The 239,267-nt window shown below is 38.5% G+C and overlaps 7 protein-coding genes across 12 annotated transcripts in view; 2 read left to right on the top strand and 5 right to left on the bottom strand.

Annotated features, from left to right (window-relative positions):
• trim44 (tripartite motif containing 44) overlaps positions 1 to 2,287 on the bottom strand; it is a 39,022-nt gene extending 36,735 nt beyond the window's left edge. For all 3 annotated transcript variants that reach the window (XM_077596745.1, XM_077596743.1, XM_077596742.1), the window contains exons 1-2: positions 2,106 to 2,287; positions 1 to 592 (exon numbers count right to left, since the gene is read on the bottom strand). The exon at positions 1 to 592 is cut by the window's left edge and continues 43 nt beyond it. In XM_077596745.1, coding sequence (XP_077452871.1) covers positions 1 to 575 — 575 coding nt within the window. In that variant the 5' untranslated portion in view covers positions 576 to 592; positions 2,106 to 2,287. The remainder of the gene's footprint in view (positions 593 to 2,105) is intronic.
• A 21,276-nt stretch (positions 2,288 to 23,563) lies between these two features.
• fjx1 (four-jointed box kinase 1) lies at positions 23,564 to 25,717 on the bottom strand. Its single transcript, XM_077597473.1, has one exon. It carries the CDS (start codon positions 25,475 to 25,477, stop codon positions 24,131 to 24,133), a length of 1,347 nt encoding a protein of 448 aa, XP_077453599.1. The 5' UTR covers positions 25,478 to 25,717; the 3' UTR covers positions 23,564 to 24,130.
• A 4,368-nt stretch (positions 25,718 to 30,085) lies between these two features.
• Positions 30,086 to 72,485, top strand: pamr1b (peptidase domain containing associated with muscle regeneration 1b). Its single transcript, XM_077597472.1, has 17 exons — positions 30,086 to 30,112; positions 30,217 to 30,219; positions 31,292 to 31,360; positions 31,407 to 31,566; positions 48,250 to 48,426; positions 49,692 to 49,817; positions 50,027 to 50,141; positions 52,609 to 52,826; positions 54,606 to 54,713; positions 56,032 to 56,202; positions 56,296 to 56,487; positions 58,147 to 58,962; positions 59,038 to 59,214; positions 62,684 to 62,750; positions 63,101 to 63,330; positions 70,126 to 70,484; positions 71,499 to 72,485. The coding sequence occupies exons 1-17, from the start codon at positions 30,086 to 30,088 to the stop codon at positions 72,057 to 72,059; spliced, it is 3,576 nt and encodes a 1,191-aa protein (XP_077453598.1). The 3' UTR covers positions 72,060 to 72,485.
• A 3,104-nt stretch (positions 72,486 to 75,589) lies between these two features.
• Positions 75,590 to 104,388, top strand: LOC144071156 (excitatory amino acid transporter 2-like). 3 transcript variants are annotated; one of them, XM_077596015.1, is made up of 11 exons: positions 75,590 to 75,797; positions 92,158 to 92,297; positions 94,858 to 95,010; positions 95,518 to 95,768; positions 96,470 to 96,617; positions 96,765 to 96,891; positions 97,057 to 97,290; positions 97,638 to 97,832; positions 98,436 to 98,570; positions 98,698 to 98,941; positions 101,014 to 104,388. In XM_077596015.1, the coding sequence occupies exons 2-11, from the start codon at positions 92,168 to 92,170 to the stop codon at positions 101,083 to 101,085; spliced, it is 1,689 nt and encodes a 562-aa protein (XP_077452141.1). In that variant the 5' UTR covers positions 75,590 to 75,797; positions 92,158 to 92,167; the 3' UTR covers positions 101,086 to 104,388. The 3 variants fall into 3 exon arrangements, with proteins under 3 accessions (XP_077452141.1, XP_077452140.1, XP_077452142.1); XM_077596014.1 differs by lacking the exon at positions 75,590 to 75,797 and adding an exon at positions 88,341 to 88,604; XM_077596016.1 differs by lacking the exon at positions 75,590 to 75,797 and adding an exon at positions 88,342 to 88,604 and having other exon boundaries at positions 98,698 to 98,883.
• Positions 104,389 to 104,931: 543 nt separating this feature from the next.
• cd44b (CD44 molecule (IN blood group) b) lies at positions 104,932 to 116,717 on the bottom strand. Of its 2 annotated transcripts, none has more exons than XM_077596253.1 (8): positions 116,310 to 116,717; positions 111,304 to 111,469; positions 110,075 to 110,217; positions 109,932 to 109,982; positions 108,058 to 108,402; positions 107,401 to 107,484; positions 107,240 to 107,318; positions 104,932 to 107,167 (listed from the first exon to the last, which is right to left on the bottom strand). In XM_077596253.1, the coding sequence occupies exons 1-8, from the start codon at positions 116,374 to 116,376 to the stop codon at positions 106,969 to 106,971; spliced, it is 1,134 nt and encodes a 377-aa protein (XP_077452379.1). In that variant the 5' UTR covers positions 116,377 to 116,717; the 3' UTR covers positions 104,932 to 106,968. The 2 variants fall into 2 exon arrangements, with proteins under 2 accessions (XP_077452379.1, XP_077452380.1); XM_077596254.1 differs by having other exon boundaries at positions 109,932 to 109,979.
• A 5,574-nt stretch (positions 116,718 to 122,291) lies between these two features.
• Positions 122,292 to 139,430, bottom strand: pdhx (pyruvate dehydrogenase complex component X). Its single transcript, XM_077596252.1, has 11 exons — positions 139,260 to 139,430; positions 136,382 to 136,468; positions 135,234 to 135,334; positions 130,951 to 131,144; positions 130,402 to 130,500; positions 128,702 to 128,855; positions 127,700 to 127,847; positions 127,119 to 127,177; positions 125,657 to 125,815; positions 124,153 to 124,217; positions 122,292 to 123,066 (listed from the first exon to the last, which is right to left on the bottom strand). Exons 1-11 carry the CDS (start codon positions 139,393 to 139,395, stop codon positions 122,811 to 122,813), a joined length of 1,458 nt encoding a protein of 485 aa, XP_077452378.1. The 5' UTR covers positions 139,396 to 139,430; the 3' UTR covers positions 122,292 to 122,810.
• Positions 139,431 to 143,301: 3,871 nt separating this feature from the next.
• ehf (ets homologous factor) lies at positions 143,302 to 150,927 on the bottom strand. The gene is made up of 9 exons (XM_077597223.1): positions 150,734 to 150,927; positions 149,456 to 149,567; positions 149,062 to 149,322; positions 148,733 to 148,774; positions 148,593 to 148,637; positions 147,344 to 147,406; positions 147,160 to 147,204; positions 144,349 to 144,544; positions 143,302 to 143,868 (listed from the first exon to the last, which is right to left on the bottom strand). The coding sequence occupies exons 2-9, from the start codon at positions 149,535 to 149,537 to the stop codon at positions 143,769 to 143,771; spliced, it is 834 nt and encodes a 277-aa protein (XP_077453349.1). The 5' UTR covers positions 149,538 to 149,567; positions 150,734 to 150,927; the 3' UTR covers positions 143,302 to 143,768.
• Between the last annotated feature and the right edge of the window lie 88,340 nt (positions 150,928 to 239,267).

Below are 239,267 nucleotides of genomic sequence, written 5' to 3'. Positions count from 1 at the left end.
CCCTGGTGCTCACCCTGCACAGCACAGACAACACAGATAATCTTTTCATCCTGTTTACAGTAGAGGGTGCCTTCCTGTCCATGCTCTTTGCATCGTAGTCTTTCTACTGTCACTGTGTCCCTCTTCACATCCTCTTTAGCAGCCATGTGATTCTGCCCATTTTGTGAACCCTCAGTTCCCAACACAGCACTCTGCATCAGCATGTGATTCTTGGATTCATGGCCATTCATGTGCTCACCACTCCTATCTTCATTCGCTGCTTGCCTCGGATTTACATTCTGTTCATTTGGCAAGACCTTTAAACATTCTTCCTCGACCCCAATTCCGAATCCAGATAATAGGTTTGAGTCATTTCCTTTGGCGTGGTTGCCCTCATGTTTGAAAGGTGTTAGCAGGTGATGTGTACTGGAGGCATGTCTGTCACCATGCAAACAACAGAAGGCAGAGCTACAGGTGTGGCACACCTGTGTGGCCAGTAGAGGCTCATCGGGTTCACATGCATCACATGTTCCATCCATCTGTGGCAGTGCATCCATTTTCATGACTCCCTCCAAAGGCTCTCCATTGCGCTCCATGAATATTGATCATATACCTGTGTGGCAGATGACAATGCCTTTTAATATTATATATATTATATAAATAAATATATAATATATTATATATAAATAAATAAATAAAATGTGTTTAATCTAACTAAAATTGGGCAGATTTCGCCGACGGGAGACAGACGTTTGGGGGTGTGGGGGGGTGGGGTTCGTTTTTTTTTCCACGACAACGCACTCGTAAACGGAACAAACAAATTTAAATTAACTTGGATTAATATATACAGACACTCAAACATACGTTTAATGTAACTTTACACAAAACTGAATTCTAATTTTGTTGTAATCTTTTGTTACCTTCGTTTTCCGGGTTGGCGTTTTGCCACGCCTCCACCCTCACGTTCGCTATCGATGGGCTGTTTGCTGTTGTACTACAAAATATTCCGAAAATGATTCAAACAAATGTCCTCACAATAGGATAACCCATGACCACTTGCCAACGAGAAATAGTCTTGTAGTACATTTTAGCGATCGCTCCGCTGCTCAAAAAGACCGGCTCGCAACTCCCTCATTGAAATGGCTCTGGTTGCAACCGCTTTGAACGGCGCCTATGAGAGAGAGTTGCGACCAGAAATATTACAAAGAGGGAATTGCGAGCCAGTGCCGCTGATGTTCTTAAGAGCAGCGAACGAGAAGTAATATAATACTCCTCGTATTAGATAATAAAAATAACAGGAAATGCAACAGCTCAGCTTACCCACGTATTGATTGTGGGTAATGAAGTTTCATTCTGAGAAAGAGTGCCATTGCCTATCAGCGTTGTGTGCACGAGTATACTTCATTACACAGAAAGCCCTCTTTTTGCCCGCGCATGCGCGTTGTGCGTTTCCTGGTCGATGCGTATGAGAAACTCGTCTGAATTAATCGTTCAGTGCTCGTAGATATTGTTATACACGAAAGATATGCAAAAAAGGCTTGGTCGCATCACGAAATTTTGATCGCATGACGGGCGAATTATTCGATCGAAATTTCCGTCGTGAGACGAGAATATTGTATGACGAGCGGTCGTGTGACGAGGTACCACTGTATAATCACTCTATTATGTACATTGCAAACTATATATATATATATATATATATATATATATATATATATATATATATATATATATATATATATATATATATATATATATATATATATATATATATGTCCTTGACAATTATTATTATTATTATTATGACTTCATTATTGTTTTTATTATTATTTGCGATCACTGTATTCTTAATTGTTCAATATTTTTGACATAAATATAATCAGTCCACTCCACTCCACAGTGTGATTTTCATCTGCGTCTGTGCGCGGCAATGTGGGGTCTCGCAAAAAGTGACATTGCTCAGACCTCCATTGCCGTTCCTTATGACAACAGACAACTTCTGATAAAATCCAATCTATTTTACCACCGTTCATAGAATTATTACAATGGCATCAGTCACATTTGCAGGGCGCTTCCTCAAGCGAACACACGCACGCACGATCCTGAGACAAAGTTTGCATACTTACCGGTTGGAATCTTCTTGCTTCAACCTCTGTAGAACTTTTCACCAGAAGTCAGGAGAGGTATTATCTTGATATCTTTCTTCGTATTTCGTAAGTGTAGGCGAAATTTTATTACCGAGCTGATATTTTAATCAAGCGAACGTCACCTAGCGAAATTCACTTCCTAGGTTTCCAGCTTCCGGTATGACGTCATGTGTAAACGCGTATTGTAAAAATGTCATTTTTAATGGAATTATTAATCTCATTCTAAACTCTTGATCGTTTTTACGATGTAAAATCTTTGTAAAAAATCCCTTCGATGGAAAAATGGCTTGTTTTGTTTGTGGTAGAATATCTCCATGGTTTTTGAAAATGTTATTACTAGTTTTCAATTTACGTTGAAAATGTACTTTTAGCTGTGTAAGATGTGCCAAATATTTTAAATAGCCTTATTACCCATGTATTATTTATTGCAAGATTGCATTTACACAAATGTAATATTTCTTAAGGGAAGCATGTGTTGACATAATTTACACAAACAGTATGTCATGTCAATATCAGCTGCAAAGAAAAAATAAAGATGTCACAACTTCCTGTATGCTTATTAGAATTTATGGTTAGGGTTAGAGTTAGAATTTAGGGTTAAGGTTAGTGTTAGACTTTCGGGTTAGGTTTAGAAGGTAGGGTTAGAATTTAGTTATAGAGTTAGAAATTAGGGTGTGTTAGACTTTTGGGTTAGGTTTAGAAGGTAGGGTTAGAATTTAGTGAGAGTTAGAATTTAATGTTAGTGTTAGAGTTAGTATTTAGGGTTAAGGTTAGAGTTAGAATTTAGGGTTAGGGTTATAACATAGGGTTAGAGTTAGAATTTAGGGTTAGAGTTAGAATTTAGGGTTAGGGTTAGAATTTAAGGTTAGGGTTAGAGTTAGAATTTAGGGTTAGGGTTAGAATGTAGGAAGGCCGAGAGAAATGCATTGGGCTAGTGAGGCCTTTTTTGTTATTTAAAAAAAAAATGGACGGACAGGTACGTCAATGGCATCGTCATCCGGAGAGACATCCAACAGGCGCCATGGAGAAGATCGGACACCCTCAAGGTAAGTGCTAAATGTTTGGATGAAATTAAGGGCCAAGTTTAAAAAAGTCCCAACTACAATCAAAGATTGAAAAAAATATATGTAAAAGATTAGAAAGTAGGGTTATAGTTAGAATTTAGGGTTAGAGTTTCATTGAGGGTTAGGGTTATAGTTAGGATTTAGGGTTAGAATGTAGGGTTAGAGTTACATTGAGGGTTAGGGTTATAGTTAGGATTTAGGGTTAGAGTTACATTTAGGGTTAGGGATGGAGTTGGAACTTAGGGTTAGGGTTATAGTTAGGATTTAGAGTTACAGTTACATTTAGGGTTAGGGATGGAGTTGGATTTTAGGGTTAGGGTTATAGTTAGGATTTAGGGTTAGAGTTACCATTTGGGGTTAGGGTTTGAGTTGGAATTTAGGGTTAGACTCTCACCCTATATTCCGACCCTAAAATCTAACTCTAACCCTAAATTCTAACTCCAACCCTAACCCTGATGTAACTAACCCTATATTCTGACCCTAAAATCTAACTCTCACCCTAAATTCTAACTCCAACCCTAACCCTAAATGTAACCTCTAACCCTAAATCCTAACTTTAACCCTAAATTCCAACTCAAACCCTAACACTAAATGGTAACTCTAACCGTTAGAGTTACCATTTACTGTTAGGGTTTGAGTTGGAATTTAGGGTTAGAGTTACCATTTAGGGTTAGGGTTTGAGTTGGAATTTAGGGTTAAAGTTAGGATTTAGGGTTAGAGGTTACATTTAGGGTTAGGGTTGGAGTTGGAATTTAGGGTTAGAGTTACCATTTAGGGTTAGGGTTTGAGTTGGAATTTAGGGTTAAAGTTAGGATTTAGGGTTAGAGGTTACATTTAGGGTTAGGGTTGGAGTTGGAATTTAGGGTTAGTTAGATTTTAGGGTCAGCATATAGGGTTAGAGTTACATCTAGGGTTAGGGTTGTAGTTAGAATTTAGGGTTATAGTTAGATTTTAGGGTCAGAATATAGGGTTAGAGTTAGATTTTAGGGTCAGAATATAGGGTTAGAGTTAGATTTTAGGGTCAGAATATAGGGTTAGAGTTAGATTTTAGGGTCAGAATAAAGGGTTAGAGTTAGATTTTAGGGTCAGATATAGGGTTAGAGTTAGATTTTAGGGTCAGAATATAGGGTTCGAGTTAGAATTTAGGATTAGGGTTAGATTTTAGGGTTTGAGTTAGAATTTAGGGTTAGGGTTAGAATTTAGGGTTAGAATTTTCGGTTCGTATTCGGGTTAGTCTGGAGGGCCGCTGCGCATGCAGCTTTTTGTTCCACAGACACATTAACCAACGTGTGGGATCAGTGACGGTGTGACTGCGTATTGTTGTCCATGTTTTTATATGCCCTACATTTGACCGATTTCCAGTTCACCTCGCAGGGGCTTTCCAAAACATTAACTTCAGAAAGACTCATCGCTCAGGCATCAGTGTTAGGAACTGCATATGCTGTTTAATTTTTCCTCACAGCCTCAAACTGACAAGAACCACAGGCTTTTGAGGCGTTCACAAAGGAGCATGTGTATGATAATTGACACCACATTGTCCCATACTGTAATGGGAGCACATATGGATCTTGTCATATTCTGTTTTCAAACATTACTTTCTTCATTACCAATCTTCCAAGGAATCTGTGGTTTTCATTTTGAGATTCTTTGATCAACCATTTTTCACATAAAAGTCATCCATACTAGATTCATTTTTTAAAATTCTGAATTTAAAAAAAATACAAGACTGGTAGGGGAGTGGCTAACATGTCAGCCTCCCAGTTCTGAGATCGATGCTAGCTTGCGTTTTCCCTGGGCAATGGTTGTCCGTCTCTTCATTCCCTGCAATTGCCTGGAAACCGATTCAGGGTGTCCCCTGCCTTGTTTCCAAAGTGAGCTGGGATAGGCTCCAGCACCCCCTGTGAGTATAAGCAGCTCAGAAAATGAATGAATCCTCCAAAGACTGTTCACAAAAGGTATATTTCTCTCGTTCAAAAATCTATTGCAGGTGAGATATTCTTTTCTAAAATGTTTTACATCAGCCTAATAGATCTGTCAAATCATACCAAAGATTAAGCAGCACTGCATGACCATGAATGATGCCTCACACCTTGGACAGCGATAGATGTCTAATTCTGGGTACTGGGTATGATCATGTCTATGCAATGCCAGCCAATGAATTAAAATTGATTGTTAAACATTTGAATGGAATAGCCCTCTAATTTGTGCAGTCTTGGGTCGTTTGAGTTTGCTCATGAAAAATAGAGTCTGACCAAAACTATCTATAATTATGATCATAATATCAAGCTTACCCGATTATTTTTATGAACATGTGCGGTTTTTCTTGTCCACCAACAAAAATAAATTATTCCAAGTAGAAATGTACATTCTTGAATTTCATTTCTTTCTTTATCTCTTTTTTATAAACCAAGGGTGTCAGACTCGGGTTGGTTTGCGGGCCGCTTTGACATCAACTTGATTTCACGTGGGCTGGACCATTTTAGATATATATTTTTTTAAATAAATGTATTAAAAGAACTGGATTAAAAGCCCTGAGTATTCAGTTTTTTATAGATCTAAAACATGATTTACTTTCCCAGGCCACACAAAATGATGCGGCGGGCCAGATTTGGCCCCCGGGCCGCCACTTTGACACTTGTGATATAAACACTCAAAACAGTGAGATGGCAACAATAAGGTGCGGCAAAATCATAGGCGTTGACCATGACTTACTTGCACTAAATCAGGATTTATTGTTATGATCAAAATTCAAGAGCAAGATTTTTTTTTTAAATTATTTTTAGACAAATGGACCACTTCAAGATGGCTTATCTGATTTTTCCCATTATACCTCCTTTCGCTTTCTCTTGCCTCGCTTTATCATCCAGCCCTGAGTGACATTTGAAAACATTAGATGTATGGCCTGGAAGAGGGAACAGTCTAATTATTGTCTGCATAGTGTCCTAAAGAGTCTTCGCATAAACAGTATCTGGCCGATAATTGTTGCTCCTTCTCTGATTTAAATGTCATGCAATAAACAACCATAAATAATTGTCCAGTAAAGATTCCAGTCTTCACTGCAAGTGGAGAATGGTGCCGTTATTGTCGAAGTAAAATGGATTGCTTCCAAAGATAGATTGCTGCAAGTCATATTTTTATTGTGTTGGTGGTAGGACAAAAATATATTAACTAATACGAATGTATTTAACTAAAACTTTCCAGTGTCTGTTTTATCATTGGCAGTAAGAATTGTGATCAGAATGGCAGAACTAAGGGTCTCATTTAGAAAATAAATTAACCACACATTTTGTGATTAAATTATGGGTTTGATAAGATCATGTTGTAAGATACATCTAAAATATGTTTTGGGGAGAATAAACAAAATCTAAATGTAAGTTGTAATAATACTTCACCCACCAATATAATCAGTATTGACACTTCTTGATCGATTGATCTGAATCTAGCTTATTGGGAATGGGGAAAACATGCACTCTTTCATTTGCATATAAATAACAGAATGAACTATAAAACAGTCCAATATGCCAAACAGGAGTGGAGGCAGTCTGATGTTTGTGGTGTTTTTGACAAGGAGAGCGGATGCAAAACACATGCCCTATGAATCAATTTTATTTCATTTTATTGCCATTGGGTATGTTGTTTGTCTTGAGATAAGACGTCCTTCAGAGCATCATGAATTGATTTAATACTCTTTTTTTCTTTAGCTGCACCTATCACAATTATCTTTGTCACTTTCCTTGCGCCTCATTTTACTTCGTAATCGCTTTGTGGATGCTGTTGATTTTGTCTTTCCGATTATCTTTCGTAGTTGTCAGCTGTAATGCTACAATTGTTTTATTTACTGGACTTCATATTTCTGTACATCACAAAGAAACAAAGTAGTTTACATTTTCTTTATCAAATCTGCTGCCTGGTTAAGTACCATAAATTGTTTTGTAGTTCATATCGGAATGTATTAACAATCCCATTTTTTTGCATATGAAATGCATCCATCCATTTCTACCACTTAACTGAAGCTGAGTTGCAGGGGCAGCAGCTTTAGCAGGGAAGACCAGATTTCCCTTTTCCTAGCCACTTCATCGAGGTCTTCCGGCTGGATCCCAAGGTGTAGACCTGGGCCAGCTGGTAGACATAGTCTCCCCAGTGTGTCCTGGATTAGCCCTCTGGCCTCCTTCCAGTGGGACTTGCCCAGAACACTTCTCCAGTAGGAGGTCCAGGAGGATGTGGATGAAATAGTTGACATGCTTATCATGCTTCAAATAGAATGCATTTGTAAACCCAGACGACTAATTATCTTCCGGACATCACAGTTATACATGTGTGTAATGTGATTGGAAGTAAGCACCTAATCAGAATTTGCACTGTATGACATGAATTGCAAGCGTATGTGATGTGCATATTATTAGCATACACTCCAAACACGTTTTACACTAGCGCTATTTCTGTTATGATCGCGCCGAGACGTCGTGGTGCGGTCGGAGGGAGTTGGACCCAGTAGCGGGGAAGCAGGAGGGGACGAGGTGAATTGTGCTCATGATAATAACTTTAAAAACTCAGGAAGCCTTACAAAATAACAAGGACTTGTACATTCAAAACGAAACAAACCCGGAACATGGAGAACAGTACCTTTGCAGCGATGTATGCAGTATCACGCAGTACGATCCGACAATGAATACCAATTCAGTCGTGTTTAATTACACACATCCGGAAGTAATCATGAATCACTCGCAGCTGCTCGAACCCAACGGCAAGGCAGGAGGGACAAACGAGCTGCTCCTGACAATTTCAAATTTTGCTTATGGAATTCTGGTATGAATCTAATGCCATAGCTAAAAGGTTAAAAACTACTCCTGTTAATATTACAATAAAGCGATTCATGATTCTTAAATAAATGTATCAATTGTTTTTGTCTTGTTACATGAAACTTCAATTCCTCCATTTAAAAAAACTCCAAATAGTCAACTATGTATATTATCAATGAGAACTTTAAGGGATTGGCAGAGAAATAAACAGGCTTTCCAACAATAGCACATTTACAGTATTTTTAGAGTAGTTGACAAACACTTGCATTTGGCCTGATTTTTTTTGAATCATTACAATACAGTTGAAAAGTTCAACTTGTTAAGAAATCTAGACTTCTGTTTCAAAACTGTCCCATTCAAATGTATTCTATTTCATTCTACCACACTCCTTATTTCCCAATTTGTACCATCAATGCATTGTTGCTGTTTTCATGTGTCTCATGCAAGTCATCTCATTACGGTCTGCTAGTGGCAAAGATTTGTGGACTACACTCTTTTTTGCCTTACCACTGATAAATAAAAAAAACATCTGAAAGTTACTTTATCAGAGTAAGATTCCTAATTTAGGAAGAGACTATTGAGGTTACCAAGAGTTTCAGACGCTTAAATTATAGATGCAATAGATCTATCTAAAATAGATATTCATTCTTTATAGTTAAACTTGTGAATCAGACCCATTGCAGGTTCTGTACTACTTTTGCGGCCGGGTGCTTATTGCACCAGCGTTGCCTATCTTGTTTGATCCTAACTTGCTATCAGCCTTTTTTACATATTATGTGATCTGGGAAATTTGCTTTTTCGCTTACACCACTAATTGTAGGGCAGTGAGATAGAACGAGTGGTTTTCAGTTGCGTTCATGGTTACCTCCTTTCTCAAAAAGGCAAAAATTGGTTGTCTGGGGATAACAGTATATTATTGATTATTAAAAGTAATTGACCATGAGTGTGAGAGGCTCATCTGTGATCCTCTGTCAGCCAATTGGTGTCAAAATAGTTTGAGGAATGGACTCCACATGGGTTATTCTGGTATTAGACCGTATTTTAAGTGATAGACCTTCTATTGAAGAAACTTTTGCTGTCCTGACTAACGTGAAGAGATTTTTCCGTCCAACTGGAGTACCTTTTCAAATACTAGAGCTCACCTGTTACTCTAATGTGGATTGTTGTTACATAAATTGTTTAGCTAAAAGTGGGACTCGCTATATAGCAAAAATTGAAATAAAACACACGCATACACAAAAAAACTATAGACATGCATGTGTCAAGTCAAGTATCAACATTGAAAGACAAAGCTTCAAAATTTTCAACTGTCTTCCAGACTTTGACACCCATCTGTCATTTTTGACGGGTCAGGACATGAAGCAAGATATCTGTGTTTTTGCAGTTATGACATTCAGTATTTGGCCCAAGGTTGGTCTTAGCAGCCTCTTAAATGTGGCCAAAACTCCTGTGCCTCAAATGTATGGCCTCTAGGCACTGATGTGGATTTGAAACATTCACAAGATGCTTGCAACTTTGAAATCCCTGTAATCTTTGTAGGGTTAAGGTTTCATTGTCTGAACACGCATCATTAGGGGAGTAGAGTCAAATTCTTAGCCTTATAAAGTGGCAATGTCAGTGGGCCCCTAACTATCCCATTGCATGAGACGTGTGAGCATGGGGAAAAATGATGATGAAAATGAGGGGGTGGAGTTATGTTTAATTTTTAAAGCCATTTTCAGTCAGAGTGCTGCTGCTGCTGCTTCAGCCCCACTATCTGTTTCTGAAACTGGCTAATGCTCAACCATTGTTAGCCAAGGCTGTACCTCATAGTGGCTACATATGTTTGCTGTGTTAGTAATAAAGCTTGTGAAAACCACAGCGGAGGTTTGCCATTGTTATTCCAGACAAGGAAATATTATCTGTGGCTGATATGAAGTCAAAATAGTAGCTGAGAATAAGCGGATCTAAATTAATGAATGAAAATTTCTTTATCAGGATTTCCATGGGTCCCCGCCCCCCTCCTTGGGCCCCAGTTAGTCAGGTCCAGGTTTGGGCCCCACACTTATGCTCATCATGCTCAAGGTTACAAAAAAATCACAAGGCTAAAATACTGTAAACAATTCCTTTTTGATTCATGCAAAATTATTAGTGTGTATTTAGCAGCCTTTTCTTTATCATAAACAAACCCCAACCTCTTTTCTAATGAAATACCAGGCTCATTTTGGCTCTTAAATGTTTTAAATGCAGTAAAATCCAAATGGCAGTCATGGTTTATGCAACGAAACATTTATTTTTAGCAAGTTTTACAAAATAGTTTTATTTTGCAAGGGGTAGAAAATGCAACATAATAGTCAGTCTGAAAGGAAGGTTGGCTCTACTCTGTTTTATTTATTTATTTTGAACTCTTCAAATATTCCCACTCAAGTTTACAAAATCACATGCTGATTTCATATCATTTGTTTTAAATCTAGTCATTCTTACAAAGACATCACATCAATTATTTTGAAATCATAAACCTCTTTCTTTAAACATTGAAGATCATCTATCATTACCCATATCCTAAAGTCTACCAGTGAACTGAAGGCAGCACTGCACCTTCCAATAAAAAAGGGGCAATTCTTCTTGCTCAGAGAGAAATAGGAACATAAAAAAGATAAGTAACTGCCAAAGCATTTGCCTTAATCACCAAGGTAATTAGACATTTAAAGGTGGGTATTCAGTGTTCAGTTGAATAACCTTTCCTGACCGCTTATTTCAATGCCTCTGATGCTGATGTTACAGCAAGGAGGCGACAACACAAAGAAGATTGAAAATGAGAAGAAAAAATGAGGAACCGGTTTAAGGAGGAACAAAGCGATGACAGATCGAGCAAAACTGTTATGAGGATCCAGGAGGAAACAATATAAAACGATGGGTATAGAATTTCGTCTTAGCAGATGGAAAACTGGTCTGTGAGCAAACAAGAGGACAAAAAGATGACCATCATCTTTCCTCCCATTGACAGTTGAAGAGGCTCCCATTTTGCCGCAGCCTCGTCCCTCTTTCTATTCTTGCTATCCGACTGTGAATCTCCACCATCGACTCCTAAAGCAATGATTGGCCTGCTAGAGGGCGGACACACTGCTGTGTCAGCAAACATTAATAGAAAAGTACCTGTCAAAGCAGGTGGTGGGGGAGGAGGGGATGCTATGAAACCCATAGGGTGGAAATGAAAGGGTGGGTGGAGAACAACATAAGGATTATTCATTTGAAGAATGTAATCTAATGACTGTTAAAATGCTTATTAAGGTGCCGACTTTGTTTATCCGTAGGTTTGTGTTTGTGTGCACGGGTGGGTTTATGTTTATGCCTTACGGTCTATAAATCTTTGTCCCTTCTCACTGGAAAAAAATCAACATGAGTCATACAAAAAAAGAAGATTATGAGATTAAGCAGTGTATTTCTGGGGGAACAAAAGATCGTACATTTTTTGAATGTATGTGAAAAATGGAAGAATGCCATTACTGAGCCATTCGGTCTCATTCTTATGTATAGTGCACTATATACATGCAATAGGTCGTGCAACCATATGAAGTATTACAAGAGAAAATAGGAAGAGAAAGGTTAAACTGACTTTGCACAGGTTGAGGGAAAGCTGAGTATTGCGTCACAAAACCATTAGCATTGGCTTTGGTTGAGGAATAACCTGCAGAGAATCACAATGAGTGCTTTTATCTCTCACAGAGTTGCAAACCTTTTCAAAATTGCCTTGCAAATACACTGCTTAATCCCAAGGGATTAACTTGTATTTGCATGCATGTGTAGCTCCCTAAGGAAGAATTTGTTCACAAATGTAAATATAACATCAGGATTTCAATTACTGTAGGGGGGACACATCCTTTCAACAACCCTCACCCTTTTCTCTTCATTCCTATTCCACTTGCTACCCTCTCGAGTTTCCACTCGATGTTTTGAAATAAGATCTTGTTTCCTCAAAAAGGAATGGGGTCCTTTTCACAACACTCAACACATGGCAACAGATGTGTATCAGAACGTGTGAAGGGGGTGGGCAAAGGGGCACTAAGATAGAAACTGGAGAATTGAAAGTGATGAAGAGAGGGAGAGAGAAAATTCCAGGAAGACCCAAAGAGACAAATGGAAAGGAGGCGGGGCTGAGGGTTGAATCAATTGAAAGAATGAAAGGTGAGGGGGGAGGGGTGTGAAATGGAGAGGTTTTCAAACACTGCACAGCAGATGCCACATTCTGTCTGGCACAATAATATGTGGGTCGCCTCTATTTTTACCCTCCCCGTGTCACTTCGGGGTAAGCACACTTGTCCAGAATTTGTGCTCTTCATGTTGATTTGCAGACATGACACATTGGGCCATTTGGATCACCCTAGTTCATGGAAATACTAACATTCAGATTTGGAAAAACAATCATCCCCTTAAAGATGACAACCAAAAGGAAAGTAAAACAAAACATAAGTCTTGTTTCTTTTGGTATTAGTCACACAGCTTTCTTGAAGAAATTCTTGGCAGGTTAAGAAGAGAAAATCAAGCAAGGCATTCGTGTCTATATTTTGGGATTTTATGTACTTTGCAGAGGCAGCCCGGCTGCTGAGTGGTTAGGTTCAAATCTAGGTCGGTCCACCTGTGTGGCGTTTGCATGTTCTCCTGTGTGGGTTTTCTCAGGGTACTGTGGTTTCCTCCCACAGTCCAGAAACATGCATGATAGGTTGGTTGGACACTCTAAATTTCCCCTAGGTCTGAGTGTGAGCATGAATGTTTTTTTGTCTCCTTGTGCCCTGCAATTGGCTGGCCACCAATTCACACATGCCCAGTCAGCTAGGATAGGCTCCAGCACCCCCCACGACCATTGTGAGCATAAAGCAGTTTCAGAAAATGAATGATGAATGTACTTCGGATTTTATCTGGGTTTGTTTAGATCGAGGGTTCAATCTCTGGTGTGATCGGCCTTTCTGTGTGGCGTTTTCTTGCTCTTCCCGTTTTCTCAGGGTGCTCTGGTTTCTTCCCACACGCCAAAAAAAAATTGCCCGTAGGCGTGAGTGTGTACGTGTGTGGTTGTTTTTCTTGTTGTGCCCTGTATTGGCTCACAATCAATTCAAGGTCTGCCCTGGCTACTGCCCGTTATCAGATGGACCCGGGCACCCCCATGACCCCTGTGAGCATCAGTGGACAATGAATGAAGAAAGGTTTTTACACAATTGAAAAGTAACATTAAAAATAACTAAATTTTACAGAGGCAGACATTAGGGGAAAAAAACCCAGCACAGACCAAAAGCTGCTGCGTTATAAAATGAGCAAGTTGAGCACAGATGGTTATGCCCTGCATACATGCAAATGCAAATCTCCTCAGACATGCTCAAATAGGGTAGGATACACATTTCTATACGACCTTGGATTCTATAATCAAAGTCACGAGCTAGCTCAAGAAGGAAGGAACATTTTAAAGCGGGGAAATGTTGTATCCAGTGCCAATAAAAGAGGCAATCCATAAAGGGTCACCTTTAAAATCATTGAAAATGAAAAGCTAAACCTTGGCTCAAATAATTATATACGTTAGATGAAGCTACAAAATCATCAAATGATGTGAGATGTGCGCCACTTTTTAAGAGTGTGCAAAAAAATGATTTAACACTGCAGCTGTACAAAGTGCAGCATATGTGAGAAATCTTTCTCACTAAGTAAAATTTAGAGGACATTACAACAAACATTGCTTATTCTTGCTACGTCTCATACCAACTGCACTCTCACTTTCACTGTCCATCAGCGGGTTATAAATCTTCACTTTCATCTGGTAGTGTGCCTCTGAAGTTCAGAAATGTCGTCATGGTATGCGAGGCCTTGTGAATTATGGGAACACCTGGACTGGATAAAGGCGTGAAGTACTATTGAAACGGGATGTCTAATAAGCATTTGTAAACCCATGAAAAACAATATGATAGCTAGTTGGATGGGTTTAACAAACAGTGGTTACTATTTTAGTACAAAATATAATTCAAATTAATAAAAACAGAAAGTTAATGGGTTTGGCCAAATTGCATCATGGAATGGATAACGTTCAGAAAATTCAAAGGTGTTGTTAATGTATTTGTTTTTGTGGTTTATAACACTCAACGTGGCTGAGTTCAGTCACTAACCTTGCTTATTCAGTGTCTTTTTCAATGTCTGTCACATTTATGGCCTTTGTTTTCCTTTCATAGTATATTATTCATGTGCCATGATTTACAGTGAAAATTGATTGTATGCTAATATATCGAATGAGTCTCTTGAGTGACAAAATACTGATTTTTTTTCTCCCAAACACAACTCTTTTATTGATAGTTCTAAAAAACTACAGAAACTAAATCAAAGCTCTTTATTGAAACAATGTTGGAACATTTTATACATTTATGTTTTGTTGAACGAAAATATTTGCAAACTTCAAATGAGAAGTCCGCCACTTAAAGTTAACCAATAGGAAATAATTCACCTACTTTTCACATTTGTGTACCTTGAATTACTTCTTTTTTTGTATAAAAATGAGAACGAGGCAAATAGCTGAAGGTTTCCATGTGTTTGAGGACTGTAAATAACTTCTTGATTCCCTCATGCCAATGTACACATGTATATATATGCATATCATCTTTATTCTCGCAAGGGACTAGGTCCTCCTAAAGAAAAAAGAAGACATTGTTTTGCTGTATGTATATTGTTTTGCTCAAGGGCAACTCATCAGTGTTCAGGAACGAGATTTACAATTTCCCATCATTCAAATTTGGATTTGGATCATACACAGTTATTTATTGTACTTGCGTTCCAAAAATGTATTTGTTTTAAATCAACTTTACAGGACCTGTAAAGAAGTACACTAGATCGCTTTAAAACTGATGGCCACATCTCTGCAGTGCAGTTTACTAAATGACACATCATGCTGGGAAATGGGCCATTGTCCTTCCTGTTTCTAGAAATTTGGAACCATGTCCTAATTGAACAATTCAAATTCAAATAGCAAAGACTCTTTGCCAGCAAATGATTGTTTAATTAACTGATTTACGTAATTGTGTTGTGTCCCAACCATTTACATGCTAAAAGGGATTCAATACTATCAGCATTTCTTTACAATGTCAAGAGTGCAGTCCTGCAGATGGCGAACTTTATTATTAAATGAAATCTAAAGTGTTTTTCAGACTTATTTCTCAACACTGTATTTTTGGGGATTGGAAGATAAATGATATTATGGGATGAGGTTTCAAATAAAAACAAAAAACAAAACAGCACACAAAGTGACTGTCAATGTGGATGAAATGTCTGAGTTACAAAGGCACATATGGCAATGATAAAGTGAATACTCATCTTCCATCAAAACTGACTTGTCTTTGTAGCTTGCCGATAGCCAATGTTTGCAAAATGGAAATATTTACACAGGACTGGAAGCTGCAACCAGATAAAATAAACGAGTAAAAATTAAACCGGAAAAGGACACAGCGTTACTATATTGAATGTATACTTCCTGAAAATGTTTTTAAATTGTTCTCTGTGTACTAAGGGACCATAAAAATTTCCACTGTTGTGGGTTAGGAAGTCAGTAAGATTACCCACCCTATTTTCCTTTGTTTAAGGTAATGCTAGATTGCACTAAAGCAGCAGACAGCCGGTTTGAAAGGCGGAGACTGGATGACTTCCTTTTTGAGACAAGTCAGTAAAGCATGCGACATAATATAAACGCATATCCCCACAAGTGGGGGAAACTCAGGCTAACAGTATTATGCATGGAAAAAAATTCACAAAGGAGCAAGTGTGCCTCAGACCTCATGACCACAGCCATGAATTCTGCAACAGAATATTCCAGTGTTCTGTGGATGAGTCAATGCGGTTGGACGGGAAGACTTGGTGAGGCTCAGTGAGCTTCTTACCTGATCCAATTACATTTTAAGAAACTCATGCGTGATTAACTATCTGAATAATGTTTTTGATTTCAAAATATCGCTAGTGTCAACAATGGTCAACATGATTCACAAAAATACATAATAGGATAAATATGTTCATTCATTTTCTGAACCGCTTAGCCTCATAAGGGTCACGGCTGACTTTGGGCACGAGGCGGGGGAGAACCGTTCATGCTTACACTCAAACCTAACGGCAATTAAGAGTGTTCAAGCAGCCTACTGGCCCGGCAGCTTGAGTGGTTAGAACGCTGGCCTCACAGCTCCAGGGTCCTGGGTTCAAATCCAGGTCGGTCCACTTGTGTTGAGTTTGCATGTTCCCCCAGGGCCTGCTTGGGTTTTCTCCGGGTACTCCGGTTTCCTCCCACATTCCGAAAATGTGCATGATAGGCTGAATTGCCCCTATGTACGAGTGTGAGAGTGGTTTCCGTCCCCTCGTGCCTTGGAAACGGCTGGCCACTGACCGATTCAGAGTGTGTCCCCCCGCCTCTGGACCAAAGTCAGCTGGGATAGGCTCCAGCACCCCCTGCGACCCTAGTGAGGATGAAGCGGTTCAGAAAATGAAAAAAAGCAGCCTACCATGCATGTTCTTTTGGAATGTGGGAGGAAACCAGAGTACCCGGAAGACATGCCAACTCCCCACAGGAGGACCGACCTGGGTTCAAACCCAGGACCCCAGAACTGTGAGGCCAACGTGCTAACCACTCGTTCTCCGGACCGCTCTGGATGATAATATTGAATGGTAAACAAATGCAGCCTTTTCTGAAGAATGTAGAAAATAGTATTTGTATCTTAAATGTTTTGTGTGTGAATCAAAGCAGAAAAAGGAACATGATCACAAGACAGGATTGTTCATTTAGAAGTCCTGTTGAATAGTCAATTGGGGCTTGTTTTTAATGTTGGTGGTTCAGAGAAAAAATTATGAAAGTTATATCTCTCACATCGTCATGGACCAGATGAAAGATTTTTTTCAGTACTGGGATTTTAGTCGTTGGTCTATGGCCTTTGAAGGCAATGCTATGCTTTGAAGTCATGACTTTGGTATTTTGGTTGTCACTGCTTTGTTTAATGTTTTGCCAAAGTGGTGAGTGAGGAGGAGTGAGAGTAGAATTTTGAATAGATGCCAAGTAGACTACAATTTTTTAAAATTAATATAAAAACATAGTCTTTAAAATTTTAGGACACTGACAGAGACAATGCACAGTGTTTTATTTTCTTCGACTGCAATTGGGACCATTTTCAAAAGGACATTTTAACCTTGTTATATACTGAGGTAATGAATCATTTCAAGAACGAGCCAGATTTTCTAGCCAACTTGTTGACCTTTAGTAACAAAGTGTCTCTGTTGTTTTCCCCTCTAGACAAGTAGGCTACATCCATTCTTGTTTATGGTCTGTTTTTGTATGCATGCCAAAAGCAGATTATCCATCAACTCACATCAGCTTCATTAAGCTATATTTGTATTATCATGTCACACTTATGACAGATTGCCTCCAGTCTTCTGTATTCTGCACTAGGTGGTCTCATCTCACCATCATTATGGCACATCAAATTTTATTCAAATACCAATAAAACTACATAGTCAGCTATAAGGCCCCTATTGGTTTCTTTGGGTGAGTTGTTGCATTAGCTCACTGATACTGGGGGAGAGTAATCAGGACCTGGATCCAACCCAAAAAATGACCTGTCCTCACCCCTGCATGCTCGAGTGCCCCCTGCTTCATTCTCTACAATCTTTGTCACATACTTACTTAACTGATTGACTCTTTTGACACCTTCCAGCAGCTTCAATCATTTCGAGGAGAAAACAGCATAGGAAGATGTAGTGCTTTTGTGGTACAACAGACTGCGATGGTCTCGCAAACACACAATTTACATACAAATTACCAAATTACAGAGTTCCCGCACTGTCAGTGAATGGTATAATTCAAGAACGCCACCTTGGATAGGTTACATTCTGAAACTAGCAGAACAAGTGAGGCAGGAAGGGATCAAGTCAGCCTGGAGGAATATGCTTTTTCAGCAGGGTCGAAGAATTTTGTCATCACACGTCCTCTTGCCCTTCTATGTATTGATTTTCTCTACACTTCAGGCATGTCTGGCATAAAGCCTGTATGACTTTGTCACTGAAAACTGAGCTAATCGCAAAAGCTGAAAGTCTTCTGTCAAGCAAGCACTAAAAGGCCAATACCATTTCTTGACTTTACATTTACAGCAATAATGCTGGCAATTGTTAGTTTGGTACAAGTACCACAGTGAGGGCTATGCCAGTTTCTCCAGTTGAGTGGTGCATGAACACTTAATTACAGGAATAGAAATGACATACATTTGAAGCATTAAAATTACAATGTAACTGTGGTTTGGTAAAAAAAAAATCAAAACATTTATTAAGGTACAATTTCTAATGATAGTCGTTTCCTATTAGTGAGCCAAATCACAGCAATGTTCAAATTGTGCAGAAAATATGAGAAATTACACTTTTAAGTGTTATTTCTTACTTTTGTTGAACACTTGGTCCTCCATTTCAATAATTCCCTGTCGTTATGAAACGGACTAAGGATGGAAATTAGCCTTTGTTAAATAAATCAAATTCAAACTAGAAAGTATGAAAATAATTGTCTTTACTTGTGAATAAAATAATTCCATCGTGTCATTGTCGGATTTGTGGTAGTTTCACATCAAGCATTAATTGTGAACTCAAGAAAACAATGCTTTAAGCTTAATACTTCAGGAACTTGTTTTGCTTCTGAAATTGGATAGAATGTTTTGAATTGGAATGGAAAACTACTCAAAAAAGATGCCTGCTTATTAGTGTGGATGAGTGATTATGGCTTTTAACAACGCTTCCCGCTGACATTACAAAGTGCAAGCTTTTGCCAGTCTACAAAATGTACCTTTGAAGGAAAGAATTTTATCATATTTGTGCTATCTCAGAAATGGGCAGGTGCTGGTCTTTATGTACCTTCTATGTACAGTGAAATGTGTTTGAAAAGCTAGAGTGAAAAAGAAAACTCAAAGTCATTTCCATAAGCACACTAATACTCATTTACATAAAGATGAACGTCATGCAAATGAGTATGCTCTACAAAGTTTTACCTTTGCTGCAACTAAGCACCATAACTGAAAGCTCATGAATGCCTAAGCACGTCAATCAAATCCCATTCAATATTTTCGTTGTAATCTGGAGATGAAGAGCAAAACCGGCAACCACACTAAGTATCCCTATTAAAAACTATAAATCAACCCAGAACAAAACAGTAGAAATCCTTCATATGGGCGAACATAAACGGAACGTCGTGAATTTTGCTTATGTTATGATTTTTATGAACTACCTGAGCAGCTTTTGGACAGCAATTCAGTTTCACTGAACTTTCCAGGGTTTCTCTAGCATACATTGGAACTAAGTACTATTTCTGCAGCTCTTATGTCACGCTAATAATATTACAATTGTAGAGGAGGCAGAGCTTTGGGTTGCTGAAGATGCGGCTATATCTGGATCCGGTCCTCTAGGGGGCCTCGTTTGCGGGCATAAAGTGGACATGGTTGGGCGAGGGTGGAGTAAAAACCACATAGAAGATGATGCTCAGACCTCTAATGTAGTGTTTAAATGTTAAAACATCCCTGCCTGAAGGGCCCTGCGAGTCAATAACCCCTATTACCCTCCCACACTCATCCACTTCAGTCAAATGGCCTGTTGATAGTCATCACACCCTGGCTCTGTACACATTTGTTCCGCCACTGACCTTTAAATATTGTAAGTAAATATTTTAACTGTAAACACAGTATATATGATTTTCCACTTTCCATAAGCCATGAAATGACACATTTCTCAACCAATTTAACTTTTCTACATGTAAACAAATATTTCTTTACTCCACTTTTCCTGCTTCCGCAAAAGAGAAAATAGCCTAGTTTTGACAATTTAAGTAGTAGTTATTTCTTGGGAATAATTGGTGACTCATCAAGAAATTTAATTACTACACCAAAATCTTTTGTTAGCTACCTTTCTTCAAAAAATGTTTCTTTCAGTGAGCTGTTCTGAATGTTAATGTGTTGTGACGTAACACTGCACTGAATTGCAGAATATTGTCTTACTACTAAATATCTATCCGCTTGGTTGAGAAAAAGACTAACTTTTTTTGTGTACTAAATGAAAGCACAGTCAATGTATGCAGAGTTACTCCGCAACCATTGTGAGGATGTTTCAGAAAATGAATGAATGAATGAAGCGTTCTTAATGTGATTGCACATGGATTTTTCTTGACGTGTATTCACAACATACAATATATTGTAAAGAAATATACATCTAATTGCTTTAGTCTTTACATCAAAACAATAAAAATGGACTCAACTACCTAGACAATCGATGCATGACATGAAAGGAACAAAACTTATGAGAGGAAGAATGATAAAGCAGTGAGCAATCTTTTCTTTAATTTACAAGCATGTCATCACTGAGGGATTGGAAAAACAGCAGTTTTTATATTTTCTCTGACATACAGCAGTCTTTAATCATTTTCATTTTGCCCTGTGAGCTCTAGAAAATGCAAAACCACTACGTATTGAGGATGAGTTAAATACATCCAAGCCCAATGTTAAACTTGAATGAAATGTCGACCAAAAATATTTGTAGTAGTAGTTAACTGATAGGAAATATTTGCATTTCACACATTTTTTTCTGAGAAATTCATTGTTCTCTTGCCTGAATACAACTTCCATGATTTTAAAGGAACAAACCCCAGATCCATGACCTCATGTTTGTACCCCTGGTTTGAACACAGACAGGCTTTGTGTCAGCTCTCCTTGTACACCAGTGCCTGGATGTCCAGCTGACAGTGTGAAAGCCCCTCTAGGCGTTGCCCCAGCACCCATCCCAACCCCCCGCTTGACCCCTTATGGACGGTATCCACTCAGCTGTGACTAAGTGACTCTCTTCCTATGTGTTTTATAATGAAATCATTCAACCATGTGCAGGAAGTCCCCTGCACTATGTAACCTCGAAAGAATGCCAGTTACGTCTAACCACTCACACACAGCAGGGCCACTGAGGAGAGACCCTAATTAGTGACTTGTTGCATGGGAAACAAGCTAAACCTTCCTTTAGCCACGTTTAAAAAAAAAAAAAATCTATATAGGTTGTCTGCACCCCCCACAAAAAAAAACACCCTTTAGTAAGTGATCACAAAAATGTCTATTATTATGGTTTATTTCACAACAGTTGATTCCAAACAAGGTAAGTACAGAAGTGAAAATTTCACAACATAAAAAAATCACAAGACAATTCGTAGTCTTTTTAAAAAGTGTTTAATCATTTATGCCGAAAATGGCAACCCTTTCCATATTTTATAATATTTTCTATTCAGCCTACTCGCTTTGGATTTTTGTTAACCCAAAATAGTGCCGTTCTTTGCGTTAATTAAAACAATAGTTTACGTAGGCAATTTTTCAACCTATCGATGCTCGTAAATCGACAGAGGTAAAAAAAAAATCAATAAAATAAGCATTTGTTCTTTATATTTGTTTTAATGTAACAATTAATTTTAAAATGGATTAAAATTGATGATAGCAAAATTAAAATGTCGCATGAATCACGCCATTTTGTAGGGAGAATTACTTTTTTAATGGATGTTTTTTATTATTTTTCATCTGTGTGAATATGGAAATATTGTGATATCTCTCAAATTATAATATTGATAAGAACATCACAAACATTAATGACAATAACACGATTTACAAAATTATATATATATATATATATATATATATATACATATATATATATATACATATATATATATATATATATATATATATATATATATATATATATATATATATATATATATTGGTTTTAATATAAATACTGAAAACATTGGCATATACATACATATATATATATATATATATATATATATATATATATATATATATATGTATGTATATGCCAATGTTTTCAGTATTTATATTAAAACCAATCATTGCATTCTGGTGGGAGTCATATAAAGTCAGGGGAAAGAGATCAGGGTTAAAACCTTGAACATTAAAGACAGTCTGTATGCACAGCTGGTTCCTGTTTCATTTTCCTGGTGGGGAAATCATTGCGTGTGTGTGCGTGTCCATGGAGATGATCCTCCCTCTGCTCCACTGGAATGTTTGCAATGTGGACATAAAAAGGAAGATCAGTTGAAGTACCTGCAGATCAGTGCTGGGACCAGCTGCGTCTCAGCCGGCATGATGGTCACAGTCGGCAACTCATTGTACCCACACAGAAAAGTACCACATGTAAAGAGAAACAGCACACTAGCAGTTATAAGGGTGTAATTAAGCACCACGCACAGCTTTCAAGCTGTGAGCTATAGGAAAAGTTTAATTCATTGGGCTGCGTCACACAGGAATTTGTTGCTTATGGATGAGAATAAATTGGGTGTGGACTTCAACCAAATCAAACAGAATGTGTGAGTAATGTAGAAACGGTTAATTCTAAACTTTCTTTATGAAGCGAATACATTTCTTAACGTCATTATACATATCAGATGTTTACATGGCTAATAAATGAAATGGAAGAGTGATGTGAACAGTGGATACAGACACGTCGCTCCAAGTGCAAAGTGTGAGAGGCAGTGAAGCAGGAAGGTTGTGAGTCTGGTTTACACATGTAGACCACAGTTAAACATTGTGTTTAATCCCTGGTGTCTGCAATTCGTCGTAAATCTCTTTGCAGGATCCAACATGAACAGGCATGCCTAGAAGGTGCCCAGCTGCACGTGGTCCAAATAACCACCCCAACCCCCTCCTCACCTCAGTGAAACTCAAGTCGGCATATTAAATGTAGAACTAGAGGGCAACCCATTACCATGACCTCCTTTTCCTACAGTTAGTCCACATATTGAGCTATCAAGCCTCTGAAGCAGGTGTTGCACCGGATGAAAATGCTTATAGTGCCTACTTCACCCTGCACATGATGCTACTGCCATTGCGGCTCACCAAGAAAAACAACATATTGCAACTACCCAAGAGAAAAAACGATGGAAAATTCACTCATTGAACATCACCAGCTAACCCTCTCATCCCAGAGGTCCCCAAATTAAGATGTGCCTGGGAGTTGGCTGAACATACCAAAGTAGTAAAAGAAACCAGCTGCAGAGTAGCGAGAGGCTGAAAATATGACTTTCCAACTTTACTGCACTGTATATCATTGGCTTTTTTTTCTCAGAAGATTAGAGAAGTCCAATATGGAACCAATAAACGAGCGGCCTCAACTCTCGTTGTTGGCAGAAGGTTGAAGAAATTAACCTTTGAAAAACAGTAAACAAAACCCTCCGCTGGTAGTAAAAAAAAGCATTAATCAAGGGGAGATGCTTTAAATCAACAGATGAAACAAATTAATTAAGCCCTTGATTCAGGTGAAAGATGGGAACTCATTTCAATTTAGTTGGAAAACAGCAAATCCTTTACAAAATGTATTAAATGATGTCACTTGTCTCCTCCTTCATAAGTCCTAGTAAGATTATAAAGGATTAGCATGTTGTAGCGTGCCTTTGGCTGACAGGGCAGCTCAGAGGGAACATTCATGCCATTTAAACAACAATGAAAGCAGTGTTATGATCGACATAGCAGCTTGTTCATGCTGCTAAATGTTTGACACACCGAAATAAAAGTGAAACAGCACACAGTGTTTTAACATAAATTATTGTGTATTAAGAGAAAAAGGATGGGTGGGGGCAAGAAATTTTGGAATGTTACAAAGCTCATTAAATTAGTAGACCACTGACTTGCCAAAACAAGTTGGTGAAGAATATTTACAACATGTACAATGCAAATAATACATTTTAAGGCATAATACAACAATAACAATACAAGTGCCATGCTGCCTATAGGACAACTGACTGTGCAAAAAGATTTTCTAAAGAAAACGACCAGATGTATAACAGAGTATTAAATACTGTACACTGTAAGGCTTGGGAGTTTATCTTATCTAGATTACAGGCCATATGGCAATAATCCAAATATATAGAGAGCGTGAGGTCCTACATTATGTTAACCCATGCAGTCACTATTAGAGTTTTAACATCTGATCCTAATCAAATACAGTATGTACAAAGTGGGCTTCATAGTGTGAAATAAATCAGCAGGGATTAAAGATGGCACAGATAGTTATATAGTAGGCGTCACATTCTATCCATAAGAGGTAGTTCCGTTGGATATTCGAGACAAAAGTGACACGCTCATCTTCAGACTTCGACGTATTTCTCTTTGCAGCGTAAAATATGTTTGTATACTCTGTCTATTCTGTCCTGGAGGATAGTTGCGTGCTCTTCCGAGAGAAAGCCCAACTTGCCCGCCAAAGGTTCGCTTTCTCTGTAAAGCTCCAGAAGCCTTCTGCTGACGTCTCTGCGTCGGTGGAGCTCGGCCACGCGTTGCACCGTCTTCTCCCTGAACACGCACACGGAGCTCAGCACTGTCTGATGATATTGCTCCCACATGCCCAACACCCGGAATCCGTGCACCAGCCCGGCCTCGTTGTCGATAAAGACGAGGTCCCCGCGGGGGGTTTTCAGGAGATTGTTGGTGTCCCTCTCCATGATGCGCGCATCCCATTGCAGACTGAACAGATTGCTCACCAGCCGGTCAAAATTGGCTGACAAGTAGTCGAATAGGATCAAGTCACTCCACTGCACGAGACCCACCAGCTCTGCCGTCGTCTTATTCCGGAGCTCGGGGTGCAGGCCGCTTCGGTCCGGTCGTAGCGGGGCAGGTGTGACGACCCCGCTCAGATTGGAGACCCACTGGGCGAGAGAAACGACAGTGTGCTCGCTCCATTGTAACGCCTCAATGCGTGCCCTCACCTCCCCCCATTGCTCGCCGTAGCTGTTCATCTGGGAGAGGACCAAAGGGGGCAGGTTGGGGATCCCCAATAAACAAGCAAGATAATAGGTCAAAGTTTCTCCTTGCACCTGGTCAGCATTGATCCCGTAGCGCACACACGCTTTGGAACCATCGGAGAAAGTGGCGAGCTGATTGGACACCCTCCCGCATCCAGGCTCCAGCTTCACAACCCGGGATGCTCTAGCCCTGTCCCGCCAAGCCCGGGCGTATTCCTCCGTGAAGCCCACTGGAACTAGATCTTCCAGCCAGGTGCTCCAAAATATGCCACCCTTCAACGGGGAGTCCAACTCGAGCGACCCCCCTCGTGCGCTCCTTTTATCCCCATTCACGTGGTCATGGCTACTTCCATTGTGAGCCTTGATTTGGGTTCGGTGTGCCGCCGGGACAGCGAGCAGAGTACGAAAAGTTTTTGCGGAAAGATCCACGGGGAGTTTGGGGTAGAACGACCCCCCGACCGGCACCGTGAAGCCCCGTTTGTGTCGTTCCAAGCGCTCCTCTAGTGAGCTCCAAACGTAGAAAACGCCGGCGAATGCGCCCAGGAAGAGCAGTGCGAACAAGTTGGATGTCAGGATCCTCATGGCGAAGCTTACAATAAAAGATCCACTTCTATTCAAGCCACGGCTGAGCTGAGAACCCCTGCGCCCCTCGTTCCCAGTGGCTGCCAGGTTGGATGAGAACGGGACTCCAAACATGCGCGTCGTACATCTCCCCGGTCCGTTTTCAAAAGTCTTCTTTTTGCGGAAACATTTTTGGATCTGTCCTTTAATGAACCCTCTTCGTCGTTGCTCTCTGGTGATGGAGTGGCTCTCCGTCCGTGAACACCTCACTGCTTCTCCTCATCCTCTTAGTCGCTCTCTCCTCAGCTAAACTAGTGAGTGCTGTGTTAGTTTGATTTGTGGCGGTGTTGGCTCGTTGAGAAGCGAGGCGGTGAGGCACGTGATTCCGGTCCCGGGTTGGTGGGCGGAGGGTCGTGCGGAGGAGGGCTCAGGGAGGAGCGAAGCAAGTGCACTGTGTGCTCAGTGTGTGTGCGCGTGTGTGCTGGAGGGGCTTAATTTTAATCTTTTCATTTGAAAGCAGAGGAAAGAGTTTAGAATTTTTCAGAAACAGATTAATTACTAATCTAACTTGTATTTCCGGCCAACTATTCCACATCAGTTCACATATTTTAGTTCAACAATGCATTCACATTTGCACAAATTTATTGACTCAAATGCAGAGGGGATGACTCAAAGACAACATTGATTCATTCATTTTCTGAACCACTCACAAGGGTTGTGGGGGGTGCTGGAGCCTATCCCAGCCAACTATGGGCTCCAGGCGGGGGACACCCTAAATCGGTGGCCAGCCAATCGCAGGACACAAGGAGAGGGACAACCATTCATGCTCATAGGTAGGAGCAATTTAGAGTGTTCATAAGTCTACTCTGCATTTTTATGGACTGTGGGAGGAAACCGGAGTACCCGGAGAAAACCAAGGCAAGCCCAGGGAGAACATAAAAACTCCACACAGTGAGGACAGACCTGGGATTTAAACCACAACTCCTCAACAGTGAGACAACGTTCTAACCACTCGGCCGCTTGGCCACCCTGCAAGACACCAACTGAGTACAAATAATCTTCATACAAAAGACTAACTGTAGGCTGCCTGATGGTGTAGTGGTTCTCTCGCCTGACTTTGGTGCAGGCTTGATTCACGCTGGTGGCAGTGTGCTAGTGATTGTGAATGGTCGTTTGTCTCTTTCTGTGCCTTATGGGTGTCTGATGCCCAGTCTAGGGTGTAGTCTGCTTTTTGCCCAAAGTCAGCTGGGATATGCTCTGGCAACCTCCGCAGCCCTTTCGAGGATGCGCGGTACGATAGATGATTGAATGAATAAAACACTGTTGCTCTTTGGATCGAGGAACAGTGTGTTCGGCTCAGCTGTCTGGTGCTGTGTTGTGAATTTTGGTGGCAGAAATTGAAGTATTCACCATAAAGCTTGTGATTAAACTGAAAAGGATGAATGGACTCAAAATATCCAAATCTATGCACATTTGTTAGTTTGTTAGTAGTTGTTTTGTTAAACAAAACACATTTCTACAACATGGCTAGTTCAGCAAATTCCAATAAAATCAAATCATCCCCGCTATAGGAACATTAACTCTAAATCCATAGTTCCCTAGCTAATGACCATCCAATGCAGCTGGATTGCAAGAAGGCTCTTCAACCTGTGATGAAACTCATGGATGGTACGACACTCGAGCAATTAGGTTGTCCTAGTCCTCAGATTGTTCTCCACATACAAGCCAGTCCTTGAAATCCACCCTCGGAAAAATTGCATTAGGAGTGGTACATTATTACAAATTATCCTACGTCTCAATTTGGAGTCTGTATTACTGACGTTGGGTGCAGTGTACCAATTAAAGATATCTGCCCAGATGGTTGCGGTTTTATGTTCCACTGCTACTTTACGGAGCACTCCCAGTAAGAGGACCCTATAGAGACACTTTGCAGTACACACTAATGGATTCAAGCAAGGATGCATGCACTAAAGGGTAATAATACATAAAGAGGATGGGCACATAACTAAGGATACTCCTATTTGATTGGTTAAAATAGTAGTAGCATTGATAAAATGCCCTTATATCGAACAACTACTTCCTGGAAATACTGGCTTTTATTTTTGTTTTTGTTCTCTATTACACTCCAGAAAAAATGTATTCTGTTTTTTTTTCCAATTTACTAAACTTCTGCTGGGGTAAACATGAAAAAGGTGTGGTTTTTGGTTTTACTTATAAGTATTTACTGTCTTACTTTGCTCAGAAAAATAACAACAACAACGACGGGCTCACTGCACCTATTTTGTAGTTCATTCAGGTATCAGTTGGTCAGCTGTGAGGCCATCAATATTTGATGGGTTGGCAGTTTATGCCTTTTATTTGCTTTCCCATGGCTCACCAATGGCCACTGAAGCAGCTGTAAAATTGCTGCCAAGCACCAATTATTAGGGTTGTACCAGCTTCAGCTTGTTGAACATTGTAATCTTTTTCCTGAAGCCTTTGAATATCCTGAAGTGGGCATAAGTAAAGTTTTATCACTTTGTGATGCCTCCATGGAACTGAGCATTTGCGGATGCAGAGCTCTAGTGGAGCCAGAAAGATTTACCCAGACTTTTTGTGAAAAATTCGAATACTTTAATATTTTGATTCAAGTACGTGAGATCAGAGGACACGAGCAGAACCTTAAACACACATAACATGAAAAAAACCCACACAATTATAGGATTTTCTTTTATTCAGTAGCCTTTGTTTCTAATTTATTTTCTTGTATTGTCCAATGATATTAACATTTTCATTGTTAAAATTGTTCATTTCCATTTTTCCTGTTCAAAGAAAGGCAGAACGGAGGCCTAGTGTTTGCACATCTGCCTCACAGTTCCCTGACTATTGTGCATAGTTGGCTGGGATAGCCGCATCGGCAACCCTTGCGAGCTTAAGCGTAACTGCAAGGGTGGCAGACTCGGGTTGGTTCGAGGGCCGCTTTAACGTCAACTTGATTTCACGTGGCTCGCTTTAGATATAATATTTAGATTTTTTTAAATAAATGGATTAAAAGAACTGGATTAAAAGCCCTGAATATTCATTTTTTTTATAGATCTAAAACAATGTTTATTTTAGCTTTTTTTTATTAGATTTTTAGATTTTACTAAATGATGTTTGAACTAAAACCACAGAAAAAAATTGATTAAAAATTACTATTATTGATTTAAAAGGGGGCAAATCAGGAAATTTAATATACATCTATACTCTTCATTTTAATTTGATCCTAAAACAGAAAGTCAGCACTCGTGATTTACTTTCCCGGGCCACACAAAATGATGCACCGGGCCAGATTTGGCCCGCGGGCCGCCACTTTGACATATGTGGCGTAACAGAAAAGAATGCGCCAGCAAACAGCCAACTTCACCTCAAAGCCTTAACAAATGCCAAAATAGTGCAATGCAACAGCACCTTCTATTGGTAAAAGTATTCTTCTACAAAATTAGGCCATCTCTTTACATCTTGACACCAGGTGTGTAGGAGGGTTTTATTAATAGGAAGGCTCAGCAGTCAGGAGATGCACAGATTATGGCCAAACGCATTCATAGGCACAAAATTCCACAAATGGCTAATAGACCAAGAAGTTTTTAAGACTAATTCATTAATTCCTAGCCTGGTAGTGAGTGGTTAATATGCATGGTAGGCTGACTGAACACTCTAAATTCTATTGTGAATGGTGGTTTTTGTACATGTACCACGGTTTTCTTCATGCCATACCCTCATGAGGATAAGCAAAAAAGAAAATGAATGAATGAATAATTTAACAAGCAAAGACAACTAAGTTTGACATTGCATACATACAAAAATCTATTGTTAAGTTAGCTCAATGGAGGCTTATGCAAATTACAAGTAAAACATCTACATTATTTCAAAAGCTATTGAAGATGGGGAGAGCTTCTTTGTAAAGAAAATTTTTACATTGAATAATAAAAATATCACCAGTGCATTTGCCTTGGGAGCGGGTAATCTTACATATTTTGTGTTACAGAGATCCTGTTTCAAGTAACTTGCATTGGATAGCATTGACAGTGTGGGAGGACAATGAAGCTTCTGAAACTGGCGTGAACAGTAGTTTTGAATACATAGACTTTTTGCCAAGGAGCAATTTTTAAACTCCCTTTGAATTGGCAAGCAATGGACAGTGTGCTTACAAACAATACAAAGCCTTAACATGAATCGGAAAAAGGGAATTCAAGGCCCACTTTCACGGATTTTTACACACCAATTAATTGATAGAATCCATCACGACTCACACACATCCATCACTCGAGAAACTGTGGAAAACAACTTGTGTAAATTCTTCTCGGTTTTATCATCCATTTATTTTCCCTACTGCTTATCCTCACAAGAGTCACGGTGGGTGCGACTATGGGCACCCACCGTGACTCTTGGGATGTGGGAGGAAAATACCCGGAGAAAACGTACACAGTGGGAAAACATGCAAACTCAACAAAGGAGGGTCGGAACCCAGCTGGGATTCAATCCTTGATCTCAGAACTGTGTCGATGTTCTAAGGCACTCGCCCGCCGGGGATGCTGGTTTTATCATCTTGGGCTTATTATTATTGTAGTGGATTTAATTAGTCAGGCTGTATCCTGCACCCTAGGCCATGTCACTAATATGAAATGTATATACTTGTTTTGTGTTGAGTGGAATATAGTTTAGTGCTATGTGTTCTTGTTATGTCTGACACCGAGTTTTGAGATTTTTTTTGCTTATTCGTTCATGTGTGCAGAAGCGTTGGAGCTTAAGGTGAAAGTCTGGGAAAAGATTATAGGCAACAGGGAACATTTTCAAAGGTGAAACACTCCGTGTGTGAAATGGCATGATTGTTCTGTTTGTTTTTGTTTCTCAAGCTGGTGAGAACCTCCAAGGAGAGACAGAGACACATCTCCACAAATCGGCCATCTGTTACTCAAAATATTAGACTGCATCATTTCTAATTTACATACATCAAAAACTTACCAAATGTTACTGTTTTTGTTTTGAATTCTTTGTTTACCCTTTGTAGATTTGGCACGGTGATTTTGTGGTTAGCACGTCCGCCTCACATTTCTAAGATTACTTATAGGTTTCAATCATGGCTTCGGCTTCACTGTGTCGGGTTTCATGTCTCTCTGTGCCTGTGTAGGTTTTCTTCTGGTACTCCAGTTTTCTCCCACATACCCAAAACATGCGCCGTAGGCTGATTGAACACTCCCAATTATCTTTATAGATGTGAAGGTAGGCACAAATGCTTGGTTTTCTCATTGTGCCCTGCAATGAGCTGGCAAACAATTCAGGGTGTGTCCCTGCCTGTAGTTAACTAAGATAAAGCCCAGGACCTGCATGAGGATAGTGAGGATACGCAGCATGGAAAATGATTGAATGTTTTTCCTTGTAAGGTTGTGATCCTCATTTTACACCAAACCCGTCCACCACCACAAAAAATGTCCTTCAGTAGATCCCACACCACCATTCTCCCAATTTAATGTTTAAAGCTGTTTTAGCTAAATTACTTTCTGCAATGTGTCTGCATTCAAAATAAGTAGATAGCAAAGCACCTAAAAAAGGTCTAAATAAGTTAAAACAAGGTCACTAAAGTACCTAAATTCTCATATAGGAGAGTGGTTTATTTTTTTTCCGCCCTCCAAAATCTAGTTTTTCATTTGTTGAGTTAGACCTACTTAGCTTTCACTTGAAGCTAAATAACTGGCTAAATAACAGGAACAGTCTCCTGGGGTCTAGACACGAAAAATGAACAAGGCTTAAGTGCATTGCTGGAATTCCATCTGGGGTATGTTGACTTTTCAGAGTAAGGAGTATACATGTAAAAACTGGATCAGTGAGCACCAGTGGCAGCCCAGCTTTTGGTGTCTCTTTTCCTCAGCACAAGTGTTGGCATGTTCACAAATCAAACCTGTCTGTTTCTTGCCATGTGTTATCTTGCAGGTCAGCAAACCTTGGAGCCACCACCCGTCCTGCCACATTCCTCCCCTTCACATCCTCATAAAACCCCCAGTGCTCCCCAGAGGACCGTAATGCTTGTCTGGCTTCTCTCAACCAGTCATGGCCGCCTGTGGTCAAGCGATGCAGTGACACAAGAGAGCCCTCGCCGTCTGTCATTCTGTCTGCAAAGACGCAGTGCGCTTATCAGCCGCCGCCTGAACGCGCCACAGCTGCGCTGCAGTCTCAAGTTCTCTGCATGGTGCCACAGATGGCCAGAGGTGGGGACACATGAGATATTGGGGATCAGGACAGAGGAAGAAAGAGTGCACAAGGTCTGTGCTGCTGCTTCCTTTTTAGTCTGAGCTTAGTTCACACTTAGCAATAACTCATGGGTCCCCTGACATTGTGGAGCACTTTGTCTTCTGGACTGAATAATGAATGTGCACGTTTCCCATTAGTGTTGAAAGCAACAATTATTTCTCAAGCTCTGACAATTATTCATTCTCTAGGATTTAGAACAGGGTGGTTAGATATCTATCGGGATGAATCCATCGTCTTGAAGTTTTTATGCAAGTTTAAAAATTTGGTTCTCATAGTTCAAAGTGGTTTTGCATCTCTTTTGCAGGGTTTAATGGAGGTTTGAAAATGAAATAAAAGGTGCTGTTTAGTGTTTGTTTTTTCTGACATGTTTGAGTAGCAAGTACATATACAGCCAAAAAATATTATAATAACAAAACATTTTCTGTTGATTTGGTCTGTTTGATTCGCTCCGATAAACCTTTGACCCAAGTGAGGATATATGGTGATGAGAATGCATTGATGTTTGATTGGCTTTGCATAGGCATTCAATTGCTTTGATATTCTCAAATATTATAGGAGTTTCAGTGAAGATTTGTGTTTGATTAATGTAAACTGTAGCCTCTGTGTGATCTGATGATCTGAAGAGTCTGTTTTCGATTGCCATGTACAAAAATTAACGATTTAACAAGGTAGATAAATCAGTAAATTCCTAGACCATGAGACCTGACTGGTATGAGATAAGTACAACGTAGAAGGAAGAGCCTTTCTATGGGATGTTAACCACCTTTAGCGATGAACCAACGCCAATATTTAAGAATACTGGCCCCACGACTCTTATTTGTCGGATGGCTGCTGAATGCACGACACTCTCTAGCTTTTAATCATTAGCCAATTAGGAGGCCTCTCTGCTCCTGTTGACTAATTTTACAGAGCAGTATATAAATATATAAATTTACATTCCGGGTTTGGTGCAACTATTTGCTAATGTTTATTTCTCGATACAAAAATGGCATTTTAAAACAGTTCACTTGCCTGGTTGTACCTAGATAGAGTCGTTGATACTCAGTGGAGAATGAGGCAGGCAACCCCACATGAAGAATGAAAGAAACTACTATGTTGTTCTTCTGGAACTTGGCAAAGTGCCATGAAAAAAAAATGTTCTTCTATTCAGTGCCCTGTCATTGCCAATGTGCTCAAACTCAAGATTAATGACAAATCAATCAATGGCCACGAATGAAAATAGAGATGTCACTGAATGCTGCATTACACTCTTAGCCATGGAGGAAAAAGCAAGATGCATTTGGTTTGCATGTGGTTGCAGTAAAAATGGTTGGCCGATGATAGTGGGGTTAACCATAATGCCGAGTGGGCAACCGACATTTTTGATGCCCGTGGGTGTTCTCTGTAACATGAGAAATCAGAAGTATTGATTACAGAAACAGTGCCCAATATACCGGATTAATCTGTGTCATGCGTCATGTCCTATGTTCATTGTTTTCTCACTATGTCTTTTTTTTGTTGATTTCTAGCCAAAGAGCCACAACCATAGATTACACCGAGCGCAAAGGGAGCTCAGGCGTGGCTATGTGTGATTTGATCTATAAACTTGCACTCTATAAGCATACATCTTTTGTTGACCTATGCCACAAGGACCACACACTGTATAGTTTGAATGTAAACGAAGAATACAGATCGCAACTGTGAACATCAGAGAGAGAAGTGTGTATGTGTATACTATATCAGTAGACTTCATGGTTCATTGAGGGTCAGGAATGTGACCATGATTCTAGGGGGATGTGAACATTTCCACTGATGTCAGGCTTCAGCTTCGCCAACAGTTTCAGGTCAGGAATTCCAATAGAAATGAGATTTTTCACTGGGAGCTACGATTTCAGTGATACTAATTCAATTTCCATTATGTCAAAAATGCTAAATGTGTCACTGTTTCTTGACATGAGTTTGAGTGTCTTTAATAACATTTTATTTTTTGTTTTCCATCATGTGACCCCAAAAAGTTATTGCCAGTGCGAGTGAAGAGATGAAATGGTCTCTGTTATTAAAGTGTTCACGATTCATGGACTTTTTGACAACATATGCCTTACACATTTTAGAAAAATTATGAATAGTTTTCAAAGGCATTTTTTATTGGATTCTTTCTAAAATATTTCATACAAATTGGTATACTTTTATAATTTTTTAACAGGTTTAGTGGTTAATATTGTGGACACTGGACAAGATGGGGTATTGGCAGATAAAATGCGACTGTACTTGTAAATTAACGTTGGGAAACCACATCTGGAACAAATTAAATTCGTAAATAGATGTAAAACTGTAGTTACAAGTATTACATTTACTAAATAAATGATCCTTCTGGATCGTACAAGACTATCCTATTATTCACTGTCATGTTTCCTTGCACGCTTGTATAAATTCTTTAAGATCATGGCCATTATGATGACAGCCACTTTTACAAAATTCTCGTCGTTCTTGATGTCCTTAATTTTCATAAAGACTCCAATAACACAGAGCCTGGTTGGGTGAGAAAATGAGATTGCGCCAGTACAATGTAAAACTCTTAGCCAGGAACTGGCATTTGCTCAAATAATTGTGAGCAGAAGAATAAAACTGATCATTTGACAGTTACCCTTTGATAAACATTTGCAATGTCCAAATGAACGTGACCTGAAATCTACACTCATCTTAAAAAAAGAAAAAACTTGGTAGAGCTGAAACCTGAATAAATCAACCCCCCCCTGCAAGTGTATTGGGACAGTTTGAATAAATTAACTAGACAATACATTCCACCACAACTGCATTTACAACACAATTTGGAAATCTACAAACTGATTATTCTAATTGAAGGCAGCACATAAAAGACATGCGAACAACAAAAGCTCTCTGGCATGATGAAGGATTGTAAAACAACATATTGAAGAAACACAAACATGACCTCTTTGACAGTTGTCACCCAATAGGTGGACTGTGTTGACAGCACCCTGGTGGGATGACAGGTAGGCAAACAAAATTGGCCATATGGAAAAGTCTTTAGGATGGCCTGGTAGGGAGTGGTTAGCACATCCAGTTCTGAGATCGAGGGTTCAATCCCTGGTGTGTTCCATCCTTCCAGTGTGGATTTTGTATTTTCTCACCGGGCCAATGTGATTTTCCTCCCGCATCCAAAAATATGCAGGGTAGGCTCAATAATTACTTTAAATTGGCCATACGTATGAGTATGAGCGTGAATTGTTGTTCATCTCCTTGTGCTCTGCGATAGGCTGGCAAGCAATTCACTGTGTCCCTGCCTGCTGCCCATGGTTGGTTGTGCTCCAGCACCCCTCCTACCCTGAGGATAAGCAGATGAAAGTAATGAAAGGAAAAGTCTTTACAAAAAAATAAAGGTGTTTAATTTAAATGTGGTAAAGCCTGATTACATACTATTCTAAAATATATATGGCTGTGAAATGAAATCTACTTTATACTACTGCTGATAATTTAATCTTCATCCCACTGGAATATGATGCATGATTGATATTTTACATTTTGTCATATGCGGTTGCTGAACACTTGGAATCTGCTTTATTTCATTCGTGTGGGTGGTGGGTGGTAGAATTACTGTATGTCATGTATTGTGTTGGCCTTGTGGAACAAACCTTGTTCACAACTGTAGGTGTTGATGTATTGTACCTTGATGTGCATTACTGGTGCCTGCAATATCACTTGTGATGGATTTCTCCCCCTGGGGACAAGCCTGTGTCACTGTTGTCTGTCAGAACATAGATTATGCTGTTTAAAGAAGATTGATCACTTCTATTAAGACCAAAGCAGTTCCAATTAAATTAGGGAATATTGTAGGCATAGGCAGTGGCTCTTTAGTGGCAAAAGGAGGTCGAAAAGAATTGATCGAACAGTCAGCGCTCAGAGCCATAAGAGGGGATTAAAGTCAAAGTAATTAAATTAAATATATTAGATACGGTACCTTGTTGTCCATTGAGGAATGTATTTATTTTTCACTCTATGGGATGCTAAAAATAATAGTAATGAATTAAATTCGATTGGCAGGTAATGTTTTGTTAGAGATGGGGCAAAGAGAAAAAAAGTGATTTGTCATTGCACAGTATGGACAGATTGTTGTTTTTAAATTTGATATTTATTTATGTATTTAGAACTCTGATCAGTGGGTATTTTGTGCGTGGATAAATGTCATGGCATTGATTCCATCTTCTTTACTATCAAAGGCTATTTAAAATTCAGCTCATGCGCCCTTGTAGCCCATTTAATAGATTTATAGTCTCTGACTCCCTCTAGAGGGAGAGAGTGAGAGTAAAACAACATAAGTCTTCCACTGTGCTCATGAGAACGTTTTCATCACTGCATGTTGCTGATTAAATGTGACCTTCAATTAACATGAACTAAAAAGTCACTATTCACCTGTGGCTTGTTGAAAAAGACGTATTTGTGAAAATTTTACTAGAAATGGTCATTCATTTCAAAGGGTCAATTGGTAAATTGGCCTACTTTTCTGTGAGCAAGCATACTTGTTCATTCATGTCAGCGAGTTCTTTGTATAGTGCTTTGGCCAGCTTTCATGACAAATGGCCTTTTATTGCTGAGGAGAGCATGATAGTATGCATCTATATGTGCATTAAAAAGATGCACACAAGGCACCAAATTTACACTGCTGCATTTTATATGTCCCACTGCTGATGGTGTATGCCTGAAGCAAGGATGACGTAACTGTTTTGTAAATGTAAATTGGGGAGAGAAAAGCACTGGCACTTGTCTGGGGAATTTTGTTTTGTTCGTAGAGACAAAATAATGTTATTTCTGGTAGAAATCGGCAGCACTTTGAAATATCGCAGTTTGATCCAACAGCAGATTATTTTTCAAACACAAGTTTTTGCACTAGTGAAGGATTTTAAGTGGTGATTAGGCCTTTTAATGTCTAGCCTTTTATTTGAGAAATCTTTGAGTACACTGTTTGCATTCATTTATGAATTGAGCAATAATAAGAAATATTATACTATAAAAAAAATTAAATTACTGAGGTCTACATACTGTGTGCATGCATTTTCTGCACTTTGTTCTCCAAATACTATATATCTCAACCAATAAAATAATATTACTAAAATTGACCTATTTTAGGAAGGAGTACTTGCTTTGTCTGTTTATGTGTGTTATAATGAGAAGACTACGTCCCACTTTTCACATGTTCCGTAGGTTTCTATGTTTTGCCACAAGAGTCTGCTCTACTTCAGATGGTTTCAAGTGTGGTTGGAGTGTTGGATACTCATTGATAAAACATTTGAAAAGAAAAAAAAATGTGTGTAGGACTATACTCCCTGGAATTTTGAGATGTTTTAATTAATTAATCAATACTTTCAAGCACGTGATTATTCTGTAGCTTGCAATAGTGTTGACCTGCATCCCCAAAAGGGATAACATAGCAAGTAATGCCAACCATTTCTTTTAATGACACATTGATGTTGGAGCACACTATGTCAACAATAACAAATGTACAATGAAGACTTTCTGGTGGCAATTGATAATTGAGAATTAGTTTTGATTCTGATTAGCACTCTGAAATTCTAAAACAAGGCTCTAAGGATTATTATTATTTATTATTATTATTATTATTTTTTACATCTTTTTTTGTACTGTGCATTAATGGAGGCACAGATAGTAGCAAACTATTTTCCTAGAAATTAAAATAGGTACTATTTGAAACTTAACACACATTAAGCCTGCACTATTGAAATGACTTATACTATTATACTGTTTATTTGATCTTTTAAGCAGATTTAGCATATTTCAGCTAATAATAATAATAATAATAATAATAATAATAATAATAATAATAATAATAATAAATCCCAATCCATCACCATCATGACATGTATGACTACATTAGACAGCATCCAATTTACATATTCTTCATTGTTTCCCCTGTACATACCTTATCCCTGTTTTCCCTTCATCGAGACAGAATCCAATTTTGTTGTTTTGGTTAGAGACAATAAAACCCTCCCATTAAACACATTATAAATATACAAAAGCTCTTAGGGCACACCCTGTGGTTTGATCTCACTCCTGTTTGTTTTTCCATGCAAGGTCTCGTTGAGGGGCTACAATTAAAAATGTGCTTTCCCCTCGACATCCATAGTTCACACAAACACTTAAATCATAGAGCAATTCTAAAGATCACCGGCTCCTGTCTGGACACCCCTCACGAATTACTCTACAATGTAATACTCTGATGTGAATGACAAAGGGAGTCATGCAAATTACCTTCCTTGAACAAGAGTAAGAAAACTAGACCGGGGAGGTGCTGTAAAAAAAATGAGCTTTTGTTAATGGCCATTGAGAGGGTATTTTTCAACCTTACAGTTGCTTAATGGGTACAATTTTGGTCCTCATTGACATCAACTGGCCCATTTCCCTCTTTGTAAGTCACTCTCACTCATTTGTCTCTTTCTTTGTGTAACAATCTTTCCAATGTAATGATACAGGGTTGATGCCCAGGTGCTGAAAGCAAAGGAAGGATTAAAAAAATGAATACATAGATGCCCACTATAAACAGCTGGTTGTCATGGTTCACAAACAACACATTGTCAAATGGGATGCATCATATGTCTGGTACCATGCCCATGAGCTATTATTTCCCTCACTCACCTAGCAACTGTCACTTTATGATAGTCCAAGACAAAGAGGATGGTAGTGTGCAATAAACTCCATGTAGCAACCTGTGGGCGGACCTGTTGGAAAGGTTTCCCGGTGAAAATTATTCCTGCTTTAGTCTGAAATACCCATTAAAAGGAATGACATCTTTTTTATTCTTCCAGTGTGTTGACATCATTGAGGCAGGAAGCTTAGTCAGCAGCTCAAGGATTTGTAGTTATACTCATAAAATGGAGAAGCACATAGCACAGCAGAAACTGAAATCATCTTATAAGCATGACCTCGTCGAGATTTACAATAAAAAAAGAGATGACGATATCATTTTGGGGCAACATTTTTCAAAGGATCCTGTATAAAATGACTTAACTTTACCAACATTATGAAGTATTCCCTGGGTTGATATTGTTAAATACTTCCTTGTCCCTTGTTTTTTGATGCAGGTGTCTTAGAGACGTGGCAAAGTGGCGGCCCGGGGGCCAAATCTGGCCCGCCACATAATTTTGTGTGGCCCGGGAAAGTAAATCATGAGTGCCGACTTTCTGTTTTAGGATCAAATTAAAATGAAGAGTATAGATGTATATTAAATTTCCTGATTTTCCCCCTTTTAAATCAATAATTGTAATTTTTTAATCAATTTTTCTGTGTTTTTAGTTCAGAAATCATTTTGTCAAATCTAAAAATATATAAAAAAAGCTAAAATAATCATTGTTTTAGATCTATAAAAAACTGAATATTCAGGGCTTTTAATCCAGTTCTTTTAATCCATTTATTAAAAAAAATCTAAATATTATATCTAAAATGGTCCGGCCCACGTAAAATCAAGTTGATGTTAAAGCGGCCCGCAAACCAACCCGAGTCTGACACCGTTGCTCTAACTCAGGGGTCGGGAACCTTTTTGACGAAGAGAGCCATAAACAATTCATATTTTCAAACATTATTCCTTGAGAGCCATACTCAGAATTTAAAAGTAAAAATACTTGAAAATGTGTGGATTTATTAATCATTTCACCACTTTGAAAGTAAAAAAATGTCTGATTTTTTTTAAGAATATTTTTTCACTGTTGCTAATCAATGAGTATCAATGAGAGCATGCATGCAGAAGAGCATAATGAAGAAAAATTATGATTCAAAAACCTCAAGAGATAGTGTCGGCGCCACAGTGTGACGCTCCCATTGGTGCGTTCGGGACTTAGGTGGTCTCTCACCAGCGGTTCCCATATTTTACCACACAGGTTAGCAGAGAGCCATATGCACCCATCAAAAGAGCCACATATGGCTCCCGAGCCATAGGTTCCCTACCCCTGCTCTAACTGATTGCGATTGGCAATTTGCTAATAAGCCCATTTTTTGATCCAGTACTATAGCCAATGTGTTGCCTGTTGACTTGTTTCAAACGTCAATAGAGCCTACCGAGATCAAGTCAGGACGCCCAGGATGAAACTGATCCGGGGTCATGGGATATTATTTCCGTTCCTCTCCTGCAGTAATATGATGGATGATAGTATCAGCAGGCAAGTATTTGTCTGCTGAGGTGACCAAGCTAACAGTGTGGTAAAGTTGGAACAAGAGGCATTCATGAGATGATGAAAGAAAGATTTGACAGCCTTTGGAAAAGAAACTTCTTTCCACCGCATTGAATTTGCACGGTTAGGACAATTACTCTGTATCAATAAACTGTTCAAATTTTTACTTTAAACTCACTCAGAAAATTCAATTGATTAATTCTTACAAAGAATGCATATTTTGGCTGTTTCATATGGATCTGGACAACTTGTAGAGAGGTGTTAACATTTTTCATTTGTTTTTTAGCTCTTCTGAATGGTGAGTTAAAAAGTAAGAGTAAAAAAAGATCATGTATTGTATCTAATAGTGCGTGATTGGAATAAGAACTTTTTTTTAAATAATAACTGCACAACTGTGAGCGCAATATAGCCCAAAGAGCGACTGACTACATACCTGAAAGAGACACACATTAAGTGTGCATGGCATAATTACCATGATTTCAATTTTTTATACTTGTTATTGTATAATGATTGTATAATGGAACGTTTAAAATTGAATGCCCGAGAAACCTTGCACTTTTAAGTAACCAAATTTCCTTGCCTTTTTTGATCCCACAGAAAGACTGTACTCATGAACAGTAAACTCATTATTTAAAGATTTCAATTTCAGGTAGCCTGTGGGTTGTTTTTTGTTCTCAATAGGAATTCAATTAAAAGCAAAAATTATTTGTAATTACACCCCAAAAGTGGTTCATAACGACTATGGAAATGAGGATTTTAAAAAATAGGGCAAAGCATTCTGGATATTAAAGGCAGTGACGACATTGAGGAAACATTATTAAACCTTGGTATTTACAATACAGAGTTAAAGAGGATTTTTTTCCCTCATTAATACCATTGTTACCTGCCTGCTTCAAAATATGCAGTTCACATTTAAGATTCAATGTTGGCTGTGAAAAAACAGATTTGCTTTCCAGTTAAATCTGCCTTCTATAAGTCATGTGTGGTGAAATAAAGTGCTATGTCACTTTTCATATCTGTTGAAAAACAAACAGAATACAACAAACAAGGTATTGCAGCAGTGTTGCAAAAGTACCTAAGCTTATAGATGGATTTCAGTGGCAAACTTTTCTTTCCATCAATTTTTATTTGGGTGAGTTACTTCAGACACATATAACACATACAAATACAGATCTTAGCTATTGTTTTTCAGTTTTTTTCCACAAAGAGTTCACAATCCTTTAACTGGCTTTTCCCACAACTCACATACAATCAGTTTTGACATAGGTTATGAAGGAAAATCCTTCAGAGAAATCCAAGCCTTTCTCAACTTTGATTAGTGGAGAGAGAAGAGATTAAAACATTGAACACAAACCTTCACCGAGACAAACTTGCTCCCTATATAAAGACATTACCACAAACACAAAAGAGTGGCAAAAAGACCATGCAATAAAATGAACAACATTTCTATAATTTATAAATTAGACAGACATACACGTGCCATAAAAAAAACAATTGTCTATTGGCCAAAACACACATTTTCAATAACTGAATACAATCCTTTTCCAGGCCGTCTCAACTTGAACAATTTGGCCTGCCACCAAAAGGACTGATTAAATGCACCAGGGCCTTGTCAGTAGAAATCATGGCCGTGCTTCCATGACATCGCTGACTAAAATCATGACCTCAGAGGGAGACAATGATCAACAAACAAACCATAATCTTCATAAGGCAATGATTTTAAAGGACATAATAGGTTGGTCTTTACCAAAAGAATGTAACCGATCCAGTTAGGAATGTCCTAAATTCATTATTGGATGGCTCGAAAAATGAATGCAAGCGTGTAAAGAATATTTTATTTTATTTTATCTTGAAGTCCTCAAAAGACATACATTGTGACTATTTACAAACAAAGATGTTATGTGATTAAATGGACAAGATAGGAGGAATTTGCTAAGCCCGGTGGGTCATTCCTCACTGTGTGGAGTTTGCATGTTCATCCCGGATTTGCGTGGGTTTTCTCCAGGTACACCCAAAAACGTTTAAATTGCCCATAGGTATAAGTGTGACCACGAATAGCCAGCCAAATACTGGCACCAGGCGGGGAACATTCTGAATTGGTAGCCAACCAATTGCATGGCACAACGAGACAGACAACCATTGACGCTCACACTCATAACTAGGGGCAATTTAGAGTGTCCAACTAGCCTAACATGCATGTTTTTGGGATGTGGGGGTAAACTGGATTACCCGGACATAACACACACAAGCCCGGGGAGATAATGCAAACTTCACAACCGACCTGGAGTCAAGCCCTCGACCCAGAACTGTGAGGCCGGTGTGCTAACCATTTGACTCCCGGGCCACCGACAATACAATGTAAAAAAAAAAAAAAAATACAACTACATGCTATTTTCATAAAACATGCTGTTGTCTTACACCTGTTTTCAGGATTATAACATTGGGGAATTTAATTCCACTGACATTCAGTTTTTGGAGAGAACTTGAGCAGTCCACCAGACGTGAATACCATCACATCCTTTGTTTCACATTGGACACCAGTTATGTGCCTTGAATCTTTGTGTGTGTGTGTGTGTGTGTGTGTGTGTGTGTGTGTGTGTGTGTGTGTGTGTGTGTGTGTGTGTGTGTGTGTGAGAGAGAGAGCGAGAGAGAGTGAGCGAGAGAATGACAAACACAATGAGTTTAGTATTAAGGGCCAGCGGCTGCATTCATTTAATGCTTGTGGTCTTCCGGGTTGGGGGGTTAGTTTTAGGTAGACCACTGTGGGATTGGACTGTAACTTGAAACCAAAGATAGTTAGAGAAGTGAGAAAGAGAGACTGAGGGAGAAGTGAGCAAGAGAAAATTGGAAGGAGGGGGCAGGAAACATTGAAAGAGTTTGAGATGGTGATGTCAGCTGACTTCAGAAAGTAAACAGAGTTCCAGACTGCAGCATGCTGTCTGCGGAACCTGGAATACAGTTTGGGCAAACGAATGGGGTCTCCCCCGCAATTCTTGGGACCGGCGCAATTATCAGTGGGAGGACAAGCTGGTTCATTCTTATTTACATCCTCATCTTTGTACCTCAAGGGAGCTCCTGGCCAAACAGTAAGAGATAAAGTTTTCTTGTCTAGTGATCCCCTTACCTCTTTGTCTTGATCCACCCTTTCTTTTAAATCCCTATAAAAGTAGGGCTCCAAAATAGAAACATTCAGAAAGCTTTACAAACAAAATTATAGATGATTTATCGACCTTGTGTTGTTAGAGGTGAAGTGTTTTATCTCTGCCTAATGCCTCTTGTAGAGATTTGATTAAAGATGAGGAATGAGGCTAGGTAATTCATGCTTGTGCGATAGTATTTATCTGGTCTTACATAATAAACAAAATACACTGTTACGACACATTGCTCTTGCACCCTAATAGTACTGTTCAGTTTTGGCACTCTTCACTGTTTGTGCAACAATTTCTCTGTAAATGTCAAAGTGGTGTCTAGAGGGGGGAAAACTTGAAATATTGATTTTGTCTTTGCTTTTGATGACTTCTACAGTGAGCAAAGTTTGAATCGATCATGCTGACTCCATTGATGCGTCAGCCATTACCTCCTCTGCCCTCTGACTCCTATTTGAAAAATTTCAAGTAGTCAAAACACAATAAAGTCATGTTGGCGGGTGAACTCATTTGTGTTTACTGGCAGAGATGAGAGGTTTTGCCTCTGTCAAACAGTGTCGTCAGCTGAGTCACTCTGAATATTGTTTGTTTTCTGATCTGGTGTAATTAACTGCTGATGGATGGATCATTTTAGTGGTGCAGCTGTAACTAAAACTGCTATTTATTGTTTTTACTGCATGCGGATCTTTAAAATGCGATTTTTAATATATAAATCCACAGAATAAACCCTCTGCATTTTGTAGTGTCTGTACCTGACGGGACTGTGTGTTAGGATGAAAAGAGTTAAAGCATTTCAAGTTTAGAGTAGAATTGTCGATCCCAAGAATTCATGTTGCTCCGTTGCACAAATTGTTCCACTTTTGTGCATCAAAGTGGGTAAAATGTGACATTTGCCAACACTTCATGGGTGATTTTCCATCATCGGAAATTAATTAAAGTAATGTACAGGAAGAGCAGTGGGATAAGGCAGCATTCAGATCTGCACTGCCCACAATGGTCCCCTGGGGTTTTCCTTGTTCCATGATACCTAAATCACATTGACCTCAAAATACCAAGCAGCTGCCGTGGAGACTACATGGAGGAAACTGTACACTTGCGCCTACACACACTCAACACTTTCCACAATACGTCATAGTTATAATTACCAACTATCTGCCTTGAGGAAATAGTTTAATTTGGGGATGGGGCATATCCGATCCCATATTGGCTAGCCGGTTCCGATACCAGTTTATGATTTCAGGGATCGGATCATACAAACCTGTGAAAATGTCCGAACCAAAACTTCACCCTTAATGTACGTGTATATGTTGAAATATAAGAGATTTGTTGCAAAGTCTTCACAACTGATTACCTGCTAACTGCTTAACTGTCTCACTGCAAAATGTGGAATGGATTTTCCTGAAAAGAGTGAGATGAGGCAGAATAATAAGAAACCAACTCCATTTGGAAAAAGCATTTCACAGTTTGCCGCCAGACAATGGGATTTTTCCTGTGAATAAGATTTCCCATTTTTCTGACCCTGCATACATTCTCATAAAAACGACTCAACTGCGTAAACCGGCTTTTGGACATGGATCATTGCGATGACAACAATACATACGAGGTAAAAAAAAAGCATTTGTAGAAACTTTATTTAAAGGCTATATTTTGTGCTTTTTGTATCACTTTACCATACACACATACTTGAGGTAAGTACTATAACTATTATGAAGGTGGGCTCTGTTGTCAAGTCAACAGAGCCCCATTGAGATATCTACATCATCCTATTACCCTGAATTATGGATCTTAAACCAAGTTTCCTTTTGCAATCACTGCATTTCATTTTCTTATTGTGCAAAACACAGCAGAATTAGAATGTTACTTACTTATTAGAATGTTACTTGAGCTTTGATTGGAGTCAAACAAAAGCTCAAGTAACATTCTAATTTTGCATTTAAACACTCTAAACATTGTAATTTTACAAATGCAACTGTTTCTACAAAAAGTTTTGTTACTTGTAGCTATCAACCTTAATGTCTGATAAACTACTTAACACTGGAGCGAATGAAACCATTTTCTCAAGTTTGAAAAAATTGATAATTTTGGGACATGCCAAAAACATGATGAGGTCATGCAGTGTGCACCGTCACTGTACGTGTAAAATTTGTTCTTTTATACTACAAAAATTAAGGAGTACGTTGTCAACTCAATTTATCTAAAGAGTATATAGATTATTCTGTGTAGCCCCATTGTGAACAGGACGGACAAAAATAAAATTACAAGCTATACATTAATTTTCAAATTTTTGTTTGTTTATCCTTTCCATTTTTTTAACTTTTTGGTTCGTGGAGAATGATGTGGGGTATACATGGAACAGAAAAAACATTTATGATCTTTGCGACATCAGTGCAATGTTTCATATGGAAACTGAAAGTAACAAAGAAAGAAAAAATAAATTTAACATGTTTTTTTCAGTTCTGAATTAAGAGGCTACATTTGGATTTATGCTCAATGACATTCTGTCACATCCACCTATCAACAAACTGGAATGAAAACGGTTTTATATATTAAATACAACAGCAAACGTGTATTACTACATTTTCTGAAGCAACAAAATTGTCAAAGATAAGACATACTTTGTAAAACACTGGCAATCGAGAACTATCAAATAAAAAGGACAACGTGATAATTATTATTAACTTCACCGTTCGCCTTGTCCATTTTGCATGAGAAAAATAAATAAAATCATTCCTGAGGCATCGTAAGGAGCACAGTACCCAAATGTCACTGTAACTCTAAGATAGGTTCTTTACCTCGCCGGGTTGAAAGTCCCCTGGAGTCTTATATTCTGCAAAGAGACAGCACCATGGTTTCTAATGACATTAGCAGGCTACCACTTTTCATGTTTATGGCCCATAATTCAAGTGTTCCACTCTTATTGACCAATATCCTCAACAGGAAGGAAACAAATAGTTCTGCATCTGTCCCCCTTTAAATCGCCATGTTCAGATTGAGGGGGTTGGGGATTGAGCTGTTGCTACTAGTTAAAGGTCGCAGTAAATGCAATAATGGCAACATAGGCCAGCAACTCTATACTTTTTTTCTCCACAGTGCAAAATGTAACTTATGTGAGTCAGATTTCTAACTAAACATAATTCAGCTGAGGTGTAGTATTTTTCTATTGTGATTGAAAGCAGATGAATGTTAATGGTGTCAGACATGCTGTCAAATAATTACCTTTGCCTCGATAAATTTCTTTTAGGGTCACATGCCAGGTCGAAATCTGGCTTTTGGTTTCTCTAAAAAAAGAGTGTGACTGTGCTATTTTAAAATGTCAAAAAAATAACAAACAAACATTGTGTATTGAAAGTTTAGTTTTTCTCTGGTCAAGTTTTCTCTAAAGACGCCTTCCCCACCCTTACAGTGCACAACTTGGAAAGTCCCAAAGATTGACCATCTAAAGATGAAATATAAGATTTTCCTTTTTTTGTCAAAGGGAGACAGGCGGTCACCACCGGGACACTAGTAAACAAACAAAAAATGATGGAATTGTGATTTTACACTTGTTGCCACAACAAGAGACTGCAACTTGTGGTTGGTGTCACATACCGTTAAGTGCGTGTATGAGGAGCCTGGTGTGCACGGTTGAAGCCATTAATCATATATTTCAAAGACACACACAGATGTAATCAAAGACTGGTTAACTTTTGAGGTTAAAGCACAAATTCATCCAAAGCCACATTGTCAAATATATTCCAATGACTTCAGCAAGAGGCGTGAAATAAAACTGTATAACGTCCAAAGGGATTTTATGAAGCATACAATCTACCATTTAAAAACCGGCAAAGCAATTAACGTAGTGGAAACACACTGCTCCGACTCTTGTCAATTGACATTGAATTCATTGCAAGATTGCTTATAAAGATTTTGTACTCTGTGGTCCATTCATGCATATTCTTTACTGCTTTTCCTCATGAATGTCGCAGGGATGCTGGAGCAGCAGGGGGTCAAAACTCTACTGGTTGCTAGCCAATCACTGGCACACATTGTTGCACTCTTAAATTACCGTATTTCATGGCGTAACAGTCACACTTATTTCCTTGTTTGCCTGGGCCTGAGACATACTCAGCCGCAGGTTATACAGGCAGTTGTCGACTTATGAGCTATGCGAGTTACGTCTGTTCGACTTTATGATCGCAAAAGTCGTGAAGCATGATTCACGACATTGCAGTGTTGCTTACGGTAGTTGTTTGCACTGCTGGAATCATACAGCTTCACTTTCTAACATGCTATACTCAGTTCAACACCGACGTTAAGATGCCAACCAAAAGAAATGCCTATTTTTTTGTTCTGAGGCCATATACCTATAAAGAATAAAAAATACAGACCCGGTTGTAAGTCGATAACTGACTTTACTTGTTTTCCTTTTTTATCCCCCACTGACAGTAATAAACTGCGTAATTTAAGTGTGCCCTCTACTTTTTAGAGTTGTTCTCCAGTTATACTATATATGAAAACTTTGATGGATTTGGTCGAGATTTGGGGAGAAATCAAGAGTTCGGTAAACATGTTGGTATGTTGTATTCTTTAGGCTTTAACTCTGAGTGAACAGACAAATTCTCTCCAAAATGCCACAGTCTAGTTTTCAGTATGCATTTTTGGAGCTGGTACCACTGATGCTCAGTTGTGACATATAGTACAAAAAATGCAGTAATTACGATAATGTAAATTCCAAATGAAGGCCTTTCTAAATGCCGAATTGATGTCATTTAATGAATTCAGTCCGTTCTTTCCTGAAATAGTTCTATCATATGAAGAAAGATTAATAACATATGACGTTATTTTGTCTGTTTTTGATGCACAAATGATGTCTATTATAAAAAGTAAAATGATGAGCTAACTTTTGGAAGAGCACCCTGCCAAGCCTAAAGTGCTGCATCTGGTAATTCTCCTTCTGCCACAAGGACATTTCCTTGTCTGCTTCCAAAATTAAACAGACAACCTTTACATAGCCCCACAAAAATGTTCACGTTGCTTAAAGGCCATCCGAATAGTCTGATTACTGGATTCAATTGTCACTCGTGGTGACATTTGCGTAGTACGCAACATACAAAAACAAAGGGATGTTAACTCGACAGAGGCTTTTTAGGGCACATACGGTGGTTGTAGAAATAACCAGTGTCATCAGGCAGCAGGCAAGAATATTAAACACATCTTCTTCCTTTTAACCATATTCATTTTCCTCTCTTTTTTCACTTGTGATCGTCCCTTTTCCATTCATATTTTACTTGTGGTTTAAAATTATACCTAACAGGCTAAAGTACAAAATTCTCTTAAGATTACAGGTATTTACACAGCCACTGTCCAGGCCCAGAGTGGAACGTGATGTGCAGGGCTTGTTGCGAGTATGATGTGATTCGCTGCAAATGCCCCCTCCAGGGGACGTCAGTGGGCTACGCCGTACCCTGCTGTCGTAATGCCATCAATGAGTGTGATCCTTGCATCATCCATCCAGGTAAAACTTGATCAATTGCACTCAATTATCAATGTCGGGCAGTTAATATAAATATTTATTCTATTCATACCAAGTACTTTGCGGACAATTTCTTGAATAACCATGATACATTTGTTCCTCCCGCAAGCAGCGATTTTAAGATGCGAGAATCAGATTAAGTCAAAGAGAGATTCTTGTTATTTGTGTATTCTTTGTATTCTGTACGTAGATCCGGTGATTGTGCATCTTTTCTGTGGGTCCTCTATAGGGTTGTGATTTGTCAATTTTGTTACGATGCCATACAATATCACGTATTTGCCGAACACTGATATGCACTATTCCTTAATAACATTGCAAACAAAAGCCAGAGTATGTCAATTCATCATTCATCTATTTGCTATTTGACATGTGATTGGCATGTATTTAGACATGAAAATAGGAGACTGCTAAGGTATGTTGATATTTTGTCAGCTTCTTCATCTTGGATGCTTTTAATGCTCCCTGCCATGTACTTGGCACAACAACTAGAGCTATCTGACTCCTTTGGCCTTTACTCTACAGGGAGACGAATAACCGTGATGGAAAACCTATAAAACAACTTCATTATGTCTGATTTAGGCTGTTTCCAGGGCATTCTCACATCACAACACCACCTCAGATTAACTCTCTAGACTTTTAAATGAAATTCAATGTGTTTATGCTTGTTCGTGAACAAGGAGTAGGTAATGGCTTAACAGTACTGTACTCACAAGAACAGCCTTGTAAGCACAATTGCTCAGTCTGATGCTAAATCATAAAGTTTTGTTGCTTAGTCAATTTGTGAAATACCTTTTTTTCTTCAGTTGAATGTCATTTTTTTTCTACATGAAAAGGATGTGCTCACATTTATATAGGAAATACATATGGCCAGAACGAAGACAGACACACGTACCTGGTGTGTAAACCCCCAAAATGTACTGTGTCCAGTCAATATTTACGATGTACAAGCCAGCATTTGCTGCCTTAATTCATACCTTTTACATCATGCCTCACTCAGAGGGTCACCAATTCCAGTCCTGGAAGCCACCTATCCAGTCTGTTTCCATGTCTCACACTTCCAATAAGCCTGACTCAAACAATCAGTATCGTTATCAGGCTTCTGGAGAGCTTTCTGATAAGTTGAAGCAGGTATGTTAGAAGAGAGAGAGACGTGGAAAATAGACTGGATAGATGTACTCGAGGAACAGAGAGTTGGTGATCCATGGTCTAACTAACTGGTTCTTCATTCCTCTTTTGGTTTTTCTCAGGTTGCAGTATTTTTGAAAACTGCAAGCGGTGCAACAATGGGACATGGGCTCCGAGAGATGACTTTTTCATCCACGGCCAATACTGTGCTGAGTGTCGTCCTGGATGGTCTGGTGGAGATTGCATGAGTGAGTGACATCATTTTCTTAAGGAAACCATTACCATTCACTAATTAAGTTTGTATACATTTCTGTTGGTAGTGTTTTTTCCTTCCTTGTAGACATATCTACAGTACATCTGTGTTGATTATGCCCTCTTGGAAGGATGCCCATAACCAGGGGCTTCTTGACAGTTCAAAGTCAGGATTTCAAACTCTTTGCTTTATGTTCCATGAAAGAGTGTGGTGGGGTGATCCGTAAACGTCAAGGCCATTTACTTCTGGAAAGCTACCCTAACAACGCTAGATGTGACTGGATCATCCAAGTGGACAATCCATTTACAATCGAACTCAGGTATGGTTGCACTGTTATCCATTTAAGTAACCTTTTTCGGGAGTGCCAATGAACATGAAATATGGAAAAGTATAACAGAGGTAGCACAATCCAGTCTGCGAGCAAACTAAGAAAAGAGGCACTTATGGCCGGAAAAAATAATGTATCACACAATCTATGCAGAAATACCAGGGTACAAATAAAAACAGCACGGCGGAGCCAGCAAGTAAATTAAAGAATGCAAAGTATCAAAATAATTACAACAAGCGGGCACGGTAATGAGCAAGGCAATTGTCCGACAGTCAGCTGAAAATGACTGTTGTCTTTAAATTCTGGGCTCTCCTGATAGGCCCCAGGTGCGTTGCACAGCCCCGCCCGTATGGCCCAATCAGTTGCTGACCTTCAAGTCATCATTAATAGATGACTAATAGAATAAAAAAGGCACGTTGTAACTTTGGAAATTGTAACATTCCTATTTTTCTTCCCCTCTGCTCTAAATAATTTCCATCTGAATAATAACCACCCCATTGTGTCAGTTTCCCCATTACACATCATTTTCAATTGTTACGTGCAGGTTTTGGCATTTGAAAATGGTTGCATCGAAGGAGACGTTATTTTCTGTTTCCGTTTCGTTAATAAATCATTCAAAGTATTTCCACTCATTGCAAATCCACTAAATAGTAGATATATCTTCTCTTTTGACAAATACAGCTAGTATAAAAATGGATGGATTAATAATATATATTAGTTTTGATGGCTTCTACTATCACACCAGACCATACTAAGCTCATAACACTGTCGTTTACTGTAAATCCAGGGTGTATAAAAGCATCAATACAGGCTCCAAAATAGTAATAGTCCTTGTTTGGTAAATGGCCAGTCAATTTATCGTTGGAGTTTTATAGACATTTAACAGCCACTGATTACATATAATTAAGAATTGTATCCAGGCCAGAGCCATCATGTTGTTTATCAGCAGTAATTATCATCAATCCCACAAATGGACACGCGTTTAAATGTGCATTCTGTCCATTTAATAGCCACAAAAGAAGTATGAATGACAAATATCCTTACAATGTCAAGGGTAATAAACTTCATTAGGGTTTCTAAAGTTAAGTCTAATTCAAGTCTTGTAAAGTATTTCCAAAGTAAGAAATGTGTTGAAGAGTATAACACAACAGAGCAAAAATAAGATCTGTTGTTTTTTGACTATGAAAAGAATCATCAGCTGCTTATGGAATCTCATAGGTCAAAATGGCATGATAGGGATTTTCCATCTTAATGGCATCCCTTACAGCTGGTGTCCACCAATGGGTACAAGGATTGGAGATGAAAAACAAGGCCCACTCAGACTCAATGTCCCCCACTGCTTCTGATTGAGAGGGCCGTTTCCCATCAATCCTGCCCCTCCAGGCCTCATTGTAATTTAGTATTAATAACCCATATACCAAATGGATACCTGCGGTTTATAGTCCAGTGCATCTAATACTAACTAGATGATTGGGTTTTTTGTGTCAAATTTGGTGGGTGTGGCTATTAGTCGGGAGTGATTTACATTCCAAAAACTAGAGTAAAACCTTGCACATTAATGTTGCATATATTATATGCATTCATTCATTTATATACCACTTTTCCCAACAATGGTTGTGGGGGGTGCTGTAGCATATTCCAGGCAACCATAAGCAGTAAGCAGGGGACAGCCTGAATTGGTTGCCAGCCAATCGCACAACACAAAAAAACAGACAACCATTCACCCACACACTCATATACAAGGACAATTTAGAGCAGGGGTCTCCAACTCCGATCCTTGAGGGCCCCTATCCAGTCTTTATTCCATATCTCCCTCCTCTACCACACCGGAATCAAACGATCAACTAATCAGCAAGCTGTTCAGGAGCTTGATCTCGATCCTGATTATTCTATTCAGGTGTATTGGTGGAGGGAGACATGGAAAAAAGACTGGATAGGGCCCCTCAAGGACCTGAGTTGGAGACCTCTGATTTAGAGTGTTCAACCAGTTTACCCTGCATATTTTTTGGGATGTGGGATGAAACCGGAGTACCTGGATAAAACCTGCACAGGTCTAGGCAGAACAGGCAAACTAACGCCCTAACCCACGGGGATTGAACCCTTGATCTCAGAACTGGATGTGCTAACCACTCTTCCACCGGGCCGCAATATAATACTAATACTAAATTTCTCAGTACAAAATACAACAGAGCACACATCTGACACACCTTTTACATAAGCTAAGCATGCATCAGCAATTCCAGCCACTCTCTGCTCCTGTTCCAGTAATCAATGTCATTCTTGACTTCGCATCGCCTGTTTTCCTTCAAAGCATCACAAGTGTGGTGGCAGTTGCTGGAAGACTGCCAGATAAAACAGGTGCTCTCAGGAGGCAGCATAGTGTGGTCAGAACAGTTGCTAAGGTGCTGTGTTCTGTTTTCCTATTTTTTAAAATTCATATCGGTCTTCATGCCAACAGGTTTATGATGCTGAGTTTGGAGGTACACCATTCGTGTCGCTATGACTTCGTGGAGGTCAGAGATGGTGACAGCGTCAACTCTCGTGTTATAGGTCGGGTTTGTGGAAACAACAGACCTGCTCCCATTATGAGCTCTAGCAACAGTCTCCACATTCATTTTGAGTCTGATGGTTACAAGAATTTTGATGGGTTCTTTGCTACATTCCAGGAAATTTCAGGTATGTTTAATTGTGCACAACTTATTGAAGACTAAAAAGCAACAAGTATGCGTTCACATGAGTTGAGTCATTAAAAAGAAACTGCTGTGGTGGTTTTATGTCAAGCAAGACATTTTAAATGTCATGTTCACTAACGTAAATGACAAAACTAATTAATTCAGAACATGATAAAAAAAAGTTGTAAAAATATCCATTAAGAACCCTAATGAAGAAATGAACTTTTCATTGCATTTTTTTTTCAAAAGAGTACATTAGATGTACTAATCTCACTGTATTTTCAAATTATAGACACTGTGAAAATGCTGTGTGGAAGGCCAAATGGGTGATTCCAACATGGACTGGTCACAGATCGATTCTGTGGTGCATAAATACGTATTCCTATTCCTATTCACATTCACCAAGTAGGAACTGAACCCACACAGCCTGCACAGATGTCAGGAAAATGACCCATTACCCCATTATGGACTATTTTACTGCTATTTATAGCGCTAGACATCCAATCCATTAACATTGGGGGCAGTGGCTACAAACCATGTCTCAATGCAAATGACCTTTTTCAAACTCCACCTCCTACAGGATTATCGACCAATCATGCGTCATAGAGACCGTTGTTAAATGAGCATGATCCGACAAACTTTTCCATTGTCAGATAATTGATTGATTTGTTGGTTTTGAGATCCCCAACTGGCATTAACCTTTGCGGAGGAAGTATCAACACAATTTTGATGCGCCTGTGGAATTAAATCAGACACGAGTTACCCCAGAATAAGAGTACGTATATGTATGTTGTTCTTTCCCTTCCCAAAGCCGAAAAATCAATTTCCAAAGGTAAAATTAAAATTGTAAAGAGTTTGTCACGTAACTCAAGCTTCTATGAGTAGCAACACAGCCTACTGTTGCCTTTCCAAATTTCTTTTGATAAGGTCAGCCAGTATAATGGCATAAAGAGGTACAAAAACCAACACCCAACAACTATTCAACTCTTCCAAAAGATTTTTTTATGACATTCATCTTCTACTCCACCTCATTTGAACAGCTTTGTAGTGGCTGTGATCATATTTCTATGGTAACTAACTCTTACAGCAACAAAAGTGCAGTGTTTATCAAGCTCAACCAGCTGTAGTTTACTGGCTCAGGTCTGCTGCCCCTTGATGACTTATCACCGATATCAATTTTATATGCTTGCATATCCAGGACTAGGAAAGCATGATAATTTTCTCATTCACATCTATGCTAAAATGGAAAAAAAATTAAAAAATAATGAATAATAAAAAATCACGAGACCCAATTTTACAATGGACCTTTGCAGTGCAACTTGTCTGTAGAAGCTGTGTTTGACTCTTACTTTCGCAAAGGTCTGTAAGGCCCTCATCTATATACATAATTGATAACACTGGTTTCATAGATGTATTCATATTGAGACAGTTGAACATGTTACCTAATTCAGAGTGAAATATTTTATAGTGGCACAGTCACCTTGTGTTAGATGTTATTTAGGAAAAACAAAATTAAAAAAACAGCGACCAACTGCAGGTAATTGTACTATCTTTGAAATCAGACCTAAATAAACTATAAGAGAGGCAAAGCAATCTGTTTTTTTCTCCTCAATATGGCCATACATTTAGAAATGGAAAGTAAAATTGACATTGAAATGGTGCCAATTTGGAGTACCCTCCCTCTACTCCTCACCACTTCAGGCTTTCCAATGTGAACATTGTTACTGAATGAGCAATTATTTCCTTGTGTTTTTACCCCAATGTTATATTTAATGTGTGACAGCTTGCAGCTCCTCTCCTTGCCTACATGATGGGACTTGTATTCTCGACAGCTCTTACTCATACCACTGTGCCTGCCTGGCTGGCTATACGGGCAAGAGGTGTGAAAATGGTAAGTCTCTTAACACTTGACAAAGACACCTTACCTTCAACATCTGTTTTTAGTTCTTGGTAGGAGTATGCAGTTCATTCCTAGGTCAAATGAGTCATCATTAACCAATTAATGTCACAGGAACTATCCGTCTAGCCAAGTATGATGTTATGATATGGTGCATGTTACCTACACAATTATATATATATATATATATATATATATATATGTATATATATATATATATATATTAGCACACATTTACTTTGTTTTCGCTCTTCTTCCGCAATGCCGTTGCTTACAAAGCACTCACCCATACCTATTATTAAAAAATGTTGATGTTTTTCTTTCTAAAAAAGACAAACCTCTCTAGTGCTCGTATGCGGCTGGGATAGGTTCCACCACGGGCAGTGTTGTTCCAGCACCCCCTGCAACCCGTGTGAGGATAAGCGGTTCAGAAAATGAATTAATGAATAATTTATCAGAAGCAACCACGTTTGCATTGCATAGTTGTTAATCTATGAATGTAGTGTCTGTAGGACTCTATGACACAAATGGCCCTACAGTATCGAGCCACATACTTAAAAAGGACAACCTAGGAGACAATTAAATTCCAGAAGATAAACTTCCCTGAAAATAATTGGCCATGAAAAGTGCACTAGGGAAGAGTAAAATGATATTAAATGTGTTGTGTTCTATTAACACCACTAAATTGTTCCACAACACAGTGGAAGAAATGAGGTTTTGTTCTTTCAGACAGACTGGAATCATTTGGGGATTTCATGGTTTCACATTAAAGTGTGTCTAGAATTGAACTTGTGCTTTTATACCTTTTACACCTCTCAGAAGAACATGTATTTGTTGTCGTGTCACTTTTATTGTTACAGTCAAGGCGAGGAAATAGGTGGTAATACAAGTCTGTGTCTCTCGCTAGAAGCAACCTCCCCATAAAATGTGAAGCAGTTCATGCATTTTAACATCAACTGGAAATCCCAGCCAGTTTTTTTTCATAAACACAAGTAATGTTCGTAAATCGGATGTTCTTACCTAGTGTATAAGCCAGATGCTATAATGCATATTGTGAGCTGTTCACACAATTCAATACCAAGTCTGGGAGGTATCTGCTTTCCAAGTTTGGACATTCTTGCAGCAAGATGAACAAATCTGAGAGTTTCAGTATTTACAATATTGTGCATTGTATAGTTTTTGTGGATAGCTCAGTAAATTGATGTTTCCTAGTTGGTTGGTTGTGCCCTCAATGTCTATTCACACGTTAGAACTCTTCTTTCAAAGAGAACATACTTAGAGATCAATGAATAAGGATTGTATTTCTGCCCAGTGGTGGGATGCCATAGGCCACCTGTGCCCACCCATGGATCAACGCGGGGAGTGTTTCATCACACAGGAGCAAGAATCGATTTTCACTGTGATGCGGGGTTTCAATTGGAGGGATTTCAGACTGCCATATGCCTTACTGATGGGACCTGGAGTGCCCCAGCCCCACAGTGTGGTAATACAAAAACTCATTTAATTTAGTTATTCATTTTGTGGAAGCTTATGACAGAAAATCAATGAGATAATGGGTACATTTTCTGTCTTCCAGTTCCAGTGGAAAGACAATGTACACTTCCACCAAAGCCAACACATGGCGATCACTTCTTGTTTTATGGTCCCAATGATGTTTTAATTGCTCTTCAGTACCTCTGCCGTTATCCCTATGAACTCAGCGGAGTTTCTCAGCGAACCTGCCTTCCTAACAACACCTGGAGTGGTAATCAACCTGTCTGTACCAAAGGTCAGTGTGTTTATCTGACGATAAGATTTGGAGTAAGACATATGCGTAAAGAGCCATTATGCTAAAAAAAGGTATTTGTTTTTATTTAAGGATAGCATAAAACGCTACATCCATTAGTAAACTATAAAGCAATACAATGTGTGTTTTACTTCTTTTGATGCATAAATGTTACAATCGCGCCGAGACGTCGTGGCGCGACTGGAGGGATTTGGACCCAGTAGCGGGGAAGCAGGAGGGGACGAGGCGAATTGTGCTCATGATAATAACTTTTAATGACTCAAAAAGCCTTACAAAATAACACGGACTTGTACGTCCAAAACGAAACAAAACCGGAGCATGGAGAACAGTACCTTTGCAGCGATGTATGCAGTATCACGCAGTACGATCCGACAATGAATACCAATTCAGTCATGTTTAAATACACACATCCGGAAGTAATCATGAATCACTCGCAGCTGCTCGAACCTAACGGCAAGCCAGGAGGGACAAACAAGCTGCTCCTGACAATAAATGGCCTTTGGTCAAACCATTTATTTTAAGAAATTATACTATAGTGTACAGTGGTACCACGAAATACGAGCTTAATCCGTTCCGGGACTGAGCTCGTATGACAAGATTCTCGTAACTCGAGGGGAAGTTTCCCATTGAAATGAATGGGAAACAAATTAATTCGTTCCAACTCTCTGAAAAAAACACAAAAAACAGGATATTGGATTGAAAAAAATGTTTTATTTCTTATAATTCGCCATATATTGACAAAGTAATAAATAACGAGTGGTTTAATAGAAATAAAGTGTTTAATCTAACTAAAATTGGGCGGATTTCGCCGAGGGGAGAGGGGCACAAAAGGGGCGGGGGGCTTCGTTTTTTTTTTTCTTCCACACAACGCACTCGTAAACAGAACAAACACTCCACCCTCACGTTCGCTATCGATGGGCTGTTTGCTGTCGTACTATTCCCTTCAAAATATTCCGAAAATGATGCACACAAATGTCCTCACAATCGGAGAACGCACGACCACTTGCCAACGAGCAGCAGTCTTATCAGCGACCGCACCTCTGCTCATGGGAGCTTCGGGGGCGCTGGCTAGCGGCTCCTTTTAGCTTGTAGCATCTGTGTTCGCATCCCCTCGAACGGCGCCTATGATAGAGTTGCTACCGGGGATGCTGTTGCGAGCCAGTGCCCCGGATGTTCTTATGAGCAGCCAACGAGAAGTAATATAATACTCCTCGTATTAGATAAAAATAACAGGAAATGCAGCAGCTGAGCTGTGCACGAGTATACTTCATTACCCAGAAAGCCCTCTTTTCCCCGCGCATGCCCGTTGCGCGTTTCCTGGTCTGAATAACTCATCCGGTGCTTGTAAATATTGTTATACACGAAAGATATGCAAAAAAAAATGCCATGGCCACCTGGCTTGGTCGCATCACGAAATTTTGACCGCATCACGGGCGAATTATTCGATCGAAATTTCCCCCGTAAGACGAGCATTTTGTATGATGAGCGGTCGTATGACGAGGTACCACTGTACTTGTTATTTTTTTATTCTATTGCAAGAAAATGATTTTTTTTTGCCAAACAACACAACATCCAAAAGCAACTGTGCTCGGTAAATTTACAATGAAACAATGAATCTTTCAACATTTTCTTTGTCTGCAGTGAATAACACACTCACGGAGGCAGACAAGGACACCAAAACTGCAAACGAGGGGGGAAAAGGTACAGGTATGAATGAAGGTGGGAGAGACAATGAGGATCATATTACTACACCTGAAGAAAAAAGCCAAGAGAACACTAGTATAAAAAGAGAAAATGATCATAGTAATAGAGCAGAAGACAAAAACTCTGGTATTATTCCGGGGAAAACTGCGGCTGAGGAGAGGAATGAAGGGGAAAAAAATAATGGCTCAGAGAAAACCACAAGTGGCAGTGAAGATATAGTGGGTAATGTTGCCCCAGACAATGGCCTGGACACACACAATAATAAAGAGCCTGAAATTGTCAAACCTGGGAAAAACAAAGACAGCAGTTCTCCAAAGTCAGAGACCGATATCACTGAAATATTGGTGATAAAAGACAAAGGACAAGCCGAGAAAGAAAGAAAACAGGAGCAAGTCAATGGAAAGAAAGACTCTGGCAAAGTTGGACCCAATGACACAAAGCTGCGTCCGACCGCCTCAGAGGAAATAAACACAGTAGAAATCTATGAGCAGGAAATGGCAAAAAACAACACAGTCACGGATGATATGACTGACGTAAGGGAAAACAATAATACTATAGCCTTTCCAGAGAGGAAAATATTTCCCCCAAGAGTCAATATTACACTGTATAAGGCAGGAGGTGAAGAACATGGGAAACCAAAAGAAACCCCAACCATTAAAGAGGATAAAGTGGAAAAAAATCCTACATGGAAACCAAAAGAACTTGATGACGATGAAAAGGAGAAAGAAAGCGAGAAAATACAGAGCTTCATTGGTAAGACAGAATTTCAATGAGACAATTTTCCTTTTGCTCTCCTCCTCCCCTTGAACATTGAATGCTTTTCTCTAGAGAGTATCTGCCCACCTCCCCCACGTCTTTATCATGGTTATCACGTGATGACGACAGGTGGTAAGCCTAAAACAGCAGAGTTCTTCTGTAACCACTCCTATGCTTTAAGTGGGGATGCTTTGCGAAGTTGTCGACCAGATGGTACCTGGAGTGGCAAACAGCCCCTATGTGTCAGAGGTAATAACCACACATTATTACAGGGGTGTCAGACTCGGGTTGGTCGCGGGCGTTAACGTCAACTCGATTTCATGTGGGCCGGACCATTTTAGATATAATATTTAGATTTTTTTAAAATAAATGGATTAAAATAACTCGATTAAAAGTGCTGAATAATCCGTTTTTTATAGATCTAAAACAATGTTTATTTTAGCTTTTCTTATATATTTTTAGATTTTACAAAATGATTTTTGAACTAAAAACACAGAAAAACTTGATTAAAAATTAAAATTATTGATTTAAAAGGGGAAAAATCAGGAAATTTAATATACATCTATACTCTGCATTTTAATTTGATTCTAAAACAGAAAGTCGGCATTCAAGATTTACTTTCCCGGGCCACACAAAATGATGCGGCGGGCCAGATTTGGCCCCCGGGCCGCCACTTTGACACACGTGCATTATTATATTCATTGTAACTATGAATATTGAGGTTGCTAATGCTTAGGGTCTTTTTTCAACCACCAACATTGACTCTACTGACTCTGTCATTGTGAATGCATTTGGGTCGGTTGTAGAATGTGGGGATAGTAAAATTAACCCACCTAAGTTACCACATCCACATTTAAAGGAAACACTCTAGACTTCTGTTCTTGGCATTATGAAGAGTAGTCTGTCTGTTGGTGTTCACTTAAACACTCAAATATGAGCCCCTGCACAAGACATTTTCTAGTGCATCGGGCTCATTTTTTAGTGTTTGGTTGGCTCTGGGCTCTCAATTTATAGAGCCATTGCCAAGCAGCTTTTTATTTAAAAAAAAGGAAGAAAGAAAATCCTGGAATTAATGGTGCAAAGTTAATTGAAATACTTTCTTGATAATGACAATATCATGGACGTCTTTCAGTCAGGTTTTTAGGGTTAGGATTGCAGAGATATTTAATTTTGAAAGGCACTCTCATGGTCTTAAGAATAACTCTGAGTATGGGTACCTTGATTCTGGTGCACCTGAAATAAGCGCACGATGCCGTGTACGTTTAGTAGCACCTAGTGGACAATATTGGTGGTGCTATAGACCATAGTGATGCAGATTCTAAAAGCAGAACTTTGTTCTAGCCTTTGCTACTCTTAAGTCTCTATCAGTGTCACTGTCTTATTGTATACCAATAATTTAAATTTTAGAGGCACTAGGCCTTTATTTTTCTATTTTACAATTCCCTTTCTCTTACGCCCCTTTGGTTCCACTCCAAAGAAGCATGGGAATTTGCATGCATTTTCATTATGTTAATGACAGTAGCATCTTCTTTCATGTCCAACTCATCAAAAAGGATGCTTTCCCCTTAAGACTATCGTATTGTCTCTTGAAAACATAAAAGTCTGGATGACTCAGAATTTGTTCAGTCCCAAACTCCCAATTGTAAAGCAATCCTCCTACGTTGCATTTGGTCCCTTGGCGTCATATATAAATGGCCAACTGTCTCAAACTCGGCGCCCCGGCGGTCGTGTGGTTAGCGCTTCAGCCTCACAGTGCTGAGATCGAGGGTTCAATTCCAGGTTTGGAACTTCGTGTGTGGAGTTTCCATGTTCTCCCAGGGGTTGTGTGGGTTTTCGCTGGATACTCTGGTTTCCTCACAAATATGCATGGTAGGCTGGTTGGACAATCTAAATTGCCTCTAGGTATGAATGTGAGTGTGAATGGTTATCCATCTCCTTGTACCCCAACGCAGGGTGTCTCTCGCCTGGTGCCCATAGTTAGCTGCAGCATCCCCCACAAACCTTTTGGGGATAAGCGGCAGGGAAAATGAATTAATGTTTCAAACTGATGAGACAACTGTTGAAGCAATGGTTCTAAATAGATCAGCAATTGGGTGATGTTTTCAAATCCAGGTATATATATATGTTTATTAGTCAACTGTGCTAAAGTAAAATATCTTCTTTCACAGCAGCACTTGTGTTATGCATACGATACTGTAGCAGTGTAGCCTATATGTGAGCTAGCAACCAGCTCATTTAAACAGACCTGAATGCATTAGATTTAAAGCAAAGAAGAGATGCTGTAATTGGTGGCAAATGCCATAGGTGATCCACACCTACAGCACTTTCCTACTTTCAAATTCACTAGCCTGGGTATATGCACACAAAATTTCCAAAGCCTTGTCTAGAACATATTCTCATGCTGCATGGCAACACAATAGTCTAGATATGCACGAAAATAAAGACTGGTGGGACAATTCAATTGCTACGCTTGATGAGTTATGGTACATTAAAAACTCTTATTGTGTGTGAATGTGACTTTGAAGTGTTTAAATATTGCCAGACTCTCACACAAACCTGGGATGGGCTTTCCTCTACACCCACCAACTTAATGAGGACAAGCTGTACAAGAATAAAATGATGGATGGGTGGATGATTACTAATGTAGCCACAGCTTGGAGTAGAACTGCAATATATCATACTGGAAGGTGTTGCTAATATTAGGACCCATCTATGCAATATATTAAAGTTACATTAGTGGGATTTGTTCTAGGATTTAGGTCTAGTTTGCCTCTTTGAAAATTGACATTTTATTTAAGTGAAAGACAATTTCACCATTTTAACAATTCCAGCAGCCATCCAAAAATAGAAATGAGGTAAATTACTGTTAAGAGAACTTTTAAAACCAACAATACTGGCTCAAATTGTACATACATGCATATGCTTTAACTTCTACTTATGCTGCCAGCAATGGGAAGCCTTTTTGTGACCTTCATTCATTCATTCATTTTCTGAACCGCTTATCCTCACAAGGGTCATGGGGGGCTGCTGGAGCCTATCCCAGCTGACTTTGGGCACCAGGCGGGGGACACCCTGAATCGTTGGGCAATTGCAGTGTCATAGATGCATCTAGCCAAACTACCTTTATTTTTTTTAACATTCTTGTCACACTAAGGCAGGGATGACTGCATGTGTAAACCATTATCAATGTTCACACATGTTATGGTAACAACCAACTTAGTTACAGAAGGTTTGATACAGCTCTTGTTTGAATGATATCGGATTTAGACTGTCTAAGTGTAGCAGTTGCTGTAGTATGTATGTAATGTAGATGGTTGTGTGTTCGATCCTGGCTTGTATGGGTTTTCTCTGGGTACTCCGGTTTCCTCCCACATCCCCAAAAAATGTATAGAAGGCTGGTTGAAAATTCTAAATTCCCCCTAGCTATGAGTGTGAGCATGAATGGTTGTCAGTCCCCTCATGACCTGTGATTGGCTGGCCACCGATTCAGGGTGTCCCCCGCCTGTAGTTAGGTGGGATAGGCTCCAGCACCCCCTGCGACCCTTGTGAGGATAAGCGGTTCAGAAAAATGAATGAATGATTGAATGAAGGACAACTCTACATAGTGAAAGGTATTTTTGTTTGCTCCAAAATATAGCACAAATTACCAATTCAAGCAAACCTTTGAGCAATATTCAAATTTAATGACATGCACCTGTGTGTGCATTTTTTTTTGCAGCATGTCGAGAGCCCAAAGTTTCAGAATTGGTCAGGCAGCGAATTCTGCCCCCTCAAGCACCATTCAGGTTCGTTCAAAATAATTATTTATTCATGTATTTTTTTATTTTTTTGTTTCTTAGTTTATTTTTTCTTCATTATTTATTTATTTGTTCATTTATGTATTTATGTGTGTATGTATGTGTTTATTTATTTGTTTGTTTATGTATGTATTTATTATTATTATTATTGATATTATTATTACCATTATTACTTAAATATTGTTAACGCTAATGGAGACTCCTTTCTGAAACGTGTGGATAGGAAAATTGATAAGAAACATGTTAAAATCTTTATGAATTGTTATTTTTTCACAATCAAATGAAAAGAGGGAAAACAGTTTTTGCACTGGTTTAGTTCCTCTATTTTTTCTTCTCAGAAAGACACCAGTACATAAGTTTTACTCCACTGCAATCGGCCGACAATTCCAGTCTGACGGCCCAACCAAAAGACCACCAGTACCTTCGCAGTTGGCTGCGGGTTTTCATCACCTTTACTCACACATCGAGTATGACTGCGTGTCCCCGTACTACCACCACAACGGCAGCCCTCGGCGTACTTGCCTCAAAACGGGAAAATGGAGTGGGCGCCATGTATCTTGTTCACCAGGTGAGGGAAGCAGCGTTCCATTTTGTCAACGGAAAACATTTAGTAAAGCAATTTGCAACGCTTGCTAAATTGCTCATTATTCTTGTTAATATTATTATTGTTATTTTTCTTATTACTAAAATTATTATTATTACTAAAATTATTATTATTATTATAATAATTTTAGTAATAATAATAACAATAGTAATAACAATAATAATAATATTATTATTGTTATTACTATTGTTATTATTATTATTAATATTATTGTCATTATTATCATTATGATCATCATTATCATTATCATTATTATTATCATGATTATTATCATGATTATCATTATTATCGATATTATCATTATAATTATTATGATCATTATTATTTTAAAGGGCATTAAACATATCATAATTTGATCATTATTATTATTATTATCATTATTATTATTATTATTATTATTATCATTATTATTTTAAAGGCCATTAAACATATCATAATTTGTTAACCTAACAGGGTTCAAGTAGTAAGTGTGAGAGGATTTCTACACAAAATACCAAAATGCAAGGACAAAAAAAAGGTGAAGTAGGGCCCCTTAAATTTTTTCAAAGCTGTAGGCGTTTTTCAGATGGCTACACTTAAAATCTTTGGATAGCACATCAAAACTGAATGAATTAAAACATTAAACAGGTCTAGTAAACTGGGCAGTAGAAAATCCATCCTTTCATTGTCTGAAACACGTATCCTCACAGGCTTCGTGGGGGGTGCTGGAGCCTATCCAAGCCAACAAGGACATGAACAACCATTCATGCTCACACCCATACCTAGTGTTATGAACGGGGGGTGAAGACCCCAAAGCAGGCGAGGGCTGCGAGTCTGGTTCCCGAATCTTTATTAGAATGATCCAAGTGAAAGGCCAGGCACCAGAGGGGACGGCGTCGGCGTGTCGTTAGGCGTATCCGTGGTCGTGGAGGCCGAGCGTAGTCGGAATCCTGGGAGCAAAACAAGAGATCGTATATCAATGAAGGAAGGTGAGAAAATACCAGCGGGTACCTCACTGTGAGCAGATCAGACGATCCCGCAGCGTGGTCCTGTTCAAGGTGGCCTTAAATACTCCTCACTGGCTAATGACTCACACCTGGCAGCCCTCGAGTCATTAGAGGCAGGGCCTGTGGTTGGGTGGCGGGCGCAACCAGCCACCAATCTCGTCTGGGGCCTGACAGTACCTCCCCCCCTACGCGGGCCACCTGGCCCGCGACGAAGGGCCCCCGGGTGTTCCCGGTGGAAGTCCCTGATGAGGTCCCTGGCGAGGATGTGGCGGGCAGGAACCCAGATGCGCTCCTCAGGACCGTATCCCTTCCAGTCCACCAGGTAGTGCAGGCCGCGACCCCGGCGGCGGACGTCCAAAAGCCGTTCTACCAGAAACGCCGGGCCCCCCTCAATCATCAGCGGAGGGGGTGGGGGAGGGTTAGGGGGGGACAGAGGACTTGTTTTGACCGGCTTGATCTGGGAAACGTGGAAGGTGGGGTGGATGCGAAGGGGGGGTGGGAGCTTGAGGCGCACGGCACATGGGTTTATTATCCGTTCGATCTTGTAGGGGCCGATGAAGCGGGGAGACAGCTTCCGGGACTTGGTCTTTAAGGGAAGATCACGGGTGGACAGCCAAACCTCTTGACCCACGACGTAGGCTGGTGCGGGGGCACGGTGGCGGTTGGCCTGCCCTTGGGCACGGTCGGAAGCAAGCTGAAGCGCGGCCCGGGCCCTCTCCCAGATACGGCCACATCTGGTTATGTGGGCCTGGACGGAGGGCACGGCAATCTCCGCCTCCAGGGAAGGGAATGCGGGGGGTTGGTAGCCTAGGGAGCATTCAAAAGGGGATAGGTTGGAGGAGGCGTTAGGGTGGGAATTGTGGGCATATTCTATCCAGGGCAGATGTTCACTCCAAGTGGTCGGGTCGGCATGGGTGGCGCAGCGAATTGCTGCCTCCAACTGCTGATTTGTGCGCTCACACTGACCGTTAGACTGTGGATGATATCCCGAGGAGAGGCTTGGGGTGATCTTCAGGGCTGAACAGAAGGCAGACCAGACATGTGAAGTGAACTGTGGACCCCGGTCGGAAACGATGTCGGCCGGAATTCCATGCAGGCGGAAAACATGCTGCGTGAGGAGGTCGGCTGTCTCCTGGGCTGAGGGTAGTTTTCGGAGGGCGATGAAGTGGGCGGCCTTGGAAAAACGGTCGACAATGGTGAGTATGGTGGTGTTACCCTGGGACTTGGGAAGGCCCGTAACGAAGTCGACCGCAATATGAGACCAGGGACGACTAGGAATCTGGAGTGGGAGGAGTAGACCGGAGCTTGGCTTGGTGGAGGACTTGTTGCGTGCACACACCTGGCAGGCGGATACGAAAGACTGCGTATCTGCCCTTAATGTCGGCCACCAAAAGCGTCGGCGCAATACCGCCTGTGTGCGGGCAACCCCTGGGTGGCAGGTCAGGCGGGAGGTGTGGGCCCATTCAAGTACCTTGGAACGCATTGAAGTCGGAACATACAGGTCCTTCTGTGTACCTCTTCTTGGGTCTGGCTCCAGTTCTTGGGTCCTCACCACCTCGGCTTCCAGCCCCGTCCTCATGCTAGCCACCCTGCAGGAGGGAGGTAGGATCGTTGGGGGCTCCTCCTCCGTGTCCGGGGACTGAAAAACACGGGATAGCGCATCCGACTTCCCATTCCTGGAACCCGGGATATAGTTAAGCGTGAAATTAAATCTACTGAAAAACATGGTCCACCTGGCCTGGCGAGGGTTTAGCCTCCGGGCCGACCAGAGATATTCCAGGTTCTTGTGGTCAGTCAGAACCGTGAACGGCTGGCTAGCCCCCTCGAGGTGGTGTCGCCATTCCTCCAGGGCCATCTTCACCGCGAGCAGTTCCCTGTCCCCAATGCCGTAGTTGCGTTCAGCTGGAGACAGCCTACGGGAAAAGAAGGCGCAGGGGTGCATCTTCCCATCCGCCTGTTTGCGCTGGGAGAGGACAGCGCCGACCCCCACCTCCGAGGCGTCGACCTCCACCTGGAACTGCAACTTAGGGTCGGGGTGGGAGAGGACAGGAGCAACGGTGAAACGGGACTTCAGGTAACTGAACGCCGCCTCCGCTGCGTCTGACCAACAAAACGGGAGTTTCGTGGATGTAAGTGCTGTGAGGGGTGCGGCGATGCGGCTATAGTTCCTGATGAAACGTCTGTAGAAGTTAGCGAACCCCAAAAAACGTTGCAACTCCCTTCTCCCCGTGGGCCTGGGCCACTGAGTAACAGCCTCCACCTTCTTGGCATCCATCCGCATCTCCCCGGCGGCCACCACGTACCCCAGAAAGGTGGTCTCCGAGACGTGAAATTCGCACTTCTCAGCCTTGGCGAATAGGCGGTTCTCGAGGAGACGTTGCAACACCTGGCGCACATGCTGCACATGCTCCTCGAGGCTTCGTGAAAAAATCAAGATGTCATCCAGGTAAACGAATACAAATCGGTTTAGCATGTCCCGGAGGACATCATTGATCAGGGACTGGAACACTCCCGGGGCATTGCGGAGCCCAAAGGGCATTACCAGATATTCGAAATGTCCCTGGGGGGTGGAAAAGGCCGTCTTCCATTCGTCCCCCTCCCGAATTCGGACCAGATGGTACGCATTACGGAGGTCTAATTTCGTAAAAATGCAAGCACCATGTAGCGGGGTAAAAGCCGAGTCGATGAGTGGCAACGGGTACGCGTTCCTGACCGTGATCTCATTCAGGCCTCGGTAGTCGACACAGGGGCGCAGCGAGCTGTCCTTCTTGTCGACAAAAAAAAACCCCGCCCCGACGGGGGAGGAGGAAGGGCGAATCTGTCCAGATGCCAGCGCTTGGGAGATGTAGTTATCCAGTGCCTCCCGCTCCGGCCTGGAGATGTTATAGATCCGGCGCCTAGGAAGGGAAGCACCAGGCAATAAGTCAATGGCACAGTCGTAAGGGCGATGTGGGGGGAGTGCTGAGGCCTGGTCCTCGCTAAACACCCGTGAAAGGTCCCGATACTACTCGGGCACTGTTGCTAGGTCAGGGGCATCCCTCCTCGGCGGTGACACTGGGGGTACGTGGGCTGCCTGGAGGCACTTGGTATGGCATGCCGGGCTCCAGGCTACCACGTTGGGTCCCCCCCAGTCGATCACCGGATTGTGCTCTCTTAACCATGGTAGGCCCAGAACAATAGACGCCTCCGGGCAGTCCAAGAGGTAGAAGCACGCCATCTCCTGGTGATTGCCGGATAGGCGGAGTAGAACAGGGTCCGTCCGTCGCTCCACTCTGCCTAGGGTACGCCCATCCAGTGCCGTAATACTTAGGGGTCTCTCTATAACCCGAGTCCCGATGCCCAGCTTAGCGGCCACGGAGCGGTCGATAAAACTCTCGTCCGCACCGCAGTCGATCAAGGCCGTGGTGTTGGTATCTCTTCCCCCCCAGGAAAGAGATGCTGGTAAAACAAATCGACGGGAGGCTTCCCCCACGGCCAGGCTCACCATGACCTCCCTTCCTACTGGTGAGCCCTTGCTTTTACTGGGCGGGCAGGGCATGATGGTGAGAGATGGCCCCCCTTGCCGCAATAGAAGCATAGGACCTGCCGGCGGCCGCGCGAGCATTCCTCCCCGGACGCTCCAGCGTGACCAATCTTAAGTCCATCTTGCGGCGATATCGGTGTTACCAGGGGAGCGGCGGGGGTTAGCTGTGCACTTGGTGAGTGAGGCAAGGAAGTGAGTTGTGCTCGTATGTCATCTAGGGTCTCAGCCATGCTCGATACCTTAGAACAGAGGTACGCAATAGCTTGGGTATGCTGTTCCACGACCTGCGAAATTTGGTCGGAGGGGGCCTGGCCTGCGCCCGCGGGGTCCATGTTGGCGGGATTGTGCTGTTATGAACGGGGGGTGAAGACCCCAAAGCAGGCGAGGGCTGCGAGTCTGGTTCCCGAATCTTTATTAGAATGATCCAAGTGAAAGGCCAGGCACCAGAGGGGACGGCGTCGGCGTGTCGTTAGGCGTATCCGTGGTCGTGGAGGCCGAGCGTAGTCGGAATCCTGGGAGCAAAACAAGAGATCGTATATCAATGAAGGAAGGTGAGAAAATACCAGCGGGTACCTCACTGTGAGCAGATCAGACGATCCCGCAGCGTGGTCCTGTTCAAGGTGGCCTTAAATACTCCTCACTGGCTAATGACTCACACCTGGCAGCCCTCGAGTCATTAGAGGCAGGGCCTGTGGTTGGGTGGCGGGCGCAACCAGCCACCAATCTCGTCTGGGGCCTGACACCTAGGGGCAATTTAGAGTTTTCAACCAGCCTAGCATGCGTTTTTTTTGGGATGTAGTAGTAGGAAATCGGAGTACCCAAAGAAAATCTAGTTTATATACCCCATGAATGAAGTTTCCTCACGCAAAATTTTATACATATTTAATGTTCCCAGAATATTGACAATGAAGTTGACAATTTGATTTCAGCAACAATTATTGTTACAGTTTGGGGAGGCAGAAGTATGTTTGAACCCCAAAGCAGATGACTCGGACTAAGGAGGCGTGTAACAAGGTTTATTCAAATTAAAACGGACATAAAATGCCTACACGAATCAATCATTGGATAAAAAAAACAAGACAAACGTGCATTTAGTGAAGAATACAAGAACATAGGCACGAGATGACAAGCCGGCAATGATTAGTAGAAAGGCACTACCTAAATGCTGTGCTGATGAGATGGAACGCAGGTGCGATGCAGCGATCTCCGCCCACTGCCACACACCTGGGCTCTGTAATGGAAAAATGCAAGCAGGCCAAAAGCAGAACATGACAATAATGTTTTATTTTTCATCAATATATATAGACATGCATTTATTGTAAACCAAGCAACTACAAGGGATACAAGTACTGGCACATGTATAAATGGAAGTACAGAAATAATCATCTCATCTCATCTAATTTTCTGATCCGCTTTATTCTCATTAGGGTCGCGGGGGTGCTGGAGCCTATCCCAGGTGACTTTGGGCCAGAGGTGGGGGACACCCTGAATTGGTGGTTAGCCAATCGCAGGGCACAAGGAGACAAACAACAATTCACGCTCACACGTACCCAGGGGCAATTTAGAGTGTCTAATCAGCCTACCATGCATGTCTTTGGAATGTGGGAGGAAACCAGAGTATTCGGAGAAAACCCACACAGGCCCGGGGAGAACATGCAAACTCTCCTCTGGTGGATTGACCTGGATTTGAACCCAGGTCTCCCCTTGCTAACCACTCAGTCGCAGAAATAATCATATATTTGCTTTATCTACAAGAATGTCTCAATAAGGACCAAAAACGCTGATGCAGTGTTACATTTTAACCAACCTTACCTACGTTTGACTAAGATGATTACATGATGACCTTACCTACGTTTGACTAAGACGATTACAGGGTCATCTAGCATTGAAAATGCTAATTCCTTTCATGGACTGGTTTCAGTACATTTTAAGAAAATCCATTATTGTACATGGTAACTATATAGCCATAGATGGCTTTTGTGTCAGCAGTATAATACGAAGCTCTTTAAATGAATCGTGGTCACTTTTTTTAGTCATACAATTTCCAGATTGAAAATACCTTGCATTTTGGTAAAAGTGTAAATTGCAAGCCTCTTTTTAGTTTAGTAAGGAGCATGCACGAGATAAGTGACTGAAGTTTCAACAACACTTTCTGTTGAAACAACTAGAACGTGAGCCACATTTACCCTGTTCTACTTCTCCATCACTGTCTTTCCTTTCTGTCTTCTCATCATGTCATGTCTTTGGCAGTGTGTGGGAAGCATCCAACCTTTGACCCTGAAAAGCCGGGTGAGGCTCATTGGCCTTGGCTAGTAGCCATCTACCGCCATCCCATCAATGGTGAAGGCACCAAGGTGACCAAGGCAGATAGTTACACTGGATCTGTGAAGAATGATGGCAGCACCAGAGTGGGCAACCATTTGCAGGCTTCTGACTGGCAACTAGTGTGCAGTGGTGCTCTGGTGAACCAAAGGAGTGTCGTGGTTGCAGCACACTGTGTGACACAATTGGGCAAGGTTTATCCTCTGGATGCAACGGAAATTAAGGTGGTGGTAGGGAAAAGCTTTCGTGATGACCGCAGAGAAAATAAAGGTCTTCAACATTTGAGGGTAAGGCTTCAAAAGGCTTGCCTATGTTTAACTATTATGGCTTTGTTACTAAATCCACCCCCATTGCAACGTTTACCCGATTTTGACTATGCACACGCAAAACCCACATCCATACTAAATTGTGACGTCGCTGTAAATTACATTATTCTAAATTGATAGGACATGTGAGGCAATTATGAGCCATACAATGCATGGGCATATATCCAACCTGCCATAAAACTTAATTTAAATCTTTTAAACTTTAACCCAATTGATACAGAACAACAACGGAAATGCAAAATGTATCACTACCGATTGACCCACAAAGGCGCTATAGTTATTTGTGTTTAAAAAAACAAAAAAACATTATTCTTCAACTCACATGCTCTACCGGTTAAAAAGAAATTACCATATTTTCCGTGCACCTTCAATGAATGGCCTATCTTAAAATTTGTTTCATACACTATAAGGTGCATGGACTTATAAGACAGTGGTACTAATAGTGGTGGTAGGTAGTGGTAGTAGTAGAATAAGTAGTAGAAGTAGGAGATTGTGTTATACTACATCCACTAGATGGAACAGTAGTATTAGTAATAGTGGTTAATAGTCGTGTTATGCATCAACTAGATGGAGCTGTGCTAAAGGGAATTTCATACAATGAAGAACCAATAGCGATCCACATATAAGGCGCACCGGGTTGTAAGATGCACTGCCGGATTTTGATAACATTCAGTCTTTTAGTTGCGCCTTATAGTCTGAAAAATATAGTAATTGCTGTCTCTATACCATCATGTCTCAGGCGGCAGTGACTTATTTCACGCATACGCAGAAATATCGAAGAGCTGGCTCGTTGATAGATTTTACATACAAAACACATGCAATGGATATTTATATTATTAAGATGTTTCTTCGACGCTGACACAGTGATGTCATGGATTGAGAGGAACTGATGCCCACAGCAGGGTAACTTTTTGCAAAACAATCGGATAGTGACAAGCCCGTGCTTAACATTAACTTTCTCTCTTCCTCCCAAAGGTGGCCACAATCATTATTCACTCAAATTACGACCCTCATATTCTTGACTCCGACATAGCTGTCATCAAATTACTGGACAAAGCAAAGATTGGAGAGAAAGTGCAACCCATCTGCTTGTCTGAAATTCAGGAGGAAGTTGAAACCTCTGGACAAGGACTTGTGACAGGCTGGTCTCCGCTTCCTGACTCAGGTTTGGGGGTTGATGAAAAAGTGAGAGTTGGCCTTGTTCAGCTGGCCGACATTGTCCCGTGCGAGCGGCAATACGCACGTAATGGGGTACCAGTCAGTGTTACTGACAACATGTTATGTGCAAGCCAGAAGCCAAACTACGGGCCGTCTAATATATGTCCCTCTGACACTGGGGGAATCCTCATCCTCCCTGCACTCACTCACAAGGACGATCCCTCTGGTGCCCTCTCCCAAAGAGGAAACAAAAGATTTTGGAGGCTGCTGGGACTAGTAAGCTTTGGCTATGACCAAGGGGAGTGTGATCCTGAACTCTACACAGTTTACACACATGTAGCAAACTTCAAACTCTGGATTGAGAATAGTATGAAATAAATATACTTGTGGGAATCATATTTATATGCAATGTATCTTTCTGTCCTGTTTTCTTTGGCATTGTAATGACTCTCATCCCTTTTTAAACTGTCTTGCACAAGGGTAATACTAGACAACCTTAAGTTTGGGATGCTTATTCAGTTTTTTGTGTTTGATTTTTTATCAGAAGACATATCATTGGTCAATCTGACGTTACTGACTTGAAAATGACCGCAAGTTCATCCTTAAAATGAGCGTGTAATGTATTGTATGTGCACATTTGTATGTATATACAGCACATTGTAATGTATTGCTGACTAATATGACTTTTGATTACATTGAAAGAGAAAAAATAACTTTTTTTAATTAAAAAAAGGGAATTCTGGTCAGTATGTTTCTTTGTCTGCCTGCGTGCTATAGTTATGCAATTATGATTACTTTGTAAAGAGTGAACTACATTGATGCCTGCTGTTTGAAGCCCACTGTCTGTGTTATGAAGCAAATGAATCCAGGTCAGAGCAGCAACATTTGCACAACCATAAACGGAGCATATTATTCACATATCATTTCACTCCTGTGTGCTCAAATTAAATCAATTACTTCCAATCTGACCTGCTTTCACTCATCAGTTTTCAATTTGTTCAAGGAGGCAATAGTTGTATATTTCCATTCTCTGTTAATCTCATAAAAGTATTCAAATTCAGTGTTCTTGTTCATACTTTTATCTACAACCGTAAAAATTCGTATGTCTACATCAAGCTTTTAGCTAGAAAAAAAATCACCATCCAGTAATTATTCTTAATTTTTTCAAATTGATTATCAGTGTTTTATAAATACTATACCACTGCAATACTTGAATGCTACTCAAACTCCATAGGCACCTTGTCAGAAAGCATCACTACAATATAAGTAGTGCAAGTCTGGTAAACAAGCTACAACCACATAAAAAGTTACGTTGCTGTTTTACCAGCTCCTTCCAAATGTGTTAGTTGTAATAAATCTAGTGCCACATCTTTACTACAAGAAGATTTTAAATAGGATTATGTATATATCTATCTTGTATGGAATGGGCCAAGATTATTATTTTTTGTTCAATCCACATATAATTTTAAAAAATATATATTTTACAAATTTGTGGGAGATGTGGCTTATTCAAATAAGTATTGGATCCCAATAGAGGTTCTAGTCCCAAACAAACCAGCAACTCTTTGGTTTAAAGATAGTATTTGAAATTTTAGTCACCAGTAACCGATCGAGTTTTTTTCACACGTCTGCCTCCTTTAGCACATCGGAATCAACTGATCAACTGATCAGCAAGCCCACAGAAGCTTAACAATGATTCTAATTATTCTAAACTGAGGGGGGCCCGGTGGTTTTATTGGACAGCGGGTCGGACTCACAGCTCTGAGGTCCTAGGTTCAACAAAGCATTTAATAGAGGAGTAAGGGGTAGCATCTGACTGAGGTTGGAGGGATGTGATTCGCCTATAGAATGGTGGTCTGTGATTCCCCATCGAGACATCTGTCCAGACGGAGTGTTAAAATATTACATGTTTCATTGCCCTTTAATTTTTCTTATCTTTTTGTATGGCAAATTGTCTTTATAAAATGCAGTTACAAAACTTTTAAACAAAGTTATCCCTCTGATACACATGATCTACTAAAATCAATCTTGCATTCATTATGAAGCACTTACTCCAGGAGACAATATATTTGCCTGGAGAAGCCATTCACTGTGTACTCATTTAGTAAATTAAAGGTGCACTTCTGCAGAATTTTGCCCTTCCCCCTACACTTCATGTATGACATGGGTAAAAATGAGCATCTGACATGGATTATGTTCGTCACCCCAGTACTATATGGTTTGGTGCGGATGGTTGCCTGTCTCTCTATGAACCCTATGGCTGACTAGCGGCCAGTCTTGGGTGTAGTCTCCCTTTTGCCCGAAGTCAGCAACGATTATGAGGATGTGGATGATGAATGAACGCATGTATGTGGTTTGTGATTTGATTGCCTAGGTGCGAGTCTTTGTAATGTTTATTTATTTATTTATTTTTGTCTGTGTTTAATAAACTTTTCTATTGAGATTGTGTCACTGTTCAGTCTGAATGAAGAATACGTACATCCCTTAGAAGTGCATCGGCTCACTGTGCATATCTAAATGCAGTCAGCTGGAAATGATCAGGCACATGCTCTAATGTATGTCTGTCAAGACACATTCTGTGTAATTTGCAGGTCAAATCACATGTGAGTCTTGCTGTATTTATGTAAAATCTGTTATTTCCTTATTGTTTTATGTTTCATTTTGCCATTGCGTTGCAGATTTGTAGTGATGCAGCCGTAAACCACTGAAACCACATGCCCCCCCCCCCCCCCCCCCCAAGTCATAAATTGCTGTAAGATCAAGCAGTTTTAAGATTTCACAGTAGGTGATCTTGATCCAAATACTACGCCGAAGCACACCTGTGTTAACTAGGCCTTATGTGTGCATTGAAATTAACAATAAATGTACATGCAGGAGATTAGAGAATGCCATTAATCCATCCAGATATCTTAAAGTATCCTAAGCCCAACGCTGTAAAAATCATCAATTAATATATGTATATTTTCTTCTGTATTTTATTTCAAAGAAACCCTGCTATTGAGACAATTGATGGAAGTATTTTAATCATTGTATCCTTTATAGTGGCTTACATGTAGTGTTGGGGGTTGTTACTCCAAAAGGTAATATATTACACATTCCATAATGGTCTCAGAAATACACTGTGTAACAGGTACAAACAGAGGCACTGGATGCCTTGCATTCTTTGGAACCCCCACCTGATGCCTTAAAGAAAGGATGCTAGCAGCTGGGCTACTACTCTGGGCTTTCAGTTACCATGCTCACCAGTGTTACACACTTCAGTGTCACTTTTCACAAAATACGCTGTGTCCAATGACAGAGTCAAGTGCCCCCAACTTTGCCACAGCTATGTCAATTCAAGTGGACAATTATTACAGTTTCTCTGTACGTACTACAGTTTGGCAGCTCTCAGGGGCCCCCTTATTGACCAGGGCCCCAAGCAACTGCCTGATTTTCTTGTCCATAGACCTTGTCACCTCAGAGGCTACTTTCCCAGTTTTTTATTTTTTTTATCTGGCCCTATACATAGTTTTTTTTTAATTTATTGTGTGTGCTAAAAACCCCCAACTCATTTGTGCAGTGTGCATAGCTCCAGGGATTTCTTACTTGGACCCCCAAGAGATCCTATCAACGCCACTGGTGACAGTGGACATTTAAAATGGACTTAAAATAAATTTTCCTAAAATGGACGTCTCCAATTTTGACCAGATGAAAGTTGGCCAAACTAGGTTTGGATTTTATTATGTATCAGCTTCCAATGGGATGCAAATAAACGTACCTAAATAGGAGAGTTAGATAGGCATGAATCAGATAGTATAGGCTGCATCTTTGGCCGAATGGAGATGGCATTCCAAATTGAGAGGACGCAAAGAGGTGGGGGCGGGCGCACGCACGCACGCAAGTGGGGGAGCCAAGCGACGAGGGGTGAGGTGAGGCATAGCTCATTCCGTGGGCTCGTTAAACTGTGCAGCTCCTCGGATTCTACTGAGACAAAACCCCTCAACGCGACCCTTCCGTCAAGCGCTCCTGTGGTGGACCGCAGTGGCTCGCTGTGCGCCTTCATCTTCCGTGACGCGGATGCAACAAGACCCTGCAAAGGGGCCACACCAAAAACTTTCTTCGGTGAGATTTGGAAAGGTAAGATGCTGCTTTTGATCTCCTGAAAAAAACAAACAAACAAAAAACATCCGCGATCCGACTGACACGTGCATTCACTGCAAGTAATTGTATTGCTTATTTATTTATGTGGAGCACACTACTAAAATGTGCGCGACACATTCCATCAGAGAGCTGCGATGACGCCTCACGTTCATCTGGGTTTATTCATTTAAAATGATCAGACATGCATGTAGAATTGCAAGCAATTTGTTTCAGATGATTGATGCGCGTTAACCTTTATGTCCAGTTTAAACAGGACATGTGTGCTTCTGTTGCTTTAGCACGTCGTGTTTATGTATTGGGAATCATTCAACTCAGATTTTGCTTCATTTTGCACATTATTTTCCACTGTGAATTTGCAGAATTGCCATTTTCTACAATCAACAAGTTGGCTCATTGTGGATTTATGAATTACAACTTTTCCCACAAGGAAAGTCAATCCATTTATATGAAAATATTTTGACTGGAATCTTGCTGTATTGTCTAATATTGCTGAGTGTGTGCATTTGAAGAATCATTTTATGTTTGCACAAATTAGGTAACCACTTCTCGAAAGAACTCCGAATAAAGATAATTCTACTGTATACAATAATCACACACCTTAGGAACCAATGTTTGCTGCCCATTCGCCTTTCATTTTAAATCACACGCACACAGTTTCCCAACAGCAGTACCATGGTCACCATGGAAACCAACACTCTTGGCACCATCAGTTGATCGCCTCTAGCTCATCAATTTAGAAAACGTGAACAGGGTGTTTGAGCAGACACTTCTGTTCAACAGCCCTGACGGATGTGGCCATAGAGGAGATCATTGAGGATCTTGTTAATAACAAGACCTTCTGCCCGGTGAGACATACTGGCTGGACCATGTCCATTTTGAAACGGGCGGGATCTGAAGGGAGCTGGCGTTCAGTGTAATTGCCGGGAGAATCTCTATTGAAAAGTGTCCATGCAGCTAATGCGTTTTGTCCTTTTCCCAGAGGCTGTTCTCTAAACTACTGTACTGTGGCATTTTCTGTCTTACATGGATGAGCACAGACATACAAAGCACATGCAGAAAGGCAGGATGAGTCATTTTGATGCATACATGTCCTATATTTTTGCATGTGTGTGTGTCATCTTAGTTGATAAGAAAAGTCAAAATAAAAAATCACATCATTAGGAGTTGGGGCTCATTATACCCGATTGTGTTTTCTTTTCCCTTCAAGGCACTGCTGTCGGCAGCCTATTCAGGGGTGCAATTTAAATTTGTTTTTCTTTATAATGTAACACTTTGCTCATGTCACTGAAATGTAAACATTCAACATATTTGTAAAAGACAAATAGAACTAAAAGTAAATACCACACGTAGGAATCAAAGCAACTATTGTATGCAGACTTATCATTTACAATTACATGAAGCATATGTTGTGTGTGTGCGTGCATTCTATGAGTAGAAATGCTGATAAAAGCAATATTCGGCAGCATAGATATTAAAATTGGAACGTATGGACGTGTCAAACTATATTGAGCATCAATGCCATGAAAAACAATGCTTTAATTAGGGTAGACATTGTCCAGGTTACCTTGTGTGTGTGTGTATTTGGTAAGTGGGCGTTATCTTTATGTCAAGGCTTTAGTTGGACATACTGTACATAAGGTTTCCATGACTGAAACCATTGGCAACAAAAGAAAAAAAAAGTCCAAGGCTAAATAAACACAGAAAAGACAACAACAACTTAGTGAGGAAAGACAGCGTCAGATTGAAATACATTTTTCAAATAAAGCTTCATAATTTATACATTAAAATATAGCATGTTAAATACTACACTACGAAACATGCAGGGAGATTATAAATGAACTTCATTATAAATTAACAAGAAGGAATTCAATGAAGTGGAAAGAAGTCCCAAACTCCAATACCTGTTTCTTCTATCTTTGCTAAGTCAGATTTAAAGTTTGTGTTCATTAAATAAAAATAAAAAAATAAAAAAAGGCAAATAAAGTGTGCAAGATATTGTTTTTGCCAGAATAAACTGAGATGTAACACAATGGCGTGTGACAAACTGGGTGACAAAATGTGAGCAAGACATTGAAATAAGAAATCTTCATGTAAGTGTACATTTTAGATTTTGATTTTACTGTACAGATCACAGATAAGACCCGGTGATTAGCACGTCGGGCTCACAGTTCTGGGGTCGTGGGTTTGATTCCAGGTCAGTCCTCGTCTGTGGAGTTTGCATGTTCTCCCTGATATTGGGTGGGATTTTTCCGCCTACTCTGGTTTCCACCCACGTCCCAAAAACTCGCAGGATAGGCTGGTTGAACAATCTAAATTGCCCCTGGGTATGACTATGAGCGTGAATGGTTGCCCTGTGATTGGTCAGGGTACCCCCGCCTGGTGCCCGTAGTTAGCTGGGATGGGCTCCAGCACCCCCCGCGATCCTTGTGAGGATAAGTGCGTCAGAAAATGAATGAATGAATGAATGAAGATCACAGAAAGGCTTCCTATTGCTATAAATGCAGCATAAGTAGCATGAAGTGACGGCATATGCATGTTAAGTTTGAGCATGAACATGCCTTGTGGCAACCAAAATGTCATATTTTCCTCTTTTTAGTTTTCAAATCAACTAAAGAATACAGTTTAACAAAGGGATACAGCACGGGGCTACTGTCTTTGTGTAGTGTCCACTGCTTCTGTAATCCTCCTGGGAACGCACAGAGGATGCCAAAACGTCACCCAACTCCTTGGTTCATCCTCTAAGCCTCTCATGTTTGTCTAGATTGCGTCTCCTATCTTCATCATGTATGTACTTCTAAGTGTCGCCAGTGCATAGTTGCAGTCATGTAAGTCATTTTCTAATAGTATTCTTTTGCTTCAGTTTCCAATCTTTAGTTTTAGCTCATTGGATTCCTGGTTTAGATTTTCCAATCGTTGGGTCGCTAATGTAGTCCTGCCCATAGAAGCAGTGTTTTAGTTCTCATAGATCCGCACAGAGTAGGTTCTTTCCCATGGGTTGACCAAACAAAGAACCTGGCTCCCTTCACTTCTGTTTGACTGCACAGGAACAGGACAACCCAGCATTCAACACAGCGGCTGCAGCCTGGTGGAAAAATGATAGACCTTGTTGATGACCTTAGTTAGAGCATTTCTTTAGTCAAAGTATGAGACAACTGCTATGTAATTAAGACCATGTAATACGTAATTGTGTAATATTCATGTTAACGTCTAAGAATATATTAAACACAAATAAAGGATGTGCATGCTAGGGGGGAACTCCAACTAAAATATACACAAAAAAATAATGACCAGTTATTCTATTGTGCTACATAATGGATGAATGAATAATTCTTTATGGTTAATGCTGTCACAAGGAGGGGGTTGGAACATAGCCTGCATGGGTTTCCTCCGGGTACTCTGGTTTCCTCCCACATTCAAAAACATGCATGGTAGGCTCATTGGACACTCTAAATTGCCCCTAGGTATGGGTGTGAGTGTGCAGGGTTGTCCGTCTCCTTGTGCCCTGTGATCGGCTGGCCACCGATTTAGGTCCACCACCTCTGGCCCGGAGACAGCTGGGATTGGCTCCAGCACCCCCATGAGCTTAATGAGGATAAAGTGGTTCAGAAAATGAAATGAAAAATGAAATGACTGGGAGAAGTCTTTGAACTGGTGCACATCAATCACAGTACATGAGTGAACAGGATAGAAAGTGAATATTGATCCAGTGACAACTGCACGTAAGATGTGTGAACTGTTACAATTGCTGAGATGGAGTCATATACGGTATTTAAAACAGTTTTTATTAAATGGAAAGTAATCAGGTTTGCACAAGTTGTATTTATTTTTGTTTCTTTAACAAAATGTCCGATCAAAAATTACACATGCACAACCAAATTCAGTTTAACCACAAATATTACATTACGTTGCTACAGCAGGCACATCCTTTTACCACCGTCCACCACCCACATCCCGTTGGCACCTGCTCCATCAGAATTCAGGTCAGCAGTGGAAGTCACGGAAATGCTCTGAGAATGAATGCCAAAGGGGCTGGGGGCAAATAGAGAGGGTCTCGTTTAGTTTTTTTCTCTTGCCACCAAAGACCAAACTGTTGTGAACAATCTATCCTTTGTGTTCACACTAAATTGGTGGACACTAATTGTTTTTTTCAAACAAGTGTAAAACTTAAACAATAGTACTACTTTTGTGAGTTTCTCCATATGTTTGTCTCGAGCATAGACGTTCAACCCATATTAAAAAAAGATGATTAGTTGAAAGATAGACAGTTTTTCCCCATATAATGCTGATATCTTTTTGATGATCACAAAAATGCAATTTTTTAGGGTCTTGATATTGCTTTTGCTTCACCCACGTTCCCTTCACCCCTTTACTCCTTCACAAATCCTCGATTAAGTGTCCAATGGGCCTCTGAGCAAGGTTTGTGCTTTTCTTTGTTCAATCCCGGTGGATCAACAGGCATCAATGTTCCCCTTGAGCATGTAAATGGCTTCGGGCTGTGGGAGCAAAGCGCCAAGCTGCCACTTCTCCGCTCAGATGCGGGTGTGCTTCATCACTCCATTTTCAGATGTCTAAGGGGTCTCATGCATGAGAACCACGGCACTGAATACAATGACCACACTCGGAGACGAGACCCCTGCGTCCGTGATCCCCCCCGATGCCCGAAAGCCCGAACACACACACACTTCTGAAATAACCACATTTTTACACTGTTCCTCAAGAGTCTTTACCATCACCATTTATACTCCACCGCCCCATCACCCTGTATCTCCCTTACCCCATGAGGCTCAACCAATCATCCTTCGTCTTGCGTCCTGTTCCCCACCGCTCAGCCTATCACCATCCCCACTACCCTAGCCAGTAGAGAATACTGTCTAGTTTGTTTACCTCACCCGGAACACAAAACAATCCCCTTCATTGCCTGTTTGTCAGAATCCCCTTTCAGAACCGAGCGGGGTGAAAGGCGATGGAGGGGGGGTCCGCAAAAACAAAAACGAAGGAAACAATTAACTCACCCCTCCTCCCTGCCAGCCCCACGCTCGCGGTTTCCCAGCTCGATATTCTCTGAACTAACTTGGAGGCCTTGTAAAGTGGCCCATTATTCTAGTAGGGGTGGCGTGTTCCAAGAGGGCTCCGCCTCAATGGCTGATTAACACAGAGGGGTTTTTGTTTGTAGCTTTTGGCTCACTGCATTATACACTGTTTAATTAGGACAAGCATCTATCTATCTATCTATATCTATCTATCTACCTATCCGTCCACCGGAAATCCCCCGCCCCCACCTGCCTAATCGCCCACCCACCCGTCCGCCCGTCCGCCCGCCTGCCCGTCTGCCTGCCTGCCCGCCCGCCCGTCCGACCGACCGTCCGTCCGTCCGTCCGTCCGTCCCTCACTGTCATTATTGCATTAAAAGTATACAGTGGTACCTCTACATAAGAGCAGCTCTACCTACGAGATGATCAAATAATTAACTCTAGATACGAGAAAAAATTTGAGATGCGAGAAAGCCAGGTGGCCATGACATGAGAGGCTGTTTATCATTGTAGCGCACTGTCTTTTTTGCCGCTCTCTTTCGTGTATAACAAATATCTACGAGCACTGAACGGTTTCTCCTACACATGGACCATAAAATGTGCATGCGCGGGCAAAAAGAGGGCTTTCTGGGTAATGACGTATACTGGTGCACACAACACCGATAGCCAATGGCACGCTTTCTCAGAATAAAACTTCATTACCCACAATCAATTTGTGGGTAGGCTGAGCTATTGCATTTTTTCAGTGTTTTTCCTTCCTTAGCCTGTTAGCTCCCGTTAGCGGAGCGATCGCTCATTCAAGACTACTTCTCGTTGGCAAGTGGTCGTGCGTTATCCTATTGTGAGGACATTTTTGTACATCATTTTCGGAATATTTTGAAGGGAATACAACAGCAAACAGCCCATCGATAGCGAACGTGAGGGTGGAGGCATGGCAAACAGCTAATCCGGCCAGGGGAAGGTATAAAAATGTAAAACAAAATTAGAATTCAGTTTTGTGTAAAGTTACATTAAACGTATGTTTGAGTGTGTCTGTAAATATTAATCCAAGTTAATTTAAATTTGTTAGTTCGCTTACGAGTGTGTTGTCGTGGAAAGTCGGGTGCAAAGACAGTTGGGCAGCAGCCAAAGGAAGAATCCCTGGCGGCCCCATCCCCGGCTGCGGAAACTAGTTGTTAGCTAATATTTCACTACCTCCTTGTGAATGAATGCTACATTTCACCTTACAAAAACCATTTAATGTAAAAACATATTTCCACCATTGCATATTTGTTTTTACATAGGTACAGGTAATATAGGCATAACATTTCCCAGATATAATTTTATTTTGAATTTGTTTAGAGGAAAAATATTGCTGTTAAGTAATGAGCTAATAGTTATTAGAATTTTGTTCTGATCCGTAAAAAGGAATGTTGAATATAAGAAAAAAAAATCATTCCGATAAAATTTGACGGCTACCAAAAATAAATCAATACTTTTGATGAATTCCCACTTGGTTCAAAATAGCTTTTGCTCTGTAAAGAATGCATTCACTGTGACATGACAGAAACTCCAAATTTGTCACTTAGAGTAGGATAACAGCCATCCAGGATTGTGTGGAATTTATCTTGTAAGCTTACTCCTCAACTGAAGGGGATTTACCATCCTCTGAGTAGGTTAAAGCATCTGAGCTCTGGGGATTACACCAAATAGTAAAAAGAGAAATATATTTTGCATCGATGTTGCTAATTATTTACAGTGACTTCAGTGTGACATAAAATATGAGTGAAGCTGTAGTTCTATGTAAAATGATATCACCTTTTTATAATGAAGAATGACAATGAACTAAAAGCAACCAGGGAATTAATCATGAAATGTTAAAAACCATTGGTAATCTTAGGATATGCATAAAAAAAAAATAGTTATTGCTTTTATTTTTTGGCATGTGTAGCTGAATGTTTGTATTATTATTATTATTTAGAGATATCTTGAGGGACTAGGAAAGATTAGAGGAAAAATATGGAGAAAGCTTTTGGTAAATAGACATTTTTCTATATCTTGACAAAATTATTAATTAAAACTCAGATGACTATCCTCAGTAAATGATTATCCCTTACCGTGACCTTTTATGAATTTATATATAAAGTCCTGGATTCAAATCCAGGTCATGTCCATTTGTGTGGAGTTTGCATGTTCTCCCCGGGCCTCCGTGGGTTTCCTCCAGGTACTCCGCTTTCCTCCCACATTGCAAAAACATGGATGGTAGGCTGATTGGACACTCTAAATTGCCCCTAGGCATGGTTGTGAGTGTGCATGATTGTCCGTCTCCTTGTGCCCTGCGATCGGCTGGCCACTGATTCAGGGTGTCCCCTGGTTCAGAAGATAAGATGAAATTAGTAGAATCTCAGAGTACAACCATTCACGCTCATACTTATACAAAGGGGAAATTTAAAGTTTTCAACCAGGCTCCCATGCATGTTTTTGGGATGCGGGAAGAAACCGGAGTACCTGGAGAAAACCCATGCAAGTCTGCGGACAACACGCAAACTCCACACAGTGAGAATCGACCTGGGATCAAACCCTCGACCACAGAACTGTGAGGCCAACGCACTTACCACTCGGGCGCCGGGCTGCGTTGTCACAGTAAATATATTCCTATTGTTTTAAGTGAGTTTGTTATATTCAAAAAGTTGGGTTTGTGCCTTCCTTTGGGGTTCACCCTTTGTGTGTGTGCACATACCTGCTTCTGTCAATGTGTAGATGTATGCCTTAATGGCTGATATGATGATTAGGGCTTGTCTGTGTAGAAATGGCCTTTGTGTCAACACTGTGTGTGTAAGGAGAACCTGGCATTGCTACTACTGCAGGCAGTCCTCAGTCCCAACAGACTCCTGTGTTTAATTAGTGAGAGAACATCCATCCAACTCAGTCCTCTTATTTGCAAATCCCGAATGAAGCCAAGACCTTGAACTGGAACCAGCAAAGATTTATGGCAATAGACAACTCAAGATATTGTTGTTATGTATGACTGCTTGCAATTACATGTTCATTGTTTGAAACAGTCTTTGTACATGCTGCCTGTGTGTCTATTTTTGGTAATGGCAGGTGAGTGTATTGATGTATGAAATGTGATTTGTGCAAAAATGCCATTTCACGGGCAGAGCTACCCAACACAGCTGTCAGTTCTTTATATAGTCCACGGATTGCTCTTTTAATTGCTCTGATCTGATCTTTAGAGATTTTTTAGTACTTCATTATTTGTGTCCTTTGGCTCCTACCTTTATGAGTAGCCCCACATTGTGCCCTTCCCCTCATTAGTCCCCTTCCTCAATGCGTGGCTGCAAACAAGTCTTAGATGGCATTCCATTCCTTCTGCCTTATACTGTTCCCTCTACCTACTATAAAACTCTCCCGCATCCTCTGTCATTCCCCTCTCAGCTACGAGGTGGATTATATTGGTGATATAGTTGGGGGTGGGGTGGTCCTGCCTTACTAGCTGATTTAATGAGCTCCTGTGGGGAATCGGCCAAAGCCATCAGAAGCAGCATACTGCCGTAGATCCAGAAATGTTAAACAGATGTGCCTTTTGGTAATGATAGCAGCATTGCATTGTATTTGCATGAACAGCCACATACTGTAGCTATAGGAAAAAATGTGAGAGACTAGGACACCACCATTCAGTGTGGAAACTCCACAAGGCAGAAAGAAGGTAACCATGAATATGGATGATTCTTCTTTTATCGTCTGGCCTTTCATCTGTACTGCTGAAAGAGATTGATAGCAGTTTGCATCGGAGTGAAACATTTTTCCAAAGATTTCCTGGAAGATATGGCATCATGTCAAATCCATGAAAGAAATTCTGGTTCAATGACAAAAATAATAAAAGAAATCAAAACAAAACCACGTTCCAGTAAAGGCATTTGCGGTCAACTGGAATTTGCTCAGTTGGGAAAGAGCAGTGAAGATGGTCGTGGTTGGATTACATTTAAATCTTTGGTGTCTCTGGGACTTCATTGAGATGAATAGGAATTATCCAATTCAGTCCAAACTCTCTCCAGCACAATAGGCTGTTAGCACGTAATTAGAGCTGAACCGGTCATATCTGAGAGACCAATACAGACGATAACATGGGCTTGAGGATTCCCAGAGGCTGTGTCGCTAATGATTGCCTCATTATGAACACAAAAGGAAACAAAGAGAAACCTTAGTGAATGCTGACATGTGGAGAAACATTGTGACGTCATATGTCACCAGGACAAGATGCAGCCTGATTGGGTGATTAGACTAGTAAAAATGGGAGCAATGAAAAAATAAAAAACATTGTTGGGTGTTAAGGTTTTGCACAGAGATTTAATCAGAAATGTACCGACTTGCAGGGAAGAAGGGCAGAAACAAGGGCGACATGCACTAAAATTTTAATAAACATTCTTTACCAAAGAAAACATTAAAGAGAAAAATGATTGAGAATGACATAGGGTTTAAATAGACAGACAGGGGCTGATGAGACAATGAGTGACATGAGAGGAAGCAGGAGAGACACAAAGAAGAAGACCACAACAGGTAAATTCAATGGGAAATCACAATGACAAGCCACAAAGAGGGAAATACAAGATAATAAAACCCCATAAATACACCCCAAAGAACATCAATACCAATAGCTGTGTATTGTTTTCTGAAATATGGCTCTAAATGATGTCCAGTCACATAGCTCGGCGAGTGGAAAAACAAAACAAAAAACACATATACATGCACAGTATGTCAGTTGGGATTTTTTATACGAATATACCTATATGATACTATAACTACATGCCAAGCAAGATGGTCAGCTCCTTCAACACTACATGGGCACTGGCCTTGGTACTGAATTATTGCCCTGCTAACAATCTCGGAAGTGGTTGTTTGTTTTTACTTTGGAATGGTACACATTATTTGGCTCATGTTCATGTTGACATAGTGTATCAGTCTGTCAGTTCTCTGACATTAAAGCAGTGCTAGAGGGTAATCTATAAAATCTATCTATCAAAGCAGTATTCCACATTTCAAATATGCTTTGTGAGATCAATCCAAATATTTGAACCCAGGACCCCAGAGCTATGAGGCCGACACGCTAATCACTTGCGCCACCGGGCCGTCCTTCAAGCCAACATGTTATGAAGATATGTTGCTTACTGACTACCATTATGCAATTCTTGGTCGGTATTCCAAATGAGAATAAGTTCTTCACTGCCTTGGTTGTTGAGTATAATTTAACAAACTTTTTTGAAACACCATAGCGTGTGATCTTGTTCTATTTGTATTGGCAGAATTGTTTCTTATTGGACAATGGTACGTATATGGTTTGTACTGTTGTAGCTTTTGAGTATAGTGTACCTGAAAGGGCTCACACCTACAGATGCAATCAACCAAATTTCTTAACCATATTAACTTTGCAACACTTACTGGGAAATGCAATCTTTGAGAAAAAAGTGGAATGGAAACATTTAATGACAAAGCTTTTCTTTCTTCAGACTGTGGAATTTATCTCCCACTTCCTATGCACTGCACAACCAGAAGTGTTTGCTCGGGGCTTCATTTTTCTTTTTCACAGTTCCAAGCCAGAATACGGGAGCCCATTTCTTCCCACTACATAACAAAGTAGCTGTGAGGCCCAATGGGGCCAGATATATCCGGAGCCTGGCCCAGCTCCAGTTGTCTTTACCTCACATTATATTGTGACGCTCCAGTCATGAGAACGGGCATTGGGCCCTAGAGACCCCAGTGGGAAATGTGTATTCTCATTTACATCTTCCTTAGTGTGCTTGCTTTTCAAGAAGCACATTTGATTAAAACACACACACACACGCACACAACCTTACGTTAATGGAAACGGTGCAATCAGTTATTTAATCAGAACTGAACTGTCGATATTCTTTTGTAATGCAGACACATTTGCAAGGCTTACTAACAGGTGCAACTTCATCATGTATGTATTAGGCATTATATTATACTCTATCTCATCTTTAGATTCTAGCCTTGCTAATACTTCTGAGCTGTGGTGTATTTGTGTGACTGAAAGCGTCCTCCTTCCTCTTCATCCCCTTCTCTATAAACTGCAAAATGTTGCCAAGACAACCCCTTGTGGTTCAGGCTGCATTGCAGCAGCCCTCAAAGACAGCACTCAGGGAACCTCCACACACTGGAAAGGCAGCATAAAATCAGGATAATCGCCGTCGATTACGGCTCACAATGAGCCGTAGCTTCTGAAAGATTCATTCATCTTGCCAAAAAAAAAGAAAAAGAAAAAAAGGTTGTGGAGGAAGAGAAAGAGAAAGAGAAAGGGGCGTCTTGGTCTCGCCGCTGCTCTCCCACGGTGGGCACAGGCATAACATCAGTGGCCTGAAAGAACCAGCATGCCCATTGCCCTCCCCTGTTGCTTTATTCTTATATTCCCAATTGGAACTCCGTCCCCCTCCCTCTGTTTTTTTCTCACCCCTGCCAGTTTGGATGCAGAGCTTGGCCGGGCAACTTGGGGCCACTTCCACTGTTTGCTTGTGAAACAAAGCCCCTGAAAAGGAAGGGAGAGGAAACGGAGCACTTCACATGGTACCGGCCAAGAGCAGAGATGGCTGCCTCCGCCATCCTCTCTCTGGCCCCTCTTTTGGCTGAGAGAAGGTGGTGGGATTGCTGCAACCCCTTTCCACCGGAGTGTCTCCCTTTAACCCCTTCTTCTCCCTCTCATATAAAAATGCTACATTTTTCCTGAGAGAGCCTTTTGAATACGTATGGTGTGAAGAGATTCAGGATGAGCGATTTCTCATGACACAACTATTCCCGGGAAGGATGACATCCCACCGGCTTTTGTTGTGTGGCCGGCCATTTGTTTGCAGAGGAAATAGCTTTCCAACACGTTTCCCTAATTAGAATAATGTGATACTGCTGAATGCTCTGTGAAGTCCCATGCTGCTGGGAGACAAGACAGAAATCAACTTGACTCCATCTTCACATGAATCATGATGGCCATTTGTGCAGTTTTTTTTTTGATTAGTGATGTACAAAGACATGAATTGATGGTTTACCTTCAAGTGCCATAAGCATTTCTATAGCGCCTGCTGGTTGGTATAGCGTTTTGATGTCCTCGCCACACAAACCATATTCTGTTGCACAACAGAACCATAAGCATAAAAACTATCACCTGCTGTCCATCAGGGCAGCAAACATTAGTGATGTAAATTTTTCCAGCAAAAAGTCTACTTGTCAAGCTCTGCTTATCAAGCCATTAGCGGGCATTGCTATTGCCATTTTCCACAGAGGTGGATCAGTGGGAGTGGGGATTAAAGTGTCCTGGGATTGAGGGTCCCAGGGATTTTGTTTGTAAGATAAGGTATTAATTTCTCTCCCCAAGTCTTATTTATTTATTTCATTGTACATGTGTGTGCGTGTTTGGCATGGTGTGGTGATGGTGCTCTCAAGAGGTGGGGGCTTGGCTTCAGGGCGGGTGGTAGGCTGGCTACAGACGTCAGGATGGGGCAATTCAGGTAGTCCCTTGCGGCTGATTGTGGTCTGATCCCAGCGGACGTCTCCTCAGTTTAGGAAGAGCTCGTGGACATCTGGTGGACATCTATGCTGGCTGCAGCCAACAGCCATACATGGGAACCTATCGTCAACTGCTATACCTTTTTTCTTGCATGGAGCAGTCGTAACTTTACAGAAACTGATTTGCTGTTTCAATACCAAAGCTGGAGAATTGACGCTGGTTAATGTATATAGCTCTTACCTCAACTGAACTTGAAATGAAGTAAGTCCATCAGGTTTTCTCATGTTCAGAGTTGTGCCATTTAAAATACTGATTCATGAGATTTTTCACAAGACGTCAGATTGCCATTATTGTATATGAGGCTTAATTAAATACAATTAGCCTGAATAAGAGCTCAACCAAGATTACTTGATTTATCCATCTGAGAGCTTTCCTCGCTCGTGTGTGTGTGTGTGTGTGTGTGTGTGTGTGCGTGTGTGCAGGCATGCATGAACACCTGTGCATAGCATTATAATTGATTTATGAGGTGCTCTGAATGGATGATGGTACCCAAGACAGATTTATTTAGCACATGACGTTAAGTGCCTTAAGACGATGATTAGAAATGTTTCATTTTGAGATCGCGTTACTAAATCAAACACACAACATACCTAACCCAACACCAAATAAAAACTCAAATTTCTGTGGAGTTTTTTTTAATGAGCTTTATTGTGTGTAGTTTTTTGCAAGTTCATGCTGTCATGTTGATGTGTGGTGGAATGGCTTCTATAATGAGGGGCTCATTATAGAATAATATACGACCTCCATGACATTTTAACATCTCTTTCCTCTTTCCTCCTTGCTAAAAATAAAGAAACAGCAAGATAAATGTGAATGATTTTAATGGCCTCGTCATCAATCTTCTAGAATGAGATTTTGCGTTACGACTCATTTTTCAACTCTATTTTTCTGTGCTGTCAAAAATTCAGCTTTTCTTTCCTGATGTATTAAACAAGCTGCTAAATGGGAACACTTCACCGTCTGTTTGCATGTTCATTCTGTATTTCACACTTGACTTTGAAGTTAATAAGAGAAGCTCGGAACGCTCCATCTGTGTGCCTGGAAGCTGCCCAGGTGGTCTTCCTATAGTCAATCTCACAATAATGCACAACGCTTAAGGATGTTTGAGTTTGTCTGCCTATGTATGTGCATTTGTGAACATGCTTACAAAAAAACCAGTACATGTTTTTTGCAACAAATAGGGACAGTACTGCATTGCAAATAGCAAATTTTAGTATCGTATCACTCAAACTTGATCATGTTGATGAACCATACTACGGCCACATTGTGTGCTTGGAACGCATTTTAAGTTCTTTCAAACATCTATAAGTATTGCCTCACATTAATGAATGCTGAATGCTTTGTAAACAGCTTTTGCTGAAGCATTTTCTTTTCCTTTTGTGGCTATCTTGTAGTATGCGACAACAACTTCATATTTTTGCTGATGCTACTACTAGTGTCTAAAATGGTATCCTTTTACTCTGCAATATTGGGAGAGAAGTGGTTCAATAAGGTGGCGAGGTTTAACTCTATAATACAAGTTTTTATCAACGACTCAAGGGAACGTTACCCTTCAAGTTTGTTCCCACCGTAGCCAACAAAATAAACTAATAAACAAATTAACAGTATTAAATAACACACCTAAACAGATAAGTGTATTTTGCCATTTGAAATAAAACCTCAGTTTTTTTTTCCACCAGATTTTATAAATGACAGCTTTCTGACTCACCTGTCCTTGGCAACCCACCATATCCTTTGGTAAACTTCTTAGTAGCTCTAGTGCTTCTTGGGGTTAGCTGCTTACAACATAAGTGGAGTACGTTGCTCTCAGCTGTAATAAATGGAGTGCGGATGCAGCTCTCTATCTGCAGTAATTAGCCGCAAACATTCAGATGTTGGAGGTGTGAAATTTGGATTTGTGCTAATGCTGACGGGTTACAGTCCACCATAGGTAGACAAGAATATAACGATATTTTAATTGCATCTCATGAGAACCGCTGCTCCCTAAATGTACATAATGCTTGCAAATGATTGAAATCAAACGTAAAAAAATAACAGTAAATAAGTATACAACAAAAAGTAAATACGTATACAACAAAAAATCAAAGTGGGGAATGAAAGTCAAAGAGCTCAACCATTTGTTTCTTTATTCTTTATCTACTGAGTTAAGTATGAGGTTTCTTCACTTAAGGCAAAATCAATAACCCTGTGAAAAATCATTTCAAATGTGTGGAAGTTTGGACCAGTGTGGACCTTATATTCTTTTTCTTTATTTTCTTTCTTTTTTAAAGAAACAGCTGTTGGGAGGTTCAAACAATAGACCAGAGGGAGAGGTTAAGACTGAACAGTTGCCATGGATCAAACTAATAAAGTGTCCTGTCGATTACAAAATGCCACACCAGAGACCATTAAGTAATCGGCATTTAATAAACTGACTCAAGTGTTTTAAACATCGTGTTAGGAGCCTGCAACGTTGCAGGCGGCAGATTGTCACCAGCTTCCATCTGCTGGCTGCCATAGCAACTGTGTAGGGTAATATGGGAATGACAGCTCACCATCACACTTGGGTGGCTTAACTGTTTTCCCTCTAAATGCATTAGTATATTTTAATGTACAAATAGAAACAGTGCTTTGATTTTGTACTGCATTTTCATAGTGAACAATGATTTCATAAATGTTCATAACACTGATTTTGATTTGATTCAATTTGGAATATATATACATATATATATATATATATATATATATATATATATATATATATATATATATATATATATATATATATATATATATATATATATCGTCTTTTAAGGTCACTTTTTCAGTTATACCAAGCTTGCCCCTCAACTGCTTATCCAATTAGATTAAGATACATTCAAAGCCTTGCAGATAATTAAGATTTTCAAAACCCCCAAGGAAAAAACTATTGCACAAACTCTGACATTGATGGGTCCCTAGTGGCTGCAGTACTATGATTTAGAAAATAATTACAGGAGGAGGGAATCTTTTTTATATTCACTACTGACAGATAGCTCATGCATAATCATGTGGAACAACAAACAGCTTGACATTCCAACAAAGTTCTACAAAGACATAGTTATACACTTACATTGAATGTGTGCAGCCACCTGATGGTGCAGTGGTTATTCCGCCTGACTTTAGTGTGGGCAGTCTGGGTTCGATTCACACTTGGTGGCAGTGTAACTGGTTGTCTGCCTGTCTGTGTGCCCTATAACTTACTGGTGACCAGTCTGGGGTGTAGTCTGCCTTTCGCCCGAAGACAGTTGGTTTAGGCTCCAGCAACCTCCACAAGTCTTTTGAGGATGGGTGGTATGGAAGATGAATGAATGAGTGCATGCAAAAGAATAATACTAAGTTGGTTTTGTTTTGAAAGTAGCCCCCAGAAGCAATCACTTTGACAGATGCACATGAACCGATTCTTGGATTCACATTCGCCAGCAAAAAGTTTGACAATTAATGTGTTTCTCGATAACGGGTGAATTTTGTGTTTATCGACGAGCCTGCTATCGGTACATTTGCATCTCTCAACTTTACAAACAGGTCGAATTGCACTGTTGGTCACAATTATATAAGCCATACACCTTCTCTCAAAGATTTTGAGACTCTCTCATCCTAGTGAGTGGTTAAGCATCTCATCACTTTTGACGGTGGGTCAGTCTAGGATCGCTGATGCTGTGCTGTAAGGAAAAAGTTTATACTTAAATCATGCTGCTGTGCTTAACCATCCAATTGTCCTATGTGTACTTCACAGTGCCAACAGTATGCCCAAACAAGTGGAGGTGAGGATGCACGAGAGTCATCTAGAGCCAATAGAAGCACGGCCTCAGTCAAAATGTGCCAACCTCTGCTCCAAGTTGTTCAAGAACCTTCTGCTCACACTCACCGTCCTTGGTCAGTACAGCGGATAGCTTTCTCTCTCTTTTTGGGGAAAAAATGATGCCAAACATATTTCTGCTCTGTAAGCTCCATCGGTGCAGCCATCTGCATTATATAGACAGTGAGATATCCTGACCTTTCCTCCCTCCCAGCCACCTGTTGCAATTATAAGCTGTCAGCAGCATCCACCCAGTCATCCAAATAGTCTCTGTTGGTGCATGAAAACTATTGCGATTACAGCAGGCTCACTGCATATAACAGAGATTTAGCTTGACACTCAGAAAGGGCACTGAAGAAAGAATGTAAGGCCTCCAGCCACACAAGGCTTTTAAAACTGTTGATTTTGACACCTACGTTGTCTCACCCTCATTGTACTATATACGGAAAGATACTGTAGGTGGAAAAAGCAAGGGTGCAATTCTGATCATTTATACGAGCATGTCTACATCCCACACAGTGATTCCAGATTGGCTAGGTTCCTGCCTAGTTAGACTATTTCTAAAGATAAGGCAGGGCAGGAGTGAGATGCATTTGGCTTGATAACATTTAGTCTACCTTGCATACAATTTAACGGTTCACATGATAAAACATCAACAACAGAAAATGCACAGTTCAGTAAACACCGCCATTCTATCTTATATTACTCTTGTTCCATGAGCAACGACACTCTAAGACAGTAGTGATTTGTTTTAATACTGAAATTAATATATATAAACTAATTATACGAAATATAGAGTTGTGCTTTGGAAACATCTTAACTTGAACAAACGGTTGTAATCAGGATTGAGGTGTATGTGCGTATATATATATATATATATATATATATATATATATATATATATATATATATATATATATATATATATATATATATATATATATATATATATATATATATATATATATGTAGACCAGGGATGACAAACTCTGGTCCTCGGGGGGCCCATATCCAGTCTATGTTCCATGTCTGTCGCCTCAACCACACATATCAATGAAATGATCAAAACACCAGCAAACTGTCCATAAGCTTGGTAACACACCTGATTATTTGATTCAGGTGTGTTGGTCAAGGAAGACATAAGAGATGACTGGATCGGACTCGGGCACCCATGATGTAGACAATTTTTCTGAAAAATACAAATTAAAGTAAATGTTATGTCCAAATTATTGTTATTATTATTTTTTAACCCTAACAGGCCATAAAAAATGTGTACTCATTCGCCCATGTAAATTTTGGTCTTAAAGCGCGCAAATGTTAAGGTTTGGATTTGAGTCAGGTCATGTGACATGAGTCTCCTGCCGCTGCTTGGCATTACTCTCATGCCTGGAGTGAGATCCCAGTATCATTGATCATCTGTCATGGGGCGCACAAAAGCCTGAATGGGAATCTTGCAAGTGTGCCAAAGAGAAGGCACAGAAAATCAAGTGCCATCCAAAAAACACTTGCACGTTAAGGATCCGCAGGACCCAGCTACCCGAGAAGATGGATTGAGGACAACTTACAAAAGATGGGAGGCTTTTCATTTCAGTGTGTTATAAAACATTCACATGGGCAGTGTGATCCTTGGCAGAAGAAGTTGAAGAGGAGGAAGTGTGGTGGTGGGCTTGGGATGGATGTTTCGGGAGGCAAGTTATGGACTCAATATTTTCTTGTGGTGAAATGAGGTGACGCAAAAGTCAAACTGGAAAGCTGTCATTAACAACCTCATTAGAACTGAACTGGACAGTCCTGAACAACCCTCTATGACACACAGAATGCCTTCTTTGCAACAACTGTAGTGGACTGTGTAATAGATTATTCATTCATTTTTTGAACCACTTCATCCTCATTAGGGTGGCAAGGGGTGCTATAGCCTATCCCAGCTGACTCCAGGCCAGGGGCGAGGGACACCCTGAATCGTCGGCCAGCCGATCGCAGGGCACAAGGAGACGGACAACCATTCCTTCTCACACCCTTCACACCTAGGGGCAATTTAGAGTGTCCATTCAGCCTACCATGCATGTTTTTGGAATGTTGGAGGAAACCAGAGTACCCGTTGGAAACCTACGCAGGCTCGGGGAGAACATGCAAACTCCACACAGGTGGACCGACCTGAATTTGAACCCAGGACCCCAGAGCTGTGAGGCCGACGCACTAACGACTCGCACCGCCGGACCGGCCGTTGTATTAGATTATTTGAACAGAAACGTTTCCAAACAATGGCTTTCATTATAAGTATACATATCCAAGGCTCGGGTTAATAAGTTAATAGCATTCTATATGTCCTATTATACCCACTAGTAGTCATTCTACAACAATGTCATTAGTTTAACTCCCGTGATTTGTGCGTTTCCCCACCCTCTATTTTGTGCTCATCAGTCCTTGTCACTTCTTGTGTGACTTCACTTGGAGAATGACTTGACAATGAAATGGTTCATTATAGATGAAGCAATTGCTCATTTTCTATTTTATGCGTGAGTTATCCTAATTGAATGACAGTTTGAATACACCACACTCGTCTCCACAGTGTCACAGCTGCTTTAGTGCAAAAGGAGACATTTCAGCACAATATTCCTCCTTGTCTGTCTATTTCAGGTGTGATTTTAGGAGCAGTGTCAGGTATGCTGCTTCGGGTTGCCTCTCCAATTCACCCAGACATAGTCATGGTCATTGCCTTTCCTGGTGATATCCTCATGAGGATGCTGAAGATGTTGATCTTGCCACTCATCATCTCCAGTTTAATCACAGGTATGCCAGATTTACAATATTGTACCATCGAAAATTGCTTATTATTGTATATTGCATATATTTAAGTAGTTATTGCATGTTTGAGTTATCCTTGTTAATAGTTTTTTAAATTGTCATTCAAAATTGTGCAATTGATGCACATAAACCTCAGTTAAGGTCCATTTGTGTTGTATGAAAATTTTACCTTTATAAAAATAGTAATGCACAATTTTGCTGAAGTTCTAATTAACTAACTTTTGTGGCTACAAAGCAACCTTTGTTATGATGTCTTTCTAAGTTGTACTGTGGTAGAAAAGGTTCACTAAAAAAGTGTGCTTTATCAAAAGCAAGATCCGGTAAAACCCTTCATGCAGGAATAAAGTTATTACATTCACATGCAGGTACTCTTGTGGTTTGAAAATAGGTTGTATGTTGATTATATCAGAAATGAGGAAAAATAGCTTATTTTTGTGCATGTCTATTTTGAGGCATTAAAACAAGTCACACTCGGTCTTTCTCTGGTCTCAGGACTGGCTGGTTTGGATGCCAAATCTAGTGGCCGTTTGGGTACCAGAGCAATGGTCTATTACATGACCACCACTGTCATTGCTGCCATCTTGGGAGTCATCCTAGTATTGGTTATCCACCCTGGAAACCCCAAACTGAAAGAAAATCTTGGAGAAGGACAGAAGAATGATGACGTTTCCAGCTTGGATGCCTTCTTTGATCTAATCAGGAACCTATTCCCTGAGAACCTGGTGCAGGCTTGTTTCCAACAGGTAAGGCAACATTGTGGATCCCCCGTTCCACGATTGAAATGCAGTATTGTACCCCCATGCCTCTCTGGGTGAAATTGATCAAGGAAAACTCAGTGCAGTCATGAATAATTATTCGTTCATACATTTTCTGAACCACTTATCCCCACAAGGGTCGTGGGGAGTGCCGGAGCCAATTCCAGCTAACTATGGACACCAGGCGGGAGACACGCTGAATCAGTAGTCAGCCAGTCACAGATGAATTATTATACGACCGCAAATGAAAAGGCAACTAAACAGAAATATTATAGCAGATTCTGTTTATGAAGTAATAGACAGTGAACTATTTAAATGGAAACACTTAGCAACTGAAGTTTTAGCTTTTATATATTTTTTGTCCGTTGTCACATATTTATTTCACCACTTTACACCAAGGAGATTCTAGGTCCGTGAGAAAATAATGTATGCCAGTCATGCTAAAAGCAATGCACACCTGGCCGGATTTTTCACAGGAACCGGAAAGAATTAGCCAATAGATGGTGACTGAAATTGAAGCAACAGTGTGTATTCATTATGAAAGGCATTTTGTAATAAAACCAAAAAAAAACAGGATCCTCTTTTGTTCAAAGTAAGCACTGGTGAGAGAAAATCAGAGTGTGAGAATATACATATGTACATGTTGAATCTGTACAAGATTATCATTTAATGTTCAAATTCCACCTCAGATCCAGACAGTGACTAAAAAGGTGGAAGTGGTTATCGAGGAAGATGTCAATGCCACCACGATGGAGGGCCTATTGGCAAATATTACCAAGGAGCCTCCGTTTGTCGTTAAAAAGACCCTCCAGTTCAAAAGTGGAATGAATGTCTTGGGTCTGTATTAAATTACTATGTCTGAAAGTAAAGCAGTGGTTTTATTATTTTTTTTTTTTGTTTGTTTTTTCTGATAGCAATTCCTGCTTGTGTCCACTTTTATTGTTAAAGACTGACAATTGTAATGCAAATCCCCCCCCTTCACAGGTCTGATTGGTTTCTTCATTGCATTTGGCATCTGCATGGGCAAGATGGGTGAGCGCGCCAGACTGATGCTTGAATTTTTCAACATTCTCAATGAGATTGTGATGAAACTCGTTATCATGATCATGTGGTTAGTATTGAAAAATTACTATTCATTTAAATTTACTGTATTTTTCTTGCTCATGTTCAATTGTCTTTTGTGTGAGAAATACATTTCTGATGTGTTTTATAGATACATTTTTCAATTGCATTTATGTTAAAAGACATGTATCTAAGCCTTGTCTTCTTTTGCCAGGTATTCACCCTTTGGTATTGCCTGCCTAATCTGTGGTAAGATCATCTCCATCAAAGATTTGGAGGTGGTGGCTAGGCAGCTGGGAATGTATATGGTCACTGTCATTGTTGGCCTCATAATTCATGGTGCAATCTTCCTGCCGAGTATCTATTTCATCATCGTCAGGAAAAACCCTTTTAAATTCTTCTTGGGCATCTTCCAGGCATGGATCACTGCCCTTGGCACGGCATCAAGGTCAGTATTTAACGCCTCCTCTTCCACTCAAAATTTCTGACACATTTTGACCCTGCGTTCAATTTGACTTCAAGGTGTATTTGCCTCTAGATAATTGTAAATTTCTCTTTGGAAATGTTGCTTAGCACGTTGTTTATTTATTGAATGGCATTAATTTTCTGCGATCGGCTGGCCACCGATTCAGGGTGTCCCCCGCCTCTGGCCCGGAGACAGCTGGGATTGGCTCCAGCAACCCCCGCGACCCTAATGAGGATAAAGCGGTTCAGAAAATGAGATTAGATTTGCATACGTTTAAAATGTTGACGAATAACCAAAACTGTATTATTATTATTATTTCTAAATTCCAGTGCCGGTACACTGCCAGTTACTTTCCGCTGCCTGGAGGAGAACTTGGGAATTGACAGAAGAGTCACTCGTTTCGTGCTCCCAGTTGGTGCCACCATCAACATGGATGGAACTGCTCTGTATGAGGCTGTAGCTGCCATCTTTATTGCACAGATGAACGGTGTTCACTTGGACCCTGGTCAGATCGTTACTGTGAGGTCAGAAACCACACCTAGTTATATGGAGGAGGGTCATTCATTCATGTTACCCTTGCGTTGAAATGACATTCAGATTATTAGCCGGCAGTAGTATCTTTCAACCATACCTCAAGGAAAGGGAAAGAGCTGATTGGACCTGCACATGTGTTTGACAACGCAGATGGATACTTATGATTGCTGCAGGTTTTTTAAAAGTTACAGAAAAAATGACTTCCTAAATATTAACTGGGCAGAAGCATAAAAGACTAACTAGACAGAAGCGAAAAAAAGAAAAGAAAAAAAACATCCGCTCTCTCAGTTTCTAAAAAAGTAATTGACAGTTTGGTCAGCCATGAGTCAAGGCTGGTTGACCTTCATCTTTAGAATTTATTCATATCACTCTACTAGCTCATTAGTGAAACCTCCCACCTTTCATCTGTGAACTTCTTCAGTGAAGCACCCAATATGGCATGTTTTATCACTGCTATTCATACTAGCACCATTGAAAGCCCATGTGATTCAGGGTTGTAAAAAAAATTCAGTTACACTTTTACAGCAATGGTTGTTCATCATTTGCTTGTTATTATATATTTATTTATATTTTTTTACTGTGTATTCATGCAGCCTCACAGCCACTCTGGCCAGTGTTGGAGCTGCCAGTATACCCAGTGCCGGACTAGTGACCATGCTCTTGATCCTGACTGCTGTGGGGCTACCCACCCAGGACATCAGTCTCCTTGTTGCTGTCGACTGGCTTCTGTGAGTTTACCTTTACATTATTAGTTTAGTAGAGGTTTGAAGTTAATTTTCTCTATTAGGTGTCATACATCACTAACTGTGCCCAAGCACAATAGGCAATCATGTTTAATGTCAATTTTCTTCCCAGTGACCGGTTCAGGACCTCTGTGAATGTGGTTGGGGACTCTTACGGTGCAGGCATCGTGTACCACTTGTCCAAGGCAGAGCTTGAAGAGCTGGACGCACACATGGCCAAGTCAGACGACATTGAAATGACAAAGACCCAGTCGTATTACGACGACATGAAGAATCACCATGAAAACAATTCCAACCAGTGCGTCTTAACGCCTACCTCAAATGCTAACAATTCTGTCGTAGTAGATGAGTGCAAGGTACAATTAATGCTTACTGATCTAGAGACTTGTATATAACCATCTCTCTTGTTGCATGTCACCATATGTTGTTGCTTGCCTCCTTTTCAATTCACTGCACATTCGTGTAATACATTGTAACTCACTAACTCACTAATATAGAAATGATGCATGTGGACAATGCATGGTTTTACAGTAGTGAACAGCAGCTTTTGTGTTGTGAATGTATATAGAAATATGACCTAACTATCTCACCATTTTTTTATTATCTAATTACACTGGACAACAATTAGAATATATACCTAAAGTTCAAACCTCAATGTGATGGAGAAAACTGTGATCAGTTTTCAATTTCACACCCAAAATCTAGCTACCAGTAACAGACTTTAGATCTGAAACAAAAACACGTGTTCCATTTGTTATCTTTAAGTTTTGGATATTTTTATTTTTTTCGTGGATTGGATCAGTTCCTAAAGTCCTTCTCTCAACAATTATTTGTCAGACCTAACATCTACTAAAAGTTAACCAGATCTCAATTTTGAAACACCAGTTTTATATGTAGTACTCCCTGATCTGTCTCAGTTTGTGGAGCCTTTTTTTTCCTGTGCTCAGTATCCCTCATGGACCCGTCCATTCATCTAATTATAGCTTATTTTTAATTATTTACAGTTTCTAATGATCCACCTTTTGCAGGCATTAGAAATTCAAAGATGGGAAATGGTGCAGATAATTAGGAACAATGTGTTCCTGAGGTACACCTTCCACATAGAGATTAGTACTTTTAAACAAATGCTATTCTGGCCCATTGTTTAGGATTGTGGGATTGTGTAATGTAAAAACAATATACATTATTTCCTTTACTTGAATGTTTAGGGTTTCACACCAGTACAGGAGCATGTACTACATGTACTGTTATGGGCACCTAAATCCATATACCGTTGTTTATTTATTGAAGGATGGAAGGTGTTGCCTGGTAACACTGGCCCTAAAAAATTACCAAGAGTGATCATTTACATCCTCTTTCAAACAGACCAGAGGCTTGTTATTTCCATTTTCTATGGTCTCGTTTGGTGATGTCATAGCATGGCTCACTTTTTAAATGTGAACGTGTAATAGGAAATTGCCAAATGGATTCATTCTGTAGTGTGTGTTATGGTTGCGCCATTTTTTAATTCAAACATTTTTTGTTGCTTTAATGTATTTTTTTAGTTTTGCGTCCTCATGAATGTTTGGTCTTTCCCCAGGTCATTCCATTCATGAGACCACTAAGATATTTTGATCAGTGTTTCTATTGCAGTTTGAGTGATAGAATTTATATTTAATTTTGCTGTGTTGTCCAACTATCCCAAGTGCAGAAGCCCGTGGAAACCAAAATGAAAAAGAGTTTGTTTCAAGACCATTCTGGCTTCATTGGAACATAATATCTACACAAAATGAATTGACTTAACTGAACATTCTAAAGCTGAACATAATCTTTCCTGGGATGCTGGCTAAAAAAAGTAGCCCTTAGATCATCCTAAAACTTTAAACTATATAACACATGTAGTAATTCAGCCCAATGTGTTAAGATGAAATGCCACACAACTATAAAATGGAACATTTAAAATAATAACTACTTTCTCAATCACAAATGATGGAGGGTAGGTTGTTGCATTTTTTATAACGATTTAAATGCAAGTGTATTTGTGATTTATATTCTTCTTTTTATCTGGTTCTTTTTTTCAAGCATTGAAAAAATGAAACAAACAAAAAAGAAGCTTGAACAGTTTGTATTATTCATTAATTTCTGCACTCTTTATCCTGACATGACTCATATTGTTAATGGAGCTTCACCAAGCTAACTAACGGCGAAACTTTGAACATTTCCTGACATTGTAGTTTCACATAACATCAAACTGTCGTCTAGTTCAAACAATTTCTGGATATTTCCACATTAATTGTTCCACAATAGTACATTTCCAAAAGATGAATTGCCTCAGAGCAATTGCTAATCTGTGTTGTTTAATTAACACATCTAATTGCAGAGTGGCTGTAAGAGTGTTGTATCTTTTTCACAGATGCGTTTCTTAGCTCTCTATGCTCACTGCTTGCAGGTAACCTCAGCCACAAACGGCTCTGCTGCGGAGTGCACGCTCGTTGAGGAGGAACCATGGAAACCTGAATAATGGCAGTGCAGAGATCCCCTGCTCCTGGGCTCCACAAGCTTTCCTTTCTGGTGATGGAAAAAGAGTGAATGAAAAAATATCATATGAACAGAACTACTAATGTTTATTATGTAGTCTAATTGTCATTATCATTAGTCCCTTTAAGACTCTTTTTTTGTTTGCGTCTCTCTCTGACTGATAAATACTACTAATTCACTTAACTGTGAAAAGGCGACAGCAGCACATTTCCTGTTAAGAGCACAATTATGTCCTTACTAGCAGACTCTTGCACAATATGCTTCAAAGTTGGAGGAGGGAAAGAAGAGAACACATGACCACTATACACTATTGCTAGCAATACATTCCACTTGAAGCATTTCAGAGGCGATTGATTATTATAATGAGAGTGTGAGTCAACATGCCGACCATTTCTTTGCTTTACTTCCTTTTCATTACCATCTCAAGCACACCTGTGAAATGTTTATCATTAGGTTCAGAATGCCAGAATTGTAGAATTAATGAAAATGTTTGTGGCAGGTTTTGATGATGGCTCTTATATACCACATCATTTCCCTTTGGTACAAAGCACAAATCAGATGATGTTTCCTGTTAAATCCGCTATAATTTAAGAAGGGACTTTTTTTGTCTTTGATATAACACCGTGTGTTTGTGTGTGCTTGAGTGTGTGTGTGTGTGTGTGCATTGAGGAGTGTTATGGCATATGACTGAGTCAGTTACTGGGGCCAAACTGGTGGGGTGGGGGCACTGCAAAAGTCCCTAAACTGTCACAATCATATCAAAACCAGTTTACTTGTCTGGTACATTAACAAAATCTAAAATTCGAATGAAAACAGCACATCACTGCCCAAAATGATTTAGTGACCCCAATAGCATCCAAATAAGATTTGGATTGTAACATCAATGAAAAATGTACTTGTCAAAGCCCATTATGCCAAAAATCAGAAATGATATAAGGCACCAAGTACTGACTGACCGACATAGCACAAAAAAGATATTGAGCCAATTAAGTAATTTGGGGTAAGTGGCACATTTCAAATAATGCAAATACCTTAATTAAAAGAGATACCTGGAGCTTCCCAGGCCTTGATGTTTACTCCTGTACAAGGACACATTTGCAGAAATCCTAATGTTTACTTCCTCAAATGAACTAATTCACATAAAAAAAATATATTTTTAATAGCACAATCCAAATTTTGATTATGACAATGGCAAGCTTTTGGTACAAAAATACTATCAGCACAAATGTTTACTGTCCTGTTGGTCAAGAAAGACTTCATCTATGTAAGGGGCCAAATTGATTCGATAAGACACTGACAGATGTCAAAGAGTGACAGATGCAATTCATGACATGCACAGAGACAGACCATAGATCTTTGTACTTATCTTCGAGAAGACTCTTGTTTTGCCAAATACAGGCCAACGATTGAATTTTTAGCCATCAGAGCCCAAGACTGTTTCTATAAACCCTTAATGCTGCAGCTTTGTGCCAATACTCTCAACGGTGGACACGTAAATCTTCATTTTTCACCAGGATCAGGTAATGTTAATCTATACATCCCTAATCGAAGCAACAACACAAATGGACGACTGTGTGTCCGTATGATTGAGAATTCAAATGTCTTTTTCAGTCTTGTATCGTTCTCTCCTGTCTTGTTTTTCTTCATTTGTGCTTGACTCCAACCCGGCCTTGAAAATGTTTGCGTCCCACTGATCCAAAAGACATACATAGTTCCTGAACCACATGGTATCTTAGTTGGCTTACGCACCCCACAATTTATGGTAAACGTTTGGCCACACTTAAACAAACCGTCAAGGTGATAATATAGTAAAGAGCACAGGATTGACACCCTAAAAACCCCCTTCAATTGTGTCCGTTGAGGCCTTTTTACCTTCAGGAACAAAGTGTCTCCATTAAGGAAACTACAATCACCATTGCAATGACCGTTGGACCACATATTTGTTCAAGGTATTTTAGAAGCATGATTAAAATGAAACATTTATTTTGCACCTCTATCTTAAAAGCATGATATTTGAAGTGCCTCCTTGCACTCTTGTGTATATATTGTAGTCAACAGTGTTTTGTTGTTGTTCTTTGTTTTCACCCTTTTTTCCCTTTGGGGGAGTCTTGAAATGGTTTGTAGGAATTTAGGTTTATTGCTGTTACATTCTAAATGTAATCCTCTATAAGATATATCATCTATATTCTGTGTAGAACTAGAATAGACAAAAATGTATAGGCAGGAAATTGTGGATTAAGTTGCTTGTTTGTTCATTTTTTTATTCTCTAATAACTAGGTGCTTTACTTATCCGTCACTCAACAATATACAGTATAAATATCTTTTTTGTATCTAATGTAAGCCTTTTGAATGTTTGTTCCATGACAATATAAGCAGCGTGCATTCACTTTCATTGTACATACATAGATATATAAATGTTCTGATCCGTGGCAATGCTGAATATCCTGAAGCAACATTTGCATGAGAAGGGAAAAACAGGAGGGTGTGAACAGGAAGAAGCAGGAGAGGGTTGGAGAAGTTTGGTAACCGAGGCCAATATGACTTTATTTGGTGAAGACGGTGAGAAAAGTCACGTGACTGTACGTAGGGTAGAGTGAAGAATCAAATGGCTCCAAGTAGTTGATAATTCAATGACCAAGTACCATATTTTCCGATTATCACTTCACGAAATTTAGCAACGTTCCTCAGGTGAACCATTGTGTTTGTTTGATGGCGAGGACTGGCATGTTCTCATACACAATATAGGCATCAGGTTCAACCCTATGCTCTGATAGTAGCATATCACGGATCTCTAAACTGCTTTCAGGTTCTTTGTTAAAGTGCCACAATTTATAGTGAGACTGGCATGCCATTGCCAACATATCCCATAGTAAACCTGCCTTTACCCACTTGCCTTTTTTTTCACTTCTCTACGCACAATATGCACAAAAACCCACTTGGAACTGGCTGAGCTGAAAAAGAAAACAACATTGCCGTAAAGGGCCCTGAAGTACACCTTCACCGTTTTCTATTGAAAAGTGTTTTGTGAAAGAAACACCCCTGACAATAAGTTGCCTTCCTAATATTACTTTTCTAGGCTCTCTTCTTTGTAAAGCGTTTGCTTTTATTTTGATGTAAAGGAAGAAAGGGGGGCGATATCGAGAAAAAGAAAAGAGAAAAAAAAGCAAATCAATCCTTTCCTCTCTCTTATACATAAAAAAAATCTGTTTCTTTATATCTCAATGTGCTTGTACCTTTGGTGTACATATACAAATATAACTAATAAATGTTCATTCATAACTAAAATTGACTGCTTTTCTTGTTTCATACATAATTCCAATTTACTATGGATGTTTAATTGCTGGAATTTTGGCTCACTTTGTATGTGTAGAAGCAAGTTTCAGACTGCATACTTATAACAGTAGAGAGTTTATTTACACGTCCTCTTGCCACAAAGCCATGCATGGGTCCCAGCTAACCAACGGTGCTAATGAGGTGTAGGACCATTAAAACGTATGGATGCCTGGCAATCATTGCTAATGAGCTGCTTCACAAAAGATAGAACAATTCTCTTTCTGTGACAATGTGTCTTTGTTTCATCCTTAATTTCCTGTTCAAACAGGGTCTTGTATCACATCCCCGCTGCCATGGAAACCCGGCTTTCTCTTTCGTTACCGCCTTGCGATTCTGTTTTCTAGATTGTCAATCATCCAAGTCATGGTAAACCACAAAGGTAAAACGAGGGCAACTGGATGTTCTATTTTTTTTGTTCACCTTTAATAGACTTCTTCAGTTTTATAGTGAATGTATAGAAGTGTAAGTACAAACTCATTAAAGGAAAGAGTCATATTCAGCACAGTATTTATCACTCTTTAATCATCATTCAGAAAAATCATGTACAATGCCCATAATTTATTCAATGTGATACATTTTTAAAGTGCGATCACCTGCACACCAATCACATATCATGTAAGAGATTTTTGGTCTGGACTTCCAAATTATTTGATGTATAGTAACGTAGGTAAAGCAATAAAGAAGTTTAAAGTATTAAGTTATTGTCTGAACAGTGGATAGTGGATATTTTACTAAAATTGGGTAACATTCTTTGGTCACTAGTAGGACAGTGCAGATACACTTTAGACTACCATGTACTACTTCTCCAGGGGAGAAAATGTTTGTGGGCTAAAACATTTGAATTTTACAGGTATGGAATATATTTTTTTAACATCAGACATTTTCCTTAATTAATTATTAATTAATGGTCCTGCAATCATAGTTACAAAACGAACGTACACAAAAAAAACTTGAGCCCTTTTGGTATAAAATGAATAAATCAAGTCTGTATTTTAGAAAATGTCATTTTGACTCTTATTTTTCTCCTGGCTAACAATTTACATTCTCATATCAACACAGAAATCTACTTTAATCTACTGTAAAATGACAGACTTTGCTTTATTAAATGGGGTTACAAAGCTCTCCATAAAAGGACAATTGGCAGTTATATGGCAAGACCCTTTCAGCATAAAAAAAGCTATATATAGACCAAGTAAAGGGTTATTCATCAAAATACTGATACATCAAGCTGTCTTGGGGAAAAAAACGTTTTTTTAAATAATTCTACTTCATTGTCAAAGCTTGTTTTGGCTGTTGTGCATCTCTACACTCGTCTAAAAACAGCAATCAATATAATAGCTATGTTGCTTAGATCATTGCGACCAGAAACGAAATCTAATTGCTAAATTTGAACATTCATTCATCCATTCATTTTCTGAACCGCTTATCCTTACAAGGGTCGCTGGAGGTGTTGGAGCCTACCCCATCCAACTTTGGGCACAAGACTGGGGATACCCTGAATTGGTGACCGAACAGCCAATCGCAGGGCACAAGGAAACGGACAATCATTCTCACTTACACACATACCTAGGGTAATTTAGAGTGTTGAACCAGCCTACCCTGCATGTTTTTGGGACGTGGGACAAAACCGGAGTTCCCTGAAAATAAAACCACGTAAGCCCAGGGAGAACATGCAATCTCCACACAGTGAGGACACACCTGCGATCGAACCCTACACCCCAGAAGAGTGAGGCCGATGCGCTAACTACCTTCTGTCTTAAATTTGAGTAAGTGGATTAAATAAGTGAATTTAGATTACCTTATTTTTTTTTCAACCTCAGGTCTGATGATGGATTTTGAATGAAACCTTTTCATTCATTTATTTTCCGAACCATTTATCCTAACAACGGTTGCAGGGGGTGCTTGTCCGCAGATTGGCCACTCAAATTACATCTTTGTTGTGTGACATTGAAAAGGAATGACCATCTTACAATTAAAATCATTAAATGATTACATGTAAAAATCAACGTTGATGGAGAATGGCAAAACAGCCATTGTGTTTCACAAATTGATTGAAATGTTTGATTTCCATATACTACAGTATTGAATGACTTTTAAAATACATTACATTCAATTTAAAAAACTATAGTCTATTTCAAATCCTGTTTTTAATACAATGGTAATTTTCTTTAAAATGTAACAATACTTGAATCCAGATTCAGTTTCTGTTGGGACAAATGTCATATAACTAACCCCCTTTGCACCCCCCACACCCATCCTATTTGTCATAACCACACAAAAAACATATAGAAAAACTGGCTCACATCACACTCACACCCATGCTTACTAACCCCACTAATATGGCACATTGAAACATGCAATATCTTGCATGGTAGTTGTCATGACTTAGCAGCCTCTGTCCAATAAAGTGCCATATTTATTTCTATTGTACACACACATCTAGTAGCTAACATCCACCACATGTCCATCCAGTGCTGACAATAAAAGCAGTTTAGAACATTACTCATCCAACCACTGCCTCCACCTGCTCCCTCATGCCTGCTTATCAGGCGTTTCCTCAAGAGTGATGACGGTGAACTCCTCAGTATTGCCATTCTCTTGGATCTTCTCCTTGTTCATGAGGGTCACCATTTCTTGCTCCCTCTCCTGAGCTTGGGAGCTGGAGGCCACAACTCCTGCTGCACTGTTGTTCCCCTCGTTGATTATCAGGGTTTGCTTCTTGCCACACCAGCTGCAAGAACACACCGGCATGGATTTATCCACATTTGTGTATGAAATAAGGGTTGTAATTGTAATGCTGTACCTCTTTCTTTTGGCAACAGCCACGCACACAAAGAGGATAGCAGCAACTGCTATACACACCCCAAGGATGACAAGCCAGTCTGCAGGAAGATCAAGAAAAAATTATATCCTGACTTTTAGGTCATACAAATGACTTAACGGTAACACATCATAGCTGCTCACTTGATGAATCATTCGTTTCCTGTTGACCTGGCTGCGGCACCACCGCATTCATCCTTTTCCTGCCATGTGGGGGATGTGGTGTAGCTTCATGTCAATAAAAAATAAAATAAAATAACCATTTTACTAATTGCCTACTCAAAGGTCATTCAATGACTCAACAATGTTTCTAACTATAGATTGCAGCTCATATTTGTTGGACGTTTACAAAAATTCTTCATATCCAAATTATTTTTTAGTTTATTTAGAACTCAATTAACAAAAAAATGTCATTGTATGCGTTCCATACGTTTTGCAATTAGTCAATAGCCCAATATATCAATCTACCAGGGAAAGGGTTTAGGGTATACACTATTGTTATGTAAGTAACTGTAAGTTTATTCATGTCCTAAACTGATTTCAATCACTTTCAAAGCTCTTTCTAAGTGTGCCATAATTGTAAATTGGGTTTTAAAAGTTTATGTTTAGTTTGTCAAGCTCCAGACATAAGCAAACCACATTCAGACATGCATACCCACACACCCTAACAGCAGGGGGCACCGTGTCTTGTTAAGTTGTATCGTGAACATTCTTTTCAAATCTATATCCAATCAATCAGTGAAGTGCATACTGGCTATTCACATGTATTTACTCTTGCTGAATTGTGTGTAATTGACTTACAAAGTGCTGTAGTAGCCTCAATTTCAGGTGTGATTTTTACATCCTCTCGCGTCTCATCCGGAGGAAATTGTGTTACATCGGCCCCTCTGAAAGACGTGAAGTTGGGCAGTGTTTCTTCTTCAGAAAGGGTTGGCTGCAGACCAGATCCAGTGGGCTGATCCAAACCGCCATTTTGCAATGTGAATAGGGGAGTGTGGTGATTGCCCCACTCAAGTGAACTAGCTTCCACTGTAGGCTGTTTTGTGGTTTCCTCTGTTACAGGTGATGTTATTCTGGTTCCACTAAAAGAGAGTCCTGATTCTGCAGGGGTAGAAATTTCCAGCCAAGCATCTGATGAATTGGTTGCTGACAAAGTGGAAGAAGGTTTATGCATTAATTTCAGCAATTGGCATACAATATCTACTGAATGTTATGCACCCTGTAGAAGTCAATCATCTATTTTTTCTCGATAGTGGTTCATTTATAACCGGTGTTTTGATACCAATAATGATTTTTTTTTTATTATTGACATCAGGATTGGATACAGAACTTAAAATAAATGTTTGTTGTATCCCATTGCATTGACACAAATTCAATACATTTTCAGATTTGAGTTTTGCTAGGAAGTTTACCTTATAGACTAGTTAATGTCATAAATAGTATGGATACCAGAGCACTAACTATGGGTTAGAATTGGGACATTGTGTCACATTGTGCGGGGGAGCAGGTGAGAAAATATGGCAAGGATCCAAATGCAGGAAAACAGAGGCCAGGCAGCATAGTGGTAACTCTAAATGTTTAATTAATGTGATTTAAAAAAAGCGCAAACAAAGGCAGGAGATCCAAAAATACAAAGGTAAACTGAACACTAGAGTATCAAACAAGCATACCAGTGCACTGAGTAGTACCAAACCACACAAAACATTGGCGAAGACGCAAGAGGAAATGAACAAACAAAGGGAACTTAAATACACAGACATGGGCTAACAAGACATGGGGAACAGGTCGGTGACACATGAGACAACGGATAACCTGAGACACAAGAGGGAGGCAACAACAAAACAAAACACAATGGACAATCACAAAGACAGACTAAGGTAGAAATGTGGTAAAACAAGAACAAAACATGACATGTTGGAACAATATAGTATAGATTGATAAAAGACGAGAACTTTGACTTTCACATTTTTATGTGATAGGCTTTGTATATTCAAATAATAAAGTATACTAGCTGGAAATTAACTTTAAACTTAAGTTCCATTCACTAGAACTATACACTCACTAGACACAGTGCATTGATCATTGAGCAAGTAAATGATCCAAAGTAAAACATCATTTGGATCACATGACACAAGCATCCATTGACACAACGGTTCTCCAAAATGACCTTGCCCAGCTATGATACAAGCAATTATCAATGTCTTCGTTTTGTTTTTGTTTTTTTGTTTTCAATGCTAGAGCCAAATTTATATGGACTGAACAACAAGCGCCCCCATAATTTCTGGAGACGAAACAATACATAGAGTTGAGATAAGACACTATTGCACAGCTGCTTCAGATAAGTATAAACAAAAGAGTGAATGCTAACAATGTTAACATTAGCATAAATTATTCCCCTACATGCTCATGAAATGAAATATCACCCTGGATCTTTGACAAGGGAAAAGGTTAGTCAATCCATAAAACATATGGATAATAAATTTAATTGGCACTACGCTCTATCTTTTCCATGGCAACCTTTTCATTCGATTCTGCCACTGCCAATATATCTCATCTCATCTCATTTTCTGAACCGCTTTATCCTCACTAGGGTGGCGGGGGGTACTGGAGCCTATCCCAGCCGACGTCAGGCCAGAGGCGGGGGAAAGCATATTATTTGAGAAGTTTGTTCTCACCTTGTTCATTTCCTTTATCTTCCTTATCACAGTTGATGCCAAGCCCAGCTACTTCAGAGACAAAGTAGGAAAATTACAAATTTAGGCAGAATTAAAATGTAACCATTAAGATAAAGATTAGAAATAGGTGCATGTATTCTTACCTGTTTCATCGTAGCAGTAAACATCGTAATTTTCATCTAGGTTACTACGAGAACTGATAATTAAACCAGTCATGTTTATGGCACAGTTTTCATGGTGATTTTGTCTGAGAATAGCAAAGCTCGTGTTGCTGATCCAGCCATTCCTAACAAAAAAATCAAATTTGCCGTGATTATATATATATATATATATATATATATATATATATATAATATAAATCAAAGAGCTGTTATAAAATTAACAAGAATTATTTTCAATACAATTAGACAGGCGCCACTGACAAAAATACTTTCCATTCGCATAGACGTAAATTCTTAAATGTCTGTTCGCGTGCAGCGCAGTTGCGATATTGCATGTGGCAAATTTACATACCTACACGATTGTAATTTTTTTCTTTGGTGATTTAACAGACACTGCCCTCCAACACACACTAAACCGAAATAAACGATGTTATTTTTAATATGATTATTATATATAGTGTAAATTTAGGTCTATTCGCAATATATTCATTGAATATATATTATATATATACATATACATATATATATATATATATATATATATATATATATATATATATATATATATATATATATATATATATATATATATATATATATATATATATATATATATATATATATATATATATATGGGTTTTTATGGGTATGCTTGTTCCCTCCCCTATCCTCCAAACATGCTAGACTGGTTGAACTCTCTAAATTGCGAACGTGAACAAGTGTTTTTTCCGTCTCCTTGTGCACTGCAATTGGCTAGCCCCGCCTACTGCCTATAGGAAAAGCAGGACAGAAAATGAATGAATGAATATATAAATATATTTCTAACTGGCAAACAGTTCAGGGTGTACCCTGCCCCCTGCCCATAGTTAGGTGGGAGGGGCTCCAGCAGTGCTATAACCCCCATGAGTATAAGTGACAATGAAGATGAATGAATGTTAAGAAATTTCTGCAGTAAAATGTGAATAATCTGGTGACATGATTGTGGTGTACATATTCCAGTAACAAATTCCACTGTGTTTATGATTGCCACAAGATTTCATCACGTGACACCTTGTTTGGAACCAAATGCAACAAAAGTAATTTGAAGAGTGGTGGAAACAATCAAAAATACCTCCACTGTTCCAAAGAAATGTAAACAAAGAACAAGTAAAAATCAGAGCTGGAAATCGTGAGTGATAAAAAAAAATAAAAAATAAAGTATGTGTTTTTACCTGCAGGTTTCCATTTTTTGGTTGAAGGCCTGTTGGACTTGTTCAGGAGTTGCCATTTTCGTCTCAAGCTGATCGCACAACTTATGACCGTCCTCAAAGCTCAAAGAGTGACGAGTTTCTCCCTCAACAATAAACACTCCAACATAGCTGCAGCTGCGAGAACTAACTGTGGAAGAATAAGACACAACAGGGTTCATAGTTAAATATAAAAATCTATTAATAACAATTTTACAGGGGTCATCGATCAAAAGAGCATCTTAATAGGTAATTGGTTAGCATATCGGCTTCAAACTTAAATGATTTGTTATTTGATGATTTAGAATTGATGTCTTGTTCTTTAGGATTTTGTCTTTTCTCCCGATGCTTGTGTGGATTTTCTCTGCATCAACCAACCAACTTTTATAATCCCCCAAAGCAGTGGTGTGCCGTCAGGGCCTTCAAGGCCTTCTCTGCTGGCCTAAGAAATATCTGAATCACAGACTGATGTTAATTATATTAATAATTAAAATAGTTTTTGCTGAAGGCGTCACAAGGAAATGCACGGACCGCCACTGCCCAAAAGACAATTAATAAATGAAGGAAAAAGGCAATTCAAAAGTCAAAATCAACTTAAATGTCAAATTTTGTATGCACGTACTGGGCATACAGAACAATGAAATTACATTTCACACAAACCTCCAAAGTAGAAAATGATGAACAACAGCACAACAAAGGCATTTAAATGCAGACCTAATGGGGGTAGGGCAAAACCAGCGCATAGATTGTCCTAAATTTGGGCAGGTTAAAGTCCCTTAAAAGAAATGGGATGAATACACATACAACATGGCACACCTAGAATGTACAAATAACACAAACAGCTGAGAGGCACACCAACCTAATTGCATAAATATTCATAAAGGGCACTTAATTCCCGCATCAGGTGAAAATACAATGTTACCTTAGCCATACTGGCATTAAAGAATATTTGTGCGTGTGTAGAATGAAAAAAAAAAAAGATAGTTAAGATGTACAAAATTGTTTATTTGTCAAAATAGCACCTAATGGTATGGAAACAAACGCACCAATAAAATGAAGGGTTCCTGTATCTATGGACTTGAGGGTTCTCTGAAAACATCAGTAAATATATAAATTTGTGACTTCATTTCCTATTTGACTTTGAAATCATTACCCTCCTCTTTTCAGAACACTTGCTCATGTCATCGCCGATCATCTATTGTTTCCACACATGCGTGTTTTTCATTAATTGTGCTTGCTTCTCCCCACAGAACGAGGGCTTGAAACTAAAGGCATGTTATTTGCAAAGAACAACTCTGCTTTGAGTCCAGTCTCGAGTCCAATCTTGACATATTTCTTGCACTCTTAAATAACTGTTCATAGAGTAAGTGAGTGATTTGACACAGGAAGCATACCATGTTCCACGGATGTGCGCATGAGTTAAACACGGGACTGTTCAGGGTGGGGCCTCTAGCAAATGCAAACACACACACAAACTCACACAAGTTCACACATTCATTTTCAACACCAGTTATGCACAGGGTGTTGGAGCCTAGGCTCATTCTCTATTTTAACTAAACAAAAGAACAAAAAAAAGAAAGAAAAAAAATAGTTTTTTTTGTGACGTGCAACAGCTCATGACTAATGAACGACAGACTACAGACAATCCTTTTTTATAATGAAATCTGGGAATCTGGAAAGTTATGTGTTCATGTAGCCAGAGAACACAATATTATGAGGGCCTTGAAAGAATAGAATGCCTTGATTCATTTGGTCGTGAATGTGTTACTGATGACATTAGCGTGCATGATACTATTTCCATTGAATCCCTTAGTTATTCAAAAATCTCTTATTCTCACGGTAGTTGTAAGGGTGCTGTAGTCTATCCCAGCCTACCACAGCGAGAAGGCAGGGTAAACCCTGAACTGATACCCAGCCAATTGCAGAGCACAATTACACAAACAACCATTCATGCTCACACTCATACCTAGAGGCAATTTGATCTTTTCAATCCAGCTACCGTGCATGTTTTTAAGATGTATAAAAATAAATATTTGAAAGAAAAAAAATGACCACCTGGAGAAAACTCACACTGATATGAGGAAACCAAGCAAACTTCACACAATGTCCTCATATTGAACACTTGATCTCAGTACTGTTGAGTGTTGTGGTGACGAATAACCCACCATTTAAAAAAAACCGTTACGATTCCATAATATCATATCTGCTCATCATGCATTTTTAACAGTCAGTTTAGTTCTCTGTTGTTAGAGGATGTTGAGAAACAAGTCTTTGCCAATACTGCTTTGAGTGCCACTTCCTACAGGCCTCCCTCCACCCACAGCAGACTCACAAATACTAAAACTGATGCACACCTGACAGAACCTTAACACATTCTGCCACATTGCATGGTGTCCATGAAAGTAAATTGAAAACACCCCAGTATGTGGCTTTACAGAACTAGTCTGGGGGATCAAGGGCAGCAAAAATGGGGGGTTCATTGGTATGCATGGTGCATTTATCGGGGTCTTTGTGTAGCCCCAGAGCCTGCCATCCCAATGAAATTGAAAACAGAGATCATTCCTCATGTCTCAAGCCTCAGTAAAACTAATAGACATTAACTTAAGGTTTTAGTAAACATGTGCATCTTACAGATAAAGAGCACACTAAGAAATCAGTATAGCAAGCAGTTTCATACTGTTTGTACCCAAGAAAGCAAACAAACAAACAAAAAAACTGTATAACAAACACCTTCATAGTTTAACATAAAAAAACAGTTTCTTCCTTCCTCACCTAATGCGTCATCTCTGGGTTACTTCCCTTTCATGGTCACATTCTGGATTAAAATTGCAGCAGGAATGGCATGCTCAAACTGACTTTTTTTCCACCGTAACATCATTTTCCAAAAGTGAGTTTAAAAGTAGGCCTCGTTTACCACCACAGCATTCTCCACTATCATGAATGAATGGTTTTATCAGCAGTTACATGACTCACATAAGTCTTAGTAAAAACATGTTTGACGCATATATACCATTCATGTGCCAACACTATAATGTCACAGTAAGAACAGAACAACCATTAACATACATGTTAATCTATTGCCAAAACGTTGTAGTATACAAGTATCAATAAATGTACTGCAGCCACACCAAAAGATCTTGACCAACATTCTTCCACGACTACGCCCCATCAAAATTTACTGATGGCTAACGTGATTAATAGGTAATCTAAAAAAAAGAATGGATGCTATGCATTTGTGTAATATTTTTCTCTTAGAGAAAAGAACATTTTCATTTTTAATGAAACAATATTTTGCTCATTTTCTGATTCCTTACATTTTATTGTCTGAAAATTATTAAAAATGAAAATTAAAATCATCATGAATTATTGTGAACAACTGGGGTATATTATGGAGAATGCTGAAATATATTTATGTATATATATATTCAATTAATGCTTATACTATAATGAGTGGCACTATGTCAAATTTCAAGGGCAAAATACTGTAATGCCATTCTGGCAAAGGACTGCCAACATTAGATATGTAGTAGTCCCGTTTTACCACTCGCTAATCTGTGTTATTATCATCACACTGCTCCAGCCACTTTCATTTTTATTTTCTCCTTGTATCAAGACATGTATTTGAAATATGACTGAAATAAGTTTTATTTTCTTAAAAATAAATAAATAAATGTAAACATTCAATGAACAATGCCAAAACATGTTCTTAGCCCAAAGAAAGAAATGGTATAAAAAAATGGCCTCTACTATAAAGCAGGCTAGTGAAGGAAGCAAACATGGTGAAACATCAGAGGCACTGGTAGAGAGCTTTGTGGTTTAGGCCTGCTTTCATTCATTCGATAAGCAATAATCTCGAAAGTATGTTAGTTTGTGTAACAAACCGGAAGTCTGTAAAATAGATAAAGGTTGACTGTCACTTCCTTCTTACCATACCCTTTCTTTAAATGTCATAGAATAACAGATCTGATAGTAAAAGCCTCCAGTTAATGTACTTTGAGCTTTATATGAAGGGTTAGCCTGGCAACAGCATACAACTGCCTAACCTTAATGATATACACGCACAAACAGAGATAATGTTCAGAGACTTTGTCCCGTGCCATGATGAGCCCTCTTAAATAGAACAAAAGAAATACCACAAAATACACCGCACGACCATAAAAGTTTGTCTTTAATCTCCACAAGAATAAAGCTTTGAGAGAGTAACAAAACACACGTTGCAGGCATGAATGCCATCGGAAAGGGACTGCTTATTTGCCTTTAAATGACAACTCATCTGAGAGTGTAATGCTCAGTGTTGCGGGAGTCTTTGTGAACAACCTGACAAGCATCTCCTGTGGGACGCAACCAGATGCACCCAGACCTGTGTGATTCAACAACAAATTCATGTATCGCTCGGGGCAACAAACCCAAGCATAAACGTAGCAATAAATGTGAAATGATAAAAGAATGTGATGTACCTAAAGGGTGTGGGGGTAATTCATAGCATCCTTTGTGATGGAGCAAAAAGACAGAACATATTTGATTTCTTTTAAAGATTTAAATAGCATCCTTTGTGATGGAGCAAAAAGAAAGAATATATTTGATTTCCTTTAAAGATTTAAAAACTATTTTCTGTTGCCTCTGGAAGTGTTGCTTAGCATTTTGATAAATAAATAGCTTTTATTACCTGCCACATTAACATGTGTGAAGTACAGACACAGGAAAAAAAACACATTTTCTTTGTGTCTGCCAGTGGTCTCACACTGCCAGACATTGGCTGTCTACACTGATGCCTAGCAAAGGCACACTCACTCTTGCCGGCATGAACTCTTTTTTTCATCTTTACTAGCAGCACAAATCTGAGGTTTTAGCGTTTAGTTTTAGTCTCATATTCTGATTAAGATCCTGATATTCACCACTGCAACCCATCAAGCCAGTCAGATTTTTTTTTTTAAACCCATAAGAAGAAACTCATTTCAAACAAAGAGAACTGGAAGCTGTGGTTGCCTCACCTTTAAGTTGCTCTGCCCCACAAGAGGACAGATGTCCTACGATGACCCCTAAGAGAAGAGTCCACATCCTTGGCAAGCCTTGTCTAGATAGTCGGTAGAGTAACTGAAGGTGAGGTTGTGTGTGAACTCCCCTGTAGTCCTGGCTCCCCTCAGCTTGGAGTGATGACAGGATGTGTGCGAAAGAGATTGAATGAGTAAAAAAGAAACTTCAAAAAGGAAGGCTCCTCTGTAAGAGGGAGTTGTTGTGTGTGAGTTGGCAATTGGAGAGCACACAGACTTTGACCAACTTTTCTCTGTCTGCAAACCATAGAGCTGTCTGCACCCACAGAAGAAGAGGAAGAGTGCCTCATGTGAACACACCCTCATTTGCCCCACCTCTTCCTTTTGCTTGCCTCCTCGGTTTGAAACAGACAAAGATGAAGGTGATGTCTCCCTCTCCTCTGGCTGCCTATCTACCTCCTCCCATTCCATCTCCTGCTCCCCGGCTTTCTCTTTTCAAGCAGCAACAGTTTCAGTGTGCCCATCTGGTCTTTTGTTCACCACTCACATGATTTTCAATTCAATATAGCTTCTCGTCTCTGCTCCCTTTCACTGTATCTGTTCATTTCATGGGGACTGGTCATATCCATTTCACAGACACACTTTTTATGTAAAAACGACAAAGATTAAATATGAAAATTGGAGAAAACTCAAATAAGAGCATGGAGCTAGTATTGGGACAAAACCATTTCGCCGATTTATCAATTCTTCAAACTCCTGAATGATTAAAACCCATTGCACCAAGCAAGGTTAACAGTACAGTGTATATTTGGAAAAGTCTAATGTGGAAGGACACCAACTTTAGCCTTTTAACTTCCATGATCTTAGTGTACTACAATCCACGACACAAAATAATACAATTCACCAAATCATTCCGAAGCTGCCTAAACAACTAATTAAATAAGCAGAGGGTTCCTAACAACACAATTTCAGGACAAACATCCCATAACATGTGGTGACAAAGCATGAGTTTACGCTCGTAATTATGACTTCCTTATCGACCAGTAGTGAAGGATGTCTAATGTTTGTCGTCATTGGATACATATAAAGGCCGTGTTCTGCTTTTCGCACAAACAGCTAAATTGTAGTATAATAAACTTTCTTTCTCGCTGTCTGTCTCTGTCTTCCACTCTCTCTCCTTTCTCTCTCTCCTTCTCTTTCTCTATCTAAAAATGTATTTTATTTTGTAAATTTAATGATTATTCAACCAAAGTCATTTTGCTTTGCCACAGTAATGTCTATTATGGTTTCTCTCAAGGGGAAACCATTGACGCAAAGAAATGATGACTAAAAGATCATTGTGTAACTTTGGCTTTGGTGACGAAATCAGTTTACAAAAGCCGAGCATACACAAGTAGATCACTAGTACACTTTATTCCTTGTTTCAGGTCACTCAGGATCCCCAAAATTATTTCATTTTGTAAAATCCACAGATAATTTCTTGCAAGTGGATAACAAATTTATGTTATGCCATTAAAAATGCAATATTTGTTTCTCTTCTTTTTCATTCATTCATTCATTCATTTTCTGTACATTTTATCCGTGTGTGGGGGGGGGGGAGTTTATCTCAGCTGGCGGGAGACACCCTGAATTGGTGGCCAGCCAATCGTAGTGCACAAGGAGACGGACAACCATTTATGCTCACACTCATAGCTGGGGGCAATTTAGAGTGTTCAACCAGTCTAGGATGACAGGCTAACCACTCGCTCCACCGGGCCGCTTATTATACTATATTTCATTATTTTTAAAAAAGTAGGGAATGACCTTTTGTGTTTTCAATGATAACAAGCCGTTGCATGCTGGTTGATATGGAATAGACTGTAGATAACTTGGAACACCCTTATACAATAAACTAACTAAAGTACTCAATCACTGTCACATCATCAGGCAAGACATATCATTTTTGAACCCACTTAAACTCAATTATGACATTTAACTACTGCTGAGGTTGATTAAGTAACCGTATAACCTGTTTTTTTCTTTTATTTATTTATTTTTGCTCTATGACATCATGATAGGAAAGATATACAGTAGCTGTGGTAATGGGCAAAGACTGAACGACTGAGCCCTAAACTAGACTGCTGACTCAGCCAATACAGCAAAGACAAACATTTCCATGACGGCGAGTCACTGAGAAAGCACACACATACTCTGTCATCAGACATCCCTGTGGTCAGAAATGTGAACGATGGGAAACAAATGGAACGTTTTGAGCATTCCTTTTTATGGAGTCTTTTTCCCCCTCTTCTGTGCTTAATAACCATCAGACAAGCACAGATCTGATGTCCAAAGTAGCATGTGCATGATTCCAACGTATGACAACGTATTTTCCACACTATGAGGCACAACGAATTACAAGGCACACCTTCAATGAATGGCCTATCTTAAAATTAGTTTTTCATATAAGGCACACCAGATAATAAAATGAAATAGTAGTAGTGGTTAGGCGTTGTGTTATGGATCAGCTAAGAGCTGTGATAAAGGGAATTTCATACAATGATTAACCAATATTGACCCATATACATGGTGCAGGGCTTTTGAGAAAATGTAGGTCTTTTAGTTGCGCCCTGGAGTGCGAAAAATAAGGTACTTAGTTCATCAATAGTAATCATGAAGCAATTGTGCAGCTCACAGTGAGTGAGAACTGATCGACACTAGTTCCACAATGTGGACCTATGCTACAATTTCATATTTGAGGGAACCTTTTACATACGCATTGATTTGGTTTGAAGGGGAATAGTATTTTTACTAACATGCTAATCAATAATCACACTTAAACATGCCTGATCATTTCATAACAAAAACATATAATAAAAAAATAGTGAAACCAACAACAAAATATACATTTAAAATATGAGTGCATGAGAACAATAATTGAGTGGGCAGAGAAAAGAGCCCGTGTCCAAGAAAATTAGCAAGTGGTAAGAACAAGACAGTATGCTCACAGTTGACCAAACCACGCAAGCTTGAGCTTTTCTTCCGATTATCCAAGTTAGTGCTCTTGGAGTCAGCTAGTGGTTAGATCAAAATTAACAGTATTTTCCCTGGGCGGCCCGGAGTCAGCTGGGATAGGCTCCAGCACCCCTCGCAACCCTAATGAGGATAAAACGGTTCAGAAAATGAGAGATGAGATGAGTATTTTCCCAAGAGGTTAATCATCACCAAGCTCCAGTGTATGTATGCAAATGGAAAAGGAGACGCCATGAATCCTTTTACTTCTGACTGATATGGTAAAGATTTTGCTTGGTTAAAGAATGCCTTACACATGGTTTCAACTGTGTCTTTGTTAGATCCGCATGAGTAGGGTAAGAATAGGCTTTGTGCAATGAAAACAAAGTAAGCGGCTCGCTTGGATTTGGCCGCTAGGACAGCAGACCTAACACGTTTGGACAGTGTCATAGAACACTGTATAAAGCCTAAAGGAATGCCCTGAGTTACAAGTCTGCTTCCTTCCAATTTCAGTCATTTTGAATCAACACAGGCAGTAATAACCTTGATAATTTCATTCATCTCTTAAAATCCAATATATACCACATGTCAAATGCAGAGGAAATCCTGTCAAAATGTTAACGAATTTAAAAAAAAAAAATCATTGACCCCAGAATGAAGCAGATGAGGAAAGGTCTTATACCAGTCCTGGGGCAGCAATAATGCCTCTTAAGAGAGAGAACATGTCTCAGTATGCTGTATGCAGGAGTGTTCTTCTTTTAAATGTGTCACATGTTTGGAATGCTCAGGATTATCATAATTATTTTACAGGCTCAAAATGAATCACATTTTTGGAGGGCTTAACATGCTTTAGTTTGCACCAAATTTTGCAGATTTTTAGATTTTGGCAAAGATTTACATATAGTGGCGGTCTCCTGAAAATGGGAAAAATCTTTAAGAAATGCCATTAACTATGCAAGAAATATTCAATGGCAAAAAAGGAATACATTGAATAAATAAAAATTGCCTTCCCCAAATAAATTTATGTTACACTTATGCCTAAATCATCCAACATGGATACTGTATTTTTCCTCTCTTCACTGAATAAAACAGTCTCCTTGGTTTTGGAGTAGGAGAAATGTCCACCCCAGTATGACACATCACAGTCCCAACCAAAATGACTACATTTTACTTTTGAGTACTATTTATCTGCTGGATGAAAACCACAAGCAGTATTTAAAAATAATATTCTTCAAATGGATCTGATGCTCATTCACTGGCAAGGGGTCTCATTCACATCTACTTGCGCGAGGTAAACCATCACTAAAAATCTATCTAATATGGGCAGAATAGGAAGTGCACGTTTGCCCATTATCGTTGCCAAAGCAACTGCTTCCATACTGCTCCACGCTGAGTGACCATGAGTGTGACCTACACTCCTTGCTGAGCCCGACAAAATCTTTGCAACCTAGTGTATAGTTAATCAAAAATCTCAGCAGGACCAAAAGCTGGTGGTGAATACTTTTTGTTTTTCATCTAGTTGATTTTTTTCTGTAAAATGAAAATGCCATTTAGCAAAGTAGATCATTCCCTTAAATATTCTATTAGAGGAAAATGGTTAAACTTTATGAACAAAGACACTTTGTCAGAAAACAAGTGACTCATTCAAAGAATAGAGAAAATGAGACTAACTGTTGTCACGAGGCTGTTTCTTGTTTTGATGACATGTTATAAAAATAATAATATGTGTATCTCTTTAGAGCACATGTGTCAAAGTGCCGGCCCGGGGGCCAAATCTGGCCCGCCGCATCATATTGTGTGGCCTGGGAAAGTAAATCATGAGTGCCGACTTTCTGTTTTAGGATCAAATTAAAATGAAGATTATAGATGTAGTATATTATAATTCCTGATTTTCCCCCTTTTAAATCAATAATTGCAATTTTTTAATGCATATTTTCTTTGTTTTTAGTTCAAAAATCATTTTGTAAAATCTAAAAATATTAAAAAAATATGTTCTGTTTTCCACTTATATGGAACATAATAAAAAAAATGGTTTCCTTTTGAAATGAAAACCAATTATTAAATAAATGATTTTCTCTTAAGAAAAAAAGCTCAAATAAACATTGTTTTAGATGTATAAAAAATGAACATTTAGGGCTTTTAATCCAGTTCTTTTAATCAATATATCTAAAATGGTCACACACACACACACACGCACGCACGCACGCACGCACACACTTTGGATCTGAGGTACTTTCATTTAGTGCTGGGTTTCCCATCAATTACACACAGTGAATGGTTGTCCATCTCATTGATTGACTGCCCACCAATGCCTAGTGCCCAAAGTTGGAATAGGCTCCTATCGATCCCTGTGACCCTTGTGAGGATAAGCGCTTCGGAAAATGAATGCATGAATATTATATGAGTAGGATGGGCACTGGGAAAATACCAGAGGAAAATCACAGTGAAAAAAATCATTTATCTTCAAATAAAATGCTGCATATTGTTGGACTGAAGTGAGAAGCCTATTTGTGTATTGTACAATACTTCATGTGTTTGGAATGTATTTCACCACATGATTGAGTTTTTACTAGTGTATCGCTCACAGCTAAGAACAGACAATAAGGCAGAGTATGAAGATGCAGTGAAGACTTGGGAGAATGGTAATACAACCCCCAAAACATGGTTTGCATTCTTCATATTCAAATCAAGTAAAACACACACCACTTTCATATCACAGTCATGTCTATTTAGGGGTGTGATCCAATAAACATTGCTCCACAAACTGAAGCAGATCTGTACATAAACAGCTGTCCAGTGCACTTGGGGCAAACATGAACATCTGCTGGCAAAGGCTGACCAGTGTGCTTGCCAGAGGGTTTATCCTAATTGGCTTCTATGAAATCTTTCCCCTGATGATCCTTTTTATTGTAATTAAAACACATCTGGGGTTTTGCTGTTAGTATTAGTGCTAACATTGTTCAGAGTCATGTTTAAATAATTTCCCAAAATACATTTATGTTCAATCACGACACTTTTAATTTGCATGAAAGAGGATCTCACATAAATAGAATGTGTCTGCATAATGGACTTGAGCATCAGTTGTCTTAATATCTTATCTTTTTCTGGACATTAAATTATGAACGAAACGGAAATGCGTCAAATCAGTGCAATAAATACCACAATAACTTTTAATGAAGTTTGCAGTGGAATTTGCCTGATTTGTTAAGATTTTTACAGTGTATAGACATGATAGAACAAACTGTTAAATATATGCATACATAAACATGAGTGTTGTGATGGAGGAATATCAAACACATTTGATGTTCCCTTCTATTCATATAGGCAGATGGTATCCTCCTCAATCACTAACAGTAGCTTGATTTCACACACCCATCACAAACCATGGTGACTGCCAAAGACCACAAAGGAGATCCTGCATCTACTTAAACTTGGTAGAATGTAATGAGGCGAAAAAGTAGGCTTTCTAACGCGAATGTTTCTGCCTCATATCTAAAGAGAGTTCTGCATATTTCAAGCTAACGCCATACGGTGAGGTTCCTCCAGGTTAGCACGAAATTTTTCAAGAAATCTTGAGGCCAGTTCGTCATCGACCAGTCTCCCGTCGCTCGACAAGGTGACGGTCATCAGTTGTCGGGTGCGCAGTGTCTGGTTGTCCTCACAAAGGCTTAATTGGGCCCTGGAGCTCCCGACTGCGAGAATGCAAGCTTGCGGAGGGTTGATCACAGCGCTGAAGCCACTAATGCCAAACATCCCCAAATTGGATATGCTGAGGGAAGTGGAGGATGAAAAGAAAGAAAAAGAGGAAGTCAATATGTTGTTTGTAGAAAAAAAACTTAAAACAAATACTGAATTCCTAAAATAAACAGCACCATATACTGGAACTCAAATACCACCCTAATAAACTAATCTTAGGGGGAAAACAGGCTGCTCAATAATTACAATGTTAATAGATAAAGAACAAATGTAGTATATCGATGGCCTGTGCCTTAGGCTCCCAGAAATATCCTAAATTGCAGATGTAGACTATTCATGACAGGGCTTGGTGCCTCTATGCCCCAAAAGAGTAGTGCACACCTAAAAAAAAAATTAAATCTACATAATGTAAATAAAAAAACATAATTTTAAAAAGCAGTTGCAGATGCTGGAAGAAAAAATATGAAGTTATAGGATAGTACCTATACATTGTGGAATAATTGTATGTGACAATAAGTAATATAATTTATTGTTAAGTATTTGCATATGAAAGGCACATGACCAACGATCTGATAAATTATGCATTTTGCCATTTACAAAGAAATGTATAACAATTATACTTCCAGTACACACAATATGTATGCAGGTATGAATAACATATTAGTTGTAACATATGGCTATATTCTTGGGATATACATGACTAAACAAATAACAGTAATATAGTAAGGAAGATACTTGATATCTCCTATTAATATACAGTAGATTGAATTTTTTGAATCACACCAAATATAAAGACTTTTTCTTGGCTTCTACATTCAGTCAATGCTAATGTTCACAGGGAGTCTAAGACGGACACTTTAGGCTACTTCCTTCTTTCGCTTAATGAGAGCAATAGCCCAAGGCTACATGCAAACCTCAAGAGGACAATGAGCACTGCATCTCCACAGGTATTCATTGCTCCCTGGCTGACACAGAAACCCAATTTATAACCAAATGACACCAATTATTCTAACGATTAGAAAAAGATCCTCTCTGATATGTGCAAATGATAATTTGATGGCTACGTTACCCAACTTAAAATCGGGAATTTCTGACACCACACAAAAGATCAATCACACAGAAAACAATTCTATGTCATGTTTTTCTGGGGTTGCTTTACCTGAACGAGCCACCCTGGTACTCTTCCGGTAAAAGTTTTCCATCTCGAGCCTTCTGAGCCAATGCCTATGAAATACACATTATTTGTCATTTTTCATAGATTGGAAATCAATCTACTAGTTATCAAAAAGTGGTATTGGTGTGCATAAAAACAGACAAACTACTGACTACTATTAATTAAAACAATCAATTTATCAAAATAAGATTAAAAAATACTTACATTAAAAGAAAATTAGACATGCCTAAATATAGTATTGTCATAAAATGGAATAAATGTTAGTTCACAAACAAAACAATACAAAAAGTATCAAACTTGTTTTGAATAACGCTGCAGAAAAAAACAATGAAAAAACAAACAAATCGGAACATGGTGTCCTGAAAATGACAAACTGTCCAATGGGAGCAATTGAGGCGAATAGAAACCATCAGCTTTTGCATTGCAAACATGAAGATAGGGAACGGAAATAACTCAGTGGGAAAGTTAAGACATCTGGCAAACAAAACGAACACATTATTGTGGCCAGGGTTTTATAGTGGAGTGTGACTAACTGTGGTGTAACCTTGGAAAAAATACACATTACACGATAGAGAAGTGTGTGGCATTGGATGTCATACTTTTTTCCAACTGTTGGCCTGAGGAGCCAATAAAAGCATTTGCTTTAATTTAGGTATATTTAAGGGTGCTCTTAAGTTACTTTGATGATTTACTTTTAAATACATAGTCTGTTTGAAAATAACGGCTGGGAATAAACTGAGAAGAAGTGAGAGTGCTAAAAATCTGACCTCACCTGACTGCCAGTAGTTCAAATTTGTCCTCTGTAGAGGACATTTGTAAATCTAAATATCTCCCACGCAGTGCATCCAATCGCATTATTATGTATTATTATATTTTAATTTTATTATATATATTTTTTTGCTCTATAGAGGACATTCAGAGCTTTCCAATGATACCAAATTTCTTTTGCAGTATTCCAATTACTTCACATAGATTGGGGAATTTCAAAATAAATGTGATTGGACAACATTTTTTTCTCCTGGTGGTCAGGAGGTTAAAGACAGAAACGCTTTTGGTCTGATTTTTGCCAGTTTAAAAAAAAACATGATGTCACAGAGCCTAGGAGCCAGCAGATATCGTATGTCTCAATATAAACTAAGTATGTAACTACTTCTTATTGGTTTCATTGCTGAATGCAAAATTGAAAGTTGGTCATGAGTTTTGAAAACATGAGATTGTAATGCACAAGTTCAAGCAAGAGGCTGAAGCACCACTGCATGGTCCCCGTGACTCATTAAAAGGAGAGACCGTCACGCCGCGGATGCATCTTGGGCTCCATTCACACAGGACCCAGTGAATGGTAAAAATCCTACATCTACGACATTCGACCTGGCAATTAAAAATCTAATAATTTATCATCTGAAATTAAAACTGGGATTTTTTGGTGATAATACCTAGTGAGGGCAGGTATTAAGCTAAAAAAAGCAGTGATTTAAATTCAGAAATGAACCTTTGCGTTAACTGAGATCTCCTGAACTCCTTTGTTTCCAGCATCTCTGATGATGGGAGTAATGAGGCCTTTATCAGTTGCAACAGCAATTGAAATGTGAATAGAATCAAGTGCCTGCGGTCCGTTATCTGACCAGCTCACATTAACATCTGGTAGCTCCTGCAATAAATAAAGAAATGGGCAGTGTGACAAAAACAGCAACATACTTGTCAGTTAACCCATATTTTCCAAATTAGGGTCTGTTTTACAAAAGTAGTTTCATTTGGGTGAAATGCCCATAATCTCTAAAGGAAAATGAATGGAAATAAAAACATTTACGTAAAGGGTTTTGTAAGCCATTTTAGAAAATAAAAATAATTTGCATAGGATCATTTCATAGATTAATTCATTCATCTTCCATACCATGCATCCTCCCTCATAAGGGTTGCTGGAGCGTATCCCAACTGACTTCGCGCGAAAGGCAGACCACACCCTAGACTGGTCACCAGTCAGCCGTATAACATAGAGGCAAACGACCATTTGCAGTCACAATCATACCACCACCAGTGAGAATCGATTCCGCGCATGCCAGCACCAAAGTCATGCGAATGAACAACCACACCATCAGGCAGCTCATTACATAGGTTGAAATATAAAATAAAATAAAAATAAGACTGTTTCTTATAATTAGGATAAAGTCAACCACTTACAAAGCTTTCTTGAGCTTAGAAATTGTCTCTGACTCAGAAAATTACACAATCAGGGGTGTCCGGCGGTTTGATCGAAAAAAAATAAAATGAAATAAAAATCTAAAAAAAACAATAATTTTTTAAATTTCTGGAATCATGGACACGAAATATTCAACTTTTGATGTCTTCTTCTTGAGTAAAGTGACAATACTGCTTCACTGTTATTATGTTGCTTTTTTGGTCAATCACAGTCAAAACCAGTCTTTTATGAGTTTTTTTTTGTTTCTTTTGTAATTATCTTTCATCTCATCTCAAGTTCTGAACCGCTTTATCCTCATTAGGGGGGTGCTGAAGCCTATCCCAGCTGACTCCAGGCCAGAGGCGGGGGACACCCTGAATCGGTGGCCAGCCGATCGAAGGGCACAAGGAGATGGACAACCATGCACACTCACACCCAAACCTAGGGGCAATTCAAAGTGTCAAATCAGCCTACCATGCATGTTTTTGGAATGTGGGAGGAACCCGGAGTACCCAGCGGAAACCCACGCAGGCCAGTGGAGAACATGCAAACTCCACACATGTGGACTGACCTCGATTTGAACCCAGGACCCCAGAGCTGTGAGGCCGACGCGCTAACCACTTGCGCTACCAGGTCGCTCTCTTTTGTTATTAGTTAGTCAAATTACTGCAGACAGGGTATAAACCTCACCAAAGCTGGCCAACACTAACATATACACAAGGTCAGATTAAAACCGTGTTAAGGACAACAAACAAAATCATTTAGAAGTACTTACTTTAAGTGTGACAGCTGCTGCCTTGATAATGAAATCATTAACAGAAACTTTAATCTGATCTGAAAAAACAAAGAAAAAATAACAATAGATAAGAAGTAATTTTAAGATGACACAATGTCCGCAAGACAGTTGGTGAGGAATTGCCTGAACTCTATGACCTAAATCTGGTTTGTTAGGGTATGAAATTAATATAAGGACTTGTCGTCTAAGAAAATATGAAGCAACACAAAGAAACTTGTCAAATACAATGCACTCGGTGCATAACATGACAAAGTCGCAAACACAAAGGCTGCGACTGATTTTTCAAGGAGGGCAAAATCTACACAGATATGCATGTTTCGATTAGAATTTGGTTTGAGGGACACTTTACAAGTGTCCCAATTGTCAGGAAACCCCAAGAAAGTGAATTTATACATTACATTTAAAACGAGATAAAATCCCTTAAAAAATTTTACTAAGTGCATTGGCATTCATTTAATTTTTACTTTTCAGCAAGAAGTAGTTTTAAAAACGTTTTACTCATTTCTGAAGTGATTTTTTTTCCTATTAGCATATTATTTTTTTATTTTTTTATTTTTTACCTTTGGCCAAGTCTTTACGTAGCTTCATGACTGCAGCCATGTCACAGTCAACAGAGGCGTAAGCATGTGGGATGGTAGTTTTTGACTGGGTTAGTCTTTGGGCAATCACGCGGCGGACATTTGTTGCTGGAAGTTCTGTGAAAGTGCCCTGAGGAATAAGATTGAACAGTAAAAGGGAGTAAGCTTTGAACAACTGCAAACCATGAAAAACAAGCGTGATAGTCAACAGGGAAATCAGTGTAAAAGAACATGATTATTCTAATGTTGACACAAACAGACTGCCATCACTCACACAATGACCAATTGACAAACATGTTAAAGTAAATTGATGGTAGATCTCAAGAGAGTCATTGATATGGGTTAGGCACAGACCTTCACATTATAACAAAGTCATGTTTAACAGAAAGTGGTTTGGTTTGAAATATCCCAGCAAAATGAATATTGCAATCAAGTCAAAACCATCTAACACTGATATAGACTGAGAAATGAACCAAAAGGCCGTTACTAAAACGTGTTTGCAACGTTCTGCATTTCACAAATTTCATACTACAATATCCCTATAAAGGAATTCATATTATATAGTGGGTCGCGACAAATGCAAACAAAGACGTATGCATACTTTTTTTTGGCTGTACCAGAATTGGTGTAATTCCACTTCCACTGCGGTAGGTAACAGCGGCACATTTGTTGCCATTGGATTGGATTGGATAACTTTATTCATCCCGTATTTGGGACATTTCATTGTGACAGTAGCAAGAGGGTGAGAATGCAGATACAGGAAAGGCATAGTTATAAGTTAGACAGTACAGTCGCAAAGGCAGCAGAACACCCCCATGGTGGGCAGACAAGACATAGACTATGAAACAATGATACTCGGGTGTTTAAAACGAAGAAATCAATTTATACCAACATGTAAAAAGACTTTCACTCCTTCTGGTAGTGTATAAGCCTGCGGAGCCATCAGGGGTAACAAGATAAGATGTAAGATAATGTAAAACCTACCGGTGTGCCTGGCTTTCCAGGCACAGAAAGAGGAGGGATGTTTGGTCTGCTTCCTGGCGGTGGTGCAATAGCTGCTGGGGTCAGGGCAGGAGTCGGAGAAGGTGGGAGAGCCGTTTTTGAGAGTGGACTCTTCTTTAAAAGATTTAATGCATCTCTATGGAGACACAATACAACCAAAAGATAAGAAATTGAAACACAAGGTTTGACCCTAGATCAGGGGTGGGCAAACCGGTCCTCGAGGGCTGCTGTGGGTGCAGCTTTTTTGTTACAACCGATCCAGCAAAGGCACTTTAACCAATGAGATTTCTGCAGAAAACAAGAAGCACCTGACTGCTATCCACTGATTGTACTTGCAGGACATCTGATTGGTGAAAAGACGGCCTCTTTATGGGTTGGAATGAAAACCTGCACTCACTGCGGCCCTTTGTGGAATAGTTTGCCCACCTTTGCTCTAGATCAGGTGTCTCAAACCGATTCCGCTGAGGGCCGCAGTGGGTCCTGGTTTTTGTTCCAACCGATCCAGTGCCGACATTTTAACCAATCAGGTGTCTTCTAAAATAAGTAGCACCTGGCTGCAATCAACTGATTACACTTGCAAAAGGTATCCTCTTGTTGAGTTGGAATGAAAACCTGCACCCACTGCAGCCCATTGAGGACCGGTTTGAGACCACTGCTCTAGATGCAGACAAATGTAAAAAATAATAATAAAAGACAATCTCATTTGACTGAATGGTGATGTTTCTCAAAACCTTTGACCACGGGTCTACACTATCCAAACTCAACCGAGGCAGTCTTGTCAAAATTATGGGAACCATTGTATTACTTATCTTGTTTTATGAGAAAAACAAAGAGGGGCAATATTTGGAAATACCCATGCAAGATGTTCACACGGTAGTTTTGAGTCTGTCAGGAAAATGAGTGGGAAAGGGAATGTATTAGGTGCCTCTATTTGTAGAGTTCCAGTTCCGATTCAGTGCACTGGGGTCATACACACATGCATCCAACCCTTTGTCTGGTTCAGCTGCCTATGACCTCACCACGCAACCCTCTGTTGTTCTTATATTATTATCAGTCCTGCAGAACAGATATGCCACTGATACGAGGGACATTTGGAAGGATTAATGTAAAATGGAAACCAGACAAACTGATGAAATATTTTAAGTTTAAAAAACAACAACAACACAAACTCAAAGTAAAGAGTGTCTGAAAGTGATTATAATTTTAAAAGGCTTAAGAACAAAAACAAAGTAGTGCTTTGCACATACTTTTTATTTATTTAGTGGTACTAATAGGTGGTCACAGCAATTTCATACAGCATTTTGAGAAATATATTTTTCGTTTGAAAAAAACGGATGTATCATATTGAAATTTATGAAACACTATATTTTAATTTTTGTAGATTTTCGTGGGTCGCTCTTGGTGAGGTGGAATATTCGCTTGGCAGTTCTGGCAGTGTGGGATCAATTCCCACATGGTGGCAGGTGGGATTAAGAGTGTATAATGTTGTGCACTACAACTGAAGAGCGACCAATTGGTCTTGGCCTTGGGATATTAAAACATTCTCAACAGTAAAGCCCACTTCTGTATTCATTTTGTTGATCAGATTTAGCTACAATAGATGTTTTTTTAACCAAAAATATAGAAGTGGTAAAAAAAGGCTAACGTAAACTTTTTGAGACATTCTTAATTGAAAAGCCTACTCTTTAGTGATTAGTCCTCTTGGTCCTGTAGGTGTGGCAAGTTTTGGATCAACACCGTGAGTGTCCAGGATATGTCTTGCTGCTGGGCTTAGTCGTAACCTGAAAGAAAATGTGTCATTAGGACACGTTATACTGTAAGGCTTTTAACAGATTCACCTCATTGCCTCCCTAATGTTGTGTCAAAATTCTACATTGTTTAAACTTTTACTCATGTTTGCTCTCATAAATTATGTTCCTATTTTCGAAAATCTCATCTCATGTATGTAGTATGTTAGCTGGGCCAAAAAAGTACCTAATTGTTTGCATAAAAAAGCCACAATGTTTATTAATACTCAATCTATTAAAATCCTAATTAATTGTGAAATGTATTATGGCACTAAACACACATTTTGCATTACTTTACTGTATTCATCTGAAAGAGACACACGGGAGCTCGGTCCTATACCAACTGACTTTTTTTTTACTTTGCTGACTAGTTTTTCCTATGAATTCATAATAAAAAAGGAAAAAACTAAAGCGACTGCAGCTCATCTGATTGATGGCACTTACAATTCCATTGGGACTGTTTTTGGTGGAGAAGGTGGTGAAGGAGCAGCAGGGAACACATCAGTGGCAACAGTTGTAGGTAAAGTAGGTGGAGGTGCAGATTGAGGTAGAATCTCAGCCTTTGTCCAGTCCTGTCCTTCCTCCACCATAACAGCAATGAGAGTTCCCAGTCGGATGTTGCGACTTCCCTCCTCTACCTGGAACACAGGAGAAAAAAAATCATTTGCAGTTAAGTGGTAGTAACATTTGAACAAAAACAGGATTATCAGAATAAAACAAAGTGACAAATAACAAGCTCCACTGTTTTGTATCTTAAATTTATTGAGACCCTCCACTGGAATAGAATTGTGGTGAAATGCGTGACTTTTTCTATTTGTTGTCACCAATGATTCAAGATCCTGTTCGGAACTAATCCAAATATACTGTGTGCCTTTTACTACTTCCTACATGGTCTACTGGACATTGTCAATCAATCTATAGCACTTCAGTGAAATGAAAGGCCATGGCTAATATACTGGTGGTTGCAGTTCATTGGTTTCAATTTTATGACCTATCTTTTTGTTGTCAAGCAATATAGCCCAAACTAATTTGGAATGTGTGACAAAATATTCTCCTAGAGGAGAAAAATAAATGTAAAGCAGAAAACAAAAGCTTTTGGCAGACCTGGGAAATCAACACTATGTACTGTTAAAATAATTAAATATTGTGAATTGAAACATTGAGATGCTTGTTTGCTTTGATGTGTGCTTAATCTTAACATTATATAAACTGTGAGCAAAATCAACAATGCCAATCTATATTATTCCATTCAATAAACAGCATGAATTCCAAAAAGTTTCGGTCGCAATAGGAAGGATAACCAGCTGTCAATTACTACTGCATATTTGAAATTAACTTATAATTTTTTTTAAAAAAATCATTAAAATCTGCTCAATGGAAGTGGTTTAGTTACAAAATCATGTGTAGGAAGGGGATGTGGGTCCAGATCTGCCACGGATGGAGAACATTTGGCATGTCATAAAGAGGAAGTTGTGACAAAGAAGTCCCAAGACAGTTGAACAGTTAGATACCTGTATTAGGCATGTATTAGACATGTGGCAGCATTCCAATTTCTAATCTTGAGTAACCAGTGTCCCCGGAACCCCGACATTTCCGGACTGTTGTAAGAAGAACAGGGGATGCCTCACAGTGGTAAAAATGGCCCTGTCCTTTTTTTGAGATTTGTGGACCATGGACACCATGGAATTTAAGATAAACCTTTTTTGTAAAACTGATACATTTTTTTCAGTTTAAAAATTTCACCTTTTATCTATGTTGTATTTTGAGTGAAATATTGAAATTTGGCACTGTAAAATCATTGTTTAGAGTTTTTAGTTACAATTTGTAGTGTCCCAGTCCCAACTTTTTCAAAAATGTGGATTAAAAAAAACAGTGATTTGAAAATGCTTATCAATTTATATCCCACTGATTCAAAATAAAGGGAATATATTGGTTGTTCAAATTGATGAAAATTATATTTTTCAGGGATTTATATGTTCCAGGGGTGAAAAAAATGCATAAAGTAAGCACTAAATGGGCAACATATAGAACATTAATAAGTGGTAGTATACAAAGTCCATGGCTACCTACTGCAAAATCCCACTACCACAAAAGCAGTTCAAATGGCATAATTAGACCATCAAAATAATGTTAACAGTAAATTAAATACACACACACATACATTTCTCACAAAAAAGATGTCTGAATGATTCTAACAAGAGTAAATTCAAAATTAAGATCCTCAATCATTGGTACTTTAGACCACTGCTGGAACAGTAGTATGAAAGGAGGTAATCTATAGCCAGTATCCGATCAATCCTCTCAATCCCAATAGCCAAGGCTAACCTAGGATTTCAAGCATTATGCTCAGATTTTAGTAAATGACCCTAACACATATGTTAAAGCATGGCATGCTAAAACATGGTCAAATTTAGATCATTGTCAATACAATTTACATGTACAAAAAGGTATGTACTTATAAACACACAATTAAAGGATTAATAGTGCTGTGGTCGAGCTAAAACACATGCCATCTATGCTGATGGTTATCGTATAAACTAGTGTACACATCACATTTTTAGCTTTGAGGTTTTACAGTCTGTCAGTCTTTGACTCGGCTCTACAGTTACGCCCCCCACTTTTTCAGTGGTTGCTATGGAAACTACCATCCCCACTGTAGTAAAGAAAGACTTGAGGAAGGGAAACGCCCAAGTAAAACATAACATAAAACCAATGTTTAAAAGAAAGAGTGGTTTGATGAGTGTTTATGCTGCAAATTGAGAAATAATTCTCCCTGAGTGAGAGCTGCTGATCATTAAACCAATATTGATCAAAAAGATAAGTATTTTTATCCATGTATTCATAGTAAGTGCTAGCATATGGACATAAGGAACCATTAAACTATCATACATCAGACATATAATGTACTGTCTGAAGTAAACCAGAAGGGTTATTACATTTGTTTGGACCAGCAACCGAAAAAGCATCCTGTCCTATTATGCTTCTGCACAGCAACCAAGAGCAGCTGGTAGTGGAGGCATGTTGAGGATGTAGCAAGTCTGCCACATAAACCTGGGTGAAGAAATTTACATCTCTAATCACAAAAAGCAAAATCTAAGGGCGTATTCACAACATTAAAGCACATAGTTTGTTTTCTCTGGTCCAGAACAAAATCAATTTGGTCCAGAATTGTTTGGTGTGCTTCCTTTTCATATTGCAACTGACTCAGGATTTGAAAACAAACATACACATGCACTAATATTGTCCAATCAATGAACAAAACCAAGCACAGTAACAAAGTAAAATATGAAAGCAGACAATCTCAGAGGTCTAGTTTGCAGCATTTCTGCCCATATTGCTACTGTGGATCCAACTAAAAGCGTGACATTTGGCAAATCAGAGGGTATTGTTGCAACATGGATTTAATGTGTAAATATCTTGTAGGCATTGTTTCTCAAGGCACCCCGGCGAACAAGTGGTTAGTGCGTCGGCCTGACAGTTATGGGGTTGAGGGTTCGATCCCAGGTCGGCCCTCACTGTGTGAAGTTTGCATATTCTCCCCGGGCTTGCGGGGGTTTACTCCGGGTACTCTGGTTTCCTCCCACATTCCAAAAACATGTAGAGTAGGCTGGTTGAACACTGTAAATTGTCCCTTTGTAGGAATGTCAGCGCAAATGTTTATCCGTCTGCGTGTATCCTGCGATTAACTGGCCACTGCAGCCTCCTAGCCTTCTGTCGTGCTCAAAAAGTGCAGGCCAACCAGTATGGGCTGTTGCCATTTCGTCTGACATTTCGTTTTTTTAATTCTTTGTTTTGTGAGCCTTAAAAGCTCACCACTCTGCGAAATGCACAATCATAAAATCTTGCACCGAATTGATGTTTTGTTGAACCTTTGAAGCTAACACCTCCGTGGTGCACTTTGGAAAATACCAGGCAATGGCAAGAGGCACTAGAGAGAGATCCTGCTTAAATAACCTTGTTTTAAACATTGGGAAGACTAAGAGCCGAGGATGGAAAACACCCGCCTTTACATTTCTTGGGAGGAGGTGGAAAGGCTTGAAAACATCAAGTTCCTGGGCATCCACATGGCAAGATCCATATACACACATGACCAGGTGAAGAGAGCCCAACAGAGGCTCTTCCTCAGGAAGCTTCAAAGGAGTGAACTTCTGACAAACCTCTACAGAGCAACTATAGAGACACATCCTCTGTATGTGTGCATTGGTGTGATATAAAATCTGCACCACACAAGACAGGAAAGACTGCTCAGATGGTGAGAACTGTTTAGGGAATTGTGAGAAGTCCTTTCCCGTAACTTGACTCAATACACTCAAAATGGGCTTGTTAGATAGCCACAGACAGCAACCACAAATGAAGAACATCAGCAACGACACAAAAAGACTAAAACGCAGCTTCTTCCCCAGATCTGTGAAATTTTAACTTAAAAAGAATCTGAATGTCATTGTGTGTTGTTTTAAAACCTTACATAATTTGTAATTTCCTTCTTTTTTTTTATACATTGTACAGAATTGAGTACAAAAAATTCTCTGTGCCAAATATGTACGTATTTTGAATTCCATGTATTCTTTGAATTGCAACATGACGTTTACAATGACACAACATCAAGATAGCTTGTCTCATCAACTAAGGCACCTTAAGACGTTACACTGAAAGCAGTCTGTCTTTGTCTGTCTTTAAACCATTGCTCTAAACAGAATTGCATTTGTGATTTTGGAATTTGTTCTCACCAAAATTTTAGCTAAGATGCCATCATCGTTGGATTCCATGGTGACTACAGCTTTGTCAGTCTCAATTTCACAGAGTGCATCGCCTGTTGCCACAGCTTCACCTGCAATGTAAGAGTTTAGAGCACATGTGTCAAAGTGGCGGCCCGGGGGCCAAATCTGGCCCGCTGCATCATTTTGTGTGGCCCGGGAAAGTAAATAAGTGCCGACTTTTTGTTTTAGGATAAAATTAAAATGAAGAGTATAGATGTATCTTAAATGTCCTGATTTTCCCTTTTTAAATCAATAATTGTAATTTTTTAATCATTTTTTTCTGTGTTTTTAGTTCAAAAATCATTTTTTAAAATCTAAAAATATGTAAAAAAAAAAAAAAAAAAAAGCTAAAATAAACATTGTTTTAGATCTATAAAAACTGAATATTCAAGGTTTTTAATCCAGTTCTTTTAATCCATTTATTAAAAAAAATCTAAATATTATATCTAAAATGGTCCGGCCAACGTGAAATCAAGTTGACGTTAAAGCGGCCCGCGAACCAACCCGAGTCTGACACCCCTGGTTTAGAGAAGGTAAATTACATTAAAAAACACAATATGATACTTTTTAATGATACAAAAAAGTACAACTAAAAGATAAGAAAAGATATGATACTGCAAATAACTAAATTTTTCTCACAATGAAGAAATTTGCAGTTTAGAGGCAGCATCTGAATTGAAAATCTTAAACCGTTGATGGACCTGTTATGATAACCTAAATTGGATTTTTAGAATTCTGTAGCCATGATCAGAAATAATAAGCAGCTAGCCACTATAATGACTACTAGTCCTGAAAGGGTTCATTTCAAGCAGAAAATATGGTCAAGAAAAATAATGCTTTTGTTTCTGCATGTTAATTATTTGATTATAATTGTTATACAGGCAGCACACTGAATGGTGGTTAGTACAGTTCTCATTTTTTTGGGTTCAATTTTGTGTGACAAAGCAGGGCATACGGAGACAAACAAACGCTCACACTTGCATGGGACAATTCAGAGTTTCCGACAAACCGGAGTACCCAGAACAAAACCCACACATGCACAGGGGTCGGAAGCCACTTTACATACTTCACATACATACTTATACAGGATTTTACACTATATATTAAGTTATATTTACCTTCTTTCTTCAGCCATTTTACAATGTTTCCCTCCTCCATCGTGGGTGAGAGAGCCGGCATTTGCACATTTAGTGGGGGTACTACACCTGCCGAACAGAAAGATCATAACAGCATTTGAATGGGAACAATAACGCAACAATATTTAAAAAAAGAAAGAAAGAAAAAAACCCTATCCATAGATAAGTGTATTACTGCAAAGGAGGTGTTCCATAAAATAACGAATGATTGTGATCTAAAAAATAATATTTTGAGTTATGTTATTACATCTACACAACTGGGATTAGCTACACCAAAACTTGAAAAGTTGAAAAAAGCTATACAAATACCACCAATTATGCTCAGTCATCGAAATAATAATGTGAAATAATAATCAAATTTTAATAGAAGTTTAATAGAAAAGAAAAGCATATTCTTCATTACAACCAAATATATAATAATAATAATAATATGAAATAAAATCCTGAATGAGCCTGAACTGCTCAGCATGACCAGATATTATCTACCCTTCTGTGGTTTTTGGTTGCCCAGTCAGTGGTTTGTTTCAAAACCCATTCCAACAAGACAATGACCTTAATGTTCATCAGTGGTTGCAACAGGGACTGGATCCTAATTGAGTGAAAGAGCGCTCACATGTCATGAAAAGACAACATTTTTGTCACATGACTATGTAGCTGAAAGAACTTGTTTCATGCATAGTGATCCCAGACACACATTCTTAAAGCACAAGGAAAAATGGTGCATTAGCAATGGTTCACTTGAATCTGGCGTATAATATCAAGAATCTACTGAACTGATTGTGGTAAAGCTTTTTTTAAGACAACATTTCATTCAAGTGTATAAATGGTACCAAGTATGACTAACCACGGCGATAAGAAAATTTTGGCATATGTTAGTTTGCATGAGAGCACAAAATAAGACGATTGAGTGTATCTGAACAGAAAGAATATTGTTTAGAAAAGAGAACAAAAACAAACAAAGAACAAAACATATTTTTTTAAAGTTCCACGATTAATGCAACCAGTTGTAAACACTTTTGAGATAGAAACATGCTTAAATTATTGTGGACTAAACTATCTTATCTAGATGGTCTCTACATATGCTGATATTTTGCCATGAATACATCAAAACAAATTATTATTTCCACATTTGCACAAATGTAAATTTAATAATTTAAAAAAAATAGAGAAGTTTAAGTTTCATTGGGAAAGCAGAGTTTAGCTTTTATTTTATTTTAAATTTATTATTATATTGTACTGGCATCTGCTGGATATACTAATACATTGCAAAGCCTGTAGTCCGTTCCCAGTGAATTCTTCCACATTACGTACTAGCAGTCATTAATTTGTGTGGCACTATTAAAAATTTGGGTCTCAGTGAATAAACAGAAACATGAGGTATATAACACTTAAGCAATGCATGCAATATTATAATACTGAATATACTGGAAAATTGTGCATATTTTGCCATTTCGCTTTGAAAGAAAACACGTTCTCATCGCACCAATATCAGCCCAGTATTAATTTTGAAATACACCATTACATTTTCTTTTAAGAACACAAATTTAAAAAAAACAAGCATGAGAATTAAAATGGGGAAGACTTGAGGTAACTATAAATCAACTTTCTTTAACTCTTTTACATCTGTGCAAAAAACATTGATATTAGGTCATTAAACTTGGTGTGTTCAAAATTAAAATTATAAGTTCACACATACTATTGATATCAAGCAAGACAAGATTTCTCAAAATGACCAGTGTCAAAATGCCCAGCCCTTTGAATAAAATGCACCAACATTGAAAACGTGATGGTTTAAAGCCAAACTTTGTAAACTACTGTTTTCTTAAATGTGTGTATAATCGTATTCATACATTTTTTGTTAGCACTGTCTGATATGTAGTTGTTAACAAAAGAAACTGTAAGCATTAATAGTAAGTTATTGGTTATAGGCTCCTTCCTGTGGCGTAAGAAGCGCTTTCATCTGTTTTGTCGGGTGGGTAGTGGCTTATCCTTATACTGTCGTGATTAAAAATAAACAGACAAAAAAGTTATGGAAAATAAAATAATTTTGAAAACATTCATTTTGGGGATCTTGATAATCAAATTCAAGCCTAGTCACTCTAGTGTGCAAATAAACAAATAACATTGTTGAGGAGCTACATTTTTAATACTCTATGATAATATACTGAAATGGGCTGGCCACCAATTAGGGCTGTACCCAAACTAGTTCCTATAATTACCTGGGATAAACATCATCACTATCGCAAACCTCGTGAGAAAAAACAGGATAGAAGATTAATTATTGAATGTACGTATGTCAAGATGCACAGTTGTTACTGTTTGACTCTTTGTGCCCTGTGATTCATTCAGAAGATGAATACATACAACAACTTTAATTTTTGGAAACTGATTTTATTCCAGGATCTTTTAAGGTTTTTATTTTATTTTATTTTGAACTGTGGTACCATCATCTTGAGTCCCACAACTTCTGATCATCTAATAATGTAAATTGACATTTCAACAATAGAGAAAGAAAAATTCCAAGTAAAGATAATTTAATCACCGTAGCCCACTGACGTTCAAATGTAGCAGCTTGATGAAGAGCACAGTTTAATTTTAATTACACAAATTAGTTGTATAGATCATCCTATATAATAACAAACGGGATTGCATTTCTTTACGGTTACTACTTGATAGTCTTGCATGGGGGCATAAAAGTGGCAATTCTTGACACAGAAGTGAGAAAACATAGGTTAGTTATATTGAAAGGTTGGTTCAATGTTGTAAGAGAATAATGAAATACGTATCCGTATTTTGATAGAAACAGCTTTAGCTAAATGTCATCGGATGACAAGATATATCTTAGCGTCACACAACTTACCGGAGACCCATGGTGACTGAAAAAAGTGTCTTGCATTCTCCGGTATTGACTGGGTGCTCCATAATAATTTGTTTATGTTAGATAAGTTAAGACCGAGTAAAATTCCTTGACGACCCAGACGCAAGGAGGCTGCCATGTTGATGCCCTCATTCGGGGAGACACGCAGATGCCTGATCAAAATGTTTGTATTTTCCGATAGACCAAAATGCTTTGTTTTTATAAAGAAAACAATTGTAGACATACGAAACAAGTCTTTTTAAATCAAAAAGTTTTTATAAAATTTACAAGAATTATTTTCAATACATTTAGACAGGCGCAAGTAACTGACAAAAAGACTTTCCAATCGCATAGACGTAAATTCTTAAATGTCTGTTCGCGTGCAGTGCAGTTGCCATATTGCATGTGGCAAGTTTACATAACTACACGATTGTAAAATTTTTCTTTGTTGATTTAACAGACAGTGCCCTCCAACACACACCCTAAACCAAAATAAACAATGTAATTTTTAATATGATTATTATATATAGTGTAAATTTAGGTCTATTTGCATTATATTTAGTATATATATATATATATATATATATATATATATATATATATATATATATATATATATATATATATATATATATATTCACTGAATATATATAATATATAATATAATATATAATATATACTGCGAATAGACCTAAATTTACACTATATATAATAATCATATTAAAAATTACATTGTTTATTTCGGTTTACGGTGTGTGTGTGTGTGTGTGTGTGTGTGTGTGTGTGTGTGTGTGTGTGTGTGTGTGTGTTTCATTTCAGCACTTGAATGACAGGGATAAAAAAATAGTCCAAGGAGTTTAATAGTAAATCCTAAAGTGCCCAAATAGCTAATCATGTGAATGAGTCTCTATGAAAGTGAGATTTTTATTTCAGTGTTGTTGTTTTTCCTAGTCCCTGATTCAAAAAATGTTAAAACCAGTTGGATTTCATATTTCTGTCAACTTTCCTGGGAACAGAAGACCATTAATCATCAACCAATTATCATGTCATATGTGTGTGTTATTTAGCAATAATGTAATTCTGGCTATGCCAGTTTGGTGAAAAGCAGCAGAGCTGCGTTCGTTATTTGTCAACAAGAATATCAGAGCTCAATAGGCTGCAGTCATCACACCACACACTGTTTTCTTTTTCCTTATCTATTCTACATACTTGAAAGACAGGTTTAGTGGTCTTCCTGCCAAGTGTATCTGCCTGACACTCCTCTGCCAGTACTTAGCCAAATCAGCAGAAAATCTATACATGTCCAAACAGCCCAAGTCTCTCGAAAGTTTCGGGAGTCTGCCTGATGTTAATAGTGGGTCCTAAATCCCATGAGTTGAATAAAATATTTGAATCGACTCAACTTGACATAGGAGATTTTGAAAATGAGAGCATCCAGGCAAAAATAATTCTTGCATCATGCCTACTTCAATTAGAGTGTGCATGAGCTAGTGAGAGAGAGTGGGAAGAAGTTACACAAAGTGCTTGTAGATAAGATCAAATATCTCCCTAAAATGAATTTTTGGAACTTGGGATGTTGCAGGTGACAACTCATAATGGTTCATTATTATAAATGGTTCATTCTACTCTCCATTATGTGCATGATGTAATGGAAAAACTATAGCCAGTTTGGAAAGTCTACTGGACAGTGCCATGCACAGTCTTAGGGAGTAACAGAATACATTTTAGATGTATTCATACAGATTACAGATACAGATTATTACGTAATCATATATATATATATATATATATATATATATATATATATATATATATATATATATAATGTGTTACATTAGAGTAACAGAAAAAAGCTCATCTATGTACTAATACATTCATTAAAATACTGACAAAGATATTTGATAAATTGTCAACATATACTAAGTGAGCCAATGGATCCCTTAGTTTTACTGTGTAATTACAGTAATAGGAGCGCCGGCAGTGCTGGAAAAGTTCATTTTCCATGCATACTAGTGCAATTGAAAAATGAACTAGTTTCGTTCATTTATTCATTCATTTTCTGAACCACTCAACCGCACAAGTATGTCAAGGGGTGCTGTAACCTATTTTGGTCACAGGGCGGGGGACAATCTGAATTGGTGGCCGGCCAATCGCAATCAACCATTCGCACTCTGCTCATACCTAGGGGCAATTTACAGTGTTCTACCAGCCTACCATGCATGTTTTTGGAATGTGGGAGGAAACCAGAGTATGCGGAGAAAACCCACGCAAGCCCAGGGAGAACAAGCAAACTCCGCACAGGAAGACTAGCTTGAATTCAAACCCAGGACCCCAGGACTGTGAGGCCAACGTGGTAACCACTCATCCACTGGGCCGCCTATTTCAGTTCATAATTCACATGTATTTACTAGTAACACTTCTGAGATCAATGGTTCAAACCTGGCCTTCCTGTGAGGAGTTCCCATGTTCTCCCTCTGCACATAGGGGTTGTCTCCTGGTATTCCAGGTTTCTCACACATACCTCTCAAAAATGGCTGACTGAACACTCCAAAATGTCTGTAGGTTTGAGTTTGTTTGTGTGATTGTTTGTCTGTCTCCATATGCCCTGCAATTAGCAAGCAATTCATGGTGTATGCCAGGGGTCGGCAAACATTTCCACAAAGAGCCGTGGTGAATGCAGGTTTTCATTTGAACCAATCCATTGCAGACAGTTTAATGAATAGTGTTTGTTCTGAAACAAAGAGTAACTGACTTTTATCAACTGAGTACATTTTTAAGATATAAGAAAAATGTGTCTTATGGAAAGGTTGTCTATGGTGGCCTGAAAAAGGCTCATGCACCCTTGTGAGAATAAGCGGCATGGAAAATAAACAAATAAGCGAATGAACTCTATCAAATTATTATTATTATTATTTTTAATAAAAGCGCTCTGTGTGTGCACAACTCTGTTCCTAAATGAACATTACCTGCTATCTAAAATAAAGCATCCCAGTGAGTTAGTGCCAGTTCACGAGTCTCAATGGCTTCCACTTCAGGCTTTTTGGCTCAAAATGAAAACAATTATGAGCAATTTCGGAAGAAAATATGCTTCGGAGCATCCACCCACTACTTCTCATTCTCGTCAGTGCTGATGGCGGACCATTGTAAGCTTCATTGTGAACGGGAAAAGCCGAACAGTTGAGTTCTTCGCTACGAATAGCCACTACATCCGGCAGCAATATTACATCACTACCCAAAAAACATTGTGATGTAAACAGCAAAGAAAACTTACATTGAAATATAGTGTTTAGTATTATATTGAACTTTGAATTATTTTCAAGGATTGTGTATTATAGATGAGTTACTAATATTAAACTAAGGAATTTATCACCAACCTGTTATGTTAGTCAGGAGTTCTCTTTAAGTAATTTTAAAGATGTAGCTTGCCACGAGGAAGGGAATAGGTTTTAAAGAGCAGGTGACTATTTGGTATGCACTGAGCTGTCAGTCTCCTGAACTCTCAGTGGTTTAAGTGGGAGAGGGAACCCGGATATGTGAAAGAAAATGGATGGGTAATGTCAGGATAAGGCAAACTTCACAGGGAATGAAAAGTGTATGTGCATACACCCACTAGAATAATAAGCATAACACATGCAGAAAATCGATGATTTGATGTTTGGTAGTGTAGTAGGGTGCCACTAAAGGCAAAACAAGATAGCAAAAGTCAGAGGTGCATTAATGCTAGTGGTTAGATGTGAAGCTGTCAGGTAACAAAATGAAGTACAGATCAAGCCTAATATACAAATGACGTGTAAAGTAAGCCTGATGAATCAGAGTTAAGATAAGTTAACACATTTGTATGTTAGAACCATAGCACCACCTGATTATTTGACTGTTATCTTGTTGGCCACCATTGTGTGCCAAACACCATAATAGAATTTGTGCTATCACAATGATACCACAGTTATCTAGATGAAACCTATAAGATTAAGTCATTCTAATACAATGTTATGGCTGTGAATAGACCCACTACCGACACCAAGATGTCACATTGTAATGCATTACATTAGAAAGATACAAATAAATATTTAGTTGTATAAAACATTGAAACACAGTTACATAAATGTACAAAAATACATCATGCCAAAAACTATTTTTTTTAAATTAAATTACAGCATGGTTATATATCACTATGGTGTTTACTTTGCTTTGTTTAATGATTCTGTTTTAGTCAATGATCCTCATTCTCTCCATAAATGGGATGATATACAGTATCAGGCATTTGACAGAACAGTATTTCAGTATCTTAACAGTATCACCTTCTTTAAGGACTATCAGATCTACAATCATGCAACAGTCTGGTAAATAGTATATCCTTTTTTTTTAAATTTACTGTTTCATGTAAACATATTTCACTCTAGTAGTGGCAGCAAAATAATAAAGTCATGTTTTTTTAGAGATCTCCTCAAGACTCATCCAATTGGTCAAAAGTCATAGATCTTCATTATTCAAGTCCATAAAATAATAATAATATTATTTTTCTGACTCCTTCCATCCTCTTGCGTTCCTGCCAAATTTATACACCAGCCTGCGTCCATCTACTCGTTCAAGGATTTCCCTTTTGTAGTAGTACCTGTGACCATAGAGATGTACACAATAAATAAGTACGTAACTTTGAGAATAAGGTAACTGTAACATTTTTCATTCATTCATTTTCAAGACCATTTATCAGGATCACGGGATGCTGGAGCCTATCCCAGCTGAACTTGAGCAATTACCCCCAAAACCGGTCGTCAGTCAGTCGTAGGGCACACATGGAGGTAGACAACCATTTACGCTTACACCGCCACTGCCTGCACCCATATATATATATATATATATATATATATATATATATATATATATATATATATATATATATATATATATATACACATATATATATATACATATATATATATTATATATACATATATATATATATATACATACACATATATATATATACATATATATATATATATATTATATATACATATATATATATATATATATATATATATATATATATATATATATATATATACTTTACCTACTAGTAGTGATGTTTTACCTCATTGCTCGACTCAGCTTCTCATAGGTCATGCTACTGTTGTTTTTCTTCTTGCCCCATAACTGTGCCACTTCCTCTGATTTAAGGAATCGAAACACCCCTTCCTTACGATCCTCCCACTTGATCAAGCCTGGATTTCTTTCAGGGTGCAGAAGAATATCTCTGACAAATTCCCACAAATGTACCCCCCTTGGGTCTGTTTTAGGAAAAAAAGGAATGAAAAGAGTAAGGAATTAGAGTTCTATTAATTAACTAAATCAAATTGACAAAAGTGCCGGGACAATGATTGATTTAAATAAATGAATATACAACCGAAATTGAGTACATGGAATTTTCTTAGCAGGTTGAATATTTTGACATCTGTCTATGGTATGTATCGTTCATTTCGGTGGTAGATTATTTTGGGGTCAGATGTAATTATTATAAGAGAATCAAAGAAGGTGAATGAATGACTGTTGTACCTCATTCCAGCATGTGTGTAGGAGTAAAAAATTAATAACTTGCGAGTACAAACTTGAGCTACGAGCGGGATTTGACTCTCTTCATAATAACAGAAACTGAAATAATTAAAACATTAAATTATTCATTTTCCGTATCGTTTATCCTCATATGGGTCGTGGAGGGTGCTTGAGCCTATCCCAGCTAACTATGGGCACCTTTCGGAAGACACTATTAATTAAAGGCCCACGTGGGATCAAACACTCGACCCCAGAACTGAGAGGCCGACACGCTAACCACTTGCATTTGAGCCTTTAGTTATTGTGAAAGATAACTAAATAGAATTACACTAAAAACATTCACTTATAATGTGAAAGCATCATCAAAAGGCAAAACCACAGACAACACTTTTATCATGTGCATCCAAGTAGAAAGAATGTACCGTAATTACTCGAATATAACGCGCACTCGAAAATAACACGCAGGTAATTTTGGGACAAAAAAATCTGGAATTACGGTATCTTAAATATGTACAGATTTGATTGGCTAAAACAGTTCTGGTATTTAAAAATGTCTGCTAACAGCAATTTTGTTTAATTCCTGGAAATAATGACTTTTGTTGATGTTTGTCTTCACAATTAGGCAGCAGAAAAATTTAATTATTTTTTTAAGAACTAGAAAAAATCATAAACAAAATTTCCAATGGGATACAACCTAACCAAATGCCAAGCCAGCTCTTTTGGCACCTGTCAACGTGGAGGAGCAACAACTATGAGCCTACATACCCCCCCGCCCAACACACACACCCACGCTCACCCCTTGCTCCACTGCAATTACTGCACTTTTCACTCAACTCTGAGAGATCCTAGACAGCTTGCAGAGGAAGGTTATTTTCTTGCTATTTTTACTTTTGAATTGTATGCGTGTTTGTGTGGGGGGTGACACAACTCAAAGCTCGTAATATAGGTGAGGGTGGGAACTGAGCTAGACAGAAATAATGAAAGCTTGCCCTTTCAGCTCAGTTCTTAAGTACAGAGTGAGTATCTCAGTCTAAGATGCACCAATCTGCTTGTCAACCACTGATTTTTACCTAAATCAAGGTTCTACACTTTCTATACTTATAATTGGTGTAGGATCTCATCAATGAAGAAACTGTCACACAAGATGAGTAAATGAAGTATAAATCCTTCATTTAATTCAAGGGTGTCAGAGTCGGGTTGGTTCGCGGGCCGCTTTAACGTCAACTTGATTTCACGTGGGCCGGACCATTTTAGATATAATATTTAGATTTGTTTTATAAATGGATTAAAAGAACTGGATTAAAAGCCCTGAATATTCAGTTTTTTATAGTTCTAAAACAATGTTTATTTTAGCTTTTTTTAACATATATTTTTAGATTTCACAAAATGATTTTTGAACTAAAAACTGAAAAAAATTGATTAAAAAATGACAATTATTGATTTTAAAGGGGGAAAATCCGGAAATTTAATATACATCTATACTCTTCATTTTCATTTGATCCTAAAACAGAAAGTCGGCACTCATGATTTACTTTCCCGGGCCACACAAAATGATGCGGCGGGCCAGATTTGGCCCCCGGGCCACCACTTTGACATATGTGAATCCATCATCACGCAATGGATAAATAGGTTATATATGTAGTTTTCAAATCCAAAAGTGTGAGAAGAGAAAATTTTGGCAAACTGATGTTCATTCATTCATTTTCCAAACCGCTTATCCTCACAAGGGTCGGGAGGGTGCTTGAGCATATCCATGCCAACTACGGGAGTAGGTGGGGGACACCCTGAATTGTTGACCAATTTAGCGTGCTCAACCAGCCTAACCTGCATATTTTTGGGATGTGGGAGGAAACCGGAGTACCTGGAGTATACACATCCAATCACGGTAAGAAAATGCAAACTCCCCACAGGAAGGTCCGGACATGGGATCAAACCCTTGACCTCAGAAATGTGGGGCTGATGCACAGGCACTCATCCACCGGGGCCACCATCTGATTTTTGATACTTGGAAAACAAATACATTTAACCTCTGTTTTACTGTTGACATTGTTGATAATATCTACATACTGTATATTTGAAAATTACAATAGGCAAGTTATGTTCTGGTAGGCTACATACAATAATGTGGATTACAAATACATTTAATTGCTGTTTTACTGTTGACGTTGTTGACAATATCTACATGCTGTATATTTGAAAATTACAATAGGCAAGCTATATTCTGGTAGACCACATACCAGGCCTTTAGTTTTATATACAACATGTTATCTTACAGCTTCAAACAGAAATATATTTCATTTTTAATAATTGTCCCAACAGTTTTGTCTGTATATGATAGATAATGTTGATTTACTGTGTTTTTTGACTTGATTCTGACGACTGCATGACATTTTGATTCCTGAGAAATAGATATAAAAGACATTTTTACTTTGATGCATTTTTGAAGTACAAAATATGTGAACATGTTTCTAAAACTTCTAAATCAATATTGTGTTCTTGCTCTATTTACAGTATGTTTTATATTTAAAAATCCTTACCAGGGCTGGAAGGACTCGGTGGGACAGGCAGTATATGGGAGAGATTTGATGAGTCACAGATTTCTGTCAGCATAATAAAAAGTAACAGATCTCAATATTGTTTTGTAGCTGCTGCAACTAAATGGATTTTGAATCTTGGTAAATCAAATACAGTGGTAACTCTACTTTCAAACGGCTCTATTGACGAAATATTCAGGGTATGAACCATCTCAAAGTGATCAAACACAGAAGCTAAAACAAACCAAACCAAAAAAAACATCTCAGAAACATAAATACACTTCCTGTATGTTAATTTGAATTTGGCATGATAAAGTTTATCTCCCCTTGGCTGTCTCCCAAAACCTTGCTGGCCTCCCATTGGCTATATCCTAACACCCCGCTGACCTCCCTTTGCTTTTCATGTACGGTTGACCCTTGTTCGATCATCACATATTTCTAACAGAGTGTTTGGTTTTTCGAGTTTGCTTAAAAGAACGTTATTCTTTATTTTTCATAATGGCTCTCTAGAAAGTTAGGGTCTTTTGAATAAATACGTTGTGAAGTTGTGTGTTTTCGTGCACGTGTTCGTTGTATGTTTTTCAGTTGCCAAACATTAGCCTCCTCTTCTCATCGATGCACTTGCCCTTAAACAACAATAGAAAATGCTTTTGCATGTGTTTGCTGTTCATTCAAAAGGCTTAATGCTCTTATCTTTTTTCTCTTTTTTTGTTTGGTTCTTAGATATTTCATACAAAATTGGTATACTTTGGATAACTTTATAACTTTATTCATCCCGTATTCGGGGAATTTCATTGTCACAGTAGCAAGAGGGTGAGGATGCAGAAATAGGAAAGGCATTTTAGACATAAATAGATAGGTAATAAGTAAGTTAATAAATAAATTCATGAATACATATATAAATAAAGAAAGGTGTTGCTGAAATACATACACTAAGATGTACATGCATGCATACGGTAGGTCTTAACACTCAGCCATGTGTTTTGTTAAAGAGCCTCATTTTTAAAGAATGTAGTAGGGAAAATATTTTGGACCTTGAAACGGATTAGGGAATTTTAATGAATGTGAGTGTGAATGGTCATTTGTCTCTCTGTGTGCCCTATGGCTGATTGGCGACCAGTCTAGGGTGTATTCTGCCTGTTTCCTGAAGTTGGCTGGAATAGGCACCAACAACCAACGCAACCTTTACCACATTGCGCCGTATGTAAAATGATAATGGAGGTACCACTGTATTTAATTACACTAACCACACCTGTTTGTAGATAGCTGTCTTCTGAAAAAGGATAGGTAATGTCTACTGTGAAAATACATTCAGAAAATAATATGACATTACATAACATTTTTAAATTTATTAATTCAAATTTGTTCACCAGAAAAAAAATAACTCCTTACATTCCGGTTTTATTTCTAGTTGACTGAATTCCATGTGGTATCCTGCACATGAAAGAGAGGTTAAAAAATGTGCAAAGACTTCTTTGATATTAAAGCTAATTACTATTTACCCTGCATATAATAATTCATAAAAATAAAATGTATATTTATTCACATAATAATGATTGAACTGTACACAATTTTTTTTAACATAAAATCATTACACCACACTTGTCTGAATTTACCATCTTTTTAAGGTAACTTCATTTACAAATGTAGCACTATTCAGTGAATCCCTTTTCTGTGAACTTTTCTTTACTTTAACTTTACTTGAAGACTTTCATACTCACCAGCCCACTTGAGCTGTGTAATGCTGTGGAAAAGAATAGGCCCCATGTTTCCAGCAACTTGGACAAAGTCCTGATAGGTCATGTTGCAAAGCTGGTGACCATCCATATCAAAATTTTGAAAGGGGATGTTAAAGGCATCAATCTGGTTTATATCCATGACCTGTTGCAGCCACTCCCATACTTGATATTTACTCCAGAACTGTGGCTGAGAATCATGAGGCCATAGGTGGCTACTGGTATACTCAGACATCACTCTCGGAACTAGGGACATATATTTCTCATTAGACAGTATATTAAGTTTTCATTCATCATTGGTGATTACTCCATAAAATCATCACATACATTTATCAAAGGTCATATGTTTATACTGGTGTAAATAATATATATCCCTTACCATCAGTTTGACAACATTCGGAAGATGACCAGTGGCTATTGATTAGCTGACTGTCCAGAGTGGTGTTGGTAGTAACGCTCATATTGCTGCAACAAATATTTTCCCTAGGCAGCTAAATGCATTTGAAAGATTAGGAGATTAAGTATATAATAAATAAACTCAGAGTACATGATGAAAAGAAATATATAGTACTTCTAAAAAGAAAACAATTTCATTAAATTGTAATGTTGATAAACATTTTTTCAAAATGATTTCCATAATTCCCAACATGTAATTTGATGCACTTTGCAACATTTAGATTAATCCAATAGAATACATGGAATAGTGATATCTCCTATGCGTGCAGACAATAGTTAGCAAAGGCAATAATAACAACACGAAAAATTCCTTATTATTCTAGTAACAGCTTTACCAAGAATCTCCCTGATGCATTCCGGTGTACTTGGTTACTGTGTATGTATAAAATTGTGGTGCTTCAACTTTCATAATTGCAAGCAAAACTAGATAACACAAACTGTGTTGCATTTTCAATGAAAATTCTCACTTATCAAAGGTCTTTCAAAACGAAATAAAAAAAATGGTTTCATTTGAAATAACAACCACGAGATCTCAACACTATTGAGCTATTGTGGGAGCATCTTGACCGTATGTTAAGCAAATGTCCCCGTGGAGATTCTGAAAGTGGGGGTGAAATTTCTCCAGATTATCAAAACAAATTACAGTGAAAATGCCAAAGATCTGTTATGCTGTTGTTGGTGAAAATGGAAATATTTTTTACCAACAGGTTGAAAAAAATATTGTTTCAAATTAAAATCATTATTTCTAACATTGTCAATGTTTATATATATATATATATATATATATATATATATATATATATATATAAATATATATATATATATATATATATATAAATATATATATATATATATATATATATATATATATATAAATATATATATATATATATATATATATATATATATATATATATATATATATATAAATATATATATATATATATATATATATATATATATAAATATATATATATATATATATATAAATATATATATATATATTGGATAATAGATATAGATAAAAGTGTGACTTCTCATTCAAAACACCAAGTTATCTGGATGACAGACTGCAAATGTTGTAGTAATTTCAGTTTTCAGTTTTGATGAATAATTTCATAATCAATGGCACCTGATTATTTTTTTATATATTGCTCCTTTTAGTTATAATATTTAATACTCAAGTATTCTGGTAGCCTACCAGTAAAGAAGATCGGTCCAACCTGCATGAGTTCCTACTTCCACTTTGTTTGATTGCTGATCTTTCAAGTTCTTGCAGATTACAAATGGTCTTGACACAAGGGTTTGCAGTAAAACGAATGAAGAGTTTAAATTGCTAACAATAGGCGCTTCCCACGCAGTGAATATTTTATCTTTTTAACTTCCTTGTACTACTCCAATTGGCTGCTGTCTCTATGAAGGTAGACATTTACATAGACACACACACACACACACACACACACACACACACTCACACACGCACGCACGCACGCACGCACACTCACACACACACACACACACACGCGCACACACACACACACACACACTTACACACTCACACACACACACACACTTACACACACACGCACTTACACACACACACACACACACACACTTACACACACACACACACGCACACACACACACACACTTACACACACACGCACGCACGCACACACACACACACACACACTTACACACACACGCACGCACGCACACACACACACACACACACACACACACACACACACACACACACACACACACACACACACACACACACACTGGGCACAATTTCTAACCTTTTATTCCTATTGGTTCTGCTCCCACTTTCTATCTCTAAATTAAGTAAGAAAAAAAGCACTCTAATGAACCGGTGTACGTATTTAACATGCTTGGATCTAATGTCACAGGGGTAATTTAGAATTGCTTAAATAAATACTTGAAACAACGTCACGTTTTGCGATTACTATTTTGTTTCCAATTTAATATCGATTAATGGGGTGTTAAATTACTTCTGCCATTCCAACTAAACTCATACAAAATATAGGTGATTATAAAACAGAAAAGAAAACTTTAAACATATGATATTTCTTGTGCAATACAGTATCATAATAACCCTTTAAAATGGTATTTGACAGTACAAATGTGATAAATATAAAAAGAATATAGTGCAGTTGAGCTAACCGACAGGCTAATATTCTCTAACGTAACGAATGAATGAGGTCACCACATTACAATCATACTAATGAAATCTTTTGAAAATGAAACTTTTGACACGCGTGTGGGAAATGAAAGCCTAAAGCCAACAATTATTGTACTATGCACAGTCAAGGAAGTAATTTCTCTCACAATAGATGAAGGGCACTGGAGCAATGGCCGAGGAAGATATTCTTTATAATGACAGACTTTAACTTCACAAGTTAATCTACAGTAGCCCAATCATCAAACCTATTTACCATATAAATCTTTTGTTACCTTACTTCATAGAAGCCAAGAACTGTTGCGTTTTGAAAGAGATACTGCAAAATGTTACCTGGCTCTCATAACATTTTAAACAATGATTTTACAGAAAAAATACTACATTGATATTTTTTTATTAAAAAAACTGCATAGCAGTCAGTGATAGTGGAAATCACATTTATGACTAACACCCACAGCTCAGTGTCCCATGTATTTCCACAGTAATCTCCTTTCCTTTTGTTTATTTTCCCCCTCATCTATTTAATATTAGTAACAGGACAACGTAGCTTCATGTTTCCCCATCTGATTTCATTGATTTTTGTGCTTCTTTGGTCATTTTTTTCAGCAGTCTACTGGGTGACAAGCTACAGGAAGGGACAGTGCGAATGAAAGTCGGTTACAATGACTCCACTCCTTGTGAGCGCTACACAACAGGCAGTGAGCCACTCAGTCATAAGAAAATGTCATCAAATTGCTGGGGCTACAGACAATGCCTTCTATTTTTAAACACTGAGTCACACAGTGGGTTGCGTCATCACCCAATAATAACACATCAACCCATTTTTCAAATTAATATACTTGGTGACACTGTGATGAATTTAAATGTTCCAGAGGCAGACAAAAGTCTAAAAGCCAGGAAAGGCTGTCAAGCTTGTCAGTCAGAGTAAAAAGTCAAGATGGAAGCAGTCTACATGCTCTAATGAACAATAAACTTATTAGGCAGAATCTCCTACTGTCCCACTTGCCCACTGTCTTTCATTAGCTTCTTATCTAACGCCTGTTGGTGTCATTTTTCATACATCACATTTTGATTAGCATTTGATCCCTATCGAAAGTAGGAAAAATCATTTTAATAGTGCCAAGTACTGCTACAAGAGAGAATTTCACTAACTAAATCGTATTCCCCAAACGCCCTCACTCTCAAACAATTGTGGTTTGGTAATTACAACATATTCTAACAGAGGGGAAACAGATTAATTTTTCCACAAACGTGATTTTGCATTGTTCCTAATTGAACTGGGGGTGTTGTTGTACATTTATCTCATGTCTCTATAAGCCACTGAGCAAAGTAGTTTATTTATTTTTTATTATTGCATTTTGTATTTTATTTATATTTTTTTAATGTGTCTAATTTTATATATCATTATTTGATGTGATGTCTGCAAAATCTTATTTCCACTTAGATGACAGTCTTTAGCCTTATTATAAATTGGCCTACTCCCTGAAAAAAAATTAAACAAAATACAGAATACTGTACTAATGACCGTCACTCCTTTGCTATTTTTTTCCATTTGTGTATTTGAAAAGTATATATATATATATATATATATATATATATATATATATATATATATATATATATATATATATATATATATATATATATATATATATATATATATATATATATATATAATATATATATATATATAAATATATATATATATATATATATATATATATATATATATATATATAAATATATATATATATATATATATATATATATATATATATATAAATATATATATATATATATATATATATATATATATATAAATATATATATATATATATATATATATATATATATATATATATATATATAAATATATATATATATATATATATAAATATATATATATATAAATATATATTCAAGGTATGTTAGTTTGCTTCTTTTTTCCTTCATGACCAGAAAAAAACACTTTTATTATCCATTTGAAATGAAGCATGAATATAAATAAATACATAAATAATACATAAAATAATTATATAAAACTTACTATCAAATAGTAACCAGAACAGATCATGCTTTATTTTGAAATCTTCGGAGATGTACTTAAGTCCTGCAGGTGGTGGTAGTGTAACATAAGTCCTGCAGGTGGTGGTAGTGTAACATTTTATACTGTTGCCAACTTTCAAACATTCAAGCAGCTCCTTTATGGTGGAATATCAGCTTTGTGTTGACTTTGGGTGCCAAAACAATAAAAATAAATGAAAATAAAAGAATTTAAAAAACAGGAACACACCACATCATGTCATAATCATTTAGTTGAAAAATAGGAGTATATATACACCAATACATTAATGCATAAAAGTTAAGAGAATGTAGGGCACAGACAGACATCAATTATGTCACATTTATCACATTTAAATCTTTCAGATGTATATTTTTATCTGATCATTGTCCAGCCAGCCAGGATCATCTAATCAGCCCCTATACCCTGAATAATTCCATAGGCAATAAATAGCCTTGGATAGAGACCTGAAATTACTCATAGTGTTTGTTAGTGGCCCAACTCACTACATGGCATGTTTGTTAGTTTATAATAATTTGCACAATATGACACAGCTAATTCATTAATTTTCTGTATTTTCCGCTTATTCTCACAATGGTCGCCGGGGTGCTGGAGCCGATCCCAGCCAACTATGGGCGGTAGACGGGGGACAACACCCTGAATCAGTAGCCAGCCAATCGAAGGGCACAAGGGGACAAACAACCATTAGCGCTCACACACAAACCTAGAGAAAATTTAGAGTGTTCAACCAGCCTACCATGCATGTTTCTCGGATGAGATTTGAGGAAACCGGAGTATGCAGAAAATACATACGCAGCTATGGGGAGAACAGGTAAACTCCACACAGGAAGGCAAGAAGCCACAAAGGAATTAAACCATGATCCCAGAATTGTGAGGCAGACGTGCTAACCACTTACCACTGTTTCTGTTACAACAATTGCTAAGATTTTAATTAATCATTAGTGGATAACATGTAAATTACATTGGTCCCTTCAGATTTTCTGTACTGCTGTTCTTAACCTGCTTAGCAATAGCAATTCAGAATATATACTAGCTCAAAAATCTCAATAATTTCACATGAATTCTAAGATGATGTTGTTTGGGCAAAAGAGAGAGAGAACCCCTCAGGAATATCACATGGATTAATGTTTCGCAGCAAGGTAATGCAATCCAGAGACAGCATTCAAATATGCTCCCCTGAGGCTGTGAAAAGTGTAAGCTACTGCATGTAAGCAATCTGATTGAATACTTAGAATGTGGTTACAGGGTATGTGAAAGTATCTAGCTGTTTACAAAAACAGTACCATATGTATATTTTATACTTTTTATATTAACAATATTTGTTAATCAAGGAAAAACAAAATCTAATTTACCTCTTAAATTCTGAGCAGACAATAAAAATGCTGCAACTTAGGCACGCTGTCATATATACAGATTTATTTGAGAGTACAAATGTTTACCCCAATATGATTTAAGGACTTTTTAAAGCCCCGTATTGACATCCTATTTCTCTTGGGGATAAAAATGGACAACCCTCTGGATTAGGTCCAGCATCGCAATGTCAATGTCAACCATTATTTCATAACTCTAGGAGTCTTGGCCTTTTGTATGGAAGCCACAATCTTAGCTCTTCAACTACTACACTTTCTTAGCAATTTCTCTAAACAGTTGTTTTCTTTCCTTTCAATTAACTCCTTGCATAAAAACTCTCCTACTGTCCAAATATTGCCTTGCCTTTTCCAGTCTTAAAACATGTTATTTATGATAACCTGATTATTTTAAATTAAATAATTATTTACATAGAAATATGCATTGTATTTATTTACTCTGTTGAACCTAAATATGGCACTGGTTGAAAATGGGAGCCCTTAAGAATTAAATGAAAATGGTTCAGAAATGTTGTTGTTTGGCCCCCTTTTTTTTAATAGTTCTGTAGCTTTTCTACATCACAAAGACTGAGCTCCTCCACATTCTAAGTCTCACCTCACCTCCTTACATTCACTTTGGACAGGTTCAGACTTTTTTTCAGGTTCATACAACATACAAAAGAAGCAAACTAAAAAGTCTTCATCTAATTACTAAATATGACACATGAAGGGATGGGCAAAACATGTAAATTCCATGGAAAAAGTACAGAGTAAGGATAAAAAGTCCAAACTTTGAGCCACCAAGCTAATCAGTTTTCACTGTGCCACCCGAAAGAGGATTGCAGTGAGAAAAACCTTTTAACAAAATGACCATCATTATCACAGCTATAAAAGCCTCTGAATAAAATTCCCAAAAAGTTTGCAAGGAAAGAAATATTAATGATGTGAAAGAGCTGTGAATAGAAAAAAAGTACTCAACCGCCGCCCCCTGCACCCCTTTCAATCACTTGTCCTTTTTGAACAGATGGAGAGTCTGACATACAATATTAGAGCTAATAAGACTAGAATGGGTAAAGCGCTGAGGTGAGACAGGAAAAAATTACCCTCCTCTGTAGAGTGCCGAGACAGTGCCCATCTTAACTGGACCTCTGTTTCACATAGTCTCTGATTATTGTGGATGAATTGTGGTAGTAAATGTGCTGCAGTCATGCTGCTCTCCATCCTTAAGTGCTGAATTTATTCTCTAATCCAAAGAAAAGAAATGGTGACAATAGAGGGTGATTAAAGCATAATACAATTTGATTATTCTTCGATGTGTTCCGCAGATGGTGGTAGTTCGCACAGCCAAGCTTTTTAAACAACATATTAATAAACTTATGGATGTACTGAGATAAATACTGATGATCTTTACCTTTACCTAGCCGAGTAATGCCTGAAATTTGAACAAAGTCAGGATTCCAAACTCACTGTGTGAAGAGAACAATAAACATGGTTGTGACAGTCCTGGAAATCCTAGCTGTTCACACTGTCAAAAATGGTAAAATACAGAGATGTCAAAGGGACCTGCACCAAGACCTGATGGCACCACACCACCAGGGACAGATTTCATTAAAGTAGACAGGTGAGGTACTGCCTCAAGTGACATTTCTAGTAATATAGAATCACCGGTCTGGAGTTGGTAAAAGAAGCTAAATACAAGAGATTATATTCTCCATTTTCTTGATCTACATTCCTGCCCTCAGTAATGATCACAAACCATGGGTCGTGACAGAAATCCAAGAAAATAAACATTTTAAATGCGTTTCCTCCACTGGGTGTCTATCAATTAGCTTGATCATCATCTTGGAAGGACTCAGAGAAGAGCCATTGTTCCTGTGGATTGAGAGGATCTGGATGACGTTGCTCAGGGGATCGAGTTATGATGCCTCAGAGACTGTTGCTTGGGGACTATGTCTCCTGGCTCCCATGGAAATACCTTGGCATCCACCTGGAGGAGCTGAACGAAATTGATTTGGAGGGGTTAATCAGGGCCTCTTTGGGGAAACTGCTCGCTTTTGGCCCGAGCTCAATGGATATTTTTTCAAATGCATATGTTGCTTTTCGAATTATTACCATTCAGATGAAAATTTTCTACACAATGATTAAAATTAGGGCAGCCCGGCGGATAAATGGTTAGCATGTCAGCCTCACAGTTCTGGGTTCGAATCAAGGTCGATCCTTCTGTGTGGAGTTTGCATGTTCTCCCTGGGCCTGGCAGGATTTTCTCCAGGTACTCCAGTATCTTCCCACATTCCAAAAACATGCATGGTAGGCTTGTTGGACACTCTAAATTGCCCCTAGGTATGAGTGTGAGCATGAATCGTTGTCTATCTCCTTGTGCCCTGCGATTGGCTGGCCACCAATTCACGGTATCCCCCACCTCTGGCGTGAAGTCAGCTGGGATAGGTTCCAGCACCCCGTGCGCCCCTTGTGAGGATAAGCGGTGAATGAATGAAAGCATTGTTAATATTAAACTTTAAAATTGACAATTGTATAATAAGGGCCTAGAAACGAATGGTGCGAAAGCAGCCCTATTGTAACGCGAAAGGATGATGGTAAGAGTATTTTTCATTCAAATTGAGTTCTTTAATTCAATTATTAAAGTTTGTCCAATCTGATTCTGTTTCAGATGACAAAAATTTCAGATCAAATGATTGCTTATAAAGGACATTTATCGGGATGTTTTGCTGCTGACAAAGTATAAAATAGTAAAAAAAACGGATTGGTTTTCATATTAATCAACCTTTTTTTTTCATTAACTGGCCTGGACATTAGTTTAAATTTGAGGGATAAGATGAGAGATTAGAAAAATAACAACAACAACGAATACACTCGCCAATCATGCCCACTGGTATACTAACACCTCTTCAGCTTCTGTCACCTCTAAACATGATCACCAGGTTTTTCTTCACAGTGACAGTTGCTTTGCTTTTACCCATTGTCCCCTCTGGCTGACAACTTCTCTTCTTATTCCCTCACATTACCTCTTTAGACAAGGCATTCCCACCCTCAGAATGTACAAGAGAGCTAAAAATGTTGATTAAGATTTATTTTTGTTCGCACTGAGTCTTTTGTATGTAGTGGTATGGTGGGCCTTAACTGGACTGACTTTGTTGAAACATTCTATAATTATATATGGCTTGAAGATAACATGCTCAGTCATTGGCAACTCACAGGCCATTGATTAATGTAAATATCTAGTGTAGATATTAAGGGTAATAATAATTTATTACACGGAGTGTACAATGGAAACTCATGGTACGATTATACATCCCACGACCAAGCTTGTAACATGTAGGCGTATCTTTGATGCATCTCAATGATAAATAATTGAATTTACCATCATCCCATTTTACACCTACAATGATAATGCAAGGCATCTTCATTTTTAAGGCGAAATCATCTGATAAGAAATCAAAAGGATAAAAACAAGGTCAGTTAGTGGATATATGAGCACCTAATGTGAGGGCTGAAGTCTTCCAGTGACGTAACAAGACTGAAAGGAGGAAAAAGCACGGTTAGCCATAAATACAAAACAACTTTTATCGTGTACATAAACTGGAGCACATGGTTCATATTCACATGTAAGCATACATTCTAACAATTCGGTTGCACTTTGACACCGGAGACAATGGGTATAAGTGACATGTGGACAGATGAGGCGTTTCATTGATGAGAGATGCTTACCTGGGGCAATGCCGAGACACTTGGGGAGATAAAGCTAAATAGTGAGATGTTACCTGGCAGTATACTGAGGCTCTCGGACATGCTAAGTGACAGAGAGGCTTTTCTGGAACTAGCTTGTATATTGCATAATAAGATTTATTGTCACCCGTGATATTGACAGATATTGTAAAAAACTCATAAGAGAAGGTGCTCGAATCATGAGGGTACACTGTCCTCTTTTTTTCATTTAGTTAAACATATTCTTAACCATGATAGTAATAGCTACATTTGTTGCGCTTCCAAGAGCCGTATCTGCGTAATCACCCTCCTAGAGTAAAGGGTCCCTGGGAGAGTCATTGTCCATGATTCAGTCGTTGATGACAAGAAAAGGGGATGGGAAAGGACAGATGTAAGATGACAGGCCTTGAGCTTTGTGATGTCCCCTTTCATCTACAGGGACAAGACTCACAGTCCCATGCCCCAATGGAACCAAAGAGCAACAAAAGTAATCAGGCCTCTTCATTGTCAAAGTCAGAGATTAGGTTTTCTTTTCCAAAAAGACACTATTTCCCCTGCTGTGCTCTAGAAAGGACAGCATACCAGCTGTTTACAATAGATGGAATTGAGAGGGACATAGAGAATTCTTTCTTAAAAGGATGTTTGAAATTTGTTGGATATTTTAAGAAAAAGGTTTGCATGTTTTCCCTGGGTACTCTGGTTTCCCTCAAAAAGCAAAAAAACTTGCATGGTAGGGTGAATGAACTCTCCAACTTGTCAGTTGGAATGAGTGTGTTTGTATGGTTGGTTGTCCTGATGAGCAACTGTTTCGCATCTGGTTTTCAAGCACATGATAACAACCACCGCTTATAACCTTTAAAAATATGTTTAAATCATCACAAATTAACTGTACCCAATGGCTTCTTTTCAAGAATTAGTAAATAAAATATAACTGACATACATGTACATACCATCTGAACAAGATCACCTACCTTTTTTCTCCATCGGTGGGGATGGATTCGGATTCCCATTCATGAATTCTGCTGAAGCAAACTATTTGCATATGCTTATATTTTTTGCATATCCATCCAAAACATGAAAGGAACAGTAGACTTGAAAGTACAGCTGTAGATGTTTGTGGATGAATTATCTACATTTCTTGCCCTGGCTAGGGAAGAATTGTGTATGGCTTTTTCTAAAGTGCTGCCATGCTTGTGTTTTCTTTTTAGAGCTGGCTTAGTTGCTCTGATTTAAGAAGCCAGGGTTTGCCAAGCTCAGCCTGCTGACTTTGAACTTTGTCAAAGTGAGGCTGTATTTAATGCCATTCTCAATAGTCGGCTACTCTATCATCATGTTCTGTAAATTTAGGTTGGCAGAGTTGCACAATTTGATCCCTCATTTCCTTTCTTTGTTTAAATAAGTGTAAATGTGTCATTGCTGTGTGGTCATTTGTATCTGTTTCATTACTGTGGGCCACAATCGTTAAAATATGTCAGGAAAACTTACTAAAGGACTCAATCTCCTGCATCATCATGTGACCTTGGAGATTCTTCAAGTATCATGGTCAATAGTTTCTTGATTTAAAATGAGGATATTCGTTTCTCTTTATATGGTAAAACTGTTAAACAAGGCTTTTTTAAAAATATGATTCATCAAATTTATTCAGTGTATTAATAAATTCTCCTTGATGTGATTTTGTCACAATACTCGTAAGATAAATTATGACAGAAAACCTTACATCTTGTACTTGGATATTGATTTAAGTACTCTGCTGGCTCTACTCTGAGACCGATGTTAAGTTTGTCTTTCATTTCCATGTGTGTTAACTTGGTGGAGAACAAGGGGGTGGTCTTTTCAGTCTCGAATCAGTGAGTCTGCCCATCCACCACTCTCAACCACAGGGGACATAGAAGGGTAAACTGTACCTACCACAAAACATCGAACAAAATCTTTCGTGTTCTGAGTATGGGGAAGGAAATTTGTTAAACCAAATGATGTAGTTTGATGTAGTCGTATTTACGAATATAAAGATGTTGCCACTGTATTCATGGAATTACATTTTTTTAAATTCAACAGGCCTGCTTCATTTATCGATCACAAGTAATTCTTCATGTATGTTGTTCTTTCCAAAATAAATATGACAGTGAGTTTGCTGAGTTTTCAGAATGTGACTAGCAGTAGTTATTCAAAGTCAGTTCAAAAGCTAAGAAAAATATCACACTATGTGTGCATAGCTAATTCTCTGAACAATGTGCACATGGGTTTTATTTTACGAACTAAAAAAATCTGAAGTTCGTCTCTTTCTCACTTAATTTATTTCCATTTGGTGTATTGGAAAATTTGGCTGAAATTATGAGACAACAGACAGCATTGCTGGTCTTATATTATTGCTACTACCATATTTTATTATTACCAAGATGGTTCTGTCAAATTTACCAATCTAGGGTGTTTGTACTGCAGAAATGAAACGCGATATTTGTGCTTATCTGCATTCTACAGACAGGAGCACTGAATAGATGCAGAGCTATAAAACATATAGAACAGCTGCATGTATAAAACGGTCCCCAAGAGAAAGATCTCCTGATGGGCATTACGATCATGGCCACATGTGCACACACATGCACCTATTACATCAGCGCTTGCAACTGCGGATTTAGTCAAACATTTGTAGTCAATGGAAGCAAATTGTTACTGGACGCAAAATACAGCAGCTGTTTTATTAGCCAATCATTTCTCCTCAATCCTGCTGCCATTGTTTTCCAATCAACATTGCCATTTTCATCACAGATGGCAGAATTCACACTTCTAACCTTCAATTGTTTTTTCCTCAAAATCAGTGGTACTCAAACTTTTTTGCTCAAAGATCCACTTTTCAAGGAGCCAACTTTACGCAATCTACCCTTTTTTTCCGGGCCAATGACAAAGCTCAGAAGTTACTATGTCTGCTGATGCCAGTAAAAATACACACACAGACACACACACACACACACACACACACATATATACATATATACATATATATATATATATATATATATATATATATATATATATATATATATATATATATATATATATATATATATATATATATATATATATACATATACATATATATATATATATATATATATATATATATATATATATATATATATATATATATATATATATATATAATTTTGGTGTAAACTCGGGTACTACGTTTTGTTACCAAGTTACCAGGAAACACCAATCCAAACTATCAAAAAGAATTTCAAGCAGCCAAAGCAAGCAAGGGAAATCCTGCATGCACAAATGAACAGAAAAGTGCACAACATGAAAAGGAGCCCACTCAAAATACAGAAGAAAACAAGCAGCAGAACTCATCAGAACAAGAAACACCTAAGGAGGAAACGAAGCTATCTAATTTTGGTTTTCAAAAAGATGCCTCTATAATCAGGTGGCCTGATAATTACAATGAGTTTTCACCCCCCAGGTCTGCCTGGGTGTGTATTTCTTGCAATTAATTCATGTAGGATACTGTAGCTGATGATGATAAATAATGAGAAACTATAATATATAAACATATTCATTTATCAGATTAAAATATTACCCATGTTAATTTTGGCCTTGTTACCATAAATATTTACATTTGTAAATGAGAATAGTCGGAAGGACAGAAACCCGAGACAGACAGAGAGATAGATCCTAACAGAGGATGATTTGTCATGCTGTTACATTCAGTATATGTGGCATAAAATGGAAAGGAAAGAGTGGTGTGAAAACAACTTCCTTTTCCCCTGGGAGTATAATGTTCATGCATTTCTTTTTTTAGGAATGCTTTTTATCACCTTTTTCTTCTTCATGTGCAATAGCAACATAAAATGGCCATTATTTTCTTAGTGCTCTCACTTTGTTTTGTTCCCCTTCACCGCCATTATGATACGTTGTCCTTCTCTTGTCACCCCCCCACCAACATTCTCTTCATACACCCGGCGTCCTCCAACAAGCACCTGCCCTTGACTGGTGAAGTTGCCACTCTGAATTCATTTTGCCTCATGACAAGAACACCACTTTCCAAATCACCAACATAACACATCTGTACAGCAGCTATACACCATTAGTGGTCTCCAGTCAACATGTGCACTTTTACAAGGACTAGCTTGGAATTCCACTGGGAGTTGTATGCTCAGTGTTTCGACGTCTATTGCTTTCTTTTATTCCCTTGGAAGCCCATGAGAATAAGAACTCACTCAATCAGCATACTGAGGACTGGTCACACTTCATTAATCAACTAGGAAGCCTTGTTTTTCTTCTGTCATGTGAATCTTTTAAAAGTAGCCTTGTTTTTCTTCTGTCATGTGAATCTTTTAAATGTTGCTTTGTTTTTTTACATTTATTTTTTATTATTATTTCAAGACGTGGATGCCACTTTACCAGGTTTTCACATTTTGTTGAAAGAGTGATACTGTTGGTCATTGGTGTACTGGATGTGTCGGTGGGAAGATCATGGACTTTGGCAACAATGTCGTTCAATAATATCAAGCTTTGCTACTTCATAATAACTGATTCATCATTTTATCTGTACTGCTACTCCCAAGGGTTGCTGGAGACTATCCCAGTTTACTTCAGGCACAAGGAATACCACACCATAGACTGGTCAGCTTAACCCAGCTGACTGCCAGGTGAAAGGCCGACTACACCTTAGACTGATTGCCAGTCAGCCGTAGGGCACACAGAGAGAAAAACGACCATACATACTCACAATCATATTGCCACAAGCGGGAATCGAGCCTGCACCGAAGTCAGTCGAGTGAACCTCTACACCGCGAAGCGGCTAAAACATACAATGGGCTCAAATAAAGAAAGATAAAGGGTATTCGTTAGATTCCAGAAGCTGGAACAGAGCAAAGATTTCCCCAAGTTGGAATCGTAGATTTTTGTAGTGTCTTGCAAAATGTAGAATATGTCAGAACAAACCCCTGATTGAGTAATTCAAATGTTGAAATAAGGACTTTTGTTTTAATTGCTGATGGATAGAGGGATACTTTATTAATCATGTAGCTTCAGGTGAAAAGCCTCCTTGTACAGTCAATTGCTGGAATGTGCCTGCCCTTTCTGTGCTCATGTAAATGAATTATTAATGCATGAGATAAATGCCAGCCATTTTAAGGTGAGCCCGCTGCTCAATATTGAGCATATGCAGTAAAAATGGCCACAGCCACTGAGGCTGTAAATTCCTTTCAGCTTGGTTGAAGGAGGGAATAAATGATAACTTGAGAGACATTTACAGTGCTAGAAATTTACTTGGTATGCACAACGGCGACAATTATTGTTTGTGAATATATTTGCTTCATCATCCTCCTCAGTTCAGAGATATGGTTTTCTTTGGAAGTTTTAGTTTGTTTTAGTCAGACACGAGTGTGTTTCATACTACACTTTTAAGGAACAAATAGATGGAGCCAGTGGCACATCGAAGGAATGCAAAGAACATGGGTGCAAATGTAGGAAAGTTAAAAAGAAGAAACGGAAGAAGAATATTCAGCATGTGATAACATGGCTCGTTTTCTATGACTGCTGTGTGACCGTATGCCATCTGTCCAGATTCACCTGGGAACGAGAAAGCTGAGAATGACATCAAACGCAAACAACTTTATTGGCGGTCTCCATAATTCAGCAGCTATACCAGGGGTCGCAGTCTTTCCTTTGAGGTTGAGCTGCAAAGATGAATCTTTAATGTGCTCTCGCCTAGGAATAATGGATGACACACAGTCAGGTTACTACACATCAGTGCTGTGCTATCGCTATACCTAGAAGTGGTGGAGGAATGAATGAGGGGAGGTAGGGAATAGGTGAGTGGGCGAGAGGACATGTATGGAGTGTGGATTGCGAATGAATTAAACAAAGTGAGTGAAATTCAGATACAAGAATGTGGGAGTAAGGATTAGCATTTAGTTAATAAAATGTGTTGGCCTTTTCCTTTTCTTTGCAAGTCTGCAACTAGGCATGGATAATCTACACTGTGTGAAGTATATATAGTGTTAAATGGTTTAGGCACTGTTAATAATTTTTAAGACATTCCTTAATTAATCTTTAGAAGTACATATTAGCAATTTCATTTAACTATTCTATATCAAATAGCAGATAAACAATAGTATTTGAGAAGTGAACAAAAGTTTATAGTATGTGTTATGGAAAGTTGGAGAACAATTTTTAGAGAAATGAAGCCAGGTGCATAAATTTGGGAATCCCAAAGCTTAAATTACATCAATATGTGGTATTATTTTTTTTTATTGATCTTCAATATCGCGCATCCTCGCAAGGGTTGGTGTAGCCTATCCCAGTTGCAAATTACAATTCAGACGGGTCCCCAGTCAGCTGGAGGGCTCACAGACAGATAGTCGCACTTACAATCGTACTGCCACCAGCAGGAATTGAGCCCACGCTTGCCAGCACCTAAGACAGGCGAGTGAACCAGTACAACAAAAGGTGTCTCAATTCACATTTCACATTTCAAAACAAAGACTTTCCATAGATCCCAAGGTTTGGATTCTTACCGAAGGTATTTTGGATGCGTGGGTTTCCTCCGGGTACTCTGGTTTCCTCACACATTCCAAAGACATGCATCTTAGGCTGGTTGGACACTCTAAATTGCCCCTAGGTATAAGTGTGAGCATGAATGGTTGTCAGTGTTCTTGTGCATGCCCTGCAATTGGCTGGTCCCCGATTTAGGGTATCCCCGCCTTGGGCCCGAAAGTCAGCTGGGATAGGCTCCAGCATCCCCCGCGACCCTTTCGAGGAGAAAGCAGTTCAGAAAATCAATGGCCGAGCATAGAAGGCCCACTTAAATTCACACCAAAGGTTTTCAATAACATTTTGAGGACTGTGATTGCCATTGCAGAACATTGTACTTTTCCTCTGCATGAATGTGTTTATAGATTTTGAGTAGTGTTCAAGGCTGTTGCCTTTTTGAAGTATCCCTCCCCAGTGCAACATAGTCATTGATTCTTGAACATAATTCTCAACAGTCTACTGATATTTGGAGGAATCCACTCGACCTTCAACTTTATAAAAAAAGATAGTACCTTCACTGGTTACACAGCATGATGGAAACACCATCAAATTTCTACTATGAGAAACAAGGGTTATTCTTGGAATGCTGTGTTCCTCATTCTCCGTCCCTTGTTATGCCCTAATCCTTATATTTTTGTTTTCATTTTTAATAATTGTATTTAGTTATCTTAATACCTTGTTTAGAAATTAAGATGGCTTGTCCAAATGTGCTTCAGCATAGTACCTCTGTTTATGGCATTACTACTATCCCATGGAGCACCCCCTTGTGCTAAGTCCACTGAATAGTAAAACGATGCGCAATGACACCATCTGCAACAGAGTCACGTTTTAGGTCTTTGAAGATGGTCTGTGCGTTGATTTTGATTGCTCTCACTATCCTACGCCTCTGCTTATCTTTGATCTGTTCGTTTTTGTTTTTTGTGTGCTACTTAGCTCATTAATCAGAACTGTGGCTGTTGTTTCCATTTCCATTTTCCCCACAGTTGAAACTGACAGCTGAAACCATGATGTTGCAGAAAACCTGTTTGGGGGATTTTTGAGAGTCGTTTTGAGACCCGAATAATGACACTCTATAGAGTAGATGAAAAGGGTGTTTGCAAAAGCTTAAAAATTCTAATTGACATATTTTGATCACAGAACAAATACTTAAATCTAATCTCTTTTACAGTGATTTTTTATGAAATTTTACAGGCCCAAGAATAGCACTAGAGACTCAACAAACCCCAAATCATGCCAATTTACTAGACAGCAAAGTAGATAACAAGAAGGTAAGATAAGAAGTATAGTTAATACAGCTTCACATTTAAAACACTTTTTTCAGTTTGAAATTTCAGATGTAATGGTTATTTAGTAAAGGAGATAGCATCCAAAATTGCATTTACAAGTGTTCTTGAACAGTTAGTTTTTAGTGCACAGAAATGTTTAATTTGAAGTATTGCTCCAAATTTAATTTCAGTTCAATATATGAACAATACTGTATATTACACCATCCTCTGCGGTGCCATAATTGAGGCTCTCAAGAGAAATTGATTCCACAAAAATGAAGCTTGACTTGCAATCAATACAGGTAATTAAAGATTGAGTATATATATATATATATATCTATATCTATATCTATCTATCTCTCTCTCTCTCTCTCTCTCTCTCTCTCTCTCTCTCTCTCTCTCTCTCTCTCTCTCTCTCTCTCTCTCTCTCTCTCTCTCTCTCTCTCTCTCTCTCTCTCTCTCTCTCTCTCTCTCTCTCTATATATATATATATATATATATATATATATATATATATATATATATATATATATATATATATATATATATATTTACAAGGTATACTAGCAATGAGCTACAAGCTCTATTTGGATCGAAGTAATCATTTCTACTTCCACGCAGTTTGGAAAGAAGCCCCAAAAGGAATCTGTTGTGAATTTAGGCCACTTTATCAATATGTATGTAATCTCTTCAGGTATTTTTCTTTTCACATCAACCTCTTCAACTAAATTTGAACAACCAATGTTTATGCCCTTGACGGGCCAGATGAGCTTAAGTCTTTCTGATGTGTTGAGTGCTGTCAGAGTGGTGTCAAGCACAGCACTAACATGCCAACATGTGGCACAGCAGCGCCTGAAGCGATGGAGGAAAGTAGTAATTCAGCGGTATATAAGACCTTATATTTTCCTCATTGAACTTCTTTGTCAGCATATTCCATTAAATCTCATTCAGTCAGTGCAAAGTAACAGTAATGGATCAAAAGAAGGGTATGGTGGGGGTTATATTAGAGGGAGAGAGTTAAAGTGGGTCAGTGACAGCCATGATGTGAAAACTGGTTTGTCTGAGCTGAAATGAGGTTTGAAATACAAACAAATGAGCTTTGGATGCAATAAACTGAGCAGCACACATCGGCAGAGTCAGCCTGTGCACAGACAAACACACACACTTAACTTTTTAGCAAGCACAGGATTCAATCTCAGCGTTTAAGTCGATCAGAACCTTTCATTCCTTCCCACTTATAGGCTGTGTCACCTAGCCTTGGGTGGACGCATGGGTGAAGATGTGCTGGGGGGAAAAAGACATTCGTTCAGGTGTTGGCAGAGGCAGCAAAAGAAAACACATTTCAAACGACCCCCCCCACACACACACACACACACAAGCTGTATTCATTGGATTCAGATTCAGTCTAAGTACCCTTCTTCAATTTTTCCAATATTTGGACTGTCTATTTATACAGAGCCCCAGACATGACATGAATGAAAAAACAAAGTTCAACTTCTGCGAATGCTCAAATATTTGATGCACACGAGTTATTAATTTGTTCACATGAGCTACTACTTTTTATCTACAAACTAGTTCTTTTAGAACTAGTTGATAGTTCACGGGCACTAACTATTTGCTTTATCAGTTCACTGTAAAGTATCCTTCCGCGCTACCTCCTTGTTTTAGCCTTCTCCGATCTTCGACCTCTTGTTTTTGCCCTAGGACCACAATTACGATCTCGACCACGATTACAACTACGACCACGTTTTTCCCCTCACGGATACTGTACCCCTGCCTTGGACCTTTCCCATGGACTCCACGGCTCTCGAACCTCGCACCAACCTCCCCGAACTGCCTACGCGACTCCGTTTTGCCTTCGCTCTGTCAGGGTGAATTGCAATGAACAGACATCACCAGGAATAAAGCTGTCTTTATGCCTGCTTCGGGGCTCTTCGACTAAAACCATATCAATTGTACTTATCCACAGTTAAATGATAGAGAAAAATGTCTCACTTTCATAAAATTTGTAATTCTCAATTTATTATTGAGGTGCTTTTTTTAATCATTCAAATTTGAAGAATTTGCAAACTATAGTCTATTGTGTGTTATTTAAAATTTATAGGAATTTTTCACTTTACAGGGAGTTTAATTTATCTATTTTGAAAACATTTCTCTCCAAAATTTAAGAAGGACATTCTTATAGACTAATAAATGATGAAAAAAGAAAAATGTCTGACTCCCTAATCAGTGGGTGCAGATATCATGGCTGCTGAAAGCTTGGAATAGTGGGGAGAAAGTATTATGGAATGAGACCAACACTTGAAGATTTGCTGAGAAGAATGAGATTCTGCTCTATACATTTTCTTTCCTCTCTATTCCCATTTCGTGGCATGCAATGAAATATTAACTTGTGTATGGCAATTTAAGAGGTTGCCAGTATTGCAGCTCCTTAAATTGCTAGCATGGCTGACAGAAAAGGCCTAGCAAATGTGCCATTATCCCATTTTAATCTAAACCATTTTCCCGGCTGCCTGACTCTTCTCACCTAGGAAGAGGACAGATTGCTGAGCTGAGGACTGAGAACACTGAAAATTTCTTATTTACGCACCTCACATTTCCCCAGAATTGGCCGATAAGCAATATTTCTTTTATGTAACAAAAAATAATGAGCAGTGAATTGTGTGACATGTAAGTAATCACAATACAAAAGCAATGCCACCGTTGATGACTGCACGTTTGAACTGACAATGCTGTTTCCTAATATACTGTGCTCCATCTGAGTCAACAATGCATGCAATTCTGTATTGGAGAACATAGCCACACATTTTTTTCTCCCACAAATACATTCCACAGCAGTTTGGATAAATTATATTTTTAATAATTTGGTTCAAACTTCTACGATAATACTATATAACAATTATTTCCACTCCATTCATTTCATTTTTAATTTTCAGCAAACTGACTTGCCACAAATATTTAAATGTATCATGTACTCTGGCATTTGGTCATATGAAGGATCATTCTACTGAGATGCCAACTATGGTGTTTCAGAGTGAATGGACTTTCTTTTGATATTGCTGTATAGCCTAGAGGTGGGCAAAATACATATTCTACAAAGGATTCCAGTGGGTGCAGGTTTTCATCTCAACACATCAAGAGGATACCTTTTCACCAATCTTGCGCTGTGTATCTGCCAGCCCTTACCAAGTTCTCCTATTTTCGCCTGTTGTGGTTTGGGGTCATTTCCTTGCGCTTTTGTGCATTCAGATAAGATGATATTGTAATTGTCAAGCTTGTGAAACCTTTTAAGACCTTTGTTGTCATTTAGGGCTATATTTTTAAAAATACATTTTGAACCGTCTATTGAGTTGGCATAATATTGTTAATGATAGATCAATCAATATATAAATTGGAACAAATTGTGATGTCTGTCTTTTGTGTAGATTGATGTGTTGCTATGTTCAATTGCATGCATTACTCAAATAAGGTTTGGGAGGTGGAGCAAATTAGTTAACCATTGAATGGAGATAACATGAACTTGATTGGTGTTATTACTTTTTTCCACATTGCAATTTCCATACCTTTGGTTACACTAACAATGCCGCTCAGATGGATTTGGTTGGGGCCTCATGAACCATGCCCTTTGATTATAGAGGACACATGCATTACTCTTTTCATAAGGCAAATGTTTTTGGGAGTGTCAAGAGTTCATGTCAACACTGTGCTTCCCTTTTGGAGAGTGTTGGCCATTAGCAGGCCTCTCACCCAACCAACATAGGGGATTAAGGGAATAAAGAAATGAGACTGTGACCTTGGCCTGACACTGCCATACCAGTATCAACTAGTCACAAAGATGTTGTGTTGCCACTAGCCTTGTGTACAGTGTGTCCATGATTTTCTTTGTGTACATAATGCACACAAGTGTGTGTTTATGTTTGAACTACTGCCCTGTCCTCTCAGATGCGCAGAGGGAAAACAGAGAGGGAATAGTTCACACATAAATACTTACTTCAAGGGCAGCTCCTACAGCACGCACCCCCACTTTTTCCAGACACATCTCATCATCTGTCAACACTGGCAACTGGGATATGAAAATAAAATGCTCATCAGAAAAATGACGCTGTGCATGCTGAGATGCTGCTTTTGGAATAAGCTGTGATTTCTGAGGAGACAATACAGTAAGGAAAGTAGCACCTGGGAGCACTCGGCAGGAAGTCGCTTTTTTTCCTTGGTCTGTCTCTGTCAACCTATAAATTAACATCAATATGATCCCATGGCACTTGACAGCACAACCCTTTTGGGGTGTATTCTGAAAAATAAGGTACGGGAAAAACAAAAGCTCTCCATTGCCAACCACTCTATTTAGAGCAAATACCATATCGTACTTTGATCCCCCGCAGAGTTGCCAATGTACAGCATTTACACCATTGGATTTGCTGTTTTATTATTCTTGTTTGAAATGTCAGTACTACTCCTTTCTCTCATTTTATGCATCTCCTTGGTTTTTTTCCCTCATCTGATCTCACAATGGCACACCTCATGTTGTAGTTTGAAACATGCTTAAATTACTTACAATTAAATACATTGCTTTTTCCATCCGCTAACAAGAAATATCCAAAGAATAAATTGTGTAGCATTGATGGTAGTTTAATTGAGTATAAGTAGAGTTAATCAAACTACTTGTATGTGTAATTGTTGCCTTGTAGCAAATGTGAGGTATGTGCATCTAGTTAAAAACAAAGCCAGAGACTACTGCTCTGAGTACCGTAGTGGATAAATGAGATATAACACTCTTTGGAACACATATAGGAAAAAAATAAAGATTGATACGAGGGGATGAAGATGTTCTGTGCTTTCTAGACGTTGTGTTGGATGTGCGAAACTATATCATTCACTTGTGTTGTGCAGTGAAGAGGTTCAGTGATCATTCTCCATGGCTTGTAAAAGCATTGCATGCTTTCAAATAAATCAGACTAAAATGTTTGTGTGAGTGAAAGACCCATTTATCATTGTTATCTGCACGATGCATGAACGGATTTTCTTTTACCCTTATCATTTTCCAAGCAAACTTCTTATTCCTACTGGATGCTCAATACATCCCCCCGTTAACCGAAGAAGAACATTGTACATTGAAGTCATGACTTTGGGTAACAATGGGAAAACTCTCCTTTATAAAAAAAAAATCCGGTTAACTTTTATTATCAGCCATTATGTTAAATTATTCATACAGTCAGCTTAAATATCATTTTTTTCAAGCACAGTCTAGGGAAATACTATTTTTACTGACAAACAAGCAAAGACTCAACTAAAACAATTCTGATAAGGTATGCAATGAGTAGAATTTCTTCTCTGCCCATTCAAAGAAAGCGTCCACTTTTAGAGCTGCTTCATTATTCCTTCCCTCCATGCCACTTCTCTCCGGACCAAAAAGTATGGAATTTGTAACACGTTCCTTCAGTGAACTTCAGTGACCATTTTTCACGGCAAAGAGAGCAGGAGAAGTGTACCGCGCCTGTCCCAGCAGAACTTATCCAGCCGGGTACTTGATGGATTCCTGGAGCAAATGGATGATGATGTGCATGTTGAAGCTGTACTTCAAAAATGTGGAACACGCCTATCTGATTAGAGTTAAGGTCATGGGATTCACAGTAGTTGTAGTCGGGAGGACCCTAGCCAACCACTATTTTTACAAGCTGGATGCGATCCTCGACTTCCTCCCTGGGAGGGCTCCCAATTAGCATGCAAGAGGTCAAAAAAGGCATTGAAATTCGGCAAATTGCACATCATAGAATCTGGAAATCTGTCAACCTTTAGAATTCAAGTCAACAACTGTTATCTTGGGCCTTTCCGTAAAGCAAATCCAAAGGCTTCACATGCTCACACTGAACTGACGAACTTTCACACCCTAGGATTCACACCCTCTGTTTCCATTCCCCCAAGCCCACCTATGTCGAGAGGTCGTTCAGAAGTGGCGCATTGAATATTTGGACCCATATCTGACCATGTTCTCGTGCCACAACCTGGGCAAACCCTGCCTTGCTCTATGTCAGGGATGGGCAAAGTATTCCAGATAGGGCCGCAGTGGGTGCAGGTTTTCATTCCAACTTATATAAGGAAACCTTTCCACCAATCTTAGAAGTGCAATCAGTGGATGGCAGTCAGATGCTTCTTGTTTTAGCAGAAACCTCATTTGTTAAACTTTTTATGTTGGGCCCCACAGCGGCCCTCAAGGACCGGTTTGCCCACCCGTGCTCCATATGGTGATCATGTGGTCATTCTTCTTCATTCCTCTGGCCTTTTTATGCTGGTCTGTTTATTTTCGATGCTAAAACGGTGCCTACAAATTTAAAAGACTACAATAGAACAGTGCACTAACTGGCATATTAACTCAACATTGTTGTCAACAAGTTGGTATTTTTTTTATTTTGCAATTATATGTTTTTGTTTTACGCAGCTCATGTTCTCCTTGAGTTCATGTGCTTATCGGGTTTCTAAATAGTACTTTTGTGAGTCGTAAAAAATCATGCATTTTGACAGACAAATCTGTGTGGGACAGATAGTGGTAGGAATTAAAAAACATTTCACGCCAGGACCTCAGTGGCCTGGCCCTGCCTGCCTCTGGCTGGGCCCCGGGAGAGGGCTGTAGCTTGCGTGCAGCTGGAGCATTGATGACACATAAGACGCCCGGTAATTGTGCTACCCTGAAGAGGTTGTAGGTGTGCAAATTAACAAATGTGCCGTGTAAGGGTGTTTAGCAAACTCATCCAATCCCCTATGATCAAATATTTCCAACTTTTAAGCAATTTCTTTTTTTTTTAGTTATATGTTATGGACTCCTCGTTGAAAAGATAATTCTTTTTCACACTCACTCTGCTGATATTTAAATGCTCTTTAATTAGTTTTCTAAACAAGACACATTCCATTTATGAACCGTTTAGTAATTTTCTTTATCACATGTATAAAATATGCACTGGTGTGATTAGAAATGCTAATATTTTATCCTCCTATATTTACACCTATTTCTAACATGGGTACTGTGACTATATTAGTATGGCGAAATATAAAGGTACATAAATGTTAAATATTCAATAACACCATTGTTTCCATTATACGATGGCGCTTTGTGTGCAAACCAGGTCACCCATGTTCCCTTTTGCTGCTCCCCCGGTAACTAGGAAATATAATCACCAAAACAATACTTATGGATAGATAAAATTAACTGAAGTTCCACACTTTCATATATAGTACATTGACACACACTCGTACATGAACACACATTTAAATATCAAGTTAGGTTTTGTCTTTTGTTTTTACTTTGTCTTTCACTTTGCCACAGTTTCCAACTTTTCAACCTACTGAAATTCCACCTTTGATGTATGACTTTTATATAAAGACATGTCAAAACTGCACGGCTGTGAAGGATTGCAGGGCAACCAGAGAACGCCGTGGGGTGGGCAGAAAATACCAGCTGATGTCAACCAGGTTTGTACTACCAGAGCAGCAGCTTGCGGAGGCAATGGGGAGATCAACCAGAAAGGGGACAAAGGAAACACTGACCCATGGGTGTGTGACAAAAAGTTTGACCTCATACAGATGGGAGCAATCCGATGCGCTGTGAATTGAATCTCACCTCTTCGAACATTCACTGTCATCGAGAGGCCACCCAAGGGCCGAACACCAGGATGCAAGGCATAGGCCCTGTGGGCTCTCAGGAGAGGGGAACAGTGCTGACTGAGCAGAGGTTGTTGGCAATTACTCCACGTCATTGACCCCGAGTGCTGGACAATTACTATGGACCTCTTACAAGGAAAATTCACGGAAATTTGGAACATTGCACTCCTTATGCTGTTTGATGTGGAGTTTTTTGTAGATCACTGTGTCATGCTCATATTTTACTATGATTAATACAATCTGATTGAATTTCTGCTATGCTGACCTTAATCTTAATTGACAATTCTGTTCAGTAAGTCTTTAATCACGCCCCCAACCTGTTCTGCTCAGCCGGTTGGACATCCCATCCAGAATGGTGAATGGGAATGCTTTAAAAATACTGAAACTGTTTTGATGTGCCAGTTTTTCACTATAATGCAACTGGACATTCATTCATTTTCCATACTGCTGATCCTCACAAGGGTTGCGAGGGTGCTGAGGCGAGAGAAGACAACGAATAAATGAGGTACAGTGACCTAAAAACATTATTCAATGAACTGTATGTGCTACATAGCTATGAGTAGCCTTGCTAACTTAATAATGCACAGTTCTTATTAGACATTTTCATACTGTAGGTTTACTTTCAAGTGACCCACATCAGATATTGTTTATATTCACTGTATTCCTGAAACAACTCTGAAAGCGTAAACACCAAATCAGGTTTAAAGACAACAACAACAAAAGCAATGAATGACACTGGCAACAATAAACAGCAATCCAAGCTACACGTCAATTTGACTCCACAAAGGTCCCTCATATTCTATTTTTTCTGATTACAGTGCACTGAGTATTTCCAAAATGATTTTGGGTGATATTGACCCACACGGCTGTAGCATTAGGTAAACCTAACATTAATAGATATTTCTGTTGCATGAATCAAATGGATCTATCCTAATTTGGTTTGACTGATTTTGCCAAAATCACTCAAACCAAATTAGGATAGGTCCATTTGATCCATGCAACAGAAATATCTAGTAATGTTAGGTTTACCTAATGCTACAGCCGTGAGGGTCAATATCACGGTGTATGGTACTAACTTGGAGTTTGAGCAAGATATGAAAAATCATGATCATCAGCAAAAATGCAAATGCAAATGACAGACCCAGGCAGAATGGACATTAACAGCATTGCAGTTCAAAACAAAATTTACATGCATTTTATAATCATGTCTGCCTGTCACACCTACCAAGTTTTGTTCTGCATATAACATACTGCAAAGGCTTACAACTTTAATGCGACGGGATGACTTCATCAAAGTCTGACAGCGTCTTCTAATTACACTGCTGTCACCCAATTGTAAATTTGAATGGCAACACGCCTGATGATTTTTACTCACCCATGTCTTCCATCAAACTCTTTATCCGATTGATGTATACATTATTTTGATGCCAGACCATCACAGTGCCCGAGGCCACCATCAAGTGGTATTAATAGTGATGGTTAACTGTTAGGGAATTAAACATGACAGTTTAAGCTATCATTTTTGCAGGCTGAAGTCTAAATGACATTTGCAATTCCAACTAACTTGAAGTTGTGCAGCCTGCAATAAATCAACCAAGATTAGCCAGTGACTTTTATTGCATTATAAAACCTTTCAGACCAGATGTAAAATATGAAACAGTGACAATATTCATGAATGATATGGTCATATGGAGGGATTCTTTAGTGGTCATGTCACTTAATCAACGACTGTAAAAAATGAAAGAAGAAATTCATGAATAAACATACAAATGAATAGAAAAATGTGCTGAACCAAAATAAGTGTAATTAAAGACATCCAGTTAAAGTTTCCTATTATGTTGACAATCTCTCTGACAGATCATTCTCTCTTTGATTTTTTTGTTTGTCTTATCTGTTTCCCCATCTCCAAAGCTGTCATGTAAATATGCAATACAAATTCTGTGCCAAGTTGTGTTGCTGTGATGGCTGAACAAATGACGCTGCTATTATAACAAAAAATGGGGAAATATGAGGGAGGGGATGATTAACGTTAGACCACATTTTGTCACATTTCAAGTTTTGCAGTGCAAGTTAAACGGGACTGAATGGACCAAGGCACCGGGCACCTGATTCTTTGGTTAGATAAATGCACCTCAACTATAAAATTGTGCAGACATGTTGACCCACATGCGTCCACTTTGGCCTCGGTTCCTCACTATTCTGCCAAAAGAAAAAAAACCCAGAGCAGACACATTTTTCCTCCACATATTGCAGCGTTTCTCCACCCATTTCACTCAAGTGCTCATGGCCCGCATCGCAACGATAAGACAACCTTTTGACGGGTAGCAGCAGCTCTATGTGTCATGCTCTTGAGTGTTTTTCATTCTAGACTTGTCACAGCAGTGGGTGGCCCAATGCCACACTTTATTGGCTTTCTGAGCAAACAGGGAGGCTCTCTTCCATGATAGTGAAATGGAAAATGGAAAAGCAAAAATCCATGTGCATCCTCAACCCTGAGCAATTCGTGTAAGGAAGCAGAGAATATGTTTCTGCTTTTTGAAGCGTAAAATAGAGTGGTTGTGTTCATGTTGGTTACTTCACACTTAAGACAATACAAGACACCTGAATGTTTGAAAACTTCCAAATGTAATTAATTCATCTTCTGAACTGCTTATCCTCACAAAGGTTGTGGGGGGTCCTGGGGCCTATCCTAGATGACTTCGGGCGTGAGGTGGGCCGACACTCTGAATTGGTGGCCAGCAAATCGCAGGTCACGAGGAGACAGACAACTATTCATACTCACACTCGTACATAGGGGAATTTTAGATTGGTCAAACCATGCATGTTTTTAGAATGTGGGAGGTAACCGCCGTAAGAATAGCAAACCCATGCGAGCCTAGGGAGAGGATGCAAACTACACACAGGAGGACCAACATGGGATCGAACCAAAGAGCCCAGAACTGTGAGGCCGACACACTAACCACTTATCCGCCAGGCCACCCATATCCAAATTTTATGTTACTTAGATTTATCACAAATTTATTTTACCTGAGAAATACACTGAAGTTTCAAACAATACAACGCCAAATGGACTACAACTGGCATTTATAGCTCCATTTCTCATGCTCTGAGGTTACCAAATTGACTGCACTGTTTTCTCCTGTAAATTTGGACATTTGAATCAGAGCGAAACATCTGAAGGAATTATGGATTTAAGATTGTATTTATTGTCAAACTGACGCTGGAGCAGTAATCCTGATGCCCCTGGCAACAAGGATTCTGTAGGGTGTAAGGTAAAGGGCTCTGTGTAATGATTAATAATATATCCAAAAGTGAAAGCTTTATGACAGTAAGACATTTAAAAAGCTAATTCAGGTATTGCACAGAGTGATCAACTGAATCAAAGCATTTACGGTAAGTTGAAAGTGTGATTTAGGGCCATAGATCCATACACCACAATTCTGCTGACATTAATTGCTGGCATCAATATGAGCTTCAGAAAGCCAGTTTTATGCCTCACATTGGGTATATGCGTGGAAGAGGTAAAACACATGCAGATATTCCCATCTACTTAAGTCTGTCACTTATGGAGCTTAATGCCAGATACACACTCAGTGTACTCACTGCGGGTATTCAGTACTTGGACCTGATTTTTCATGCATGCTGTCAGATGATCATTCTTTTTTTGCCTATCGGTTGAATGATAGTGATTGTGATGTGGTGATTCCAGAAGAGTTACTGATGTTGTTGTGGTATATTTTCCCGACTTTGTTGCAGGCAGCATGGGATCGATTCCGACTCAGCAGCAGTATGATTTAGGAAACCTTTTCATTGGGGGCACTGTAAGGGACCTGATTTATAATATGAACCTTTACAGACATTTAGCCAAAGCACATTCTCTGTTTGTATCTCACATACCAGTAATTCAATACCAATTACCATGTGTAAACTCCCGTTTATGAACCTCTTCACCAATCATCTCAAAGCCTAGCTGTTGCATGTTCTCCCGAGCTTGCCTGGATTTTCTCCGGCTACTCCAGTTTCCTCCCACATCCCAAAGATATGCTGGGTAGGGTGCTTGAACACTCTAAATTGCCTCTCGATATGAGTGTGAGCATGAATGGTTGTCATTCTCCTTTTGCTCTGCAATTGGCTGAACACAGATTCAGGGTGTCCCGTAGCGCCCCTTGTGAAGCAGTTATATATGCCCAAGGTGAATCTACCACTCCACAGGATGCTTCAATGATTGTCAGTGCAATGCAATGATGTCTACTGTATGTCGCTAGTCAGACAGAACATCTGAATGCAATATTTACAGTTTCTGACAAAAATAGTCTGAAAATAAGTACAAGCCTTTAAATATGCACCAGAAAATATAATTGTATGATTTTAATATAAAAAGTATTTTTTGGTGACGAGGAGAAAAATAGTAACGTGTCTGTGATAATGTGCCCAAGCTGACATGAATTACAGTGAACTGCATTTTATGATCAAAAACATTGATCTCCAGGTTTCATCGTGGCCCATAGGATTGCAATGCAGTCAAATAGTGTTTCCTTAATTATACATTTGCATAGCGCCATAATTTGAAAGGTGCTGACTTGCCTTGATGTCGTTTCTGGGAATTTCAGGGGAAAAAATCTTTTCACTATATAATAACATTGTGATAAAATGGCTGAGTCAGTCTTGCCCTAAACATCAGATAAGCCTAACAGCTCAAAGTATGAATTTCTTCCTTCTTACTACCTCATAAAATTCTGCACTACACACATACACTGTCAGCACTACTGCAACACTCTAGAAGAAACAATGTTCCGTGTTTTATTGATGAAATTGATGCTGTTTTGGAAGGATGCTGACTATTGCGGACTATTATGACAATCAGAATTATCTTTATAGGTGAAGTATGTTATGCTGAAGTATAGTGAAGAATCACACATTTAATTCATCTCTAGAATGCAGAGCTTCTCTCGGATAACTTTAAACCCTATAACAAGACTACATTTTGGGTATATATATTTGAATACGTTTATAAGTTTGCCTTCAAAACTAAAGTATCTCATTTCATTTTCTGAACCGCTTTATCCTCATTAGGTTCACGGGGGGTGGTGGAGCCAATCCCAGCTTTCCCCAGGCCAAAGGCGGGGGACACCCTGAATCGGTGGCCAGCCGATCGCAGGGCACACAAGGACACGGACAACCATGCACACTCACGCCCATACCTAGGGTCAATTTAGAGTGTCCAATCAGCCTACCATGCATATTTTTGGAATGTGGGAGGAAACCGGAGTACCCGGAGGAAACCCACGCAGGCCTGGGGAGAACATGCAAATTCCACACAGGTGGACGTGACCTGGATTTGAACCCAGGACCCCAGAGCTGTGAGGCCGACTCGCTAACCACTCGCTCCACCGGGCCGCCCTCAAAACTAAAGTTTCTCTGCAATATGAAAGAAATAAAATATGATTAACAATAAGAATAATAATAATGAAGACATCATCAATATTGGCAGGTAAACACATTAAATCGCATAAATAAACTATGATAATTTACCTCACTTATGGCCCCTTAGAATTAAATAGAAAAGATAGATGAACCTAATAAAGTGCTTTCAGCCTTAATAAGCAAGTTAAATGGTTTTCAATAAGGTTCTTGTTTGGCCAACAGTAAGGAACAATGTGGTTTAGAGACGATGTGTTATCTGATGTGAGACCACTGTTAAGGTTCAGTTCAATAAATAAAAGTCAATCATGTTTGCTCACTGTGTGTCTCATGTGCATTAATTAGTACATATAACGTACACAACAGGGAGACTTTTCACTTGGATCGCATAACATAAGCAACGCGGGTAACACTCATACAATAACTATAAGGTTGTCAAAGATTCCTCAAATGCAATGCGTTGGTTTAGAGTTACAGAAAAAAGGTGGTTTCATTATGTAATGTAACGAATGCAAAGGATATTACTGCATTGCACACAGACAGCAACCATCTGGTCACTCCAACAAAACCTAGTGAACTGGAAGTCATACAAGATATTATAATTTTGTTTATTGCTGCCAATCAGTTAGGAATTTCAATTGACCTTAGCTTACACCAGGTTGGAGGCAACGTAAATGGAACCATGCTCACCAGCGCCATACATTTTCACTCAAGGCCACTAGCTTGTTCATCCAAATTGTGCTCTCTCTTCTGTCCTGCTTGTAAAGAAAGTTGCAACGCAAAACCTAGGCATTTTCACCTGAAAAATCAGAAAGCTTCAAGTATGATATAGCTTCCTCAAGTAAACAAGGTGGCTAAGAACCTGCAGCACTTAGTCCTCTGATGATAATTATTATATCAACTTATCATCTCATAGTTAAAACCAGCATTAGCCTTTTTATAGCGTGACTTATCGACCATAATACTACATAGAACAGCAAACAATAGTTTTTTAGGACACAATAAATTAAATGCCATCAACCTTCATTGGTCCTACTTTGTGCACTTTCTCTCCTGTGAGCAAACTGGCTTTGTAATAGACTCGCACATTCACACCAATGGTGTGAATAATACTGGTTTAGGAAAATGCATATACTGGCATAAGACTGGTCCAAGTGACTATAGGGTAATTTTTCCAGTGTTGGCCATCGAGATACAATGTAGATATGTATGTATGTATTTATTCTTCTATAGGTTGTAACATTATGCCAGCAGTGGAAAAAAAACACTATTATTACAACAAATCCAAACTCATCCATTCTAGACCAATACATTTTACAACAATAAACACGTTGGTGCAACTCCCCATAACCAAAATTTCAAACTTGTGGCTGATTTTGCTTGCTTGATGTTTAGCTTATTCATCAGCAAATGTGATTCTAATCCAAATGTTTATTTATACATAAAAAAGGCATGCAGACCTAAATGTTTAGCCGACAGAGATATTCCTATTACCCCATTTTTAGATTTTTTCTTATGTTTTTATAACATTTGCATAAAACGGGAAACTCCTATTTTATCAAGTAGGAAAAGAAACACATGCTGTCCTCATGAGGTCAGTGGGTTAAATTGTATAAATAAAAAGATATGGATGTACAAACACACATGCACACACACCCTCACACATGCACACACACACACACACACACACACACACACACACACACACACACACACACACACACACACACACACACACACATTTAACATGGTATGAAATTGAATAGTTTTTTTTAATTTCCATTTGCACAGGTACAGGTCAGTCAGGGACATTAGAATGTCTTTGTGATTCATTTTGAGTCAATTTAACAAAAAAAGACTAAAACAAGAAATACATGAATCCAATGGCAAACAATTACTAAGCTTTTTTAATGATGAAAGTCATTATATTCATTGATAATATAATCATATTTTTTTATTATTACAAAGAAAATGCTCAATTATCCTAGGCTCCATTCCCAAAATAAATAAATAAAATGCTTAGTATGGTTTGCTCTTGCGCACCATGGCTCTTTGTAGCCTTATTATTGCATTTTTTTTATTTCCTTGATTGCAGAGGAGGACAGGCCTCTTCTGGCTGCACATCAATGCTTTTACTACAGAATTGAGAAAATATGGGTTGCCACACACCACAAAAATTTATCTTTGCTGAGTTGGGTCCAACCATGATAAAAATTAGGCTATAAGAGCAAAATACCACATGCTCAGTTTTGTAACACTCCAAAGAAAAATGGAAAACCTCCATCATGGTTTTCTTCAAGTTTAATATGTAACACAGCTGAGAAAATATCTCTATCCCCAACCATGTGACGGGACCTCTGTTTGAGAACAACACAGAAAATACAGTGTTTAATAAATACTTTGGCCCATTAACTCATAGAACACATTGAACCCAAGTCTTTACAGGATGTTACAAAATAGTAACTCATAGAACACATTCAACCCAAGTCTTTACAGGATGTTACAAAATAAATTAGTCATATGTGGAAAATTTCCTATTGATGCAATCATCGACACGTCTATTTAATTCTTACCCGTCGGTAAGAACAAAATGAGTATGTTGCTCACTCATCAGCCTGTGGAAAGATAATGTGAGATCAAAAGATTGGTGTTTTTTTTAAATGGAAGGTTCAGAACAACAACAAGGTATTGAATCACTCCACTGTCACATATAATAACAACTCAACAACTGTTGCTGTTGGCAGCCTGATCAAACGAAACATATCAAACATTTCTGAACGCAATTGAAAGGCTTATGTGCACTACTTATTTCTTCATGTGGAAGTCAGGAGGCATTTGAGCAGCTTGTTGAATGCTGACGCTAGATAAGAAACTGCCAAACAATCACCCCATGACATGGCCTAAGCATCGTGTTTCTCCTCAGTCATTAAACACCCAGGTTTTGTGCAGTGCAAGGCCACCTCAAGGGCGTGTGTTTGTACTTTGTAGGTAGAGATGGCATCTAGGGACACATATCACTGGAATAGTTGATGGGCTAGCATTTAGGCTGATGTTGTTAGACAGGTGCATGAGTGACTTCATATTGAAATACGTGTTATAGTGTAGTCCTCTTGGCCGTGTTTTCTTTAGGCTGCTATTGGTCCTGCACCATTAACTCATGGTCTTGGTTATTGTGAGCAAAACAACTGCTGTGGATGAGACATATGCTTCCATCAAACTCTCGTTAACCTTGTATTTGATTATAATCCTGCATTTGACAATTACTCTCTGTGACTCACCTCACTCAACAGATTGGCCATTTACAGCAAGATGATTAGCTATCCAAATTTTATTGTGTCCTCTAGACTGATCATTGCTACTTTGATAGTCTCTTTAGTGCAAATACTATACTTTGCACAGGTAAATAATTCCATGAGGACACTTTAACTTCAACAGCCATACAATATTGTCACTATAGAATGAATTTAACCTATAGACAGTGGGTTAATAAAGGAGGTCTTTACACAGCAACCAGATGAAATGAAAATACCTAATGTATATATATATATATATATATATATATATGTTTTCCTTATTATGATACTGTTTGCTAAATCATTCCATATTATGTGACCATTGAACAATGTTTTTTGTAGTATTTTCCCAATCAGTTGACAAAGACAGAATTCAACAGTGAGGAACATAGCTCTTCAGAGACCATCTCCCAACGGGGATGCCAAAACTACCTGCTGACAACTGATCCTGTGGGAATTGTTTGAACTGCTACCCACTAGTGAAATGAATGGCATGTTAGCTACACTCAATGCATTCTAAACCCCACCGCCCAGGTAACATTTAATCTTCCTTTGGGAAATGAAATTGGTACCTATATGGATGGCAGCTAAGAATTAGGTAAAAATACATTTAGATTCAGCAAACAGTAACATACTATGAGGATTTTGTTTCATAATATTATACATTTGCTTGCAACAAAGAATACGCTTTGATTTACTACTTAACTTGCAAAGCTGTTGAAATCAGATAAACTCAAACAATTTATACACGGGTTCAACTTACTTTGAGAGAAATACCTCAAATATGTGGGAGTCCACGATTAAGTCGTTAGCATCAAGTGGTTGAATGTGAGAACATTTATTGATTTATATACATCTTCCATTGCACTTATTCGGCCAAGGGTCATGGAGGTGCAGTGTCTTCTCAAAGTTACCTATGGGTAGTAGGTGGGGTAAACTCTAAATTCGCAGCCAGCCATTTACCCAAACACCACTACCACACATGCTTTTGGGATGTTATAGGACGCCAAAAAACCTAGAGAAAACCCATGCAGGCATGGCGAAAACATGCAATCTCCACACAGTAAGGCCTTTCATCTTTAGAATTGTGAGGCGGACGTCATAATCACTCGTTCATCGTGCCGCCCAAATATGAGCACGAAAAGAATATATATCTTTAATTCCCAATAATATTCACGCTTGTGTCTCACTGATGACCATCTGATTAATTCTGCATCCCGATGGCTCTAATACTTCTGGCCACCAACATCAAACGATCAAGACAGTCTATCCGATATAGACACTTGCACACTGACACCTTCATTCTCCAAGAGTCAATAAGAGCAAAGGCTTTAAAGTTATCAAAATTTAGTCAGCCAGTTACCTATTAATTAGAATGTGCCCAGGGAAGTGTAAAACTGATCTAAAAGGATATTCTGATTTCCATGTAAAACCATGTAAAATGACATTCAAAAAGAAAAAATATAATCTAATTAAGCCATAAATGAGAAACACCTCTACAAATTGCTTTTTTTTTTTAATTTGGCTCTGAAGCATAATTTGCATTAGGACCATTTATGCATGTTTGAAATAGGACCATTTAGTTGGAAAACATTATGATTGTTGTCAAAAGCATGTGCAAAGGAGTGCAAAAGTATTTTTTCAAACCAGTTGTTTAGGTTAAACCCTCTGACAATCTCAAGTATTGTTTGGTGACCCGTGTCCTCCATGTTTCAAATCCAATATCTCTCAGTGAAATCAGGTGTCAAGAGTTTGCAGAGGTTGTAGTAAAAACAAGCCAAACTCAATCACTGCTGGAGCTGTCACAGCTCTTGGTAGCGGTAATAAAATAACCTAATAAAGAGTTGTTATAGACTCTGTGTCAATGCTGTGGACAACAGGTCAGGCATATTTTTCAATGACATCTGCACTATGGATTTTATTGATGTTAACATGAATCATAAACATTCTTCAGTGTGGCCATGATTCTGTGGCGGAGCGGTGGTAGGGCATTTGTTGTGCTTGTATAATTCTGCAAACAACAATCCTAAAATTTGCATAATTTGGTAAAACAAAGCCAAAACAGAGAATATTTTAAAAATTTTCCTTTGGCCTGGTAACGTGTTTTTTATTTTCCTCCAAATAACTGCTTTAGTGGATAATAGATCTCAACCAGGGCTGAAAATGACTATATTGGAGCAGAATACATTGATATCCACACTTTAAAAAACATTTGTCATTCAATTGCACTGAAAAGTGTGTCAAAATACAGACACATTCCCCAGAAATATGGTGTGCTTTTTCTGTGGCACATCAGACACATCAGCTATATATGCATATTATGGCATATCACGCAAGACATCGTGTGAACAAACCATTAATAGTTTCCTACATGCTGCCTCAGTGAAAAGAATAAAGTTAATCTGCAATGTGCTTTTATTTTTATTTTATTTTATTTTATTTTTTAACCATATGACCTGCGATTGGTTGGCCACCAATTCACTCCCCCTGGTGCTTGTAGTTAGCTGGGATAGGCTTGAGCTCTCCCCACCACCCTTGTGAGGATAAGAGGTTCAGAAAATAAATGATGCAAATCAAACAAGCAATGTCTGCCACCCTCTCTTCTGCTCTGTTCCGCCTTTCACTCATCAGTTTTAAAGGCGCAAGTGATAGCACCATTTAAGTAGCTTTTATTTAATAATGTACAATTAAATGACTATATTATAGCGACTGTTCTTTTCTATCTGTTCCGCTCTGGAATTCTGCAGCTAGCAGTCATTTAGCATCAGTATGCACTGATTCGTCTGCACCATCTCCTCCAACCATAGCAGCTCCCTGGGGAATTCTAGTAAATGGCAATGCTCCTTCTCACTAAATATTGGATGCTATCTAAAGCGTGCCTTTGAAGTCCAGTGTCATTTGAACGTGATTGTCATCCTCCATAGAGAAGGAAAGCAATTAACAAACGTCTTAGTCAAAGTAAAATGGTACTACCCCATCAATCTCTGATCAGATCATCCATCCAAGCAAAATATCGTTGACAAGGCCATTTCAAAGCTGGAAAGATTTTCACAGGTAAATTTTCATCTGATTTAAGAAATATCTGGGCTTGAAGCTACTGCATTTGCACATTCAATCTAGTTCCCTCTGGCTGTCCGAGCTGGCACAGTGGCAGACAATGCAAGTATGAAAAATGAAATCTGTGTGGCAAAACAGATGTTTCTCATGAAATTTCAAAATCATACAAATCATCTGGAAACACCTCCAGCAATGCAGGGGCGGCGTTCCTGAGCTACATAAGTTGAAGGTAACAGCTCTGATAATTTATGTGTTTTAATTTTGCACCAGAGATAAATTTGTGAGAGTTGCAAAGTGAAACAGGAGACTGCTGTTGTGGTCTGAAGAGAAAAAGAAGTGGGGACTGAAGACGCAGTCCCTTTCCTAGCAATTAAATTGCCAACAAAGAAAGAACAAAACCAGATTTGTATGTTTTTTTAATAAATTACTTTCAGCCTTTTTTTCCATTCCCTTAAAACACATTTAAATTACCAACAACAACAACAAAACCAAAACCAAACCTGTGTTTGTTTTGTTTAATAAATTACTTTGACCCATTTTTTCCCTTGCTTTATGGTTCACAGGGCGACCATTCTGCTTGGTAAATATTAGATGGAGTGTTTGAAATTCTACTGTAGGAGCAAACATACTTTGGCTTTAGGCCATCCAGGTAAAATAAACTAGATTTTTAATTGATACAATTTAGATGTAGACTTTTCTTTTAGTTTGGATTGGCGTGCTTCGGCAAGTAAACTAGAGTTTATTTTTAAGGTGGGAAGCGAGTATGAAGATCAAAGTATGACATACTGCAATCCACTTCTCCAGGTTGGGGTTGTACATAAAGTATGACGCCCCTTCATTATGTATTTTTGACTGCCTAAACCCTACCCTGGTACTTCATGCCATAACTAACACTGACATAAATATCCTCCTTTGGGAGATAAAGGGTTCACAAACAAGATCCACAGTGCCATTAATTAAAGACTGGGGTCATTTGGTCAACTGTTATCTTGGCCAGAAACCTGATTTGCACAGTAAGAGACGATAGCAAAGTGAAGGTGCTGGATGACACTGAAAGGCCATAACGAGCTGTGTCCTGCCCATTAATCAATGCTGTCCACACAATTTGCTGTCTGTGAATTGTCACTGACCTGTCTCAAGGGTCGCTTGCCAATTCCCATCTGGTGTCAGCCTTCATTACACTGAGCTATGTACTTATGCCGAGTGTTCCTTTTGAGTGGTTCCATCTATAAAGAGATCATGGCTGCTGCATAGAGTTCAATCTATCTACTGCATGGGAGGCTAGTATCAGTTTTCACGGAACTTCATCCATACAAGAGATTTTACACTTTAGATTTTGTAGAGGGTGAATAAACCATACACAACACTCAAGTATGACTATCAATAACTTCTTAGAGGAAAAAAATCGCCTGCATTTTGAAAATCATTATTTTGCAAAAATTATTTCATGCAGTAGTTAGTATTATAAGATGGGCTGGGATTACTCACAGCTTTGTGGAACATTTGTTCTTAGATTCCTGTAGTATGATGTTGTCTTAAAACGTGTATCATGGTAAATTGGTTAGAACATTACTTTTGTTAATCACGTAAGTGATCCAACCATCTCGGAGGTTGAGGGCGTATTTATCACATAGGTCGGACTTCAATGAGCTATAACTTTTTGTTTGTACAATAAATCAAATAAGCGCAAAACAAAGTTTTAATCCCAGTTTCAATCTTTCATTCATTCATTTTCTGCACCCCTTGTCCTCACTAGAGTCACGGCGGGTGGTGGAGCCTATCCCAACTAACTAAAAAAGGCACTGTATGAATGAAGCTTACATACCTACTTAGTTAATATCTGTTGTGTAGGGAACAATGGTTTGGTACTGGTACACGAACACTGCATACAAATTTAACCCTCAATAATTTTGCGTCCAGCTAAGCGGTGAGAGTCGAGTGGATTGAGCATGTCAAGAGAGTGAACTGAAATGTTGATATTTTTCAATTGTTATGCTTGCTGTTTTATAGAGTTAAAAGGCATAAATATATATCTACCATTCAGTAGTTTCCTGAGATCTGATGGAAATTGAGTGAAAGCTACAGATTCCGTGTCAGGCGCTATCTTTTTTGCACTGTGTGATGGTGATACTGCCTCCAGTCTGGAGCTGTATGGAAAACTCTTTCTGAAATTGTTTGTTATAGGGCTTCTTCCTCTGGGCTACTTTCATTTTTGCATTCTGACTCATCACACTATAAAGTCAACATTTTCTCTTTTGATATGTCATCAGTGTAAACTATGGAGAAAATATTTTTTTATTCTACAATTTCAAGTTATTGATCTATCTGAGTCTTTATATTTGATTTTTTTTGTTGTACCTTTTGACATGATTAAATTAAAATTCTATAAAATTAAGAACTATTTGGCCATCTCTCTCTTTTTAAGTCGTTTATCGTGTTCTATGACTTTTGGGGTTTTTCAACCATGTCGTTCTTTCTTCCAGTCCTCTGGGTTTGCCTGTTTGATATTCTACCTGTGTGGCAAGGCTGCACGATTGATTAGAACACGGACAGGCCCCACAAACCTCCCTGATGTACAGGACAGCTCTTCAATCATTTCACCAGTATTTTGCACTGGCAGAAACAGCCACAGGGTGCAACACATAGAGGAAGCTAAGTGGGAGTTGGTCGGTTATTGTCGCAGGTAAAAGAAAAAGAGAACGCAACAATTCAGATTTGTGAACATGAATGGAATAACAACAGAATGAAATTTGCCATATGGGTTCTATCGTGCAGTTACGTTGGTTTTCTGTGTATCAAATTTTTGATTGTAGTACCTCGGAAACAAAAGGAGAACCATGGCCCCATATATAACTGTAAAGTGCTCTCAGCAGTCTGGCTCAGAGTGTATGGCCTGCATTTTGTTCCCTTTAATGGTAGTGGCTTTTATTTTCCGTCTCCCAGTGTGTTACTACTTTATCTTCCTTGATCCTTTAAGACCTTTCCTATTTATCCGAAAATTGCCGATCCCTTTTGTGCATTGAATGAAACTGCTGAGGCCCCTCCGTAAGGTAAACACAGAGCCATGAAATGGCTGTCTCCAGGATGGAGGAGAAAAACTGAAAAAAATATAAATCAGTTAGCAAAAGCAACAACAAAAATGTAAAATTATAAATTCCCGCACAACAATGAAGAACAATGATGATGATCAGGGCAGCAGATGGAAAAAACAGACACTGATGAAAATACCACAAAACAGAAGGGAAAGGTGAGAGATTTAATTTGTGTCCTGGTATGTGGATTACTAACAATGTTTAGTAGATTTTACAACATTTTGTTTGATATCTTCAAGATAACAATTAATCAGTAGTTAACGAGACTACATTTGTGTTTCCCAGCTTAAGAAATAAGTAGCTTTGGTGTGATTATATTCACAGTAGGACAGCACAAATGGTCACCAAACAATTTATAGAGATCGGAACCTGCGCATTAAATCATTTTTATTCACTTATTAAAAAGTATGGATATTCATTTAATGGAACGGCCCATTTATCCCATTATCATTCAAGATCCTCAAAATTTATCTTCATAGACGGCACAGTAGATTTCATATCTTGAGTTGGCAAGACTTCGACACACCTGTTTTTGAATTTGGCAGACCATTTGCAACAAATTAGGCGTTCTGGGATTGTAAACGTCCTCAGTGGTGTGCCTGGCACAAGGACCATTTGGCGGTACAATGTGCTCTCTCAAAGCACATTAAACTATAATGCAGGGGGTGTAAACTGGCTTTTAGATGTCTCATCCGTGACCGGACGATTCGTCGAAAGACATTTGGCCGACGGACGTTTCACCGAAACGGGATTCGCGCGCTCTCCCCGCCCCCGGATCGTGTGTACATGTTTTTCAACCTCGGCCCGCGGGCCATATACGACCCGTTACAGATAACATTCATTTAGGAATAACAAAAGCATGTACTGCCCCCCGCTGGACATATTTTTAAATACAAGTACGTACTACAATGTGCTGCCAATTTTTTATATTTTTTATTTTATCCTTGCGTTTAAAGTAGTAGCCATTTGGACATGCAATGTAATTTATCAAAGCTGGGGATTGATGTCTGACACAGAGAAAAAAACAACAATAGAAGACTTATGTGAAATTCTTAGTGCCTTGGACAGACTAGGGGCTTAGAGAACAATACCTGAAAATGCCATGGAACACACTTTTACTTCTAGTTTAATTTTAAATAATTTCCCATTATTTTAGGAAATATATATTCAAAATGATTTGCTGAGAACCTTAATTCAAAGATTAATCTCAACGTTTTCTATGCTGGTGTAAGTTTTCTGGAGTAGGATTTCTGGATTTACAATTTCATTACAGTAGTACTTACTGTTACTACTACTTTATTTTCTCTATTTCTTCTGTCACGTACTGTTCTGCATGATCTCCAAATGGCTACTACTTTAAATGCAAGGATAAAATAAAAAATATAAAAAATTGGCAGCACATTGTAGTACGTACTTGTATTTAGAAATATGTCCAGCGGGGGGCAGTACATGCCCTTGTTATTCCTAAATGAATGTTATCAGTAATGGGCCATATATGGCCCGTGGGCCGAGGTTGAAAAACATGTACACACGATCCGGGGGCAGGGCGAGCGCGTGAATCCCGTTTCGGCGAACTGTCCGTCGGCCAAATGTCCGCCGGCGAAACGTCTTTCGGCGAATTGTCCGAGTACCGTCTCATCTCATCTCATGCTCTGAACTGCTGTATCCTCATTAGGGCCACGGGGGGTGCTGGAGCCTATCGCAGCGGCAGAGGCGGGGGACACCCTGAATTGGTGGCCAGTCGATCGCAGAGCACAAGGAGACAGACAAACATGCACACTCGCAACACACCCATGGGTAATTTAGAGTGTCCAATCAGCCTACCATGCATGTTTTTGGAATGTACCCGAAGGAAACTCATGCAGGCCCGGGAAGAACATGCAAATTCCTCACAGGTGGACCAACCTGGATTTGAAGCTAAGGACCCCGGAGCTGTGAGGCTGACGCGCTAACCACTCGCTCGACCGGGCCGTCTAATTTTAGATGTATCTTCCTAAAAAAATATAACCAAAGCAGACCTCCAGACCTCAAACAATCTGAATCATTGTATCTTAACATAGCTGTAGTAGTATTGTCACATTCTCCACTTTACCTTCCAGCTCCGGTTAATAGTTTCTGGTGAAACAGATATAATCCAGCCAGGCTCCAAAGCATTCGTGTATTGCCATTTTTCCGCTCATGTCTCATATCTTCCTTCTCTTGGCTCTGGAGACAATTTGAAAGTAAAGCTACTTGTCTACCTAAATGTTAATGAAAACACTCATAAGAGATTAAAAAATCAAATAAACAACTCTAATCTGACAATCCTTTCTCATTGTTAGAGTACTGCTTTGTTTAATATCATGAATATAATTGTATACATATATATATATATATATATATATATATATATATATATATATATATATATATATATATATATATATATATATATATATATATATATATATATTTTAAGGCTCACATTTTTTGGGCGCTTTTTAACCACAAAGAAAAAATACCTCTAGTTGCTGGTCATTCATTCATAGCATTAACTTCACGGTTGGCTAGTATTTAAGAACAATGCGGACAATATAACATTTAATATTATGACATTATTAAAGTCGCTTTTGAATAACAGTCATAGGCCCAGCCAACCTATGAATGTAAAAGTCTCATTTATAGTCTGAAAAATATGTGAAATGGGAAAGAAATATACTGTGTTAGATATTAAGGTATAATTGTAAAAATAATGTTTATTTACTTACATTAGTCAGACAACTTTGTTTTGAATAGCTAATAATTAGGTGGGAAAGAAAAAAAAGCCAACCGATTTCATACAATAGCTTCTGTCTGGAGTGGTTTCCTTGAGGTAAATACATTTTAAACTCCATGTCATCTTGAAAAATTGCAATGCTAGTAATTTTGAAGGTGAGGTGAGTTGTCATGATGAAACCATATTGAAAACTCTCATTGATGTCTATGTAAACTGGCGGCACTTTTCACAAGAATGAATTAGTTTCTAATGGCAAGTACCGCATGTCCTATGGTGAGACGTGATCTTATCACTCATAGTAATGCAGTGACTCTATCTGAGAAACTCCTGTCTGCCATTCTTTTTTTTTAACCCTCTTCCCTGACACCTTCAATGTGAAATCAGATTTTCCAGTACAAAATGTGAATGGGGGAAATATTATAGGAGGTCACTCATGAAAAAAAAATATTTTATGTATGAGGTGAGCCCCATACACATACTTGATGTAAAAGGAAGCTCTGCTATTGTACCTTTTGTGTTCGAATGGATAAAGCATGAAAAAAATGAATTTACCATGCAGTTTTTGTATCTTGAGTAATTCGTTTTTGACTGATTGAGTAATGACTTAATATGTATACTACCTATGTATTGCACATTTATTTATTTATTATTATTATTTATTGCTGATTTGTTTATTTGTGTACTTCCCTACTTATTCATGTAGTTGACTACTTATTTTGTGACTACTTATTTAATTATTATTTATTGATTATTAATTTGTTTGTCTGTTGTTGTTTGTGCACTTTGTGAGGAAGCTCATTATACTTGTATAATGGCAATAAAAGCATTTAATTCAATTAAATGTTTTATTGAAATTCATTTCAAAACGATTGCTGTGATATGATCAATTACTTCACTGCATCACGATCTTTCAATTACAACTTCTTCTGGCTAAGGGATGTTGGAGACTGTCCCAGTTTACAAAAAGTGGAACTGACCATGAAACTAAGAAGGAGAACTTTTGACATTAACATTCACACCATCACTGAGGGAGTATTCCTCCTACACTGTCTTGGTCACGTCATGCTCGTTTTTCGGGCGTAGATGGAAACCGGAGAAACGAGAGAAGCCCAATGCAGACATTAAGACAATATAGGAACTCAACGCATGAAGGCTGGAGCATGTTATTGAAAACTTGACCTTAGAATTGTGAGACATTGTACCGTTCAGCAATCTATCGTGTTACGTTTGCTTTTATTTTTAATTACGAAAATACTCGGCTAACACCTCAAATACTCAAGGCTTTCCATTTATTATTTATTGCTCTTATTTGACCTTCATTGGAAAAGTATTTTGTTGGACTGAGTGCTTGAGGTAATAAAAATGTGTTCAGGTAAAATGAAATTCCTCTGTCAACAATGCTATTTTTACATGGTTGGTCATTTCGATTAAAATGTCACTGCCTCTTTTCATTTTCTTTGATGTTCCTTTTGAACTTTGCACAGTTCACTTGTTCTGTCTATAAAAAATGAATTATCCCCACTGGTTTCACACGGCCTCCTTGTGTACTTACATGCATGTGTTTCAGGCCCAGCGACCCAACATGATGTAAACACTGACTTAATATAAAAATATCAAGCAAGCAAGACATATTCACTGGTGACAAAACATTATCATTTGACATAATTTAAAAAAATGTACTGCAACAATACATATTTGTTACAAATGCCAATGGGATAAATGTGCATACAAGATTGTAACAGTAAAGGAATATAGCATATGTTGGAGTGCTATGGCAATTAGAGAGGACAGAAGAAGACTATCTGAAAAAAAATCTTATTAACACATGGATCAATTTCATCAGGCACATACTTTGTCTATATTCTTTGGATAACAAATGGCTTCTGAAGTAAAGCTTTCATAACAATGCACATTCAATTTTAATATGATTTAAATTATGAAATAAACAGAAAAAATACTTTTGGGTGGAAAAAAACCTAACAACTTTGAATCACTATTAAGCTGCCTCGTGGGTAAGAGGTTCACTTGCCTGACTTCAGCGTGGGCAGGTGCGGGCTCAATTCCCACTGTCGGTGGTATGATTGGGGGTGCGGATGGTTGTTTGTCTCTCTGTGTGCCCTACGGCTGACTGGCGACTAGTCTAGGGTGTAGTCTCATATTGAAGATGAATGAATGAATGAAATAGTATTCTCTGCATCGACTCAACTCAACCTCATTAGGCTTTTTAACATTGAACTCCTTTTTTGATATTTGGAGAGACTGTCTGGAGGACCATGAGGCCCATCAGTTAATAGGTGAAAGTTAAGGTTGAATGACAGTTGTCTTTCATGATGTGTGTGAGTGATATTGTCTTCTGGTGCATTTTTTTGGGCAATCATGAAGTGTGGACGTGTTTGCACCCAACATTGTGTCTTCTTCAATCATCTCTTGTCAAATGTCCTTATTCTTCTCATGACCATCTTCTGATCTTTCTTCCTAGTGCCGTATGACTGTAGAATGTTCTGCATTGAAACAGATCACTGATTGTTTTTAAAATTGTTTTTCATGTTTATTCACAACCCAGCCCCCTCCTTTAATCTGTAGATTTCCCAAGGACAATTTGAAGCAACTCATGAATAAGAAAATTATCTCAATAGTAAAGCAGAGAAAAGACCCCTGGCAACTATGAATACCATTAGAGACTGATCAGAAGCCTTCACTGTCACATTTACACGTCCACTGCAACATTATCCACCTAGAATAACTCTAGTGGGTTTTACTTATTTTTGTCGTTCGTTGCTCAATATATTCCGATACAATTTCAAAAGGACACCGTTTTTCACAACTGTGCCACACATCTATCAACATATGAAAGTCAATCACACCAAAGATCAAGACGAAATGAAGCCCAGTCATGAGAAGCAGTCATTTGGTAGCAAGGGACCCTCGTCTCCGAACCCCAGCCAGAGCTGCTTCCATTGAAATGTCACTCTTTGCCCTCAGTGTTGACCATTGTGGACCCACGCACAGCTTGCCCTGGATGTTTTATTTTATTTATACAGACGCTCCCCTACTAACGAACGAGTTACGTTCCGAGCGATCGTTCGTTGGGTGAATTCGTTCGTAAGTTAAAATTAAGTTGAACTTACTTTTGGAAGATGTACTCGTTGCTTAAGGAGATGATGGAGGAGGAAAAGGAGGATGAGGAAAAGGAGTAGGAGGAGGAGGAGGAGGAGGAGGAAGAGGAGGATTTTATATCCTGAGAGGGTCTTCGTCATTGCTGGAATGTGCTTCAAAAGTTACTTCCTCCTCCGTAACTTCAATGTAGGAAGAAATTGAGGGTCGATGAGAAGAAGATGAGGGTTGATGAGTATCTTCCTTGGAGGATTTACTAGAAACTGGCCGAAAGAAGTGATCTAACGACGATTGCACAGTTTTCTTCTTTTTTTCAGCATAATTGATGAGTTAGCACTGTATGGCATCATTCAATTGATTTGCAACCTTTGTGCAACGTTCAATATTTGGGTCTTGCTGCTCGAAGAGTGCGATGGCTTTATTTAGTTTCGTCTCAAATTTCTTCATGGGGACAGGCGTTTCTTCCTCCTCCTCCTCCCAGAGGAAGGTGGATGCTGGGTGAGCTCTCACAGCGCCAAGCGTCGGTATTAGCGGCGGAAAGAAGCACTACTCGGAAAAAGGCGCGCAATACAAAATCTAACTTACGAACTTACAGCATCTCTTTCTGAACATTTTTCGACATATGCCATATGCGCAGACATGTTCGTATGTACCGTTGTTCGCAACTCGATTGTTCGTAAGTAGGGGAGCGTCTGTATATACTTTTAAAAATGTATACTTAAATACTCTGCCACATCCTGGGTAACAACCATGTGGATCGAATGACTCAGATCAGAATGTATTTTGGGGTTTAATCAATAACTGCAGGCTTTTGATAGAAAAAAATCTGTGGGTAGAATATTGTAAGCTGTATTTATAATTAGCAATACAAATTATAGCTCTGTATGTATGCACATCTAATTGCACTAAAGTCCCCAAAATCTCGAAAGTAGTCAAAAAGTAGACTAACATTCTTTGTAATACTCACATATAGGCATCCATGTCACATTTATTGTATAATGGGCTCTTTGTTTCCCAAAGATAATATAAACTGCTTTGAAACTGTATTACTATCGTGTTTTTGAGTAAAAATACACACAAATACAGAAGAAACAACAGTGTGCTGTGACAAATTAGCCATTAGAGATGCTCGAGTGGTGGGGAGATCAATGCTGTCTGAAATGTTAATGCTTTTGATACCAGAAATATTGGTTTCAGATTTAAATATCAATACTTCAGCCAGTTGAGATGTTTGCAGCATGAAAAAGGAAAGTTGTGTTGTTTACTGTGGATTAGTTGACACGTTAACATGTGGCAAAATCTCAACATTTAATTGTAATCTTGCATATGGCAGCTTCTGTTTGTGGTACTTAAATAGGGAAACTTACTGGAAGAGTCACATGACAGTGATGCTTGTAGAATTTAATGAATTCAACACATTTTGTCTTTCATCTGTATTAAATGATGCACGAGTCTTGTAATTCTGTTTTGTATATGCAATTATTATTATTTTTACAAATATAATTTTTACAGTGACTGGATATAAAGGAGAAATATTGAATATTCATTCTTGTGACAAGCATAGTACCCCATCTTTTGACAAGATGCTCCATGAATTATATTTGTGAATGAGAAGTTCGTTCAGTTTGCTCTCTTTATGAAGTATTCTCTTGAGGTGCTCTGCCCTGTGATCAACTTGAACCAATCTTTGACAAGATGCAGTGGAGATTAGGCTGAAGACTAGTAACAGTTTAATGTTTTGAGACGTAGCGTCATCAAGAAAATGTCTTTTTGGATGACGGGACGTCTCAACACCGCAGTCCTTCTGAGGATATATGGTATAGAAAATGAAGGAATGTTGCCATGTGGATAATTGTATTGTTGTGTGTAGTATGCTTATGTTCAATGTTGCAATATTTTTACCCCTCACTAAATGCCACTAAGTCTCTCTGTTTGGTGCTGCAGAAACTTTGACCCCACCGATATTTGCCAAAAACAAATAAATATCATTGGAGAGAAAGTTTATTTCAATAATTTGCTTGCATAAAGTGAAACTTGTACATTAAAATAGCTCCCACAAACAAATTAAAATATTTCAAGGCTATATTTGCTTATATTTTGAGCCATCCAGCCATCCTCCATCCAATAAAAGCTTCAATATGGTAACCCAGACATCCCCAACATCCTTTTTCATGCAACAATATCATCCAAAACCCACTACTAAGAAATGTAATATTTTACACTGTTCAATTTAACCGCTGGACATAGCTCTTATTAATGCTTTACCCAGAAAAAAAATATGTGGGAATATAAGACAGTGAGTTACAAAAAAGAAAAAAGAAAAAGTCTGACTGCTCTGGGCAGCGTGCGATCGATTCTCACTCTGTGACATGTGATTGTGAGTGTGATTCGTTGTCTGTGTCTATGTGCCCTACAACTAACTAGCGACCAGTTTGGAGTGAAGTCCGAATTTCGCTCAATATCAGGTGTAATAGGTTCAAGCACACCATAGCCCTAACAAGGATAGGCGGTATTGACAATACATGAGCGAATGAGCCTGGAAGGAGCCTGGATAGAAAGCCTGCTAATACATGGCAAAAGGACAATGCAGATAATATGTGTCTAAATCACAGAATCGGTCATTCTCTCTCTAATCATTCCCAATCATTCCACTCATATTCATTGTTTAACAACAGCATCATAAATATTACAATTTCCCAACATTTTTAGATGTGTGTATGTTGCAAAAGTACATACACAGTGTGTGAAAAACTGTAGTGATAATACACATTTATAGAATCTAGATCTAATGTTGTATTAGCAGTGAAATAACTGTTGTTCTTGCAATTCCCATTTTTCCTTTTACTACTCTTTTAATTCAACACAATTTGTTTTATTTGACTTAAGGATCACACAAACTACTACAATTCCATTGCTTTTCTTCAACCCTTTATCATTTTTACCAACCTTGTTCAGGGATGAAACCAAATAGGTAAGGTGGCTGAGTGTGGAAGATTGGGAGTAAAATGTGAGACAAAGCAATTGCATTTCATATTGAATTGGGAATAAGGGAGTATCTCCACCCCATGCCACCATGGGTTTTGTAAATCCCACAAGGAAGGATGAAAGCTCTAAAGAAATAGTAAAGTTATACCATACTATCTGTTAAGATAACATGTTAGAGACACTGTCAGCTTTTGAACTTTGACATATAGTGCCTGTGCCTTTTTTTTTACCTTGTTGCTTGCTTGGATTTTTTTCATTATAATAATACAAAGGTACCTCTACTTTCGAAATTAATTGGTTCTAAAAATAATTCCATAATTTGGATTTGCCATAAGGAGAGCAGTACTTTATATGTAAATTCTCTAATTGGTTCCATGCCCCCCCACAAAAAAAATAAAAAAACTTTTAAAATGATCAAATTGTCCCCATTTTGTATAAAAGATGTGTAAACACAAAATCATACCAATCATTTGAAATACAGATTTCCGTGACGACAAATGGTGGTCAATAGAGAGTTGTTATTGTGAGTCTCCGATGGGAAGTCAGCGGAGTGTCAACCATGAAACACAAATCTATCACAACAATTTCAAAGTAAAATAATTTCGTAACTTGGATCTTGTTTTTGTGGAATGGTCAGTTGCATATAAAAGTGTTTTGAAATCTGAAAATTTTGAATATAGAGGCATTCTTTAGTAGAGGTACCACTGTACTGTTGAACTACTAAATATATCTCTTTTTACTCCTGTGAAGAGTGATGCATACATGAGCTCATAAATATCTGTAAATCTATGAAATGTATATCATTCAATAAAAATGATTTTTTTTTGTTAAACTTGATAATATACAATTTACTATTCCGATTTTGTTCTGAGAATAGATACCAGAAATTGTATAATATAACAACACAAGATAACAAAAATAATTTCCAGTGTCATTTTTGGGGGATGCATACAGAAAAGCATATTATAAACTGAGAAATTATATTTGTCTAGAGTCATTATTTGCATCTCCTTTCTCTATCCTCTGCCTCACTGACCTTATTATAAATATACTGACCTTTTCAATCATTGCATTCGCTATTTGCGGACAAGGGCACATTTTAGGTAAATGATCAGGTGAACATGATGACTGACAAGGACTCAGATGGACAGAACAGTGGGAATTGGATGCTCAGGGTGAGGCATGAGGTAGAAAGAACCTGAATGTCATACATGAGTAAAGACGGTATGATAAAAGGCATAAGAATGAAGGCTCCCTGCCATCTTCTCCACTGTCCAGATGACCTCTCTCACTAATTCTCCACAGATGGATGTTCCTGTCAGTGACTCAGTCCATTATGTTGACTTTAACAGCCGAGCAACATCTGCTCATGAGACTAAATAGGTTAAAGAGAAGCTTACAAGAACTAAATGAGACCATATTCAACATAATGCATAGCGATCCCTTAATTATTTGGTTATTTACCGATACCATAGCCATGGTGTGCTCTAAATCTATGGTACCCTAAGTTGCATGAAATAGGAAATGCATTAGGTACTTGCGGTATTTTTTCTGAATCCTCCAAGTGCTTTGGACCATTTCTTGTGCTTGTGGTGAAGGTTAACCCCCATTTAATTGGATGTTACATTTTCCCACTACTCTGAAATATCACTGGAATATGGTCAGAAAGCATTGAAATGACCACATACAAACGAACACTGAACCTTAATTTATTGCGTCCCACATATTCCCGTATGCACAGGTGTAGGTAATCAACCAAGGGTGACTAAAATCAGAAGCCTCAGCACAAAACAGTTTGCCACCCCAAAAACACATGAACACAAATGGTGAACTTATCTGAATTTCTAATTAATGAGGGCGCCTGTTACAGTGAAAACTAAATTACTTTGATCAAGATGCAGGAATAAATACAATGAGTCCCTAAATCCAACAATCCAAAGAGCAATAATCAAAAGCACCAAAACAACTGTTGGTCACCAGGTCACGGCCCATGCCATGCTGTAGTTCACATGTATGATGATGTTTCAGTATTTTTACTTAGTGAGATCCAGTTTTTATTCATTCATTAATTTTCCATACTGATTAATCCTCGTTAGGATTCGCGTGGGTGCTGAAGCCTAGCTGGGCAGTAGACAGTGTACACCCTGAACTAAGTCATGAACAAATCTTGCGTCAGTGGCACACAGGTACAATTTGTGATCGGGTAAAGATACGAATTGGTTTGCACACCGTTGTGGGTGTACCCTGCTTTCTGATTGTCAGCTGGGATAAATCCAGCACCCCAACAAACCTTCTGAGCAATATTAATATAATGGATTATGCATATATTCAACTCAAATTATGTAGCATCTAGAGTTATGGAAAATCATGTAAAATATAATTATAACAATGCAAGATAACTTTGATTCATTGACCGCCATTGATGACAACATACTTCACATCCATTTGGAATGTGGGGGTGGCAGCGATCATTCCAAAATGATTTTGACGTCCAGCGCCGTCATTGGTACTTAAAACATCAACATTCAATCCTGACCTTCCTGATCAAAATGGATTTGATTCATTTTGCTCTCAATGCCATTGAATGTAACCCACAGACCAATGTGGTAATGTTAAGGCATGATTTGAATCAACAAAGTTAGATAATTGAAACGCATCTTGGCTATTAAAGAAGCTAGGCATTTCTGCATCCATGCAGGACACATTCTTAACAGACTCGGGGTGCTAGTTTTTGGAATCAGTAGTGATGGTTTCAAATGTTCTCTCCTTAAACTCATACAAGCCAAAGCTGCACATATCTGGAAAATAAGTGACCTTAGCAGCAAAATCAAGGACTATTTGGCCCATAACGTGGCAATTCAAATACGTTTGCTCAACAGACAAAAAAAGCAATACATTCAAAGGAAAATGAAGATTTTAAAATGTGTTAAACAATATCTAGGATTTCATCATTCATCTTCTATACCACCCCTCATCGAAAGGGTTGCGGGAGTTGTTGGAGCCTAACACAGCTATCGTCAGGCAAAAGGCAGACTAAACCCTAGACTGGTCGCCAGTCAGTCATAGGGCACACAGAGAGACAAACGACGATCTGCACTCCCAATCATACCGGCACTAGCGGGAATGGAGCCCACGCCTGCCCACACCGAAGTCAGGCGAGTGAACATCTACACCACGAGGCAGCTAATATCTACGACTTCTACTTGAAAGAAAAAAGTAGAAGCGCACACCAAGACAAACTAGAAAGGTACACATTGTGACAGTGTGACTATGGTACACACCATCTGCACACTGAGAAGGTGAATCAAGTGTCAATGGAAACAGTGTTCTATAGTGAGTGTAACAAAGCAGTTGAAGGCATAAGCATAGCTGAAATGGAAAAATGAAGTTAAGGATCTGGCAGGGTATGTATGATTCAATGAAAAACAGTAGTTGAGCATCCATTTCATTGTGCGATGAGTTGGAATACAAAATTGAAAGTGGGTCAGTAAAGGAAGCAAGTCATGAAGCACAGGATTCCAGGGAGGTTTTAACATACAATTTCAAACAAGTCTAAGAATTAACATAACAGGAGGCAAGTGAGTAAAGACAAAGTACCTAAAACGGTAGCCTCTCGGGCTCCATTTGTGTCAGATCTTGGGCAGCTACTGAATGGTAAATATCTTACATTCTGACCCCGCAACTCTACAAGCAAGCACAGTGATTAAAAAAAGGGAAAAATTGTTTATCATCCTAAATGATTTAAACCAAGATAGTTTGTCTGATTGTTTTGGTTCCCATGTCAGTGTTAACTCCTTATTGGCAACATCACTTGACAGACAAAAAAATAATAATAAAACAGATAAAACAATTGAATCTCTTGGGGAAAAATGACTAAATAATTAAAACGTTCACTGCCTCAGCAATTAAACCAATCCAACCAGTGTGCTTATTTTGAGTTCATTTTGAAATAAAATTAATTATCTGTTGTGGTTCATTGAAGTCCATTCATTTTACGAACCGTGTATCCTCTCAAGGGTTGTAGGGGTGCTGGCTAATGGCACCAGGCAGGGGACACCCTGAATTGGTGCCCAGCCAATCACAGGGCAAAAGAGATAGACAACCATTCAAACTCACACTCATAACTAGGGGCAATTTAGACTGTTCAACCAGCCTCCATGTGGGAGGCAACCAAAATACTGCATGTTTTGCAGAGGAGAGACCCTTCTGGCCCGATTTCACCGCTTCTTCTATTTGCACATAGTTCGACAGCCATTCCATCTTAAAAGAACCACATTTCTTTTTTACTTTGGCTTGTTGAATGGCTCTGCCACAGCTTGGTCGTTTCTCCATGATAAAGGCTTGGCAGCAGCTCCACTTAACCGTTAGCTATATGCTAACCTGCATATTGAGTTGTGTTGCAAAATGGCACGGAAAAAAAAATAGTGTTTATTTTTTTTACAATTCAGGTTGGATTTTATTTTGTGCGCTCCATATGTTTGCTGTGCGCGGAGAACACGAGAGTAGTGCGCAGCTTAGAGGGAACATTGACCCATATGCATTGTAGCACATTCCATCCATCATTTTGCAAAAAATGTTCAACTCCTACCACCTCATGGTATAAGGGTTCACTTGTCTGACTTCAGTGTGGGCAAGAGTAGAGTCGATTCCTGATGGCTGTGATTGTGGGCGCCTGAAATTCAGCTGATTGAAAATGAACGAAATGGCCCAATTCGTTCAATGATCTTCTGTAACAGTGTTGAAAATTAATGAATGAGTGTTCAATTGCTTTTTTTTATTACTTAGTCAACATCTTGGCATTTCCCTTCTTTTGTTCCATACAGCCTCTATCTCGCCATAGCAGCTACACTCGTTGTATTACTCTATCAGTACTGTCTCTTGAATCGCTTCCCGGTGCCAAACCCTGTCAGTGTGTCACTGGAGAAGAATGCTTTGTTATCCAGCTAATCAACTCCCATTGGTCTGGGAATAGTGTTGACTGTGGCGCTGCTCAGATAGGGAGCTGATTCCATCCCACATGTTTGTCACTCAACTTCTCCAGGCCAGGATACACTGTTTTGTACACTAATTCCCCAGACTGTGTGACAACGATCCTGATGAACACTGAAGAGAGATAGAATGTTACGGGGTTTCTAGCACTGCAAATGATCAAGCCGGAATTAATCAAGCTGAGTGCCTGTGTAGGAAAAAGAAAACTAATGAGGGCAGTTATGGTGAGGTTTCATGGCCGTTGCAACAAAGACAAAATGTTTTAGTGTTTACTTTTTAATTAAAGTAGAATAACACATTCTAAAAGATAAAAGGTAAAATAAGATATAACTAATGTAGTTTAGTGCATAGAGTCCGGTGACCAGGCATGTTTTAGATATTTTTTGTTGTCAACCGTGTGGAACAAAAAAATGTCTACCAAGGTTACTAGTAATGCAAAAGCAATAAAACATGACAGTGTGTATTTTTAATTGACATTTTATTGTTTATGAAAAGTATAGGAATGGAATCTATCTACTGTATTCTCTGGTGGTTGATGGTTGTGAAAGCTAATTGATAGATTGGACCATGAATTGACAGTAGTAATTGTTTTTTTTATTGGCGTGGCTTGTGAATTGGATAGCAAATGTATACTAGGCCTCAGGGTCCTTGTTTTAATTGAAATCTGATTATATGAGCACATCGCAAGGAATTATGAGACATTCAGTTGTTCATTTTCCTATCATTTCCATTAATTCCATTATTATGTCCACCCAACCTACAAAACAATATGTACTATAATGCTTACAGGTTAAAGTAAAAATTCACAGCATGCAGAATAGTTGTGCTTTTGCATAGGATATTGTAGATTGAAGCTACCGTATTTGCTATTTTTCAACAGTGAAAAAAAAAGAAAAATGATATAATACAGTCATTGATCATTATCACTTACCTCAAGATGAGTCTTGATGAGGGGCTTGTCTCAGCTAATTACACATTAGCAGTTCTTCCTTTATCTTTCACGCTTCATTGACCAGCGCTTGACCGCATTTTCTGTCCTTCTCATTAAGTGTCATTTCATTTCTTATAATACTATTTTTAAATCATACCTCAATGACCAAAGAGTAGCAGGAGAAAAATTAAATTAAGTGTTAATATGTGATACATAAATCACAGTCTGTTTCTTCAAAGCATTTGCAGATCCAGGACTCAGTAGTATATTTTAAAAACTAGCAAATAGATGGTTGCCGGCCGGGGTGTGTTTAGAAATACTGATGCCATATCCTGATCTAAAATAATATCAATAATCTTGAAAATGTTTTTTTTTCACTGTTTTAATATTACAAGTGCACATCATCAAACATTGACCACTATTGACACATTTAAACAACATTAATGTCATAGTTTTGCTTACGGATAGCTAGAGTTTCATGCCAATTCAGACCCGCAACCCCGGACACAGTGAATTCATTCTTCATATTGTAAGCACATATGAAGTTTTGATCTATAAATGGCCCACTGCTCATTTTATTTTCACCTTTACTTATTCATGCTAACTTGAATTAACACAAGAGTTGTCTATAACTCATTAACATTGCCATGTTTTAATTTTATTGTCCAATTTATCTGCCTTGCACAAATGAGTTAAACTAAATTTTATTATTACTCTCAACCGGCCTACGTACAATTTGTCATATTTCACACATCTTTCCTTGTGTCATTCATTTTAATTCCAAGAAGGGGTGGCTCGGAGGGTGAGTGGATAGCGTGTCGGCCTCACAGTTCTGGGGTCTTGGGTTCAAATCCAGGTCGGTCCACCTGTGTGGTGTTTGCATGTCCTCCCCAGTCCTGTGTGGGTTTTCTCCATGGACTCCGGTTTCCTCCCACATTCCAAAAACATGCATGGTAGGCAGATTGGACATCTGTAAATTTCCCCTAGATATGAAAGTGAGAGTGAATGGTGGTCTGTCTTCTCGTGCCCTGCAATCGGCTGGCCACCGGTTCAGGGTGTCCCCCGCCTCTGGCCCGAAGTCAGCTGGGATAGGATCCTCCAGCAGCCCCTGCAACCCAAGTGAGGATAAAGCGGTTCATAATATGAATGAATGAATGGATACCACACAAGAGCCAGTCTGGCTTGTTGTTCTTCACTTTGGTCTCGGTCATACAATTCTATGTTCTATGCCCTCTTTGACCTTTGCCTTTTTGGTGTATGTACCAAATCTGATGTATGGCACTTTTTGATGGATGTACCTATTAATCTACACTGCACAGAAGAGACCCCTCACCAATGCAAGTCAATTTACTCTATATTACATATATCTTAACTATTACATTTTCCACACCAAGGGATGTCAACCATTTGAGCTCACCTTGTACTCTATTACCAGGTTGAAGACCTGCGCCTGCTTTCCAAGTGTGAAGGAAGACCCCAATGATACACTCCTAATGACTTGCCAGAAGGAGAGGGCACTCCGTGCAACTACACACTTTACAGCCATCTATCTTCATATTTGACAGGATTTAAAGAGGATGCTGACTATTTGTTTCCTAAAATAGAGAGGATTCTTAATGTGTTTTTCAAATCACATAAATATGAGTATACTGTAACTGTCTGGAAAAGAACACATTCGATGAGGCACAATAAGAGTCAATCAATTACTTTTGGGCTTAATTTATGATTCTATGCATGTTAAAAATGGTAGGCAATCACCACTTGCCAATTGTTGTAGCCAGTAGAAATTGACGAACACATCCCTCTTCAGGATGGAATATACTATCACAAACCTTTCATTTGTTAGAAGAACAACATATATGTAAATGAATCCAAATGATTCAGAAGGACTTAAGCTTGAACCACAAATCTATTAACTTAAATATGATGGACATGAATTGCTCTTACCTTTAATCCTAACAAAACTTCCAATTACATTTCCTAAAAATCAATTGTAGGACCTCAATTTTATTTCTATAGTGAATGAAATATGATAAAATACTATTTAAAAGGTGCTTTATTACTTGATAAAATAACTCCCGTGATAAAATAACTCCAATTATTCGGTTGGAATAGAAGGATAACTTGCAAGAACATAAAATGACCTACTGTATTTCTCAGACTCCAACCATCAATGTTCATTCAAACTACTGATGATTGCATACCTTGAAACCTCTAAACTGTTGTTCATTTTCTAATCCTCAATGTCTTGACTTTCCCATTTCCAACCCATTTATTTCAACTGTGCTAAGCTCTGGTGAGAACATCCAACTGACATCAATGCCATTGCCGGTCACAGAGGTTAAATGAGAACACTTGGTTTCTGCACATTTTACAACACACAACAGACTGTGCAGTGCATTTTGACCGGACACAATAACCGCTGATAAAAAAAATGAAGAGCAGCAGTGGTATGATATCTACAGTGAGAAATCCAAAAACAAGTAAATATCTGGTCCATTCTACTTACCTTGTGCAATTTCTTAGCACTTGAACTTTCACCTCAAATTTAAATTTGTCTTCAGTCATGCAGAAATTAACAAAAGGCATTCTATTTGCCCCAAATCAGCCATTCACTTCCATACCCTTTATCCTTACAAGGGTCGCGGGTAGTGCTGGAGCCTATCCCAGCCAACTACGGGCAGCAGGCAGGGGAAACCCCTGAATTGGTTGTCAGCCAATTGCAGGGCACAATGAAACAGACAACCACTTACGCTCACAATCACACGGCCACCGATTGGGAATCGAACCCCGACTGCCCACACCAAATTGAGACGGAAGAATCACATCACTATGGGGTGGCCCAAATCAGCCATTTAGAATAGAAATTTTCGGTGCACTACTTTGAAATTTAGAAAATTGATTTTCTGAATAAATGGAACATTATTCACGGTTCCAATTTTGAATCAATGCCCAGTGCTAATATAAGATATGGTGTGTGGGTCTGTGGGTGGTTGTGTATGTCTATATAAACTGTAATTTATGGACTGTAAGTCCCAACTATGGAGCTTATTTATGCATCTTTGCAAGTTAATGGTCAGCATGTCTGCTGTGGTAAATATCCCTCAATACAATGAGCCAGCATTTAAGAAATTCACTGATACAGTTATAATACGGACACTAGAGGGCTTTTTTATTATCTCTGTTTTAATTTTTTCCAGCTGTGTATCTATCCATTGGAATTTTTTGCTTTGATCAGTGAACCTGTAATGTTCTCATGCAGATGCACTTTTGACAGTATAAGAAGAGGCAACTGTTGGGAAGAGGTAATGTAAAGGACTGTAGTGCAATATTAGATATTCAGAACATGGTCGTCAACGGTAGAAGAGATAAAAAGTGCTACAGGCAGCCAATATTCCACCTAATTACAGGTCAAAGAACGTGGCAAAGGATATACTTTAAGAAACACTTTAAAATATGTTTACCAAAAATGGTTTTGCTTGTGGATTAAATATTTTTAGTAAATTTAGTGTATACATAGACAAATACAAACATGTCTAAAATGCATATCATCATGACACTCAGACACATGCACACACACACACACACACACACACACACACACACACAAATGCACACATTTCCGTGCACACAAAAAGAAATAATTAAAAAATTTATAAGTGGTCCATCTCACGTTTCTCATTGCACAATCTATGCACCAATAATAAACATAATTGTGATCATCTGCAAGTGGCATCATATAATCCCAAAAAAAGTACGACTCCCTGAGAGTCTGCAAGAAATAAATACAATAACCAGTGTTCACATTCCAATAATTTACTCAAAGTGTCTTCTCTGAGTGATAAAATCTAGAGAAAGTGCTGATCTTTTTATAAGCATTTCAAGGAAATTCTGTGTTAAACTATGATCAACACTATTAAATGCAGCACTAATGTCAAGTAATATTGGTATTTCGTGAAGCCTCTGTGTCCTTAGAGAATACAATATTTATGTTTACCACTTTTATGAGGGCAAAGTCATACCACAATCAGCACATGTGAAATTCGGCATATGTGGCATTTTGTCTTTTTCAAGCCTATGACCCATTTCTAAATCCGGGTTGATTCTAAATCTCGCTGGGCATCATTAGTCAGGTAGATGAAGGACAGGTAGCTCCCAACAGGTTATATGCTGTCAAAATGAATGAATTTCTGAAATTCAGTCAGGCACAACAGTGGGTTTATAAAGAAACTAGTTATACACAGTGAACTATGTTTCTGTATGAGCTTCTTATGTAGAATATGTTCACATTGTTTTGAGAATTCTGAGTCAAATTTCTTAATAATGTTTAATACATTTTATTCCGAAGCAGTTCCCAGCATACATGACTCACACATGAAAACCTAACACGTGAAAGGAATACAATCACACTACCAAAACATTGTCAAGGAGTGGCTTTTGAGAGACCAGATGAGGACTTGTAAGATGGATCAGTTTTGGTTCTTTCTAGTGAGTTCTACAGGGTGATAGCAGCAACCAAGCATAGTCATGTGTAATGGGTGCAAGCTGTAGGAATCAGAGAATTGAAAGCATGGCTGTGAAGCGAGTAAAAGTGGATTTGGACAAATCCGTCCATACTAGGTACTCATCATCAGCATCATTGCATTTGTCTGAAAACAGTGTGTCTGATGTGAGTTTAGGTTGTATACAATTGATATTTACTTGCTAGATATGATTTCATTTTCATTTTATGTATGCTGTTTTGCAATTATGCCAGTGAAAGGTTTTTCATACAAGCATTAATTTGATTACATTCATATATATGGTCTTTTTTTTTGTATTATTATTATTTTTCTACATCAGAACAGCCCCCTTGTTTTCTCCTTAGCTCTTTTTTATGCTTTTTCTCATTTAGGGTGGTAGCGCTGAACAGTCACTGTCAGCCACTGATTGGCTCCACTGGTGAGGTCCTTGATCCTGATTGGATTATTGGATTGGCCAGAGGTTAACAGGTGCAGTGAACTATTGGGAGTCAGTTTTGGCCTGAAGTTAATGGGAAAGACAAACTTGTGCATTCTAACCACAAAGACAATAAGAAGGCTAAAATAGCACAGAACCATGCAAAATAATTTTAAAAATTATGTCTGAATAAAAAAAATTCACTATATGACATCGCCATTATCATCGATCACAAATATGCAGATGAAAAGATGGTGGCTCGGCGTTATTGAATGATTAACATTTTTGTAGAAGCCAATATATGCATTATATAAAAGACAAAATATCTAACTGTAAAAGTTAGACATTCATTTCACAACATTGGGGTTTTAATCCTTCCCCATGGAGCATTTTTCTTTTTTTCCAGGGAAAAGAGCAATATGAACATGTTTAGATTTTTTTTTTTTTTTTAAAACACCATCTCTGCTGTGGGTGTTTCTCTTGTCAATGGCAGGATAATACATCCGAAGTCAGCTTATGTACTGCAGGTGTGCTGTAATTCACTACAGATTTCGGAATCTTATGGAAGGATTAGAGTTGTTTTGATCAAGTAAGCTTTGGGTAACTCCATGGATAATATTCTGCAAATTCCTTATGCCTACTTCTTTAGCTTTCTAACCGAATCCATCAGTCACTGTCAGATGTTGTTTAAAAATGACATGTTAATGAGAAATTGTAATGAATTAAAATATTTAAAAAAATTGAATATATTGAAGTGCACATTATTTTTTCTTGTCACCAGAACAACATCTGGACAATATGTTTTATTTGGAAAATGTATTTTGCATCCAGAGTGAATTTAGAATGCATATTTCAACGTTCCTTCATTCATTTTCTGAACCGCTTTATCCTAATTAGGGTCGTGGGACCTGCTAGAGCCTATCCCAGCTCAGTCTGGGCCAGAGGTGGGGGACACCCTGAATTGATGGCCAGCCGATTGCAGGGCACAAGGAGATGGACAACCTTCCACAGTGACACCCATACCTAGGGGCAATTTAGAGTGTCCAATCGGCTTACCATGCATGTTTTTTGGGGAATGTGGGAGGAAACAGGAGTACCCGGAGGACACCCACACAGGCCAGGCAGAACATGCAAACTCAACACAGATGAACCGACTTGGATTTGAACCCATGACCCCAGCTGCGAGGCTGACGTGCCAACCACTCAGCTGCCGGGCCACCTTATTTCAACATTCAACTCTGAGTATTAGGTGATTACGTATGGACACTCTCATATACCCACATATCACTCTTTTAAATATTCAGCAGTCTACTATAATCATGATTTTTCCAGGTCCTAGAAATATGCCAACATGTCATTTCAAACCTCTTAATTCTTTGCAAGTCCATCAGGTTCAGATTATCTTAAAACATCAAATGTTAAAACATACTTTCTATTGCTGCTTTAGTTCAAGAAATAAAGGGGCATTTAAGAAGAAGAAAAAACATCCCAGGAGCCTACCAAACCATGGTCCACTACAAACCTTTCATGACGGCGCCATCGATTTGGAAGGTAAGCCTCACTCTGTTGACCGAGTAAATGGGGAAGTAGCTCGTCTTTGCGAATTGCCTCAAGCCGCCAACTCCTGTGTTCAGCACACGCAGTGGCTGAGCTGTTCTTTGCCGTCGGCGTGAAGGTTTGCATGGGGGTTTGAGGGGGGTTTAATGGTCATCTTTACATAAGTCACCCATGGGATATATGGCTGGGAATATGTTTCCATGGTAATGGCTTGTCGGGTTTGTTTTGATCGGGTTTATTAGATTCTGACTAATGTGTTTTACAATACTCCATCATGCCCTTTTGTTCGGCACCACACAGGAATACCTGTATTCTTTTTTTTTTTTTTACATCCTTTCACCTGTCAAGTGGGTGCCAGAAGAAAAATATTATGTGTCCCATATTATTGTCATTGGAATGCATTTGCTTCATTTTTCTTATCCTATAAATCCTTGGAGGATTTGGGGGGAGGATGTAAGTTTAATTGCTAAATAGACAACTTCCAAAAATGTATCCATTAAAGTAAGAAACTTAGTGAAAAATAACAATTCTGCAAGTGCTTTTAACCATAATATTTTTTTATTAAATTGAATATTAATTTGCAAGTATTTTTTCCCTCTTTTTTTTTGCCTAAAAGTGATTTTAAGTAGGCCAATAGCCCCTTGAATCGAACAGCCTATGGGCGTAATTAGTCACACAAAGTCATCAAGATTGAAGGTGTGACACCGTGGGTTGGTTGGTGGTTGGGTTTAAATGGCACCAAACTCCAACTTGCAGGGTATTTTATGGAAACCTTGGCGTGACATTAACAGGGCCAACATCACAGTATGAACAAACATGCACAGTGATACATAAAGTGCAGGGGTGGGCAAACTGTTCTACAAAGGGCCACAGTGGGTGCAGGTTTTCATTCCAACCTATAAAGAGGACACCTTTTCATCAAGCTGATGTACTACAAGTGCAATCAATTCAATTCAATTCAATTTATTTGGCAAGAAAAAGCACCAGGCTAAGGGCCATGTAACAAGATACAAGAAATGTGCACAAAACGCGGTGTAGTCACTGGTTCACGGCCAAAAAGTCATCCAGAGCCCGCTTGAACTGGGCGACCGTCGGCTTCTCGACCACACCCTGCGGAAGCCGGTTCCAAGGACCGGCGATGCGCACTGAAAAAGCAGCCTTCCGCCGATTCAACCGGAACCCGCGAGGGTACAGCTTCCACGGATGGCCCCTCAGACCGATCAGTGGATTGTAATCAGGTGCTTCTTTTCTGCAGAAATCTCATTGGTCAAAGTGTTTGCGCCTGATCGGCTTAAACAAAACCTGCACCCACAGCGGCCCCCGAGGACCGGTTTAGCCCTCCCTGATATAGTGGCTTCTTTGACCATTCTTTTTGCCTGGACATGCCTTCACACGTTTTTGTTCACTGTTTCATTGATAAAATAAGAGATTTCATACTGGGGAAAATGTGACATCTGGTCAGTGAATTTCAAACATATTGAGTGGGCGGGTCTACCAGCGGATGAGTGGATAGCACGTTGGCCACACAGTTCTGGGGCCCTGGGTTCAAATCCAGGTCGGTCTTCCTGTGTGGAGTTTGCATGTTCTACCCGGCCTGCGTGGGTTTTCTCAGGGAACTCAGGTTTCCTCCCATATTCCAAAGACACCCATAGGTAGACTGGTTGGACACTTTAAATTGCCTCTAGGTATGAATGTGAGTGGAAATGGTTTTTCGTCTCCTCGTGCCCTATGATCGGCTGGCCACCAATTCCTGGGATAGGTGGTTCAGAAAATGAATAGATATTGTGTGGGAATGTGAAATCCTTTGTTTATATAACCATATAATTAAATATAATTTTACCTCTGTCTGAGGCATATTAATACATTTGCATCCTATCATTCATTGGTTCCTTTGGTTTTTTTCTTGGAATCTTTAAAAATAGATCACAAGCTTAAGAAAACTTATTTGTATTCCATGCCATTCTGCCCTACTGTCCCTATACACACGTGACCAAGCACAAGTTAATGACGAGAATAAGCAAGGAAGGAGGATGACAGAGAAAGGGAGGGATCGAACGAGAGAGGAAGGGTGAATGTGATGTCTTGAAGTACAAAACTATGATAGACCAAGCAGTTATTTAAGCAGGGACTGCTTTTGTACCAGGAAGTGTTCAGGGGCAGTTGAAGAAGTACTGAGTCACTCAAGTGTTCATAGCAATTCTGAAGAAAATGTGGATAACAGCTGGGGGATCAGATTGGGATCAATGATGCCTGGAATTTTCTCTTCATTTCTCCCTTGCAGTATATAATTCCCTTTGATTCCTAATAGTCCTTTGTTCTGTTTAAATAATAATAATAAATACAGTATTCACGGCAAGGGAAACGTGGCTAGAATGGAAATGAGTAGTGCTCAGACATTTGTACAAGAAGAAGAGGGAGATGGCTCAAGAGACAGTCTGCTCATCATGTGAACGTGCAGGGGATGAAAAAGGTATATTATCCAGTGGATACATACATTTTCAGGTGCTGTTGGCTTTTTCTTTTTTTTTCTATGGGGAAATTTGGTCAAGAAGTGCAACATATGTACAGGATCTACACCCAGTGAATAGGACTTGACAACGGAATGCCATAAACAGGGTAAGTAATTAAAACATTCAACTTTCATGGCCTGCTTAACTTGTCTCATATTATCTGATCTCATTGTTTTAATTGTCCTCTAGCCTCAAAGTACATACATGATTTGCTTCATACATTTGCACATAAAAAGGCACCTGGACAAATCTCAGTTACTGCACTTTGTCGTTTCCTTGATTCATGCTAAATTTAAAAAAAATGCTTTTTAGTGATTTCATATCACAGTGAGTCAATACCTTTGCAAGTAATGTAGATCTGAGTTAAGAGTCATTTTTTTGTTTATTGTTGCAAAGAGCTTGTGGATACATAGCGCATTGGAACAGCTGTTTGCAGGTAAACCTCAGTCCATTTGTGACGAAAACAAATATATGGTACTGCATGTCGATAATAACATTTGAAAAATGATCCCAAGTATATTAAATACATTTATGTCAACATAGCAGTTATATGGAGCGTTTTATTGTCATTGTACAAGCACAACAAAATGCCTTCCAGGTGCAACCCGACCGGACAGGTCAGGCTGCCTGCGGACTCCCCAATGAAGGTGTGTGAAAGTTGTGTGAGTTTCTAATTCACTGTTAGAGATATAGAGGTGCACCAAGGTGGTGTCATTTTTAATTTCATTGAGTATGATATTTCAAGGCTGCCTCGTGGTCTAGTGGTTCACTCGCCTGACTTTGGTGCAGGCAGGGGCGAGCTCAATTTCCCGCGGTATGATTGGGGGTGTGGATGGTAGTTTGTCTCTCTGTGGTGCCTTATGGCTGACTGGCGACCAGTCTAGGGTGTAGTCTGACCTTCGCCCGGAGACAGCAGGGTTAGGCTCCAGCAACTCCTGCAATCCTTTCGAGGTTGGGCGGTATGGAAGATGAATGAATGAATGAATCAATCAATCAATGAATGATCTTTCAAGCAATATTAGTTGCTCTCTTGGCTTGGGGTTCTGATCAAATTTGCTTCTCATTAACGTGGCTTTCCACTATGGTAAAAACATATCATAAAGCAAAAGTGTAATGCGATTTGGTCCAAGGTGTGAGTTTTTCTGTTGAAACCTTTTATTTTATTTTAAAGATACAACAATAAAAAAAATCTTACATTTATTTATTTCATTTTATTGTTTTTACATTTTATTGGTAATAGTAAATCTACCACTCTAAATTGCCCCTAGGTATGAGTGTGAGCGTATCTTACTACCCAAATTTAAGAATATTCATAACATTTTCTCAAAAGCTCGAAACAAAGACAAATTACGGCAGTTTGTTAAGAGAGCCATGTGTTCATTAATCTGTCCATAAGTGAATTTAGAGTAGTTTACTGAAAACAAAATGGCCTGAAATATATGGGAAACACTTTCAATGCCTGAGACCTGAGAACCCTGCTACGTAGAAATTCACCCCCCCCCGCCCCCCCCCAAAAAAACAATTGCTAACTCTATTTTCTGTACCACAAATTCTTTTAAACGTGCGGAAGCCATTTTCAACTAATTTAGAACAAATTGGTAGGTAGTAAGGTGGTAGTATGAAATAGCCGTTCTAAATTGTGCATTGATTAAAATTGGATCAGAAAAAAAGATGCAAAACATTACGACTGCAATAATTAATATTGTGTGTTTAGATAAAATTCTTTCATTTGATATATGTGACCAACCTGGTCATTAGACAGAGCACAAGCTTGTTTTGTAACATCACTATAATTTTCACATAAAAAAATAAAAATCTGAGCGCCTAGTACACTGTTCACTGTTATTAGTGTCTTGAATTATACAAGGTTATAGGTGATGGGTGTTTTGTATCTTCCACCATTACACTTATCCATCACAAATTCCTGTTGAGTTCAAACAGACAATTGCAGACTGACATAATAGAGAGATTCAATTATTTCAACTTCTGAAATTTATTTATTGGCAGAATGATTTTTAACCATTAACCATTAACACTACCTCTATTGTTTTAAGAAATAGTTATTTTGATAACAGCTGACCAGATGGTACAGTTTATAAACATTTTTAAAAAAATAGCTAGTTTCGTGTACAGTTTGATTTCAATTGTCTTCTGATACTTTAACAGCTCCAACCGGCAATCCATTAGGGAGCTGTGCATGCCAGCTTTGAACAATGGCCATCGAGCCAGGCTTTTGAAGCTAAATCCAAATCCCACACTAAAAACAGAGTTCATAACGAGCATGTGTGCTATATTTTATGGAACAGGGGAAAACAATAGGCAGACGATAAAAAAACAATAGAGAAAGAGGAGCACCCAAGTGGCCCTCTAAACTAAGACCCAACAGCCTTTAAATAGCTGTCACATTTAGAGTATGTAGTGCACAACACCTGGTGCAAAAGAAAATAGAATGTCAAAGTTTCCCTATGTTATTTTATTTTATGTATTTTATTAGTTTTTACTCCAGACATAGGGGTTTGGGGTGGGGTGGTAATTTTAACTCAATATCGATTCATTTAATTCATTTTCAGTAGTCAATCCAACATATTTTGTGTCTATATTCACGGGGCCTTGTCTCCCATTTGTAAAAAGAAAAATAAATAAATCAATCAAAATCATACCTAAAAATAAGAATGTGTGAAAAGAATGCAGCGAAAAGACTGGAAAGTAGTTTAAGGTATGTTTTGAGAAAGAACTGTCAGATTTAAGTGGAATACATGGAATACATAAAGTTATCGGCTTGAATTTGATATCTGAAAATAGATAGCATGAAGGGAATATTTATGTGAAACGCATTTATATGGGCGGATTACTACACCAAGAATAAATTTTACCTTAATTCTCAGATGCTACATGGTCAAGAGACTCGTATCTATCTATCAGTGACAGTGGTGAGTGATTATGTTGAGAAAACATATTACTATATTAACATATTATATATTGATACAACTGAGTTGAAAATCCTTAATATAATATATTAAGATGTCACCACATTGTTTAACATCGCTAGCATCTGGATTTTCTGTTTTTGTGAATTGCCATTGTGTTTATTCAATTGTTGTTTTTAATTTCTATTATTGTTATTTAATTATGTTTTATGTAATAGCTTTTTTTTGATAAGCCATTGTTTTTTTATTCACTGCTGTGTTTTTCAGGGCCACCATACAGTCTTTTGTTTGCACTTTTCAGCAGATCTGCTGTGTTGATTTCAATGCCATTGTGTTGCTGGCTTAATGAATTTTTATTCTGATATGACCCACTTCAAAAACAGTATGTAGCCAATCCCATTACACCCATTAAGCTTTGTACATAAATAAATTAAGGTCAATGTCACAGTCTGTTTCATCAGATTTTTGCCTTGACCACCGATAAGTGTTAAGAAGAAACTAATTGCTCAATGGAGTACAGAAAATGTGACACATACTATGAAGAAAAAAATGCAAACCAGTGTTACTGCCAATTCTGCAGGGCCCACGCTAGTACATCTGTTTAGCGACTCTGGGTCCTGTTGAACAGCAGCAGACAAATGAAGGTCTCCTAAGTTTAATTGTTAGAGCTATAAATAGTGAGTGATTGTTTTAGGAATATTCTGTGTCTAGTCCACTGCACAGCTTTCTTTCTAGTCATTTTATTTAATATGACATTTGCAAAACAGATATTATCATACTATTATTATAAATATGATAATAATCCATTTATCTTCAACAGCACTCTTTCTTTTAAGGGCCGTGGGATGCTGAGGCCTATCCTAGGTGACTTCGTGCGAAAGCCAGACTAAACCTTAAACTGGTTGCCATTCTCTCACAATCTCATGGCCACTGAGTGCGAATCGACTTCATGTTGACCGCACCGAACTCAGCCAAGTGAACCACCACAACATCAGGTGGCTTCTTAGTTTGAGGTTTTAATTGAATGATAATATATTAATTATTAATAAGGCAAAACTTGACTAAATGACCTCCAACAGGCTACTGGGGGTAGCAGGCATGTTGTCCTAAATAGTAAACAAATAATAATAATAATAATAATTAGGCCGCCGCCTGATGTTGTAGTGGTTACCTCGCCTGACTTCGGTGCAGGGAGACGCAGGTTCGAGTCCCGCTGCTGGTGGTATAATTGTGAGTCTGAACTATTGTCTGTCTCTCTGTGTGCCCCATGGCTGACTGGCGACCAGTCTAGGGTGTATTCTGCCTTTCTCCCGAAATTAGCTGGGCTCCTGTAATCTTTAGGAGAGTGCAGGGTATGAAAGATGAATGAATGAATAAATAATAAGGACTGCAACTAATTCAAATTTGCCAGACACACTCACATGTTTCACTGCTGCTCCCAGATTGAAGTATGTTCAAAGAACATACAAATGTTTGTAGCCTGCTTCAGAATTATAGTCTATTTATAGGTCTGGAGTGGCATATTATATGATTGTGTTCACTCAGTGGGGTAATCTCAAGAGGGAGTCTTGCATGTGAGTTTTTTTTAATATATATTATTATTTACACCTCAGTAAACAGCTAACATTGCAACCATATACTGTATCCTGCTAGTATAGCCAATGGATGCATGATGCTGCTTTAGGCTATCTGATTGAATGGATCATCCTATACAAGGTATTTTAGACCTAATATTATAACCTGACCGCACAGGTATTTAACCAACATTCATGACCACACAATACGACTAGCCAGTACATATTGTCATGTTTACCAAAATGATAATGGAAGAACTACAAATTGTCTCTTACATTTTTAGGATTCCTTTGGAAAAAAAAAGTTAGGAGGCCCCGTTTTTTTTTTCCAGTCATGAAATTTAAGTCATGCCATAGATTTGTAACAGCCTCTGAATTGGCTGCATATACTGAGAAGTTGCTGGCAGACAGTGGGAGTCAGACAGATTAAAAAAAAAAAATCCCCTCTTCAAATCCCTCTGTCAAACGCAAGAGTTTGCAAGACTATCATAAAGAATAAGAATTTGAATGTTTTGGGCTTCTGTGTAGGTAGAAATAAAGGGCTTGAAAATGACAGTGGGCCACAGCATACCTGTGCGGATATGTGATGTTAAGCAAAATGGCCCAACAAATTAAGAAATAAACAAACAGATAAATAAATAAATGAACAAAAATCAATATATAAATAAATACAAACTAATAAATGATAAAGGAAAATTTCACCAGTCTTAGGATAACAATTTCTTTCTACAACAGATGCATTTTAATTGTATTATGGAATTTGTTTATTTTTCGTCTGTTAGACTAGTATATTACATATACATTATATATATATATATATATATATATATATATATATATATATATATATATATATATATATATATATATATATATATTATACATACATACACATACATATATATGTGTGTGTGTGTGTATGTGTGTAAATACACATACATACATGTGTGATACTAGATCACAAGTGAAATGGACTAGTCTGGTATATAATTGAGGAGCAATGGAATACGGGTCATGCCCACACATGAGTAAAACCTGCAGTTCCCCTTAATGGATTTGTTTCCCTTACATTGTTCCAATGATAAACACAATGTTTACAAGGCTTCATGTGTGGCAGAACATGAGTGACAATATCATTAAAAATATTTCTATTTTGTCAGTCAGCCCAGGCACTACAATAAAGGGGTTTCTGTTGTATAGTGTACTCCGCCATGCCCTCGTCATGATTGCACTCTCCCCTGTTGTTCCCTTTTGACAGGGAGGTTGGCAAATAGATCACAAAGATGCACAATCATTGCTTGGTCAGGACTAGGATGTAGTGCACCCATTATTTTAAAGTAAAGCCGTCTGGCAGGGAAAGGCCTGTGTGCCACATGGTGTCATGATAGATGGAACCATTAATCAATGCAGAATGGATGGAGCCTTTAGATTGATGTGCAGAAATTCAAATGCTCCAGCAGCATTTTGAAGATTAAGGCTAGGTGGACAAGGTTGAGGGCTATCTTCCTTATGGTAGAAAATACACGTGGTGTTATAGCCGAGTGGTGAGGTAGAAAGGGTGTATATTGGAAATGACTTGCCCTATCACTTTGATACTTTTAATGTTCTTTTCCCACAAGGCCCTCATGTTTCACATCAAATAAGATGTCCTACATTTGTCATTGTCTCAACGACTTTTATTCTTCTGGGCATTTTTGTCTCTGCGGGTGTCCATTCAATTTCTCCTGGTTCAAGTGCAGATTATCACTCCACTTTTTGCATTCATTAAATATAATCCATTTTCTAGCCTATGTTTTCCATATTTCTATAGCCAACCATCTGTCTAGCAACTTCAACCTGACAATAAATATAACATTGAAATTAATATATTAAATTCCTTCCTATAACACTAAATCTCAAGAGGGTGATGGGGAAATCCATCTCACAGTCCTGAGACCGAGGGCCCATTCTCCTGGGGATTCCGACCTTCCTGTGTGGAGTGTGTGAATGTTCTGAGAACAGTGGCAGATGTGACACAAAGAGAATCGCAAGCGCGTGTGAAGTGCTTGCCATAAGCGTACGCTTCGAACACGTTTTACGTATGTGATATTTCACATTATGGTTATGGAATTGTGGCATCAATCTAACACCATAAGACCTTGTACAACACAAATCCCATTCACAGAACACAGAGGCATCATCTCTAAATATATCTCTTCCAGAGTAAAACTTAATTAGAAAATAAAGAGAGATAGATAGAAAGAGAAATAGAGTGAGAGAGAGAGCGAAAGAAAGAGAGAGGGTGGGAGATACAGAAAGAGAGAGAGAGACAGACAGAGAAAGAGAGTGATCTAATTAATCAGCTTGAATTAAATGTTTTTAGAAGAGAAAGGGAGATTGAACAAGAGTCAGAGAGAAAGATTTAATGAACTATCTTTAATTCACTGCTCTTTAGATGTGTGAGAGACGGAGAGACGGAGAGACGGAGAGAGTCAAAGCAAGAGGGAGTTAGAGAGAAATAGAGAGAGAAAAGAAACAGACAGACATAAAGTTAGAGAGAAGGAAAGTAGTCACGCCACATTACAGAAAAGTTGTGAAGTGCAAGCAACCAGTTTAATATTTAATTTTTTTAAAGGCAGAGTGCTAGGACAGTTATAAACATCCACCTCAAACAAAACAAGCCTGGGGGGATATGGAAACTAAAGATACTATCGCCCCTTATATACTGTAGTGTTTTTATAGGCTCAGATAAAAACTGATTTTCAGTAAAATTTAAGACAAGAACCCCATAAATTTTTATTTTTTTATTTTTATTTTAAGTCTAACAAAGACCAAACAGGCTGGTCAGAAGGTGCAGTTCTGTCCTAGACTCCTCCTAGGACTCTAGAGGATGTCGGCAAAGCTCACATCCATCATGGACAACCCCTCTCAACCTCTCCATGGGATGGTGAAGTCTTTAAGAGCTCCTTTAGCTGCAGACTCAGGCTTCCACACTGCAAGATGGAGTGATACCACAGGTCATACATTCTATCAGTAATAATACAATAGGATAACTGGCTGATGTTAAGATAAACTGGACTAATTGGGCTATCTCTGAAGTGAAACATGTCACCTCCAATGACACGATAGTGAGGCAGTCTAAGATTACAAACAATAACAGTGCCATGGTTTGTAATCTTGCTAGAAAATTGAGTCGGCATCAATGTTTTGTGGCTGGTCCCTTATATACGAGAGGTAATGGTGGAAGCTTTAACAGATGATTCTCGCTCAATCGTTGCTTGGTTAGTTTTTGTAGTGAAATGGAACTTCAGTTTGTAGATAACTGGGCCTGCTTCTGGGACAGAAACAATCTGATGAAGATGAACGGTATCCACCCTAACGCAGAAGGGGCCATTATTCTTTCTAGAAACATAGACTATTTGTTCTACCTTCAAATTGCTTCTGGTCCTCAAGAGTAGGCCACCAAATTAACTGCTTTTCATTCATTCATCTTCCGTACCGCATATCCTTGTAAGGGTTCCGGAGGTTGGTGAAGCCTATCCCGGCTGACTGGTTGTGACTCAGCTTTAGGGCACACATAGAGACAGACAACCATTCACACTCACAACATAGCAACACTAGCAGGAATCGAGCCTGCCAAAACTGAAGTGGGGGGACTGAACCCCTACACCATCATGCGGCGCCAAATTAGTGCTTTTGTGTATTTGAAGTACTATTTATTTTTTAAGTATATACATGAAAAATAGTTTTTAAAAAAAGGTCTCTAAAAGGGTCAATATAAATAAAGGTATCAGAAATACTAATAATATCACATATAGTAAATAACATAAAATATAAAGGAAGTAAACTTTGAAATGAACTGCAAAAGTAACAAAAATGAGTAGTACATTTTTTTTCTCTTACCAAGGCTACATTCCCAAGTCCTTCTTCATTGGTCGATGATGATACAAAAGGAAGGATCCCACTACTACCTGTGCTGAATACTGAGTTTGGCTTTTATATATGGTACACTTTTTAGTATTGAGCAAAATGTAGTTTTAATTAAACAGTTACTCAGATTGAACCTATTACCACACTGGCCTTCTGCTCCCAACAGGCTTAATTATATTCCAACCACTAGAAATATTTTTAATTTAATTCAATTGATTGTTTGTTCCCCTTATCCTCACAAGAGTTGCATGAGTGCTGTTGTCTGTTCCGGTGTCGTACGTAAAATTAGACGTGTATTTCTATATATAATTAGAAGTACAGAGCTATTATTTCTGAAATATTTGTTGTTAATGTGACTAAACCGTCAAATACTAAATGACGTCATAATGCTTTGATGGGTAGAATGCTGCGTTAAAGTATGCAACTCTTCTACTCTTGCACGATCTAAGACTGTGACTAGGTACCAAAAACAGGAACAACAATCAACAGTTTGATTTTACATTAATGAGCACTCTGTTGTGCAAACCAAATTCCACACCTTGGGTATACACTTCTTTCAAGTTTAAACATAAAGAGAGCTGCAGCCGCATGCTGTTAAATGCTTTGTTTTGGGTCAATGAGTACAATGCTATCAACTTGGACTTTTACTAATGTTTTTTCATTCTTGTTAAAGGAAACAGCTGGATTTGTTTAAATGGTTTTCTTACAACCCTTATTTCTGAGAGCACAACTATTTCTTGGACAAAAGATGGTTAATTTGTTTCTGAGTAACAATATTTTCAAACACTTTGCAGATAAACAGAAGTATGAAAATGAGCCTGTAGTTGCTGACTGTTTCCTACATTTGTGTACAGCACTGCAAGACAAACCACATGATAGATACATTTTAAAATAAAGTTGATCTTGACCCACCTTTTCTGAATAGACCTACACATATTCTCGTCTATTAAGCCTGTCTATAAGTAAGAACACCCACACTTTTTGATTTGACTTTTGTTACCATGGCGACTCTGCCCTGTTGTATGATTTGTCACGTTCATTGTGTCCTGCAGTTACAGAGCATTTTTTTCCCTTTGGCTATCCACAAGGTTTTCCTCTTTGATTTCAACAATCTTGGTCAATATGTTGAGCTATGTTATAATTAGTGTGTTTTATTCCTTTTTTATATGCTTATGTGTATTTTGTTTTACTGTATTTTTGTTTGTTTGTTTGTTTTCTTTATGATATAATTTCAAGAGCGGCTCGGCGGATAATTGGTTCGCGCCGGCCTCACAGTTCCGGAGTCCTGGGTTCAAATCCAGGTCGGTCAACCTGTGTGGAGTTTGCTTGTTCTCCCCAGGCCTGCGTGGGTTTTCTTCAGGTACTTTGGTTTCCTCTCACATTCCAAAAACATGCATGGTAGGCTGATTGGACACTCTAAATTGCCCTTAATGAGTGTGTGTGAATGGTTGTCTGTCTCCTTGTGCCCTGCGATCGGCTGGCCACTGATTCAGGGTGCCTCTGGCCTGAAGTCATGTGGGATAGTCCAGCACCCCCCACGACCTAAGTGAAGATAAAGCAGTTCAAAAAAGGAATGGATGAATGAATGAATGAATAATTTAAAGAAATATGCAATAGAATAGAGCTAGTATAAAACTACAATAACGAAAAAATAATGATCAAACAAAGAAAATGACAGAGATCATAGGTGTTGCCAAATTGTGACAAATCTAACATCAGATATACCCCCTCCCCTCTCTTTTATGGTGGAACTAATCTCCGCACTGCCATTTTGCTCAAAGCTCTGAGCTTATCAGTTTTGGCCAGTGAGGCAAAATCAAATGGTGGATGAAATTCATTACTCATTTCTAGTTGATTTTCTTTCTCAAATTATGTGTTGCAAAGTCAGAACGGGCTTCAGGCTAAAATATTGAGTTTTGAATTTAGTGCATTTGGAGATGAAGAAATAAGTCTGGGGAATAATCATTTGTCATACTAATATACATAGTAGCTTTTTTAATGATCAATGATGTTTCTCCAGTTCCACAATAAAATATTATCACTGTTAGATTCAATAATACAAACACACACACACACACACACACACAAAATAAAATCTCTAACCCGATACTTGTTTTGGTGTTACGTTTTTTTCCCCCATCTTGAATGCATAATAGGTCTTTTCCACATTATACTTTTGTGAATTAGTACCTGGAAATAGCTAGACAAGGTGTGTCCACAACCCATTGTTTAGATGTCCTAACCACAGTGTTTTTTATGAAACAATTGGGCAGAAAATCTGCCGGACAGCTGTTTTTGAATGCCTGTCTCCTGACTGTATACAGCCAGCACCTACAGGAAAGAGTGAAAGGAATTGTCTTGTTACTTTATTAACCATTTGTCCTGTTTGTACAACTGAAAGCCGAAGACTGAAGCATAGCATTTTTTTCCAGTCAACTCCTGTTTTCAGGCATGTTTAGAGGAAATATGTAATAATATACAATACACCTTTAAGACTTTAAACAGGTGCTTTCTGCTTTGCTTATGGCTGTCAAAAGCATGCTATTTTTGGGCTCAATCACACACCAAATTGAAGTATTAATTCATTTTCAACTCCGCCTATCCTTCTAAGGGCCGCACGGTTTCTGAATTTCTATATACCAGTATGTGTACATCATTGCCACTATTATAGCCTCACATGCAAATAGTAGTAGTAAGAGCAAACAACAAATAAAAACGTAGAAATAGAAAAATAATACTAAGTTGTGGAAAAAAATAACTGGTCATTGAAAGTTTAAAGTGTATATTGATTATTTTTGCATTAATCACGTATAAATGTCTGGCCAGGACAATTTCCCTCGATCCTTGACCTGGAATAAAATATAAAATATAAATAGATTCATTTATTTATTACTTCTTAATATTTTAACCTCCAGTTTATGTAGATTCAATAAACAACATAAAAAAATGCTTATTGTAATCCTTAGATTGTAACCGATTTTTGCTTGAATAATGACTTTACTATGATTTGGTGTGTCCTTCATGACATTTCAGGTTACAGTGAATATTTTGCTGTGTGCAACATGTCAGTTTTGACTTTTTCATTCATTTATTTTTCGAATCGCTTATCCACACAAGGGTAGTGGGGGTGCTGGAGCCTATCCCAGATACCTATGGGCACCAGGCAGGGGACACCCTGAATTGGAGGCCAGCTGTTGGGGTTATTCTCCCTGTTTGATTAAAGTATATTAATAATAAACCTATCACCAGCCAAGCCCAAATTGACAAACGTACCTTCTTTTTTTTCTAATTGTGATTTGTCCTTAGTTAAATACATTCTACCAGTCTTACCATTTCAGTGACAAAATATGCATTTACCTCATCTTGCCACACAATATATGGTTGTGTCCTCATAACTCTGGTTATGATCATTGTGTTAATTAGCTGAAGTCACAATTGATTTGACACTGAAAAGTGTTGAACCATTTCTTTAAACTAGCTTAGAGATTGTTACACTTGACTTGAACCTGACACAGGGTCGCATGGGTGATTTCAACAGCAATAGCTCAGTGGCTGGTGTGGAATCGAGGCTGCAGAGAATGAGATGCCACCTGCAGATTTACACGCCTCCACTGGCTCAATGCACATCATTAAGACCAGGGGCCGCATGGAGTGGCTTCATCTCTGTCCCAGACCACATAGGCAATACTGGGCTCCACGCAATGATTTATTTCAGCTGTCCTTCTCAATTGGGTGCTCAGATAGATAGCTGATGAGTAGACACTCAAGTATACATGACAAATTTCATTTTTTGGTGGTAAATATGCATCCTCTGTGAAGGCACTGTCAATTATATATTGTTTAATCTGTACAGTAAAATGTTCCGTTTCTTGTTCGGTTTGGATATTTTGGGGTAGAAAAAAAAGGCAGGACTAAAATCATTCATTCATTTATTTTTAAAAAATGTACATGATAAAACTTGTGGCGGTCTGGTAAAGTGTTTCGCATGTCGGCTTCAGAGTTCTGAGATCGAGGGTTCAATCGCAGGTGGGTTCCAACTTTCCTGTGTGGAATTTGCATGTTCTCCATGGGCCTGAATGGGTTTTCTCTGGTACTCAGGTTTCCTCTTACATGCCAAAAACCTGCATGGTAGTCTAAACTATGAGTGTGTGAGTGAATTGCTGTCTGTCTACTAGTACCATGCGATTGGCTGGCAACCAATTCAGAGTGTCCCCCGCCTACTGCAAGTAAGCTGGGATAGGCTCCAGCAGCCCACCCGACTCTTGTGAGGATAAGCAGTATATAAAATGAGTGAGCGAATGAATGACACCGATTCAGGGTGTACCCTGCCTCTGGCCCAGAGACAGCTGGGATAGGCTCCATCACCCCCCGCGGCCCTTAAGAGGATAAAGCGGTTCAGAAAATGAATGAATGAATAAACTACCATTGTATTGTATTGAACCCAGGTCGTTTCTCCTGTGTGGAATTTGCATATTGTCCCCGAGCTTGTGTGAGTTTTCTCTGCGTATGAGTGTGAGCATGAATGTGGCCAAGTCATCCTTGTGAAAGAGGTCTTGATCTCAACGGGTTCTATCGTGTGTGCGTGTGTTTTTTTTTAATGTAGTTTGGATAAAATATGAGACGATAAGTAATAGTAAACCACCCATTTATTACTTCCCCTCGTGGATTCGCCTGTCCTATTATTTCATTTTAGGAAAGTCAATACAAACAGCAGTACTGGGATCATATAAATATTTTTTAAAGATTTTTGCCCATTCTGTATTGAGTTAGATTTCTTTTTCCAAAAGACCTCATTTGTGTGCAACATATGCCCTCATGAGAGAATTCAGGTGCTTTAAATATGCGTGTGTGCATAAGTTTGTACATAACGGAATGTGTGTAAAGGCTATACACTGCAGCTGTCTCACTGTTGTTTCCCTCTCTACATAGACACTCAGACAGACTCCTTCAACATTAATTACTTTGGCCATTAATCAGAGCTGCACATAGCTGTGAAATCCCTCTATAATTTAGTTTTTTTTTTCTTTTTTTTTTCGAGGTGGCAACAATGTTAACAGGATTTGATTTGACACAGGTATGATGAAGCACAAAAAACATTCTTCAGATAATGTGTCACCTCATAACTCAAATTGCTCTGCAGTGCAGTGGCCATTTTAAATGTAGAACATCATTCCACACCCAAGGGCTAAATGAAAATAATAACCATAAAAGGCTATAATGGATGTCTAAACTTTTGCCCTTTTATATCCAGAATGAGAAAATATCATATATTTTCCAATATGTGTACAGTATGTGCATTGTTTTTCATTCAAATATGTATAACATGCATTCTGAAAAATAAACTAATCAATCGATTATCTGTGAGCTATTCTCTTTTGGATCTGTACTTTTATTTCACACGAGGGTGGATTTCGGAGAATGTGAAGCTTAACGTCACATGCATATATATATATATATATATATATATATATATATATATATATATATATATATATATATATATGCATGTGTGTTGGTATGACAGTATCACAGTTTGGCTTGTCTTGAATCCTTAAACCTGATTGCATGATATTTGCAGTCATCCTTCATAAAATGAGCTGGAATCATGAGTAAGATCTGTTGAAAAGCATTGAAACAATACAGCGAATAATTAACTATTACTATTGCAAAGAAACTCATTGTTTTTCAAGATAAAAATTGTGTTCCAACGCAATGTATATATATATATATATATATATATATATATATATATATATATATATATATATATATATATATATATATATAAATATCCATCTGTGTGGAGATTGCAAGTTCTCCCCAGGCCTGCGCGGGCTTCCTCCGGGTACTCCGGTTTCCTCCCACATTCCAAAAATATGCATGGTAGGCTGATTGGACAGTCTAAATTGCCCCTAGGTATGGGTGTGAGTGTGCATGGTTGTCCGTCTCCTTGTGCCCTGCGATCGGCTGGCCACAGATTCGGGGTGTCCCCCACCTTTGGCCCGGAGTAAGCTGGGATAGGCTCCAGCGACCTTGATGAGGATGAAGCGGTTCTGAAAATAAGATGAGAGGAGATATGCATATCCAACTGACCTTTATGATAGTTGAGACCAGGATCAGATGATTTCCTAACTAGAATAAAATATTAATTGCCAAACAGATGTTAGTTCCACTCTTGAAAGTAGAGTGATGCAACTTCTATTTCACAAACCTCGCCTTGCTGCAAAGAGTAAACAAACCAACCCATACACATTCAAAAGTAAAATTGTTCCCTATAGCGACCAGTCTAGGTTGTAGTAAACCTTTCACCAGAGGTCTGCTGGTATAGGCTCCAGCAACCTCCACAACCCTAGCTCGGATCCATGGTACGGAAGATGAATGAATGAATGTCATACTGATCATACCTATACAATTTTTTAAAAACCACCCTATTTTTTTAGATATTAGTAAAAACACATCTCCAAATTGGATGGATTCCCTAATAATGGGGAGGACCTCGTGCATACACCGAATTTTAAAATGTAAATGTCGCTCTTTGACTTCAATGAGTTCTCTGCTTCAATGACTAGCTAAAGGACGGGCAATTATTCTACAAAGGACTCCTGGTCTTTGTTCCACCCGATGCTGCACAAAATGTTTAACCAATCAGGTTCTTTTGAAATTACAAGGTGAAGAGTGTAATCAACTGATTATATTTGTAAGACATAGAATTGATGAAAAGGCGTCATATTGTTCGGTTGGACTAAAAACTTGACCCACTGCAGCGTTTTGGGCAATAATTGGACTGGGTACATTTCCTGCTGACATACATTGACAAAGTATGGACGTAACTGACGACAGCATGTGGACATGAAAGAGGGAGAAGTGGCCAGTCATTGTTTAGGCCAATCAGTTGGGGTATGTAGAAAAGGACAAAATGACAGAGTGGTATGTGAGGTGTGCATGTTTTTTGTTCATTTTTCTAAACCTTATTTACAATAATACCGTTATATGAAAATGGTGTCAATAGTTAACACTCAATTACCAAAGTTAAAACAAAATAATGAAGAATTTAATGGTTGGTGGTTGTTAATTTTATAGAAATGGCATTACATGCCTCCTGGTGATGTAGTGGTTCACCTATCTGACTTCGGTGTGCACAGGTGCGGGTTCAGTTCCAGCTGGGGGCAGTATGATTGTGAGTGTGAATGGTCGTCTGTCTTTCTGTGTGACATATGGCTGACTGGTGACCAGTCGAGGATGTAGTCTGCCTTTCACCCTAAGTCAGCTGGGATAAGCTCCAGCAACTCTTACGAGGATGCTCAGTAGGTAAGATGAATGAATGAATAAATTGCATTCCATGCAGCGACTTAGTAAAGGAGAGGTTAGTGCATCGTCCTCACAGATCTGGGGTCGATGGGGTCGAGTGTTCAATCCCAGGTGGGTCCTCACTGTGTGGAGTTTGCATGTTCTCCCTGAGCTTGCGTGTATTTTCTCTGGATACTCATGTTGCACATCCCGAAACATGCATGCTAGGCTGTTTGCACACTCTAACCTGCCCCTAGGTATTAGTGTGAGCGTCTTCTTGTGTCATGCAATTGGTTGGCCACTGATTCAGGGTCCCCACCCTTTGGCTAAGATAGGCTCCAGCACCCCCAACCACCTTTGTGAGCATAAGCAGTTTGGAGAATGAATGAATGAATGAATGTATTTCTTGCAAAGCATCATGTTACTAAGTGAGGTGTAAATGAGGAGACTAGATTTATTTTACCCACGTCACCATTCATGTTGTTCAATTAATTAATCCATGGGCGTCCATCTCACATCCACAATGAAGAAAAAAAATTGATTCAATCATTTTCTGTCTCACTCAGGGTAATGGGAGGTGTTGGAGTCTATCCAATTTAATTAGTGGCCAGCCAATCACAGTGAAGAAAAACAAAACTTTCGATAGTTCCAGGAATCTTCACGAAGGAACTACAACCACTAGATATTGTTGTAAACAGGGCAGGGTGTTCAAAGTATGATGGATAACCATTGGTGAACATAATATTACCAAGACGAGCTGGCAGTTTCAGGCAAGTCATGCCAACATTTGGGAGTGGAAGGTGGGTGCTCTTTGGGCCTTAAGGAAACTAAAGTTCTCTCGAAAACATGAACCAAAGGTGAGTTAACGGTGAAAGACTTGTTTGAGCTGGGGGTTGACTCAACAACCTTATCACTAGATGCAAATCAGCTTGATAACCTTTTAACTGAGCTTGTCTCGACTCAACAACCTTGTGACTTGACCCAAATTGGCACATAACTGACTACACCTAATTGGACATAATCTTGTGCTTCTAGTCAATATAACCTTTTGACTCTACTTCCTCACAACTGGACATAGTTGGGATTTCAGACTCATGCAAATGTCTGGTGATCGGCTAATAACCAGCTCAAGGTTTAGTGTAGAAAGGTAGGCCTTGTTTGCCATCAGAGTATTTTGACGTACTCATTTATACGATGGTTACTATTTGACGGTTTACACCTTAAGTCAATATTTTAACTGCTCTTATGATTTTTCACTTTTCTCGCTTCTTATTACAGTATAGTAGACAACACATATACAGAAACATTTTAACCGATAAAGCAAAAACTGTTCAAATGAAAACAAAACTTTCATAATATTTCATAATATCTATTTTTTAATTATATTTTTTTTGGGGGGGGGGGGTTAATATAGGTTTTCTTTTTTGCAGGAAAAGGAAGTAATTGTTTGTCATTGCTTTTTGGAATTGCTTTTTTAAAGCAAAATAAAATATAGATTTCAAGCACAATCAACATTCAATGCCAGTTTTAAATGTTTACTCAGTCTGAATATGAATTATGCATATATCTCATCCCGGCTGGCACAATTTTCTCTTTCCTGTGATGAGATTTAATGGGTCTTTATAATTCATGGTTTCTATCCTGTCATCCAACCTTAATGTTCTGATTTACTCATCTTTTGTTGGGAAAAGGGATGGGACATTTCATGAAACAACCTGAGGATAAAACTTTGCAATTAAAAGAAACTAAACTAGGAACATTTTTAACCATGGCAGGATATACATACAGATAGAGTCAAGAATAAATATCACCAGGCCGCCCTAACCTGATACCAGGTTCAAATCCAGGTCATGCTCAACTGTGTGGCGTTTGCATGTTCATCCCGGGCCTTCGTGGGTTTCATCCCACTTTCCAAAAACATGCATGGTAGGCTGCAAACTCCACACAGGTGGACATTACCTGGATTTGAACCTGGTATCGGGTTAGGGTGGCCTGGTGACCAAGTGGTTAGCGTGCCAGCCTCACAATTCTGAGTGTGAGGGTTCAATCCAAGGTGGATTCTGACCTTCCTTCCTGGAGTTTGCATGTTCTGACTGGGCTTGTGTGGGTTTACTCTAGGTATTCCGGTAGTTATGCGTTTGAGATGAATGTTTTTTTTGTCTCCTTGTGCCCTGTGATTGGCTGGCCACAAATTCTGGGTGTCCCCTGCCTGGTGCCTATAGTTGGCTAGGATAGGCTCAAGCACCCTCACGACCCTTATGGGGATAAGCGGTATGGAAAATGAATGAATGAATACATCAATTTAGGGATAGGTCAAGAACTAAACTAACTAATGCATTAAAGTAACCACAATATGTAAAAAGGTTTTTGTGGCTCCAATGCTAGAAATCAGCTTAGTTTCAGTTTCTTAATTTCTGCCGCAGCAGAGATGAGCAGAGTTTCCATTTAGATATGCTACGTCAATGCATTTGCGATATTGAATGTGGTCATTGTATTAGTTCAATCTTAATCACATATTTCTGGCCTTTGAGGGTAAGACAGTTGATAGCAAGCAGGGCATCTTCACAGAAGATAAAGGCTTTCACATATTTGCATATTGATTGAATTTGTTATTCACTGACCTTTACAATTGTTTTGTTCGCACTGTCCACTGTCGCAGTGTTTGTTGTGCTTCCCACCAATAAATTAATTCTGATCCTGAAGTGTTAGGGTATTTGAGAAGCACATTATGTGGTGACTGCACTCAGCTTCGTCACTGGAGACAACCAGGTTAATGGCTTTAACTATGCAGAAGCAAGATTTTTCATTCAATGCAGACTTAAAAAAAATACTACGCCAAATTTTATCAAGATGGGCTTAGTTTAAAACAGGTTTGCAGGTCAGAGGTCTCATTGCTGTCTCTAAATTAATGTATTGAAAGGAAATTTCCATCGCTATTTCTACATTTTCCAATTAAAAGAGCAATTCACACCATTCACACCAACGTTTTGACAATACAGGGTTAATTCTTTCTGACAAGGTTTGTAATCTAGGCATCTACTATTGAAGCTCCAAAATGTAAATATAGAACCCTCAATATCACAGTAGGGTCAAGCTTACTGTAGTTGTACACTCAACTTTTGGAGACGTACTTTGCAATCAGTCTTTTTTTGGCCTGAGCTGAGTTTTGCCTAATTAATGAAAAAAACATGCTAGCAGGGACTAAACGTTTCTGGAATGTAATTGTCAGTTTAATGTATGTTTTAAAGCAGTGGTTCCCAAACTATCTTATCTGACGCCCCCCTTCTTGCTTCCAGTAGACCCGCACGCCGTGTTGTATTAAAAAAAAAAAGTTTCAGAAAGTATCAGCAATGACAGCATAGGCATTGATGCAATCTCTTACATTATGCTACAACATTTGGTTGAGTGACAGTTAAAAACACAGTGGTTAAAAAGACAATAAAATACACCCAAGTAGTCAACTCCTGCTGAGATAAATCATAAAAAAACCATTACCTGCCACTTCAATTATTAAAAATATACCTTGAATTTCTGTCTAAATTGTATGCTTCAACAGCTTCACACAAGCATAATTGACAGCAATCATTACTCACAACTGTGAAGCAGACAGTCACCTTTTCTTCCACCATAACCCTTTTACATTAGCCAGGCATTCTTAAAAAAGTCACCATCAAAGAAAAAAAAGACGGTTATGCTGTGTTACACTAAGCATTAGAAATGCACAAATAAATAGTTCTGAATGATATTCATCTTAAATGTGTGTTTTTTAAGAAAATATCTATTTTAAAAATAATTTCAAATTTGTTTCGATTTTCAGCCTCAGTTTTCTCATATTCAGTTTTGGCCAATAATTTATTTTCTATTTATTATGTGCTACTTTCTCTTTGTCAAAAACAAACTATCACAAACATCAAAAAGTGTATTGAACCTTAAAGACATTGCCTATTAGTTAAATTAGATTATTGCATTTCCTGAATGCAATGAATATGCAAACTGCTCCAAATAAATTCCTCCCTCCCCTTCGTCATGGCCTCTGCTTTTTAGCTTGTAGCTTTCGTGTTTGATCAGTGTTGCGGGGATAACATATATTGCTGCAGGGAAATATGCTGATTCTCTTGACAACTGTGTAGTCACAAAATGACATCATATTTGATTCAAATTTACGGGGGAACTTTGTGTTCTCAGTTAGGAAAACAGCTACACAGTGTGTATAGGGCACTCAATCACTAAAAAGCATGTGTACATTAAAAAGAACAAATACAATCAAACATTTAATCTAAATAATTTAGTTCGATGATGCACTTGTGTTTGCAGAAAGGGATTTACAAGAACAGATAAAATACACGTTTTTTTGTAAACCACACACCCAACTTTCTGAGGAAATTGATTAAAATGCAGAAAGAATGGGAAGAACATGCCAACTCAAAACAGGCTTTGCATCAAGGATGGTTCCTTGAGTGGTTTTCAAACTGTTTAACAAATAAACAACAGCGATTAACATTGAATGATCATACAAATTATTCACTCTGAGCCTTAAATTAATATCGCTCACGCAATACATAAAAAATAAAAACGAATTTGATTTTAGTCTCTATCAAAGAAGACTTTGTGATAGTATGTGATTGGTGGCACACCAATAATGGCAAGCAACATTTTTTTGTTTATGTTTTGTCCCGATACTTCAAATCAACTATTTTATGACACTTATTTAGACAAACACAATAATGTGATGATTGATCAAAACCTATAAACGAGCTGCTAAAGTGGTCAAATGAAATATAAACCTACATTTTCTTTAGACCCCCCTTTCCCCCTTTGACCTCTAGTTAATTAATTCCAACCCCTAGCAAGAAACAGTATACTTTGCCTTGTTAAAATATGATGCATAGTCTCAGCAGCAAAAGTAAGGGATGTTAGACCCACGTGCAGGGAAAAAAAGGAGGAAATTAATTCCTCTTCTGTACCATTTATCCTCACGAAAGGGGGTGCTGGAGCCTATCCCAGCTAACAATGTGAGGCAGGAGAGGGCCAAGACATTGATGGTAACAAATGGACAAGAACCAACCTATACCCCGCACGTCTGCTTCACAGTTCTGACAATGATGGTTTAATCCCGGCACTTTCTTGCATTCTGGTCACAGACTCCAGTGCACAGTGACAAAAGGTATTGAACTCACCCTGTGCGCTTTTTCAGGCAGGTTGTCCAAAGCTTTACAGACACTGTTACAGAATGGATGCACACTACAGGAATTGAGTTGATATATGTGTTTATCGTCAACACTGACTCAACACATGATTGCACCGCTCCCTCTATTTTTTTGTTCAAACTGAAAACCTTGAGAGACCCTATGAAAAACCCTCTTTTAAATAAAACACTAGTTTTCCACTTGTTGCCCACTACATTTACAATTTGATAAATATAGAGAACATCCTGTGTTAAGATCATCCATTCAGGAGCTTCATAGAGTATTTAGGCTTAAAAGATTGCAATCTTAGTGAATCACAGCCAACATGCCTACCAAAAAAACGGGCTAACTGTTGCTGTGAACAAACAATTTAGTGCCCATTTTGGGGATTTTAAATAATTAGATGCTTAGTATCAGTTTGTTTAAAGTCAAAGACAAAGTCTACAGTGCCCATGTTACAAAATAAGTGTCACACTATAATGACCTCAGTGCATAAACACACGCAAAACACTTACCATGGACATAATACATTTTGCAACTGCATATTTTCCAGCAGGCCAAGGAAAGTGCTACAGGGTTTGTGATGAAAATTATTCAATTTGTGACTTGGTAAATCAAAGTTCATAGCTTTGCTTTATGTAAGTGCAATGAAATGTCCCAGCCAGCAAAATGCTAACGCCTATGAAAAATCATTGTGGGGTTGCCAACTCGAAATCTGATTGGTTAAAAGCAACAGTCTAGTTTAATGCAGCAGAGCCCTCAAGAACTGATTGTGAAGGCTTTGAGGCAGATCTGATCTGGCAACAAATAATGGCTGAAATGTGATTGGTTAAATGCTTCAATATGAAAACACACATCTAGAAGCAGTGCAACCAGGGGGAAAAGCAATGAAAGGAAGCTAACAGACCATTTGGAATAATAAGTATTGATGGACAAAATATAATATGATTCAGATATTTCTTAGGCCAGCAGAGAAGGCCTTGAAGGCCCTGACGGCCCGCCACTGGTGTACACCCACCTGACTTTGGTGCGGGCGTGCGTGAGCTCAATTCCCGCTAGTGGTGGTATTATTGTGAGTGTGAATGGTCATCTGTCTCTCTGTGTGCTCTACGGCTAACTGGCAACCGGTCTAGGCTGTAGTCTGCATTTCAGATTCTTCTGTGTTCATCTTTCTTCTGTATTACAGCCCTATCAGTGCATATTTTACATTGTTAACCTTCTGGTATACACCCAATTTGTGCTCTTGCCATTGTATTTCATTCAGTATTTAACTACGAGGTCTCTGAGGTCACAAAGCTGTGTTTATTCTCTCTCTTAGGAAAAAGTTTACTTTATAACTCACTATGAAATGAATAGAGAAATGATGCACAGCGTGCCTAGCGCAGTGTGATGTGGCTGATTTATTACACGCAGACACTAATTAGTTTTGTCTCATTTCAACATTACAGCAAACAAGGGTGTGTTTGCAAAGAGTGTGTTTGAGGAACGATGTAATGAGTCAATTAGTGACATCTCGTTTTCAAATAAGCAATTATTAATAGGAATACAGAGGGTAATATGTTTAAATGAGTATTATTTTTTATTTTGTGATTTTTTTTAGAATTGAAACTAAGTTCTATACATTTCTAGTTGTACTCTTTTAATATTCAAGGTAATAGGGAAACATGTTTAGTGATTTAAATGTCACATTGAGAGTATGAATGTTTGTCTGTCTCTCTTTGTGGCCTACGACTGACTGGCGACCAGTCTTGGGTGTAGCCACCCTTGAACTTGAAGTCAGCTGGAATAGGCTTCAGCAACCACCAAAACCCTTGCAAAGATGCATGTTAAGGATGATGAATGAATTGAGGAATATTTCTTTCTTGTTTTTATGCTACCCTGCGATTGGCTAGCTGGGATAGGCTCGATCGCATAAGTGGTTCAGAAAATGAATGAATGAATGACTGTTTTCATCATTTGACTGTAGTTCTTTCACCTTTTAAGTTTGGTTGTAGTGAGTGTTGGTTTTAGGTTCATCTTGACCTTATTTTTCCTTTTAACAGTGATGTGTAAATCAATACGAGTTTCAAGAGTAAGGATACTAAGTCAGTCCCAGTATTCGATCAATTCTTTGTTAATACTGTGGTTTTTTCAATCTAGAATTGTTAATTAAGTTTCTTATCATTTTAGAACAGCTCTTACAAACTTGAATTGGTTTTAATTGCTTTACCCTGATTCTTTGTGAACATTATTTTTATGTATTATTTTTTATATTGAAACATTTCAATGAATTCCTACCAGTAATAATCAATGTCTGTGGTTGCAGAGGCTGCATTTGCATTCTCCATCGTATTGATGGTTTGCCAGAGGGAAAATAGGAGCTGAAGGCAAAACACAAATATGTAGCGTAGATACAGAATAAAGTATCTAGATGACTTTCAAAATAACATGAAATTATTGCAAGATTCCATCTAAGCATATAGACAGAGACAAAGAGAGGGAATGAGAGAGGGAAAGAGAGAGGGACAGAGAGCAAGAGAGACAGATATGAGTTTCTGGATAATATTAATAAAATGCCACTATACTTTTATCATTAAATGAAGCTATATACACACTAGTCTGTGATGTGTGTGTGTGTATATATATATATATATATATATATATATATATATATATATATATATATATATATATATATATATATATATATATACATATTTTCATTACGTGTCATCATTTGTGTGGTGATGCCCTAGTGCCATCTATTAATCAACAGCTACAGCTTTTTAGAAAATATGTGTATTCATATCTACATGCTCCTTTTGTCAATTAACTCCGTTGTACTTTGATTTGGTATGCCTTGCGGCCCGAAATACAGTTTAACAGATGGTACATAGTAGCTATATTATGGTGACTTATTTTCTTCATCCGCAATTTCAAGAGTTTCATAAAAGCCATTAACAAAAGCAAATGAATCATGTTTATATTTACTGGAACCAGTGGTTTACATTTTACCATTTGTTATTTTATTTTTATTTTTTCGACATCAACATAACACAATATAGTGAACTGAACATACATCTATAATTGAAAATTGCTTACCCTCAGTCCTTACTACACTCTTTACTTGGTTGTTTTCCCCACTCATTATCCCAATGTGGAGGTTAAAAATCTTTGGTTACATGAAACAGTCTCTCAAAGGTGTCATTTCATGGAGAAGTCATTTAGAGATGGCGTGTTCCAGTAGCTGAATTATTACAAGCACAGCACATGTACAATTTATGCCTTATGTCTCAAGTGGAAGTAAATAAAAACAAGACGTGATCAACGTTACTCAACCCAACCCTTCCTACCCAGAGGAGGCCGTTTCTTTTGGGTTTTTTTCCCTCCCTTGCTTTGATACAATATGGTATTGTGAATCATGAAAGTCCCTGTAAAACCATTTTAATGCTTTGTTTCTAAATGCATAAAACAGCTCTTTATCACTTACTCAGCCTATTGTTTTCTTTTTAGTTTTTTTTTGGCCAATGCTAAAAATGGCAAAATGACACCCGCCTTGGGTGTGACATGAGTAGGTCCTCCCCCCGCTACCTGTATTTAATGACTGACCTTTGTCTTACAGTGTCTATTTGATGCATTTTCAACTTCTTTAATCAAAATACTCTTGCCCCAATATTACTACTGCAGTGTGCAGTTAGCTAATCTAATCTATTAGCATTGTAACACATTCCAAAGTAACACGTTCCTGTAACAAAATTGAATTTTCTCACTAATGAATGTCAGACATGAGACTCTTTAAAATAGTATAATAATAATAATAATATTTTTTTCAAGCTTGTTACAATTATAGTTGCAACTTCACCAACCAAGCATAACACAGAACAGAAGAGGGAGTACAGGCATGAATTAAACAACAGTTGGGAGTTTTGCACACAATATCATTTACTAACACTGGTTGGTCAGTCAGCAGGACTTGTCAACAAGACAGAACATGCTATTGGAAAAGGCCCTCAGCTGCCGCTACTGCCAACAAGTTGAAATTCAGTCATTATTCTGAATGTTTATTCATTCATTTTCACCACCATTCAAAGTCACAGGATGCTGTAGCCTATCTCAGCATTCTCCAGGCGAAAGATAGACTACAACCTTGACTGGTCGCTAGAAAATCGCATATCTAGACAAAGAATAATGAAAACTGACAATCACACAGACAATTTAGACTGTTTAATCAGTCACAATCAGGCACACATTGAGACAGACAACCATTCACACTCACAATCACACCACCACTGAGTGGGAATCGATTCCATGCTGCCCACACTAGAGTCAGGCAAAAGAACCACTGCACTATGAGGTATCAAATATAGTACTATGTACCATAAAGAAAATAAGCCGTACGGTGCACACTTTTTCCTGTGAAGAAAGCTGCTCTTTGCCACTTGTGAGAACATTTTAAGAAAGACTTGGAGCAAAAACACAGACACATTATACTTCTTTTGAAGCAATTGAGTGACATGGGCTGATGACCAGGCTTGCAAGCAGCCAAACCTTTCAACAAAAGATATTGGTGCCAACTGCAAACTCCAAGATAATAAAACCTCATACATACAGTAGTAGAGAGAATGTTATTTTTTTTCAACTGTTCAATCAGTGTTAATTGCAAGTATACACACATAGTCATACTCATTTGCACGAATATTAATGGAGTAAGTTAAATAACATCTCTACATGGCCTGTCTGTTGGTGGCATGGTATTGAAATTGAAGAACACTCCTTCTGAGTCTGTTCTCTTTCCATTTTATGCATCTCAGGCAATTTTGGTGCATGTAGGAAATATGTAATAATTAGGTTAACTCAATATTTAACTACATGGTGATTTAAAAGTAAGTAAGAATAAATAGCCTTTGTAAGTTAAAAGTACTTGTGATTTATTTCTTAACAATAATAACACTTTTGCCTGTGCAGAAAGGTGCTCTTTGCAGCTTTCTTTCAAAAAGAAATCATAAAAACAAATTAGTAGTAAAACATGCTTATAACTATTAGAAAAATGTACTTTTTTTCTTTTCTTATTTAATTAAAAGATAAATTATAAACTGACATACAAATGTTGAATAAATGTGGCCGCTAGCATAGCAAATGAAAATCAAATGGTTCTGTGCCTTCAATACATAATTTTATAGCTTCCAACAGCTGTACTTTTATGGCCCTGGACATGTTTGATTACTAAGCCGAACACTAAAACACTGATTTGCCATGTCAGCACAGAAAGGTTGAAGGGATTTTTGTTTCCAAAAAGAGAATGATACCAGAATGTTTTATATTATAAGTCAGAACAAAGCTAAAAGATTTTCTGCAAAAACACCTAAAAAATATCCATTATGCTTTTATCTGACTCTTCCATCCATCCAAACATTCCATCCATCC

This window comes from Stigmatopora argus, chromosome 3 (assembly GCF_051989625.1).
Source record: "Stigmatopora argus isolate UIUO_Sarg chromosome 3, RoL_Sarg_1.0, whole genome shotgun sequence".
NCBI lineage: Eukaryota > Metazoa > Chordata > Actinopteri > Syngnathiformes > Syngnathidae > Stigmatopora > Stigmatopora argus.
Note: the sequence above shows the minus strand (reverse complement) of the source record. Positions and strands in the feature narration are given on the sequence as shown.

Coding starts and splice junctions, on each gene's coding strand:
- LOC144071156 (XM_077596014.1), top strand. CDS start 88,567: ATGTATATAGCTCTTACCTCAACTGAACTTGAAATGAA. Junction 88,605..92,157: donor TCAACTGAACTTGAAATGAA/GTAAGTCCATCA, acceptor TGTACTTCACAG/TGCCAACAGTATGCCCAAAC. Junction 98,571..98,697: donor GTTGCTGTCGACTGGCTTCT/GTGAGTTTACCT, acceptor TTTTCTTCCCAG/TGACCGGTTCAGGACCTCTG.
- ehf (XM_077597223.1), bottom strand. CDS start 149,537: ATGAGCGTTACTACCAACACCACTCTGGACAGTCAGCTAATCAATAGC. Junction 148,775..149,061: donor TACACAGCTCAAGTGGGCTG/GTGAGTATGAAA, acceptor TTTCATGTGCAG/GATACCACATGGAATTCAGT. Junction 144,545..147,159: donor GAATCAAGTCAAAAAACACA/GTAAATCAACAT, acceptor TTCCTAAAACAG/ACCCAAGGGGGGTACATTTG.
- fjx1 (XM_077597473.1), bottom strand. CDS start 25,477: ATGTTTGGAGTCCCGTTCTCATCCAACCTGGCAGCCACTGGGAACGAG.
- cd44b (XM_077596253.1), bottom strand. CDS start 116,376: ATGTGGACTCTTCTCTTAGGGGTCATCGTAGGACATCTGTCCTCTTGT. Junction 110,218..111,303: donor CAAAAAATGGAAACCTGCAG/GTAAAAACACAT, acceptor TTTTTTTGTTAG/GAATGGCTGGATCAGCAACA. Junction 107,319..107,400: donor GGAAACGAATGATTCATCAA/GTGAGCAGCTAT, acceptor ATCTTCCTGCAG/ACTGGCTTGTCATCCTTGGG.
- pdhx (XM_077596252.1), bottom strand. CDS start 139,395: ATGGCAGCCTCCTTGCGTCTGGGTCGTCAAGGAATTTTACTCGGTCTT. Junction 125,816..127,118: donor CAGCAGCTGTCACACTTAAA/GTAAGTACTTCT, acceptor TATTTATTGCAG/GAGCTACCAGATGTTAATGT. Junction 123,067..124,152: donor TACCAGGGTGGCTCGTTCAG/GTAAAGCAACCC, acceptor CACTTCCCTCAG/CATATCCAATTTGGGGATGT.
- pamr1b (XM_077597472.1), top strand. CDS start 30,086: ATGTGTGCAGAAGCGTTGGAGCTTAAG. Junction 56,203..56,295: donor TGCCCCAGCCCCACAGTGTG/GTAATACAAAAA, acceptor TCTGTCTTCCAG/TTCCAGTGGAAAGACAATGT. Junction 56,488..58,146: donor TCAACCTGTCTGTACCAAAG/GTCAGTGTGTTT, acceptor CTTTGTCTGCAG/TGAATAACACACTCACGGAG.